Below are 288,358 nucleotides of genomic sequence, written 5' to 3'. Positions count from 1 at the left end.
CAAGGGTAAAGCAGTGGATGTTGTCTATATGGACTTCAGTAAGGCCTTTGACAAGGTTCCACATGGAAGGTTAGTTAGGAAGGTTCAATCGTTAGGTATTAATATTGAAGTAGTAAAATGGATTCAACAGTGGCTGGATGGGAGATGCCAGAGAGTAGTGGTGGATAACTGTTTTGTCAGGTTGGAGGCCGGTGACTAGTGGTGTGCCTCAGGGATCTGGACTGGGTCCAATGTTGTTTGTCATATACATTAATGATCTGGATGAAGGGGTGGTAAATTGGATTAGTAAGTATACAGCTGATACTAAGGTAGGTGGCGTTGTGCATAATGAAGTAGGTTTTCAAAGTTTGCAGAGAGATTTAGGCCAGTTAGAAGAGTGGGCTGAATGATGGCAGATGGAGTTTAATACTGATAAGTGTAAGGTGCTACATTTTGGTAGGAATAATCCAAATAGGACATACATGGTAAATGAGAGGGCATTGAAGAATGCAGTAGAACAGAGTGATCTAGGAATAATGGTGCATAGATCCCTGAAGGTGAAATCTCATGTGGATAGGGTGGTGAAGAAAGCTTTTGGTATGTTGGCCTTTATAAATCAGAGCATTGAGTATAGGAGTTGGGATATAATGTTAAAATTGTACAAGGCATTGGTAAGGCCGAATTTGGAGCATTGTGTACAGTTCTGGTCACTGGATTATAGGAAAGATGTCAACAAAATCGAGAGAGTACTAAGAAGATTTACTAGAATGTTACCTGGGTTTCAGCACCTAAGTTACAGGGAAAGGTTGAGCAAGTTATGTCTTTTTTCTTTGGAGCGTAGAAGGTTGAGGGGGGACTTGATAGAGGTATTTATAATTATGAGGGGGATAGATAGAGTTGACATGGATAGGCTTTTTCCATTGAGAGTAGGGGAGATTCAAACAAGAGGACATGAGTTGAGAGTTAGGCGGCAAAAGTTTAAGGGTAGCACGAGGGGGAATTTCTTTACTCAGAGAGTGGTAGCTGTGTGGAATGAGCTTCCAGTAGAAGTGGTAGAGGCAGGTTCGGTATTGTCACTTGAAGTAAAACTGTATAGGTATATGGACAGGAAAGGAATGGAGGGTTATGGACTGAGTGCGGGTCAGTGGGACTAGGTGAGAGTAAGCTTTCGGCACGGACTAGAAGGGCTGAGATGGCCTGTTTCTGTGCTGTAATTGTTATATGGTTATAATATATGGCCCAAATGAGGCTTCCTTCTTTCAGTATAACTTACTGGAAAATAAAATAATGAACGTTGAAAAGGCATGTCGACACTTGCATACATTTAAGTGTATATTTTTAACCTTTCTGTCAGAAAAGCAAAAGTTATGTACTATCTGCAAATTTGATACCATTCGTACCTTATTTTATCTTGGACTGCAAGGTATACCTATTGCCAGCTTCCTCAGGAGATCCTGTGAATTAGCAATTTAAAACTGACTGGCAATGATGAAGGTAAGCAGTGGCGGAAAGGATTTGAATTGCATGCATAGCACTGGTCCACATAGAACGACAAAATTGCAGGCATTTAAGACACTGCATGGGGGGGGGGCCATGGTGATAGTAGAAGTCAACAGATTCAAATTTCTTCTTGTTAGAGAAAATTAACTTTAGCTATCAGAGATTAAGGCTCATCTAAAACTTCCAAAATAAAAATGCATAGAACGATATCCTGAATTTCCAATAAGTGCAGCACAAACACCAAATGGCTCCACGTCATTAGAATATACACTGTAATTTCTGTTTCACATTCAACATTAAGCTGGGTCTATGTACTATACATAAAGCTTTGAAAAAAGACAGATTTCCTATGCAAATAGTCTTCAGATGAAAACCAGTTAAACTATTTAGCTGTTGACATTACTTGTGGCTTTAGAGTCATTAAATCTGAGTGGACAAATAAAACTGTTTATGATTGCAAGTTTAATTAGCATGCTCTTGTGAACCAAACTGACTTAAACAGGGTAAAACTTGCTTCTGGAGTCATGATGCCTATTTCTGTAACCATTTCTTGCCACCCAGGGCTATTCCAAGATTAACAACAAATAAATTAAAATGCAAATAGAATTTGATATTGGTGTATGGCTGAATGCAATTTTCCCGTGTGAATAGAAAATATGTCTCCATCCTTCACTTTATTATTTCCCCAGAAGTGCTTTATTATGTTCAGATTTATGATCTTGCTAAGACAGGAATAAAGATACTCATAAAATAAAGCAAAATATACTCATATGGCCACCAGTGGACTTTCAGACAGTAACGTCCTTGTGGTTCATGTCTGTCAGGTTGGTACAGGAGAACTAGTAGCATAAGTTGGCGAATGCCAAATGTACTTGGGCATTTAAAGCAGCTTCTGTTCCTTTAAGCATGGAGGTAGGAGAAGGGAGAGGAGGTGGTGTGAATGAAATCTCATATCTACAAAAACTACTAAAATCATTAAGTCAAAGGGCTAGATTGAAAAATTTGATCAAAGAGTGGCAGAAGTGTGATCGGTGGTGATATTTCTTTCTCTCAGTATGTATTCTGCAGCCAGAGCTGAATATCAGTTAATACATCTGGAGCTGAGCTTAGCAGATCTGTTCCAGACAATGATCAACCATGTCTGATCTGGTCATTGATGGAAGAGAGCAAGGTATTCTTTAAATTGAAAGTGGAAAAAAATAGTATTTATTCATTCAACTGAGGAATAAACAAGTATAAAAAGAGAGAAAATCAACTCAGGCAGTATACACTCTATTTGTAGTCCTCTTTTATGTTAAGAGCTAACTTTGGTGCTGTTGCATAGAACTTCTCAGTCTCTGCCTTAGTGATGCAAACCGCAACAATATGAACTCTGGGAAGGATGTTTTCTTCCCCAGTTTTTAATCCATCAATTTCCTTCCCTCTATTGTTTATATTATTACAATTTTAGGAGGGAAAATAATCGCAGGATCTTGATGTATAATATTGAACCTAGAATATTGTCTGGGATAATGTACATCTCAGAATATATACTGAATTAGTGGATAAGAGAGAATGAGGCAGATGGGGTCATACAATATGTCATAAAACAAGACACTGAGTCTTGTTGCATCACAATTCACTATATTGCATCGAGGATACAACTTATATGCCAATCATCCATTCCCAGGAACCACCCAAATGTGGAGCATGCACGAGGGGGTTAAAAATCTATGAGCAACCCTGATCAGAGATGTAGTTCTTCACAGTTATTATTGCAGCCTTTGCCATCAATTTAAAGCTCTCTACAGGCTCCAATGAAATTGGTGCTAGTCCGACCTTAACTGTTTCACTAGTCTGATTGCAAAGAAGCCTCTGAGGGCATTGATGAAACCAAATGCCTCATCTTAACGGTAGAGGAGGCCATGGTCAGACATATCGGAGTGGGAGATGGACAGACAGGCATGAACGTCAAGATGAGGCCATATTCAGGTTGATGGAGCAATACCTTATCTCCCTCCTAGGTAGCCTCCTACCTGCCGGCATGAACATTCAACTCACAGACCTCCGTTGATACCCCTGCTCCCCCCCTTACCCCATCCCTATCTATAATTTTAGTCTGGTTCTCTTTCGCTCTCTTTTTCCCCCCTCACTATAATTTCCCCCCAGCCCTACCTTTCTTTATCTTTTATTTCCCATAATTCTCCACCTTCCCCCTAGCCAATTTCCCTCCAGCCTATCATTTCCCAGCTTTCTACTTCATCCCTCCCCCCACTTCTTATCCCCCCTCGACCACTTCCCAGCTCTCTACTTCATCCCTCCCCCCACTTCTTATCCCCCCTCGACCACTTCCCAGCTCTCTACTTCATCCCTCCCCCCACTTCTTATCGCCCCTCAACCATCCCATGTTACTTCAGTCCTGATGAAGGGTTTCAGCCCGAAATGTCGTCACTACCTCCTCCCATAGATGCTGTCTGGCCTGCTGAGTTCTGCCAGCATTTTGTGTTTTTATTTATTTTCAGCATCTGCAGATTCACTCGTGTTGCCCAACATATACAATTTGCGTGAACTCCATGTGATCTTTGAGATAATGGGCCATGGCCAAAATACACTCAAACCCACTTAGCTAAATGCAGGGTTAGTGCTCAAATGATCTGTTGGCATGTCTGCAAATTTATGTTCCTGTTGTCCACCCTGTAACTTGTGACATGTCACTCAGCTGTAGGTCAGGCTACTGATGGATCACTTCCCTCCAACAGTCCATAAACCAACAGCTCTCACATCCCCTTCATTAAACTGCCAGCCTTCTTGACATACCTGCTTGCGGTAATGTCAAATGAGCAGAGAGGAGACATGGTGCTTAGCAACCCACACAAAATGCTGGAGGAACTCAGCAGGCCAGGCAGCATCTACGGAAAGGAGTAAACAGTCAATGTTTCTGGCTGAGACCCCTCCTCAGAGGAAGAAGGTTAGGGGAGTGGAAGAAGTAGGTGGCACATGAAGCCAAGAGAGAGGAAGGGGTGAAGTGAAGAGCTGAGATCTCATTGATCTTTCAAATGTTGAAAGGCCTAGAGAGAGTAGACATGGAAAGATTTTTTCATGGCGGAGGAATCTAGGACAAGAGGGCACAGCCTCAGGATAGACAGTCCTCCATTTAAAACAGAGATGCAGAGAACTTTCTTTCGCAAGAGGGAGGTGAATTTGTGGAATTTATTACCATAGGCAGATATGGAGGCCAGGCTGTTGGGTGTATTTAAGACGGAGCTGGATAGTTTTTTGATTGGACATGGCATCAAAGATAAAGGGGAAAAGGCTGGGGAGTGGGGCTAAGGAGGGGATAAAAGAATCAACCATGATTGAATGGTGGAGCAGCTTCAATGGGCCAAATGGCCTAATTCTGCTCCTATGTCTTATGGTCTCATTTTATGGAAGTCAATTGGTGAAAGAGATAAAGGGCTGGAGAAGGGGGAGTCAGATAGGAGACAACAGAAGGCCATGGAAGAAAGGAGAAGGAAGGGGTGGAGCACCAGTGGAAGGTGATGGGCACCTCCCTCCACCTTCTTACTCTGACTTCACATCTTTTTTCTCCAGTCCTGATGAAGGATCTTACCCTGAAATATTGAATGTTTACTCTTTTCCACAGATGCTACCTGGACTGCTGAGTTCCTCCAGCATTTTGTGAGAGTCACTTGGATTTCCAGCATTTGCAGATTTTCTCTTGTTTGTGTTATGGTGCTTACCTGGAATGATAATGGCTGAGTTTCCTCTGAAGTGAGCTGAGCCTTCTTTATGCATTCTCCAACTTGTGGTATCCCTTCAGAATCAAGAAAGGGACAGAGTTTACTAAGGGGACCTTGTTTTGGGAGAGGTTCCTACTTTGTGATGCACTGCACTTCTTCTGCATAAACCTACCTTTGAACCCGGATTTAAACCTTTGCCTGATTTAGTTGCTCTGCACTGAAAGATTGATTACAGTTGTGCAAAGGCTGTTTTTGACTACATCTGAAAAGGAATGAGCAATGTGTGAAAGGAGTCAGCATCTGTGGACAATTGCTCTAGTAATCAACTTCCAGCTTGAAAAATGCTCATTATGCACACAGCCAACTCGGATTAGTGTTGGTCAACAGTTGATGACATCTGTCTTGGGGTTGGCCAAGTCAAAAATTTCCTGCCAACTTCATTGCTAGTGAGGATCATCACGAAGTGATCGGCCAATTAACCATGAAGTGAGGGCAACCGGATAAGCTTGGAGCATGCTTATAGCATGATCACCCGGGTTGAGAACATAGTAGGGATCAGTTGGCACTTCTGGGTTGATCGCCTGATAAGTTGGATCCTATAATGTAGATAGACATAGTATCTCCTTGCTTCATTAAGTATACAGTATAACAGAGTGAAACTCTTGTCTAGCTCCTCAGTTATCATCTCTGGCATCTCAATTCCTAGAATAATCAAATGGAAGCTATGCAAAGTCAAAATTTCAGAGACCCTTGGTCATTGCTTAAAAGAAGACAAAAGAAGCTTGTAATGCTGGCAGGGGGGAGGTTGGGGGGATATCTCTGACGAGGTAAAGCCATGGTGACCACAGAAGTAAGCTGCGTGTCCATAGGGATAAGCTGTAAGCACAGTTTTCTCATCAATGAGTGAACAGGAGCAGTTAGAGTGAGAATCTAGATATAAGAATTTGGGAAGTTATGAAATGCAGAGAAGGAGGATAGGCACAAGGGGTCAAGCTAAGTATTTTCTCCACCACCAGAGAGAACAAAAAACAAATGCAACAAAACAAGCTGAGCTAGTATTCCTGATGGATGGCTGATACACACTGGGAAATCAAGTTCCCTGTAATTATAAAGTCAACATTGAATTTGGAAGGCTGAAATCTGTATAGATGGAAAATAATGTGATGTTCCTCAGGTTTCATTGGGCCTTACTGTGACAGTGCAGGAGGCCACAGTCTGACAGGACAGTTGGGAAAGGGATGAGGAATCAATGTGGCAGGCAACATAAAGCCTAGGTTCATCCCTGTGTGTATCAGGTGTTCCATGAAGTGATTTCCTGACCTCTGTATGGTTGGAGAAAAGACCACATGGAGAACATCAAGTGCATTAGACTAGACTGGAAGAAATGCAAGTTAATTGCTGCTTCATCTGAAAAGAACTCCTTGGTCCCTAGTTGGTGGGAAGGGAAGAAGTGAATGGGGTGCTACTTCAGGACTGGAAAGGAAGTGGGGTGATGCCAGAATAAAAAGGTGGGGAGGAGGGGAAGAAGGACTAGCTAGAAGGTGATAGCGAAGCTTGATGGGTGGGAAAGAGAAAGAACTGGAGAAGAAGAAATTGGATAGGATAGGAGAGTGGACCATGGAAGGAAGAGAAGGAGGGACACCAGTGGGAGGTGACTGGCAAGAGAAGAGATAAGAGGCTAGAGTAGGGAATAGAAGAAGAGGGAAGGGGGAGGGAAAAAAATAACCAAAAGGAGAAATTGATGTTCATGCCATCAGACTGGATGCTACCTAGACAGAATATGTGGTATTGCCCCTCCACTCTGAGAGTGGCCTCATTATGGCAAAGGAGGAGGCCATGGAACAATACATTGGATTAAGAATGGGAAGAGGAATTAAAATAGTTGGCCATCAGGAAATTCCACTTTTGGTGGATGGAGAATGGAGAGACCCAATGTAAACTGGGGGACCGCTTTATCAAGCACCTCCACTCCATCCGCCGACAAACATAATTTATCAGTGGCAACCATATTCCATCTTGGTGGCATCCAACCTGATGGCATGAATTTCAATTTCTCCTTCTGGTAGTTTTTTTCCCTACCCCTTCTCTCTTCTATTCCCAACTCTGGCCTCCTAACTCTTCTCCTCACCTGCTTATCACCTCCTTCTCTTTTTCCCACGGTCCACTCTTCTCTCCTATCAGATTCCTTCTTCTCCAACCCTTTACCTTTCCCACCCACCTTGCTTCACTTACCACCTTCTAGCTAGTCCTCTTAAACTTCCGCCACCTTTTTATTCTGACATCTTCCCCTGCCTTTCCTGTCCTGAAGAAGGGTCTCAGTCCAGAACAGTGACATTTTCATAGATGCTGCCTCATCTGCTGAGGTCCTCCAGCATTTTGTGTGTGTTACAATAAATTATGGCTGATTGCTGACATATCCCAAGAATAAATGAATTTACATTAACAAAACTGGAGTATTGCTGTTACTCCAAGGCTAGAACAGCAAGATCTAGATAAATGTCTGATCAAACAACTAGAAGTTGAATAATGGAGCTCTTCAAAGGGGTTTCAGCTGAGGCCTCAACTGTTCACAATATACATTAATGGTTTGGAAGAGGGAATGAAGTGTAGTGTATTGACGTTTGTTGATGACATTAAGTTAAGTGAAAAGCAAATTGTTCAGAGAATGCAGAATGTCTGTGGAGAGGTATAGAGGAAGCAAGTGACAGATGGAGTACAATGTTGGGAAATATGAGGTCATCCAATTTGGAAGGAAAATTAGAAGATCAGATTATTATTTAAATGATGAAAGATTGCAACATACTGTTTTGTAGATGGATTGGCAGTGCTTGTGCATGCATAACAAAGGGTTGGTTTTGTAGATGCAACAGCTATGAAGTAAACAAATGGAAAGCTGTTCTTTGTGGCTAGAGGGATTATGTTTAAGACCCAGGAGGTTATGCTGTAACTGCACAGGGTAAGGTCATATCTGGAGTACTGCATGCAGTTTTGGTCTCCTTACTTGAGGAAAGATATAAAGAAAGCTTTGGAGGTTTACCAGGTTATTTCCAGAGCCTACAGAGTTAGCCTATGAGGAGAGATAGAGTCATCTGGGACTACACTCACTGGGATTCAGAAGAAACACAAGAGATCTTATAGAAACATATAAAAGCATCAAAGAGCGAGATAAGATAGAGTGAGAAAGTTATTTCCAGTGTTGGAGACGAGAACTAGGGGACATAGTCTCAAGATTTTGGGGAATAGGTTTAGGAAGAGTAAAGGAGAACCTGTTTTTCCCAGAGAATAGTGAATCTGTAAAATCCTTTGCCTACAGAAGTAGTAGAGACTACCTCATTAAACATATTTAAGACAGTTAGATAGATTTTGCAAGCCAGGGGAGTTGAGTTATAGGGAAAAGGCAAGTTGATGGAGCTAAGTCCATGACCAGCTTAGTGATGATCTTACTGGATGTTGGAGCAGGTTCAATGGGCTGGATAGCTTACTCCTGCTCCCATTTCTTATGCTCCTTTGTGATGAATTCAGTGTCAGGGATCCAAGTTTAAAAATTACTTGGTTCGCAGGGAAGTACCTGAAAATATTTCTAATAGAAAAGAACAACTGAATGTGGGTTTCATTCTTTTCTTGCTAAACCAACTATAATTGAAAGGAAATCAGAAATCACCAATGATATTTAGAGAACCAGGTAGCACCTGTTCAGAGAGACACTTCTGGTTCTAACAAAAGAACCACTCCCAACGTGTTCTGAACATTCCAGTGTTCTGTGTTTTTTTTTTAAATTTCAGATTTCCAACATGTGTAATTTTGTTTTCTTTTTTAAAACTAATATCTGTCTCCTTATTTACTATTCAAGCATGCACTAGAGAAGAGAAGAAAACATCTCCACCATATTGAGATAAGCAACATATGATGGAGAAAGTGAGGTGCATTGTTATGGATGCAGATGGAGAGGAGAAGATTATGAGAGGAAGGCAGGTTCTAGAGGCAACAGTGTTGGGTTAAATATAAGTCTACCAAGACTCTCCTCCATTAACTTCTACATGTTGAATGGTCCAGTCATTGAAAAAAAAGTTAAAATTGTTAAATTTGTTTATTATTGTCACATGTACTGAGGTACAGTGGAAAGTTTTGTTCTGCATGCCATCCATATAGATTATTTCATCACATCAGTGCATTGAAGTAGTACAAGGGAAAACAAGAACTAACTCCAGATTGAAGTGTTACAGTTGCAGCATGGAATTTAGATTTTAAAGAGTCGAATGATTATAATAGTGGTAACAGGTAGATCTGCAGAGAACAGCTTGCAATGAGTCACTAGCATCTTGCATCAAGGTACCTCATAGTAGCACTATAAACATAACATGTAATGTGGTCTTGGGGCTTTAAAATTTCAGATAGGAAAAAAATAGAAAACCTTACAGAGAAAACATGGAAAGCAAACTGTGATGCATTTGCAGACGTGAAAAGATCCAGGGAATTCAGAAATGGGGTTGTGAGCATTCAAAACATGAATTATTCATTAATTCAATGAATGGAAGGGACAGAGTCTCATTACATTTCAGTAATGGACAGAAAGATATAGAGGAATGGATGCAGCATGTTTAATGCTGCTTGACCCTCAGCCATCTCCTCTTTGTCCCCCACCACCTCCTCCTCTTGTAGTCCCTTGGGACTGTCAACATTCATCGACAACACTTGCCCACACCATCCAAAAGGAGCTAATGATTAGCCTTTTCAATATTTGGAATAAAGTGGGCATGGATGAGCAAGAATACATTTTAGTATGTTTTTGTGTTATTACTTCAAATTTGTCAGAGCCATGTATCTATTTTCTGTCTAACTATTGTATTTTGTGTTGCTTGTTTATTATGGGTAATTTGTCACATGGGTTGGGGTGTCATAGAAGTGAAAATTGTAGTTACATATTTATGTTTTAAATTTGGTTCAGTTTCTAAGTCTGGTTAGAGTTTGAGGCAGCCAGGAATGACGGCCCAATCAGCGGCAGGGGCAGGCCACAGTGACAAAGTTCTCACAGGTTGGTGACACTTATTTAAAAGTACAGAAGGGGCAAGCAAGGTGGCCATTGTTGGGTGTAGGAGTGGTGATGTAGGAATGTCAGGCTTTGACTCAAAGGAGGCGTTGGCTCTGGGTAAGCTTTTTTCCCTCTTCCTTTTTTCCCTAGTGTTGTAAATGATCATTATGTGTTCTTCATGCTGGATGTTGGTGTCCTGGGAGACCCAGAGTCACCCGGGGAGCTACATCTTCATGAAGTGTATCCGGCTGCAACTCCTTGAAGGCCATGTTAGGGATCGGGAGCAACTTTTATAACCTTTGGCTTGTACAAGAGAGTGAGGAGATAATCGACCAGAGTCCCAGGGATGTAGTCATGCAGAAGCTGCAGCAGGCAAGTACATGGTGACTGTCAGGAGAAATGGAAATGTGAATGGGAAAAGAGCGCAGAGCCCCCCTATGGCTATTCCCCCAATACACAGTACACAGTTTTTGATACTGTTGAGAGGTTAACCTCCCAGAGGAATGCCATGGAGACCAGGCTACTGGCTCTGAGCATGGGTCCGTGATGCAGAAAGGAAAGAGGTGAAGAGGGGAACAGTAGTGTTAGGGGACTCGATAGTCAGGGGAACAGACAGGAGATTCTGTGGATGTGAACAGGACACCCGAATGGTAGGTTGCCTCCTCAGGTGCCAGGGTCAGGGAAGTCTCAGATCACATTCCAACATTTTGGAGAGGGAGAGAGAGCAGCTTCTCGGTGCATATTGGTACAAATGACATAAGAAGAAAAGCAAAGAGGTCCTGCAAAGAGAATTTAGAGAGCTAGGTAGGAAACTGAGAAGCAGGACCTCCCAGGTAGTAATTTCTGGATTGCTGCCTGTGCCACATGCCAGTGAGGGTAGAAACAGGATGATTTGGCAGATTAATGTGTGGCTGAGAAGCTGGTGCAGGGGGCAGGGCTTCAGGTTCTTGGACCATTGGGATCTCTTCTGGGGGAGGTATGACCTGTTCAAAAATAATGGGTTGCACCTGAACCCAAGGGGGACCAATATTCGTGCGGGCAGGTTTGTTAGAGCTGTTGGGGAGGTTTTAAACTAATTTGGCAGAGGGGTGGGAAGCAGAGTGAAGGGACTCAGGATAAGGCAGATGGTAAAAATGTAAAGATAGCATCAAGTCGGACTATTAGGAAGGGCAGGCAGGTGATGGGACCTAGTTGCAGCCAACAGGTTGAGTATCAAATCATTAGGGATGCAGATTCAGAAAGGATGGCAAATACGGTACTCGAGGTGTATCTAAATGCGCGTAGTATAAGAAATAAGATGGATGATCTTGCTGCAATATTATAGATGGCCAAGTTTGATGTTGTGGCCATCACTGAATCATGGCTAAAGGATGGTTATAGTTGGGAGCTGAATGTCCAAGGTTACACATTATAGCGGAGGGATAGGAAGGTAGGCAGAGGCAGTGGTGTGGCTGTACTGGTAAAGAATGGCATCAGATCAGTAGAAAGATGTGACATAAGATTGAAAGATGTTGAATCCTTGCGAATTGAGTTAAGAAACTGCAAGGGTGAAAGGAGGTTAATGGCAGTTATATATAGGCCTTCTACCAATGGCTGGGAGGTGGACCACAGGTTACAACAGGAAATAGAAAAGGCGAGTCAAAAGGGCAATGTTATGGTAGTCATGGGAGATTTTAAGATGCAGGTTGACTGGGAAAATCAGGTTGGTAATGCATCTCAAAAGAGTGAGTTTCCTGAATGCCTAAGAGATATCTTTTCAGAGCAGTTTGTCGTTGAGCCTACTAGGAGATCAGCTATACTGGATTGGGTGATATGTAATAAACCAGAGGCGATTAGGGAGCTTAAGGTAAAAGAACCCTTAGGAGGCAGTGATCACAACATGATTGAGTTCAACTTGGAATTTGATAGAGAGAAAGTCTGACGTAGCAGTATTTCAGTGCAATTACACTGGTATGAGAGAGGAGTTGACCAAAGTAAATTGAAAGGAAATGCTGGCAATGATCAACAGAAAAATAATCTTTTGTGTCAAAGTGAAAACAGATCTCTACAAAGTGATCTAAAGTAACTACAAATAACACAAAATAAATGATTATAAATATTCACCCCCTTCAAGTCAGCATTTAGTAGATGCATCTTTGGCAGCAGTTACAGCTTTGAATCTGTATGGAGAGGTCTCTATTAGCTTTGCACATCTGGACACTGCTATTTTTCCCCTTTCTTTTTTACTAAACTGCTCTAGCTCCGTCAGATTGCATCAGTATCTTGAATGAACTGCCCTTTACAAGTCCAGCCACAAATATTCAATTGGACTGAGGTCCAGACTTGACTTGGCCAGTCCAGGATATTAACTTTGTTGCTTTTAAGCCATTCCTGTGTAGCTTTGGCTTTATGGCATGGGTCGTTGTCTTGCCAGAAAACAAATCTTCTCCCAAGTTGTATTCTCTTTGTAGACTGCATGAAGTTTTCCTCCAGCATTTCCCTGTATTTTGCTGCACTCATTTTACCCTCTACCTTCATAAGCCTTTCCTGGTCTGCTGCAGTGAAGCATCCCCACAGCATGAAGCAACCGCCACCATGTTTCATGGTAGGGATGGTGTGGTTTTGATGATGTGCGGTGTTTGGCTTACACCAAACATAGCGTTTATTCTGATGGCTAAAAAGGTCAATTTTGCTTTCATTAGACCATGGAACCTTCTTCCAGCTGACTTCAGAGAATCCTATATGCCTTCTAGCAAATTCTAGCCAAGACTTCATCAGTTTTTTTGTCAACAGTGGTGAGGCAGGACAGGTTGGCAACGCTAATTCTCCCACTAACCTTGCACCTTTGCGCGGTTAGTCACTCCTCCTTGTTCTGTCCCTGGTCTAGTTTCCCCAGTAGTTCACACACTTTGCCCTCCTGTTCTGCAGTTTGCCACTTACACACCCCAACAGTAAAACAGTCACTAGCTTGGCTGATAAAATCCCTTCAGTTAACGTGCTCTACTGGTTTATATCTCACAAAAATAAGGATTCTAGACACAGGCATTCCAAACAGTTTCATTTATTTTCACCTACACTGTTACATCGGTTTGTGGACAGCTGAACAGCCCCAAAAGACCCAAGGGACACCTTGGGGAGTCCTAAAATAATGCCTGAGTTAGTGAGAGCAGGCACACTATGCCCTATGCAGGCAGATTTAAACCCTCAGTTTGGCTTTGCTACAGAGATGTAGAGGTTGGGCTTGACAGCTGGTGAATAGTTACATTGGCAAGTTAATGACAAAATGATGTGTAGAAAGCCTTTGTATATTTGTAAATTTTTGTATGCTCATGTTTGTTTATATGTGTCTATTTGTAATTACTTTGTATCTTCACAACTTTTGGGCAGCTTTTGCTGTTTTTTCACCTAGCACTAAACAAACCTCTTGCATTAATGTACTGTTGTGGCTTACCATCTGTTTTTTTTCCAACTGGTGACCCTCATCAGGTACACTTACCCACACCTGATAGCGAGGTGTGGCAAGTGGCTTTCTCTTTCCCACTCTCCCATAAAGCTGCGACTGGTGAAGAACCCGGGCAACAGTTTTTGTATGCGCAGCCTCTCCCATCTCAGCACTGAAGCTCGTAACTGCTCCAGAGTTGTCATAGGTCTCTTAGTGACCTCTCTCACTAGTCCCTATCTTGTACTGTCACTCAGTTTTTGAAGACAACCTGTCTGAGGCAGATTTACATCTGTGCCATATTCTTTCCATTTCTTGATGATTGACTTAACTGTACTCCAAGGAATATTCAGTGACTTGGAAATTTTCTTGTATCCATCTCCTGACTTGTGCTTTTCAATAATCTGTGGAGTTGCTTAAAGTGTCCTTTTCTTCTCATGGTGTAGTTTTTGCCAGGATACCGATTCACCAGCAGTTGGATTTTCCAGATACAGGTGTATTTTTAAACAATCAATTGAAACACCTCGCCTGCACACAGGTCTTCAAAAACAGATATCCATTTAACTAATTGTGTGACTATTAAAACCATTTGGCTGCACTAGTGTCGATTTGGTGTGTCAAATTAAAGGTGGAGTGTGAACACTTATGCAATCAATTATTTTGTGTTTTATATTTGTAATTAATTTAGATCACTTTGTAGAGATCTGTTTTCATTTTGACACAAAAGAGTCTTTTTCTGTTGATCAGTGTCAACAAAGCCAAATGAAGTTCATTGTGATTCAATGTTGTAAAACAATGAAGCATGAAAACTTCCAAGGGGGGTGGGTGAATACTTTTTATAGGCACTGTACATTAAAAAAAATTGGCAAGGGTGCTACAACTTTACAATATTCAAGCTGAAGTAATCATTTATCATCTATATGTATTATAAATCTAGAAAGATATTTTTAACATGGGCCAATGAAGGTGTATTGGAAGCAAATGGATCACTGTAGGCAAGTGTGATTAATAAATGTGCCTGTATTGCTCATTCATAAGCTTGTTTTAAGTGTTCTCCAATCTTTCCTTAGAAGTCCAATCGCTGTGTGGGTTTTCCATTATGTTTATCTTTGAATAAAATAATTTATTACAGATTATACATTGGACTGCATGGAGGAAATCATTTCACAGTTTTATATTAGAAAAGCTATTAATCCAGCTATTAGTGGGTGCTGGGGTGGAGATACGTCTCTACCCAAGGAAGTGTAAATCACTCCTTCCCTCTGCGAGCCTGTAGGTCACCCTTGACCAAGATGTAGCATCTTCTTAGCAACCCCCCACCGATCAGGGTCACGTGAAGCCATGGGAGCAGGTGGTGGATGGTCATATGAGCAGCCTGTGCATATCGCAAGTCCTGGTAATGCAACCACTGATGCCAGGCAGGCATTCCAGGAAGAGTATTCATAATGAATGTAGTCACCTATTTTGTAAAAACACCACCCAGAAGAAGGCAATGGCAAACCACTTCTGTAGAAAAACTTGCCAAGAGCAATCATGGTCAGTGGATCGGCCACATCATACGACAGAGTGCATAATGATGATGAGAATGATTATTGCAGAAATATAAAACAATGATGAATGTTTGTTAATTGCAATGTACATGAAATGATACTCTATGGGATAGTCCTAGCTTTAATCACAGATTTGTTTTTCTTTCAGTGGAGGAGGTGACGGTTATTAAAAATTCACCAAAACATTGTACAACAGATGAAGGAAGGATTAAACTTCAAGAGATAATGGACAGATGGAAATTAAGGCCTAAAAATGAAAAGCATTACATATTTGTAGGAATAATGAGGGGACAAAATGTAACCTTATAATAGGTGCCAAATCATATCTGAATGCAAAGTTCGGCATAGATTTGGCTAACTAACTTTAATCTCAATCAGTGTGAGGTGATGCATTTTGGGTAGTCAAGAAAGGGTAGAATGTATGAAGTAAATGGTAGGCCATTGATTGAACATTGAGGAACAGAGGGAGCTTGCATAGTTGGGTAGGTAGGGTGATAATGAAAACATATGGCATGCTTGACTTCATAGGTGGTGACAAAGAACTTAAGTTGTTACAGCTTTACAAGACACCTGTTAGATCACACTTTGAATACTTTGCCTTTCTGTTTGCCACACAATAGGTATGATCTAGTTGCATTAGAAAGAGTGCAGAGGAAATTCACAGAGAGTGCATGACATCTGGAACTTGATGTCAGAGGAGGAATGGAATCAGATAATCAATGTGTTTAAAAGATATTTAGACAGATACTTAAACTGGCAAGGCATAGAAGAATATGGACCTAGTGCAGGCAAATAGGGTTAGAGTAGATGGGCAAAGAGGTCAACATGAATGTGATCTCTCAAATGGCTCATTCCTATGTTGTATTACTCTTTGATTCTGTAATTTTAAGATTTTGGTTTGTCTACATTTTAAGAAAGATTTACAAATTATGGAGGGAATGAGAAGGAATTTACTCATGTGATTCAAGTATAAGCAAATTCAGATACATGAATATGCTATAGAAATCAAGATGGTCTCCTTGAGACCGAGGTGGTTGAGAGGTGATCTGCTGGATGCAGTTAAAATAATTTATAGTCTGGGCAGAGCAGAGACAGAGGAAAGTGAATGAAAGTGATTTGTAGAAAGACCCAATAATAAAAAAATCCAGCAAAAAAAAAGATTTAATTGTAACATTCAAAATAGAACTGGGTAAGTAATTGAACGGGAAAATATTACAAGGCTATGAGTACAGCATATGTTTGTTTTATGATATTGGTTTGTGGACTCCAATTGCTATCTTAATGTTGTTTTACCAATTTAAAGATTGTGTTTTGTAACTAACTGCTTTCTGAGCTTTAACAATATGTATTGAAAGTTTCAGACAGGCTATTTGGAAGGAAACCATAATATGAATGTTCTTGGTACTGTAAGCTCTTTAAATAATAAAGAGCTGACACTGGATGTAGTGGGGGGTAGATACAATTAAAGGTTTAAGAAATATTTGGACCAATCCTTAGATAGGAAAAGTATGGAAAGATACAGACTTAATGTGGGCTGATACAATTGGCAAAGATGGAGATCATGGTCAGCATGGATGACCACATTTCTGCATGACTACAGAAAGCTACAATATTTCCATGATTCCACATTGATAGATTAAATTTTCCAGAAATGTAGAGAGTGAATGAGACAGGAATATAGCAATGGGAGCAAGCAAGGAAATTTTGCACAAAATCCATAATCACCAAGTCTGAACAAGATCTGGTTGTGGAAGTCCTGACAATCAACAAAAACTCCAGCATTTGCGTGTGTAACTCTGGATTTCCAGCATCTGCTGAATCTCTTGTGTTTATGCACACAAATACTGCTCATTTTGGATTGCTGTTGCACCTAAAACCCAACGCACTGCTGCAAAAAAAAACAAGAAAATCTGAGAGATTTTGGCATGTGCAATGAACAATGGTGGTAGAAAGCTGTGGGACTTTGTTGTTCACGTAGAACCCTTGTACAAACAGTACCTTCAAAGCAGTCTAAACTTAGAGACTGGATCTTAGTTTAATTTTACATATGCCATCAGTTTTTTTTTGATATATCAAACTTTAAAAGAAATTTGAAAGGACATCAAAAAAGGTGAGAGGGGAAATAGTCCAAGTGAATTTGAAGGCAGGGTGGAAGTTGATAGCAAATTTGATAGAACTGACGAGTTCTGTGAGGTTGCAAGAGGGAGCAGCAATCCAGTCATTAATGGACAGGAGAAAAGATTGGAAACTGATGCCGGAGTTGCTTTGCAACATAGACTCCTCAATATAGCCAATAAAGGGATAGCCATAACTTGTTATAAAGGGGCGTTGGGAGCAGACCCTAGTGCAGGACACAGACACTGAGGAAGTATAAAATGTTTATTGATAGTTACTAGGAAGGCCAGGGAGCGAGGACTAAAAATCAACATGGACGTAAACATTGGATAACAAACCAGTAAAACCTGGACTAGGACTTGTACTTGAAACCTGGACTTAAACTTGCCTTGGACTCGACTTGGACTAGGAATCTAGACTTGGACTTGATTTGGACAGGGAACCTGGACTTGGACTCGACTTGTACTTGGAACTTGGATCTTGACTTGGACTCAGAACTCGGACCTTGAGTTCGACTCAGAACTCGGACCCCAAACTTGGACTTGGACTGGACTTGGACCACAAAAGGACAGAATACCCAACTTGGAGTAGCGGCAAACAGCCGGACCTACTCGGCTGGAAGGACTTGGACAACGAGGAGACAAAACCACACAACAACAGTCCATACTTATCTTTGCTTGGAGCGGCAGGAAACAGCCAGCAGTCTCAGCCGGTCACGAAAACGACAGGATTCTTACCTTACCCGGAGCAGCGGCAAAACAGCCGGCAACTCTGCTGGACACAAAAACTACTGAATTCACTAAGCAGCCACAGGCACCAAGGCAACTAGAGTCCACGATTCACAGCGGTTCCGGGATGAACGTAGCCACAGTGGCTACAGTGAGATGACTGGTTTCCGGTGATGCACTTCTGGTGACGGTCCAGCACTGAATAGCCGTCCCTGGATCCCTTTTAAGCTGCCGGTTCAAAATGAGGATCAGGTGCCTTAATCAAGGCACCCAATGGAACACAGGGAAAAATAAATAACTGGAATGAGGAATCTACGGACTGGACCGCGACATAACTAGTGCCAGTGTAATTTCCCATGGCAAACCTTTTATTTGGAGAAAGTGAGAAGAGTCAAAAAGAGTAGATATCTATAGTAAGAACCAGTCCTACCAGGTGGAGGAGGGTGTTAGTAGAAGGGAATGGGTTGGATCTAATTTCTGGAAAGGAACAGAGTCCTTTCCTTGGAGCTTATTGGTAATGACTTGCTTGTTGAATGCACTCACTTTCTTGCTTAAGTCCAAATACATCCTTCGATGCAAATCAGTAACTGGGACACGAGTACACAAAGCATAACTTCAAAGCTGCCAGATGGCGAATAAATAAAGGATGTCGTAGATAATGAGGAAGATACTCATTGACTTCTGGAAAGCCTGGAAAGGACTGTAAAGGGGCAGATAAAATTTAACATTGAGAAATAAGAACATGGAAATGTAACATAAATTAGTAGATACAATTTTAAAAGAAATAAAAGAATTGGAGAGCATTGGAAATCGAAGTAAATGAACCTTTAAATGTGGCAGGCCTAGGTAAGGCTCAAAAGGGCTATAGCAGGCTGTGTGGCCCAAGATCTGATACTTGCAGGCTATCTCCGAAGGGTCAGCGGAAGCAGATTCATTACAACATTTGAAAAGGAACTGAATAAATAACTGAGGAGAAAATAAAAATACAGGAGTTTGGAGAGAAAGCAAGGGAGTGAGATTAATTGAATAGATACCGTTGCATACACGCAACCCTGTAAAAGTATCAACAGCAATAGAACACACCTGGAGTCTGGTTTTGTGGTTAACAGAACAATACTTTATTAGTAACTACATCATATAGTAACTTAAACCAGGTAAATCAAGAGTTAACAGCGTTATGCATATATAGGTGTAAATATATAAACCCCCAAAACTTCTTCAAGCTTAGGTTGTAAGTGATACAGTCTTATGATGGTATATAAGAAAGTTCAGTTGAGTTCAATTGCACAGGTGAATTAATGTGAGATATTTGCAATCCAAAGGTGAATGTTGTGAGAAGACAATTATGTCGATACTCCACGACAGCAATACAAAATAACAATAGCAGTAGCTTTTATCTCCCAAGTTGTTCCACTTCACACATGAATATCACCGACAGTGATCTTCAATGAATATCCTTTCAACCTAAGTGGTACCACTCCCGAATTCAGCTACGGGACATCTCAAAGTGGTGGCTACAGGACACTCAAACAGAATCTGTGACAAGTTAAAGGATAAGACACTAAAGATCTGTTAAGTTCAAAAATTGTTTAAAGCCAGTGAAAACACACGTTAAAAAGGGCTAAAATACCATCAGGTATTTAATTCATTTCATTGTTTCTTTCATTCTTTATTGTGTAAAGTTAAGCCCTGATAGTATTATCAGTGATCTGCAGAGTAGCCTTGATCTGCTAACCAGAGGTCGATTGCTTCTGTCTCCACCCACATACCCAGGGGACATCGCAGTATTTTCTTCACTTGAGTAAATTCTCAAGGGGGAAACCACATCACGTCTTTGTCGCGATTATTTCTCCCTGTTTTTCAGGGGCGTAACATTACGGAGGCACTGCTGGGATGGCGCTCAGATGTCCGGTGTCCACAACCTGGTGGCCGAATTCTGCAGCAGCTAAATTCTCCCCACAATACAACTCAGGCATGCTGTAATGAGAAAAGGTGCTGTTGTTTGAGGAGAGCTGGAAGCTGGTGGTGGAGTACACGTCATCTGAGGCCAGTCAGAGATCATCAGGGACGTTAAAGGCCATCCAGTTCAGAGCCAACTCCTGCACAGTAAGGTTCTCCTGTCCTGTCAACATGTCAGCCTTAGAAGAGCTACAGGAAGCGGTAGTAGGAGGGCTACTGATGCACCATCAATAACTCACGCTGAGACTTAGGAAACGAGATATCGGCTTTTATTGACTGGAAGAATAAACAACACTACATCCTGGGGAAAATGAGGGAGAGCAGCAGCCCACAGTCGCCTTTATACAGGGGTCTGTGGGAGGAGCCACAGGAGCAGTCAGCAGGGGTCTGTGGGAGGAGCCACAGGAGGAGTCAGCAGGGTCTGTGAGAGGAGCCACAGGAGCAGTCAGCGGGGTCTGTGGGAGGAGCCACAGGAGCAGTCAGCAGGGGTCTGTGGGAGGAGCCACAGGAGCAGTCAGCAGGGGTCTGTGGGAGGAGCCACAGGAGGAGTCAGCAGGGTCTGTGAGAGGAGCCACAGGAGCAGTCAGCGGGGTCTGTGGGAGGAGCCACAGGAGCAGTCAGCAGGGGTCTGTGGGAGGAGCCACAGGAGCAGTCAGCAGGGGGTCTGTGGGAGGAGCCACAGGAGCAGTCAGCAGGGGTCTGTGGGAGGAGCCACAGGAGCAGTCAGCAGGGGTCTGTGGGAGGAGCCACAGGTGCAGTCAGCAGGGGTCTGTGGGAGGAGCCACAGGAGCAGTCAGACAGGGTCAGTGGGAGGAGCCACAGGAGCAGTCAGCAGGGGTCTGTGGGAGGAGCCACAGGAGCAGTCAGCAGGGGTCTGTGGGAGGAGCCACAGGTGCAGTCAGCAGGGGTCAGTGGGAGGAGCCACAGGAGCAGTCAGCAGGGGTCTGTGGGAGGAGCCACAGGAGCAGTCAGCGGGGGTCTGTGGGAGGAGTCAGCAGGGGTCTGTGGGAGGAGCCACAGGAGCAGTCAGCAGGGGTCTGTGGGAGGAGCCACAGGTGCAGTCAGCAGGGGTCTGTGGGAGGAGCCACAGGAGCAGTCAGACAGGGGTCTGTGGGAGGAGCCACAGGAGGAGTCAGCAGGGTCTGTGAGAGGAGCCACAGGAGCAGTCAGCGGGGGTCTGTGGGAGGAGCCACAGGAGCAGTCAGCAGGGTCTGTGGGAGGAGCCACAGGAGCAGTCAGCAGGGGTCTGTGGGAGGAGCCACAGGAGCAGTCAGACAGGTATATCTAGTTCACCACAGCTACGTACCCTGACTAGAGACACTTTGCTCGAAGTTTGTGATTTTCTTGACATATCAGGCAAGCGAAGAACAGCTGTTGAAGGAAAGTCCCGCATATCACTAATGACTCATGTAATGAAATTTCTTGAAAGAGAAGAGGTGGCAGAGTTAGACGATAACAGCAGATCAGAACTGTTGCGGCTGAAAGAGAAAATTGCAGACTTGACCAAGGGTATAGATAATGGAGCAGCCCCAGCTGGGCAAAGTGAGCAGCTCACCCCTGTTAATGCTGCTGTTCATGAGTCTCAGAACGAGTCTCAAACTACCGTGAGCCCGCAAGTCAGCAGGCAGCCCTCCGTCAGTGCTCAGCCGCAGCAGCCAAGCCCATGCTGGCGCAAAGATCTCCAAATCTCTGGCCAAATAGGCAAACCAGGCCAAAAGGATAAACTGACATTCTCCAGCTTTGCTCAGCAGATTGAGAATGGACTGAACAGAGGTTATCCTGAAATAGAAATAGTAGATGTGGTAGTTAGAGCTATTTTTCCCGGCTCACAGTTACGCAGCTATTTGGAAGGAAAACCCAACCTGACTCTCCCCACACTCCAACGCATCCTGCACTCCCACTTCCAAGAAAAGAGCGCCACAGAGCTTTACAAGCAGCTAGCTTCTGAAGCGCAGAACAGCAAAGAAACCCCTCAGAGTTTCCTCATGCGGGTTCTAGATTTGAGGCAGAAAGTGCTGTTTGCTTCCCAAGAGTCAGAATCAGGGCTTAGATATGATCCAGCTTTAGTCCAGCGCGTGCGTTTACACACATTACTTACTGGTCTCCAGAATGACAATATCAGGATAGACATGCAGCCTCCCCTCCTCAATACTGAGACCTCAGATGAGCTTTTGTTAGAGTGGTTAAACATCGCCTGTGCTAATACGGCCGAAAGAAGAAACAAAAAGAAGTTTAACACCCCACAGTCAGCAACAAGTGTAAGCGTAGTGCAGTCAGAGGATCGGCCACCTGCTAAGTGCCGGGTGAAGGAAGACAAAACACAGGTTTCCCCCAAACTGTTAACAGAGATACAAGAGCTTAAGACAGGTGTAGCTTCTTTAAAAGGTCTCAGTGCAGAGATAGCTCAGATTAAAGAGACTCTACAACAGACGAGGTTTCAGCAACAGCCCTGTGCCCCACCTACAGTCAGGCTGGATAGAGACCCTCAGTCACCTGCTTCACCGCATCAGTATTACAACAGCTGCAGTCAGCCGCAAGCACCTGCTCCAATACAGCCTCAGTATGGACCTGATCAGTACACTAACCGCTCTGTCCATGCTCCACGGAGATGTTTTGTCTGCCAGCAGACAGGAGCAAATGGACGCTGTCTGCACTGCTACCGATGTGGAAGTGGAGAACATTTTCAAGCCGGCTGCAAAATTAGAGGAATCAGACAATCGAGAGAGGCTCCATTAAACAGGGAATGGTTACCACCACAGGACGGGTGTTAACTGTGACTAGCAAAGAGTCCCAGAAACATGCAGATTGTGGCAGTATAGGCTTACTTGACAAACGGAAACAATGGTCATCCTGTGAAGAGAAGGTTGGCCACCCCCACAAAGTCACCTCGCTAGTTGGCAGGCAGTGTATTGTCGAGTGTTGCCTGGATGGCCGCCAACTGCAAGCTTTATGGGACACAGGCTCTCAGGTGTCAATAATTGATGAAAGATGGAAAGAGGAATACTTGCCAACCGCAAGGCTGAGAGATGTCTCTGAGATCCTTGACTCATGTGATGATTTGACATTGACTGCCGCAAACGGAACTGAAATGCCGTACTTGGGATGGATTGAAACGACTTTCCGGCTAGCCTCTGAACCTGACCAAGCAGAAGAACTGATCATTCCAGTGCTTGTAATGAAAGGCTGGCACCTGTCTCATCCCATCATTGGCTTCAATGTTATTGAGCACGTCCTGACCAAGACCGAGAAGACGAAACAGTACAGCACGGTGAGGAAAGCTTTCCCAGGTCTCAAAGGAAACAAGGTGAGAGCTTTTATCCAGGCTGTTAGTGCAGAGCAAGAAGATGAGTATGTAGTGAAAATGAAGAAAGAGGAGGTTGCAGTCTCAAAACACAGTACTATTCAAGTTAACTGTCATGTAGCTGCACAGCCTTTTAAAGAGGACGTGACCATGTTGTTCCAGCCAGACCTGAATCCGCAGTGGGCAGATGGTCTTGAGTTTTATGACACACTAGTCAGAGTCAGGAAGGGTGTACTCCCAGTCATCACAGTTGATGTTTCTAACCCAACTGGCCATGACATTGTTCTGCCGGGCGCACTTTAATCGGCACAGTACAAACTATTATGAGAGTTCTGCCCGCCCCGATTTCTGAGAAAGTTGCAACACCAGCCACAGTGAGTCACACCAGCATGAAACCCACAGGTAGTGCCAGTGAACAGTGGGACCCACCTGTAGATCTAAGTCACCTCAGTGAGGATCAGAGACCGGTAGTGAGACAGATGTTTAGAGAAGAGTGTCATTCCTTCTCAAGGTCGGACAATGATATTGGCTGCATTGGAAACTTGCATATGACTATTTCGCTCAAAGACACCGAACCAGTCAAACGCACATATATATCAGTGCCAGGCCCCCTGTACCAGGAAATGAAGGGTTACCTCCATGATCTGATAGCACAGGGCTGGGTCAGGAAGTCAAACTCCTCATACTCCTCCACAGTTGTGTGCGTTAGAAAAAAAGATGGCACCCTCCGGTTGTGCATAGATTACAGAGACCTGAACAGGAAGACCCATCCCGACCGTCAGCCTATCCCTCGTGTCCGAGACATCATGGACAGACTAGGTGGTAACTCCTGGTTTTCCCTCCTCGATCAGGGAAAAGCTTACCACCAGGGATTCATGTCAGAAGAGAGCAGACCGCTGACAGCTTTTGTTACCCCGTGGGGGCTTTATGAGTGGATTTGCATCCCCTTAGGCCTCATGAATGCCCCTGCAGCCTTCCAACGTTGTATGGAGGAATGTTTGGAAGGGCTTGGGGATGACATCTGCATTCCTTATCTGGACGATACACTGGTTTTCAGTAAAACCTTTGACGACCATGTGAATAATGTACGAACAGTGCTGCAACGCCTCAGAGAGTACGGCATCAAACTCAAGCCAAGTAAGTGTGACCTATTCAAACCTGAGGTCCGCTATTTGGGCAGAAGGGTTTCTGCAGAGGGCAGTAGAGTTGATCCAGCCGACTTCGAAGCTGTTTGAGCACTTCGAGCACTAAAAGACATCAGACCTCAGACTGTGGGCCAACTCAGAAAAATGCTTGGTTTGCTCACCTACTACAGACAGTACATCAAAGACTTTTCACGGAAAGCCAGCTGTCTGTATGAGCTCCTGGAAACAGATCCGGCTGAAGTTCCTGACAACTGAAAACCACAAACAAGGGTAAAGAAAGCGAGCCATGTTGTACCCTCCAACAAGCCGATCATGTGGACAGACCAGCACCAACAGGTACTTTAACAGCTGATTGACTGTCTGCTCCATCCACCAGTGTTAGGTTTCCCTGATTTCATTCAGCCATTCATTGTACACACGGATGCATCACACCAAGGCTTGGGAGCGGTACTGTATCAGAAACAAGACGGCAAGCTTAGAGTTATTGCTTATGGCTCTCGCACATTGACGGCAGCTGAAAGGAACTATCACCTCCATGCAGGCAAGCTAGAATTCCTGGCTTTAAAATGGGTGATCACTGACAAGTTCCATGATTATCTGTACTACGCCCCAACCTTCACTGTATATAGTGATAATAGCCCGCTCACCTACATCCTGTCGACTGCAGAACTGAACGCGACCACTTCCAGGTGGGCTGCAGAGTTGGTGATTTCCACTTTACCATCAAGTACAGACCGGGAAAAGAGAACAGTGATGCAGATGCTTTGTCGAGAATGCCGCTGGATGTAGAGTCAATGATGAGAGAATGTTCAGAGGAACTGCCGCCTAACACCATCGCAGCCGCCATACAAGCTGTTGAGGTACAGAAAGAGTCCCCTGCAACTTGGTCACTCACAGCTGTATCCATGTCATCCTCAGCTGAAAATGAGCCAGCCACTGCGTCAATCAGTCCAATACCAAAAGAGCAGTTAAGAGTAGCACAAAAATCAGACCCAGTCATCTGTCCTGTGTTAGAGAGTAAACTGTCAGGTTCCAAGCCACCAGTCAGAGAGCTGAGAGCATTCAGTCCAAGGACAAAATGCCTGTTCAGAGAATGAGACAAATTGACAACAGACGATGATGGCATTCCATACCGAACCACCACTGCCCGCAAGCAATTAGTCTTGCCAGAAAGCTTCAAAGGGAAGGTGTTGGAAGAACTGCACAATCACATGGGACACCAAGGCACTGATCGCACAGTATCTTTAGTGCATGACCGCTTCTTCTGGCCATATATGCAATCAGACATAGAACACTATGTGACCAAAGCCTGCACTTGTCTAAAACAGAAAAAACCCTGCCACGATACCAGAGCCCCCTTGACAAATATTGTGACAACACAGCCATTTGAATTGGTGTGTATTGACTTCCTCCATCTCGACCGATGCGAAGGTGGATATGAGTACATCCTTGTTATTGTTGATCATTTCACACGTTTTGCTCAGGCGTACGCAACCACATCAAAGTCAGGGAAAACTGCTGCAAATCTCATCTTCAATGACTATGCCCTGAAGTTTGGCTTCCCCTCTCACATCCACCACGACCAAGGAGGAGAGTTCGAGAATCAGTTGTTCAGTCAGTTAAAGAAGCTCAGCGGAGTGGCGGGGTCCAGAACAACGCCCTCTCACCCGATGGGGAACAGTCGAGTGGAACGCATGAATAGGACATTGTTGCAAATGCTAAGGACACTGACGGAGACACAGAAATCAAACCGGAAGGAGTCCCTGAACAAACTGGTGTGTGCCTATAACTGCACAGGCTGCGAAGTGACAGGATACTCGCCGTTTTACCTCCTGTACGGGAGATCACCGAGGCTGCCAGTTGATATGCTCTTTGGACTGCGCACAGAGCCAGGTTCCAGTGATCAGCGGAATTATGTGGACAAATGGAAACAAGGTATGGAGGAAGCATACGCCATTGTAAACCAAAATGCTCAAAGGGCTGCCGAAAGCAGTAAAAGGTACGATGACACAAAAGTAAGGAGTTCAGTGCTACAACCCGGTGAGCGTGTCCTGACACCCAGAGGAGGACCAGGCAAACTCTGAAACTATTGGGAGGACACAGTCCACACAGTAGTGAGACAAACGGGTTCAGACCTGCCAATTTATGAACTGAGACCAGAAAGAGGTAAGGGACGCTCCAGAGTCCTGCACAGAAACTTACTAATGCCCTGTGATCACTTACCTTTTGAGACACAACCAGAGATAGCTACAAATAACCAGGGGAGACAGAAAAAGAGACACCAGCCTGCACATCAAACTCAGGAATCGGATGAGGACAGAGAGGATGAGTATGAGCTTCATTATGAGCCACTCCGGCCCCCCACGGTGCCAGCAGAAGGAAATGAGACATTGGGTGAACCAGAGATGGAGCCTGAACACAGGCACCCACCAGCAGAAAGGAGGGTTGAAACGAAAGCTCCTGTTGCACCACCCACGCAGCCCCCTGAAGGGGATCAGCTGGAGGAGTTTAGTGCACCTGCTGAAAACCCGCCTGGTGAGGAAACAGACTTACCTGCTAGAAATCTGCCTGATGAGCATTCCTCACACCCCTCTTCTTCATCAAGTGCTGCTACTGAACCCGAGGAGCTGCCCTACCAGCTGCCACAAAGGCAGAGACACCCGCCGAGACGTATGACCTACGATCAGCTTGGCGTCCCTTCCTGCTACAGTGTCCAGCCAGCACCTCAGATGTTGCCTCTCTACCATACACTAGGACTGGTCCCATGGCTGCCATACTACTTCCAGCACCCTCCCCCCATGTATGGACACCAGCCAGTGGGAGCCTACAGACTTGATGTTTGACTAACGTCACGGGCAATCATTGCCATGAGAGACTAATGGACTGTTGAAAGACTGCGTATAGACTGTCTCAGTGGCTCGTCACCAGGCAGGGACTGTGGCCCTGTGATTATGGACTATTGACAGTCCTCAAACTGTGACCCTTGAGTACCAACTCACAGAAGCTCTTCAGTACCAACTTCATGAGAGACTGGAAAAACAGGGAAAAGGGAAAATTGTTTAATGTTGGGACAACATTTATTTTTGTAGGAGAGTGTGTGACGTTAAAGGATAAGACACTAAAGATCTGTTAAGTTCAAAAATTGTTTAAAACCAGTGAAAACACATGTTAAAAAGGGCTAAGATGCTAACAGGTATTTAATTCATTTCATATTTTCTTTCATTCTTTATTGTGTAAAGTTAAGCCCTGATAGTATTATCAGTGATCTGCAGAGTAGCCTTGATCTGCTAGCCAGAGGTTGATTGCTTCAGTCTCCACCCACATACCCAGGGGACTTCGCGGTACTTTCTTCACTTGAGTAAATTCTCAAGGAGGAAACCACATCACGTCTTTGTCGTGATTATTTCTCCCCGTTTTTCAGGTATGTTGTCGGTAAATTACGCTGTTAAAGGGGTCATGATAACTTCCTAATATGTGTAAAGTGCCAAGAGAGTGTTTATGTAACGTTCGACTAAGTAGGAGTAATGTTTGCCGAGTGTATTGAAGCGCGTGTGTGAGCAGAGCCGCCGCCATTCTGTGTACCGATACCGCGTGTTTTGCTGCTTTGTGAGTTTACATGTGCACCTATGTAAATGCATTTTGCACAGTTGTGAGAGTTTACTGAGCTAATGCTACATATTATGCACCAGTAACAGTAGAGAAAATGTGAATGATGTCTCAGGGAAATACTATGTATTGCTGTAATTTACAGAGGGTATGTATTCTGTTGTGACCAATTTGTTGTGAAGATATGTTTTTTTGCAATTTGTGTATATTTTGTCACTTGAGTAAATTCTCAAGGAGGAAACCACATCACGTCTTTGTCGTGATTATCTCTCCCCATTTTTCAGGCAGGTAACAAATCCACATATGGATTATCACCAACAGCAGCTTATCACAAAGGGGACCATCTTCAAGGGAACCACCACCCAGGCAAGGGTTGACATACTGGTAGATCCCACAAGGTTACCCCAATCACACACAACTTGATAGCCACTTATCCAGTTCCACGACATACGAAATAACTCCAAAAGTGATTTGCCACAGGGGTGCCTTTCTTCAGTGAACTACCACACCCAGACAAAGGGTAAACACACACGTGGTATTCACAAAGATTTCTCCTCAACAGAGAACCCACACCTGTGGATTAACTAAGTGACAATCACACTTTCGTAGCTGAATGGAAACAAACTCACCCTCACGGGCTACTTAGAGAGAGAGAGCCCAAACTGTGATCTCTTTGTCACTAGGTTTCTTCTGTTCCAAACCTTTGTCTCCTCTCTTCTCTTCTCTGAAGACTTCTTCTAGTTGCAGAAACTAATGAGAGTCATTTATCAATACTCTGGATCGATCGCAACTCACCCCTTTTGGGCTCCTGAAAGTTTAAACCAGCGACCGACTCACTGGTATCTTCCATTGATCGAACCCATCTTGACTCAGACTGTGTTTCTGTGTGTTTGTAAGTGTCCTTGTAAATTCAAAACAAGCTGCAGAGAAACCATAACATTAATTGTCCATCAAATAACTCCACCTCTCTCTCTCTCTCTCTGGAGCAGCTGAAGCAGTGTCCAAAAGTCAATCTCATTCACTCGGCATTTTAATATGACTGTCCACAGAAAATATGAACCCGAGGGGTACATAACAATACTGTATACCAAAGAGCTAGGATGTTCTTAATGAACTGAGAAGCTTTCTCTGTGCTCCAGCTTTGTGATCTTATTTTACTTTGGGCTATTGTTTTATGTGGAAACATGAAAGCTTTTCTTCTCCTTCCTAACAAAAATTACTTAGATTTGTCAGAAAATTAATGAAATAAAACAAAGTACAGTACATAGAAACAGACATAATAGGTAATCCTTACATGAGCTACAATGGGGAGATTTGCCTTAGTGAAAAATTGGAATGGAATATTATGGAGATAGTTGAACAAATGTTCTCATTCTTTGTGTGCAGAGCATCAATAACAGACATGAAGAAATGACTGAGTAAATTATCAGCGAATGGCAAGCAGAGGAAGTTAAATTTAAAATTTTGGAGTTTGTATATACTCAGTAAGTGACAGTGCATAGAAGTGGTGTTGGAAATGGAAAGAGGCTGTCATTGTTGAAGGCCAGAGGGAAGAAGACCATCTTTTTATTACATCAGGATTGGAGAGGTTTCAGACTTGATAATGAATATGGATCTGAGAGCATTTAAAGGTTAAGGAGAGAAAGGGAGGTAGGAAACAGGAGAGCCAGTCTAAAGTAAAATATTGGATTGCAAAGACAAAGGAAAAGGAAGAACGTGAGGTCATCTTGTTGAGAAAATTGTAATGGAATCGAGGTGGGCAGTGAAGAAAAAGAATGATAATGCACAGGTGATAAAGAGGCTCCAAGGGGAAATAGCCAAAGAAAGAGGTGCAATTGAATCAGGTAGTCAGGCCAATGTGATCTTTAAAGCCTCTAATGTATTTGCCTCTACCACCATGTCAGGCAGCACATTCCAGTCATCCACCACTCTGAATAAAAAACTTAGCCTTCACAGCCCTTTTGAAACTACCCCCTCTTCAATGCAAGCCATTGGGTATTAGACATTTCTATCATGAGAAAAAGATACCCCATCTAATCTATGCCTCTCATAATATTATAAACCTCTATCAGATCTCCCCTCAGCCTCTGTCACTCCAGAGAAAACAAGCCAAGTTTATCCAGGCTCTCATGATAGCACATGCCCCTGACACCAGGCAGCATCCAGGCAAACCTCTTCTGTACCCTCTCCAAAGCCTCAACATCTTTCCTATAGTGGGGTGAACAGAACTGTATGTAATAATCCAGACGTAGCCTAACCAGAGTTTATTAAATTTGCAATATAACCTTTGCACTTTTGAACTCAGAGCCTTGATTAATAAAAACAAACATTCCATAAGCCTCTTAACCACCCTATAGACCTGTGTAGCCACTATCAAAGAGCTATGAATTTGGATCCCAAGATCTCTTGCTCAGCAACACTGTAACACTGTTAAGGGTCTTGCCTTAACAGTGTACTGTCTCCGAATAAATTAATCTACTTTAATTAACTGCGTGAAAAGTATTTCAGACCTGGAGAGTCTCCCCGAGGAAATAAGACGATTGTGCACAATGATCCTACAGAATCGCTGCAAGGTGAAGAAAATCAATCAGGTCCTCAAAAGGGCCGATGGAAACATGAGGAAACCTATCAATGAGGAGGAAGCTGTCACTACCAGCTGTCTTCCCAATATTTCCACGGTTTCTGAAAGGATCGCCAGGATCCTGAAGAAATACCAGATCAATACCATCCACAAACCCATAAGGAAACTCAAATCACAGCAATGTGGGTCAAAGATGACCAAGACTCAGGTCGGCTGGCATTTACAGGATTCTCTGTGAATGCAGAGCATTCTGTATCAGACAGATGAGATGCACAGTGGAAACCCACATCAAGGAGCACAGGAGGTGTATCTATTTGGGTTACCTGGAGAAATTGATGGTAGTAGAACACTGCATTCTCAATGGCCATAGGGTTGAAGGTGCAAAGTTTCTCATCAAAATGTCGGTTAGAATCAATACCTGTTCCCGGCTAGAAGCCTGAGAAGAGTTTATTTGTCATTTATGCCAGGCAAGCACTAGATTTCTTTTCAGTGTACTGTCTCCTTGCATTTGCCCTACTAAGGTACAGCAACTGACATTTATCTGGATTAAACTCCATCTGCCATTTCTCTGCCCATATATACAACTGATCTATATTGCACTGTATTCTTTGCCAATCTTCTACACGATCCACAACTTGACCAATCTCGGTGTCCTGTGCAAATTTACAAACCCACCCATCTACATTTTCATCCAGGTCATTTATATACATCAAAAAGAGCAGAGGTCTTAGCAGAGATCTCTGCGGAACACCATTAAGTCCAGACCTCCAGCTCAAATAAGTCCATTTGACCACTACTCACTGCCTCCAATGCACAAGCAGTTCTGAATCCAAACACCCAATTCACCACAAACCCCATCATCCTAACCTTCTGGATTAACCTCCCATGAGGGATCTTGTCAAACTTCTTACTAAAATCCATGTAGACGACATCCACTGCTCTACCTTCATCAATCTCTCTTGACACCTTGTCAAAAACTCAGTCAAGTTGGTAAGACATGACTTGCCCTGCACAAAGCCATGCTGGCTGCCCCTAACGAGGCTATGGATGTCACAACCACAGATTCAGCAGTGCAGTAGATAAGGCAATTGCACTCATGAATATGCATGAGTCAGCTAATTATTATTTCATTGTGATATTATTTAACTCCATTCATTCTGTCGCAGTTTTTGTCGAGACTTGGACACACACAGCAATGCCTCGCTGCCTGTTTGCATTCTGCCTTGCCTGAGAAATTGGACTGTCGAGTCAACTGACCCTGAAGACTAGCGGTACTTGTTTTATTCTCAGTTGTTCTTTTCAGCCGCAGTGTAGGCTTCGCTTTCCATTTGGGAGTTTTAGTTAACGGTCCTGTTTGGCCTAGTGTTTATTGTTTTCTTTTCCCTCTAACGCTGTTCGCATTAAAGTCTGTGATCTATCGACCTGCTTCAGTGTCTTTCACTCCGCACTTGGGCCATGTCTGCACCAGGTGACAATGGGTTTCTAAATGCTCATATATCCTATCCCTAAGAATATTCTCCAGCAATTTCCCTACAACTGACATGAGACTCACTGGTCTATAGTTCCCAGGATTTTCCTTTGTTCCCTTCTTAAATTGAGGTACAACATTAGCTACTCACCGGTCCTCTGGGACCTCACCTGTGCCTAGAGAGGACATGAAGGTGCTCGTCAGGGCCCCAGTGATCTTGACTCTTTTAAAGGGAGTTAGCTGCCTTAATACTCATTTGGAGACACAACACTTTCTCTTCCTTGACCTCTAAATGCATTAACTTATTTCTGTACTCAGCACTGATCTTGTTTATTAAGCCCTCCTAATCTATAGAATTTAGGTAAACAGTGAAGAAAAAGGATATTAATTCTCAAGTGATAAAGATACTCGAAGGTGTAATGTCCAAAGGAAAAGAAGGTTCCTAACTGGCTAAAACTCCCTTTTAACGCTTTCCCAAGCTACAGCACATGCCACCACAGATCACATTGGCCTGACTACCTGATTCAATTGCACCTCTTTCTTTGGCTATTTCCCCTTGGAGCCTCTTTATCACCTGTGCATTATCATTCTTTTTCTTCACTGCCCACCTCGATTCCATTACAATTTTCTCAACAAGATGACCTCACGTTCTTCCTTTTCCTTTGTCTTTGCAATCCAATATTTTACTTTAGACTGGTTCTCCTGTTTCCTACCTCCCTTTCTCTCCTTAACCTTTAAATGCTCTCAGATCCATATTCATTATCAAGTCTGAAACCTCTCCAATCCTGATGTAATAAAAAGATGGTCTTCTTCCCTCTGGCCTTCAACAATGACAGCCTCTTTCCATTTCCAACACCACTTCTATGCACTGTCACTTACTGAGTATATACAAACTCCAAAATTTTAAATTTAACTTCCTCTGCTTGCCATTCGCTGATAATTTACTCAGTCATTTCTTCATGTCTGTTATTGATGCTCTGCACACAAAGAATGAGAACATTTGTTCAACTATCTCCATAATATTCCATTCCAATTTTTCACTAAGGCAAATCTCCCCATTGTAGCTCATGTAAGGATTACCTATTATGTCTGTTTCTATGTACTGTACTTTGTTTTATTTCATTAATTTTCTGACAAATCTAAGTAATTTTTGTTAGGAAGGAGAAGAAAAGCTTTCATGTTTCCACATAAAACAATAGCCCAAAGTAAAATAAGATCACAAAGCTGGAGCACAGAGAAAGCTTCTCAGTTCATTAAGAACATCCTAGCTCTTTGGTATACAGTATTGTTATGTACCCCTCGGGTTCATATTTTCTGTGGACAGTCATATTAAAATGCCGAGTGAATGAGATTGACTTTTGGACACTGCTTGAGCTGCTCGAGAGAGAGAGAGAGAGAGAGAGAGAGAGAGAGAGAGAGAGAGGTGGTTATTTGATGGACAATTAATGTTATGGTTTCTCTGCAGCTTGTTTTGAATATACAGCCAAACTTCTCCATTATCTTCCCATAAACCATCTCTGCTGACCGTATCAAATGCCTTGGTCAGATCGACGAAGGTCATAAAGAGGTCGCTGTGCTGCTCTTGACATTTTTCCTGGAGTTGGCGTACGGCAAATATCATGTCGACAGTTCCACGCTTTGCACGGAAGCCACACTGGCTTTCTGGGAGGAGACCTTGCTCAAGATGTTGGAGAAGGCGATTAAGCAGGACACGAGCCAAGATCTTCCCAGCTATGGACAGGAGGGAGATGCCTCGGTGATTGTCACAAGACTGCATCGACTCATAGTGTCCAAGTTTAATAATAATAATAATATATCATAAAACAATTGAAAAGTGAATTCTGAACATCCTACTACAGGGATGTATCTGATAGATACATCCAGATGAAGAGCCCTTGTATTGCACAGGCAGAGTGAAATTTTATTAATGTGAACTATTATATCTCACAGTATTTGAATGCTAAAATAAATAGTTCATGTTTCAAATTTCTGGCATCTGCTGTATTTTGGCTTGGCATTTGAACACAGCTTACATCCACAATCTTCATAGCAGGTTTTACTTTGATGTTGGTGCAAGATCATGTGATCATATTGTGAAACTTACTTTTGTGCCTTATGATCATTAAGTCAACTTCATATTAGCTGATTCCATGATGATAAAGTGTATGATATTGATTTGATTAGTGAGCACCACACATGTGGAAATGATCCTAAGCATATGTGCAGAGTTTCCCTTAGAACAACACTGCATTTATTAGAAGGCAATAGCAGTGGAAATATATTAGCAGCAGAAAGTAAACACCAGGATCGCATATTTAATCATAATATACCGTATCTGAGACTTAACTATTTAAACATCATTTGTTGTTTTTCCAAAATAATCACATTTTATAGAATCAATTATTTGTGATTTTGGACTGGTTAAACTCATTGCTGCAGCTTTAATTTGAAGGTAGTCAGTACTCTGAAGAGTAAGAGCTCCACCCTTCTTACCTTATAGAGAAGCCACATGGTTCTGACTATTTGTAGTAATCATTCAGAAAATGGCCTGCTAACTGCCAGGGGATAAAGTGGACACTGATGTTGTCAGCTTTTCTGTGTCGAAATACTGGGTACTTCTATCACAGGAAATGGTTGTGCACAATTTACAGCTTCTTCCCGTGGTAGATGCATAATGAAGTCTACAGGGAATGTTCAAACCTGCCAGCCAGAAATTATTGCTTCTGATGTTGAGGAACTTGAAAGTGAGAGTGAGAGCAGTCAGATTGATGGCATTGCAAAAAAGAAGAGAAAGATCTTTTCAACTGGCATAAACAAACAACGGCAAGCAGCAAATGCAAGAGAGCGGGACAGAACCCACAGTGTGAACACAGCATTCACAGCTCTCAGGAATCTCATTCCAACCGAGCCAGCAGACCGCAAACTATCGAAGATAGAGACCCTACGCTTGGCCTCCAGTTATATTTCCCATCTGGCGAATGTCCTCCTCCTGGGAGAGGACTGTCTGGACGGGCAGCCCTGCTTAAAATATCGAGCGGTCAGGCAGGGCAGCAATAACGACGTAAATACGGCAGCTCCCAGACCTATATGCACCTTCTGTCTTAGTAATCAGAGAAAAATGGTGAGATTATCAACATACATATTATTGATTATTTTACAACTTTTAAAACAAACTTATGAACTATCCTATCGGCATTACTTTCATGTAATCTAATTATTGAAAATATTTGAAGCTGACAGCCCGCTTCTCTGATTGATGCAAACTTTAAAACAAATTGAAGTTTTCATGTAAGATGACAAATTGAAAGAATATCTACCAAAAGAAATCAGCGATGCAATTGCCTTAGATATTAATTATTGAAACTGTTGTTCAGTAGAACCTACTTTATATAATTGTTTCATGTGTATATATTTTCAGCTTAGAGAAGGGGAAAAGCACCTCCCTGTCTGATGTTTATGAAGACATCCCTCTGAATGAGATACACAACTACTACTGCACTGACTGAAAAATACAGACAGTTTACTGTACTAATAGGTTTACATGATATATTATTTATTGAAAAGAAATGTTTTATGTTTTAATATGTCTATAAGAGATATATCTATTTGCACTTTCTGTTTACAATATGAGTTTTCAAGTCAGGGTGTTCTATCAATGAAATCTAACACCATGAGCAAGGTTGCACCTGGTATTGCAGCTATTTTTAGGAATAGAAATGTTAAACCTCAGCATCTTTAATCTAAAGGAGGGTTGTGGGACTCAGACCAATGTCACATGATGTAATTTAAGCAGACGCACCCTGTGCTTTCTGTCAGTGTGGTCTTCACAACTATCATCACCAGTTTCCAGGAGCCAATGGCTGACAACATCATTCAGTGTTAAAATAACAGGGGAAATATCTGTCTGTGATGAATGTGTTGCTTACCTCAATAGCATTTGAAAATAAATCTGAATATTAAAAGAAGAATGTTTGCTACGAATCCAAAAAAATCCTACTTTTTTTATTATCTACAGTTGTTTTTTATTATAAAATAATACTAAGCACTGTGCATTTTTGTATGGCTAAACTGGTCTAAAGTGCTTTGAGAATTAGTGATGTAATAAAAGTTTCCTTCTAATGGTGTGTATAATGTTACTACAGTATAATAATTGATGGTTTCATATTGATTAAATGTTATTATTAACTTGGGACAAATTCATATAGATTTCGCTTAATGGGTTGACCCCAAAAGGTTCAATTGCACACTTCGGCTATATTGCCGAGAGATGCAAAACAACTAGCTGATTGTAAATGTCGACTGCCTTATCCTGCATATTGCTCAGTATGTGTGCATCCATTATTCATCAAAATTTTAATGAATTTTGAACTTGGCTTCTTCAATGAAACAAGATTGAATATTCTGCTGTAATCTCTCATCCCATAAAGGCAGAATCATTTTTTTCAAACAACGTATGTTATATTATCGTATTATAGGTTTAAGCTGGATGTCTATCACAACACACTTAAATGGTAAACTGATTGAATGAGAGAGTAATGAGTGCCAGGTTACATTCTTCTCCAATGCTTAGTCACAAATAATATTGCAACAAATGATAAAATAACAATAATCACATTATTTTGACAAGAACATGCAAACAACTTTGATGGATGAAGTGAATTGTTTCCAATTTAATTTGGTTTGATGTCATGATCAATATAAAACAATATTGTTGAGATGAAAACAATTTCTGTATTGATTATGCATCATGCAACAATTTTTATCTTTATGCAAAAGAGCCAGTTTTCTTGCCAATATCTTTATCAAAACTCTTAGATCTCAGGTAAATGTGTTTTAAATTATCTGTTTGAATTTATACTTGAATATGTACAAAAAATAGCATGCAGCCATTCTCTAAAGATAAGGTTATTTTCTTAAATGTTACTTATTTAAAATTATGCAAATAAAGTACAAAGTTTGTACTTAAAACCAGATTGAGTTATATATTCATTATCTTCACTTGTTTTACTTTATAGTTTGTCAGTGAACTAATTATTATGAATACATTATTAACAATGTTACTTCAATACTATGTTATCCTAGTCTTATGTACAGACTGCAGACTTTAATCTTTCTGCACAGTACCCCAGATTTCATACCTTGAACAAAAACTGCTTTAATCTTCACACAGCTACTGTAACGATGACTTTCTTAAAATTAGCTAATATATAATTCAACATCCACTGAATAAAATGGCAGAATTTGTCTACAGATGCACTCTGCATTTTTAAGTTGAATTATTGCATTATTAATATGACTGTACCAGTGGATCACAAATGAGCCTGATTATTTAATGAACCTTAATAACAAGCAAAGGCAAGATACAGTGCATTTAAAACTTGTTGATTGACAGAGGCAACAGTCTTGCCAGCTTCATACCATCAATAGGCTGAAATGTTCTCAATGCACTTCTCAGTCTGCACACCATACACTTTACACAGGATTGTATAATTCATTCCCAATGCCTTTTGGTTGGAATGAACACCAGTTAATGTCAGGCTTTTGTTTAGTAACTACTCATTATATGAAACAGAAATTATTTTTTGAACAATAATGTTCACATTAGCTTTAATTAAATTGAAATTAAGAAGTAAGCATGGATTGAAAACTTATTAAATTGCTTTACAAAAATGGCATTAAGATGAATTGTTGTCAGAGCATTTAAATTTAAATTATACTACTGCCATTCTTTTACTTAAATGTAATGCAGTGACTTAAATAATGTTTCTAAGGGATGTACCCATTCTAAAAGTGTTTCTGGAATGACTCAGATGCATTTGCTTTAATTTTCCTCATTTAGATGTATCAAGCTATTTTGGAAGCTATAGTCATTATTGCTAAGAAAAGTAATGGTGGTGGAATTACGTTCTATTACAGTGGTTCAAGAGAATCTACCCTATCCAAAGGATCTATGTTCCGAAGTGAAGGCAGGTTGGAATGAACGATCAATTCTTCAAGCCTCTGTGATGATGCATGTTGGCAGCACTTCCTAAAAGCCTGTACCAAATTACATTCTATGTCACATAAAGAAGTATAGTCATATGAATGAAAGAAACATCCCTTTCCAGGATATCCAAATTTGCTTTGTATCCTTCTAGATATTAGCTTAGCTAACCAATGTGCGAAAAATGTGGCAGCAAATATGCATATAACAAATGTCTACTGAAATGAAGTGTTAATAACAGGATAGTATGTCTAATTATGTCAATTGGAAGAAACATATTGTCCACAACAGAAAATACTCTGTTTCTTGAAGCAGTACATTTGTATCTTTCAGATTCACCTGAGAGAACATTGATGATTGCATACTTTATCTGGTGGCACGATACAGAAACACCCCTAGAAATTATTTGGAACATTATCCTTGAGTTTTCTGCTCTTGTCTTTTGACTTGAACTTGAATTGATGTTATACTGCCTTAGACGAGAGAGAACTATCTACTGAGCTTCTGCCAAATGTCATTTGTCTCTCTTACATAAGTAACATCCTTCACCTGGTTGATCTCCCTAGCTAATTCAACAATTAACAATTTTGTCATACACTACATACTGTATAATTTAACAGAAATGAAAACATAGAATGATATAAACAGCAATGAAGGATGCCATTTGCCCATCATGTCAGCTTTCATCACTAGCTCTACCTGGAGCCCCTTTGTGTTGGTTTTGCAAACAGCTTCCTCTTGATGGAACCTGCTTCCACCATACCTACAGGCAGAGCATTCCACGTGCTGCAAAAATGTCTTTCTTCCTCCTTAATTCTCTTCCCCTTTACTTATACCAACCACCTCTAGTCCTTGACCCAATGACTATTGAAGACAGTCAATCCATGGCACTCATCTTTGTATGTACTTCCATCAGATCTTCCCTCTGCATTCACTTCACTAAACAGTTTCAGTGTTTCCAGTCCATCCTAATTGTTTTTCTCATCCCAGAAAATAATTCCTTGTCCTTACATTAACCTTTCACATTCTGCCTATATTGAGGTAACCCGAATTGAACAATAAAAGAAGAATAACAGCAGATGCTGAAAATGTGAAGTAAAAGAACAGAAAATATTGGAAAAACTCATCAGATCAGGCAACACCTGTAGAATCTGAATCTGAATCATGTTTAATATCACTGGCATATGCTGTGAAATTTATTGTTTTGTGGCAGCAGTAAATTACAATGCATAATAACATTACTAAATTACAATAATAAATATATATTAAATTAAATATGGTAAGCAGTGCAAAGAGAGAGCGGAAAAGAAAAAAAACCAAAATGAGGTAGTGTGTATGGGTTCTTTGTCCATTCAGAAATCTGATGGTGAGGGAAAGAAGCTATTACAAAAATGTTGAGTGTGTGTCTTCAGGCTCCTGTATCTCCTCCTAGATTGAGAGCAATGAGAAGGGGGCATGTCATTAATGATGGATGCTACCTTTTTGAGGCATCGCCTTTTGAAAATATCCTCAATGCTAAGGAGAGTTGGCCATAACGGAGCTGGCTGAGTTTGTAATTTTTTTCCAATCTTGAGCAATGGCCCCTCCATGCCAGATAGTGATGCAACCAGCTAGAATGTACTCCATGCTGCATCAGTAGAAATATGGTAACATATCGAGTCTCTCCAACACTCCTAATGATTTATGGTTGCTGCCTTATCCTCTTTGTAATTGTATCAGTATATTGGACCCAGGATAGATCCTCAGAGATATTGACACCCAGGAACTTGAAACTGCTCACCCTTTCCACTACAGATCCCCGGATGTGGACCGGTGTTTGTTCCCCTGACTTCCCCTTCCTGAAGTCCATACTGTAATCAATTTCTTGGTCTTACTGACAATGAGTGCAAGGTTGTTGCTGCAGCTCTACTCAATCAGCTGCCCTATCTCACTCCTACTTATCTGAAATTCTGCCAATAATAGTTGTGTCATTGGCAAATTTTGTATGTGAAGTTTGAGCAGCGCCTAGCCACACAATTGTGGGTGTGCAGAGAGTAGATGATGTGGGCTAAGCACACATCTTTCGGGTGTTCCTGTGTTGTTTGTCAGATGTTATTTTCAATCTGCACTGACTGTGGTCTCCCAATGAGGAAGACAAGGAACCAGTTACAGAGAGAGGTTAACAAGGGCTAGGCTTTGCAGCTTATTGATTGGTACTGAAGTTATGATGGTGTTGAACGCTGAGCTGTAATCAATAAACGATAGCCTGATATGGTTCAAGGTCAAGTGGAGAGACAGTGAGATTGCATCCATTGTAGACCTATTGTGAGAACAGGCAACTTGCAGAGGGTCCAGGTCCTTGCTGAGTCAGGAGTTCATTCTAGCTATGACCAACCTCTCAAATCTCTTATCACAGAGAACGTGAGTGCCACTGTATGATAGTTGCTGTAGCAGCTTACCCTGCTCTTCTTGGGCAATGGTATGATTGTCGCCCTTTTGAAGCAGATGGGAAATTCCAACAGCAACAATGGGGGAGATTGAAGATGCCCTCAAGCACTCCCACCAGTTGCTTGGCACAGGTTTACTGTGCCTTACCAAAGTTCAAAGTACATTTATTATCAAAATATGTGTATGTTATACAAATGAGATTTGTCTCCTCACAGGCAGCCACAAGACAATGAAAACCCAAAAGAACTCATACAAAAAAGACTGACTAACACTCAATGTGCAGAGAGCAGGCCACAGTTTCAGCCTCAGTTCACTGCAGAGCTGAGTAAACATCATGGAGCCCACAGCAACGTAGTCCACAGCAGCCAGAGCAGGCCACAGCCTCAGCCTTAGTTCAGTGCAGAACCAAATAAACGTCGAGGAGCATCAAGCAGAACCAGCTCCACTCTTCCTTCTGGTCCCAACACCCTGCCTTTTCAATCCATCTAGCCTGGCATTTAAATCATCCAAATATCTCACTAGGACCTGGGCCCTGTAGCATCAATATGCTCTGGCCCTGGACCCAGCTACATTTTGGCCTTTCACCAATATTTCCCAATTAGCCTGGTGCTTAGATTGATCAGACCTCGCTCTCGGTTTAGGTGGATGGTCTTCTCCTCTCCTCTGTTCCAGATTTGCTCCACTCCGCACAGCCCAACTTTGCCTCAAACATGCCTTGACCTCACCTCGACTTCACCTCACACTTGCTCGCCTCTCCATTGTTTGCGGTGATCATTTACCATTAACGTTTACAGAAAAAAATTATTAATGAAGTATTTAGTTGTATACATTGTTTTGTTTACTGCCGGTAACTGGTCACTGGTGCTGTCTTAAATCAAGTACACGATCAGGGCCTGATGCCTGTTGGAAGGTGTCCTGGTATCACATGGTCACCAGATGCAGCAGGAATTTGTACAGATGTTGTTTTATTCTTTCTTTTAAAGTGTGCGTGAAGAAAGCAGCCATTCATGATGTTAGATTTTGTCTATTAGGAAGAAAAGGCCTGCAAACCCTGCCAGAAAAGATGGGCATTTGATTCCATCTTTAACTTCAACTTCAATTGGAATCGATTTATTACTCTTAAGAAAGCCTTCCGTGGGTTTTACCTGGACTTCGTGTATGGTTCTGGATCATCATAGAAAAAGTTGAGAAAGAGAGAAAGCAAGTCAGTCTAGGTAGCAGAGAAATGCGTGGAACATAGGGTATGTCTGAAAAAGGGGAAGGGATGTAGAACAGTTAAGCTTCCAGGAATGCCAAACATAAAAATGTTCTTGACTCGTCAGCGTGATCTGTGCCTATCTGTTTTGTCTTGTCTTCCATCAATGGCTTCTCTTTCCCTTGAAGTTTAACTGTCTATACAATGGCCACAATATTTGCCCAGTTATTTGCCTTTTGTTCCAGCATTGTCCTTCCCACCTTCTCTGCTACCTTTACTAACACACTTTTTCTCTTTCTCAGTTTTGATGAAGTTATTGAACAGAATTGTTAACTGTTTCTCTTTCCACAGGTGCTGTCTGAGCTGCTGATGTTCTTAAGCATTTTCTGTTCCTTAAGGTTGTTACAGCTGGGAGTGATAGTGAAGATAAGCTCCCACTACCTATTAAACATTCCTAACGGTGTATGTCTCTAATAGCCTCTGACAATCAAGTACAGCTCCTGGCCTTCACGCGTGGCTTTGCTACTAAGCCTGACAGAAATGTTTCTACTGAAAGGAGAAGGAGAAAGGGCAGGTTACTGTTGTCTTAAAGCAGTCACTGCAAGCAAATGGAGTTTGTCAGCCATGCTAGCAGAAGGAAACCTTTGACCACAAATCTCTGCTGCTTTACAACTTTACTCGTTCATTGAGAAGGCTTTGAGAGTGAAAACCCTGGGGAAAAATCCAAAGCTGGAGTCCCTAAGGCACGCCTACATCTTCTGCGACGCCACTGGCACCAAATAGTATCAGTCTCTAACCATTTCTCTGGATTCATCAGCTGCATGCAGAGGGGGAGCCTGCTACACGGGCAGCAGCTTGCTCTCAATATCGTACTGCCCTGGCTTGTGCATTGGCTTGCGTATCACGCAGAGAGCTGGGATGCAACACCCATGTCGACTCCGACCAATAGAGGGCCTCAAGTGTAAATTCCAGAACTGAAAACAAGACTCTGCAGAGCACTATTGTGTTGAATTGTTGCCTCACCAATCCAAGAACTCAACGTACATCTTGATTTCATGTGCTGCAGTGCATGGATGTCACCCATTGCTACAGTATATAAGAACACAAGGAAATGGGGCAGGACAAGGCCACTGAGCCCCTCAGGTCTCAGCCCAGTGAATCTCCTTAGGACCACCTCCACTGGGTGTCTACCATTTCTCAAGTTAGGGACCATAACTGTGTAAGTGTGACCTCAGTAGAACCCAGTCCATTGCCACATAACTTGCCTGGTTTCAGGCTCCTACTATCTTGCAATAAAGACAAATATGCCTTTTATATTCCAAGTCACTTATTGTATCTGTCTGCTACTAGCAGGCAATTTGTACAGGAGAACATCTAGATCACTTTGAACATTTGCAACCCTCCTCCATTTAAGTGTCAGCTTGCCGTTAGATTCCCTTAACCAATGTGCACAGCTACACACTTCCCACATTAACTCCATTTGCCAAGCTTGCTCCTATTCACTCAATCTAATAATAATCCAGTTACAGAGTCTGATTATTCTTATCACAACATGTCCTCCCAACTATTTTCATTCCATCAACAAACTTATGCTGTGGTTCCCCCTCTAGGTCATTGATATAAATAGCAAATAAAAGAGGGTCAAGAACTGAATTAAAGGAGAAAGATTAAAGGTTAGCTTTATGTGTCATGTATGTATTGAATCATACAGTGAAATGCATTGTTTTGCCCAACAACCAACATGGTACAAGGGTTGTGATGGGTGCAACCAACAATTGTCGCCACGCTTCTGGTAACAGCATAGCATGCCCACATCTCACTAACCCTAACCCTAGCCATATGTCTTTGGAATGTGGGGGGAAACCCACATGGTTATGAGGAAAATATATAAACTGTTTACAGACAACGCCGGGAACTGAACCCCAAATGACGATCACTTTTGCTGCAAAGTGATGCACTAAATGCTAGGCAACCATGTCACTCTAACTGATGCTTGAGCACAACATGCTGAGAAGATTCTGCCTACAGAATCTGAGATCAGACATTAAAGTCTATTATTTTTCATATTCAAGGACAATGTGTTCTACAGAAAGCGCATTATTATCTTTGAATGAGTAAAAATGGATTGAACGCTATGTCTGGCAAGAACTGCTTCCCATTTAGGTGCCAGTGGTCTGTTGATATCCAAGGAGACATAAACAAAGTGCAGTCTTTCAGTCCCTGACTGTGAATGATGGGATGAATCAACATTAGATCCAACATTCTGACACAGGACTTTCACATTTCTCTGTCCAATCTTGCATCTCAGCAGAGAAGTTATTGATGTAAAAATTACGTGCAATTTTATGTTCTTCATTATATCAGCAATAATTACTAAATGCATTGACAGCATTTTGCAGCAAAGCATCCACTTTTTGATAGTCTACTAAATTTTTATCTGCATAATTACCTTCATCTAGTTTTAGCCCCATTAAATACTTATATATTTTTATCTGAAACTAAGCTTTATTATCTGCTATCACTGAAAGCTGAATATTTTCTTTGAAGTTACATCATCATCATCATTATGTGCTGTGTCGTATGACATCGGCAATTATGCTCCATGACTGTTCTTGGCAAATTTTTCTACAGATATAACTTGACATTGCCTTCTTTTGGGTCGTGACTTTACAAGACAGGTGACCCCAGCCATTATCCATATTCTTCGGGGATTGGCCGCCTGGCGTCAATGGTCGCATAACCAGTTTTTGTGATATGTTCCACCTGCACATACGACCATCTACCACCTGCTCCCATGACTTCTGATAACCCCGATCAGACCACCTTGCATCTGCTTTGTTAGAAATGTCCTGCTACCTGTTCTCCACCTGCCACATGTTCTTCACCCCACAACCATTCTCCAACTGCCACCCAAGTAAAATCAAGTTTACTTCTGATGTTCTCATCTGAAATTATGACTTGTTAAATGGATAAGTAAACAACCTTCTGACTGTATATAAAAAGGTATATGAAAACCAGTTTGATATGCATTCATGTTCTTTTCCTGCAGGGTTTCAGGACATGAACCTTGGCTGTGCTTTCCCCTGTATGACACACGGATATGAACCTTGGCTGTGCTTTCCCCTGTATGACACACGGATATGAACCTTGGCTGTGCTTTCCCCTGTATGACACACGGATCTGAACCTTGGCTGTGCTTTCCCCTGTATGACACACGGATATGAACCTTGGCTGTGCTTTCCCCTGTATGACACATGGATATGAACCTTGGCTGTGCTTTCCCCTGTATGACACACGGATGTGAACCTTGGCTGTGCTTCCCCCTGTATGACACACGGATGTGAATCTTGGCTGTGCTTTCCCCTGTATGACACATGGATGTGAACCTTGGCTGTGCTTTCCCCTGTATGACACACGGATATGAACCTTGGCTGTGCTTTCCCCTGTATGACATATGGATGTTCTTAAGCATGACCAGGTACAATGAATGTACTTTAGCGAAGATCAGATTGTGTTCTTCGAGCATTTACATTTATCCATTGATCATATCCTAATGGTGGAAGGTTTTGAAAGCTCAGAAACATTATGCATATTCAAATTGCCAATATCTTTCCGTATTGACCAAACTAAGACCTCAAAGAATGATTTCAATAGATTAGAGGAAGAGGGATTGAAAATAAAGCAAGCAAAATGCTAGACATCTGAAATAAAACAATAAAGCATTGGAAAAACTCAGCAGGTCAGGAAGCATCTATGCCAAGAGTAACACAATTAATGTTTCATGTCAATGAATCTTCATTAAAACTTGACATAGCTTTCTGTTTTTCATTTTGAAGATATAAACATCCATGGCCTTAGCTCCCTCAAAGTTGCTGCGTAAGTTGATGGGATGGTTAGGATGGTGTGTGGCGTGTTGTCCTTCATTAGGCAGAAGATTGAGTCAAGAGCCATAAGGATAATGTTTCAGTTTTATAAAACTCTGGTTAGACCACACTCGGAGTATTGCCATCAACTGTAGTTCAGTTGAATTTACCAGGATAATGCCTGGATTAGAGAGCATGTCTTATGAGGAACAGTTGAACCAGCTAAGGCTTTACACTTCGGAGCAAAAGAGGATAATAAGTGATTTAATAGAGGTGTATAAGTTGATAAGAGGCATAGGTCAAGTGGAGAACCACAGACACTTTCCCATGATGGAAATGGCTAATATGAGGGGGCATATTTTGTGGTGTTTGGGGGAAAATATAAGGGGTTGTCAGAGGTAAGTTTTTAAATTCAGAGAATGGTGAGTGGGTAGAATGTGCTGCTAGAGACAGATACATTAGGGACATTAAAGGGATTCTTAGATAGGAAAATGGATGAAAGAAAAATGGAAGGCTATGGGGGAGGGAAAGGTTAGATTCATGGCTTGAAGGACCTGTACTATGCTGTAGTAGATCAGGGATCATAAGACATAGGAGCAGAATTAGGCCATTTTGTCCATTGGCTTTGCTCCGCCATTCCACCATGGCTGATTTATTACCCCTCTCAACCCCATTCTTCTACGATATCCCTATAACATTTGACATCTTTACTAATCAAGAACCTATCAAGCTTCTCTTTAAATATGCCCACTGATTTGGCCTCCACAGCCAACTGCGGCAATTAATTCTACAGATTCACCACCCTCTGGCTAAAGGAATTCCTTCTCATTTCTGTTTTAAATGAATATTCCTCTTCTGAAACTATCCTCTTCTGAAACTGTGCCCTCTGGTCCTAGACTCACCCATTATAGGAAACATCCTCTCCATATCCATTTTCTCTGGGCTGTTCACTGGGAGCCCCCTTCTTTCTTCAAAACTCCAGAGAGTACAGACCCAGAGCCATCAAACACTCCTCATATGTTAATCCTTTCATTCTTGGAATCATCCTCATGAACCTGTGGACCCTCTCCAAAGATTTTCTTCACCACTGAATGGACATTCTGTAAGAACAATTAGAAAAACAAAGGATTTGTAAAAATATATACTATAGTTTTCCTTTTGAATGAAATCAATAGGGAATCTGTGTATATATTTTTTATGAATCAGTATATAATTCACTGCAAACTAGGTAGTCTTTCACATTCTACTGTGCTCATTAATGGCATCTGTCCTTTATTGTACCTGGGTTTAAGATCTAGGACATCCTACCCAAAGTACCTTTATCAGAAGGAATGCTGTTATTCACAAAGGTCACTTACTACCATTCTCTGAGGGATAATTATGTATATGTAAAGTACTAAAAGGATGATATAGCCAGTTAGTTTGGCTTAATAAATGAGGTTACATTAACCTTTCAATGAGTAATAGTAATATTGCAATAATCTGCATCAAAGCTACGAATGATAAAGACCATAAGACATATGAGCAGAATAAGGCCACATGGCCCATCAAGACTTCTCCTCCACTCCATCATCACTGATTCATTACCCCTCTCAATCCCATTCTCTTTACTTCTCCTAATAATCTTTGACACTCTGACTAATCAAGAACTTACTAACTCCACTTTAAATATACTTAATGACTTGACCTCCACAGCCTTCCGTGGTAATGAATTCCACTGATTCAACATCCTCAAGTTAACAAAATTTCTTCTCATATCTGTCCTAAAGGGATGTCCTTCTATTCTGAGGCTGTGCCCTCTAGTCCTACACACCTATAATACAGGAAATATCCTCTCCAATTCCACTCTTTTGAGGCCTTTTAATATTTGAAAGGTTTCAAAAAGATCCCTCATTCTTCTAAACTCCAATGAATACAGGCCCAAAGCCATGAAGCGTCTCTCTTACGTTAACCTTTTCATTCACGGAATTATTCTCATGAACCTCCTCTGGATCCTCTCTAATTCCTGCACCTCTTTTCTTCAATAAGAGGCCCCAAACTGCTCACAATACTCCAAATACAGCCTGACCAATGCCTTATAAAACTTCAGCATTACATCCTTGCCTTTATATTCTGGTCATCTAGAAATGAATGCTAACTTTGCATTTGTCTTCCATACCACTGACTCAGCCTTAACCTTTAGGGATCCTGCACGAGGACTCCCAAGTACCTTTACACCTCGTATTTCTGATTTTTATCCCCAGTTAGCGAAAAGTCTATGCCTTTATTTCTTCTCCCAAAGTGTATGACCATACACTTTCCTACATTACATTCCATCTGCCACTTCTTTGCCCATTCTCCAAATCTGTCCAAGTCCTTCTGCAGACTGTCTGCTTCCTCAAAAGTACCTGTCCCTTCACCTGTATTCATATCATCTGCAAGCCTGTCCCCCAAAACAGCAAGTCCATCATCCAAATCATTGACATGTAAGGTGAAGAGAAGCAGTTCCAACACCAGTCCCTTTCGAACACACTTGTCACCAGCAGCCAACCAGAAAGACTCCCTTTATTCCCACTCTTTGCCTTATGCCAAGCTGCCAAACTTCTACCCTTGCTAGTATCTTTTCTGTAATACCATGGTGTCTTACCATGTTTAGCAGCCTCATGTGTGGCACCTCATCAAAGACCTTCTGAAAATCCAAGTAAACAATATCCATTGACTCTCCTTTGTCTATCCTGCCTGTTATTTCCTCAAAGAATTCCAACAGATTTGTCAGGCAAGATTTCCTCTTAAGGAAACTATATTGACTTTTGGCATCTGTCCCAAGTACCTTGAAACCTCATCCATAATAAAGGACTGCAACATCTTCCCAACCACGGAAATCAGGAAAAACTGGCCTATAATTTTATTTCTTTTCCCGCCCTCTCTTCTCAGAGTGGAGTGACATTTGTAACTCCTCTATATTCTATATTCCAAATAAGATTTTTTTTCTCAAATGAGGAACAGATATTGTCAAAATTAAATATGTTCTAAAATATATTAACAATACAAGTAAGAACAAAAATAACATTCATCTCCTTACAACATTAGTTAAATCATTTGTATTTCTGGTAAAAAAAATACCTGTAATTGTTCAAAATTAGAAAAAAGAACTTCAGGTAGCTAGAATGAACAACATTGGCCAGGATATGAGGAAACTTCCCTAAATTTTGAAAATTGCCTTCAACTCTTTTATGCATGTCTTAAGTAACTGGCTGATCTTGCTGAAAAACAATACACAATTATATTTTGAAATTGCTGTATACTTTGATGAAATACACCATATACCTCTAGTGTATGCATATGTCAACTCTAACTACAAAAACTTCATCTGTTTCCCTCCTGCAATTTTCAACCACTTGAGGGCACTAGTTAGTTGATTCTTAACTCTGCAGCCCTTTACAGAATCTGATGCTATAGTTCCCTCTCTCAGACTGATGGTAATTTCTGACAGGAGAGCATGTCAAAGCAGAACTGTATTGCATGATGTTTTTCGATAGAAAAAAAAGTCAGATTTTGTCTGATCTTGTTTTTTTGCCTACTCATTCTGATTCAAGTAGATTTCCTCCCACACTTAAATACAGTTCTCAATATTTAAACAGAGATTGGAGTTCAGCAATAATTGGTTTTGTCTCTTCCCTACTCAAACAATGTGGATACCTCGACTTTTTCACCTGCTCTTGCTCAGTGTCCATTGGAAATCAAATCACTTAGTAGGAGATGTTGTAGTTAAACTTTAATGTTGGTTACCAGCAGTTGGAAGAGAATGATGTGTGTGTCTTGCATTAAAAAAATGATGAAAGAAGCAGAAGCAGAAATAAGCCATTTAGCCTCTCAATTCTGCTCTTCCATTTAAGTTATACTTCTCTCCCAACATCATTTCCATAAAACCATAAGACCATAAGACATAGAGGCAGAATTAGTCTATTTGACCCATCGAGTCTGCTCTGCCATTCAATCATGGCTGGTCCTTTTTCTCATCTCCTCAGTCCCACTCCCCAGACTTCTCCCTGTAACCTTTGATGCAATGTCCAATCAAGTACTTAACAAGCTCTGCCTTAAATACATCCAATGACCTGGCCTGTGGTAGTAAGTTCAACAAATTCACCATCCTCTGGCTAAAGAAATCTCTCCACAACTTTGTTTTAAATAGACAACCCTCTATCCTGAAGCAGTGCCTTCTTGTCCTAGACTCTCCCACCATGGGAAGCACCCTTTCCACATCTACTCTGTCTAGGTCTTCAACATGCGAAAGGTTTCAATGAGATATCCTCCATCCTTCTAAATTTCAAAGAGTACAGATCCAGAGCCATCAAACATCCCTTGAATGATAACCCTTTCATTCCTGGAATCATCCTTGTGAACATCCCATGAACCCCCTCCAATGCCAGCACATCTTTTCTTAGACGAGGAGCCCAAAACTGTTCATAATGCTCAAGGTGAGGCCTCACCAGCGAAGCCTCAGTGTCACATCCCTGCTCTTGTATTCTAGACCTCTTGAACTGAATGCTAATATTGCAATTGCCTTCATCATCACCGACTCTAACTGCAAGTTAATCTTCAGGGTGTTCTGCATAAGGACTCCCAAGTCCTTTTCCATCTCAGATTTTTGGATTTTCTCCCTGTTTAGAAAATATATTTCTAGTATGAAAGTGCATGACCGTGCATTTTACAATGTTGTATTTCATTTGCCACTCTTTAGCCCATTCTCCTAATCTGTCCTTTTGCAACCTACCTGTTTCCTCAACACTAGCTGCCCCTCCACCAATCTTCATGTCATCTGTAAACTTCGCAACAAATCCATCTATTCCATATTCTAAATCATTGATTTACAGCTTAAAAAGAAGTGGTCCCAACACCGACCCCTGCGGAGCACCAGTAGTCACTGGCAGCCAAACAGAAGAGGATCCTTTTATTCCCACTCGCTGCCTCCTACCAATCAACCAATGCTCTAAACATGCTAGTAACTTTCCTGTAATACCATGGGCTCTTAATTTGGTAAGCAGCCTCATGTATGGCACCTTGTCAAAGGTCTTCTGAAAGTCCAGATATATAACATCCACTACATCCCCTTTATCTATCCTGCATGTAATCTCCTCAAAGAATTACAATTGATTTGCCAGGCAAGATTTTCCCTTAAGGAACCATACTGACTTTATCCTACCTTTTCCTGTGTCATCAAGTACTCTATAACCTCTTTCTTAACAATTGATTTCAACATCTTCCCAACCACTGATGTTAGGCTAACTGGTCTATAATTTCCTTTCTGCTGCCTTCCTCCTTTATAGACAATAGACAATAGACAATAGGTGCAGAAGTAGACCATTCGGCCCTTCGAGCCTGCACCGCCATTTTGAGATCATGGCTGATCAATTACTATCAATACCCGGTTCCTGCCTTGTCCCCATATCCCTTGATTCCCTTATCCATAAGATACCTATCTAGCTCCTTCTTGAAAGCATCCAGAGAATTGGCCTCCACTACCTTCTGAGGCAGTGCATTCCAGACCCCCACAACTCTCTGGGAGAAGAAGTTTTTCCTTAACTCTGTCCTAAATGACCTACCCCTTATTCTCAAACCATGCCCTCTGGTACTGGACTCTCCCAGCATATCGAACATATTTACTGCCTCTATCTTGTCCAATCCCTTAATAATCTTATATGCTTCAATCAGATTCCCTCTCAATCTCCTTAATTCCAGCGTGTACAAGCCCAGTCTCTCTAACCTCTCTGCGTAAGACAGTCCAGACATCCCAGGAATTAACCTCGTGAATCTACGCTGCACTTCCTCTACAGCCAGGATGTCCTTCCTTAACCCTGGAGAACAAAACTGTACACAATACTCCAGGTGTGGTCTCACCAGGGCTCTGTACAAATGCAAGAGGATTTCCTTGCTCTTGTACTCAATTCCCTTTGTAATAAAGGCCAACATTCCATTAGCCTTCTTCACTGCCTGCTGCACTTGCTCATTCACCTTCAGTGACTGATGAACAAGGACTCCGAGATCTCTTTGTATTACTCCCTTACCCAACTCTATACCGTTCAGATAATAATCTGCCTTCCTGTTCTTACTCCCAAAGTGGATAACCTCACACTTATTCACATTAAACGCCATCTGCCAAGTATCTGCCCACTCACCCAGCCTATCCAAGTCACCCTGAATTCTCCTAACATCCTCATCACATGTCACACTGCCACCCAGCTTAGTATCATCAGCAAATTTGCTGATGTTATTTTCTATGCCTTCATCCAAATCATTAACATAAATGGTAAACAGCTGTGGTCCCAATACCGAGCCCTGTGGCACCCAACTAGTCACCACCTGCCATTCCGAGAAACACCCATTCACCGCTACCCTTTGCTTTCTATCTGCCAACCAGTTTTCTATCCATGTCAATGCCTTCCCCCCGATGCCCTGAGCTTTGATTTTACCCACCAATCTTCTATGTGGGACCTTATCAAATGCCTTCTGAAAATCAAGGTACACTACATCCACTGGATCTCCCCCGTCTAACTTCCTGGTTACATCCTCGAAAAACTCCAACAGATTAGTCAAGCATGATTTACCCTTGGTAAATCCATGCTGGCTCGGCCCAATCCTATCACTGCTATCTAGATATGCCACTATTTCATCCTTAATAATGGACTCTAGCATCTTTCCCACCACCGATGTCAGGCTGACAGGTCGGTAGTTCTCTGTTTTCTCCCTCCCTCCTTTCTTAAAAAGTGGGATAACATTAGCCATTCTCCAATCCTCAGGAACTGATCCTGAATCTAAGGAACATTGGAAAATGATTACCAATGCATCCGCAATTTCCAGGGCCACCTCCTTTAGTACCCTAGGATGCAGACCATCTGGACCTGGGGATTTGTCAGCCTTCAGTCTCATCAGTCCTCTCATCACTGTTTCCTTCCTAATGTCAATCTGTTTCATTTCCTCTGTTACCCTATGTCTTTGGCCCATCCATACATCTGGGAGATTGCTTGTGTCTTTCTTAGTGAAAACAGATCTAAAGTATTCATGAAATTCTTCTGCCATTTCTCTGTTTCCCTTAACAATTTCACCCAATTCATTCTTCAAGGGCCCAACATTGTTCTTAACTATCTTCTTTCTCTTCACATACCTAAAAAAGCTTTTGCTATCTTCCTTTATATTCCTGGCTAGCTTGCGTTCGTACCTCATTTTTTCTCCCCGTATTGTCTTTTTAGTTAAGTTCTGTTGTTCCTTAAACACTTCCCAATCATCTGTCCTCCCACTCACCTTAGCTCTGTCATATTTCCTTTTTTTTAATGCTATGCAGTCTCTGACTTCCTTTGTCAACCACTGAGGCCCCTTTCCCCCCTTTGAATCCTTCCTTCTCTGGGGGATGAACTGATTTTGCACCTTGTGCATTATTCCCAAGAATACCTGCCATTGCTGTTCCACTGTCTTTTCTGCTAGGCTATCCGTCCAGTCAACTTTGGCCAGCTCCTCCCTCATGGCTCCATAGTTTCCCCTGTTCATCTGCAACACTGACACCTCCGTGCTGCCCTTATCCTTCTCAAATTGCAGATAAAAGCTTATCATATTGTGATCATTACCTCCTAATGGCTCCTTTACTGCGAGATCGCTTATCAAATCCTGTTCATTACATAACACTAAATCCAGAATAGTCTTGTCCCTGGTCGGCTCTCGTACAAGTTGTTCCAAGAATGCATCCCGTAGGCACTCTACAAACTCCCTATCCAGTGGTCCAGCGCCAACCTGATTCTCCCAGTTCACCTGCATGTTGAAATCCCCCATAACTACTGTGACATTACCTTTGCCACATGCCAATGTTAACTCCCTATTCAACTTGCTCCCAATATCCATGCTACTGTTTGGTGGCCTGTAGACAACACCCATTTGGGTCCTTTTGCCCTTACTGTTCCTCAGTTCTATCCACACAGACTCTACTTCTCCTGACCCTATGTCCCCCCTTGCAAAGGACTGAATCTCATTCCTCACCAACAGGGCCACCCCACCCCCTCTGCCCACATTTCTGTCCCTACGATAGCATGTATACCCTTGTACATTCATTTCCCAGGTCTGATCTCCCTGCAGCCATGTCTCCGTTATCCCAACAACATCATAGTTACCCATTCGCACCTGGGCGTCAAGCTCATCCGCCTTATTCCTGACACTTCGTGCATTCAGATATAGAATTTTTAACCCATTTCCCCTCTCTCTGTTTGAATCGCTGCCTATTGTGCTTAACCCAGCTCCCCGAACTCCCATCGGGCTATATGCCCCTAGAATTCTTAAAGAGTGAAGTGACATTTGCAATTTTTCAGTCTTCTGGCACCATGCCAGAGTCCAATGATTTTTGAAAGATCATTTCTAATGCGTCCACAATCTCCACTGCTACCTGTTTCAGAACCCTTGGGTGCAGTTTGTCTGGCCCAGGTGACTTATGCACCCTTAGGTCTTTCAGCTTTTTGAGCACCTTCTCCCTTGTAATAGTAACTGTACTCACTTCTCTTCTCTAACACCCTTCAACATCTGATATACTGCTAGTGTCTTCCACAGAGAATTCTGATGCAAAATACTAATTTAGTTCATCTGCTATCTCCTTGTCCCCCGTTGTTATTTCTCCGGACTCATTTTCTAGCAGTCCTATATCCACTCTCGTCTCTCTTTTAGAGTCTTTAACATATCTGAGAAGGCCTTTACTAACCAGTTTGATATTGTTTGCTAGCTTGCTTTTATATTTCATCTTTTCCCTCCTAATGATTCTTTTAGTTGCTCTCTGTAGGGTTTTTGTAAGTTTTCCATTCCTCTGTCTTCCCACTAATTTTTACTTTGTTGTATGCTCTCTCTTTTGCTAATAATTAGTTTTGACTTCCCTTGTCTGCCATGATTGTACTATTTTGCCATTTGAGTAATGCTTTGTTTTTGGAATACATCTCTCCTGCACCTTCCTCATTTCCCCAGAAACTCAAGCCATTGCTGCTCTGCTGTCATCCCTGCCAGCATCTCCTTTCAATTTACTTTGGCCAACTCCTCTCTCTCACCATTGTAATTTCCTTTACACCACTGAAATACTGCTATGTCAGACTTTACTTTCCCCCTATCAAATTCCAAGTTGAACTCAATCATATTGTGATCACTTCCTCCTAAGGGTTCTTTTACCTTAAGCTCCCTAATCACCTCCAGTTCATTACATAACACCCAATCCAGTATAGCTGATCCCCTAGTAGGTTCAATGAGAAACTGCTCTGAAAAGCCATCTTGTAGGCATTCAACAAACTCACACTTTTGGGATCCATTTCCAACCTGCTTTTCCAATCAACCGGCATGTTGAAATCTCCCATGACTACCATAACATTGCCCGTTTGACTCGCCTTTTCTATTTCCCATTGTAATCTGTGGTCCACATCCCAGCTACTGTTGGGAGGCCTGTATGTAACTGCCATCAGGGCCCTTTTACCCTTCCAGTTTCTTAACTCAACCCACAAGAATTCAGCATCTTCCAATCCTATGTCACATCTTTCCACTGATTTGATGGCATTGTTTACCAGCAGAGCCACACCACCCCCTCTGCAGACCTTCTTATCACTCCGATACAATGTGTAACCTTCGATATTCAGCTCCCAACTACAACCATCCTTCAGCCACGATTCAGTGATGGCCACAAAATCATATCCGACAATCTATAATCGTGCAACAAGATCATCCACCTTATTTCTTATACTCCATGCATTGAGATATAACTCTCTGAGTACTGTATTTGCTCCCTTTTTGATTCTGCATCCCTAATGCTCTGAGATCCACTCTGTTGGCTACATTTATGTCCTATCATCTGCCTGCCCTTCCTGACAGTCTGACTGCACGCTATCTTTGCTTTTTTACTATCCGTCCTATCCTTAGTCCCTTCACCCTGGTTTTCAGCCCTATCTCTTGGTTCCTCTAATATAAAAAAATCTACCATCAACATGAACACCTACAGAAGCTGGCAAACCACACAGCATTGATAGAAATGAATAAACAGTCAATGTTTCAGACCGAGAGTCTTCCACTGTCAATCTGTTTTAAACGCATTCCATGGCTGCGCCTTGGCCGCTCTGTTGAGTTGAGAAAATCAAAGATTGACCAATCTCTGAATAAAGAAATTCCTCCTCATCTCATCACAAATAGCCTAGTTTTTGTTATTTTATGACCATGACCAGAATTTCTAGACAGCTTAGCCATCTCCTGGCGACACCCATGCCCCTCACCATACCACCTCCAGCCCATGGTCATCCACAATTTTGATTCCTCTTTATTATGTATGCCATTTGCATTCTGTACTTTGTATTTTGCTCTAATTACATCTAGTGAGATTATGAATGACCTATACTAGCCAGAGTAAAACTTAAAACAGATGAATCACCACCGCATATTTAATTCTGCACAACATGGGAAAATTACTTCTGCATAGTATGTAATATCATACTCATTTTTTTCTGTTTTATTGCTTTAACAATTATTTATGACTAGACATTGAAGTAGCCTAATAGCACTTGTTCTTCCTTCCAGAAACAAGTAGGAATTGAATATTATTTTTTTGAAATTGTTAACTTTGAGAATGTTAGCTTGAGCACTGGTGGACTCGCGAGGGAACAAAAAGCCTAAGTCTGAATGTGGGGAACACCAAAGAAATGATTGTGGACTTTAGGAAGGTGCAGATGAATCATCGCCTCTGCACATACATGGCTTCTCTATAGAGAGAGTCAGTGCTCTAAGTTCCTGGGAGTTCACGTCACAGACAGCTTCACCTGGTCGCTCAATATTGCCTCCAGAAATAAGAAGACAGAGCAGCATCCCAACTTCCTGAGGAGATTGGGGCAAGTGAGGCTCCCCCACCATCTTAACAGAATTTTACAAGAGCACCATTGGGAACGTCCTGACAAACTGCATCTCCATCTGGTATGGGAGCAACAGAGCATCTGACGAGAAATCCCTACAAAGGAATGTGAGAGCAGCCGAGAGTGTTATAGTGGTCTCTCTGCTACCCTTTGGGGACAATTATCAATAGCTTTGCATACACAGAGCCCTTGGTATTATCCAGGATTCCACCCATCTATCCAGCATCCTCTTTAACATTTTACCATCAGGCAGGAGACCTCGATGCATAAAGACAGGTATGATCAGGATGGAAAACAGCTTCTTCACTCAGGCTATTAGGCTTTTGAGATCTCTGCTACATTGCATTCAAAGTGTCACCTGATATTTTGTACTGTACACTACAATATTTAATTTTTGCACTTTCCTTTGTTTATCTATGTGTAGTTCATTTTATTCTTACTTTCCTAAGTTATTGTATGTTATACGTGTGTTATGTATATGACTGTAGCGGTGTGCTACACGCAGCGCTGCAATAACGACACGGAGTCGGTGAGCTGCAGTTACAAAAGAGGTTTATTCAAACTTTGCGGCCTCGCTTTAAAGCCTTCCTGATCCCGCCCTCCCCGGGCGGGAATGCTGTAGGGGACACGTATTCACAGTCCGTCTCGTGCGCAGGCTTTTCCCCTTGCTGGTGAAGCAGGCTTGGCGCCTTCTTTGGGACCGGCCTCAATGCTGGCGCGCGCCACTTTGTGAGCCGGTTCGAGTGCGCTGGGAAGTGGGTTGCCACATAACCCCCCCCCCCCCCCCCAGATACACCCCCCAATGTCCACAGTCTGGGTTGGACTCTGTTTGGGAGGTCTGCCTCTGCGCCACGGTGCCTGAATCTCGACCGGCTGCGCCAAGTCCACATGGGCCGGTTTGAGTCGGTCCACCATGAAAACCTCCTCTCTCCCCCCAATGTCCAGCACGAATGTGGACCCATTGTTTCTGATCACCGTAAACGGCCCCTCGTAGGGCCGCTGCAGTGGTGCCCGATGTCCGCCCCGTCGTACAAAAACTAACTTACAGTTTTGCAGGTCTTTGGGTACGCAGGTCGGGTTCTGCCCATGCTGTGAAGTGGGTATGGGGGCCAGGTTGCCGAGCCTCTCGTGTAGTCTGCCCAGGACTGCTGTGGGTTCTTCCTCTTGCCCCCTTGGGGCTGGTATGAACTCTCCTGGGATGACCAGGGGTGCGCCGTACACCAACTCGGCCGACGAGGTGTGCAGATCCTCTTTGGGCGCCGTGTGGATTCCGAGCAGGACCCAGGGAAGCCCGTCCACCCCGTTAGGCCCTTTGAGGCGGGGCATGAGAGCCGACTTCAGGTGACGGTGGAAACGCTCCACTAGTCCGTTCGACTGTGGGTGGTAGGCAGTGGTGTGGTGCAGCTGTGTCCCCAAAAGGCTGGCCATAGCTGACCACGGGCTGGAGGTGAACTGGGCGCCTCTGTCGGAGGTAATGTGGGTCGGTACACCAAAGCGAGATACCCAGGTGGCAATCAGTGCCCGGGCGCAAGATTCGGAGATGGTGTCGGTGAGCGGGATCGCCTCTGGCCATCTTTTGAACCGGTCCACGATAGTGAGGAGGTGCCGCGCTCCTCGCGACACTGGCAGGGGGCCCACGATATCCACATGAATGTGGTCGAAATGCCCACGGGTGGGGTGGAACTGCTGCGGCAGAGCTTTGGTGTGCCGCTGCACCTTGGCTGTTTGGCAGTGCATGCATGTTCTGGCCCATTCACTGACCTGCTTGTGGAGTCCGTGCCAAACAAACCTGTTGGCTACCATCCAGATGGTTGTCCTGATGGAGGGGTGCGCTAAGTTGTGAATGGAGCTGAAAATGCGCCGCCGCCAGGCTGCCGGGACGACGGGGCGGGGTTGGCCGGTGGTGATGTCACAGAGTAGGGTCCTCTCACCTGGGCCTATGGGGAGGTCCTGGCACTGCAAACCAGAGACTGCAGTCCTGTAGCTAGGGATCTCCTTGTCTGCCTGCTGCGCCTCCGCCAGTGTTTCATAGTCTACCCCCTGAGACAGGGCTTGGATGTTAAGGCGGGAGAGGGCGTCCGCCATGACATTGTCCTTTCCCGAGACATGCCGGACATCCATCGTGTACTCGGAGATGTAGGACAGATGGCGTTGCTGGCGGGATGACCAGGGGTTGGATATTTTTGTGAACGCAAAGGTAAGCGGTTTGTGGTCTGTGAACGTGGTGAAGGGCCTACCTTCTAAGAAGTACCTGAAATGCCGGATTGCCAGGTATAGCGCCAACAGTTCCCGGTCGAAAGCACTGTATTTGAGCTCGGGTGGTCATAGGTGTTTGCTGAAAAACGCCAGGGTTTGCCAGCGACCCTCGATGAGTTGTTCCAGCACTCCACCGACTGCCGTGTTGGATGCGTCCACTGTGAGGGCAGTAGGGACGTCCATTCTGGGGTGCACTAGCATCGCGGCATTTGTCAAGGCTTCTTTGGTTTTAATGAAAGCGGTGGCGGACTCCTCATCCCAGGTAATGTCCTTGCCCTTACCCGACATCAGGGCGAACAGGGGACGCATGATTCCGGCAGCTGAAGGGAGGAAGCGGTGGTAGAAATTCACCATACCCACAAATTCCTGAAGGCCTTTGATCGTGGTGGGTCTGGGGAAATGGCCAACTGCGTCTACCTTGGCGGGCAGAGGGGTTGCCCCGTCTGTGGTAATCCTGTGGCCCAGGAAGTCGATGGAGTCGAGCTCGAACTGGCATTTGGCCAGGTTGATTGTCAGGCCGTATTCACAGTCGGGCATAGAGTTGACGGAGGTGGGACAGATGCTCCTGACGACTGCTACTGGCTATGAGGATGTCGTCCAAATAGATGAAAGCGAAGTCCAGGTCGCGTCCCACCGCGTCCATTAACCGCTGAAACGTCTGTGCGGCATTCTTTAGGCCAAACGGCATACGGAGGAACTCGAAAAGGCCAAACGGGGTGATGAGTGCCGTTTTGGGGATGTCGTCTGGATGCATCGGGATTTGATGATATCCCCGGACGAGGTCTACCTTGGAGAAGATCCGTGCGTCGTGCAGGTTTGCTGCAGAGTCCTGAATGTGCGGCACAGGGCAGCAGTCTGGTGTTGTAGCCTCGTTCAGCCTGCGGTAGTTGCCGCATGGTCTCCAGCCCCCTGTTGCTTTGGGCACCATGTGCAGGGGGGAGGCCCATGGGCTGTCGGACCGCCGTATGATCCCCAATTCCTCCATCCTCTTGAACTCCTCCTTCGCCAGTCGGAGCTTGTCCGGGGGAAGCCTTCGAGCACGGGAGTGGAGGGGTGGTCCCTGTGTCGGGATGTGGTGCTGTACGCCGTGTCTGGGCATGGCTGCCATGAACTGCAGTGCCAGAACCGATGGGAAATCTGCCAGGACTCTGGTGAAGTCGTTGTCGGACAGCGTGATGGAGTCTAGGAGTGGGGACGGCAACTGGGCTTCACCCAGGGAGAATGTTTGAAAGGTCTCAGTGTGGACCAGTCTCTTCCTGGGCAGGTCGATCAGTAGGCTGTGAGCTCGCAAAAAATCTGCTCCCAGGAGCGGTTGGGCTACGGCGGCCAGTGTGAAGTCCCACGTGAACCGGCTGGAGTCGAATTGTAGCCGCACTGTACGGGTGCCGTAGGTCCTTACTGTGCTGCCGTTCGCAGCCCTCAGGGTGGGACCCGGTTCTCTGTTGCGGATGTTGTAACTCGTTGGAGGTAAGACGCTGATCTCGGCTCCGGTGTCAACCAAAAAGCGGCGTCCCGACTGCTTGTCCCAGACATACAGGAGGCTATCCCGATGGCCAGCCGCCGTAGCCATCAGCGGCGGCTGGCCCTGGCGTTTCCCGGGAACTTGCAGGGCGGGCTACAGCGGCGGGCTTCTGCGCCCCACCGCTGGTGGTAGAAGCACCATTGTTCGTTGGTCTCCTCACCCCTGCCTCTGGGTTTAGCGGGCTCTGCGGCCGGGCCTGGTCTGGTTTGCTGCTGGGAGCGTGGCCTGGTGATCTGTGCGACGGACGCCCCACTCTCCTTCTTGGCTTTCCACAGCACGTCCGCCCGGGCTGCCACCTTCCAGGGGTCGCTGAAATCCGCATCCGACAGCAGCAGGCGTATGTCCTCGGGCAGCTGCTCCAGGAATGCCTGTTCAAACATGAGGCAGGGCTTATGACCTCCGGCCAGGGACAGCATCTCGTTCATCAAAGCCGACGGTGGCCTATCCCCCACACCATCCAGGTGCAGTAAGTGGGCAGCTCGCTTGCGCCGTGAGAGTCCGAAAGCCCTTATGAGCAAGGCTTTGAATTCTGTGTATTTGCTGTCCGCTGGGGGTGATTGTATGAACTCCTCAACCTGGGCGGCTGTCTCCTGGTCGAGGGAGCTCACCACGTAGTAGTAACGTGTGGCATCCGAGGTTATCTGCCGAATGTGGAATTGAGCTTCTGCTTGCTGGAACCATAGGTGAGGTCGCAGCATCCAGAAGCTTGGCAGTTTTAACGAAACTGCATGAACAGATGCGGCGTCGTTCATCTCCATTCCAAATATCGTTTGGGCCATCGGGGTCACCAATTGTAGCGGTGTGCTACACGCAGCACTGAAATAACGACACGGAGTCGGTGAGCTGCAGTTACAAAAGAGTTCAAACTTCGCGGCCTCACTTTAAAGCCTTCCTGATCCCACCCTCCCCGGGCGGGAATGCTGTAGGGGGCACGTATTCACAGTCCCGTCCCGCGCGCGGGCTTTTCCCCTTGCTGGTGAAGCAGGCTTGGCGCCCTCTTTGCGACTGGCCTCAATGCCGGCGCGCGCCGCTTTGTGAGCCGGTTCGAGTGCGCTGGGAAGTGGGTCGCCACACTACCATACTTTAAACCCTGGTCCAGAGAAATGTTTTCTTATTTGGCAGCATACTCCTGTATTGTTAAATGACAATAAACTTGATTTGACTTGAATTGACTTTCTCTGTCTTGTGTGTGGAGTTCGGAGGTAAATACAGGGTTTGTCAAAACAGGATATTTGCAGCATGGTACACTTTACAGTACAGGTGACCAAGGTTCAATTCCTGTCACTGCCTGTAGGGGTTTTGTAGGTTCTTCCTGTGACCATGTGGGTTTCCTCCAGGTGCTCTGGTTTCCTGCCACAGTCCAAAGGCGGACCAATTGGTAGATTAATTGGTCATTGTAAATTGTCCCGTGATTAGACTAGGATTAAATCGTGGGAGTGCTGAGAGGTGGAAGGGCATATTCTTTGCTGTATCTCAATAAGTAAATTAAAGAATGCTGTGAGACTTGGAAGGTGACCTGTAGGTGGTGATGTTTACATATATCTGCTGCCCTTGGCCTTCCTACTGTGGCACAGTTTTGGGAGTTGGTATCCTAAGTAGCTTAGACTGGTGATTTGAGAGCACTAAATAGCTGATACATGCCGCGGCTAAGCAGTAATTGTAGGACTTCAGTACCAGTGTTAACTGTTCAGGCTAACAAAATGGCTTTTCTGTATTGTAATAATGAAATGGCTTCTCTGTAATGTTATTTAATGTTGTAATGGGTTTCTGTGTCTGGAATGTTTGGGTTATGACTGCTAATAAGGGGGGAACTAACCGATGGAAAATTGTTATGCTATCTTGTATCTGTGAGCTGAGTGGGAGTTTGCGGTCTTTTTCGGGAGGAGAGCGAGGAGGACGGACGTGTGAGGAGTGGACAGCGGTTCCAGGGCAGTGGATACTGGATGTCTGCGGTTCGGATGGTGGCCGAAGGCTCGGAAGATCATTGTGGATGGAACCAGAGGCATGAGCTCCAACGTATTAAAATATTATGTGTACAAATTGATAAACTTACTGATTTGGCGCCTTTAGGTTATCTGTTTCTACTAACCCATCACTAAGAAATAACTATAAAGTTGCAATTATTTACTCGCCTTTGGTGTATTGTCTGATATTTGTGTTGTGAGCGTGTACTGGGGGGGCATTACACCGTATTTACACCTAAGTATTGCACTGTTGGCTGGGTGACGGCGGGGTGACCCTAGGCAAATGGGGGTAAATTGAGGGCATGGATGCTACATAAAGATGATGGAGTGAATTAATGTGTACATTGGTACCAATCAAGCAAGTTACTTTGTCTGACATGTTATGGAATTCTGGAGTGTTACCGAAATTGTGCACATTCATAGGTGTGGACTGTTCCATCAGAATCTCCCAACTTCTGCCTCGTGGATGGTGAAATGACTTTGATGTCAGAAGGTGAGCTACTCAACGCAGGATACCCATTTTCTGACCTTCTTGATGCTGCAACGCAACTTAAATTTTCTGAGCTGGCTAGTTCATCTGACCCACGTGACCTAAACTGCTCTGTAAATGAAATGGTTGATTCTTTCAACAATAACTTGACAATTATATTACACACAGCGGCCCTTCTTAGGGTTAAAAAGAAACCTTTTTTTTTTGCAAAGCATTTCCATGGGGTTAAACAATTCAGTTCGCTAACTCAAGAGAACATGCAGAGTAGCTGGGAGAAAATGGAGGAAGCACAAGCTTGAAGTCCACAGTAACATTTTCAAGGAAAAACTAGCCTCTTTTAACGCTACTATACATTCTGCAAGAAGAGCCCATTTTTCCAGAATTATTACAGAGAATAGTGGTGATTCAAGAATATTGTTCTCAATTATAAACTGATTGTTGAAAGCTGCTCCAACCAATAGTGTCCTCAGTCAAGCATCTGCCACAAAATGTGAGGAATTTGCAACAAAATTACTTCCATTAGGGAGAGCATAACTACAGATGCTGGTAACCTCTACAGCAAATCTCTTAAAAAGATGGCAACCATATCAAAATTTACAAACATTTCTGCTTCAGAACTCTGTAAGATTTTAACTAAGAGTAAGCCATCTATTTGCTTCTCAACCCTGTCCCTACAACATTTTAAGGTACTCTTCTAACAGTGTTTTTAATTCTGTTAGAAAAATTATGAACACATCCCTTGAAACTGGAGTTTTTTTTCCCCAGATGCCTTCAAAAGTGCAGCTGTGGAAAACCTACTTAAAAAGCCAAACATTGATAGTGAGGTTCTAGCTAACAACGGGCCTATGTCAAATCTTTCCCCCCGAGCAATATTCTTGTGAAAGTCTCTTTCAACCACCTCAACAACTCTCTGAATGAGAACAATATTCTAGAAATGCTTCAGTCAGGTTTTACAGCAAACCACAACACAAAATTGTCAGGGTCTTATGCCCAGCACTGATGCCAACAAGGTTTTAATTCTCCAAGATCTAAGTGCTGTCTTCGACACAATTGACCACAGCATTCTCCTAGATTGCCTTGAGAACTGGGTTGGTCTCTCTGTAAGTGCCCCCAATTGGTTTTGCTTGTATATCTTAGAGAGAAATTTTTTTCATCTATCTTGGAGATCAATTTTCTAAGATGTATCTTTTGGCTTTGCTCAAATAAGCTCTCTCGGTCCCCTACTCTACTCCTTATACAAACTTCCCTTAGGAGCCATTCTCAGAGATCATGAACTTGATTTCCACAGTTAGTCAGATGGCACACAATTGTCTATCTCAGTTGCCCTAATGATAACACTCTATCTTCTCTGACTTTTGGTTTGGCTGTAATAAACAAATGGATGAGCAATTATTTCCTAAAACTAAATGAAGATAAAACTGAAATGGTCCCAAAGCCAAAAGGGATAAATTTCTGGATAAACTTGGGAACTTGTAAAATAGAAGTAACAACACTGGGTGCTATCGATGATTCAGATTTGAATGTTAAATCCCACATAAAGTAAGTTACCAAAAGCAGCATTTCTACACTTAAGAAATATTGCAAAGGTATATCCATTTCTGTCATGTAACGATGCTGAGAAACTAATTTGTGCCTTAAATTGAATAGCCTAGATTACTGCAGTGCACTTTTTTACTGGTCCTCCAAACCAATCTATTGACAAAGTTCAGCTTATTCAGAATGTCACCACTAGATTGTTAACCAAAACCAGGATGAGGGAACATATTACTCCCATACTAGCTACCCTGTATTGAACTCCTGTATCCTTTAGAGCTGATATTACGATTCTCTTACTTGGGACCACAGAACCATTGTATAATCCTGCTTGAGCTCTCAGGTCTCCTTCCACAGATCTCTTAAATTTAAACAGTTTCCCAAAAAAAAACAGGTCAGCTTTTTTGAACTATGCTCCTAAACTGTGAAACTCAATGTTTAAAAGTGTAAGGGATGCAGACTCAATCGACAGTTTTAAACATCAGCTCAAACCTATTTATTTAGACTTGCTCTTAACTAGCATCCCTTTTGTCTTTTATTTTCATATTTGCTCTTTAGCCCTTTGTAAAGCACTTTGAGTTTGTATGAAGAGTGCTGTATAAATAAATCTACGAATAGTAGAATTCTGTTGTAGCCACAGTATTACGTAGCTGATGCAGTATTCCTTCTGGGTAATGCTGACTCCAAAAATACTGACGGAGGACAAATCAGCAATTTCAATATCATTCAATGTCTAAAGAATGTTCAAATGAACTCCCTTGTTGGCAATGGATATTTTTTGCTGTTTTTGTTTGGACTGCACATGTCACCTACCTGCAAAATTAAGCCATGCTAGAATATTGTTTGGATCTTGCAGGCACGGATTGCTTCATTTGGTGAGGAACTATGAATCAGGTTTATCATTATGTGATCATCAGTGAAATCGTTTACTTCTGAACTCATAAAGGAAGGGAAGTCAGTGATGTAGCAACTGAAGGTGATTGGGCATAGTACATTGCCCTGAAGAATTCCTGCAACAATGTTCAGTGATTGGGATGAATTATCTCCAATAGTCACCACCATCCTTTTTATTTATCAGAGATTGACTCCAGTCATTTGGCGCATTATCTCCTTTGATTTTAGTGGTACCACGATTCCTTGATGCAACACTACATCACTCTTACCAAACCTCTGAAACTGAGCTCCTTGATCCAAGTTTTGACCAACTTGGTCTGGACCCATTCGGTCCAAAAAAAAACTCAAAGTGGCCAACTGTGAGCAGATAATACATGAGTAAGGAATGCTGATAACACTTTGCTGATGACTGAGAAAACACGACTTCGACAGTAGTCAACTGGAATGGGATTTTTCTGTTAAAGTAATTGGTACCTAGGACATCATTACGTGTCACGCTGTTGTTACAATGAGCATAGTAACAAATTTGTTAAGCATTTAACAGCAGTTTGACAACAATATTTTCCAGATGTTCACACCAACTAGTACAGGCTAAGTAATTTAATTGATCTGCTTTTCCTAGTATGAATCCAAACATTATGGTAGTCACCTCACTGAAGATTTATTGAAGTTTTTAAAAGGTCATTTATTTTTATGCACTAACCTAGACATAAGGATAGGGGAAGGAAGAGAAATATGAGATGATAGTTTTTTCTCTCAGGGGGTCATGATTGAATATGCTTAGTTAGTCAATTTCAGTATCAACACTGCCAGCTCAGAAGGGGATGTGTACATAAAGATCAATGAACGAGATTGGATGTTCTCTGAACAAATCCGCACATGAGCACCCTGATCTTTTGGAAAATTAATGATAGGCTGGTTAGTTAGATTTATTCTAATGCTCAGCACTTACAAATTCTCTATCTGTTATAGATTACTTCAGTTGATTGCCAAATATCGAAATTATCACCACTCAAATCTGACTTCATGGCTGTGATGTGGAGTAAACATTAACCTCCTAATCTCTGAGTTTTCAAGCTCAATCAGCCAAATATTATTCAAATGAAGGGTCAGCCATTCAGTACTGAATTAAAAAATATGTCTTTGTGAAGTGGTGAGTGAATCACAGGGCTTCTCTACTCAAAAGGGGTGAGGAAGATTGGTTGCTGTCTATATTTAAGACAGGGATCAGTAGATTTTTGAACATCAACAGAATCAAGGTACATAGAGTAATTCTAAGAATGTAATCCTGAGGTAAAAGACCGGCTATGTACTTACTGAATGGCTGAGCAGACTTTAAAGTCAAAATGGCCTATTTCTGGTTTTACTTACTATATTCTTATGTTCTTAGATCCCAGGGTTCTACATTTCAAATTATTTGGGCATTTTTCACCTCACTTTTGACTTGTTTCTCCTTGTTATTGTAATTTAGACTGCAATCTAAAATTGAACCAAGCCTACAGTGGGACTTAGATCTCGATATACTGTAGCACGTACAGCAAATCTGTGAATTGGCAAGAACACGAGAAAACAGACTGCTGGGTTTATTCATTTATAAAATGTGAGCTGCATAAACCCAGGTGAAACCAGATTTAACTGGCCCCGACTGAAATGAGGATTTTACACTGGAAAATGTTGAGGGAGGGCTGCTGCATCCTAAGCATTGGCTGCTGACGTTCACAGCTACATTTGGTTTGAATAATAGATATTCTTTATTCAAACTGGAAAGAGTTATTTTTTACAAGCAATCATTCAAGACCTGATCTTAAAATGCTATTCAAGACTCAAGATTGTTTAATGTCATTTCCAGTTCACAAGCATAAAAAAGAATGGAATAATTGTTACTCCAGATCCGATGCAGCACAAAAAAAGAACACAATAAGATAAAGGACACATTAATAATAAAAACCATAGCAAATATAAATTCATGAGCTAGCTTATATACATAGATGATGCCAGCTCATCTCTTCATCTCCTGTTCTAAATATTTACTCCGTATTTCTTTTCAATTTATTTTTTCTTTTGTATGTATTTGCACAGTTTATTGAATTTTGCGCATTGGTTGTTTGCCCATCCTGTTGTGTGGTCTTTCATTGATTCTATTGTATTTCTTGGATTTACTGTGTATGCCCACAAGAAAAAGAATCTCATGGTTGTATATGGTGGCATATAGTTTGATAACACTGGACAACAAAAATTTTGCTTCCTGGATACTCTTGGATGTATCTAATGCTGACCGTGAAAATTATCATGAAACTTCCCTGTCTACTCACCATGTTTTTGAAATCACCTATATTTGTTATTTCAATTCATAATTCACATAAATTAAAATATTGCCCACAATGTAAGCTAAAAAGTTTTCTATCTTGTCCAGGAATGCCTGGGTATGCTTAGGCAGGGTGGATGCTGCATGGTGGGACAGGTTTTGGCGAGGCTATAAAAGCAACTCGCACACACCGTTCTATGCATTGTGTTCACGTGTGTAGCAGTTTGTCATCACATTGATGGTCTATCTGCATAGCAAATTGTGTATAACTCATTATAGTAAAGTAGCTGTAGTTTCAGGAGTATTTGTGATAGCAAAATGTCTTGCCAATGCTGCAACAGCTGTGATTCTCTCTGCTATATTTGTGATTGAATATACATTTAAATCTCAAAGAGCATAACTCCTCATATTAAGAAAGCCTATGAGCTGGGGGTAAAATTGGTGACCAAGACAAAGCCTAATCTCCTCACAGCACAACATGCACTGTCGATCTTAGAACTTGGCTGAGTGGTACTCAGAAGTTAATGTAATTCACTGTCCCAATGATATGGTGGGTGCAGAAGAGCCATGAGACAGACTGCTACTTCTGTCTGACCAGTATGTCTAGTTTCTCTGTTAAAAACAAGAAATCCATTGAATACCCCAAATTCCCTTCAGCTATGAAGCCTGTACAATACATGACGATCATCTTCCAGCACTGAAGCCATCAGAGACTTGGAGTCCAGAGGAGGCAGATGAAGATGCCATGATGCACAAGCCAGAAATGGAAAACAATATGGATACTGATACAGATTTTGAATCCGTTAGGATGAGTGAGCCTCATCTGATAACTCAGTCTAAGTTAAATGACCTGATCAGAGCTTTGGGTTTGTCAAAAGCAAAAGCAGAATCACTGGGTTCAAGACTGAAAGGATGGAATATGCTGTCACCAGGCACAAAAATTTCAGTGAAGGCTTTCAATACTTGAGACAGATGTTCCCCAGAACAAGAGGCAAAGATTAAGGAAGGCATTTTTTTGTTGATCCACAAATCAAACAGGTCACCAATGACGAGCAATTCAAAGTTCTAGTGGGACTGGAGAAAGTTACAAGGAAGGCATTTAAGGATGTTCTTGAACATTTCCTTAGCAACTACAGAGCACCAAACTACATGCATATAGTGATAGCATGCTTCAAGCATAAAAAACCATGAAGTGCAACATGTCAATAAAGATACATTTTCTGCATTCCCAACTAGATTTCTTCCCTGCAAGCCTGTCAGCGATGAGCATGGGGAAAGGTTGCACCAGGACATTATGGTAATTGGGAAATGGCATCAGGGCAACTGGAATGCATCAATACTGATTATTGTTGGACAATTAAGTGGGAAGCCTCAGACACTGAGTACAAACAAAAATCATCAACAAAACATTTTTAGTTAAGTTGAACGATTGCACCATTATGTAATTATGCAATTAAACACATTATATTCAATAAAAGTTAATTTCTTGTTTCTACACGTTCCTCCATGTTACAAGTAGTCTGAAATTATACTTGTGTTCAGCCTCGAGCAGTCTACCATACCCAAAAAAAAATTCCAGAGAAAGAAGCACTTTCAAAAAAAATTTGCTGTCTAGAGCAATAAATTTACTTTAAACTTTCTCTGTGAAGTGAGTGACAGGAAATGATAAAGTAGTGTTGAATGGGGGTTTAGTGTGATGGGTTACTGAATGGAAGAAGTGATTAGTTTTACTGCTTGGGAAAGTAACAGCTTTTGAATTTAGTGGTCCTGGCATGGATGCTATTTGCCTCCAACCTGACGGGAGTGGGGCAAACAGTCCATAAGCAGGTGAGTGGGATCCTTTATGATGCTACTGGCTCTTTTCTGGCACCTTTCTGTATATATGTCCTTGATGGCAGGTATGTTGATGCCAATGTTGCATTGGACAGTTTTGACTACTCATTGTTGAGCCTTTCTTTCTGCTGCAGTTCAGTGTCTGTACCAGGCAATGATGCAGCTTGTTAGGATGCTCTCTACTCCACTTCTGTAGAATGATGTGCATATGGATGTACAACTGCATTTGCAATGTTTTATCCTTCATTTAATCAGGAGTAAAATAGTATTTATCTTCTTTCCACATACACACATACTGCGTGTAGATTTTTTTCCATCACATAGGGTTTCGAAAAGCAGATATAATATAAGTCTGGCAACAAAATGGCAGACAGAACTTGTGAAGTTTAAAATTGCAAGGATCGTTTGATTCTATTTGCTATCCTATTTTACTTGGCTCTGTATTTAAATAGGAAGATGTTATAATCAGTCTTTAATGAATCTCAAAGAATATTGAAAGATTCATCTATTTCTTAGGGTGTTCCTATATCTCTATAATGTCAACAAATCTTTCAACCTATCACTGAAACCTTATCTACACCATAACTTTGTTATTTTAGCTGTGATTATTCCAATGCAAACTTGGTCAGTTTCCCACAGTCCACCCTCCATAAACTTAAGGTCAGTCATAATGCCACTGTTCTGTCATACCAAACTCATCACACATCAAGTATGTGCTCACTAACCAGCATTATCTTCCAATTAACCAATATCTTAACTTAAAAGTTTCCATCTATTGTTTAGAAATCCCTGTAAATTTGTCCAAATCTTGATATCAGTACTTATCCAATACCGTACACTTGTTCATTACAGTACACTTATCCAATACAGATTATTTTTTGAAGCAATTCCTTTGATGAAGCTTTGAGTCCTTTCTCTAATACACTCTTATATACAGTAGCTCTGTGACAAATATATTTGATAATTCTCCTATGAATAGCTTGGGAATGTTTAACTACTTTAGAGTTGGTGTTATATAAAAGTGGATTCAAAACATTGAATGATTACTTCCATATATTTCAGATGCTGCTTGGCATTTCAAGAGTTGAACTTAATTGTATTTTATATATTGGGTTATTGAGATAGTTGAATTACTTTTCCATTACATTCAGAAAAACAAGTCTTTAGGGTACCGTGATCAATCCTCCATAGGTTGTGAGCACTAGACTAATTCAATATCACAGACAAGAGAAAATCTGCAGTTGCCAAGAATCCAAGCAACACACACAAAATGCTGGAGTAACTCAGCAGGCCAGGCAGTATCTATGGAAAAAAGTACAGTTGATGTTTTGAGCTGAGACCCTTGTGTTGCTTCAATATCACAGTCCAGACCATCACAGGTAAAGCTTTCCCCACCACTGAGCACATCTGCAAAGAACGCTGCCACAAGAAAGCAGCACCCATCATCAAAGACTACCCCCATCCAGGCCATGCTGTCTTCCCACTGCTGCCACTGGGATGGAGGTAAAGGAGCCTTAAGTCCCACACCAGCAAATGGTTATTACCTTTCAACAATCAGGCTCCCTGATTATGGATATCAATCCACTCCCAATTAGTGTGGATAACTTCTCTCCACATTGAACTGATTCCACAACCTATGGTCCTAATGAGGGGCATCTGCCCTAAACCTTGACTGTTTATTCCATTTCATAGATGCTGTCTGACCTGCTGAGCTCCTCCAGCATTTTGTATATGTTACCTACCCCACAACCTCACTTTCATGGATGCCACAACTCATGTTCTTAATATTATTTAATTTCTCATATATTTATTATTACTTTTGTTTTTTTAACATTGTAGTTTACCTTCTTTCACATATTGGTTGGTCATCAGTCTTTGTATGTAGTTTTTCAGTGATTCTATTGTACTTTGTTCCACTGTGAATGCCTGCAAGGAAAAGGATTTCAAGGCAGGATGTGGGGACGTGTAGTTACTTTGATAATAAATTTGCTTTGAACTTACTTTGAACATTCATGTTATAGTCAAAATGAACACCATAAATATAGAGTTATCACATTCAATAATCAAGGAGGTAGTAGCACAGGAAATGAAACACAGCAAACATAAATAATCTCAGTATCATAAATTAGCTTCTAAAAATTTAAAATTATAATGAACTCAATTAAACATAGCATTAGTAACAATGGTGAAAGACCTAGATAGTTGTGTAAGAGAAGCAGATAGAAAAACAAGCAGACTTGATCTATTATTTGACAGTTTATTTCTGGCATTGTGCCATGAGCAAATGGCTTTTGACATCTTGGTTGAAGGGTGACAAACAATCTGTCATGCTTCCAAACAGCATGCACAGAATGTACCAAAAAGGAGGATGAAGATAGATCCTTATCAAATTATGCTGAACCCCCTTGAAGAGCATATCAGTGTTCCCTGACCAGACTTGTTCAGCCATTAACATGGGAGGGGGAAGTTGTGGTGGAGTGTAGGCATCAACTATTTCCACTAACTTTCACTACCCTCCACTCCAATCCTACAGCCTCACTCAAACCACTGCCCTTCCCTCCACTCACCCCCAGGAATTAAAAAAAACATCTTTAGGCCCTGATTGCAACTTAGAACAGGGGTAGCAAGGTTCCAGATGCTGTTTTACACTTCAAAAACCTAGGAAGAATAGGCCTTTCCTCTATATTTAACTTCAGAACCAGATTAAAATATTTGTCTATTCCAACAGAGGAGGCAATAAGATCAAAAAAATGGCTAGTGACACTAATGGCACCAAGCAGCAGGCCAGGCAGAAAGGAGAGAATGGATTCAAAGGCCCAGAATTAAATAGTGCTTCATGGACATCATAAGGGGAACAATTATGAGCATTGGAGAAGGGCAGAATCAAAATGGTGCGGGGAAGCAGGAGTTTCCTTTTCCCTTGTCTTTCTACCTACATATTTCCAACATGTCCAATATGATGCCACCATCAGACACATCTTCCCTCCTCTTAACCATTCCAGGTTCAGTCTTAACCAATTACATCACCCCTTCCCGTACAGTCAGGTGAAACCCCACATCGGCCTTTTTTATTTCCTTCTTTCCTACCAACCAGTGTCTCAAACATTCTCTGCAAGCGAAGCAATGATTCCTTTTTGTTTGTTAGAGATTATGGAGATATTCGTCATGATCCTTCAAGAATCACTAGAGTCAGGAATGGTTGCGCAGCACTGGAAAATCACAAATGTCACTCCTCTCTTTAAGAGAATGAGGCAAAAAACTGAGAAATTATAGGCCAGTTAGCCTGACTTCAGTGATTGATAGGATGTTGGAGTCCATTATTACGATGAAGTTTCGGGGTTCTTGGAGCCACATGATAAAATAGGCTGGAGTTACACAAGAGCGTAAGGAGAATGAAATGATCGTTGCTCCGGATCTGATGTATTACAATGAAAACACACACACACAAAAGATAAAGAACGCAATAATGATAATTAAAAAACACACCATGAATCTAAACATATAAGATAACATATATACATAGATTGATTGTATGTCCCAAAAGTTAAGCTAGGTAGTGATCGAGAGGAAATAATAAAGTAGTTAAGGAGCTAGTGGGTAGTGGTGTTGATCAGCCTTCCCGCTTGAGGAAAGTAACGGTTCTGAGTCTGGTGGTCTTGATGTAGGTGCGATGTGGCCTCCACCTTGACGGGAATGGGACAAACAGTCCATAAGCAGGGTGAGTGGGATCCTTTATGATGCTTCTGGCCCTTTCCCGTCACCTTTCTGTATATACATCTTTGAAGGCAGGTAGGCTTGTGCCAGAGATGTGCTGGGAAATTCTGACTACCTGTTGTAGAGCTCTCCTGCCCACCGCAGTGCAGTTTCAGTACCAGGCAGTGATGCAGCTTGTGAGGATGCTCTGTACTGTGCAACGACCTGAGTATGGATGTGCAAAGTCCAGCTCCCCTCAGCCTCCTCAGAAGTATAGTTGTCAGTAAGCTTTCTGATTTGTGTAGGATGTGTTCTGGGACCATGAGAGGTTGTGTGTTTTGAGCACACCCAGAGGTTTGAAATTGCCTGCAGTTTCAGCTGCTGTGCCACTGATTTAACGGTGGTGCGAGTTCTCCTGAAGTTAGTAACCATCTCCTTTGTCTTGTCGACATTAAGGATGAGGATATTTGCCTGTCACCAGGCCTTGAACTCTTCCACCATCTCTCTGCAGGCCAACTTATCACTGTTGGGGATGAGCCCCACCACTGGCATGTCATCATCAGTGAACATGACAAGGTGGGCATGGTTTCTCTAAGGGGAAATCTTGCCTGCCAGATTTGATAGAAGTCTTCGATGAAATAATAAGCAGAACAGACAAAGGAGAGTCACTGGATGTTGTTTACTTTGATTTTCAGAAGTCTGCACATAAGGCTGCTAAACAGGATAAGAGACCAGATATTGAAATCAAAGAAACTAGCATGGATAGAGCATTGTCTGATCGGCAGGAAGCAAAGAGTGGTAATAAAGGGGGGCCTTTCTGGTTGACTGCTTGTGACTAGTGTTCCACATGTGTTGGCATTGGATTACTTCTTTTCTTGTTATACCATATGTCAATGATCTGAATGATGGAATTAATGGGTTTGTGGTCAAATTTGTGAATGATACAAAGTCAGGTGGAGGGGCAGGTTGCATTGAGGAAGCAGGGAGTCTACAGAAGGACTTACGTAGATTAGAACAGGCAAAGAAGATGGAATTAAGTATGGGGAAGTATATGGCTGTGCACTCTGATAGAAGGAATCGATTTGTAGACTATTTTCTAAACAGTGAGCTAATTCCAGAAATCTTACTATGGCAGTTACAATGGTTGGTTGGCAGAAAGAACAAATAAATCATCTGCCCGAGCAGAAATGATCCTGTACCCTACAGGAGGAGCAATCTTATTTTCTGTAACAACCCATTGGGAACTTTATAGAGCCCCTTATCTATGAAATGATGTGCTAGCATTGGAGAGGGTCCAGAGGAGGATCCTGGGAATGAAAGTGTTAATGTATAAGGAACGTTTGATGGCTCTAGGCCTATACTCACTGGAGTTTAGAAGAATGAGGAGTAAATCTCAGTGAAACCAACAGAATATTAAAAGGCCTAGCTAGAGTGGATGTGGTGAGGATGTTTCCTATTGCGGGGGAATCTAGGACCAAAGGGTAAAACCTCAGAATACAGGGATGTCTATCCCTTTAGAGTGGAGATTAGGAGGAGTTTCTTTAGCCAGAATGTGGTGAATCTATGAAATTTACTGCCACAGAGAGTGGCGGAGGCCACGTTATTGGGTATATTTAAAGCGGAGGTTGATAAGTTCTTGGTAAGTAAGGGTGTCAAAGATTATGGGGAGAAGGAAGAAGAATGGGGTTGAGCAGGAAAATTAATCAGCCATGATTGAATAGTGGAGCAGATTCATGGTCCAAATAGCCTAATCCTGCTTCCATGTCTTGAGGTTTTATCTAAGATATGTTATTTGTTGTTATTACATAATCTCCTTAACAATGGGAACACAAAACATAGAGTGGGTGATTGCCTTGCAGAACACTTCATTTCATTTGGAAGGACAACCCAGAGCTTCCTGTCTCCTGTTACTCATGGTTCTTTGTGGAGTATATCTGCCAAGCTTCATGTGACTGCAGACCACCAAGATGGTTGACTCTAAAGTAGACTAACAAGCCCATCAATTCACGGACAACAGTAAAACCTTGGCAGAGATATAGAAATTCTGAAAAATTAATAATAAAAGAACATAGAAAAGGAAGAAAGAGTAGGCCATTCTGCCCTTGTGTCATGCAACTTCCATATAATGACCTGATGTCCTTTAATTCCTTCAAAGCTAAATGTCTCTTGGTATTTGTCTAAAATATCATCAGTAACTGAGCTTTCATAGCCTTCTTGGGTGGAGAATTATAAATATTTACAAATCCATGAGCAAAGAAATTTATTTCCATTCCACTCCTGAATGTGACTGGTTTTATTTTGTCATGCTCAACTATTGACTTCATGCCAAGCATAAATCCAAACACATCCATATTTATTAGGTCTGACACAGCATTCAGGTATCTGAAGAGTTTAATTCCTTGCTTGTCCCAAAACAACATTTGCTTTGTTTGGTTTACAAACAATAGAAACTTGTTCAGAATCCCAAAATTTCCACTGCTTGTTGCACAATCACTTATACTTTTGTCAAGATGTTTCTGGCAATTATGAGCATATTTCTGGGTTAATGCCTAATTGAGTAACTTGCTCTTCTGGAATATAAGTGCAAAATATTTATTACAGATCATTCAGATTACAGAAACTCACCCTTACAGAATTCACAAATCACTACTAAAAATCCTAGTTAAGGAATAAAATTCACTTTTCCGGAATTTGTACGGGGAAATATAAACACAAAGTATGAAAGAAACAACATTATTTTTGGTATGGTTCACTTTGCTCTCAAGTAGCTTTTTCTTCTGAAGGGTTTTCCTTATTAATTATCCTGAAGATGCCCAAAACATGGATAGCAAGTTTAAGTACAGATTATAAACCTAATGAGCATTGTTCTTTGTTGTGAGTTATATCACTAAACTATCTTACAATTTAAAATGCCCGTTTAAGGATGTCTCCATTTAAATTGGAGGCTAGAATATTACAATGGTCTGCAGGCACTTGAGTCTTCAAACACAGCTGCTTGCCACTTAAGAGATTGCCTTGTCAGTTTCCAGGACAATCCCTTAACTGCACCCCCCAGGGTGAACCAGCTGCTCTTCTCATCATTACTGTTGAGAGAAAACATCCTGTAGGAATGCATCTCCACTTATAACATGGAATTCAATGGGAAACATGGTTTCGGGTTACAGAAGGTCACAATACAGATGGTTTTCTGAGAATGCAATCCTTAAGAATACCAGGGTTGTTGCCTGTACATGAGTACATTTATATAATAATATGTGACTTAGGCAGCTATCTCATTTTGTTTGATAATAGGCACAGCTATCCATTGCCATTCATAATTTTCCCAAATTATATATCCAATTCCTTTTTAAAATTCATCCCTTATTGCTTTCTCATAGTAAAGTGTGACTCTTTTTACTGTTTAGTTAACTTGCCCTGATATATAAATGGATTTTCTCTATATCTAGTCCATTCTATGCAGCCCAGCTATGACCTAATCTGGAATGAATGTTCCCAGGCATGAATGCACTGAAATATTTCCCTCTCTGCTTCCCAAAATGTTTTAGCACACAGTTAAAAAACTAAACCCTCCTTATTTGAGCACTGGTTGAGCCTAATCTACATAATGATTATTGTACCCTCTCCAAGGTAATGACATACTTATTAAATCAATTACAGCAGTAAATTTCAATTTTGAACAGATGACTTGATATGTGACCTATTAGTTGGTCCATTTATAAAGTAAGCTCCATCAAACATTGTTTCTTCGGTCTGAGTTAATTGTATTAGAGGACCTGATAGAATCTGAAAAATTGCTGTTTACCATAAAGTTGATCAACATGATGTGTGCATGTAGTCCAATTCCAACAGTTATACTGTCACAGTAACTCTGAGAGATGAGGACTAAGGAAGCCACGAAGACTGTATATACTTTTTTTTGTGAAGAATGTCCTGCAGGACTGTTGTAGTTTTAAAATCTAAGGATATCTCCTCCCCGTTGCACTTCTCGGATAAAGGGCACTTTGGGATTATCTTTGGAAATGTAATGTGATATAGGAAGAAGCAGAAAACCTTCCTGAGAAGAAAGGGAGAAATCACTAAAGGTTGAATCACTATTTACCTTCCTGATGCAGAAAGAATGTATCATCATCCTATGCATATCTAATCTCCACATTCCCATTGTGGATGCATTGGTGCAATTGCCCAGATACATTGACGGAGCAAGAAACTCAATGTCAACAATTTCTTTTGGATCTGGAAGAGCAAGAACCAAGTCAAGTTCACATAGAAATTTACTGAGATGAGACCATCTTCTATCCACTCAACATTTTCACATTTGGAGGAAAATGTGACTACATTGTTAATTTAGGATGACTCAGACTGTATCATAGAAATACAAAAGGTTGCAGATGCTGGAATATGGAACAAAAACAAACTGCTTGTGGAACTCACTGAATCAAGCAGTAAAGGGGCAGTTGAAATTTCAGGTTGAGAGCCTGTATCAGGAGAGTGTTTCTGAGAGTGTACTGTAGATAAAGAGGTGAGAGAAATGGTGAGACAGGCCTGGCAGGAGATAAGTTGGCATGATGGGCAGATGGATCCAGATGGTGAAAGGAGTTAAGGAAATTAGAGATAGGCTAGCGGTGATAAGTAGAAACAGATAAGGGATGGAATGATCGGCAGATAGAACCAGGTGGGGGATAGGGGTAGCTGAAAGACAAGCCAAAGAAGAAACTCAAAGTGTACCATAACTGCAGTAAACCAGGGCAAGAGCCATTCTGATGCAGTTAGCTCACCTGGAAAAATTGCAAGTAGAAATGCCCTCACGCCAAAAAATGCATTGACATTAGGTGCTGCAAGCTGTAGGGAGCTAGCTCAAACATTTCTGGACTTACACCAAACTAATCCTCCACGAAAAGGGACACTTCCACTTTCCATTGTGAGTTCCAGCAAAGAATGTTCCCAAGGAAATGAAGTAACGTCCAATACTGACAAACTGATAAGCCCCTGCTATCAGTGCCCAGCCTTTTCCCTAAAGACAGAATCAGTGAAGAAGAAGACCATAGGGGAACAAGTGAGGAAATGGTAGGTGGTGAAGAGAAAGAAATTGCAGCAAACAACTTCCAGAAGGCAAGTGACCCTTAGAGAACATCAAAGTGAGTAGAAAATCTAAGAGGTCAGCAATTTCTACTTGTCTATGGATTAGCAGATAAACACTACAGACAGAAATGTCTGAACAGAATAGATGGAACTCAGAAATCCAAGAACATGTGAGGGATGGATTCTGCCCAGTGATCACCAGCTGTGGAAGATCAGAAGCAGTACTGTACCTAGTAACACCCAGGTCTCGGGGAGACCAAGGATGCCAACAAAGAGCAGAAACAGATTGTATCAATGGTGATGGTCTCTCCTTAAACACAGTGGAACCCAAACCCAGTAGGAGATCAGAACCTGTAACTTAGCCTGGAACATATGCTACAGTTTAGACAAACCTGGGGCATGTCCAGGACAATTGATCAAGGAAATACAACTTTAGGCTGTTCTGCATTAAATAGGATCTGTGACAGACCACAAGTGCACTGAGCTTCTATTGGTACCTGGGGTTATAAAGAATGAGCCTGACTGTTCCATTCTGTGGAGCTTGTTAGACTTCCTGTCCTCTGTAAAACTGTTACTGTGAGGAATCAGATTTGACCTTATGCTCACCAAGCACGGGTCAGTACGGAATGTTCTGGAGGCACTTGGGGAGAAGACAAAGGATCCTGTAGGATGGTTTCCAAGCAGACTGTCAAAATAATTCATCACAATGCCTCTTCTCCATAGATCATAAACAAGCACCAAGAACTTTCTAGTGCAGTCTGAACCTCAGTCCCACCACTGGCTGACCTCAGGCAGGACAATAGTCGGACAGCGTGTTTCACTCACAGACTGTGTGTCAAGCAGGACGAGAAGTGGTGTTGGCACATTGTACGGGAATATTTTGATTTGCCGGCACAATAACTATAAAAAAGGCATGCCACAGTTACCTTTAACTTTGTACATTATGAATAAGATGTATTTTGTGGAAAAAAATAACCCATCAATTTGTTGCTGGATCAAACAATACCATCAAATAACAGAAAATCTATTACACAATGTAAGGCTTTTGGTGCTATTGATTTATCTGCTCATACATATTACTTTTAGTATTTTTAGTCTTTAATGGTGTGTTGACCACTACCAGTGCCAAACTCTAATATCCTTCTTTCTTTCATTCTTGACTATCTCTCACTAAGGCTTCTTGTCACCACATTTGGCAAACTACCTTGTGTCGGGGTAACCATTCTCACAGCACCTCTGGAATTCAACTCTTTTGTCCCTATAAAACCACAATGGAAACTCCAATGCCGATGGTTCTTGTGGAACCGATTAGCTCTGGATAATTGTTATTATAACCACAATGTTACTACTAACAGAAATAGAGAGGTATGGCAAGTTATTGGATCTTGAGTTGTTTGTCATTAACCCCACATGATACTCTTCCAAGCTATTAAGCTGAAATAAACTAATTGTATTTGTTTCTTCATTATAAAATTTTCAATTCACTAATCCATTAATTTATCTCATTTGCCACTCACAATCAATACCAAACCCAGCTCATAATTTACACCAATGCTGTTTGCCTTTTAAGAAAGAAAACAGATGTTAATAGATAGCAACCAGTCTACCTAAGTTCCTACAATGTCACTGTGCAATTATTATTTCCCAAGCTCAGGACCACACTCATGCCTATGGCTGGCCCCTCATATCCCAATCACTCTCACTCGGCTCTTCTAGCCTTCATATCCCAACATGGAATATAAAGGATTCATATATTTCAAAAGACATTTATGGAAACTTAGAATATTTACAAGAATACATAGGTGGATATCAATTAATTAGTTTAATTGATCCTATTTGTCTCTTGGGCTTCTGTTTCAGGCCAGTATTTGATAGCCCAGTTTCTAGACATTCTCTTACATTATGCATGGATGTTGCTTCAGGTGCAATGAAGATTTCTCATATTTTCTTTAGACACAGAAAGAGGTGATTTGGTCTATCAAGCCTGTGGCAAATCACAAACGCAGTCTCACACTGCTATTGGCTTACACTTTTAAAACCATCTCAGACTATCTGTGGGCATCTTTCTGCCTTTTCTTTTGCCTTTCCTGCAATCGTACTGGGTGCTATTCTTGTGCCTGGTTTGTAGTTGCTCCTTTTCTCATTTTCTCTGCCAACTCATCCTTACTGTCAGTCAATCCTGGCCCAAGTGTGGTTTCGTTAATCACTTCAATGCAGCAACATAAATTGAGGAAACAAATAACAACAGCAAATCACATCCAGAGGATATATAATCTGCTGACCTTAATCCTGTCTGCAGAAATTCTCAAAGAATATATTTCCATAGACCTGGAAATGCTAACATGTTATAGCTTTCCATTAGATTTATTTCCATTAGCAAATCATTACAATATTTGTACCTGTTGAAAACATACTGACTGCTTTTATGTTATCTTCATATTTCTAGATTGAAGATACAGTTAAAATGACCATATGATAAAATGAAATGGCCAAGCCTATTAGTTTCTCCACCCTCGTTAGTTTAACCATTTACAAGCATTCGTCATGCTCCGACCTTCCTGTCAAAGCATTAAATTATCACCTTTGTATTCTAAATACATCTATTTTAAATACAATCTGCAGATTACCTAAAAACAAGGATGATTGTTCTTCCTTTGCTTGCCCTCCCCCTCCCTCTACAGCTGGAGCCATTGTCTCAATCTTCCCCAAAACAACTAAAACTAAGATGAATTGATATTTTGTTGTGGGACTGAGTTACTACATTTACCTGTATAATAAAAGTGAATATATTTCATTGAACAGAGAGCATTTGGAAATCTCATGGGTGAGGTTGCTAAATATGCGGTAACATTTCTGTCTCTGTCAAGATAGAATTTATTGATTGGATAACACTTTGGTACAACCTGATGCTGTGATAAGGTACTGAATTAATGTAAGCCTTCCTTTCTTTAAGAATAATCTTATTTCTCTCAGTCACCATATTAAATAAAAAAATTCCCCAGATTTCCCTGCAGTTCAGCAGAAATTAAATGAAACATTATTGAAATGAGATAGTACGTTTTTATTTTGCGTATTATTTTCAGCACCACACAATTTTGGTAATTCCTGAAATAATATGTAGTTGGTAGTGTTAACTCAATTTTCCAGTTGTAAATAGCAGATAAATAATTATTTGGTGAAATACAAGCATGATAAATAAATTGCGAGCCAGTCACCTTCACAGGATTTCCAATTCATGCTTTGGGTATGGCTAATACTTAAAAATTACCACTGTAATCACCACTATATTGCTGTACATTTCAATATATTTTGTTATCTTAATCAAAATTTTCTGATTTTTTCAATTTTATCTCCTATTCAATATATTCGAGTAACAATGTAAATTATAAATCATCAATCCAAAACTACAAATTACAATATGTCATGAATAATAGAATAGGTCTTAAATGATAACCATTTTATTGTCAATTAATATACCCATTACATTGTATCCCAAGGGTGATATTCTGTTCAATACCACTTAACATTCATTGACAGCTGGTTGAAAGCAAGTGTTAATTTAACTAATATTTTGGGAACAGTAGCTTGAATTACTACCATTTTGCAAAAAAAAATGAATACATTACTTGAGGAAAATGCAATACTTTTCATTTCAGAAAGCTCTTCTTTGTCTCAGATAAAATCTTGCTTATTAATTTCCTTCCTTCTCAAGAGAATTGCACCTACTCCACAAACTTCAGTACAAAAGAAATGAGATTTTCATGAAAATGTAATTCAAACAATAATCTTCAACAAAAAACTCTCAATAAAATAAAAACAATTGAGCTGAATGTTACGTATGATATTGCAGATAGAAGTTCTTTAACCTTTTGGTGTAATATTTAATTACAATCTGTTGAAATATTTAATTAGAATCTGTTCATTATATTGCACTCTAGTAAATTGTCTTTATTCTCTATTTTTCCCCAATGGTTAGGCACATATTCACACTGACAACGACCTAAGATTAATATCTAGCACGTAGCACTGCAGTTGGAAAGTACCTGCATTAATCTGAAATCACCATTAATATGACAGAACACCAGTGGTGATGTATTTATTCCTTAACATTTTTTTCCTTTAAAAGCTTGGTGCTTAAGTTGAAGAATGTGAACATAGGGAACTGAACGCTCTTTTCAGTGTCTTGTGGCAGTATCAGCATCAAACACTGTGAAGTTTACACAAAAATAGAAAATAGTGAAGGACTCAGCAGGTCAGACAACATCAGAGGGAAATAAAACAGTCAATATTTCAGGTCAAGGTCTCTTTCTCAGAAACGGTGAAGTGAGAATTCATGCTTTTTTTAAGTTGCAGAGAGGAAAGAAGTGGTGAAAATAAAGGGAATATCTGTGATAGGGTGTGGACAGAAGTTGTCAGTGTAGCAATTACTTTTAAAACTGGCAGTTAGAGACAAATTGAAACAGAAACAAGTTAGAAGGAAACTACAGCCGGGTCCATAGAGAGAGTGGGAAATAAGTAGCTACCTGAAATTGCTACATTCAATATTATTCCTGAGGGCTTCAACAACCCTCAAAAAGAGATGCAATTGGGCAACACTGGAGAAACGTGAGGTCAAAGATAGAGAGTAAGAACAGCTGATTATTTTTTCTTGACCTACTTTGGACTGTGGCTCGAAGCCTCCACCCAACTCCAAACTGATCTTCCAGGAATTTTGAAGTTTATAAAGTTTGGCCCAGAGATGGAATGTGGCAATTCCTAACCAAAGTAACTAATCAAAACTCCAAAAAAATCTCAATTGCCCTTCTCATGCCACCGTTTTCTCTGTGAAGACTCCTGAAGCACAAGGGTGAAATGGTTATTTTAGTGATTATGTTAGTCATATTGTTCATTTCCAATTCCAAAATATTAATTGCATTCTAGAGTACAGATGGCCACATAAGTATATTGAAAGATATTTCTTCCATAATGTTGAAACTAACCTTGGTCATTACAATGCGACATGAAAATAATTTACAGCCTTATAGATGATATTTTCCTCACGATTGTATCCATTTTCTATCAGTCAACTTGCCAGAGGCAACAATACTAAAACTATCCAAGTATTCTATCATTGTAATTATTGCACATTATTTTCAGAACTGTACTTGGATGCCTAAATGTCATCCAAAACCAATGGTTATAATAACATTTAAGATGGTGATGGTAGATTTTTTATTCTCCGTAACTTAAACCCCTGGTCCCATGCAGAACCCACTTTCTTGTCAACCTTTCAATTTTTCTCTTCCCTTTCTGAACATGGTGACAGATCCTCCAAGAGCTTGTCCAATTGACCATTTGTCACATTTCAGTCTGGACAGGTTTCTGAATGCCTCACTCGGACATCATCTCTTAATTGAGATGTGTTACTGGTGTCTGCTCAATTAAAAAAGTAAGTAATCGAATCATCAAATTCAAACTTCATGACTGCCATTTTTCGTAAGTCCATCTTAATTCAGTGTTCTCTTTCCACTCCCTCCATCCTGAGTGTTCAGGCATACCAACTACACTGCCAGCGTCATGCAGAAATATACACCGTCATGATAGCAGAAACCACCTCACTATTTTGGTTGCTATCACTTCCAGCAGAGTGCCACAAAGCACACCATGAATTGCCAAAAATAAATGAAGCTATTACATGTAGCAAGCAATAATCTAACCTATTTTCTAGATTAGACCCTGACAGGTTCACTGTGATTAGCTGGTTGGGAACCACTTGCTGAAAAAATCTCATGACCTGGACCCTGAACCACTAAATGCAGACAAGAACAAAAGTGATAAAATAGAAGTATAATATATTCAAAACACTCAGAAGATCTGCTTTATGAATAGAGAGAGAAAAACAGAGTTCAAGTTAAATTACTTTAGACTAGAATAAATAATAGTTCCTCATAAAAAGCTAGAAATATATTAAGTAAAGTTTATAATGACTGGAGAAACTTTGCAAAGTGTGTTCCCCTAAACAACTTTCAAAGAAGAAGTGACACAGAGAATCCTGGAGAAGCTCCACACATCAGGCCGTATCAATGGAAGCAAATGAATAGTCAATGGTTTGCACTGAGATTCTTTATCAGACCTTACATTTCTAATACGTACACTATGAACTAAGATTCTTAGTACTTCAACCTTACTACTATAAACCTGAGTGTCTTACAAAGAGGTCAAAAGCGAAATAGTCTCTGAGCCTGCGAGAAAAATGGGAGTAGTCCTGTTGAAAATTTTTTTAAAACAATCTAAAGAGAAGCATTCATTATATTTTTGGTAGCACAGAGATGATAACGTGAAAAAAATCAGGGTTTCAACAAAATTGGAGAAGAAATCCTTATCAGTTAATTGGAGTTAGGATTTGAGCAGACGACCGGTTTGGGGGTGAATTCTGTGGATGTACAGTGGAGCCACAAAGGGGAAAGATAAAGTTTGGATGACAAGTATTGAACTTATCTTACCACAGACACAGCTTAGGATTGTACCAGGAAAGCATAGTTGTCGTTGGTAGGGTTATGTAGGCGTCTCTTGACTTGCCACCAAAATATTATCATTGCCGACTGAATTTCCAGACTGACACAAAAATGAGTCAGAAATAGTCATCTACTAAATTTTAATCCATCTAAAGTGTCTTTTTAATTGTGTTGTGTTGAAAGAAACGGGACTGCATGATCTTATTTCCAGGTCACACACATTTAACAAAATTCTGATCAGATTTCCAATGGACTCCAGCACATGCAAACAACAAAAGTTACACAAAGGATGCAGGGCACAGGAGTTTACATTCTGTATTTTTGTATGACACAAAGGTAACTTTTTGCGAGAGTGGGAGTTGAGCCACTTTATGAAGCCATTTATTCATTTTAATCCTGCAATTGATGAAATGGCATTGCTACTTCTTTATATAGTGGTTGCAGACACACAATATCAAGAAGAGTACCTACATTTTATTAAGCAATTGAATTAAACTGGTGAACTTACAGGAAGTATAGGGGAGGAGAAGCATGTCTGCAGCCCCATCAGTAAACAGAGAAGGAACAGGCAGAAAATGTGAGTCAGGAGGCTTCCGTTGGTCAGAGTCGACCATGAATGTTGTGGCCTGGCTGACTAGATATAGCGAGAAAGCTGTTGCCCATGTAGCAAGCTCACCATCTCCACACATCTGATGAACCCAAAGGAATGACAGAGACCGATAGAGCTTGGCACTAGCAGTATTGCAGGAGTTGCCAGTCAGTGTTGAACTTAATGTTGGACTGCCTTAGGGACTCCAGCTCTGGACTTTTCCCTGGGGGGGTTTATTCTCGAAGCACTCCCAGTGAGTGGGTATAGCTGCAAGGCAGTGGAGGCTTGAGACCAGAGTTTTCCTTCTCCTAGATGAGCTGCCAACCATGGCTGACAAGTTCCAGCTGCCCAAAGTGATTGACTTTAAGGCCTTTGCTCCTCCTGTCAGTAGAATCTGTTTTGCCAGGCTTAGTAGCTAAGCCACATGTGAAGGCCAGGAGCTGGACGCGGTTGTCAGAGGCTATTTGAGGTGAATGCCACGGGGAGCATTTAATAGGTAGTAGGAGCTTATCCCCATTACCATCCCTAGTTATAACAACCTTAAGGAATCTGAGTCACATGTACTGGGACAAACAGCATGCAGGCACTTCAACCTTGTGAGCTATATCACGTCTTTCCACACAAAGAAAATTCCACTGCTTAAAAGAACATACAGAAAAATTTTGAAGTTAAACTAAAATAAAATATCATCTTACAAACAGTACTATTGAAACATACATACAAGATAGAAATTGATAATATCTTTCAAGTCTGCAACTGTCAGGAGGTACATTCACAAAATGCTGAAGGAACTCAGCAAGTCAGGCATTATCTATGGAGGGGAATAAATAAACAGTCAGGCTGAGACCCTTTGTCAGGGCTGGAAAGGCAGGGGCAGAAGCCAGAATGAGAAGGTGTGGGAGGCGGGAGTACAAATTCAGAATCAGAATCAGGCATCTGTCATGAAATTTGTTGAGTTAGCAGCAGCAGTTCAATGCAATACATAATACAGAAGGGGAAAAAAATCAGTAAATCAATTACAATATATGTATATTGAATAAATTAAAAATCGTACAAAAGCATAAATAATATATATTTAAAAAGTGAGGTATTGTTCATGGGTTCAATGTCCATTTAGGAATCAGATGGCAGAGGGGAAGAAGCTGTTCCTGAATCACTGAGTGTGTGCCTTCAGGCTTCTGTACCTCCTTCCTGATGGTAACAGTGAGAAAAGAGCATGCCACCCGAATCTCTTCTTTAATAATGGACACTTTCTTTCTGAGACACCGCTCCTCAAAGATGTCCTGGGTACTTTGTAGGTTAGTACCCAAGATGGAGCCAACTAAATTTATGACCCTCTGCAGCTTGTAGCTTGCAGTTGGTAGATATAAGTCAGATCAGGTGAGAAGGAAGGTTGTTGGGTGGAAGAATTGAGAAATGAGAAGTTGGGTGGAAGAGGTAAATGGCTAAAGTAAAAGGAATCTAATGGGTGAGGGAAAAGGAAGGAGGAGGAGATCCAGAGGGAGGGAATGGACAGGTGAGGAGAAGAGAAGGGGTGAGAGTACAACCAAATCAGGGAATGGAAAAAGAGAGAAGATGGGAGAGGGGAATAATTACTGGAAAATAGATTAATTGATGCTCATACAATCAGAATGGAGGTTACCTTGACAGTAAAAGAGGCATTGGACAGGCACGTAGGAATGGGAATGGCAAGTGAAATTGAAATGGGTAGCTTCTGCCAGATGGAGTGAAAAGGCTCAATGAAGTGGTCCCTTAATCTCTGTTGGGTCTCCTGGATGTAGAGGAAGCCACTCTGGAAGAACTGGATCAAATAGATGACCCCAGCAGACTCATGGTTGAAGAGGCATCTCACTTGAAAAGACTGTTTTTGACCCTGAATGGTGGTGAAGGAGGAGATGTAGGGGTGGATGTAGCACACATCGCACTTGCAGAGGTAATTCCTCCAACATTTTGTGTGTGTGTTACTCAAGATTTCCAGCACCTGCAGAATCTCTTGTGTTTAGGAGTTGATATCTATTGCTTTGGAAGATGGTGACAGATTAGTTGGTGCTCCAGCCTGTACTTAAGAAGTGGCCTCAGTCTCAGAATGTGGTTTCTGGATAGATCACCAGCATTAATAAACTCATAGCAATTCCTAGAATGCAAGGTGTTTCTGACTTCACATCACAATTTCTATACTCCACCAGGTGTACATGTTCCAATGGTTCAATTATCTCAGTTAGGTTCTTTCATCTAAACTTTGCTATCATGTGGTTGTGGTTAAAGTACTCAAACATACCTGGTGGAATAATACTGCTGACATTGTTTCATGTCAGCAAACACCCTATTGTCTTCTGTGATCAAATATCAAAGGTACAAAGAATACTGGCCTGCATTCTAGGAGGTTTAGACTGGTCAAGACTGGTACCTCCACTTTCATTCAACACCATATTTCAATCTAATAAAGCCAGAGGCTCCTGCCGATTGGGCTGGCAAAGAGTCTTTTCATGACATTAATGGATTCTTGGATTTGTTACAGGATTCCAGTTGTGCAAAAATGTTGTTATGAAATCTCCATTTCTTGCCAAACCCTCGGTACGTAAGCCATATACCACCTGGCATCACTAGAACGCATTGCAACCATTTCCAGTGGTAAATGAATTGACACTGCTAATTTGACAACTGCCACAGGAGTGACACAGAACTAACAGGAAGCAGCAATTTTGGTCAGTGAGAATCACCAAAACGAAGAAAACTTTGTGTCCCAGAAATCTTGGAAACTGCAGAGAAAACTACCACATCTTGTAAAGCATTACTGTGAAAATCTTGGACAAATGGTAGTTGTTGCAAACTCTATAGACACAACCTTTTTAACCAATACATGCGGAATGAGCCGTTGATGTTAATTCCTCATGCAATACAGCTGGTACCACAAGTTGCTGTCCCTTGTTTACAAAATCCCCTTGGACAGTTCATTCAGTGAGGTGGAGAGATTCAGGTACTTCTGCCTTGATCCTGGACCAGCCTAGATGAATGATTAAACACAGCTGCTCCTAAACCAGATGATCAGCTGTAACATAATTAAATTGTTGCCACTGGGGTTCTTCAACAAGAAGTGATTTGCTTTGATTAATTTCTTTCTCATGTGTAAAACTATAGATATATGACAGATGTTCTCTACTGAATGTATCTGCCACGACCACTTCTCCCCTTTTATATGAAACTCACAGATTGGATGTTTTAACCACACATTAGAGGGGAAAGTTCACGCTGGAGTAGTATAAAAACACTAGCTTGGTCTCAACTCAAGTACTGGAAACACTTCTGGTCATTGAGAGTAAGCGTCCGGCATGGACTAGAAGGGCCGAGATGGCCTGTTTCCATGCTGTAATTGTTATATGGTTACTGTAACACAGAGAAGATGCAATTTCAATGCAGAGGCAGCAGAAAAGATTTATAAGAAAGTTGCTAAGGTTACAGAGTTATAGATTTACCAGGGTAGGGTTATTTTCTTCATAACAGAGAAGATTGGGAGGAGATCTAATTAAGATGTAAAACGTTGTGAGAGCTCTGACCAGGATAAACAGGAAGGATACATTCTCCTCAGCAGTGAATTTTATAACTTAAGAGTCCCAGATTTCAGTTAATTGGTGGAGGGATCAGCGGGTAGTTAAGAAAGAAAAAGAATCACCTAAGATGTTGATGGTCTCTAAAAACCACTCCCAGAAAGGGTAGAAGAGCCAGAAATCTTCTATACATTTATAAAGTGCTTCAATGAACATTTGAAGGCAAATAACCTGCAAGGCAAATGCCATTTTTAGCCAGCAGCAACTCTTCACTGAGTACATTCACAATGAGTGCTGCCACAAGTACGCAACATCCATCATCAAGAACACCGCCATGCGCAATCCCTGCTGCTGCCATCAGGAAGGGGGAAGAGGAGACTTAGGTCCCACACCACCAGGTTCAGGATCAGTTATTACCCTTCAGCAATCAGGCTTCAGAACCAGCATGGATAACTTTACTCATCTTAACTCTGAATGGATTCCGCAAACTATTAAGCTCAAAACTCATGTCCATTGATTGATTGATTGATCAATTAAACTATTTATTTATTTACTTACTTGCACAGTTTGTCTTCTTTTTTCAGTCTTTATATTTGATCTTCATTGATTCTATTGTATATCTCTTGTCTACAGTGAATGCCTGCAAGAAAATTAATCTCAGTGTAGTAAATCTAGTGGGTTTCCCTCCCTCTGAATATCAAACAAATCTGATGTGTTTTTTTCCTAAAACACTTCTTCTTTTGTGATAAATTTAAGACTTGTTTGCTATGTTTGACAGATACAGGAAAGTGTACTCAGTGCTGAGTAATCTAATCACATGCACTGTTTTGAATCAATCAGCTCCTAGTGGCTTCTTCAACATTGCTTTAATTTGGGCTCGATCAACACAATGACAAAATATTAGAAAACATACATTTCTTCCATACATAATTCAGTTTTGACCTATTTTCATCATCCTTTAGAGGCATTGCATCAATGTAAAAAAAATTCTTTTACGTTTGTCATGGTTTCAATTTGTTACTTAAAGACCTATTTTTTCCGAAAACTAAGCATTGAAAAAAGCATGAGGGATGGGTTACTAAACTCAAAGGAGACCAATATTCTTGCAGGTAGTTTTGCTAGAGCTGTTCAGAAGGGTTTGAACTTATTTACCAGGGGGACGGGAACTGGAGTGATAGGGCTGAGAATGGGGCAGTTAGTTGACAAACAGAGGCAGTGTGTAGTGAGACTGCTAGCAAGGAGAAGGCGGTGAAAGGGCAAAATTGCAGTCAATAGGATGGGTTGCAATGTAAAAGGGGGACAAAATTAAAAAGGGTGATGTATACAGGACTGAAGGTGTTATATTTGATTACATGCAGTATAAGTAATAAGGTAGATGAACCTGTAGCACTTTTACAAACTGGCATGTATGACGGTGTGGGCCTCACTGAATCGTGCTGAAAGAAGATTATAGCTGGGAGCTTAATGACCATGGAGGTACTTCGTATTGAAAGTGCAGGCAAGGAGGCAGAGGGTTGGGTTGTTTCTGTTTTTAAAAAAATTAAATCAAATCAATAGAAAGAGGTGATATAGAATTGGAAGCTGTTGAATCATTGTGGGTAGGACTAAGAAACTGCTGGGGTAGAATATCCCTAATGAAGTTATATACAGACCTTCGAACAGTAGCAAAGATATGGTCTACAAATTACAACAGAAGCTCGAAGATTAATGTCAAAAGGGAAATGTTATGATAGTCCTGGGGCATTTCAATATGAAGATAGAGAGGGAAATTCAGATTGGTGCTGGATCCCAAGAGCGGGAGCTAGTAGAAGGCCTATGAGATGGTCTTTAGAGCAGATCATGGTCGAGCCCACGAGGAAATCAGCCATTCTGAATTGGGTGTTGTACAGTGAATCAGAATTGATTAGAGAGCTTAAGGTAAAGGAACCCTTAGGGTGCGTGATCACAATAAGTCACCCCACAATTTGAAAAGGAGAAGCTTAAGTCAAATGTTTCAGTACTACAGTGGAGTAAATGGAACTTAGAGGCATGAGAGAGGAGCTGGCTAAAATTGGTTGGAAGGGAACACTAGCAGGGATGATGGCAGAGCAGCAATGACTGGAGTTTCTGGGAGCAACTCATGAGGCACAGGATAGATACATCAAAAATGAAGAAGTAGTATGCTAAATGCAGGATGAATCAACTGTGGCTGATAAGAGAAGTTAAAGCCAACATAAAAACCAAAGAGCGGGCATATAATAGAGCAAAAATTAGTGGGAAATTAGAGAATAGTGAAAGGCATAAAGAAGGAAAAGATAGAATATGAAGGTAAGTTAGTCAATAATACTAAAGAGGATACCAAATTTCTTCTGATATATAAAGTATAAACGAGATGCAAGAGTAGATATTGGAGCACTGGAAAATGACATTGGAGAGGTAGTAATGGGGGACAAGGAAATGGCAGATGAGATGAGTAAGTATTTTACATCACTCTTCACTGTAGAAGACACTAGCAGTATGCTAGAAATTCGAGAGTGGTGGGGGCAGTAGTAAGTGAATTTATCCTTCTAGGGTTCTGAAAGAGGTGGCTAAAAAGATTGTGGAGGCATTAGTAATGATCTTTCCAGAATCAATGGATTCTGGCATGGTTACAGAGGACTAGAAAAATGTAAATGTCACTCCTCTCTTCAAGAATGGAGAGAGGCAGAAGAAGGGAAGTTATAGGCCAGTTAGTATGGACCTCAGTGGTTGGAAAGATGTTGGAGTCAATCGTTAAGAATGAGGTTTTGGGGTACTTGGAGGTACATGATAAAATTGGCTGAAGTCAGCATGGTTTCCTTAAGGGAAAATCATGTCTAAGAAATCTGTTGGAGTTCTTTGAAGAAATAACAAACAGGATAGACAAAGGATAATCAGTGGATGTTGTGTACTTGGATTTATGGACATGGTATCGAAGGTTATGGGGAGAAGGCTGGGAACTGGAGTTGAGGAGGAGAAAAAAAATGGATCAACCATGATTGAATGGTGGAGTAGACTCGAAGGGCCAAATGGCCTAATTCTGCTCCTATGTCTTATGGTCCTATATATGACAGTCTGTCAAAGGCCTTCTGAAAATCCTTCGATACCATGTCCATTCAAGAACCTATCAATCTCTGCCTTAAATACACACAACGATCTGACCTCCACAGCTGCATGTGGCAACATATTCCACAAATTCACCACCCTTTGGATAAAGAAATTTCTCTGCATCTCTGTTTTGAAAGGGCGCCCTTTATCCTGAAGCACTGCCCTCCTGTCCTGGACTGTCCACCATGGGAAACATCCTTTCTACATCTACTCTGTCTAGGCTTTTCAACATTCGAAAGGTTTCAATTAAATCCCCTACATCCTTCTAAGTTCCAGCGAGTACAGACCCAGAGCCATCAAACGTTCCTTGTATGATAACCCTTTTATTCCTGGAATCATCCTTGTGCACCTCCTCTGGATCCTCTCCAATGTCAGCACATCTTTTCTAAGATGAGGGGCTCAAAAGTGTTCACAATACTCAAGGTGAAGCCTCACCAGTGCCTTATAAGGCCTCAGCATCACTTTCTTGCTGTTGTATTCTAAACCTCTTGAAATGAATGTTAACATGGCATTTGCCTTCCTCACCACCAACTCAACCTGCAAGTTAACCTTTAGGGTGTTCTGCACATGGACTCCCAAGACCCTTTGCATCTCAGATTTTTGGATTTTCTCCCCATTTAGAAAATAGTCCACATATTTATTTCTACTACCAAAGTGCATGACTATGCATTTTCCGATATTGTATCTCATTTGCTACTTTCTTGTCCCTTCTCCTAATCTGTCTAAGTCCCTTTGCATCTACCTGTTTCGTCAACACTATCTGGCCCTCCATCAATCTTCGTATCATCTGCAAACTTGGCAATAATGCCATCTATTCCATCATCTAAATCATTTATATACAACATTAAAAAAACAGTCCCAACACCGACCCTTGCGGAACACCACTAGTCACTGGCAGCCAACCAGAAAAGGATTATTTTATTCCCACTCACTGCCTCCTACCAATCAGCCAATGCTCTAACCATGTTAGTAACTTCCCTGTAATACCATGGGCTCTTAACATAGTAAGCAGCGTCATGTGTGGCACCTTGTCAAAGACCTTCTGAAAGTCCAAATATACACCATCCACTGTATCCCCTTTATCTATCCTACTTGTAATCTCCTCAAAGAATTCCAACAGGTTCATCAAGCAAGATTTTCCCTGAAGGAAACCATGCTGACTTCATACTATCTTGTCCTGTGTCACCAAGTACTCCATCACCTCAACCTTTACAATTGACTCCAACATCTTCCCAACCACTGAGGCCAGGCTAACTGCTCTATAATTTCAGTTCTGCTGCCTTCCCTCTTTCTTAAAGAGTGGTGTAACATTTGCAATTTTCCAGTCCTCTGGAACCATTCCAGAGTCCAATGATTTTTGAAAGATCATTTCTAATGCCTCCACAATCTCTAACGCTACCTCTTTCAGAATCCTGGGGTGCAGTTTCAGCTTTTTGAGCACCTTCTCTCTTGTAATAGTAACTGCACCCACTTCTCTTCCTTCACACACTACAACATCTGGCATCCTGCTAGTGTCTTCCACAGCGAAGGCTGATGCAAAATACTCATTCAGTTCATCAGCCATCTCCTTGTCTCCTGTTATTATTTCTCCTGCCTCATTTTCTAGCGGTCTTAATCCACACTCAACTCTTTTACAGTATTTTTAACATATTTGAAAAATCTTTTACAATCCACTTTGGTATTATTTGTTAACTTGCTTTCATGTTTTCTCTTTTCCCTTCTAATGATATTTTAGTTGCTCTCAATAGGTTTTTATAAACTTCCCAATCCCCACAATCCTCTTATCTTCCCACTAATTTTTGTTTGCTGTATGCCCTTTCTTTTGCTTTTACAATAGCTTTGACTTCCCTTGTCAGCCATCATTGTACTATTTTACCATTTGAGTCTTTCTTCATTTTTGGAATACATATGTCATGCGCCTTCCTCATTTTTCCCTGACATACACATCATTGCTCCTCTGTTGACATTCCTGCCAGCAGCTTCTTCCATTTTACTTCAGCCAACTCCTCTCTCATACCACTGTAATTTCCCTTACTCCACTGAAATACTGCTACATCAGACTTTACTTTCTCCCTATCAAATTTCAAGTTAAACTCAATCATGTTGTGCTCACTGGTTCCGAAGGATTCTTTTACCTTAAGCTCACAAATCCCCTCTGGTTCATTACATTACACTCAATCCAGTATAGCTGATCCCCTAGTAGGCTAAATGACAAACTGCTCTAAAAAGCCATCTCTTCAACAAACTCACTCTCTTGAGATCCATTACCAACCTGATTTTCCCAATCGACCTGCATGTTAACATCTCCCATGACTAATATAACATTGAAAGAGATGGCTGACAAGATTGTGGAGGCATTAGTAATGATCTTTCCAGAATCAATGGATTCTGGCATGATTCTGGAGGCTGCTTAGCAAGATAAGTGCCCATGGTATTACAGAAAATATAGAGCATTGCCTGATAGGCAGGAGGAAAAGAGTGGGAATAAATTGAGCCTTTTCTAGTTGGCTGCCAGTTACTAGTGGTGTTCCACACAGGGGCTGTGTTGGGGCCACTTTTTCTTACATTGTATGTCAATGATTTGGACGATGTATGCTTGGTGGCCATGTGTGGATGATACAAAGATAGATGGAAGGGCAGGTAGTTTCTAGGAAGCAGAGAGACTACAGAAGGACTTAGACAGATTAAGAGAATAAGCAATGAAGTGGCAGACGGAATACAGTGTCGGGAAGTGTACGGTCATGCACTTTGGTAGATGAAATAAAAGTGTAGACTGTTTTTTTAAAGGAAAGGAAATTCAAAATTAGAGGTGCAAAGGACTTGGGTGTCTTCATGTAAGATTCCCTGAAGGTTAATTTGCAGGTTGAATCCATGATGAGGAAGGCAAATGCAATGTTAGCATTCATTTCAAGAGGATTACTCTATAAAAGCAAGAATGTAATGTTATGTTCAATTTATAAGGCACTGGAGAGGCTTCACTTGGATTACTGTGAGTAGTTTTGGGCGCCTTATCTAAGAAAGGATGTGCTGATATGGGAAAGGGTTCAAAGGACGTTCACAAAAAATGATTCTGGGATTGAACGACATCAGATGAGGAGCATTTGAGACACGGGGCCTGTACTCACCAGAATTCAGAAGAATGGGAGGGGGGTGGTGTGGTCTGATTAAAACCTGTTGAATGTTGAAAGATTTTGATACAGTGGATGTGGAGAAAATGTTTCCCATGGAGGAGGAGTCTAAGAACAGTGCCTCAGAATGGAGGGACATCCTTTTAGAACAGAGATGAGGAGGAATTTCTTTAGCCAGAAAGTGGTGAATCTGTGGAATTCACTGTCATAGGCAGCTGTGGAATCCAAGTCATTGGGTATATTTAAGGCAGAGGTTGATAGATACTTGGTTAGTCAGAGCATGAAGGGATATGGGCAGAAAGCAGGAGACTGGAGCTGAGAGTGAAGTGGTTGTTCAGATTCATTAGACTAAATGGCCTAATTCTGCTCCTCTATCTCATGGCCGTATGGTCTTGTGGTCTTAAGTTTTTCTACTAATGCAGAGATTAGTGCTGGAAGGCCTCTGATTTTAACATGTGAAGGTTTTGAATGTTAGCATCCAAAATGTAAGTGGAATGTGACTTGCTATGACTGGCAAATTCAAATGTAGACTTCAAGAACAAAGGCTTTAAGATTAAGTCAAAGATAATACTTCTGGTTGGCAGTCTTTGTTGGAACCTAAGCTGATGAACGTGATTTGTAATAGTGATTTTCATTACAAGTAAGCATAGCAAATCACCATCAAGCTGAGCTAGAAGCTCAACATTGCTACATGTCCCTGGTGCCCTTCAGTTTGTCCCTTAAAGCTGCAGGTTTTCATTGTAGGACATATTGTATTGGGTCTGTTGAGATGTTGGACCTGACTTGGTACTCTCGCTCAGCTTATCCTTTCCATTACTAAGTACTCTAACAAATTTCAGTGGTAAACCATCCTTGGCTAGAAGCTTGTAGTCATTGATCATGTGTACTATTGAACCTGAGGGATAATGTATTAATTTTACTGAGCCAAATTGTTCTTGCTTTATGCTGCCAGTTCCAAAGCGAATCATCGGCTATGTGCTCCTCACAGGTTAGCAGGGTTGTGACTGTACAAAGGAATACAAAAGTCAGAAGCAAGCTACGGGTCAGATGCCAGCGGATTTGATCTCCCCCTCTTACTGCAGGATTCACCACAGTGCCCAATGGTAGAGCATTAACAGTGAGCTGATACACTCCTCAAGCTGCCCCCTGGCTTTACGCCAGCCATGGGTATCTTGTAAAGGCACTTCAATTTCAAGCCTGTATGTAGAACAAATAATATCTGTGGAGAGAGAAATACAGTGAAAGCTTCAGGTTGATGGCCTTTTATTACAGCTCAGTAATTCAGGTATTTTCTGTTTCTCTCATTTCTCGCACCTTAGTTATCTTTTTAATCTAAGCAACAGAGACTAAATGCTGGAGGAACTCAGCAGGCCAGGCAGCATTTATGAAGAAGAGTAAAGGGTTGACTTTTCGGGCCCAGACCCATCATCAGGACAGATTTCCAGCATCTACAGATTTTCTAGTGTTTGCTATTTTCATCTAGGTTGACTCAAGGAAATAAACCACATTTATTTCTGTTTAATTATTTCAGTTAAAACCATCTCGTTTTATAATTGGCGTGAACCAGCTTAATTTTTCTGAAGGAGGTTTTCAAGATATTTCCCAACCAATCACAAAAAACAGGATTCAGACCCAGACGTTCATGTGATCTGCTAAGGATTATTGAGGCGCTTTGCACGGCATAATGCTCCTCAATGCAGTTGAATGTAAACAAATTATTTGTATAATTAAGCATATGTTGTCCATAATGCTAACGTGAAACCTTGGAGCATTGAGTTTTTCGATTCCACATGAAATCCCTTGCTATCGACTGAGTTATGGCTATAATGTGTCTGGTCTTCTTTATCGGGGATTTACTGAAATTCAGTTAGATACTCTGCGGTTCTCCGCTGAATAGGCTCTATTCATCAGAGCACAACGACATAAATAAAAAGAAAATTGCAGAATCAACAAAAAAAGTCCGTAATAAATTTCTCCGACTGGCCAGCGAACGTCAAAATGAATGTAAAGCATAACTTGATATGACCACTAGAATGCGCTGATGGAATACCTTTTGTTATCAAGGACGTTTTCTGCCCAGTTGAATTAATAGTTCCAAATCCCACCATACTTTCTCTTTAGAATATAGTGGTTTTGCTGGGCTGGGTGTCTTGAGTTCGAGGCATTTGCAACGTCCAAATCTGTGATGAAGGTTTGATTTAGATAAACGAACGCTCTGTAGCGTTTCACATCATTAACATGATATGCAATAACAGGAGGCAAGAAAGTTTGTGCTGAGTAGCACCGGCTTCTAAATTGCCGGAGATGTAGGGAATGCAGATTTTCTTCTTCATTTCTTGGAGAGCTGAATGCCAGTTGGACGGATAAATAACACTATCTTCGGATGACTTTTATATTTTCCTAACCGGACGGATACTTAGTACGGTGAATTTGACGTCCACGTTGCAAATTTGAAATATTAAACCCATAAAAGCTCGCATACGTCTAGTAAGCTTAAAGCATTCCGAGAGTGTGCGTCCGAGAAACTACTCAAAGAACGTTGCACAGATCCGGACGGATGGACAGACAAGAACTTCCTTGTGGTCAATAAAAGATCCCAGACGAACACCTGAGTCAGGGACGGAGGAATCGCGCGAGGAAAATTGTGGGTCCGCAAACTGAGTCAAGTGTTTATGCCTCTTTTTTATTTTGTAATAACGTGAAGTAGAAAGTCTCATTCGGATTAGGAGATTCTATGGGAGTATTTGAGGAGTTTCCTTTTGCTCCGAGGAATATCACAGACTGTTTGTTTAATGGACAGATTTTATAAACAATGACTTTCCGCGCTTCCTCTCCCTCTTTGTATTTGCAACACTCTGCTCACCTTTTGAGACCTTCATTCTAGTGAAGTGAATCGGTACTTTCAGCACTTAAAGCGCAGGCGAACAGGAAGATTTGCTGGGAGCCTTGGCCGGCAGACCACCGCCAATCGCCGATTAACGTCCCTTCCACACATTTTATGCATAGATATCATTTATATTTTATGGGCGGGCTAGCAAAATGCTCTGTGGGTCAGGTTAAACTGCAGGGGTCATAAATCATTCGATTCGAGTCGGTGTGCCGGCGTACAGCGGGACTTGGAAGACTCGTGGAAGGAGCTGAAGTAAGGGCAGCTTTCATTTTTATTTGGTATCTGATCAATTTCAGCCGACCACGTGGCGTGTTTCAAAGCCTCTAAAGCGCAAGTGGGAATCGGCAACATCTCAGGGCTACACGGAGACGGTCGCATGGACAAACTCAACCTACGCTGCCTGAGTCCAAGTGGGGGGGGGGGGGGGGGGGGGGGTTGAAGACATAAGCCAACTCTCAGTCCGCCTAGTGCATAGTTAAATAAAAGCGAAACTGCGCGGGGTGGCCAGATGCGACTAGCTAACTTGTTGGATCGCGAAGAGCGGGGGCAAAGATTTAAAGTCTGGGGGGATATTCACGTCCTCAAGCGCACTTAAAGGCAGAACATTTTTCAAATTGGAAGTGACGGTAAGGTTGCCAAGGAGTTACATTTGTGTTAAAAAAAAGTAATCCTCCATTGCTATTAATGAAGGTTTAGACTCCAGTCGTTTCGGGGAAGCCGAGAAATGTGTGGTGTTATTCGTAATGTTTGATGCTCTCCCCTGCTCTTTCACATTCTTCCATCTACTCTACGCAGGGCCGTGTTCGGAGTTCGCTTCTTTTGCCCCAATCCATCCCCAACACTGGATATATGCGAGAGCCAAGTGAGAGGAGTCGCTTCATAGAAAACAAGCCAGGATGAGGTACTCATTTCATCCGCTCCTTCTTGTTCTGCTGCAATGCCTTCTGCACACGGTGAGTGGGCATTTATGTATTGTTTCTCTTCAGGAACTTTTTGATTAGTGTGAAAAGAGCATCGCTCTGCGCAGCCTGGCCGAGGCTCGGGGCGAGCAGCTTGCCCGAGGTCCATCCGAATGTTGTTCATGTAGATTTCGTCGCTTTGTTAAATACTTCACTGAAATGATCGCGGTTGGGGTCTCGGGCTCGCTGTTAGACGAATTTCACCCCACTTTGCTTAGTTGTGTCGGGCACAGTTAACGTTAAAAGGCCAGGTCATCACTGAAGCCTGGGCACGTTGATTTGGCTGAATATTACAGAACGAGCATACATACAATATTGCAGAATGGGCGAAATGCGCTTTTTTTTGGCGTTTAATGTGTACTACTGGGTTGCAGGGATTTGCTGAAAGTTAGGATCACGGTGAAGTGTTCTCTCTCTTGAGTCAACGTTGTTTAATTATACGGGATTCGAATAGGGTAAATAAATTAATAGTCTGAATATATTCGCGAACTTAATTTCAATCCCCGGAGACTCCTCCAATGCAACGTTTTATTCTGAACAGAACACGCTCGGTGGTAATTCAGTAATACAACTTGCGAAGATTAAGCACTCCACTTAAGCACTAGCTTCTGATGTTACAGCAAGGAGTTGATTGATTAGTTTTTGAGTAAGCTTGTGTCAGAATCTAATCCGTTTTCGGATTGTGTCAGTGTTGTAATGTTTTCAACTGTGGTGCTTTATCATTGCAATGAATTACAGAGCTGCAGCGGGGAGATAAGACATTCAATGCTTCACACCATGCCCTTCCTTTCAACGAGCCATCCCTTTGTTCCATCCTGTTCCACACCAAAGTTTCAAATCGCATAGCTTTAAATTATAAGCAGATTTATGGAGACCAAAAATAAAGCCTAATTTAAAAGATTTTCATTTTGATAATTTACATGAAGTACATGCAGATTTAAAACCACGGCTGGTCTCAGAATGCAGACGTCTGTCACCTTAATTCCGCAGCCAGGAGCGTTCCGAAACTGGGCCTATACTGTGCCCAAATTTAAACGGAGTCCATCCTGGATGATATATGATTGAGTCTACATAAATGCAAAAAGTGCCAGCATTATTCATTAGCCCCAGGAATCACAACCCTTCCAAGTGATCGTCCCGGAACGATTTGAATCATAAAAAAAGAACAGATTAACCAGTTAAATTTTTTAGTGTAACCAACCACTAACTTCTAATGAGTCTTAATGATTGTAGGGCTACTTAGAATTTATAGGCTAAATTCTTGCTTTCAAGTCAAACCTTTAGAAGGGTAGTTATTGTGCCATTTCGCAAATACGTTTTATCAGATCAATTAAGAGAAAGGTGCACTGGTGCCTCAATCATTACCCAACATGCATTGTACTACAATGCCTTCATTACTTCACTTTTAATTAAAAATCACGGCTGAAAATATAAAATTTGCATCATTAAATTTTAAATTGCAACCATTATAATACTTGTGACAAACTAAGTCTCCCACAGTGATGTCATGAAGATCAGAATATCTAAAAGTCATATATTCCTCAAAGCAGGACAGTTTCCATTAAAGGATAGGCCCCATAACCCCTCAAGTCTGCTTTGTCATTGTGTAAGATCACAACTGATTCTCTGCCTCAATAATTCTGCTGCTTAATTCAGATTCGCTAATTCCGCCTCTGTGAAATAGACGAACTCCAGCTATGCTTCTGGTTTAGCTCATCATCAGTCCCACTCCCAGCAACTAAGCTCAGACCAAGCCTTGATCTCTACACTTACTGCCTGTGGCGGTTCATTTCGGGGAGATTCTGACTATTAGGTTTTCAAGTCTCTCTGAAGGTTCACCTCTCCATCACTGAAATTTCCTCCAAATCTACAAACTGGTGAGATGAGCAAAAGAGTTCCAAATGGCTGGAGATCCAAAAATAAAAACAACGACAAGGATGGAGGTGCTCAGGAGAAAGAAGCAAAGCTGATGTGTCATCTACTCTGGTGAAACTTTCTGAAATATTTGTGTTCCTCTAATTCTGGCATTTAAATGTCTTTTAAAATCTCACAGTTCCTTTCTTTCTATTCTTTTGCATGCCTCCCCCTCATTAGAACTTCTTTCTTTGAAAATGTTTGCTTGGAAATGTGCCCTCCTCTATGGTTCAGTACTGGTTTCATAATACTCTGGTGGCATTCCCTATGTGAAAGGCACTTTATAAATACAGACTTTATTGTTGTTGATCTCCAGATTCTTTGAATCACCAGAGTCCAGAGATCATCTATTGCTGAACATCCACATATTCTGGGGTCAAACATTCCACAGATTCACGAGCCTCTGCCTCTTCTTAGTCCTCACTGATGAAGCACTAATTCTTAAATCAGCTATCCACTCCTTGAGTTCCAGATCTTCTCACCAGCGCAAAGAAGCTCCCACTATCTCACCTGCCAAACCTTCATAGCATCTTAAGTATTTCAATGAGATCTTATTCTTTCATGAGAATACTCACATCCCATTTAATTTATCCCACCCCAGCCCTCCACCCTTACTATAAGATAATGCTCACGCCAAGGATCATTCCAACCTGCCTTCTGTTGTACAAGTTCTTATGTTAACATATTCATCCTGTTTAGAGTGAGCAGAACTGTTAATGTAGGTTCAATTGCAGCGAGGTTTGTTTACTCTCTTGCATCAGTACCCTTGAAGTACTTTTGTCTCTCTGTAACCTTCTAGGAACCTCTTGCTGTGATGGACGACAGAGTAGAGTGTGTATAGTGATAGGTGTGGCCTGTTCACCAGTTATGGTTGAGTATCAGCAAGACCTACATGCATGAGGCATATCACTGGGGGACGATGCTGACAAATATTTCTCAGTCCTTCCAGTGGATTTGATCATTTTGTAGAGGTAACAGTTAAAGTGTTTTTCCAATGCTTTGAGATATGAGAGAATAGGTCTTACAATAAATATTCAGAAGGCAACAATTAGCTACCAACCTGCATCAACCACACCGTACTGCCCATGATCCACAATGACGCCCTGGAAAATGCGAACCGGCTTTTATGTCTCAGAAGTCACCCATCAGCAAACACAGACATTGATGGTGGACCTCAACTTCACCCTCAGATAGCACAGCCTTCATGCCTTCAACTAAAGAAGCAACAGTTTGCTCAAAGACCGAACCTCAAATACAGAATCAGGTTCATTGCCTACCATGTAACAGTTACCCTTACTTGAGGAAATGGACAGCCTGCTGCATAATTCCTCCCAAAGTGAGTAATTTCATGTAAAATGAAAAATGATGGAAGCATATATCCATGGAGGAAGAAACAGGTGCTTTATGACCTGCTGAGTATCCAGCATCTGTAGAATATTGCTTCTGAATATATTTCCTCACATTATACTCTATCTGCATTTTCTTACCAATTCACTTAACCCATCTTTATCTAGTTACAGATCACATAGAATGTAGGGAAGTACAGCACAGTACAGGCCAGTTCATCCATGATCTTGCGTCGACCATATAACCTACACTAATATCAACCTAACTCTTCCCTCCTCCATAGCCCTCCATATTTTTGTCATCCATGTGCCAGATTCTTTGCATTCTTACCACACCATAATGCCCCACTTGGCTATATTATGTCAAATGAAATAATTGACTTTTTGTTCCATTGTCTAAGTTCCTACAATGAAATGTTAAAAATTAAAATCCCATTATTGAAAATAAAATATAGCAGATGCTGGGCATCTGAAACAAAATCAGAGAACGCTGGAAACGCTGAGCAGCTCAGGCAACATCTGCAGAGAAGTGATCGGGTCAACTCTCAAGAAGCCCAGTTAGTACACTGGTAATGCGGTCCAGAAACCTGAAAATTGAACATTTATTTGTTTTTCTTCCATTCGCTACTCAAGCTAATATATTACTCTTAAACCTAACCAAGAACACCTATGTTTGTGTAAGACTTCATCAAATTCAAAATCCATATGGATTCAATTCATTGGTTTTCATTAGACATAACTGCAAAGAAAACTTCATTAGAATTATTAAATGTGATTTCTCTTTCATTAAAACCATGTTATCTCTGCTTAATCATATTATAATTATTTTAAGTAGATTGTAACCTTAAATAATTGCGAGTATTCTCCATGACTGATGTCATGCTAATTGATCTATAATTTCTTATTTTATCTCTTTTGAATAGTGGTGCTACAGTTCCAGTCTTCCTGTCCACTGCAATCTATATAGAATATGGGGAATTTTGTAAAATCATGTCCACTATCTCTACAGCTGTCTTTCTCTTGGAACCAAAGGTTATAAGCTATCTTTTTCTGGACAACATTTACCTTCTATTACTATTATTCGTTCTATATTTTTAGACCATAAGCTATAGGAACAGAGATAGGCCATTCGACCCATTGAGTCTGCTATGCCATTTAATCAAGGGCTGATCCAATTCTTCCAGTCATCCCCACTCCCCTGCTTTCACCCCATACCTTTTGATGCCCTGGCTAATCAAAAACCTATCTATCTCTGCCTTAAATACACCCAATGACTTGGTCTCCACAGCTGCTCGTGGCAACAAGTTCCACAGATTTACCACCCTTTGACTAAAGTAATTTCTCTGCATCTCAATTCTAAAAGGACGTCCTTCAATCCTGAAGTTATGCCCTCTTGTCCTAGAATACCTGACCATGGGAAATAACTTTGCCATATCTAATCTGTTCAGGCCTTTTAACATTCAGAATGTTTCTATGAGATCCCCCCTCATTCTCCTGAACTCCAGGGAATACAGCCCAAGAGCTGCCAGACATTCCTGATATGGTAACCCTTTCATCCCTGGAATCATTCTTTTGAATCTTCTCTGAACCGTCTCCAATGTCAGTATATCCTTTCTAAAATAAGGAGCCTAAAACGGTACACAATACTCCAAGTGTGGTTTCACAAGTGCCTTATAGAGCCTCAACATCACATCCCTGCTCTTATATTCTATACCTCTAGAAATGAATGCCAACATTGCATTTGCCATCTTCACTACCGACTCAACCTGGAGGTTAACCTTTAAGGTATCCTGCACAAGGACTCACAAGTCCCTTTGCATCTCTGCATTTTGAATTCTCTCCCCATCTAAATAATAGTCTAACAACAACACCACACACAAAATGCTGGTAGAACACAGCAGGCCAGGCAGCATCTATAGGGAGAAGCGCTGTCGACGTTTCGGGCCGAGACCCTTCGTCTGCCTGTTTATTTCTGCCACTAAAGTGCATGACCATACATTTTCCAGCATCGTTTTTCATTTGCCACTGCTTTACCTATTCTCCTAAACAATCTAAGTCTCTCCGCAGGCTCTCTGTTTCCTCAACACTACCCGCTCCTCCACCTATCTTTGTATCATTGATAAATTTAGCGACAAATCCATTAATACGGTAGTCCAGATCATTGACATGCATCGTAAAAAGCAGCGGTCCCAACATCAACCTCTGTGGAACTCCACTGGTAACCAGCAGCCAGCCAGAATAGGATCCCTTTATTTCCACTTTCTGTTTTCTGCCAACCAGCCAATGCTCCACCCATACTAGTAACTTCACTGTAATTCCATGGGCTCTTATCTTGCTAAGTAGCCTCATGTGCGGCACTTTGTTAAAGGCCTTCTGAAAATCCAAGTACACCACATCTACTGCATCTCCTTTGTCTACCCTGCTTGTAATTTCCTCATTGCAGTAGGTTTGTCAGGCAGGTTTTTCCTTTCAGGAAACCATGCTGGCTTTGGCCTATCTTGTCATGTGCCATCAGGTACTCCGTAACCTCATCCTTAGCAATCAATTCCAACAACTTCCCAACCACTGATGTTAGGCTAACAGGTCTATAGTTTCCTTTCTGCTGCCTCCCACCCTTCTTAAATAGCGGAGTAACATTTGCAATTTTCCAGTCATTCGTTACAATGCCAGAATCTATTGATTCTTGCAAGGTCTTTGTTAATGCCTTCACAATCTCTCCAGCTACCTCCTTCAGAACCTGAGGGTGCATTCCATCAGGTCCAGGAGATTTATCCACCCTCAGACCATTCAGCTTCCTGAGCACCTACTCAGTCGTAATTCTCACTGCACAAACTTCACTTCCCTGACACTCTTGAAAATCCGGTATTCTGCAGATGTCTTCCGCTCTGAAGACTGACGTAAAATACGCATTCAGTTCCTCTGCCATCTCTGCATCTCTCATTAAAACTGAAGAGGAATATACATACAATATCTTTCACTATATCATTACAATATCTTTCACTATTTGTAAAGTATTTTTTTAATGTTCTTCACTCCCTTTAGGCCTTTGTATACATATTTGTATGTGTATTTCTTGTTAAGTGGAATACAGAATTCAGCTATTTTATAATTTCTCCTGTGACTTTCAAATAAGAGATTTTCAAATTGTTTTCTTTCCTCTTCAGTTTTAAGAGTTTCAGCAGATTGCAAATATATAATACATTGAATGTTAACACTAAGAAAATGCAATATTCCTATGATGGATATCAGCAGTTTTTAACAATTTTGGAACTAACCCATCAATGACATGGCTACACTCCTTTCTCCCCACTCCATCTCCCCAACTCACCAAAAGAAGATCAATGGTGAACTTCTCTGGTGAGCTATGCAAGTTTCGTGAGACTTATGAAACTGCTCCAGCACAAGGGCCATAACTTTCTTTTCCACTTAAGGAGAGCCTGTTTGACTAAAAAGAAACATAAAAACTGAAAGTTTGCTCATTCGATCAATAGCTTAATGACTCATGTAATTAAGTCACTCTCCTGCTTGATCTCCAGAACTCTTGGCTCCCTAATTGAACTAGAACCTTTCTTGGACTTGAATATGTTCTGGGATTCAGCTTCCATAGCTCTCTGGAATGATGGAATCCAAAGTGTAAGTCACCTGAAAGGAGCAATTCTTTCACACCTCTGCCACAAATGAATGATGCTGTATTCTGAAACCATATACTTCTCAATTCTCCCAAGAGGGGAAATATTATTTCACCATTTACTTTGTCAAGCTGTGTAAGAGCACTTTATACTATACAGGTTTCCCCTGCTATCCGAAGGTAGAGCATTCCTGTGAAACCTTTCGTAAGCTGAAATGACGTAAAGCAAAGAAGCAATTACCATTAATTTATATGGGAAAAAATTTTTGAGCATTCCCAGACTCAAAAAATAACCTACCAAATCATACCAAATAGCACATAAAACCTAAAATAACACTAACATATAGTAAAAGCAGGAATGATATGATAAATACACAGCCTATATAAAGTAGAAATAATGTATGTACAGTGTAGTTTCACTTATCAGAATCCGGATGATTTAGCCAAAACTGAATTGTAGGAAAAAATCGGCAGCTACACGCATGCACACATACCTGCCCCGTGCAAGGCTTCAAAGTCATGGTAGTCTTACTTGGGGTAAACACAAGTTTAGAGCGGGCGCCTTTTTTCGTAAAAGCGAAAATCCTCTGGATTTCCTTCGGTTAGTGAAAACAGGTACTAATGTAGGTGTAAAAGCGAAGTGTTGTAAAGCGAACTTTCATAAAGCGGGGGTACCTGTATTTCATTGAGATGAATTCTCACTTTTATAAACTTTGCATCCTTGTTTTCCCAGTCATGTCTGTGTTATCATCTTTTCTGGCTTTTGTACACTCAGTCACTATCGTTTATAAACTGACAAAGCAACACTGATCACTGTAACACTACAGCTGTTTGTCAACCTGGAGAATACTCCTTTATTTTGATTCATTGATTCAGTTAACAGCCATTCCTTTTGGTATCTTACCCTCAATAGAGTGGTCTTTTAACATCTGATTAAACACTCAACATAATAAAATGACTGGCTTTTCCAACCTACCAAAAACAGGACAACTGAATAACCTCAATCTATGGACCATCAATGGGTATGAGGAAAGTAAATGCATTGATTGGTTCTTCCAAACATTGGGGATGATTTTCAATTGTCTTCATCAGTAGCTCCATTTAAACCAGGGGTTCCCAACCTTTTTTATGCCATGGAACAATACCATTAAGCAAGGGGCCCATGGTCCATAGGTTGCAAACCCTTGCTTTAAGCACATCCAATCATGCTGCATTCAGAGTCACTGGCCATCATACATACAATGTTACTAGTTCCTTTTGTGGAGCATCAAGATGAACTTGTACTTCATGTTGGTTGAGTATCTGAGATCCATTCACTGCAAGGCAAAGTAGACTGAAAACTTAGGCAATCTGTTGCTATGGCAATGGCATCCTTCTTTCTTATTTAACTAAAATTTTTGTTTTAAATCTCCCTCTTATGCATTCCATTTCTGTGAGTTTCTCCCCCTGAAGGCAGCACCTCATATGGTGCTTTGTGGGCAGAAGAAATAATATTCTTTTAAACTCAAAGATTCTTCAGATGCTGGAAATCTAATGTAATACACACAAAATGCTGGAGGAACTCAGCAAGTCAGGCAGCATCTATGGGGAGGAATAAACAGTCAATAATTCAGGCCAAGACTCTTCATCAGGACTGGAAAAGAAGGGGGCAGAAGCCAGAATAAGAAGGGGGGTGGGGAGGAGAACAAGCTCACAGCTGATAGGTGAGACCAGGTGAGGGGTAGCTGAGTAGGTGGGGGGGGGGGCAATGAACTAAGAAGCTGGGAGGTGATAGATGGAAGAGGTAAAGGCCTGAAGAAGATGGAATCTAATAGGAATGGACATGGAGGAAAGAGAAGGAGGAGGGGATCCAGAGAGAGGTAATGGGTAGCTGAGGAGAAGAGAAGGGGTAACTAGAATGAGAAATAGAAAAAAGAGAGAAGAAGGGAGGAGGAGAAATTACTGGAAGTTAGATAATTCAATCTCCCGTGTACCTTTCCTCAAATATTTGATGGATATGCACAATTTACTTTCTGTGCTGACAGATAGTAATCAACTCTGGCAATACCATATTTTCTCACCTGCAATCAGCAACTCAACACGAAGCAGGTTCTTTAAGGGAGATGGGTCACGTCTCTTCCAGCATTATTACAAACAATCTATATTTCATATTCCAAAAATGTTCATCCCCGAGTATACAGTTCACATTGTATTTGTCAGTCTCAAGCTGCGATGAAGAGTCTTTCAAATTTCACCTGCCTGTGTCCAAATGCATGCTTCTTGTTACTATTATTTTAAAATCTGTGAGATTTAGCTGCAAGTTTATTCAACATTGCAGGCCAGTCGGTTGCTTATCCTTCAATATTAGGAATATTGCACAATTTAATGACCAATTTTGCAAGATTAATCTTTGAACACTATATCAATTAACGTAAATCTGTAGTAAGAGTGCTGCTTCGTGTTTGTACTCAATGGTTGATCGTCACATGTCAATGTGATTTAAAATGATCACATGATATAAAAATATTATTTATCAAGAAATAAATGCATTTATTGCAAAAATACCAGGCAAAAATGAATCCTCATGCTATCTAATAAATTAATAATTACCAATCTAAGAGTTTTGATGCCGAAATTTTGACGTTATATCTGAGAAATAGTTTGGAGTAAAATATAAAAAACACATATGCTTTCAATTCATCCATATTATTTTGCAAAGGAACAAGGCAACTAAAAATAAGGAAGGTTCAAAATAATAAAGTACAGATTTTTTCAATACAGTAATCAAAACTAGTGATCAAAAATCATGAGTGAATTTTATGATAAGGTACTCGGCTTAAGCAGAAAATTCTGGGATTGTTGCATCATATATATATATGTATTTATATTTATGCACTAAATTACAAAGTTATAGTTGTTTGCTTTTAGTGTAAGGATAAAGAAAAATGTGTTTGCAGTACCAGATTCTGAAATAATTCAGCAACAATGAGCTGAAAAGATGAGTTGATATTCATAGGTTGTAGCACCCAAGGGAATTGTTAGACAAGGAAAAGCCAACAGTAAAAATGGACCCTGCTGCACTAAAACATGGATAATTGCATGCCTTTGAAGTGGCTCATTATGGATTTGTGGTATTTTACATTTACTGATAGAATTTTGCATTCATTTTGCATTGAGGATTAATTGCTATCTTTTAACTTAACTGTAGCAGTTCGGATATAGAACAATGAGATGCACTAAGTCTGAATGAAATAGACTATTTGTCACTTTTTTAATGGTTGTCATCCAATCGGAACCTTCCTCTTAGGCCACCTTTAAGCTAAGTCTGTAGTCATTTCATTCAGGGATAATAACCATTTGTGATGCAGTCCAATTCTGAAAGCAGTCCTTTACCTTTTTGCTCCTAACAGCACTTCTGTTTACAGTTAAATGTTTTGACTGCTGAAAATGAATACAAATGAAGCTTTCTCTTAGAACTATTACTCGTTTAATATAGGACCACAGAAAATATTGTCAGTTGTAATGACAAAATAATGACAAATTTGTTCTAAATAATTTCAATAATTTTTATAAACTATGTAACTTATTTTCGATCTGATGCAGAAGATATTTCGATATCTTTTGGAAAAATATCTTGTTATTAATTGAGAATTGTACATGAAAAGCTTTTGGGCATTTTTGAAATTACTGGGACCATAATCAAAAATATGATGTTAAAAGGAAAATACTTCAAATCAGAAATGAAGAGAAGGTAAAGAGTTTTCAGTATATTTAAACAAAATCACAGCACGAATAATCTTCCTTGATCTCTTGAAATTGGGGATGACAAAATGATGGCTGATGTTACAGTACAAAGCCAGCTTTTTTATCCGAGATGATTTATATCTTGCTGAATTTTCTTGTATAATAAATGTATTCTGATGGCTTTTTATTATCTCTTGTAGATGAAAGGCAAACACTGCAATACCAATTATTTTAAATAGCAAGCAGTAATTTGAACAGTTGTGTATTTTTAGATGGATATGTGAGACAATATTTGGTTTTGATTCAATTATCTTCTATATTTGCCGACATCTATATTTTGGGTTGTGTGTTAGGTATAGAAAATAAATTATGAAACCTTTAGTAAATAAGCTTTAGTGAATTATGTTTGTAAAATCATCTCTTCACTTGTAGAGTAATATTAAACAGTGTCAGGAACACTGTTATACATATGTCAGTATACCCATCGACACTCTAAAATGTACACTTTGTAGACTCTCTGTATTCTCTTCCGGCCACAAAACAATTTCTAATTTTATAATAATTTGTATGTGCAGAAGATCATTTTTTGAAGTACTCTTTGGATTATTTGCCCCATTCTAATATCCCACTCTATAATTCTAATCCTTTGAATTTTTTATATACATTTGTCTACGTCCAGCGAAACCATTGTAAAAATAATGATTTAACATTGTGGACCTAAAAACGACAAACTTATCAGAGATTGTTTACATTGCTGTTTCATTCCTATGGACTCAAGTAGCAAGCATTCCACAGATTTGACTGTTTGCATTTTGTAGTTAGATTATCAACCATCCAAGACAAAATTGAATGTGGACTTGTTTGGGTCTGAATCCTCTTGATTGTGATTGAATAAAACCTATCTTTCCTGAATGAAAATTTGCTGCATCTGTTTGTACATATATTTGACAATCAAGCTCTTCTAAAATACTCCGTAAATTTCTTTATTTAAAGCTGGTACTGAGGAATTATAGCAAATCTTTCGGAGGGTATGTGATGGTGAAACTGCCTCAAAAACAATCACTGTAATAATGTATGGTTTTTCTGACATGTCCATGTTCAACATAGTAGTGACTTCTCTTTTCTGACTTCCTGTATGATTTAAGAGAAAATTGCATCCTTTCCCTGCTATTCTTGCCCCTCTTCAAAAGTGGTGCCTATAGTGTTTTGTGGTGATTGGCAGCCTTCTGTGTCTTGCTCAAGTGATCATTCTTCCTGTATAAATCCGGAGACTAATAAGTGTCAGCAAGCATTTTGACCCTCTGTCACAATACAGCTGAGCTTAAGCATATCATTTGCTGGTATCCATGATCGGACGTTTTACAGCAGACAGCTGTCACAGGAAAATCATCAGAAACAGGAATGCTAGCTGAATATTCTTTCTCAGCCTCTCCTAGTGCTTGGCTGCAGAGGTTACTGCTCTTACTGAGACTATCTAACAGAAAAAGACAGTGCAGTTATTGAAAATACTAAGTGACATTAGAACTAATTACAAATATTCTTATTTCAGATAAATGGCCACAAATGTGGTAAATTTAACTCTTACTTATCAACAGACATAAGTATTCAATCAAATTCCATGGAATGTATGGTTTGAAGCCGAAGCAACATGGATAACCTGCCAGGAAGAGGCAGTTCGTTCAAATATAGAAGTATGCCTTCAATCAGTCACAGCTGGAAAGAGATGGTAGAAAGACAAAACTGAAAGATCCCTATCTGAATGAGGAAATTGTAACAAGTCTAGTGAATTAATGGTACAACTAGACATAAATAAGTAGAGTATAATGGTCATGATCGAGATGGGGTTGCAAAGAAACCAAAAATGAAAATTAACTGCTACATGTCAGTGTTTACTAAGAATAACAAAAAAGGAAAGTGAAGCGGGATAGCCTTGATATTAAACAAAGGGATAAGGGCTGTAGAGTGGAAGGATCTTCGTTGAGAAAATTAAGTTAAAGTATCTGTTCAGGTGGAGTTAACAATAGCAAGAAGCAGAAAACGTTGGTGGTGGCTGTATATATGATTCCAATACAAAATAAGGCACAGAATAAATCGGGAAACTAGAGTTGCATATTAACAAGGATAATACATGGGAGACTGTAATCTGGACAAAACAATTTAGCAGTAATAGTGTGGCTGATTAATGGAGTGTGTAAGACATGGCTTTTGAGTACAGTATTGTTGATAAACCCAGTGAGGGAACAGACTATGTTAGATCTAATATTGTGTAATGAGATGAATTAATTGAGAAAGCTGTAACTGAAGGATATTAAAGGAACATTGATCACAAGAAGGTAGATTGAAAGTGATTTAGTTCATTTTGAAACCAGGGCTTAAATCTGAATAAAACAAACAACAAAGGCTAAAAGCATGGTAGTAGATTGAAAACTACATTAAAAAGTATGACACTAAATGAGCAATGGTTAGCATTAAAGAATCAATACATTATTTAATACCTATCCCTGTAGGAATTAGTAGGAAATGTGATCTAGCCATGGGTATCAAGAGAAATTATAAGATCTAAGAAAGAAACATAAAACTACTGAAGAAAGGCAGCAAGTCAGAGGATCGGGGACCGTTCTGCATTTAATTCAGGATTAGCACTTGATTATGAAAGGGAAAGTAGATTATAAGAGTAGACTAGCAAGAAACATTAAAAATTGTGAGGGATTCTATGGCTATGTAAAAAGGAAAAGATACCTATTAATTTGGGTTCCTTACACACTAGGTCAGGAAAAATTATATTGGGGGACTAAGGAATTTGCATGAAAATTAAATTTAGCAGAGAAGGTACTGAAAAATAATCCCAGAAATAGTAGAGGATGACAGATCAAGAGTAAATTCAGAGCTCTAATAAATAAATATTAGTTAAAAAATACATGGTTTTGGAGAAATTTATTTAGTGAGATACAGCGTGGAATAGGCCTTTCTGGCACTATGAGCCTCACTGCCCAGCATTCCCCTGATTTAATCCTAGCCTAATTACAGGACAATTTACAGTGACCAATTAACCTATCAAATAGTGTGTCTTCGGACTGAGGGAGGAAACTGGAGCACCCAAAGGAAACCAACGTGGGTACAAATTGCTTACAGGCAGCAACGGGAACTGAACCCAGATCATCTGTACTGAAAAGCATTGTGCTGACTGTTATGCATTGTGCTGACTGTTATGCTACTGTTCCACCAATTTATGGCTCGAACAGGTGATAAATTTCCAAGATGCAATGACCTGCATTTTGGGGTATGAAAGAGGTGACTATAGGAATAATGGATACACTGGATGTCATCTTTAAAAATGCAATAGATTCTGGGATGGTTCTAATGGACTGAATAGATCAAAAATAACTGCATGATTTTAAAAAGGAGAGAGAGAAAAAACAAGAAACATAATTAAAAAAGGAAAGTACGAAATTTATTCATAAGGAAGTAGAAGGGCATGTGGAAAACAATGATGGTTTTGAGTAGCATCAATGTGGTTTTATGAAAGGAAAATCATGTTTGACAAACTTGTTGATATCTTATGAAGTTTGACTAGTAAAATAGCGTAGGGTATATGATTCATGTCATGTAGGTGGACTTTCAGAAACTTTTGATAAGGTGTCTCACAGAAGATTGTTAAAGCAAATTGGGGTGTAGGGAACTGGGAGAAGATGAATGGCATGGATTGAGGATAGGTTAACAGACAGAAGACAAAAGAGATTGGTATTTTGTGAGCAATGGAGGACAACGGGGATCAACGCTGGAGTCCCCAACTGTTCACAATGTATATTAATAATTACATTGTTATTATAATGTAATATAATAATTAGATTATATAATACTAAAGGAGACCTGGTGTAATATATCAAGGTTTGCTAATGATAAAGTACTAGACAGCAGTTAGTGTACAGAGAAGCTTCCTGGGATGTGCTAAATGATACCGATGTGATAGAATATAATGCAGAAAATGTGAGCTCATCCATTTTGGTACAAAAAAATAGAAAGGCGAGAGTGGTGAGAGAGTAAGAGGTATTGATGCACCAAGGAATCTAAGTCCCCTTGTACGAAATGACAGAAAATCAGTAGACAGATATAGGAAACAACTAAGGTGGCAAACGATAGGTTGATATTTATTGCACAAGTATATTTTGCTTTAATAGTATTTGGCCCTAGTGAGATTCCATCTGGATTTATATGTACAGTATGTGTGATCTTTATATTTGACATAGGATATACTTATGAAAAAGACAGTGAAACAAAGGTTCACCTGACTGATTCTGTGATGGATGGCTCGTTATATCTGGATAGATTGAGTACTCTGAGTCTGTACTCTCTGGAATTTAGAGGGGTGATCTTGGTGAAATGTATAAAATTCTTACTGTACTTTCTAGAGTTCTCAGTTCTCCTCCTTAGGGGCCAAGAATCAAACGGAACAGTTTCAAAATGGCCATTTAAGGCTGAGGTAAAAAGGAATACTCTCACTGAGCGAGGAAATAAGAAAGGTAGGAGATTGGGTATAATGTTAAATCGTGTAAGGGGTCAAATGACGTAACTGTGGCTTCTGAGCAACATGGGTGTGAATTTTCCCCATGGCTATTTTGCTACCATTCTGCCTCTTAACTCAATAGTTTGTAATTAAACAAAAAGCTGTGATGAATAAAAGTCTATGTGTTGGTTATTTGAACCAATTTAAATTCAAACAGATGAAAGAAACGGATTATTTATTGCTGCCTTTCTTGAATGGCAATGGAAGAAAATAGTTTTGAGGGCAAAGATGTATAGAAAGTTGATCTGCATGGGTAGACAGGAGTGCAGAATTGAGGTTACAGTAAGATTAATGGTGATTATATTAAAAGGCAAAGAAGGCTTAGGGGCTGGATGGCCTATTCCAGCTCCTAATTTATATATTTATGTCATCATAAACATTAACTATGCTCCTGATAAAAACAATTTTTGGTTTTTCAGATACTGTTTATGCAACAAAATCTAAAGATCCCATTAGAAGCGTAATTACACTGAATTTTTCCTTTCTAGTTGGCCAACAGAGCAATATTTCCAATTTGAATTCCATGGAACACTGAAGTCTATATTTTTTTAAATTACTGCATGTCGTGTTCATAAGCATGTGATGAGCTTTGAAGGAGTTCAGATCATATTATTTAATACACCAGTAATATAAAGCTGTTAGTACCAAATGGCTCTAAATGATAGATGCAGTTTTCAGATTACAGCTTGAATATTCCTAAACCGTTCACCTGCATATCCGATTCATTTCTTTAAGACAAAAATTTAAATTTGTCACAACACAATATGGTAATGATAATAAACTGTTCAACGTGAAGACTAACCAAAACTGGGTGGGACCAGCATCATTTGTGAGTCAGCAGTTAATGTTTCTAATTTAATACACAGCAATCTTTATTTCAAATGTATATTTTAAGTTGTCTATTGAAACAGTCTATCTTTGAAAAAGTTTCCTTAAATTTTCTACATTATATTAAAAACAACACTCCAGTTTGAAACATTGAATAAGAAACCTCACTTTTCTGTACTCTCGTCAGCTGGTCGCTATATATCTATTAGTCTAATGATGAAAATGTATGGGCTATTCGATTATCATGGGCTATGCAGTAAGACCAATACTCTCTCTATGATTCACGATTACACCTGCTAGAGAATTACTTGATTACATAGAAGTACTTTGACAAATTTCCTGATCTTTAACCTGAGGTTTGATGGCGGGGGAGGGGGGGGGAGGAGTCAATGTTCTTGTTACATTTTTGTTAGTCTTTTGTGTGGAGGATGGGGGTTTGGGGGTCAATGTTCTTCTTGTGTTTTGTGCAGGTGGGGGAGGATTTGGGGGCTGATATCTCATGCATTTTGTGCAGGGAATGGGGGTTTGGGGGCCAGTGTTCTGTTCCATGCTGTGCAGAGGAGGGGGGATTTTGGGGGCTGATGTTCGTGTTGCTGTTCTGCTTTTTGTGTGTGGGAGGTGGGTGGGTTTTGCTGTTTCTCTTTGAACTTCCAATGTTTTCTTTGTTTCGTGGTTATCTGGAGAAGATAAACCTCAGAGATGTATATTGCACGCATACTTTGATAATAAATGAACATTTGAACCTTTGAATGTTTGAGGCAGTGTTAATTATAGGACCTTAATTCAGTCACTCAGTGGTAGAATTGGGATCCTACCATTAACAGTGTTCTTCTTTCATCTCCTTGAAGTTAGTACTCTTTAGAAGCTTTGAAGTTCTACTTTATCTTTGTTACCTTTGTTGTTCATGTTAGCATAACCTTATACTGGCACATTCACTCTTGCAATTAGTGTTCTCCTACAGATGGTTGGTCCACATGGAGATGATGGTTGGAGTTGGGAGACAGTGTGGAATGTTGACATTTCCTTTTGCCCCGCAGATGTTGCTCAACTTGCTGAGTTCCTCCAGCTGGTTATTTGCTCTTGTGTCTCTGTTTTAACTAAATTGAAAGGGGCACGTATTAATAAAACAAAGAGGACAAAGTGCAGAAAGGTATGACAGTATCGAACATATGAGGGAAGCAAGCACTAACCTAGTAAATAGGAGTAGACTGTGAAGAATTATGAGGAACATGTGATGTGCTCAGAATGTTTATATGTAAGCATGTAGAGAGGTGCATGGCAGATGGAGAATGGGGAAGAGGGTAGAACATGGAAAGAGCAGGGAGAAGGGTGAAGGTGTAGATAGCTGCTGGAGAGTGATAAGATGGAATACAACATGTTCTAGTGCTGGAATCGTATACATAAGGAAAGTGACAGTGGGAGAGCTGTAAAGCAAATGGAGTTGAGTGAAATGTGTAGGTGGAACTGAGAAGGGAAGGGCACAAAAAAAGAGTTAAGCAAAGCTGAAGGAGCGGTATGGATAGGGGACAAAAGTGCTGCATTAAGGACCCTCCTGAGTCATACTCTTCAACTTCTTCTCAAACACATTGGTCCTGCTCCCATCAAAGTGCAACCATTTTCTTTTGAATTGGTGTGACCTACCTCAGGAGCTGCCCCTCTATTACTGCTCACTAGATCATTATTTTTCTACTTGTACACTTCTGCCTGGCAATGTAGAGAAGGATTGAAAAGTTAAACTGTTTGGGTCCTATTTTCAACATCTTTACAGTTCTTGAAAGTTTCAATGAAATATCTCAACGCCTACTGTCTCTCTGTTGTTGTATCCACAACCTCTGGATCCCTCCCTTCCTCCAGAGTGCTAAGTTTACTTTCCATGCTGTTTTGTACCCCTGCATCAAGGAGTTGGAACACCAGATGGGACTCACTATGACAGTTACAGAAACACTTACCTGCACCCTAACTGTAGAACCTCTTATCATTATTACATTTTTACACTTTGCTCTGCCCCCTTGTGTCAGCTGGGATTGTGGTCTGGGTCACACTCTTTGGAAGTGTTGTCAACCTAAGTAATATCTGATGCCGATTACTGGTTTTCTTTTCAAATCTTTTTATTACTATTATTATTCAAAAATAGCACAAGTACATCGACTTACAATGCCTCAAAAAAGAAGAAATTATCTTAAAGATTGAAAAATTTTGTGAATAAAAAAACCCCTACTAAGCAAGAAAGGTGAGAAAAAAAGAAACCCATTGAGGGCACAACCCCGGAGCCATGCGTCATATAGAAAGCTTCTAAAAATAAACATCAAACCGCCAACAAAAAAGAAAGATATATCAAAAAAAATTTACATTTAGATCGTGGAGGAAATCTATCAGTTAGCTGAAATGATAATAATGAGCAAATGAGCCCCATCTCTTCTCAAAATCAAATAAAGGTTCAAAGGTTCGGCTTCTAATTTTCTCCAAACTGAGACACAGAGTCACTTGAGAGAACCATTGTGACGAAGTAGGAGCTGATATATCCTTCCATTTCAACAAGATGGCCCTCCTAGCTATCAATGTAACAAATGCAATAACATGTTGGTCAGACATAGAAATACCATGGATATTTTGAGGAATTTTTCCAAAAAGCACAGTCAATTTATTAGGTTGTAAGTTGATTCTGAGTGCTTTAGAAATAGTCGAAAAGACTGACTTCCAAAACTGTTTTAATATAGAACATGACCAGAACATATGTGTCAGTGTAGCTATCTCAGTTTTACATCTATCATAATACTTGTCAACATTGGGAAATGTTTTAGAAAGTCTCTCCTTCATCAAATGGTAACGATGTATAATTTTAAATTGAATCAGCGAATGACTAGCACAGATCAAAGAAGAGTTAACCAGCTTTAGAATCCACGTCCAATCCTCCCATATAAAAGTCAAATTTAGTTCCTTCTCCCAATCCTGTTTAATCTTAAGTAAAGGACTCTTATCCCATTGTAATAATAAATTATAAATTCTTCCAATAGAACCTTTCATCGAGGGGATCATATTCATAGTAGTATCTAATAAGTCAGCCTCCAATATGTAAGGAAAATTACTTAAATATTTTTGTAAAAAATGTCTAACTTGAAGATATTGTAAGAAGTGTGAATATGAGAGAGAATACTTATCAACTAATTGTTCAAAAGACATTAAAGCCTTCTTTAAATAAATCCAAAAAAAGAATTAATACCTTTATTTTTCCAAAGGAAAAAAAATTGGATCACTCCAAGAAGGTTTAAAAACGTAATTATGATAAATTATACTACAAAGTTAAAATTTTTTAAGATTAAAAAAATTGCAGAACTGGAGCCAAATTTGTAAAGAGTGCTTAACTACAGGATATAGGTTTAAATTAGCAACTTTAGCTAATTGTATAGGTAAAGCAACTTCTAATAACGAAGTTAAATAAAACTGTTTCACAGCTCTCAGTTCCAGGTCTACCCAGATTGGCCAATGATTACTGGTACTGGTTTGAAGGGACACACACTCTGAACACTCCAGTGTTTCCTACCTCTTCCTGATTTTCAAGATTTCTACTCATTCATTAATTATCCTGAACCCTCTCTGTCAGTGAGGAAGGCCATATTCTGGGAATCATAATCCAGGAAATTCAGTCTTCCTAATGCTCCATTCCAACTCCCAGTGCTCCTCAGTCCTGGAGCTCAGGCTGCTGGAGACACAGGGGCCCTTTGACACATGAAATGCCTGAGGATTCAAGGACTGCAAGCAACAAATCTCTATTGCCACCTCAACACCGGTTAAACTATTTGCTTAAAATTTCATGTTAATTAACACCTCTTGATGTTAGTTCTCAGGCTTGACAATCCCCTGATCTCTCGCAGTTTGCTGATTATTTTATAAAGCAACAAAGAACATCCTCTTCCCTGAGCAACAAATTTACCACTAACCATATTACCACCTACTGTGTTCTGTGTTTTTTACACTGAGTGGAACTCTACTCCATACTAACTCGCTCGTTCGTTATGTGCATGTTTTATGACGTGGTTGATCGTGGTTTATCCATGACCATGATTGTTCTTGGCAATTTTTTCTACAGAAGTGGCTTGCCATTACTGCCTTCTGGGCTGTGGCTTTACAAGACAGGAGACCACAGCTATTATCAGTACTGTTTAGCGTTTGCCTGCCTGGTGTAGCAGTCACATAACCAGGAATTGTGATATGCACCAGCTGCTCCCATGGACTTATGTGACCCTGATCAGGGGGCTAAGCAGGTGCTACACCTTGCCAAGGGTGACCTATAGGCTAACAGAGGGAAGGAGTGTCTAATACCTTCTTTGGTAGAGACGTATCTCCGACCTGCCACCACCTCCTCCCCCCCCCCCCCCCCCTCCACTAGCTGTTCTGTGGATTACCAAAAGTCTCCTGTGTATATTCCAGAAAAAATTCCAAAGGACTTTGTAGATAAGCTTACTTTTTAGGCAAATATTTATACATACTATACACTATTTTAATTAAACTGATTAAAAAATATTAACCATTTTTGTGCTAGTAGCCAATAAGTTAATTACACTTGGTTAGTAATGTAAAGGAGTAATAATACATAATGTAACATTTATTAATAAGCAAATTAACTTTGTTGGAGGAAAGTTAAGTATTATTTCACTGCCAATCCCTTTACCACTCACTCCATATACAAATTTGCAAAATCTTTGCACTCACAATTTGAAGAAAAAGATATGGAAATAGTCCATCTGCTGATGACCAGACTTTTGGTTCAAATGGTTCTGTTTATTATCAGAGAATGTATACAGTATACAATCTAAAATGCTTGTCTTCGCAGACATCCATGAAAAACAGAACCCCAAAAGAAGGAACGACACAAAAATGTTGGAACCCCAAAGCCCACTCTTCCCCTCCCCTGTGCAAGCAGCAGCAAGCATCAACCTCCCCCCCACCCATTTCAGCAGAAAGTGTCAGTGCCCACCACCCAGCAAATAACAGCAGAGCTCCCAATGAGAGACCATGATCTGCGTCAACAAAAACTATTGTTTACCCGATAGACCCACAGACACTCTCTCTCTCACTAACAAGGCACAGAGAGATATCACCCGTTTTCACAGCGAAAGGGAGACCAACAGTTGCTGTTGCAATATCACAATCTGATGGATTGCTTTTTATTCCGAGATTCTCTGACTTGAGAATCAGCATCACCATCAAGAAACAGAGAGGGAGAGAGAGAGAGAGAGAGAGACCAGTTGACCACAGAGACCATCGTCCATACATCGACCATAGCAAAATCCTGATTTCCATCACCCACGAGTACCTCAGTCAGCAACACCAGCCTGGAATCAGTCATCCACAGGGCTACACCCCAGAGGCACCATCTTTCAAGCCGCCCCTGGAGAAGGTCGGAAAACTGTCAGCCGGTGAGCTCTAGGAATGAGTGAGACTTGAGCTCCAGGAACTCATCGGCCATAAAAAGCAGTTTGAGTGCCACTTGCAGATCAGGGCCTCAATAGAACCCTGACCACCCTGAAAAGGGAAAAAAGAGACATTAAAGAGAGGAATTTAAACTGTTTCCGCAGATGAGCTCGAAGAGGCATGTTAACTCTGCCTCGTTGTCATCAAGTCTCACTCATTTGGAATGAGTTGCTATCATTTTGATTTGTTCATGCAAAATATGTTAATGCTTATAGTAGTTCCTGTGTTTGAATAGGTTTCTGATCATAATATTCTCTGATTCTGACAGTGATACAACAGTGAATTTGCAAACAGTAGCCCAAACATATTAGGAGATCCACAATCTAAGGGAATACAGCAAAAATAATAAAAATTGAAACTCTATTGCTTCAGTCATTTCATTTTCATTTATTTAGGAGATTATTTTAATCAATAATTCAAAGTCAGAGCTGCTATAAATATGAATGAAATGAAACTCATTGTTAACTTGACTGGCACCTTTAACCATTCATTATTAAATTATCATTATTAACAGACTAAAATGCTTTTCATTATTAATTATCATTAATCACAGATTAAAATGATTTACAGAATTATAATAGCTTGCAGGCGTGAGATAACTCATGGTTAGGTAGATCTTATACTACGAAGTTTCTTTCCCCTGTAAGCTGTAGATAATGGCAGGAAGGAAGCAACAGGCATCTCCCAACTTGGTGAAGAATAAACACAAATATCCTGATCCTTATCTCATGCAGTTTAAGGATTTAAATGTAAGATGTAGGAAGAGTGGTAGAAAGAGTGATTTAGAATGGATGACTCCAAATGTCAAATTGGTTATAGGAAGCGGAAAAAAAGAGGGAAGCTCAAATTGAGTAAGGAATTATTAAATAAACATTAATGTCTTTTAAAAATTTTCCAAGCAACAATTGACAAACTGAAAGAATGAATCTTCTTTGTCATGACAGATTTTGACCAGGACAGTTGATTGGCAGTCATTAACAATGACCACATAATTAAATGTTGCTTGTGGTATGTATCTCTGTACATATTTAATGTTTTTGTGAATGATTTATTTATGGTGATCCACAAATTAACAGGGGGTCTTTTGAACTCCATAATTTGTTAGCTAACTTTCACAATAATGATGGTGTGTGTTTGAAAGCTCTTAATTTTCAAGATCTTCTTGCCCAGTGGATTAATTTCTTAAATTTATTGGTAAATGGGTAGGAATGACTAAATTCAGTTCTGAAGTTCAAAGATTCAAAGCATATTTGTTATCAACCTTGTATGCAGTATACAACCCTGTGATTCACCCTCCTGCAGGCAGACAGAAAACAAAGAAACACCATGGAACCCCATTTCTAGAAAATATCAAGTTCCCAATGCATGAAAAAAGAACAAATCATGCAAACAGCAAAAAGCAAGCGAATAACACACAGAATATTAAACATCAAACCACAAAGTCCTCAAAATGGTTGAAGAGTGTTCAGTTCAATTCAGTTCAGTTTAGCATTTGTTGTTTGTTGGCTGCAGTTTGCAGAGCCAGCTCATGCCAATGTGTCCCAATGAAGTTGCACAAAATAGCAACAAAGAAGAAAGCTGCAGAGTCCTCCACAAAAGTGTTCATAACCACAAGCAGTGCCTATCAGCCCTTACAGCATGAGACCCAAGACTCCTGCACATTCCTCTGGATAGTGAGTAACAGGGAGCGGAAGACTGGGCGAATGCAGGCAGATGGCACTGAACATCCACTCACCTTCCAAAATATGCTGCACATAATACTATTGAAGGGTGGTGAAATTAATTTCACTTTTTTTCTCTTAACTACATCAGAGACTCGCTGGTTTGTTTTACTGTGATCTTCTTCAGAGATTTGTATTTCACGTCTGCTTCCAGTCTCATGCTTTCTATGTCATGGGAATCCTGAATACAATAGTTCTGGCTCTTTTTTTGTGAATGAGTCCTTTGGCTTAGCCTCAAAGCTTTTTACTTTGGTTTGATGGGCGGGGGGGGGGGGGGCAGGAGCCGTGAAAATCATGTAAACACATGGCTTAATGATGCTTTGGCCCCACTCCAGATCTGAGGAACAAGCCCTTCTGCTGCTGCAAACCTGCTATCTTGATATTTTCTCCTTTAGCTACACCACACCAACAGTTTAGAAACCTCTTACCTGTATAACCACACAGGCTCATAGAATGTGTTTAAAAAACAGTTCCAGTCCACTTAACCAAATTGTAGGTTGTTTTTTATGACTTTATGTCCACAATATTCATAGGATAACTCTCAGAATTAGCAGAAAGTTATATATAGGACACCCATCCCCCAAAATATCTCTGAAAGTTCCGTTTGCTGCTAATGTTTCTTCTTTGGATTTAGCAATTCTATTTTGTCTAGTTGTTTCTAATGGTGTGAATACATTATGTATGTTCTGTCTGTAACAGTAAACAATGGATCTTCACTAATTGCTTGATTTGTGGAATTCCTGCTTCAAATTCCACTTCTTATTCACTTTTTATTCTTGGCTGCAAGACAGGTTTAGCTTGCACTACAAATTTTCAATGAGATTCAGTGAGAGGCATCCAAAATTTGATTATGCTCCACGTACATTTGTCAAATATTACAGCTCATTACCATTACTGCAAAATAGTGCGTGTGTGTGTGTGTGTGTGTGTGTGTGTGTGTGTGTGTGTGTGTGTGTGTGTGTAAATATGTCCAGGAACCTTTCAGAATAAAGCTGCATAAAAGTCCTATAGTTATGATTGAAGACACCATAGCAGGTGCCTGAGTAATAGAAGAAGAGTCAGAACTTTACCTTCAGTGTTTTCATCATTATTTTTTGTCTTGAGAATTCAGTTATTTTTATTGCTTTATGCTGCTTACCATATAAAATATGAAGGCTTGTTATTAAGTAGTGATTTTGTTTCTGACAGAAGTATTCAGGAAAATGTCACACTATTTGTGGTATTTTATTTGTTATTCATGGTATTTTATCCCTTATCCACTAACCATAGTGGAAAGTACTGCGGTCAATGAGGTCTATGCCCGTCCTAACTTGAGGCACCAGTACTGATCCACACATTGCTGGACCCTCTTTTTGTACATCTAACAATCCCTTTAAAGTGATTCAAGTAGACGATAATTATACTGGCTCTACTCCAAACTGCTAAAGAGGAGCTTCCTTGTTTAACTTAAGCATCAGCTTCTTGTTTAATGCATTTCATAATGCATAATCAGTGTCACTAGAAGATATATCATATAAAATAATGTGATAATTATGAAAGAAAATAACAGCACAATAATGCTTCAGCTGAAAGCTTTTCATTGGTTCTGCTAATATTGGAAACAAATACAATAGTAAATGTGCTTCAATGAACCACTAAGAGGTCCATAAAGGTGTAAATTAATGAATTATTTCACTCCTGACTCCCTAATGCCTTTCCATGATGTGCAAATTACAGGTCGGGGGTATGATGGAATTCTTCCACTTACTTAGATGAGCACAGTTCCAAAACCATTCTTGATGCTTGAGCAAAGGAATGAGATACAGACTCCCTCCACCACAACATTTACTCCCTCGACCAGCAGGTCAGAATAGCCACATTATGTGCTATCTGCAAAATGTGCTTCAATGATCTACCAAGGCTTCTCCCATTGCACCTCTCAGACTAGTAACCTCTATCATCTGATGCAGGGTCTCAACCGGAAGTGTCAGCCACCTCTTTTCCTCCACAGATTCTGCTCAACCTGCTGAGTTCCTCCGGCAGTTTGTCTCTTTTTTTTTCACTCCAGATACCAGCATCTGCTGTCTTTTTTGTCTCTATTTTACCACTCCATTCTGAATTCTCATCAAGGCATGCTGACTTTGAAGAAGAAGTCTAGCAGGTGTTCTGAGATTCCCTCACTCACTGCTCTCCCATTATTGTTCCTTAAGCTGTTTTTCTCTTTGAAAATGTTCTTTCCAAGACTTGGTACTACAGTCATGTGTTCTTCCTCGGTAACTGTTCATTGATACCTTATTCCATATGATTTCCACCTGTTTTGATGCAGGGTCTCAATCATCCTTTTACATCTATAGATTCTGCCTTACCCCGCTGAGTTCCTCCTGCAAATTGTTTTCTTGTTCCAGATTCCAGCATCTGAAGTCTCTTATGACTCCAACCTCTATCACCTTGAAGGAGAAGAACAGCTGCATGTGAACACTACTATCTGTGTGTTTTCCACCAAGGTGCAAACAAATCTGCCTTGAAAATATTGTATATTGGCATTCTTTTGCTAAATTCCTGGAACTCTTAAATAACGCTGCAGGGGTTCACAAAGGCAACACGTCTCAAGGAAAGGAAAATTGATGTTTGATTTGTCAGTGACAACTATTTTCTGTGGATTAATACGAGAATGTTTTCCCAATTTAAAATTATGCGAAATGTCATGATATGCACTGGCAATGTCGGAACCGAAGTGCTGAGGAATGACAGACTCCCAATGTAGAGATGGCAACCAGAGTTTATTCAGAAGAATTCCAACATAACACTGGTAGCTCTGCTGAGCGACACCGAGAGACGCAGCTTTCTAAAAACTAGGACCCCCGCAAGAAGCACTGATTGGTTGTCCGCTTAATTAGTACAAGTAACACGGAATTCCCAGAGCCTCTCTAAATAAACTTAACAGTTTAAACCAAATGCGCCAGAAGATAGCATTACAAAGTGCAAGTCACGCGAGAAAAAATGCAAGGAACGCTAAATGATCGTCGCCTTCTGTAAAACAACAATTGACAAATTCGGGTGCTCTAAACATGTCAGAGCCCAGTGCTCTCTGGGTCCCCATACAGGTCTGAAGGGCTCATTTTACTGTGGAACTCACCTGTACAAACCCATTAATGAAAGAATGTTAGCCATGTTTAAAATGATATGAAATATCACAAAGTGTAACGTGTGCTGGGAATCTTAGAACCCAAGTGTGGAGGAAAGATAGACTCCCAATGTACAAGTGGTGACCAGAGATTTTTCCTAAGAATTTCACCAGAACATCGGTGGCTCAGCTGAGCAACACCGCAAGACCTAACTGCGAGATGCCAGTATTGGTCTTGACCTTAAGCTAGTGATGGCATCATCCAGCCCTGCTACAGCTAATCGTGGCAGTCATTGTGTCTGTTCAGTGAATGTCAGATGGAATTTCAGTGGATGGATTTTTTTTAATTTCCAGTGCAAAAGATGCTATTCTTTAATAGTTTTTTTTTATTTTCTACCCTGACCTAGGTGCTACTAAAATCGCAAATATTCATTGGCCTGATCACACTGACAGCATTGGGACCCTGTTAGTTGGAGAGGAAAGGTTATAGGAGCCAGAGATTACGGGGTCTCACTGACTGCTGGAGCTGTCGTGTGAGTCCGGGAAGCTGTCCGTGCTGCACACCGCCACAGAGCATTAGTGCAGTGCTGGTCCTGCGGAGGCATGGTCACCATAACAAGCGATTTTTGTGTACTTTCTACTTGCAGACAAAAATCAATTTATGGATAGAAGTCAGAATGGAACCTCTTTGTTATGCAGAGATGGCCTTTAATCAGTTTTGTTCACTGTTTGTACAAGTGTAGATAAATGTCTATATCAAATTGAACATTCATTACAGTTAAAAGACCTTAATAATATAAAGAAAATCATTGGTGCAGGACTATAAACATTTATTCATAGTGTCATTCACTATTTGTTCAATCTTATGTTCTGGTTTGATCGGATACTGGGTGATTTTGATGCAGAACAGATTGTCAACAGGGTTCTGTGACAGTCCGTGATGATTGTCACATTGAAGGATTAGCAATTGTATGTTATGCATTTGCAAATACATATTAAACAAAGATTTCCTTTAGCAATCAACCGCTGATTCTTTCTCAGTAATCATTCTTTATGTAAATGACACTGAAATCAAGGTCGCAAAATAAAGAAACAGCTGGCAATTTTGTTAAGTGACACTGAGCAATAGTACGTAAATGAACTCAAAATGGAAAATTATTATTAATACAACCACCATTAATAGCCGTGTCTTCACCAATATGACAACAAGTCAAAGGATGTACATTTACCTTAAACTGGACTAGTAGTGTGAATGCATGGCTGAGGAACTGGTGCAAGGGGCATGCTTTCAGATTTTTGGATCTCTCTTGGTATCACTTGCACAAAAAGGGCAGGTTACACCTAGACCCGAGGGGGACCAATATCCTTGTTGGCAGGTTTGTTAGAGCTGTTGGGGAGGGTTTAATATAATTTGGCTGAGGGATGGCAATCAGAGGGATAGGGCTGAGGTATACAAATAACTACAGTGTGTAGTAAGACTAATGATTAGTCTAATGATTAATGAAAATCAGGCTAATGATTGTGGTCAGTGAGATGAGTTGAAGTGCGACATGGGGGCAAAATCAAAAAGGATAATGAATACAGGACTAAATACGTTATATTGGAATGCACGCAGTGTGCGGAATAAAGGTAGATGATCTTGTAGTGCAGTTACAGATTAGCAGGTATGACATTGTGGGCATCACTGAATCATGGCTGAAAGAAGATTATAGTTCAGAACATCCAAGGATACACAATGTATCGAAAGGACGGGTGGTTAGACAAAGGGGTGGAGTGGCTCTGAAGTCAAATCCTCAGAAAGAGGAACATAGGGTCAGAAGATGTAGAGTCCTTGTGGGTAGAATTAAGAAACTGCAAGGGTAAAAAGACTCTGATAGGAATTTGGTCTCTGAACAGTAGCCAGGATGTGGGTTTTAAATTACAACAGGAGATAAAAAAGGCAATATTACAAAGCTCATGTGGGAATTAATTTACTACAGTATTCACTATGGAAAAGGATCTTGGTGATTATATTGATGACTTGCAGTGGACTGCAAAGCTTGAGCATGTAGATATTAAGAAAGTGGTTGTAATGGAGCTTTTGGAAAGCATCAAATTGGATAAGTCGCTGGGACTGGAAGAGATGTAGGATGCGAGGGAGCAGATTGCTGAGCCTCTGGCGATGATCTTTGCATCATCAATGGGGACAGGAGAGGTTCCAGAGGATTGGAGGGTTGCGTATGTTGTTCCATTATTCAAGAAAGGGAGTAGAGATAGGCCAGGAAATTATAGACCAGTGAATCTTACTTCAGTGGTTGGTAGGTTGATGGAGAAGATCCTGAGAGGCAGGATTTATGAACATTTGGAGAGGTATAATAAGATTACAAATAGTCAGCATGGCTTTGTCAAGGGCAGGTCGTGCCTTACAAGTCTGATTGAATTTTTTGAGGATGTGACTGAACACGTTGATGAAGGAAGAGCAGTAGATGTAGTGTATATGGATTTCAGCAAGACATTTGATAAGGTACCCCATGAAAGGCTTATTGAGAAAGTAAGGAGGCATGGGATCCAAGGGGACATTGCTTTGTGGATCCAAAACTGGCTTGCCCACAGAAGACAAAGAGTGTTTGTAGACGGGTCATATTCTGCATGGAGGTTGGTGACCAGTGGAGTGCCTCAGGCTATCTGTTCTGGGACCCCTACTCTTTGTGATTTTTATAAATGACCTGGATGAGGAAGTGGAAGGGTGGGTTAGTAAGTTTGCTGGTGACACAAAGAATGGGAGTGTTGTAGATAGTGTGGAGGACTGTCAGAGTTTATGGTGGGACTTTGATAGGATGCAAAACTGAGCTGAGAAGTGGCAGATGGAGTTCAACCCAGATAAGTCTGAGGTGGTTCATTTTGGTAGGTCAAATATGATGACAGAATATAATATTAATGGTAAAACTCTTGGCAGTGTGGAGGATCAGAGGGATCTTGGGGTCAGAGCAGCTGTGCAGGTCGACTTTGAGGTTAAGAAGACATACGGTGTTTTGGTCGCCTCACTACAGGAAAATTGTGGAAACCATGGAAAGTGTGCAGAGGAGATTTACAAGGATGTTTTTACAAGGATGTTGCCTGGATTGGAGAGCATGCCTTATGAAAACAGGTTGAGTGAACTCGGCCTTTTCTCTTTGGCGCGACGGAGGATGAGAGGTAACCTGATAGAGGTGTATAAGATGATGAGAAGCATTGATCATGTGGATAGTCAGAAGCTTTTTCCCAGGGCTGAAATGGCTGCCACAAGAGGGCACAGGTTTAAGGTGCTGGGGAGCAGGTACAGAGGAGATGTCAGGGGTAAGTTTTTTTACGCAGAGAGTGGTGAGTGCATGGAACGAGTGCATGGAACGGGCTGCTGGCAACGGTGGTGGAGACAGATACGATAGGGTCTTTTAAGAGACTTTTGGATAGCCACATGGAGCTTAGAAAAATAGAGGGCTATGTGTAACCCTAGTAATTTCTAACATAGGGACATGTTCGGCAGAACTTTGTGGGCCGAAAGCCCTGTATTGTCCTATAGGTTTTCTGTGTTTCTATGTTTTCTAATTAACTGTGCAGGTAGACTGGAAAAGTTAATGCTGGATCCCAAGAGAAGGATTTTATAGAATGCTTATGGGATGGTTTTTTAATGTCCACAAGGGAAAACGTAATTCTGTAATGGATGTTGTGTAATGAACGAGATTTGATAGGGAGCTTATGGTAAAGGAATACTTAGGAGGCAGTGATGATAATATGATAGAATGCACCCTAAAGTTTGAGAGGGAGAAGATAATGTCAGATGTATCAGTATCACAGTGGAGTAAAGGGGTACAGAGGCATGAGAGAACAGCCTGCCAAAGTTGATAGGAATGAGATGATGACAGTACAACTATGGCTGGAGTTGCTGGGGAAATTTCGGAGGTGCAGTATAGATACATCCCAAAGATGAGGAAGTATTCTAAGGGGAGGCTGAGGCGACCATAGCTAATAATGGAAGTCAAAGACAGCGTAAAAGGAAAAGAGAGGACATATAATAAAGCAAAAAAATTAGTTCAAAGTTAGAGATTTGGGAAGTTTTAAAAAAAACCCAGAAAGCAACTAAAAAGCTATAAGGAGAGAAAGATGGAATATGTTGGCAAGCTAGCCAATTACATAAAGAGGTAAAATTATGTAAATGATTTTTCAGATATATGAAGGACTAAAAGAGAGGTGAGAGTAGATATCTACTGGTGGAAAATGGTGCCGGAAAGGTAGTAATGGGAGACAAGGAAATGGCGAATGAACTGAATAAGTACTTTGCATCAGTCTTCACTGTGTAAAACATGAGCAGTATGCCAGGGGTTTCAGAGTGTAGGGGAGCAGGAGTGTAGTTGCAATTACTAAGGAGAAGGTGCTTGGGAAGCTGAAAGGTCTGAAGGTAGAAAAGTCACCTGGACTAGATGGACTACAATCAGAGTTCTGAAAGGGGTGGCTGAAAAGATTGCGGAGGCATTATTAATGATTCTTCAAGAATCACATGATTCTGGAGTTGTTCTTGAGCACTGGAAAATTGGAAATGTCACTCCACTCTTTAAGGAGGGAGGGAGGCAGAAGAAAAGAAATTATAGGCCAGTTAGCCTAATTTCAGTTGTTGGGAAGATGTTGAAGTCCATTATTAAGGATGAGGTTTCGGGGTAATTGGAGGCACATGATAAAGTATGCCAAAGTCAGCATGGTTTCCTTAAGGGGAGGTCATGGACGATGAACCTGTTGGAATTCTTTGAAGAAATGACAAGCAGGATAGACAACGAAGAGTCAGTGGATATTGTTTACTTTGAATTTCAGAAGGCCTTTGACAGGTTGCCGTACATGCAGCTACTTTACAAGATAAGAATTCATATCCATAGTATTACAAGAAAGATAAAAGATTGGCTGACTGGGAGGAGGCAAACATGGGAATAGAGGGTGACTTTTCTGGTTGGCTGCCAATCACTAGTGGTGTTACACAGGGGTCAGTATTGGTACTCCTTCTTTTCACATTTATCAATGATTTGGAAGATGGAATTGATGACTTTGTGGATGATACCAAGGTCAGTGGAGGGGCAGAGAGTGGGCAAAGAAGTGGCAGATGGAATGTAGAGTAGGAAAGTGCATGGTCATGCACATTGGTAGAAGGAATAAAGGCATAGACTATTTTCTAAATGGGGAGAAAATTCAAAAGTCAGGGGTGCAAAGGGACTTGGGAGTCCTCATGCAGGGTGCCTTAAAAATTAACTTGCAGGTTGATTTGGTGGTAAGGAAGGCAAATGCAATGTTAGCATTCATTTCAAGAGGATGAGAACATAAAAGTAAGGATGTAATGCTGAGGAGATGTGCTGGCAATGGAGAGGGTCCAGAGGATGTCCACAAGAATGATTCCAGTAATGAAGGAGTTAATGTACGAAGAGCATCTTATAGCTCTGTACTCTATAAAATTTAGAAGAATGAGGGGGAATCTCATTGAAACCAATCAAATATCGAATGACCTAGGTAAAATGGATGTGGAAAGGATATTTCTTATAATGGGAGAGTCTAGGACAAGAGGGCAGGGCTTCAGAATAGAGGGACATTCATTTAGAACAAAGATTAGGAGGAATTTCTTAGCTAGAGGGTAGTGAATCTGTGGAATTCATTGCCATAGATGGTTGTGGAGGCCAAATCATTAAGAATATTTAAAGCAGAAGTTGATGGGTTCTTCATTAGTAAGGGTGTCAAAGGTTACAGGAAGAAGGCAGGAGAATGGGGTTGAGAGGGATAACAAAACTCCCATGATAGAATGGCTGAATGAGCTCAATGGGCTGAATAGCCTTATTCTGCTCCTATGTCCTATGGTCTTTTTGATGTTCCAATTGTCTATGAAATCAGTTTTATGCATGTTTCAGTATGTTTGTACCCATTTGCAGTTGAAGTCCCATTGCAAAACTGAACCAAGCACTTTCTGACATGATTCAACCTCGCAGGACTGTAATCTTCCCGGTATTATTCTCATTTGTGACGATGAAATCAATGTCTGCAAAAGTTCATCTCTCTTACAGAAATTGGTTAATTATGTGCAGCCTACAACCTTTGATTTTAACTTCCTGTGAAATCAGGGGCAGAGCCTGCAGAAAGTTGTCAGGCAAACATACATTTTCCTAACACCAAAATCTTTGTGTACTTCTGCACAGTTCTGTACAATGCAAAGCTCATTGCTGAGTCTCTCAGTCCCTCATGACTGTAATCTGCAGATTTATTCACCTGTGTATTGAGGAGTCTTAGAGCAAGTTGCTTAATGGAACTTGGTTGACGCTTGCAGCAAGGGAGGGATAGTGGATGTTTCCTGAAGCTTTCTGGTCAGATGCCTGCCCTATCGCTCTCTCCATCTCATTTCTTTGTCACAGGGAGTGTAGATTCAGATGCAGTCCGTGTAGCTTCAAGCTCTCAGTACCACTGCTATCAAGAAACAGATAGGAAGCACATTAACCAAAGAATGACTTTTACGAATTTAATGATTACGTTGTGGGTGCCCTGCTTGAGTACTAAAGCTAAATGCAATATCCAATTATGCTTTCAAAAATGGATGCAATCCATTTTTTAGGTATGAGTGTACTTTGTGATGTGGTTCCCAAGTCAGTGAATCATTGAGTTTGTTTACTTGAATTTTTTGGAAGGGGATTGGTGGGGGTTGGGGTGGAGGGTAATGGTATTTTTAAGTTTTGAGAAGGGAGCAAAAATTGGGCCCTTCACTGCAGCAACTATTCATATGATTGAAGATCTCCTGCATTCTTGAGGCTGTCTTATAAAGTAGTTTTATTCAATCACTTTTTTAGATGTGGCTTTAACATTTCTTGCTCATCATAACTTCCTCTTAAGAAGATGGTAAACTGCTGAAATCCTTCTGAAGGATATTGCATTTTACTATTGGATAAAAGATAGGGGAATTTAGACCTAGAAAGATTGAATGAATAACAAAACATTTTTAAGACCATAAGTCAAAGGAGCTGAATTAGGCTATTTGGTCCATTGAGTCTGTTCTACCATTTCATCATGGCTGATCCATTTCCCTCTCAGCCCCAATCTCCTGCCTTCTCCCTGTATCGCTTCATGCCCTGACTAAACAAGAACATACCAACCTCTGCCTCAAATATACACAATGACTTGGCCCCCACAGTTGTCTGCGGCAACATATTCCACAGATTCACCACCCTCTGGCTAAAGAAATTCCTCTTCATCTATGTTCTAGATAGACGCCCCTCTGTTCTGAGGCTGTGCCCTCTGGTCCGAGACTCCCCCACCATTGGAAACATCCTTTGCACATCCACTCTATCGAGGCCTTTCAGCATTTGATAAGATTCCTGGAATCATTCTTGTGAACCTCCTCTGAACCCTCTCCAACGTCAGCATGTCCATTCTTCGATAAGGGATCTGAAACTGCTCACAGTACTCCAATTGAGGCCACACCAGTGCCTTATAAAGTCTCAACATTACATCCTTGCTTTGATATACTCGTCCTCTAGATTCGAAAGCTAACATTGCAACATTAAGTGCAGCTGATGTGCAAATTGGAGGAGAATGTGCAGGTGTTGATGGATGTCCTTGATGGAAGGGCATTGTGGATTGAGGAGGTATTTTCTGAATCATGTTTGTGAGCAACTCCAGTGCATTTTGCAGATGGTATACACTACAACCAGAATGAATGGAATAAATAGCTCAAGTGGCAGATGTGGCATCTACAAAGCAGACTGCTTTGTCCTGAATGGTGTCAATTTCAGAGAGTTAGGCTTATATCTGTGCTCTAGTGCTCTATGACTATAACCAGAACCACCTTCTTTATGTGAGATATGATTCCAACTACTGGAGCATTTTGCCTTTGATGCCAATTGACTTAGAATTTACCTGAGAGTAACATTCAAAGGCAATAACTCCCATCTACTCTGTAAGATAAAGTACATGTCCCTGTTACCCAGATAAGGTTACCATCCTTGGTTTGCACTTCTTCATTTCTAATCCTCTACTCAAGAACAGAGGGTAGAGGTCATAATAACCTACAAGAACAGCTCATTCAGCACAGTTCACATAAGACTGATTTCTCCCAATTTCTATTGCATTCAAGAAGTTTCATAACATGTCAAGCCACATTTTGAGGTGAACTTTAGACAAAATATTTTAACCAAAATAATCTTTGACAGAATACCCAGAATTGTACTTAATTCTGGGCTAATGGCACGGCACCTCAGCAGATGGTGCTTCTATTCTATACAATCAGTTCATTATGCTCCGTAGCCACATATATAAAATAACTATGCCACATGAACTGTGGGCCTAATTGAAATTTTATGTTATTGTATAAAGGGTCGCATAATTTGTTCATCTTTTACTATTTAACTGTAAGACAAATCAGCTGTCAAGAACCTTATAGCAAAACAAATAATTTTTATATACTTAAAATTGAAGTTGCACAATCAGAATCTAAAACCAATTAAAATAGGTGAAGTGGGCTTTTTACTAACAAGGCTGCTTTGAACAGCTGATATTTCCTCTTTCATGAAATATTATTAACAAAGATTGAAGAGATCACGTATCTTAGAATAGATTATTCATTAAACTTCTCGGTTTTCAAAAACAAATTGCAATATTCATTAATATCAGGCAAGAATTCATTTAGATGTTATTTCATAAGAAAGGTCTGAAGCAAAGCAAAGTTTGATTGGCAACCATTGCAATTAAGTAAATATCACCCTGTTCACCACTAATTAGAGCACTTTTTCTAATATTACCAAAAATGCTCTGTTAATGCTAAGAGATGTGTACAGGTTATGACATTAAAAAGAGCACTCTGATCGCTACAAGCTTGCATATATTCCCCCTCATTATTTTTCTATTGCACTAGATTCTTATTAACCCTTATGCTGCCAACTCCCATAGGGTTTTGATCAATTTAGTTCTGCTCTGTCCATGTTCCCATTCCCCTTTTCTCAATTTTCTTTACCTGCTTTCTTCTCATCTGAGCCCTTCCTGCCCCACTCCGTTTCTATGCCCTTATCCTTACCTCCTACTCTGCCACTACGATATCCTCGACTTCCTCTCATCATCACCTCTACTCTGTTCCCACACACTTCTTCATCCCTCTCTTTTCTCAAATAATTTCCACATGGCCCTCTTGTCTCTCCCATCTTCCATTTATCTCTATATCCCATCTTTCTCCTCTCAGCTGGTTTCCTTCATACCTCCTTTTATCTCTTCGTGCCCCTTTGGTCTTCCAACCTGGGGTCCATGCTTAATGGTATTGGTATTGGTCCCTGGCATAAAAAAGGTTGGGAGCCCTTGCTGTAATGCTGAATGTCAATAAAGTGTGATGTGCCAATATGCAGCATTACCAAAAGGAAATTGGAATATAAATCACACCCTGAGCACATACCAAACCGTTCTGAAACCTACCTGAGAATCTCATTGTGTGGTCCATTTGCATGATGTAAAACCTGCTCTGTTTTGTATGTTCCATTAATAGCCACAATACCAATTAATAATTTATCAAGGCCCAAGGACAATTCTAGCTGTTACATTGAATGCTTTAAGGACTTCTGATACATATCTTGTTCTGTGCCAAGTATTCACACAGGTATTTATTAAAGTGACCTATTAAAATAGAATCACATTCATATCACTCTTGACATTTAGGTGCCATTTGACTGACATCCATTTCTTTTCACTGAATATTGGGCAGAGTATTCAATTTTGACCATTGGATTTTACCATTTATTTTCTTTTTAAATGTCAAAGTGCATGCCGAGGTTTTCCTAATAAAATGCAAATTTGTTACCTTGGTATATCTTGGTTATGGGTTTTCCAGGTGATCTTGTACGGTTGTCAAATACATTGATACTTCTTTTTAGATTTGCACTACCAGTTTTCTTCTCAGTGTGGACAGTTAACTTCCAGAATAAGATGTGATGATATCTGATAAATTGAAATCAGCAGAAATGGTAGAACATGAAGGAATGAACATCAAATTAATTGTATCACTTCATTTGTTTATTCTCCTTTTTATCAATACAAATCGTATTTATACTGGAATATTTGGAGTGAATATTTTTTGGAATAAAATCTGATTAAATCTTAGAACTCGTTTTAGTTATAACTGTATTTATTGAGCTTTAAAACGTTTTGGCTGCTGAAGTAATCATAATGACTGACTGGAAAACCTATGACCACTTGACAGAGCTGGATTATCCACAGCAGAAACTCATTTATTAATCCAGGTTGATCAGTGACCCTTCAGTTATGCGCTTGCTCTTTCCACTCCTTTAGAGAATGACTTCTCCACTGACATTATTAAAATAAAAATATGCCAAAATGACAGTTAGAAAAGATGCTGTAAATAAAAAATATATTTTATTGTTTGACTTAAAATATCCAGTCAATATGATGCAGTAGGTTAATACTTGTTATTTTAGTTGGAGATCTAGCATTGCATCCTTCAAAAGCAAGCTTTTATATACATGAGAAAGTCTGCAGATGCTGGAAATGCAAAGTAACACACAAAATGCTGGAGGAACTCAGCAGGACAGGCCATGAAAAAGAGCTTTTACATAGATGGTCAAATATTAGGGTTGTGCACAATTTTGAAATATTCTCCAATGCAGTTGCAGTCCATTTCACTTTGAAGTAGAAATGATCAATGTCTACTAGGTTGATTTTGGTTCTTTTACACAATTGCTGAAAGTCACAATTATTCGTTGCAAAAGCCCTGCGAGAATGTAAATGTTTCTCTCCTTAAAGAGGTCTATACTGGGGAAAAAAAACTTTCTGGTTTGGTATTAAATTGCTGAAGAGAAAGATTTCCTGCTATAATCTTCCTTTATGCACAGTTCAATTTAGCTGTGGAAGTTGGAATTTGCTAAACACATTAAACACATTGTGAATAGATGAGTTACAGCTGTGCTCGATCATTCACATCTTTATGCATAGAACTGTCTTCACATAGAACAAAACCAGCCTAACTGTTCCATCATATTCAGAGTTATGACTGTGCAAATTACACAATTCATCTGAAATCCACATGAGGTTTGACTATACATACTAGAACATGAAATGAATTTCACATAAATCCTTCTGCAATCATTTGTGACTTCTATTTGATTTCTATGTGATCACTGCCAAGGACATTTAGATTCCAGAAAACATCTTTTATAGGCCTGGCATTTTAGTAAATAAAACATTCATTTCACAACTAAATGTGGTTCTGTTAATGTCAAACTGAAGGAAAAATAAATCTTTCGGCATGAATCACAGATAAAAGTACCTTTACAATACTGTGTACTGTTTCTACTTTAAGCTGTCATCGATTTCTCTCAGCTGAAGGGAAACAGCAAAATTCTGACTTTTTTTGTTACATTTTCCATTACATGGCTGCTATCTACTTTTCTGATGGCATACAGCTGGTATATTGCAAGCAGGCATCATCTTTATAAACAATCAAATGAATAAATGCCATAGAGATGGCAAAGTTACTGGTTAACTTTCTCTGCTGACCAATAGCAATATAGGACACAGAATACCCTGGAACACAAAGATTTTGCTTCCTGAATACAGTTGGGTGCTTCTTTGGGCTGCTGATCATGAAAATCATCATAAAATTTCCCTACCATGCACCATTTTTAAAAAATCCATCTATATTTGTTATTTCAATTCATAATTCAAGTCAGAATAACTGATGCCAAGATTAAAGAAGGCATTTTTGTTGGTCCACAAATCAAACAGGGTCAACACTGACAGGTAATTCGCAGAAGTTCTAGAGGGACTGGAGAAAATTGCATGGAAGGAATTCAAGGATGTTGTTGAAAAATTTCTTGGTGACTACAGAACACCAAATTACGTGCTGCTGGTTGACAACATGCTTCAAGCATACAAAACCATGAAGTGCAACATTTCACTAAAGATTCATTTTCTGCCTTCCCATTTAGACTCGTTCACTGCATATCTTGGCACTGTCAGGTATGAGCATGGTGAAAGGTTTCACCAGGGCATTGTGATCATGGAGAAACAGTATCAGGGCAACTGGAATCCAGAAATCCTGGCTGATTGTTGTTGGACACTTACAGCAAGAAGTCTCAGACACTGAATACAAATGAAAATCATCAACAAAATATCTTTAGCTTAGTGAACTATTGCAGTGTTATTCAATTAAACATATTATTTTCAATAAAAGTTAATTTCTTGTTTATCCCAATTCCTATGTGATACAAGTAGTCTGAAATTATATTTCCATTCAGCTTCAAGTGGACTATCATAAACAAAAACCAAAAATTCTGAGGAAGCAACAATTTTGAAAATAATCGTTGTCCAGTGATATAGAACATTGAGCATTTCAGCACAGTACTGGGCCCTTTGCCCCATGGTGTTCTGCTGACCTTTTAATCTACTCTAAAATTAATCTAAACCCCTCCAACATAACCTTCCATTTTTCTATCATTCATGTGTCTATCTAAGAGATCCTTAAATGCCCCTAATGTACCTGCCTCCCACCCGGGCAAAACATTCCACGTGCTCAAAGACATTTAAAAATAAAAGCTTGCCCGATCAGCACTAAAACAGTAATGCTTAGGAGGCATTAAAAGATTCTTATTATCCTCCCACTGCAGCAGAGTATACACTTTATTAGGCACAGGAGTGCAACACGGTGTGGTCTTCTGCTGTTGCTGCCCATCCACTTTAAGGTTCACTATGCTCTGCATTCAGAGATGCTCTTCTGCAATCCACTGTTGCAATGTGTGGTTATTTGAGTAACTGACAGTCTGCTGTCAGCTTGAACCAGTCTGACATTCTCCTCTGACCTGTCTCCTCAACACAGCATTTTCGGCCTCAGAGCTGTTGCTCAATCAATGGAGATATTTTTGCTTTTCACTCCGTTACCTGTAAACTCTAGAGACAGTTGTGCATCAAAATCCCAGGAGATCAGCAGTTTCTGAGATACTCAACTCACCCAGTCTAGCACCATCAATCATTCCGGGGTCACCGTCACAGGTCACATTTCTTCCCCATTCTGATATTTGGTCTGAACCACAACTGAACCTCTTGACTGTGTTTGCATGCTTTTAAGCATTGAGTTGCTGCCACATGACTGGCTGATTAGATTATTTGCTTTAACTAGAAGGTGTACCTAATAAAGTGGCCCTTGAATGTTCACTTCTGTGCTGTATCATTTAAACTTAGGCCGCTGTTAATTAACATTGTATTTATGTACCCTTTTCACATAATGCAGTAGATAGCTTGAAGCATGCTTATGCAGAAGCCATATGTCAATTTCATCTTCTCCCATCGAGCAAAGCTATTTCTTCATTGCAGGTAGTTCTATATTGATTGTGGCTATTATAAGGGCACTTAATAAATCACAACAGCTTCAACTGCAAAGTAGTTACCAGACATTTCCCTAGAACTTTTCTTATTAGCTTGTCTTATTTTGACTGATTCTTTCCATGATTAAGCATTCACCCAGGAGAAATAGAAAGTCGCCGTCAGCCCATCTAGCATGTTCTATTTGGCCCATTCATTTAATAACATTTTTATTGAAAAAGCTATTTGCTTTAGGAGCCAAGGCTATTTTTCATAGGGGAGAGTAATGCTGCTCTAAGCATATGCTTAGACAATGTCTTTGCAACACCACAAAAGGTCCTACCTCAAAGAGTGCCATGGTATTGTAGCTGTTGCTGCAATATTGTCACAGCTCGGGGCATTTTGGAGTGTGGAGTTCAATTCCAGTGCCATTCTGTAAGGATTCTCTATAGGTCCTCCCAATGGAATACGCAGCTATTCCCCAGGTCCTCTGCATTCCTTCCGAAGTCCAACGATGCAGCGGGTAGGTTAATTGGTTGTTGCAGATTGTCCCATAATTACGTTAGGGTTCATCGGGTTTGACAGGGGTTGCTGGGGTGGTGTGTCTCGAAGGCCCAGAAGGACCCACTCTGTGCTGGGTAGAACAAACTTCCATCCTTCACCCCACCTCAATGGGCCAACAAACTAAAGGAGCCAAACCTCTGTGTGAACTTTACGCAAGCACCCCACAGAGAAAATTCCAATTCTCCATTTGTTGCAATAATTCAGAATGTAGAAATTGCTGTGTTTCGTAAGATCAGAAGTTTATTTCTTTATTGTACTTGCACATTTATTTTTTGAGCTAATCCATTTTATGAGAAAAGACACAGGCTGCCTTGTCCTAAAACGTATAGAGTTCTGACTTTCCTTTAGTTGGAAACATTTTGTTATCCTCACCTGGATGAATTTTACCCTGAACTTAGTGCTGTCTGATCAACTATATCTGGTATATTATGTTAGGAAACCTAAATGCAATGAGAAAGGAAAAAAAAAAGTTTAATAGTAGGGATCCTGTGCTGTAGTTTTAGCATGATATTTCACCCTAGGTAAATGAATAGGGATTTTCTTGCATAAATGGATCATATTAATATTTCAATCAATACATGCATCATTTCCAGCAGATCAGTCATTGATTGGTTGGCTACTTAAGAATTGATTTGTATCCAATAGGAATGTTTGCAAAACATATTTTGCATCATTAGATTAATTAATTTGACAATAATTTGAATCACATTGGCCAAAATTGACTTGTGATTTTGGGGGAATATAAGGTACAATTCCATTCTGGGATAAAGGATATTTATAATCTTGGTAACTTTGATATAATTTTGTCTTTATTTGTAAAATATTGTTTATTTGATAAAAATTAGCAAGGTTATGTGTCAATCTCTGATTTGATGAACCATTCGGTATACAATTACTTACCTGCGGACATATCTGTATGTGTGCCATCATACTTAATCACTTGCTGAGAGTTACGTGTGTATTGATGGAAAATTAATAGTGGTTCCTCCAGATTTAAAAATTCCTACACCTTAGCTAGCCATGGATGAAGTCTCAGTAATATCATTCATATTATTATTCTATAGGCAAAATCCAATATAGTGACAACTGCACATTGCCCCCTGCTGCTGAAACTCATTTCAGTTAAAGTCATCGGTACAGAATTTTGTACCAAAGATCAACGTGCAAGTGCTATGATAATGATTATTTAATATGTGCACACGGACACACACACAAACAAAAACTCCGCAGTCATATGGCTATCATCTTCACCTCAACTGTTGTCTTTTCAGAGTTTGTATCTTCATGTTAAGGATAAGTTTTATTGGACCAATTTCTGATAACTTTTTAATGAGGCAGTGGAAACAATTAATAAAGCAAATCTGATTGATGTAGTCTAGGAGGACTATAGGGGGCTTATGTTAAGATGCTGCATTAAACATGTTTCAGGAAAGTTAATATAGTGCATGAAATTCACATTGGTAGCATGGACATAAAGCTGGCTAAGTAGCAGGCAACAGAGATATGAGACAAAGGGTTGCTTTTTCATCTAGAGGAAAAAGAATACTGGCATTTGGTTAAATCAGTATTAATGATCATGGCTTAGAGGTTCTGAGTTTGCAAATGGCATAAAAGAAGGGAGTTTTCAATAGTGCACAAGGGTATGAAGAGGTTCTTGGAGGCACACAAAATTCTGACGTTTATCAAATGATATGGGATACACACACTGGGAAATCAAGGTGAACCTTTATAAAACAGTAGGAGTATTGTACAATTTCTTCATTTATTTAGCGGTACAGTGTGGAGTAGGCCCTTCTGGCCCTGTGGAGCAGCTGCCGGGGTAAACACATGTATTCCACAGGGAGGATGTACAGAAACTCCTTAAAAAGATGCTGGAATCAAACTCCGATCTCCAGAATTGCCTCGAGCTATAAGAGCGTCACACTAACCGCAGTGATACTGTGGCGCCATAGAAGGTCATATGCCATATAAGAAGCATGTACAGGCATTGTAGATGGTCTAGTGGAGATTTATAAAAAAAGATTCACAGTATGAAGATCTATGATTGCAAAGTAGGTTAGAAAAGTTGAATCACATATCTACAGTGGGAGACACCTCTGAATTCTTAAACATCCTGCTGACAAAGAAATTGACATCAATATTCAAAGTACATTTATCATCAAAGAATGCTTGAATTATACAACCATGACATTTGTTTTCTTACAGGCAGTTGCAAAGGAAGGAACCTGAAAAAAAACAATTAAAAAAAGTAAATAAAGACCAACCCCCAATGTGCACAGAGAAAAAGAAAAAAACAAATCATGCAAACTTTAGAAGTGAACAACAACGGCATTCTGAGCCAGATTGAGTCCTTCGATCCAAATCCCCAGGGCAGCCAGAGTAGGCCTAAAGCCTCGGTATTCAGTTCATCATTTTAGCAGGACGAACTGCTGCAAAGTTCACAGAGGTGAAGCATAGCAGAGCAGGGGGCAGTCTTATAGCGTTGCAGAGAGAGGAGCCCCCAGTCTATCTGGGCCAGCATTTAACTTGTCTGAACAGCAGATCGTAATCTGCATTAGGACCCAGGCTCCACTACGGCGAATTGTTCCGGGCCTAGATTTCACTGCCAAAGAAGCCGTTCCTGACCTCTCCAGATTGTTTGGGCACCCAGAGTGATACAGCCTCGCCCAACTCTCAACATCCTACCTTTCCAGACTGTCTGAGCCAAACTGCGGATCGTGCCTAGCATTAGGGACTAGGCTCTGCCACAGGAACCACTCCAGGCCTAGTACGTGCCACCCAGCAATTTGCTTTGGATCTAGATTTTACTGCTGAAGAAACCATTCATGTCTTCTCCAAACTCTCTCAGCGCTTAGAGAGATCCAACCTCACATAGGGGTCAGTTGGATGGGCATCCGAACTCCTCTGTCTTGTCTTCTCCTCTCTGAATTATTCACTTCCATTAGCGTGGCTCCAACTTAAAGTGCGTCAATTTTGCAGCACACTAGCAGGGCACATCTCTCAAATTCACCTTGCCTTTGCTTGCTTCTTCATTGTTTGCAAAGATAGTTCCTAAATACTTCTGAAGACAGAGAGCCGTGGCCTAAAGGATTGGTATTCGATGCAGGCCAATTAAAACAACCCCATTGTCTTAACATTTGGCTGATGCATATACAAATGTCTCATGGCCTCAGTTTTGCAAAGATGAGCTTTTAACATCAATGTATCGCTTGCAATTTACAATGCTGGTTCTTGTTTGAGTTAATTTCCTATGTTCACGTAACTCCAGGATGCTCCCTAACAGGCTTATTATTCCTTTAAGTGTTGCACCACAGAGCCAGTTGTAGAATACACCTTCTGGTGCTACTTGGACACGTCTTCAGTGACAAAACCAGGGTTGTACAGTGTTTCAGGTCTTTAAACATCAGACACCCTCGCCTGGTCGACCCAGCCGGGGTTAATCAGCCCCCGACTTGTGTCCAAATGGCGTACTAATCCACGGATCCCCCCTCCGGATCCACAGCCACCGCGAGGCCTTTTCAGCAGCCTCCAGAATGTTCTTGGTGGCTCTTCTGCACTGTAGTCCTTTTACTCCAAGGACTTTAAGAGTCCGCTGTAATGAATGGCCAGCAAAGCCCCAGCACTCAACTTCGACTGGCTCCCAGTGGGCTCTCTGGCCATTGCACCCAGCTTCGACTGGCTCATAGCGAGCTCTCCAGCCATTGCACCCAGCTTCGACTGGCTCACAGCGAGCTCTCCAGCCATTGCACCCAGCTTCGACTGGCTCATAGCGAGCTCTCCAGCCATTGCACCCAGCTTCGACTGGCTCACAGCGAGCTCTCCGGCCATTGCACCCAGCTTCGACTGGCTCACAGCAAGCTCTCCGGCCATTGCACCCAGCTTCGACTGGCTCACAGCGAGCTCTCCAGCCATTGCACCCAGCTTTGACTGGCTCACAGCGAGCTCTCCAGCCACTGCACCCAGCTTCGACTGGCTCACAGCGAGCTCTCCAGCCATTGCACCCAGCTTCGACTGGCTCACAGCGAGCTCTCCGGCCATTGCACCCAGCTTCGACTGGCTCACAGCGAGCTCTCCGGCCATTGTGCCCAGCTTCGACTGGCTCACAGCGAGCTCTCCGGCCATTGCACCCAGCTTCGACTTGCTCACAGCGAGCTCTCTGGCCATTGCACCCAGCTTCGACTGGCTCACAGCGAGCTCTCCGGCCACTGCACCCAGCTTCGACTGGCTCACAGCGAGCTCTCCGGCCATTGCACCCAGCTTCGACTGGCTCACAGCGAGCTCTCCGGCCACTGCACCCAGCTTCGACTGGCTCACAGCGAGCTCTCCAGCCATTGCACCCAGCTTCGACTTGCTCACAGCGAGCTCTCCGGCCACTGCACCCAGCTTCGACTGGCTCACAGCGAGCTCTCCGGCCATTGCACCCAGCTTCGACTGGCTCACAGCGAGCTCTCCGGCCACTGCACCCAGCTTCAACTGGCTCACAGCGAGCTCTCCGGCCATTGCACCCAGCTTCGACTGGCTCACAGCGAGCTCTCCGGCCACTGCACCCAGCTTCGACTGGCTCACAGCGAGCTCTCCGGCCATTGCACCCAGCTTCGACTGGCTCACAGCGAGCTCTCCGGCCACTGCACCCAGCTTCGACTGGCTCACAGCGAGCTCTCCGGCCATTGCACCCAGCTTTGACTGGCTCACAGCGAGCTCTCCAGCCACTGCACCCAGCTTCGACTGGCTCACAGCGAGCTCTCCAGCCATTGCACCCAGCTTCGACTGGCTCACAGCGAGCTCTCCGGCCATTGCACCCAGCTTCGACTGGCTCACAGCGAGCTCTCCGGCCATTGTGCCCAGCTTCGACTGGCTCACAGCGAGCTCTCCGGCCATTGCACCCAGCTTCGACTTGCTCACAGCGAGCTCTCTGGCCATTGCACCCAGCTTCGACTGGCTCACAGCGAGCTCTCCAGCCATTGCACCCAGCTTCGACTTGCTCACAGCGAGCTCTCCGGCCACTGCACCCAGCTTCGACTGGCTCACAGCGAGCTCTCCGGCCATTGCACCCAGCTTCGACTGGCTCACAGCGAGCTCTCCGGCCACTGCACCCAGCTTCGACTGGCTCACAGCGAGCTCTCCAGCCATTGCACCCAGCTTCGACTTGCTCACAGCGAGCTCTCCGGCCACTGCACCCAGCTTCGACTGGCTCACAGCGAGCTCTCCGGCCATTGCACCCAGCTTCGACTGGCTCACAGCGAGCTCTCCGGCCACTGCACCCAGCTTCGACTGGCTCACAGCGAGCTCTCCGGCCATTGCACCCAGCTTCGACTGGCTCACAGCGAGCTCTCCGGCCACTGCACCCAGCTTCGACTGGCTCACAGCGAGCTCTCCGGCCATTGCACCCAGCTTCGACTGGCTCACAGCGAGCTCTCCGGCCACTGCACCCAGCTTCGACTGGCTCACAGCGAGCTCTCCGGCCATTGCACCCAGCTTCGACTGGCTCACAGCGAGCTCTCCGACCATTGCACCCAGCTTCGACTGGCTCACAGCGAGCTCTCCAGCCACTGCACCCAGCTTCGACTGGCTCACAGCGAGCTCTCCGGCCATTGCTCCAGCATTCTGCAACAGGATCTGCATATCTAGCCCTCTTGCGCTCATTGGCCTCTTCAATCTGGTCTTCCCAGGGGACAGTGAGTTCCAGCAGGACCACTTGTTTGTAGACTCCAATATTAACATAATGTCCGGGTGGAGCGGGGAGTGACTGCGATGATCTCCAGGAACTTGAGCTGCCTCCCTAGATTGACTTGGAGCTGCCAGACTCGTGCAGTGGCAAGAAGCCCTCCCGAGGAGCTAGGCCAATGTTAAGCCTTCTCCCCACTCTAATAAAGGTGACGGACTGTTTGGGAGCGTGCTGATTTTTGCTGTCTTGAATCGCTGTGCTGATTGCGTCTGCCATAGATCTTAAGACTTGGTCATGGCGCTAGTGGTATCGCCCTTCCCCCAATGCCTTCAGGCAGTAACTGAAGATATGCTCCCAAGTGCCCCTGTTCTGGCACAGTTGGCATGCTGGAGTTGAGGGTTTTTTAAAGATAAAAAATTATCTTTTGCACACAGTGTTATTTTTAATTCTTCCTTTGTCGATAAGTGGAAAATTCTTAAATCAAAGCAAGTACATATTTGCATGAAAATGTATACTACAGATCATCCCATTTTCTGTAAGACAGGTCTGAGCATCTAGAACTGCAAATACTTGGAGCCAACAAATAACAACAAAGCCCCATTCCCTCTTCTCCCCCCCCCCCACCCACACAAATATTTCTTATAAAGAATTCTAAGATATTAAATATAAACAGAAAATGCTGGAAATACTCCATAGGTCAAGCAGAAACTGTGTTCTGAAAGAAGTATTAATGTTTCACATCAGTGACCTTTCATCAAAATGACTTAGAAATGTTTGTCATATTACTCACCTGAATGTAACTTAGGCTCCAATCCTCCAGCAAATGTTTTCTTGTTATTATAAACGTTTTATTAAAGTCGGGAAAATTCAATAGTTGTTTTAGAAAATGTTGTTGAGAAGATTTTTTGTTTTAAAAATCCTTATCATTGATTGAGAAGTATTTTAATGCTTATGTGTTTTAATCCAAAAAAATGATGCTTATCTCTTCCATCAAAGATATAAATGCATCTTGGAGATGTCATCATTAATTCCTCTTTGATCAAGTTGGCAGGAAGATTTAACTTATCATTGTTGAGCATTAAACTAGTATTTGAAAGGTCATGGATATATGCAGAAATTGTTGATGGGAATAGCAACAATGAGAAACAGATATTACACAATTTTCCAGTGTTTTTTCGTTGGTGGAGGTGGCAGCTGGACAGACCACCATATTACTGGCATAGCCAAAAGTCTCAGAACTTGTTCTTGAGAAGTCAAAAAAACATGACTTTAAGAAGATTCTTTATTCAGAAAGCCACTTTAATATTCACGTGAAATATCTTTAATTTGCCATAACATCTAAATATGTATTCTGAATTACAATTGTCAAATTTCCATGTCTGTGAGGCCAGAGAAATAGAGACGTGTGCAGCACTGAAGGAGGCCATTTGGCCCTTCCTGCAAGTGCAGAATGCCAAAAATAAGCTACGCAGCCAACTTTACTTGTCCCTCCTTTGGTCTATGTAGACCTTCTAGATTACAGCACATCAAGCATACTTTTGGATATTCTTTAAATGTGACAAATCATTCTACCTCATTAATTCTTTTAGGTAATCTGTTCCAGATCCTCAGCTGTTTTTGCGTGAAAAGAAGACTCCTGAGTTTTTTTTTCCCCCGAGTCCGTTCAGGAATGTAGATACTATAGAAACAGTTTCCATTGAGGTCTTAAAGAGGACTTGGATAAATATATTATGAAGAAAATTTCTATGTGCCATGCTTTGCATTTAGCATATATCTCAGTATTAGTCCCTAGAGAAGTGCTTGCTAGTATGAACACTCCTATGATTCTGATTGGAGAGTGGAATAACTGTTGGACTCTACATGGGATGAGTTGGAGGCAGATACATTTACTAAGGGAAGAGATGTGGCTGTGGAAGTGAGTTTTGTTCTTTGGTCTTTGATCTATCAAAATGTCTTTTTGTAGATAAGAGAAATAGAAGGAGAACAAGTTAGCTATGGTTTAATAAGTTTCCTTTTGCACTTCTAGTATAACATCTCAGCCCATTGATGTTATGCCTTGGCCTCTATTAATTTATCTAATTCTTTTGTTACAGTATGAGCAGTTTTGAGCCCTGTGTCTAAGAAAGGATGTGCTGGCAGTGATGGTTCAAGGGAATGATCCTGGGACTTAAAAGGATTAAATATAAGGAGAGTTTGATGCTTATGGGTCTGTACTTTGCTGGGGTTTAGAAGAATGAGGGGAGATCTCATTGAAACCTACCAGAGACTGGAGTGTCTAGATAGAATGGACATGAAGAGAGTGTTTCCAGTAGTGGGAGAGTCAAAGACCAGAGGGCGCAGCCTTAGAACAGAAGGAAGTCCCTTTAGAACAGAGATGTGGAGCAATTTCTTCAGCAGAGAGTCCTGAATCTGTTGAATTCATAGCCACAAAAGGCTGAGGATGCCAATTCATTTGGTGTATATATCACAAGGAGGTTGATGGGTACTTAATTAATAGGTGTGTCAAAGGTTACGGGAAGAAGGCAAGAGAATGGGGTGGAGAGGGAAAGTAAATAAGCCATGACGGAATGCCAGAGCAGACTCCAGGCTGTATGGCGTAATTCTCCATCTACGTCTTATTTGGGACTTTTTGGAGCTGTATTACAAGGTTACACAATTTCTACTTACATGTTGCTTAGTAATCTCACAAAAATCGAGGCCCACCAATAGAATCCATGAGGTCTAGTGGATTCAGCACCCTAATTTGTCAGCTTGTGCTCGACTTAGTTTGGATATCTGGTAATGCCATGCTACAGCCAGCAAGCTTCAGCCTGTTATCTCACTTTTCTGATTGAATTCCATTTATCTTCTCTCTGGACTATTGCTGGCAACTTCGAATGTTTTCAAAATTATCAGCCATGCATTTAAATTTATAATATCTGTAAACTTAATTATGATCTTATACTTATATCTTCAATGTACAGTATATAATTAAAAACTAAGGCTTGTGGAACCCTAAAAGCAATTAGCTTCTAACCACAGCAACTGTCAACCATTATCCTTCGTCATTGAGCTAGTTATTGGATGTTATCAGTTCCCTTAGATCCTATGCACATTTACAGACTGTGTAAAATCTTGAAAAACTCTGCTAAAATCCATGTAGGCCATGTCAATCATTTCCCTCATCACTCCTCCTTACTACCTCATGAAAAGAATATTAAATTGTTTGTCAGGCACAACAATTACTTTAACAATATGTACACCATTGAGTTTAGGCTAATCATCCAGAAATCACCACAGATATAAGTTCTATAACTGCAGTACAATAGTAACAGTCCTCTAATCTTCTAACATGTAGCTAAGATTGCAAAATAATGATGAATCTCCAGCACTCTTCCCTTGCTCCTTTTAATATTGTGCAATAGATTTTTTCCAAGCTACTAAATTACTGAACCCATTAATATTTCCTCTCTCATTATATTCATTTCATCCATTATTTTACAACTCCCCTTCCTTGATCACAACATTTGCATTGTTCTCCAGATGCACCTCAATGTTTACATTCATTGGAAAAGATTCTGGCTGCCCAGTGTCTTTTCACTGAGTTAGCAAAGCAAAGGAAACTGTGACTAAATCTTATAAAAAGTGATCTGAAATTTCAGTTTCCTTAGCCGAAATGTTGTGTACTAACCTCATCAATCAGCCCCCAAGGAAATTTGTATTGCTGTCAGCTGAGCTAGTCCTCAACATTTTTTTTTAAATGGGAACATCTTTAAAATTGTAATCAGAAAATGTGTTCATGAAAATCTGACTTATTTTGGTTCCAGTTTTCAATTTATGTTAAAGAAAATGGTTGAAATGTTCTGACAATTCAAATTTAATCCACAAATGCAATGTATAGCTGGGAATAAAGTCAATATATAACAATATCAGCTGTGGAGCTGCAATAAAATCAGTTATTTGAGATTACTATTGTGTTTTGATTGATTACTTCCATGAAACATACAGGCAGTAAGTAATATTGTAGCTCTGATGTTTTAAAGAGGACTTCAGTAAAAAGAGCAAAACAGAAAACAGATATGTTTATGTGTGCACATTCTTCTTTAAATGTCTGAACAACCTTACTCATGGTAGGTATCTGATATTAACAGAATCTCACCACTATTGTGTTCAGGGTTCCTCTTTCTGCATCACCAGAAAGTACATGGACTAACTACTTTGAAAGTAAAATAAAGAACAGTACAGCACAGTTACAGCCCCATCCAGCCCACCATGTACCAACCATGATCAGGATCAGAATCAGGTTTAATATCACCAGAATGTGTCATGAAATATGTTGTTGTGCAGCAGTAGTACATAGAATTCATAAATTAAAAAACTGTAAATTATTGTAAGATAACTTAAAATAAATAAATAGTGCAAAAAGAAAAAAATTGTGGTAGTAAACACAAAGTACACTGCAGATGCTGTTGTCAAATCAACATGTACAAACACGCTAGAGGAACTCAGCAGGTCAGGCAGCATCCGTTGAAATGAGCAGTCAACGTTTCGGGCCGAGACCCTTCGTCAGGACTGAAGAAGAAGGGAAGAAGGTGGCAGGGGCCCTATAAAGAAGGTGGGGGGAGGGGGAAGGTGCAGCTGAAAAACCAATCAGAGGAAAGATCAAGGGGTGGGGGAGGGGATAGGCAGGAGAGGTGAAGAAGGAATGTAAGGAGAAAGCACTATGGGTAGTAGAAGAAGGCAGAATCATGAGAGGTGATAGGCAGCTAGAAGAGGAGGCAGAGTGAAAGTGGGATGGGGGAAGGGAGAGGGAGGGAATTACCGGAAGTTGGAGAATTCAATGATCCAAGGGCTGGAGACTACCCAGACGGTATATGAGGTGTTGAAAATTGAGGTAGTGTTCATGGGTTTGATGACCATTCAGAAATCTGATATGAGAGGAGAAGAAGCTGTTCCTGAATCATTGAGTGTGTACCTTCAGGCTCCTCTACCTCCTCCTTAATGGTATCAAAGAGAAGAAGACATGTCCTGGGTGATGGAGATCCTTAATGATGGCTGCCACCGTTTTGAGGCCTCATTCCTTGAAGGTGTCCAAGATGCTGGGGAGGCTAGTGCCATGATAGAGCTGATTGCCAATCTAATTAATCTCATCTTCCTGCACACAGTCCTCATCCATCCATTCCCTTCCTGTTCATGTGTCTATCTAAATGTCTCTTAAATATTGCTACTGCATCTGCTTGTGCACCTTGCCTGGTAGTGCAAGACAGGCATTTGCTGGACTTGCTTTGCAAGTTTCCTTTAAACCTGCCCCTCGCCTGTAACTTGAACCTGTGCCCTTTGGTATTTGCTATCTCCATCCTGGGAAAATGACTGATTATCTCCCCTATCTATGCCTCCCTATAGCTGATGTTTTTATCAGGATGCCCTTGAACCTCTGATGCTTCAGAGAAAGCATTCCATGTTAGTCCACCCCCTCCTTGTAGCTAATAAGTTCCAATTTTGGCAGCATCCTGGTAAACCTCCTTGGCTTGCCTTTAACATAGTGACCACATTTATACAGAATACGCCAAACGTTGATTAACAACAGTCCAAATTTCAAAGTAAATTTATTATTAAAGTACATATACACCCCTATATATAACCCGGAGATTCATTATCCTGTTGGCACACTCAGTAAGTCCAAGAACCATAATAGAATCAATGAAAGACCGCACACACCCAACAGGGCAGGTTGTTCAAATACAAAAAAGAAAAAAAAAATCAATAAAAATAAATAAACAAACAAACAAACAAACAAACAAACAAACAAACAAACAAACAAAAATAAATAAATATCGGGAACTTGAATTGTAGAGTCCTTAAAAGTGAGTCCATAGATTGTGGAGTCAGTTTAGTGTTAGCATGAGTGTAGTTATCCCCCCTGGTCCAAGAGCCTGATAGAATCATAGAAACATAGAAAATAGGTGCAGTAGGCCATTCGGCCCTTCGAGCCTGCACCGCCATTCAGTATGGTCATGGCTGATCATCCAACTCAGAACCCTGTACCTGCTTTCTCTCCATACCCCCTGATCCCTTTAACCACAAGGGCCATATCTAACATATCTGATGGTTGAGGGGTAGTTGTGAACCTAGTGGCATGGGACCTACTTCCTGATGGCAACAGCGAGAAGGGAGCATGGCCTGGATGGTGGGGGTCCTTGATGATGATACTGCTTTCCTGCAGCATTGCTCCTTGTAAATGTGCTCGTTGGCAGGAAGAGCTTTACCTGTGAAGGATTGGGCTGTATCAACTTTTTTTTTAAAGCTTTTCCATTCAAAGACGTTAGGTGTTTCCATACCAGGCTGTGATATATTCAGCTTGTATACTCTCCACCATTCATCTATAGAAGCTTGTCAAAGTATTAGATGTCATGTGGAATCTGCACAAACTTCTAAGAAAGTAGAAGCCCTGCTGTGCTTTCTTCATAATGGCACTTACGTGCTGGATCCAGGACAGATCCTTTGCAAAGATAACACAGGAATTTAAAGTTGCTGGTGCTCTCCATCTTTGAGGACTGGCTCATGGACCTCCAATTTCCTCCTCCTGAACTCAATAATTAGCTCCCTGGTCTTACTGACATTGAGTAAATGGTTGTTGTTGTGGCACCACTCAGCCAGATTTTCAATCATCTTCCTATATAGTGATTCTTCACCACCGATGATTTGGCATACGGCAGTGGTGTCATCAGCAAACTTAAATATGGCTTTGGAGCTGTTCTTAGACACATAGTCAGTAGAGCATGGGGCCAAGCATTTGATTGTGTCGCTCCAGAAGATTCCTCCATGTTTTGAGGGTCAAAGCGAGCATAGAAAACATAGCACTTATCTGGAAGTGAAGCCTTATTGTCACTATGTTGCTTGATTGCACTGTGTAAGAGGTATTGGCAATCAAGTTATTACCTCTTACAAAACTATCAAGGTGGTGTAGGTGAACCATGTTTCTGCGGGCTGCTTACAAAACTTTACATAGCTACAACTTAATTTCCAAACCTTTATACCCAATGTCCCAGTGAATAAGAGCAAGCACACTGTATGTCTTCTCTCCACTTGTTATCCACTTTATGGGAACTATGGATTTGCAATCCAAGATACCTCTGTACATGAATGATCCTAAGATCCTGCCATTTACTGCTCCCTTTCCACCTTCACTTGATCATCCAAAATGCATTATCTCACAGTTACCCCGATTAAGTGCCATTTTCCTTTACTCCGCCCAAATTTCCAAATGATCAATAGGGTTTTGTATCCTTTGACAAGCCTTCACCCTTATCCATAAGTTCATCGATTCTTATGTTATCTACAAACTTACTAATTAGCCCACTACATTTTCATTCAAAGATTCCATCAAGTGGTGACAGGAACTCAGCACATTAAGCAGGATCTGGGACGGGAAGAAATTGTTAACGTTTGAGGTTAAGATCCTGCTCAGGTATGACATGATGCATGGGTTTGACCTGAAATATTGCCAATTCTTTTCCACCCCACAGATGTTACTCAGCCCACTGAGTTCCTCCCACATGTTGTTTGTTACTTCACCTTTGTCCAAATCATTTAGCTATGTTATAAGAAAAGGTGACCATGGAAAAGCTCAGAATAGAGTGATGAGCAGAAAAACAGCATTGTCAATCCGTTCAGACATTGCCAGACTTTCTCCTGCCAGTGTACTGCGTACAACTCAGTATCTTTTTTGATTGCCAACAGAGAGATGAAAATCTTCCCTCTTCTTCCATCAGTACAATAATATGTCCCCTTGAGTACGCCCATCAGAGAGATTTCCATCAGGAGGTGAAGCATCACTGAAGACAACAAGCCACAGTGAGCTATCTTTTCCAAGCTGTTGAAACTTCAGGATTTTTTTTTCCAGATTGAATTATGTGCCTCATTTAAAGTTCATACTGTGGCATTTTTTGTGCTGGATACAAGTTGCAGACATCAAACATGATGTCAGGTCTGCTCTGCCTGGCCGTCCATAGAGTCTGACCCATCTTTGACCTGAGTTGCTCAGCTTCAGCTTCACTCAGGGGTGCATCGTGCTGTATAGCACTTGGGGATTCCGTGCAGATTGTCTGAAGATTCCTGATGTAGCTTTCTTGTTGCAGTTGTGCTGTTCCATCAACAGCAAGGATGTCTATCTCTATATAGCAGAATCTGTCACATTCCACCTGTCCAACCTGATAGGCTGAATTTAGCTGAGGGATGACTGTTGTGGCAAAGTTTTGTGAGCCTCCACATATGAAGTCATCTACATAACAGGCAAGTACTCCAATCACATTTTATCCTGAATATCGCCTGTAAAACTAACAGCTGAGTCCACTTGGGACATTATCCACCTGTTTTCAGCATTATTTCCTTGAACTTTTTTACCAGTAGAGTGATGCATCTGCTGGACCATACACACTCTTTTTTGAGTTTTCACGCCGTTTCTTTGCTTCTGGTTTCAGGCGGGGCTTTAATGTAAATGTCACGTGACAGCTCCATTCCCTGTAAGAACACAGATTTTATGTCCATGAAATGGGGTTGCCAATGCTTTTGACTTGTCACCGAGAGAAGTAGTTGGAGAGACTCTGATGCACATGTTGGAGAGTCTTTTTGGAGTCCTTCTGTGATCAGTTCCTCAAAACTTCTAGCCACCAGGTGTGCTTTTGGTATAATTCCTATTGAGGTTTCTTTCAGGGTGCACACCCGTCTTGTAGACACTGAATACTGGTCAATGTCTCTGGCTTCCTCAAACACTCCACTATTTCTCCAACAATTGATTTTATCCTGTTTTGCAGACTCAAATGACACCTCCTTAGTTACTAGGACATCTTCATCTTGATATTTCTCAGATGATCGAGCCTGATTATGAAATCTGTCTAAACATGGTATGTCTACTGAGCTTGCTGTGCCAGTGACTGTGACTGGCTCTAGGTAATTCAATTTGTACAAATTTTGTTTCTCCCTGTGGCTTTGCCTGCTTACCGTCAGGCTTCAACTTTGTATGAGGTACCAGTGTCCTGGTCTACAAATCTCACAGTCTGCCCTGTTCTGAGACTGAAACTTCCATGTCATCTTGGCACTTGTGATAATTTCTGTTCAGGGGAGTCTGCTGAGTTCTCAACTACGTTCTCTTCAGCACGATCTGTGTCACTGTTGAGCAGCTCAGTTGGGTCCTCAGCTGCAGACTCCTCATCCCTGTCTGTGCTCTGTGACCGTGTGCCAGGTAAGTGCTTTTCAGTTTTTGTGTCATTCACCATAGAATTCTGATGGTCTTCAGTTTGTGCTTTACGTAGTCTGGAATGATGTACTCTCACATATATACCTCCATGTCTCATGAATACCACAGCTCCATCCTGACCAATGGCAGCTCCAGGACATTTCTATTCTGTACAATCTGCCCTTTTGTAATACACTTTGTCCCTTGTCTCATATTTTTCATTTGTAGGATGGAGCCGTGCCCTCAGTGCTCGTCAAATTTTCTCTGAACACTCTGCTTCAGTGAAAACCTTCCTTGAACTACATTTCCCAACCCACTCACTCCTTGCAGTGCCCTCTGGAGTCAGCCCGTACAGAGGGAAGGTTAGGATTGTGGCTGCATACCGATTGATATGGCCTATAGCCATGTACATTGTGCATGGTATTCTTCACAATAAGGGCCCAGTCCAGGGCTGTGTTCCAATCACAGCTTTACCTTCAGCATTATTTGAGTAAGCATTTGTTTGTGTCGCTCCAGTAGTCCACTACTCCAAGGACAATATGACACTGCTGTCTTTGTTTCTCTGCCATATCTCTGAATTCATCATTATAACTTACCATCATTATCACTGAATACTTCCCATGGTGGGTTATATGCTTTTATCCAGGAATGGATGAAGTATTTTTCTTTATCTCTGAGGGTCTCTTTGTACTTACAATGCTACCCACACTGAAACGTGCGAACTCATCAATGATGTGGAGATACCACATGCCTGTGGTGATATCACATGCAATGATGTGCCAGTACATGATTGGACAGAACACTGAGCATGCACGGGATTGCCAGAATGTTCCAGCATGTGGCTGGGTTAAGACGTGTTTGTTTATTACTGTCAATAAAAGTTCTCTAATTCTTCCAGAATATGATTCTTCATTGTTAACCCATGGTATATTTGAACAGAAGTAACATAACGTGGTGTCGGGAGTGGTTCTGGAAGAATAATACGGGAGAATCGAGAATCGAAGATAATCGGGAGGAAAAAAGAAAAAATTTCGAACTGTAAACAGTAAAATGGAAGGTTTACAACCTTCACCAAAATTTCAGCTGACTGGCAATGTAGCTGAGAATTGGAAGGATATTCAAGAAACAGTTTGTACTGTACTTATCGGTGATCGATAATGAAGAAAAATCAGAAAAAAGCAAAGCTGCGCTTTTGCTCCATGTAATCGGGAATGATGCAGTAGAGGTATATAATAATTTTGTCTTTGAAGATGGAGGTAATTTCAATTTAAAGTCGATAATGGACAGAATTGAAGTATTTTGTATACATAAGCATAATTTAACGTATGAGCAATATAAATTCTTCACATGTGCACAGAGAGCTGGTGAAACAATTGATCAGTATGTTACTGAGTTAAGAAAGTGTAGTAGAACATGCGAGTTTTGGATTGCTCATGGACTCTCTCATTAAAGATAGAATTGTTTGTGGCATTCGAGATAATGCTCTGAGAGAAAGGCTGTTGAGAGAGCAAGATTTAAATTTTGAAAAAGCTTTGGTGCTTTGCAAAGCTTCTGAGACCATGACATTGCAGGCTGAAGAGCTTTTTGTTGAAAACTGCAATGTAAACGCTGTAGAAAAGTGTGAATACATCAAGAAATATAATAATACGTCAAAGAAACCAACCAAGAGCTCGAAGGCATTTGAAAGAAAAAAGTCATGTGATCGCTGTGTGCGGGAACATTGTCCAAATCAGTGTCCTGCATATAGCAAAATTTGCAATGGCTGCGGTGAGATTAATCATTTTTCACGCTGTTGTAAATGTAGACAGAAGAAAAATATAATGAAACAAGTAAATGCTGTGCTTGAAGATGAATGTGCTGAATTTTATATCGATGTGCTTTGTGAAAATAAACAAAGTAAGAATGACTGGACTATTCCATTGCAAGTGAATCAAAACAATATTCTGTTTAAATATGATACTGGAGTGCAAGTAAATGTTCTTGCGAAATCTGAGTTTAATGTTTTAAAGCCAAGACCGAAGTTACATCAGACGAATATTAAAGTGACTGGTTATTCAGGTGCAGACATTCCAGTTAAAGGAATTTCCATGGCAAAAGTATCACACAAAAATATCCTGCACACTCTTTCATTTGTGGTCGCGCCAAAAAATGTACAGTCAATTCTGGGTTTATTGGTGAAAAGAGTTTTAGTCTTGGATGGTGACACAGAGCTGAAGTGACAGAATGTTGCATTTCAGTCGGCAGAAGGTGATGTAATTCGACTGCAGGGCCAGTTCATGGAGGCAAATGCTGACATGGAGAATATAAAAACAGTAGCTGCAGTGTCTGAGACGACCAAACAGGAGGCAATTGATGATGTGATAAAGCAATGGCAGGAGGAGGTTGCTTCAATGCAAGCGATAATGAAAGAGACACTGAGAGAATATGAGATTCAGTTTCATCACCGTTTAGAGTAAGAACGCTCATAGTGGGCACAGTATAAGGAAGAAGTGAAAGCACAAGTGAAGGAATTGAGAAGTTTTATTGAAATAATGAAGTCTCAGCATAAAAAAGAGATTACACAGTTAATGAATGAAAGAGATGAAGAAAAGAAGATTCGTATTTCATTACAAATGGAAGTGGAACATGAATTGACTGAGCTAAGGAGACGTTTATCTGAAGGACAAGGAGACAAAGTGAGGACACAAGATAAAATGAACGCATGGACACAGAGCAGATCATACATGGTCCAAACAGAGGAGGGAGCAGTGTTAAGAAGAAATCACAAAGACCTTAAGAAAGAGCCAACTTCGGAGTTTCAGTTATTTGATATAGATGTGTTTTGAATAACGTTAATTGTTTTTCTTTTTACAGAAAGGAAGATGTGATGATATCACGTGCAATGATGTGCCAGTACATGATTGGACAGAGCACTGAGCATGCACGGGATTGCCAGAATGTTGCAGCACATGGCTGGGTTAAGACATGTTTGTTTATTACTGTAAATAAAAGTTCTCTAATTCTTCCAGAGTATGATTCTTCATTGTTAACCCACAGTACCTTTAAACAGAAGTAACATAACAACTCCTTGCTCCGGTTCATGTAGGTCTACGGTTACTGTTTCAGTGTATTTAGATGCTAGTGGCAGATTAACTGTAGACTTGAGTTTAGGCTTTCCAAACGTCTGGCATGTCTCCCAGCTGTCAATTATCTGCTTTAGAATGGAAAAATAATCTGCATCTTTGTTTCCTGAACTCCTGAGCAGTTTCTGAAGTTTACCAATTGAAGTGTGTCCAAACTGCTTGTGAAGTTTTAGCAGCACATTGCATTTCTCATCTATAGTCACATTATGTGAGACAGTTAGTAGTTCATCCTCACATTGATTCTCAGTAAAGTCTTTATATAGAATGGTTACACAGTAATGTCCAGAGTTGGTGAGCTCAAGAGACACTTGCTGTTGAAACATCTTTGGTCATTCTCCATATCCAGAACTGCTCCTGCTTCCTTTAGGGAAGACTTACTCAAAAGTAATGGAATGTTCACTGGTACCACCTCCGTTTCAATGTAACATTTTGTCTCGAACATCCAGTAATGCCCCCCGCCCCCCCTTCACCATTCCCCATCCCCTTTTCCCTCTCTCACCTTTTCTCCTTACCTACCCATTGCCTCTCTCTGGTGCTCTTCCCCCTTTTCTTTCTTCCATGGCCTTCTGTCCTCTTCTATTAGATCCCCCCCTTTTCCAGCCCTGTATCTCTTTCACCAATCAACTTCCCATCTCTTTACTTCACCCCCTCCCTTCCCCTCGCGGTTTCACCCATCACCTTGTGTTTCTCCTTTCCCTCCGACCACATTTCAAATCCACTTCTCATCTTTTTCTCTGCAGTCCTGCTGAAGAGTCTCAGCCCAAAATATCGACTCTTTTCCATAGATGCTGCCTAGTCTGCTGAGCTCCTCCAGCATTTTGTGTGTGTTGCTTGAATTTCCAGCATCTGCAGATTTTCTCTTGTTTAACATTGTGTCTGCCCTGTGTTTTTGCAGGAATTTTCACTGTTGGTGGAATGTACAATCTTTCCATCTCCAAATTTGAATGCTTTGTTACTAGGTATATCTGTATTCACCAATTTCTGCACTTCATTCTGGTTCAGTTCACTTACATAGTTTTCAAGCCATTTTTCTCCACACACTGTGCAAACACGTGCTGTATCAATAACAGTAAATCCTAGAGATTCTATCATCAAAATCACTACCTCAGATGTCTCTGCATTAGTAACTGGTATGGCACTATTCTACATCTTCAGATTTCTTATTTTCTTCAGTTAGCCTTATTTGTTCATTTCTGTGCGGACCATTTCTTGCCCAGTGGTAAATACTTTGACGTACTGCACATTCCGATCTCCTGCCATACTTGTTTATTGGATCTGTGCCAGGTAATAGTACCTTCGTCCAGTCCCTCTGGGATCTACACTTGCTATCCTTTCGTTTCTGCTCAGTGAAGTATGCCGTTTCCTGAGTCAAACTAGTTCTCACTGTTGTCTTAGAGCCCTTTTCTCTGAAAATCCTCTTCAGTTCTGATTTCATAGATGCAAATATAAATTCTGTACATGCAGTTAATGCTAACTATCTGTCCTTTATGTCTAGATGCACAATATCCAACAACTTAATACATCTAGTACAGCATCAGGACGTTCAGTTCACACGTTCACACGCATGCGAGTGTACTTTTGTTCAAAATCAATATTATTATTAGCCATATTTTTAGAATTGTCTCTGTAAATTTTGTCAAAGTCAGAATATGCTTCATAAATCCAATTCTTTTCTTCCTTCAACAAAAAACAGAGTCAAGTGTATTTATTAGCATATTCATATCAACTTTGTTCAAGTCTTCCATCGAAATTCCCATCCTGGTCTCTCTGGCTCTTCCCGAAAGTGACGACACAACAGCCAAGACTTGCTTCATCTTCTCCAGTTCTGTAATATGAGTGCATATTCCAATTTCATTTTTCCAGCTTTCGTAAGGCTTACTCTTGTCAAATGCCAGCGGGATCCTATGATCAGAAACCATCCTCTGCTACCATGACATGGTTAATGCTCAACCAACAAGGTCACATTTTCCTTTTGTTTAGACAACCTTACTTTTAATATCTCAGCTCAGTACCTGAGGACCGCCCCTTTACATCCCACAATTCCCCCTTCTCCTCCTGCATGCACATGCATAACAGGGAGAGTGTGCATCTGTACTGAATACTTACACAGCCGAAATGAACAGAACTCACCACCCTCTGGTGTACTTGTCTTGAATATGAACGAAGAGGAAATGTTATTACTGATCTGTACTACCTATGGTCTCCCAATGAGGAATTTGCAAAGGGAGGTACATGGAACATTTGTGGAAAGAGAAACCAGTTAACTTTTCAGCTCAGGGATCTTTCCTCAGAAGCCAACCTAGGGACTGTCTCATATCTGTAACTTCACATCCCAGTGGAGCAGAGGAGACTGGCAATAATTTTAGCACCTACAGAGCACACCAATTATCAGCTGGAAGATATCAGCTGGCAAAAGGAAGTCCCTTTACATACTTTCATGGAGTGCACTGAATATAACACAGAATGCACCAATGCTATAATTAATACAAATCCTTGCAACAACATTTCAGTGTTCCCTGAAAAGAAATATCAATCTGAGATTATTGTCACTCCACTGGCCTCCTCCTTCCATCAACATGATGTAGGTACTTCTCTGATATGGTGGACTTCCTGGCATACAGTATAACTTATTTACCAGGATGTCCATCTCTCCCCCCCCCTTTCCCTCTCTCCCTCCCCTCCCCTCACTCTATCCCCCTCTCCCCCACCTCTCTTTCTCCTCTCCACCGCCCCTCCCTCCCTCTCTCATTCTTGCTCTCATTCTCTGGCTCTCTAATATATATATACTATATATTAGTATAATACCTGTATAAAGAGGAGGGAGAAGAGGTGAGACAGAGACTGGTTGGTGATAGATGGAACTAGGATGGTGAGGAATTACGGGTAGATGGAACCAGGTGATGGAGGAGGAGAGGCAGTTGTGATAGGTGGAAGCTGACAAGTGAAAAAAAAGAGAAACAATAATCCTCCATCCACAGACCCCTATCATCCATTTCTGTTCCTCTCTGCTTCCTGGTTCCATCCACCTATACCCAGACACTTCACCCAATGATCTCCCCTATCTGGTGCCATTAATCTCCTTGCTTATCAGGTTCCAGCGCTTGGAGTCTTTGTGTTCTAACTGATCACGCACCAGCTTCTGTCTCCACCTTCACCCATCTCTCCATTTGTCGCCATCTGCTCATCACTCTCCTCAGTCCATCTCCCACCTACCAACCCCATCACACCCCCTCCCTCTTTTCTTTATAATGGCTACTTTTCCACTCCACTCTCAGTTCTGATGCAGGGCCCCCTTCATAGATTCTGCCTGATTCAATGCCGCAGTTTTTTTTTAACTTTATAAAATATTGGGTGCTTCATAGCTAGACTGTCGCATCAATTATAGATCACCATGCTTTCATAAAGATCCCAGAGAGAGAGCAGAGTGATTGACTTCTAGGAAGAGAGATTTGGGTATGTACATACAACGAAAAAACATAATGGCATTTAAAATAAAGACAGAAATACAGCATTTAACCCCTTTCACCAGCTTCGTCATTTAATAAGAATATGGCGGACCTTTTTACTTCAGCACCACTTTCCTGCACTAATTTTCTATCCTCTGATTTGCATCATATCTCATAACACATCATTTTTTTTCTGGAGTAGAGAAGATTCTGTACCCACTATGTAAGGAAACGTCTCCTTATCTCTTTCCTGAGTAGATGACCCCTATTTTGAGATGGCGACCAAGTCCTAAGTACCACATCTGGATCTGTTGGGCATTTGCAGCATTCTGCTTTTGAATGAAGTTCTTCTCTGTAAAACCAAATGGGATTCTTCTGGATTGCAGTAACTCTGTATTTACGTGCTTTCAGTGTTGCCATTTCAAGTACTTGCAGGAACCATGTATATTAAAGTGGATAATTACAGGAAATAACGAATGCAAGATAAAGCAAAACTGAACATTAAGAGCAAAGAAAATTTATGTTTCTGAGGAAGACTAAGCATCACTGATGGATGCAGAACACCCAGCAGCAGATTGCAGGCAGGCTCCTTCAATACAGATGGTATTGCCTGTAAGGGACCTAAATTAAATGTACGTAAAATGCAAATGAGCTTTGTGCTTGGTGGCAATACTGCTTCACTGGAACCCCGATAGGCACTGGCTGGGAAGCTTTGTGCAATGCAAATTAGACACATACAGTCACAGGGCTAATTTAGTGATGCCTGCCCTTTCCAGCAAAGCTTAAGATCATCAGATCTAGTCTGCCTTTTGGAGATGATTTCTGGGTAAATTGTTGTGCGGTGAATGAAAGCAGTTTAAGTTCACTTGTGTTCCCCTGGCAAAAGGTATGAAAGTCAGAATGGAACAATGTTGCAACTTTCATCAATTAAAATGGGATTCTGTTACTAAACAGGGAAAGGTCAATTGGAACACGAGTGAATCTGCAGATGCTGGAAATAAATAAAAACACAAAATGCTGGCAGAACTCAGCAGGCCAGACAGCATCTATGGGAGGAGGTAGTGACGACGTTTCAGGCCGAAACCTTTCATCAGGAGTTCAATTGGAATGCAATTTTTGACTTTTAGAAATAATAAATTATATATAAACATGTCGATTAATCACACATGTTAAACATGCAAGATTTATGTGAGATTTTCATGCTAATCATACCAAACCTGTCAACAGCAAGTGAATATATCATTGATGGTTGATTTCAAAATTTTGCTTCTATGATCGTATTGCTACTGTTTATCATTTAGAACTACTTTTTTCTTTGTGATTTTAATAAAATTCAAAACTATTCCACAAAATTGCATTGGGTAAAGGGAAACTTCCACTTTCATGGCCTTTCAGTTGAAATGACAGAAAATGACAAGATGTGTCTGTATGCCTGAAGCTTCAGTGTATAACAAGTGACAGCAAACCAGAATTGACAATAAAATGGTGACTTGTCAGATCAGAAATGAATGAGGATTATATTACGAGAAGAATCGGAACTTGATAAAGGAAAGATGACAGTAGACAGGCCGCAGTAATAAGGGATGGCAATCGTTCTACCAGCCTGCATGGAGGGACCAAAGTCAGCTTCACTTTCTCTGTAGACTGTCATAAGCAACATGGCTGTCGACTACATCATCTGTGAATTCATTTTAATATATATGCTTGGAATGCCGTTTTTCCTTAAGATTTTGTACTGTCAGACCTTGTAGTGCTGGGTTTTATTTGATCAATTATCCAGTCAACTGTGGAAAATTCTGGCTTTCAATGATTTTGGGAAATAGGAAAAATGGATAGTCATACAGCAAAGAAACTAACAACAGTCTCCCAACCAATTAACTTATGGTAGTCCTTCTCTAATTTCCTTATTTTCTCCCCATATTCCCATCAACTTCACTCATATCCTGTTGTGCTTGTTATTGAGGGATAGTGCAGAGCACACCAGGATGCCAGCATGTAGGATACTTGTATAGTACGTGAATTTCTCCCATGTGGGAGTGGCTAACTGAGTGGCTTAGGAATAACACTATTAACTACCACTACATTTACTTAGTAGGGGTGATTTACAGTGGCACGTCGACGGCATCAGTGGACAGGTTCCTGTGGTTGTTAGGGCATTGTGATGGTATTGGGTCTGCTGACTGCGAAGTTCTAAACTCAAAGGAAAACCATATGCCCTATCGAATATAAATAGCCATGGATACTCTCACAAAGAGATGTTATACTGTAACTGTCCTATCCTCAAAGACCAGTTTACTTCCCTGTATATGCTCCATGGCAAGGTTAGTGACCTATACCCACTATTTGAGTGGTGAGTCCTCTCTCCCAATGAAGGAGAAGTTAACTAACAAAGTGGTTTAAAACGCAGTTCATTTATTTTTAGTGATACATGTTTGTATCCACAATTCCCAAAACACATCTCAAACTCGCAGAGGATTCCCATCTTAAACATTTCCCAAATCCCCTCTGAGGATTTCTAAACCACAAAACATTTCCAAAGAATAAAGTGCAAAGGATTTCAAAAACACAGGTGCAATTCCTATAAACCAAAAAAAAGAATACCAAAGAGTTGCAAATGGACGAGTTGTCTATCGGAGACACCAAAGCTGGAAGAATGCACTCACTCCATGTTTCTTCCAGGTTTCTACTTGATGTTCCTTATCCCATTTGTAATAAGCCTGAATGGCTCTCTATATTTATATCCCATTTCTCCAACTTGGGTGACTTCATACACGTGCGATGTTTCTCAGATATTCTTTTAACACAAATGGTCAAAAAGCATCTTTTGAAGATATGCATCTCAGTTTAGTGTTCGTAGTTCATAATTAATGCTGGAAAGCTAACATCTTTGAGTGTATAAAACTCTCACCTATAAATACATCACTTATTGATATGTTAAATGATATTATCCATTTGTTCTGCAAGCTTCCTTAAACAAAACAACTTGGAGTCAGCTTGTCTGTTTGAAACAGCCCAAATTAAACAACCCATTGTTTTATACTGCATTTCAAGCAGTAATAACTCTTTGTACAGTGTACTATAGTGCAGTGACTCTTTACAGACAGAGCTTCTTCAAATTACAGAGCGTGTTTGCAAAGCTGTGCTTTTAACATCAAGCTGATTACTGCTTTCCATTTACATTTTTTTAAAAACTGGAGACTGACTTCCGCTTATGATCAGAAACCAAACAGACTGTTGGTTGGAGGTTTACTTACATCTGTTTTTGATCTGTGGCAGCTGCTGTGTGTTTAGAAAGCAAGTTTATCAAACACGAGACCACCTGTCCCAGGACAGTGAAGATCCATCACACCAACAAATTGTGCCATTTACCACCACAATGTGTTATGGGTTGAAGTGAATCAGAACATCTTCAAAGAAGAAAATGAATCTCAGGGTTGTATATGGTGACATACAGTATATGTACTTTAATAATAAATTTACTTTGAACTTCTGAACTTTGGCATCAAGGCTTTGATGGCACAGTTGACCAAATGTGGAATCAAGAGAATTGTTGAAACAGAAGTTGATAGGGAAAGAATACAGACGACTCTGCTAGTTAGAAGTCAATGATCCCAGCCCCGGGTCATCATTGCAAGACAACATCTTAGTCCCAATTATCTTTAGCTGCTCCGTTAATGACCTTCCCTTATTCAAGGGAATATTCAATGTGTATGTTCAATTCAATTTCAGCTCATTGTAGGAATTAACAGATCTGGAGTCAGTCATGATCTTTTTCAATGGTGCAGAAGGCACACGGGGAAATTGTTCACACTTGCTTCTTTTTCTTATATTTTCACATTCTTAGCAAATGAAGCAGTGTATACCTGCATGCAGCAAGACCTGGACAATAATCAGGCATGGAATGAAAAATTGCAAGTAATGTTTGTATCAGAAAATTTCCAGGCAATGATCAGTCACAACAAGAGAGAATTTAACCATCTGTCTTTTTCATTCAATAATATTACCATCACCAATTTTTTTTCCCCATGTGTGTACTATTTTCCCCATAGAGGGGGTCACAAGGTGGGAGTGACAATCTGACTCGGCTGAGAAAGACGCATAAATATTGTGGAGATCTCAGATGTAGAGATGAAGCACTTGGTAATGATTCTTAATAAAACTATTTGTCATAACCCAGCAATAGTCCACTATAACAAAACAACAGAAGTTAGATCTAAATAAATAGTTAAAAACACTCAACAGCTTAAAAACTGCAAATGCAGAAATTACTCAGCAGTAGCTGTGGAGAAATAAACAGAATTTACATTAAGGACCGGAGCTCCTATGATATACTTTGATTAAAAGACTATTCAAAATTATACTTCATGCAATTTAAAATATTGTCAATATTGATTTTAGCATTCATTTTTAATTCATTAATGAAGTTACTTATAATATTTTAATAAATTTATTCCAGGAAATATCTTAGTCAGAATTTTGTGTGAACATGACCGTTCTGAGCCCTTGGAAGTATATGCACTTCTCATTGTCAATGGGACGATTCAAATATAGAACAGTAGCTATCCTCATGAAAAATAAAGAGTTTTAAACAATGTGTTTTGAAGGATGAAATAATTAATTGTATGAAATTTATCATACTTTTATCAAATATGAATTCATATTTGTATCGCATTTAATCAAATTCTAAGAACCAATTGTGCAAAGCCGCAATTACTTGTGAGAAAATATACTAGCTAATTTACCTGAAAATTATTCTACAATTAGCAATTGAATTCCAGGGTTTTGATGTTTTAGGAAAGATAGGGAGGTCAAAGAGAGTGGGAAAGAGGTGTACTACTAATCGGGGACAGTGTTACAGCCACACTCCGAGGGGACGTAATGCAACGCTCTCCATTATCTATACCACAGACTCCTAATAGCCATTGGGATATTGAGTAACAGATATGCAGGCAGATTAAGGAAAGGTGCAAAAACAATAGGATCATTGTATTGAGGACTTCAACTTCCCTAATATAAACTGGGGCATTTTTAGTGCAAGTGGGTTAGATGGGTAGAATTGTTAAATCAATATGTAGATAGTCTAACAAGAGGAGGGGCTGTACTGGAACTAGTGTTGTGTGATGAACCTGGACAGATGACTTATTTTTGATGGGTGAGCAGTTAGAGAACAGTAACCACAGCTCCTTATGTTTTAAGGTAGCTATGTATAAGGGTAAGTATGGACTTTGTGGGAGAGAATCAAACTGGAGCAGGGAATTAGGCAAGAACTTGGCGATCAAGCGACGAGAGTATTAGGCAAGAATTAGGGAGAGTTAATTGGGAATGGTTCTTTTAGGGCAAGTCCACTCCTGACATGTGGAAGGTGTTTAAAGACCAACTGCACAGAGTGCAGGGCCAGTATGTTCCAGTCAGAAGGATGACAAGGTAAGAGACCTTTGGATGTCAAAGGAGGTGATGAATTTAGTCAAGAATAAAATGGAAAAGTATGTAAATCTTGGGAAGCTAGAATCAAATAGAGCCCTTGAGGATTATAAAGAAACCGGAAAAGAACTCAAGATCAGAATTAGGAAGACAGGAGTGGCCATGACATGTCCTTGGCAAGTAGGATTAAAGAGAATCCCAAGGTATTCTATACATACATTAGGAGTAACTCAAGAATGAAACTGGGGCGGGGGGGGGGGGGAAGCATTTGTTTGAATGTGAAGGATGTTGGTTAAATTCTTAATGAGTACTTTAAATCAGTATTTACCAAGGAGAAGGATGTGGAGGATAGAGAGATCAGTGATAAGAGAATTAATATACTAGGGCATTTCAAAATTAAGGAGAAGGTAGTGTTGGGTCCCTTGAAGATCATTAATGTGGATGTCCGCAGGTTACTGAGGGAGGTGAGTGAAGAGATTGTTGGTGCTTTGATCAATATATTTGTGTTCTCTCTAGTCACAGGCAAAGTCCTGGAGGACTGGCGAGCAGCTAATGTTTTTCCATTACTCACGAAGGGAACAAGGAATAATCTTAGAAACTATAGACAAGTGAGTCACATGTCAGTTGTAGGGAAATTATTGGAGAGAATTCTTAGGGGTAGGATTTATGAGCATTTGGAGAACCATGGCCTAATTAGGGAAAGCCAGCATAGCTTTGTGCGGGTAAGTTGTATCGTACTAACTTGATTGAGTTTTCTATTGAGGTGATGAGGGTGATATGGGAAGGTTGAGCTGTGGGCGTTATCAACATGGATTTTAGTAAAGCATTTGATGAGATGCGTCATGGGAGGCTCATCCAGAAGATTAAGATGCAAGGGATCAATGGTGAATTGGCCGTTTGGATTGAGACCTGGCTTGTTCATAGATGACAGAGGGTAGTGGTCAAAGTGACTTATTCTAGCTGAAGGTCTGTGATTATTGTTATTCTGCAGGGATCTGCACTGGGATCTCTTCTGTTTGTAAGGTATAACAATGACCTGAATGAAAATGTCGATGGGTAAGTTTGCAGATGATACAAAGATGGATGGTGCTGTGAATAACAAAGCTGACTGGCAAAGAATACAGTGGGATATAGATCAATTGCAGATATGGTTGGGGGGGGGGGGGAAGTGTGGGAATGGCAGGTGGAATATAACCCAGCCAAATGTGATGTGTTCCACCTTGGTAGGTCAAATGTAAAGCGACAGTATACCGTCAAGGAAAAATCCTTAACAGTGTTGAAGATGTAGGGGACAAAGTTCATAGCACCCTGAAAGAGGCTACACATGTTGGTAGAATGATTAACAAAGCATATGGCGTGTTTGTCTTTACTAGTTGAGGCAATGAGTTTAAAAATCAGGAAGTTATGTTGCAACATAAAACACTAGTTAGGTCATTTTGACTATTGCACACAGTTCTGGTCACCCTATTTTTAGGAAGATGTTGAGGCTTTGGAGAGGGTGCTGAAGAGGTTCACCAGGATACTGTCTGGATTAGAGGGCACGTGCTAAAACAAGAGGTTGGACAACTTTTGGGTTGTTTCCTCTGGAGCAGCAGAGGTTGATGGGAGATCTGATAGAGGTTTATAAAATTATGAGAGGCATGCAGTAGATAGAGTAGACGGACAGTATCATTTTCCCAGGGTTGAAATGTCTAATACAGAGGGTAAAGGGTATACATTTAAGGTGAGGGTCAGTAAGTTCAAAGGAGATGTGAGGGGCAAGTGGTGGGTATCTGGAATGCATGTCTGGGTTGGTGGTAGAAACAGATACTTGAGAGACTTTTATGAGATGTTTATATAGGCTCATGAATCTGAGGGTGTGCTCCTGTGGTGTGCTGTTCTACGAATGAAAAGCTTGCATTAGTAGGGGGAGGAATATGGTCTATAGACTTCCTAGTCTGCAGTAGCACAATAGAATCTTCCCAATCGCCCAAGTAACAAACATCAGTTCACATTGATTCAGAACACCACCAGACAGCAATACTTCACTACTGTAATGAAGTCTCAGTCAAAATTTTGTGGCCACATGCTGGAAAAGGATTTCAGCTTTGAACTTTTTAACTCATAAAACACTACCATCAATGAAGCTAAATTGAAACGAAGTGTTTAACAAAACCAGTCTCAGTGTTTGAACATGAGCCTCTGTTAAAGTTTTTTGGTTAGGAATTAATTATTAAGAAGAAACCATTCACATACAGCAATAGCCTCTTCATGTGATAATAATTAAAAGTCAAATTAGATGTTGAAGTCATCACATTATCTGATTCATAAAAGCATCTCCTGTGTTTACATGTGTTTTATTTTAAATCAAAACATTTACATCTGGAAGAGAATAAGCAGTCACTTAAAATGTTTATTTCACTCATGTTCCACTAAAGAGAGGCATAAACGATAATTCACTGCCTCAAAGTTTTTCGTATCGAAATTACATGTGGAATATACACTATGGACTAGAAATTTGTTTCCACAAGTTTAAACAAATGGTGCTCTGCTGTTGAAACTGAATTAACCAAAAGTGGAGTATTATAGTGCTTGTGTCTTGGCATCTATCCTCATTTTTCAACAGGATTTTCATTCTCTTTTTATTAAATATAAGACTCTTCCAAATGGCACCAATGACAGTGGGCAATTTAAATTAATTTGCAGTAAAATTTTTACATTCAATCTTATTACTTGCAGACCAGTCCGATTTTACTAACCATACTTTCCATTGGAAGGTGCTATTGTGGCACGAGCACCCAAGCTTCATTCTGTGTCCTCACTGAGATCTAGGACTTGCTGTGGAATCACGGTAGTGTAGTTGTTAGCGCAATGCTATTACAGCTTGCAATTCTGGCATCCTCCGTAAGGAGTCTCTGTAGATCCGCCCTCATGGAATGCGTGGGTTGTTCCTGGGTGTGTCTCTTTTTCTCCCACTGTTCAGAGACATACTGGGTAGTTTAATTAATCATTGTAAATTGTCCCATGATTAGGTTGTGGGTTAAATCAGGGTTGTTGGGGGTTGCTGGGGTTGCTTAGCGCACCTCGAAAGACCAGAAGGGCCTACTCCATGCTGTAGCTCTGAAATAAAGTAAGGAATAAGCTGATGCTGTGTTTTCACTAGTTTGCCCATGGAGATCAGGGTCAGGCTAAATCTAACCTTCCTGGGCAGAGGGTCATACCTGGCTATTGATGGTGACCTCCGCCACGTAACACCTTTGCTTCTCCATACTCAACCTTCATACTCAGCAATTCCATTCAGATCTTCGCAACAAATGATGCAGTCCCTGTTTGTATGAATCAAGATCCAATGAGTATACAAGTGTGGGCTAATAAATGACAAGTAACATTGATGCCACACAAGTGCCAGGCAAAAGACCATCTCCAACGTTAGAATCTAACTGCTTATGCTTGGCATTCGGTGACATCACAATAACTAGGATTTAACATGACAATAACTAGGGCAGAACAAGGAAACTGCAGCAATCTTCTGGTGTTATTAAATTGTTATCATTACCTTTTTTTAGGAATAAGCGAGGTAAGTGATCAATATTTTAAGTTTGAAACGAATGTTTTAAATGTCATGTTCCAGTACAGTGGACAGCAGGTTGACAAGATTTTCCGCTGGACCAGCAGTACTAATCGTGTACCTTCCAAGAGTAGGTCAGAGGTCTGATGTCCTACTGTGAGTGATTCATCCCTTGACACTCCAGAGCCTATCCACCATCTACAGGTCACAGAGCAGGCATGTGATGGAGTACGCCAACTATCGAAATAAGCTTCGACACCATTCAGAACAAAGCAGCCCGCTTGATGGGTACGGAATCAACTACCTTAAAATTTATTTGCCTTCCCCACAGTGTTCCAATTTCAATTCGCACTGCACTTCATCTCCAGTCTACTCCAAAAGCACCTCACAAATCTTCAATCACTACCACCATTTAGTACATGGACAGCAGGTGCATGGGGACCCCTCCACCTGCTGGTGCCTCTGGAAGTTCATGGCACAGCTTTGAAAATATATTGCCATTCCCTCATCAATGCTGGGTCTCAATCCTGGACCTCCATAGCCTACGACATTGTGTGAGTATCCTCAGATGAAGTGCTATGGCAGTTCAAAATGGGGCTCATCATCACCTCAGTGTTGTTAGATATGGGAAATAAACACTTGTTATGTCAGCACATAGGCTGGTCCCAAAGAAATGAGGAAAACTATTATAGAAAGAATTGGTGCTCGGTCATTGTTCTGAATAATTTCTTGATCCATATATTAATCATTATAAATCTCATCAGTATAATTAACTCCAAATGAAAGACACCATTGAGACTCAGGGTAATTTGGTAAACCTGCTGCCCCTGTGGTGACAATTAGATTCCATAATGAATTATTAACAATATTTTCATGATGATCTTCTGTCTTCCTATAAAGTATATTTGTAATGTGCTGGGTTTAGCTTCTTCTTAATGAGCAGGTAATATCATTGACAGTATTTTATTCCAATGCACTAGGGTGATAAAAATTAATATTTCATTGCCAGCTCACAGCGTTCATTTGAATGTCATAAACAAAAGATAACAGGAGTTGAGATGGTGGACCTTTTGCACACATATTTTATGTGCAAATCATCCATAAAAGTAGTCATTCTGGGATTTGACCATGCTGGCTATCATAACTTGGTCAAATAGCACTCATTGGGAAATTGGACTAGGCAATTCCGTGCATGTTTACCTTAATGTATATAATAGTCACAGTGGTCACAAATCTAATGATTCATGCAGAGAGACCATTTCCATGGTTATTGGCATAAGATGATGCACAGAATTGCAACTTAAATCCTTTATTTATTAGTCACAAGAAAACAATGCAGCAGATCAGATTAGAAGAGATTGGAATTAAAGGGGCCCCCGTGTGATATCAAATTTTGGCTCACAGCATCTGCCAGGCTCACTTTCTGTGCTCAATATAAATGTAGAATCAACACTATTTATTCCCTTGATGACTGCAACAATTTCATGTTAGCACATTAAGTGGTGCTACAATGTTGGTACTTTTCAGTGAGTAGAAACTGTTGGGAGTGCAGAGGCATAGCAAACAGCACTGTTGCCCCAAAGCCCCTCATGTGTTTTTTATGTGGAGTTTGCATGTCTTCCCAGGGACTGCATGGGCTTCCTACACTTGTCAAAGACTTGCTTGACAGTGAGGTAGGTGGCAGGTATGTTCGAGGATGGGTGAGACAGAATAGCAATGTGAGATGTGAAAAAATGGTATTAGTGAAGAAGCGTGCTTGATGTTAAATCTGAATACCCTGGACAGAAAGGTTTGTTTCCATGCTGTGTGTCACTATATAGGGATGAAATTCACAATGCTTTATCCAGTCACTCTGCTCCCTTTCTCTTTTCTTCATCTTTCCAATAGTCATTTGCTTAATGTAGATGTATTATTCAGCATATTACCTAATTGTTCAGCTCTTATTTTTACTGATACCATTAGAATTCTTTTCAATGAATCCGAATATACAAATTAATGCTCTGGTTGTCATGACTTGTTAATTGTTAGGTGCCTGTAGTCATCATTCTCCTATTTAAATTACAACTATTCATAAGTGGGATCTGGTTTGGATTGTCTAAATCATTTTCAATCAATTTTAATTTTTTAACTCTTAAGTCCATCTATTTGTTTGTTTTTATATGAACCATTCTTCAAAAACCTCTGTCCAATGCCTTCCAATGCAAAATGTAATTGAAATTATTGCATCTTCATTTGATATTCAGTTGAATTTCTGGAATTTTAAATAAATTCAATAGGCACAGCCTTCCTTCAATTAATCCATCATTTCTCCTATTCATTGTGTGAAAATCTGAACTATTTTAATAGACATCCATTACTTTGAATTCCTGGTACTTTAATCAGTTTCTGTTATTAAATTTTAGGTTTTTAACCTAATAAAACCGAAGGAGCAAATGGCTTCAACTAATGCCACTTACACTAGGACAAATTTATTTTTTTAACTGAGAAAAGTTAAATTGTAAACATGAGAAATTCTGCAAATGCTGAAAATCAAAGCAACACGCAAAATACTGGAGGGACTCAACAGGTCCGGCAGCATCTATGGAAACACATAAATTGCCGACATTTTGAGCCAAGACCCTTCTTCAGAACTGTGTTTCTTTTTATATGATAAAAGCTGCTTAAAATATATCATATACACCAGCGTTTCTACAGATCCTGAGCAACAGCAAAATGTTGGAGGAACTAAGCAAGTTAGGCAGCATCTGTGGAAAGGAATAAACAGCTGATGTTTCAGGTCAAGACTCTTTTTCATGTACATTAGAATATTATAACATTAGAAAGGTTTTTGAAAAGAACAGGCCATTCAGCCCAACAAAGCCAGCCAAATTACTATTTTCGTAATGTTGTGAAATAACTATCAAGTTTAGATTTGAAAATCTCTTCGCATCCCTCACAAAATATGGATACAGAAACAGTACATAGTACTCAAGATGTTGACTCACAAGCAGATTATATAGCTTAAGGAGAATGTCTCTGGACTTGAACTCCACTGAGTGCATAATATAGCCCAACATTCTATTAGCATTCATAATCGCTTCTGTGCATTGTCCAGATGTTGCTAGTGATAAATCCACCAAGACACCCAAATCCTTCTCTTACAGTACACTTTCTAACTCAAGACCCCCCCCCCCCCCCATTGTATATTTATATGACTGGAAAAGAAGGAAAGAGCAGCCAGAACAAGAGGGTGAAACAGGGAAGAAGTATAAGCTGGCAGGTGATAGGTGAAAGAATACGTACACAATGCTGGAAGAACTCAGCAGGCCAGGCAGCATCCGTGAGAAAAGAGTAGCCAACGCTTCCCCCCCCCCCCCCCCCCCCCATTCCTGATGAAGGGTCTTGGCCCGAAACGTCGGCTACTCTTTTCTCACAGATGCTGCCTGGCCTGCTGAGTTCTTCCAGCATTGTGTACGTATTCTTTGATCCCCAGCATCTGCAGTTGTATTTTTGAGGTGATAGGTGAAACCAGCTGAGGGGGAAGGTGTGTGGCTGGGGAAGTGAGAAGCTGGGAGGTGATAGGTGGAGGAGATAATGGTCGGAAAAAGGAGGAATCTGATAGGAGAGGACAGAGATCTATGGAAGAAAGGGAAAGAGGAGAACCTGTAGGGAAAATGAAGAGAAGGAATGAGAGGAGAATCTGAATGTGGAATAGAAAATCGAAAATTGGGTGGGGGGGGGGAGATATTATTGGAAGTTAGAAATATCAATGCTTATGCCATCAGATTGGAGGCTGCCTAGAATGGAATATGAGGTATTACTCCTCCCACCTGAGTGTGGCCTCTTCATCACAGTAGAGGAGACCATGGAGAGACATGTCAAAATGGAAATGGGAAGACGAATTGAAATGGATGACCATGAGAATGCTTGTCTTTTCTGGCAGATGGAATGAAGGTTCTCAAAGGAGCTGTCTTCCATCTCTCTGATGTAGAAGAGGCTACCCCAATACAATAGATGACCCCAATAAATTGTTGCCTCACTGGGAAAGGCTCTGTGGGGCCCTGAGTGGTGGTGAGAGAGGAGGAGTAGGGGCAGGTACAGCACTTGTCCTGCTAGAAGGGCTAAGTGCCAGGAGAGAGATCAGTGGGGAGGGATGAGTGGACAAGGGAGTTCCTTAGTGAGTGATCCCTACTGAAAGCAGAGAGTGGTAGGGGAGGGTAAGATGTGCTTAGTGATTGGATCCTGTTGTAGAACAGAGAATGATCTGTATAGAAGGTGTATAGTGGCTCATGGGATGGTAGATAAGGACCAGGGGAACCCAGTCCCTGTTAAGAAAGGTGGAAGAAGGACTGCGGGTGGTTGTGTGGGAAATGGTGGAGATGCTGATGAGGACAGCATTGATAGTTGATAAACCATATTGAATTGAATTGGATTTATTACTTACATCCTTCATATACATGAGGAGTAAAAATCTTTATGTTACATCTCTGTCTAAGTGTGCAATGTGCAATTTATAGTAATTTATAATTAATAGTATGTACAACAGGACAGCCAGTGTAACATAGAAATACAATTGTATCAGCATGAATTAAGCAGTCTGATGGCCTTGTGGTAAAAGCTGTCCCAGAGCCTGTTGGTCCTGGCTTTTATGCTACAGTATCATTTCTGGGATGGTAGCAGCTGGAATAGTCTGTGGTTGGGGTGACTCGGGTCCCCAGTGATCCTTTGGGCCCTTTTTACACACCTGTCTTTGTAAATGTCCTGAATAGTGGGAAGTTCACAACTACAGATGAGCTGGGCTGCCTGCACCACTCTCTGCAGAGTCCAGAGATTGAGAGAAGTGCAGTTCCCCTACCAGGCAGTGATGCAGCCAGTCAGGATGCTCCCAATTGTGCCCCTATAGAAAGTTCTTAGGATTTGGGAGCCCATACCAAACTTCCTCAACCATCTGAGGTGAAAGAGGTGCTGTTGTGCCTTTTTCACCATACGGCTGGTATGTACAGACCACGTGAGATCCTCGGTGATGTGGATGCCGAGGAACTTAAAGCTGTTCACCCTCTCAACTCCAGATCCATTGATGACTATAGGTGTTGGCCTATCTCCATTCCTCCTGTAGTGTAATATATTTCAACTGTTTATTTGGACTTTTCCATTTACTTTCAGAAATTTTATTTTAAATGCAAACTTTACTTATTCTTGATTGATACTACTGAACATGTTAAATAATTGTGTCAATACATCATTTTCTACCTCAAAACTTCCTTCTATCTGTAGAGAGAATATAACACACACACACACACACATTTTAGTACCACTGACCATAGATGAATTTCTCCGTTTTGAGCACATACAACCCAGACTTCAATACAACAAAGCTCAAAATCAATAAGAAGGTGCTTTTTGCATAAATATTTAATTGACTACCAGGGAACAATATGTTCTAACTAATTAAAATTATTTTACATCATATTTTAGCGCATACTTTCTTATGGTAAAATAAATAGAATCACCAAGATATAATAACTCCAAATTCATTTTCCAGTAGTGTTACAACACATCTATAGTATAAGACAAGTTTTCTTTCCTTTCATTCCCATACACTTTGCTTGGAAATAGAAGAAAACAATAAAGGTTCTAACCCACTAGAAGATTAAAAAAAACCTTCTAATTTTAAACACTGCTAATCTATTAAAGAAAACTAAAGATTACAAGATAGGGAAATACTTGTTAGTTTGCATAACACTAGAATTCTCAATCTCTCAGTTCTAGAAAGTAAAAAATTCAAAAACAGACATGAAATCAATAATCTGTAAATTTAACTGCAAGATGCCAGGGTCTCAGGCATTCTAAGTCATGTCCACAGTATTCCTAGGGGAGGGGGTGGCAGCCAGAAGTCATGGTATATGTCGTCCTACCAACTACTTCCCACCGACAACATAGGTAGGAAAAGATGTGAGGTCCTGAAGAGAGAATATAGGAAGCTGGTTTGGAAGCTGAAAAGCAGGCAGTCAAGATTAGTAATCTCTGGAATACTACCTGTGCAGTGCACCAGTGAGTAAGAATAGGATGATGTGCCAGATGAATGTGTGGCTGAAGAATTGGTGCAGGGGGCAGGGTTTCAGACTGGGATCCTTTCTGGGGAAGGTATGACCAGCGCAGTTATAGTTGAACTCAAGGGAGACAAGTATCAGGTTTGCTAGAGCTGTTGGAGAGGTTTAAACTAGTTTGGCAGGCGATGAGAATGAGAGTGATAAGTCAGAGGATGGGGCAATTGGTCTAAAGGTAGATACAGCATGTAGAGAGACTGGGATGAAGGATAGGGAGTGGATAGGGCATAATCAAAGTCAGTTGGATCAGTTAAAGTGTCTATTTTAACATAAGAAGCATCAAAGATGATGAACTTTGAGAATGTGTCAATATATGAGCTTTAATGTTGTGGCCACTACAAAGACATGGCTGTCACAAGGGCAGGAATGGCTGGTGTTCATTCCGGGGTTTAGATGTTTCAAATGAGACAGTGAAGAAGATAAAAGAGTGATAAAAGAGAGTTCTAAGAGTAAACCTAGCAATTATAGGCCTGTCAGTTTGACGTCAGTGGTGGGTAAATTAATGGAAAGTATTCTTAGAGATAGTATATATAATTATCTGGATATACAGTGTCTGATTAGGAACAGTCAACATGGATTTGTGCGTGGAAGGTCATGTTTGACAAATCTTATTGAATTTTTTGAAGAGGTTACTTGGAAAGTTGACAAGGGTAAAGCAGTGGATGTTGTCTATATGGACTTCAGTAAGGCCTTTGACAAGGTTCCGCATGGAAGGTTAGTTAGGAAGGTTCAATCGTTAGGTATTAATATTGAAGTAGTAAAATAGATTCAACAGTGGCTGGATGGGAGATGCCAGAGAGTAGTGGTGGATAACTGTTTGTCAGGTTGGAGGCCGGTGACTAGTGGTGTGCCTCAGGATCTGTACTGGGTCCAATGTTGTTTGTCATATACATTAATGATCTGGATGATGGGATGGTAAATTGGATTAGTAAGTATGCAGATGATACTAAGATAGGTGGCATTATGGATAATGAAGTAGGTTTTCAAAGCTTGCAGAGAGATTTAGGCCAGTTAGAAGAGTGGGCTGAACAATGGCAGATGGATTTTAATGCTGATAAGTGTGAGGTGCTACATTTTGGTAGGAATAATCCAAATAGGATACATGGTAAATGGTAGGCCATTGAAGAATGCAGTAGAACAGAGTGATCTAGGAATAATGGTGCATAGTTCCCTGAAGGTGGAATCTCATGTGGATAGGGTGGTGAAGAAAGCTTTTGGTTTGCTGGCCTTTATAAATCAGAGCATTGGGTATAGGAGTTGGGATGTAATGTTAAAATTGTGCAAGGCATTGGTAAGGCCGAATTTAGAGTATTGTGTACAGTTCAGGTCACTGAATTATAGGAAAGACATCATCAATATAGAGAGAGTACAGAGAAGATTTACTAGAATGTTACTTGGGTTTTAGCACCCAAGTTACGGGGAAAGGTTGAACAAGTTAGGTCTTTATTCTTTGGAGCATAAAGGTTGAGGGGGGACTTGATAGAGGTATTTAAAATTATGAGGGGGGATAGATAGAGTTGATGTGGATAGGCTTTTTCCATTGAGAGTAGGGGAGATTCAAACAAGAGGACATGAGTTGAGAGTTAGGGGGCAAAAGTTTAAGGGTAACACGAGGGGGAATTTCTTTACTCAGAGAGTGGTAGTTGTGTGGAATGAGTTTCCAGTAGAAGTGGTAGAGGCAGGTTCGGTATTGTCATTTGAAGTAAAATTTAATTGGATAGGTATATGGACAGGAAAGGAATGGAGGGTTATGGGCTGAGTGCAGGCCAGTGGGACTAGGTGAGAGTAAGCGTTTGGCACAGACTAGAAGGGCCGAGATGGCCTGTTTCTGTGTTGTCTTTGATATATGGTTATATGTTATATAGTTGGAGAGTGGCAATGCTAATCAGGATTAGTATCACAGCTGCAGAAACAAGGGTATCATAGAGCGATCATCCATTGAGTCAGTATGATTGGAAGTCAGAAACAGGAAGGGAGCAAAATCACTCTTGGGCATATTCTATAGCCACCTCCCTCCCCACCTCTCAAAGGTAACAGAGACACTGAGGAGCACATCGGAAGGCAAATTTGGAAAGGTGCAACAATAACATAATTGTCATGAGTGACTTCAATTTTACTATTATTGATTGGCAGCTCCTTAGTGCAAAGTATTTAAATGGGACAGAATTTGTTAGATGAGTCTTGGAAGGATTCCTGTCACAGTATGAAGATTGACTGACTAGAGGAGAGGCCAGACTGGAACTGGTACTAGACAGTGAACCTGGTCAGGTGATAGATCTCTCGGTTAGTGAGCATTTCAGAGACTGTTAGCACACTCCCTGACTTTACCATAGCCTTGGACAGGGATAGGAGCATTTATTTTGGAGAGGGGGAACTATGATAGATAGATAGATAGATAGATACTTTATTCATCCCCATGGGGAAATTCAACTTTTTTTCCAATGTCCCATACACTTGTTGTAGCAAAACTAATTACATACAATACTTAACTCAGTAAAAAATATGATATGCATCTAAATCACTATCTCAAAAAGCATTAATAATAGCTTTTAAAAAGTTCTTAAGTCCTGGCGGTTGAATTGTAAAGCCTAATAGCATTGGGGAGTATTGACCTCTTCATCCTGTCTGAGGAGCATTGCATCGATAGTAACCTGTCGCTGAAACTGCTTCTCTGTCTCTGGATGGTGCTATGTAGAGGATGTTCAGAGTTTTCCATAATTGACCGTAGCCTACTCAGCGCCCTTCGCTCAGCTACCGATGTTAAACTCTCCAGTACTTTGCCCACGACAGAGCCCGCCTTCCTTACCAGCTTATTAAGACGTGAGGCGTCCCTCTTCTTAATGCTTCCTCCCCAACACGCCACCACAAAGAAGAGGGCGCTCTCCACAACTGACCTATAGAACATCTTCAGCATCTCACTACAGACATTGAATGACGCCAACCTTCTAAGGAAGTACAGTCGTGTTATTAGGCAGGAACTTGGGAGCATAGATTGCAGATGGATGTTGTCAAGAGAAATGTGAAGGTTGTTTTTGGAGCACTTGCATGGGGTTCTGGATAGATTTGTCCCATTGAGCAGGGAAAGGATGGTAGGGAGAAGAAGCAATGGTTGACAAGAGATGTGGAACATCTAGTCAAGATGAAGAAGGAAGCTTACTTAGGGTTTAAGAAGCAAGGATCAGACAAGGCTCTAGAAAGGTACAAAGTATTCAAGAAGGAGCTGAAGAATGGACTCTGGAGAGTTAGAAATGGGCATATCAAGGCCATGGCAAGTGGGACTAAGGAAAACCCCAAGGCATTCTACACGTATGTGCACAAGAGGAAATTGACCAGAGTGAGAGTAGGACTAATCAGGGATAGAAGATTGGATATGAAGGTTGGTGGTGTTGTGTATAGTGTAGGAGGTGATCATAGGTTACAACGGGGCATTGATAGGACACTGAACTGGGCTGAGAAAGGCAAATGGAGTTCCATCTGGGAAATGGTGAAGTGATTCATTTTGGATGGATGAATTTGAATGCAGAGTACAGGGCTAAAAACAGTGTGGAGAAACCGAGGGATCTTTGGGTTCTTCTCCATAGATCTATCAAAGATGTCATGCAGTTCACAGTGTTGTTAAGAAGGCATATGGTGTGTTGGCCTTCATTAGTTGTGAGATTGAGTTGCAACTCTATAAAAGTGTGGTCAGACCATACGTGGAATAATGTGTTCATTTCTGTTTGCCTTATTTATAGAAAGGAAGTGGAAGCTTTAAAAAGGGTGCGGAGGAAATTTACTAGTGTACTGCATGGATCGGAAAGCATGTCTTATAAGGATATGTTAAGCAACTAGGGATTTTCTTTTTGGAGCAAGGGAGGATGAGAGGTGATCTCATAGAGGTGTAAAAGATTATGAGTCATGGATCAAGTGGACACTCAGAGTCTTCTTCCCAGGATGGAATTCGTTAATATGAGAGGCAGTAATTTGATTGGAGGAGAGTATATGGGGGATATTCAGAAGTAGGTTCTTTTCTCATGTGGAGATTGGAAGGTGCATGGAGCACCCTCGCTGATAGTCGGGGCAGATGAATACTTTAGGGACATTTTCGAGGCACATGGATGAAAGAAAAAAGGGAAGGATGATGTAAGAGGGAAGGGTTAGGTTGATCTTAGAGTAGGTTAAAAGGACAGCATAATATTGTGGGCCAAAGAGCTTGTACAGTTCTACATTGTATTTTCCATATTGATGGGTTAAGTGAAGTATGTTGGCCAGATATTGAGTGCTGTCTGCCCCTTTAAGTGTCATGAAGCTTTTGGAAATAACTTTACCTTTACCCCTTCCCTAAAAAAATAAGAATGTTTTATTCACTCCAGTGGTTAAAAAGTTAGAAATCTTAAACAGAAAGCCAAACCCAGTGTTGCTGCAGCAGGGTCACAGAGCAAAATGAAGATTCTACTTGCCAGGGAAAGCCTGCAGGGAAGAGAAGAATCCATGAGTTAAGTTTGTGGTGGGAAGAATCCGTCCTTCATGCCCAAAAAAGCATTTAGTATATCTCCACTCCACCACCTATCAGCTTTCCACCTTCATGATGAGCCAAAGCCCCACCCTAACTGCTATCTCCTCCCCTTACTATGAATATCTGCTTCTCAAATGCTTCGATCACCTTAGGCAAAGGGAATCATATTATGTAATACAGTTGTTTATCCAGTAATACCATGGTCACCATTACTCGCAGTACATCTACAACCTTGTTTAATTAACTGAATTTAAACTCCCTAGATGCTATGATAAGATTCCAATTCAAGTCTTGAATATTAGCTCATCCCTCTGGATGCACAATGTGCAAATTAAATCACAGTCCCTGATAGATTCCCAGTAATTAGGAACCAGAATGGGATCATGAGATTCAAGCCTTTACCACTGTGTGGAATAAGAGATTGGTACTGTTTTATTTGTCAACCAATCTGCAGATAATATTCAATCTTATAGGGCTTAAAGCACTTATTACAACCATTGAGATGACAGAGTGACAGAGCTAATATAGCCCCTGGTTTCCAGTGTCAGAGACCCCATTCAATGTGACCTCAGCTGCTGTCTTTGTGGAGATTTATTATTTTCTTTTTGATTGCATGCTTGACTCTGGTAGGATCCACTTTCTTTCCATGTCCCTAAGACATGGATTGTTAGGTTAAATGGCCACTGTAAATGCTCCTGAGTGACAGAATCTGGGAAAAATTGATGAAGAATAATTGGGTAGTTGACCCAATTTTGTGGACTTGTTGGGCCAAAGTTCTTGCTTCAGTGACTCTCTGATGTTATTTCACTATGTCTGCTACAATGGAGTAAAATATTAAGTAATATTGCAGTATGAGAACAGTCAGTCATACCTTTCACAACTGCTTCCAGTTCTTTTTTACCAAGATCCAGTATAAGTTCAAGTTTGTTTAATTGTCATTCAACCAAAATAAATACGCATGAATACAGGCAAATTAAATGGCGTTACTGCAGGGCCAAGGTGCAAAACACAATACCAACAGACATATACAGCACAAAGCACATACAGACCTCCGTTAGTCTCGCGAGACCGTGGATTTGCGCCTTGGAAAGCTTCCAGGGAGCAGGCCTGGGCAGGGTTGGATGGGAAACCAGCAGCTGCCCATGTTGCAAGTCTCCCCTCTCCACACCACCAATGTTGTCCAAGGGAAGGGCAAGGCTTGGCACCGGTGTCGTCGCAGAGCAATGTGTGGTTAAGTGGCTTGCTCAAGGACACAACACGCTGCCTCAGCTGAGGCTTGAACTAGCAACCTTCAGGTCACTTAACCACTTGGCCACGCACCCACACATATATTATAGCACATATAATATAGCAGTAAATGTAGAGTCACACAAAAAAATTTATACTATATCTCAAGTCCCTGAATCCATGAATGCTGTTAGCAAAAGCAATCCTGCAGTAGTCTGCAGGTTAATGTAATCCAGCTTATCTTCCACCAAGTGTACTCTGGAGGGCAGAACCAATGCCAGCATGGATGACGTGCCACACTGCCTTCAGAGGCCCCTCTCCTGCAGACAGGTGAGGCTGCAGCTTGAGGCCCAGTCCACACTACAACCGAGGCCACGCACTTCCCCCACCATCAGTCATACTGGGTCTTGCATTCACAAGAAAAGCAACTGAGACAAATCACTCGCTGTTAGACTGCGCACCACCTTCACGCACTATGTCTGCCGCCTCTCTGTAGCAAGCAGCAACACGGTCCACATCAAGTCCAGCTCCTCCGCCAACATGCAGCTCACAGATGGGGTAGATCTGCAGTACTTGTAGTTATTGATATCCAGCAGTGTCTCGCAATTGTAAAAAAAAATTTAGAAGAAAATAACACCTTTGGTTTTAAAAAGAAAATAATACCAAGCGTGCCGCCATCTTACCAGAAAATCTGTCATCTGTATCTCCACATGACGTGATTATGGCATGAAAATATCCCCTGCCCTAGATTTACTGTGCGAAAATAAGAAAACTATGGCCAATTGCAAGAAATAAGTTAAAATATTTAAAGCAACACCCAAAAATATACCGTATAGGCAATCAGGAATTCAAGCATACTTGTTCATCCAGACTTTCACAGTCTTCTTTGTTTAATGCTAAAATCATCACCTCTGTATTTGATGAATTAATACTGACTCAATATTTTATAAGTATTTTCTGCACTGCATTTGAATCTAGAGATATTTTTGCAAGCTGTGGAATAATTAGAAAAGCAACATATGCTGGTTTGAGTCCCCATGTTCTTCCTTCACATGTATGCAGCTCTAATAGTGGCATTTATCCAGAGATACAAGCTGGTGATAACCACAGAGTGAAGCACAGCCGTAATCAGTTACAGGAATCTATTGTTCAGCAGGTATTAGTTTCAAGCCAATGGCATTGCTGTTAACTGCTGTTAGCAAAAATGTTCTCAGGAGATGAATTCTTTGCAGGAATCGTTTTATTGCCTAACTTCAATGCACAATAAAATTTCAGCTATGCAAAGGATTTATCTGCAGTTATAACTTGTCACATGATATGACCAATGAGATAAAAAATGACATAATTTGTGAAAATAATTCTAAATTAGATAAAAACAAAATTTTTTGGATAGAGTGCTTCAGCATGCTGCTCTGTGATTCCTATTCACTGAATATTAACTAAAGAGCCTATTAACTGGAAGAATGAGTTGATTTTGTTAAATGAAGCCTCAGGGTAAATAATAAGACCTTTTATAAGCATAAAATAATAAGCATGAGACCTTTTCATAACTGTTCAAAGCATTCCCATTGGGTGCTAGAGAAGACGATCTGTTCAAACTCAGCTTCAAAGATACCCACCTCCAGCTTATATTAGAAGATCTAATTCAGATTAGATATGGTGACAATAATTGCATATATTTAATAATAATGTAATTCAGTAAACAGTAATTCAAAAAACATGTCTCTAAATTCTGAACCATTTCTAGCATTTAACTGTCTCACTGGTGGTGACAAATTGGAATATAGGAGTGAGATTGAAAATTTGGTTGAATGGTGCCACAACAACCACCTCTCAGTCAACGTCAGCAAAACCAAAGAGCTGATTAAAGTCTACAGGAGGACGAAACCAGAGATCAAGGAGCCAGTGGGTGGAGAGGGTCATTAACTTAAAATTCCTTGGTGTTATCATTTCAGAGGATTTGTCCTTGGTCCAGTACCCAAGTGCCATTTAAAGGAAAGTGCAGAAGCATCTCTACTTTCATAGAAATTTGCATAAATTCAGCTTGTCATCTAAAGCGTTGACAGGTTTCTATAGAGGCTCAGTGGAGAGTATCCTGGCTGTTTGCATCACAGCCTGGTATGGAAACACCAATGCACAAGAATGGAAAAGCCTACAGAAAGTGGTGGATACAGGCCTGTCCATCACAGGAAAAACCCTCCCCACGACTGAGCAAATTTACAAGGAGCGCTGTCGCAGGAAAACAGCATCCATCATCAGGGATCTCCACCATCCAGACCATGCTCTCTTCTCACTGCTGCCATTGGGAAGCAGTTTGAGGAACCTTAGGTCCCACACCACCAGATTCAGGAACGATTATTTCCCTCTAACCATCAGGCTCCTGAACCAGCGGTGATAACTTCACACACCTCAAACTTATACAGATTCCACAACCTATGGACTCATTTTCAAGGACTCTACAACTCATGTTCTCAATATTATTTGTTTGTTTATTTATTTATTATTCCTTTTTTTTAGTATTTGCGCTGTATTGTTTAGTATTTCTTCTTGACATTACTTGTTTGTCAGGCTTTTCTGTGTGTGTTTATTGATTCTATTGTATTTCTTTGTTTTACTGTAAATGTCTGCAAAAAAAAACGGTAGTATACAGTGACATATACTTCAATAAACAATTTATTTTGAACTTTGAAGATAGTATAGAGAAAACAGAATTGTTATGAAGTTATAAAATCTTACTGTACACAAGGAGACACTATCTTGTTAGTTCATATCCCTTTAAATTTTTTCTTACGCATTTTATCTGGGCATGTTGCTGCTGTATCTACCTGTCCGGTCACAACAATTTAATGTAAAAATATTACATTATCTCTTTTTTCATATTTATCTGCCATTCTTTATAAATCTGTGCATTTGGGTATCAGTTCTGTTAATGGAAACTACTTCTCTTTGTCTAATCTTACTAAAGTCTTTATGGTTTTGAACTCATCCCTTAAATTTCCCTTTTTTCATTCCCCAAGCTAAAGCAAACAATCCTAGTTTATGTTTCCTCATTTATGAAATGCCTATTATCCCAAACCAAGACAACCTCATTTCTGTTCTTTCCAATATTCTTATAACATGTCGCCCCAAAAATAGGCAATACTCCAGCTAAAACCTAATTAATGCAAACAAATGTGTAAATTGATTACAGTTGCCAGTTCACTGACTATGTTGTTCCGTTCAATGTGCTTTTACACTTTTTGATTCAGCTTTTTCCTCAGTGACGGTCGCTTTATAGTTTTTATTAGATTGTTTATATTAGACTTCAAAGTTCAAAGTAAATTTATTATTGAAGTACCTTGAGATTAATTTTCTTGCAGCATTTACAGGAAAAAAATAACAATGAAATTTTGTGAAATCGATACATAAACAAACAACGGCTGAGAACCACAACCAATGTGCAAAGAAGGCAAAATGCAAACAGAAATAATTCTGAATGAGTTGTAAAGAGTCCTTGAAAACGAGTGTATAGGCTGTAGAATCGGTTCAGAGTAAGATGATAACAGGTATGGATTGAGTGGACAGCAAACAACTTCTTCCCAGGATGGGAATGCCTAATACAAGTGGGCATAATTGTATGGCGATTACAGGAAAGTATAGGGACGATATCAGGAGTAGTTTTTTTTACAGAGAGAGTGTTAAATGCATGTAACTCACTGCCAGGGTGGGGGGCGGGCAGTGAGGTGTTGATAGAGACAGTTACATTAGAGAAATTTAAGAGAATCTTAGATTGGCACATGGATAAAAGAAACACAGGGAGCCATGTGGGTGGAAAGGGTTAGATCTTGAAGTAGATTTAAAGATCAGTAGAACATCATAGGCCAAAGGGGTTGTACTGTTGTTGTGTCTATGTTCAAGTGGTGAATGAAGTTATACATGCCAGTTCAGGAGGCTAATGGTTGTAGGGTAATAACTTTCCTTGAACCTAGTGGCCTGAGACCCATGGCTTGGATGGTCGTGGTCTTTGATGGTGAATGTTGCTTTTTTTTGTGGCAGTGCTCCATGATAATGTACTCAGTGGTGGGGAGGGCTTTGTTTATGATGGACTGAGATGTGTTCTTCAACTCCTGTAGCCTTTTCTTTTCCTGAGTATTTGTGATTCAATACCAGGCCATGAAGCAACCAGGTAAGATTATCTCTACTGTGCATCTATAGAAGTTCATCCGTTTTCAATTACACGACGAATGTATGTAAATTTTTAAGAAAGTAGAGGTGCTATCGTACCTTCTTTGTGGTGACACTTATGTGCTGGTCCAAAGACAGGGATCCAGGACACAATATTTTGGTATGTTAATGCCAAGGAATTTAAAGCCATTGACGCTCTCCTAATGAGGACAGTTTCATAGAAATCTGGCTTCTTCCTCCGATAGTCGATGATCAGCTCTTTGGTTTTGCTGACATTGAGTGAGAAGTTGTTGTTGTGGTACTACTCTGCCAGATTTTCAATCGCCCTCCTGTATGCCAGTTCATCACCACATAACACAATAACACATTTGACATGTATTACGTTCACAGAGTGATTTTTCAATGTTCAATCGTACTAATTCATTGTGCATTATTTCTAATAGGTGATCTGAACTGTGCTGTCAGAATATCAGATTTTGCCATGAGAGGAAAATACAGGTTAAGTTAGTTTGTCCCTTTAAGACCGTTGTTCAGAATCACATGGGAGGAGAGTAATTTAAATAAGCAACTTCTCAAGAACGGAGAATAATTTTTTATATACTTCAGCAGCTGTTTATCCTTGGTAGCTGCCCTTTGGGAAAAGTTAATAAAGATGAACAGGAAACTACTTATTTCTTTGCAATACTTTTCAGAAACAGAAATTTTATGAATGAATTGGGAAAAACAGATGTTACTCACTAAAAAAAAAATGTTTATAGCTACCCGTTTTTATTTGCTAATTAGATTTGTTTTGGTAATCTGAAGTGGGTTGGCAAAGTACTCTCTGATCCTTTTAATTAACATAAACTAAAAATCTCTCAAAATGTTACTAACAGTCACTGGAGGCTTGGAAATTAACTTTTATTGATGATCATGGAATGAATTTAGGAGTATATTTTAGTACAGCCATATTTGATTTATCTGAAAATTGAATACAAACAATATATCGGCTCTGAAAATGCTACCTCAGCTTGTGTTGGTCTTTTGTGGCTAGCATCTAATATTGCTGTGGATTTTTGTAATCCCAGCAGTAAGTCTGTAAGTAATAGGATGTAGAAACACCATCTTAAATAAAGCAGCACATAACCATGTCTGCAGTGCAATGTTTTTACCATTATTACGTATGATACAAATCACATCTGTAAAATATGCAGCTTTACTTTTTGACTAAATTACAATTCAACTAGTTAGTGCCAGGTAGAATATTTATAATATGATAATATGTACAAAAAAATCAGAATTTCCAAAATTGGATAATAAAATCTATGCTGTCATCAGATTGACATAATTAAAACCAGAGTATCCTGGAAGCAACAATCTCAACTGGGGAAGAGGAGTGCAGGTTAACAGCTTCAGTGTTCATTTCTGGTGGGCATAGGATGGCTGGTTTGCTTGGCAGCTGAATGAATTGGTCAAAGCACCAGTACTATGCCCAAAATATTTTCACAATGGAGACCAATAAACTCCATTTTTAAAAAAAAATGTCATTTGTTCTATTTTTCAAATAAATGGAGCAGGAGGCGGATAGAAGCTAACCCCAATAGATCAGGTGGAGGTCTAGGTCAAATTGCTATTTTTTTAACATACTGTGCATTTCTAAAGTTTCCTACCTTTTAAGCATAATCAAAGAAATAAACTCGTTAAGTTTCTGAAATCTACTACAACTCATTAATATTAACAAAATAGGAATTGGACAATATCCCCAAAGGAAACAGCGTTTGCAAACATGATAAAAGGCAGAGAAAACAGATGGTCCTTTGCTCTACGTGGAATTACTTGCTCTTTCCATTAAGGCTTCCTGACTCCATGAACTTCCGACCTGCTGAGTTCATCCAGCTTTTTTGTACGTCGTGATTTGACCACAGCATCTGCAGTGTACTTTGTGTTTCCATTCCCCTTTCCCCTCAAACCATGGAATTTTGCTTTTGAAAAGGAGAGAAACCAGAAAATATTTATTCTAATTTGCACATGCACAGGCAGACACATACATATACATAAGCAGATTGAAACATAAATTAAATGCTATTTGTTGATTACCTTACATAATTTATTGGTTACATAGGTTATTAATAAAGTACACAAGTTAAATTGTCAGTCTTTTAAGACATTCTATGTTTGCTATTAATTCATTTACAAACAAAATGATTCTGAGTAGGACGGCTAACATTCACTGTCCTTCAAAATGAATGGCTGGTCATGACCGTAGTGTCGGTGAGGGCAGCTGACGTTCTTTTGGGTCTGCAGTATTGTAATTCCATTACCAGGAAGGTGGTGGAGGCTTTGGAAAGGCTGCAGAAGAGGTTTATCAGGATGCTGTCAGGGAGAAGATGAGATTGTGATCAATGAGGAGAAGTTGGACAAACTTGTGTTGTTTTCTCTAGAGTGTTGAAGGCTGAAGGGTGACCTGAGAGAAGTTTATAAAGTTATGAAAGGCCACATAGGTAGACATTCAGAACCTTTTTCCCAGAGTAGAAATGTCAAGTACTAGTGGACATGCATTTAAGGCAGGGGTTCCCAATTCAGGGCCCACAGACCCCTTGCTGAATAGTATTGGTCCATGGCATAAGAAAAAGGTTAGGAACCCCTGATTTAAAGTGATTGGGGTAAAATATAAAAGGAATGTGGGACATTTTTTTAAAGAGTGGTAGGTGAAACTGGTTGCTGGGGGGGAGTGATAATAGCAGATATGATAGTGGCATTTAAAAGACTATTTATTGGGCAATGTGGACAATGGAGGGATACGGGTCATGTACAGGCAGAATAGATTTAGTGTAATTCAACATCTATGTTCTACAAGTCACATAAACATCAGACAGGTGAGAGGGAGATATGTCATTTTTAAAGTGTGCTATTAAACAAGATGATTTTTTAAGTATATGATAATCAGCAGCTTAGAGCAACTCAGAATATTCTAAAGTGATGAAAACTTGAGATAAATCCATATTTTTCATTGTAAGTAAGAATCTGCAATTTTGGGGATTATTATAATGAAGGCAAAACTAACACTTGGAAATGTTTTCTGATGTTGCTATGACGATTTGCAACACTTTTACATGGCTGTGTAATAACCTTATCACTGGTCGAGTTTATTTTCTTGCACCAACATTAATAAATCGGGGGAAATCATAAGGAAAATTATTGATTTTGACTATTTAACAAGATGTTGCATTTGATGCTTTTAACACATACCGTTAAGTTATATGGAAAATTATTTCACAGAAATTGATGTTATATATTGGCCAATATTTGCTGCAGTGACATTTAGGCATATAATTCTAATTGCAGTGGTGTAGCGATGTGCTACACATAGCGCTGAAATACCGACACGCAGTCGGTAAGCCGTTTCGAGACTAGTTTATTCAAACTTCGCGACGCTGGCATTTAATCCCTAGTGCCCACCCTCTCCGGGCGGAAATGACATCAGAGGTGCATTACCAAAGTCTCTCCCCGCGTGCTGGCTATCTGTGAGCCGGTTCGCCTGCGCAGAATGTGGGTCACCACATAACCCTCACCCCCCCCCCCAATGTCCACAGTCTGGATCAGCCTCTGTTTGGGAGGTCTGCCTCTGCACCGCGGTGCCTGAACCTCGACCAGCTGCGCCAAGTCCACATGGGCTGGTTTGAGTCGGTCCACCGTGAAAACCTCCTCTCTCCCCCCAATGTCCTGAACGTACGTGGACCCGTTGTTGTTGATCACCTTGAATGGCCCCTCGTGCAGCCGCTGTAGTGGTGCCCGGTGTCCGCCCCTTCGTACAAACGCAAACTTAAAGTCCTGCTGGTCTTTGGGTACATGGGTTGGGGTCCGTCCGTGCTGTGAAGTCGGTATGGGGGCCAGGTTGCCGAGCCTCTCGCGTAGTCTGTTCAGAACTGCTGCGGGTTCTTCCTCTTGCCCCCTTGGGGCTGGTATGAACTCACCTGGGACGGCCAGGGGTGCGCTGTACACCAACTCGGCCGACGAGATGTGCAGATCCTCTTTGGGCGCTGTGAGAATTCCAAGCAGGACCCAGGGAAGCTCGTCCACCCAGTTAGGTCCTCTCAGGCGGGCCATGAGAGCCGACTTCAAGTGACGGTGGAAGCGTTCTACTAGTCCGTTCGACTGTGGGTGGTAGGCAGTTGTGTGGTGTAGCTGCGTTCCCAACAGGCTGGCCACAGCTGACCACAGGCTGGAGGTGAACTGGGCGCCTCTGTCGGAGGTAATGTGGGCCGGTACCCCGAAGCGTGCTACCCAGGTCGCAATCAGTGCTTGGGCGGGACCGCCTCTGGCCACCTCGTGAACCGGTCTACCATAGTTAGGAGGTACCGCGCTCCTCAGGACACTGGTAGGGGGCCCACGATATCCACATGAATGTGGTTGAACCTCCGGTGGGTGGGTTCGAACTGCTGCAACGGGGCTTTAGTGTGCTGCTGCACCTTGGCTGTTTGGCACTGCGCGCACGTTCTGGCCCATTCACTGTCCTGCTTGCGAAGTCCGTGCCACGCGAACTTGCTGGAGACCAGCCGGACGGTTGTCCTGATAGATGGGTGCGCCAAACCGTGTATGGAGTCGAAAACTCGCCGCCTCCAGGCTGCCGGGACGATGGGGCGAGGTTGGCCGGTGGCCATGTCGCACAGGAGGGTCCTCTCACCTGGGCCTACGAGAAAGTCCTGCAGATGCAAACCCGAGACTGCGGTCCTGTAGCTGGGCATCTCGTCGTCTGCCTGCTGCGCCTCCGCCAGTGCTGCATAGTTCACCCCCAGGGACAGGGCCTGGACAGCTGGTCTGGAGAGTGCATCTGCCACGACGTTGTCCTTCCCCGAGACATGCTGGATGTCCGTCGTGTACTCGGAGATGTAGGACAGATGTCGCTGCTGGCGAGCCGAACAGGGATCGGACACCTTCGTGAACGCGAAGGTCAACGGTTTGTGGTCCGTGAACGTGGTGAACGGCCTGCCTTCTAAGAAGTACCTGAAATGCCGGATTGCCAGATACAGTGCCAACAGCTCCTAGTCGAAAGCACTGTACTTGAGTTCGGGTGATCGTAGGTGCTTGCTGAAGAACGCCAGGGGTTGCCAGCGCCCCTCGATGAGCTGCTCCAGCACCCCACCGACTGCAGTGTCAGATGCGTCCACCGTGAGTGCGGTCGGAATGTCCGTTCTGGGGTGCACCAGCATCGCGGCATCTGCCAAGGCTTCCTTGGCTTTAACGAAAGCAGCCGCGGCCTTCTCGTCCCAAGTAATGTCCTTGCCTTTACCCGACATCAGGGTGTACAAAGGGCACATGATACGGGCTGCTGAGGGGAGGAAACGGTGGTAGAAGTTCACCATACCAACGAACTCCTGCAGGCCTTTGACCGTGTTGGGCCGGGCAAAGTGGCGGATCGCGCCTACCTTGGCGGGCAGAGGTGTTGCCCTGTCTTTGGTAATCCTGTGGCCCAGGAAGTCGATGGTATCGAGACTGAACTGGCATTTGGCTGGGTTGATCGTGAGGCCGGAATCACTCAGGCGGGAGTAGAGCTGGCGGAGGTGGGACAGATGCTCCTGACGACTACTGCTGGCTATAAGGATGTCGTCCAAATAGATGAACGTAAAGTCCAGGTCACGTCCCACCGCATCCATTAGCCACTGGAACGTCTGTGCAGCATTCTTCAGGCCGAACGGCATTCGGAGGAACTCGAACAGGCCGAACGGGGTGATGAGTGCTGTTTTGGGGATGTCTTCAGGGTGCACCGGGATTTGATGGTATCCCCTGACGAGGTCTACTTTGGAAAAGATTCTTGCCCCGTGCAGGTTTGCTGCAAAGTCCTGTATGTGCGGCACAGAGTAGCGGTCTGGTGTTGTAGCCTCGTTCAGCCTGCAGTAGTCGCCGCATGGTCTCCAACCCCCAACTGCTTTGGACACCATGTGCAGGGGGGAGGCCCATGGGCTGTCGGACCTCCGTACGATACCCAATTCCTCCATCCTCTTGAACTCCTCCTTCGCCGGGGGGAGCCTTCGTGCGCGGGCGTGGAGGGGTGGTCCCTGGGTCAGAATGTGGTGCTGAACCCCGTGTCTGGGCATGGCTGCTGTGAACTGCGGTGCCAGAATCAATGGAAAGTCCGCCAGGATTCTGGTGAATTCGTTGTCCGACAGCGTGATGGAGTCCAGGTGTGGGGCCGGCAACTTGGCTTCACCCAGGGAGAACGTCTGGAAAGTCTCGGCATGTACCAGTCTTTTCCCTTGCAAGTCGACCAGCAGGCTGTGAGCTCGCAAGAAGTCCACCCCCAGGAGTGATTGGGCCACGGTTGCCAGTGTGAAGTCCCACGTGAACCGGCTGGCGCCGAACTGCAGCTGCATTGTGCGGGTGCCGTAGGTCCGTATCGTGCTGTCGTTTGCGGCCCTCAGGGTGGGTCCTGGATTTCTGTTGTGGGTGTCGTACCCTGTCGGGGGCAAGATGCTGATCTCTGCTCCGGTGTCGACCAAGAAGCGGCGTCTCAACTGTTTGTCCCAGACGTACAAGAGGCTGTTCTGGTGGCCAGCCGCCATAGACATTAGTGGCAGCTGGCCCTGGCCGTGGCCCTTGCAGGGCGGGCGACAACGGCGGGCTTCTGTGCCCCACCACTGGTGGTAGAAACACCACTGTTCACTGTCCTCCTCACTCCTGCCTCTGTGTTGTGTGCACCCCCCTGCCGGGCCTGGTCTGGTCTGCTGTTGGGCGCGTGGCCTGGTAATCTGACCGACAGACTCTCCCTCTTGGCTTTCCACAGCACATCTGCTCGGGCCGCCACCTTCCGGGGGTCACTGAAATCTGCATCGGCCAGCAGCAGATGTATGTCCTCGGGCAGTTGCTCTAGGAACGCTTGCTCGAACATGAGGCAGGGCTTGTGTCCGTCAGCCAGGGCCAGCATCTTGTTCATCAATGCTGACGGCAGTCTGTCTCCCAAACCGTCCAGGTGAAGCAGGCGGGCACCTCACTCACGCTGTGAGAGGCCAAAGGTCCCAATGAGCAGCACTTTGAATGCTACATATTTGCCTTCTTCCGGGGGCGACTGTATGAAATCCGCAACCTGGGCGGCCGTCTCCTGGTCAAGGGCGCTCACCACGTGGTAGTAACACGTGGAATCAGAAGATATCTGCCGAATCTGGAACTGGGCTTCTGCTTGGTTAAACCACATGTGTGGTCGCAGCGTCCAGAAAGTTGGCAGTTTTAGCGAAACTGTGTGAACAGATGAAGAGTCGGTCATCTTTGGTCCAAATCCCGTTTGGACCGTCGGGGTCACCAATGTAGCGATGTGCTACACACAGCGCTGAAATAACGACACGCAGTCGGTAAGTCGTTTCGAGACTAGTTTATTCCAAACTTCGCGGCGCTGGCATTTAATCCCTAGCGCCCGCCCTCTCCGGGCGGAAATGACGTCAGAGGTGCATTACCAAAGTCTCTCCCCGTGCACTGGCTATCTGTAAGGCGGTTCGCCTGCGCAGAAAGTGGGTCACCACAGTGGTACGTATTCTCGGATTTATTTTTGCATTCCTCAGCATTATTTGCTTGGCAGTAAAAAATGTTCAAAACAGAAATTATGCCTTGTATGATAAAGTGGTGCCCATTACAACTCATATACTCAGCGAGAAATGGGGAAAGCCAAATATATTTTAATCATTACTGATCTGCTTATAGAAGCCCTGAGCAACATTCTTTTGAATACTTTAGTTCCGAGGGTGTCCTAATTTTAGGCTGGTGTGACAGTTCTCACCCAATTCAGTTCAGTTCACATGACATCCCAGCCTGGGTGCTGTCTATTTGTGCTCTAAAACTAGTTACGCTTCTCCAGATTATTGGCAAGGATTCTCAGAGACAGAAGCATTTGGAGAAACATAGTCTTATTAGGGATTGTCAGCATGATTTTGTGAGGAGCAGGTAATACCCCTCGAGCTTGATTGAATTACTTGAGAATGTGACTTAGCACATTGATAAAGCTAAAGCAGCGGATGTCATGTATATGGATTTTAGTAAGGCATTTGAAAAGATTTCTCAGGGTAATCTTACTCAAAAAGTCAGGAGGCATGGAATCCAGGGAAATTTGGCTGTGTGGATTCAGAATTGGCTTACCAATAGAAAGCAGAGGGTGGTGGTAGAGGCATATGAATTAGGGGCATTTAAGAAACTCTTAGATAGGCGAATGATAGAAGAGGGGGAGGGCTATTATGTGGGAAGGGTTAGATCGATCTTAAAATAGGTTAAAAGATCAGTACAACATTGTTGGTCGAAGGGCTTGTTCTAACCAAGCCATTATAGCACAGTTGCAGCAGAGATATTTACCCAAATCAAAAATCAAAAACATAATATCCGGGAGTAGGCCTTAGCAGGCCTTAGCATCTCGAACTGAATTTGCTATTCAGTAAAATCATGCATGATCTGACCTTAATCTCTACTGCTTTTTCTCTGATGTCTTTCATAACCCACAAATGCACTACCAACGTAAACTCTATACTAGTTTTAGGGAAAGTAAATAACTCACTCTCCACAACTCAATTGAGTAGAAAGTTTCAGCCTCCGCAGAAGATATTCCTTGTCTTCTCTGTCTTGAAAGGCAAACCAAACTTTGAAAACAGATTGTCACACATGGTAAACTGGGGAGGGTTGGGGAAGCAGTCTTTCAGTATCTATCTGTCAACTCTCCTCAGAATCTCATACTTTCCAGTAGGATCTTACATTGTTCTGAATTTAACTGAGAAGAGGTCAAGTCTGTGCAATCATCCCTGATTCAAAAACCCTTCCATCCCAGGAAGTAACCTGGTGAAACTTAATCAACGTAAACATATTCACCTTCAGTATTGAAACCAAATCCAACTGCTCCATTTGCAGTCTCGTTAATGCTTTGTATGCTTGGAGGAAGACCCCTGTGCTTCAATAAAATTATATATTCCATGTGCTTTCCTAATTACTTGCCTTACTTACAGTGCCTATCAAAAGTATTCACTCCCCTTGGAAGTTTTCATGTTTTATTGTTTTACAACTTTGAATCCAGTGGTTTTAATTTGGCTTTTTGGCACTGATCAACAGAAAAAGACTCATTCCTGTCAATGTCAAAACAGATCTCTACAAAGTGATCTAAATTAATTACAAATACAAAACACAAAATAATTGATTGTATAGGTATTCAGCCTCTTCAAGTTAGTGTCTAGTAAATGCACCTTTGCCAGCAATTACAGCGGTGAGTCTGTATGGACAGGTCTCCATCAGCTTTGCACATCTGGACACTGCTATTTTTCCCCATTCTTCTTCAAAAACTGCTCAAACTCTATCATATTGCATGGGGATCGTGAGTGAACAGTCCTTTTCAATTCCAGCCATGAATTCTCAATTGGATTGAGGTCTGGACTCTGACTTGATCACTGCAGGACATAGTTGTTTTTTAAGCCACTTCTGTGTAGCTTTGACTTTATACTTGGGTCATTGTCTTGCTGGAATACAAATCTTCTCCGAAGTCACAGCTGTCTTGCAGACTGCATCGGGTTTAACCTGCATTCATTTTACTCTCTACCTTCATAAGCCTTTCAGGGCCTGCTACAGTGAAAATTCCCCATAATGCAACCACAACCATGCTTCACGGTAGGGATGGTGTGCTTTTGATGATGTGTAGTAGTATTTAGCTTATGCCAAACATAGTGTTTAGTCTGATGGCCAAAATGCTCAATTTTGGTTTCATCAGACCATAGAACCTTATTCCAGCTGACTTCAGAGTCTCCCACATGCCTTCTGGCAAACTATAATTGAAATTTTCAGTGAGTTTTTTCCCTCCCAACAGTGGCTTTCTCTTTGCCACACTCCCATAAGACTGCGACTGGTGAAGCATTTGGGCAACAGTTGTTGTATGCAACCAACACACACAAAATGCTGGTGGAACACAGCAGGCCAGGCAGCATCTATAAGGAGAAGCACTGTCGACAATTCGGGCCGAGACCCTTCGTCAGGACTGTCGTATGCACAGTTTCTCCCATTTCAGCCACTGAAGCTTGTAATTCCTCCAGAGTTGTCATAGGTTTCTTGGTGTTCTCCCTCACTAGTCCCCTTCTTGCATGGTCACTCAGTTTTTGAGGACAGCCTGCTCTAGGCAGATTTACAGTTGTGCCGTATTCTTTCCGTTTCTTGATGATTGATTTAACTGTACTCCAAGGGTTGTTCAGTGACTTGTGCAGTTTGAGAATCTTTTCACAGAGTAGCTTGGAGTGTTCTTTTGTTTTCATGGTGCAATTTTTGCCAGGATACTGACTTACCAGCAGTTGGATCTTCCAGATACACGTGTATTTATACTACAATGGATTGAAACACCTTGACTGCACATGGGAGATCTCCATTTAACTAATTATGTGACTTATAAAATCAATTGGCTGCACCAGTGATAATTTGCTGTGTCATAATAAAGGAGGATGAATACTTATGTGATCAATTATTTTATGTTTGAAATTTGTAATTAATTTAAATTACTTTGTAGAGATCTGTTTTCACTTTGACACATAAGAGTTTTTCGGTCAATTAGTGTCAAAAAAAGCCAAATTACATTCACTGTGATTCAATGTTGTAAAACAATAAAACATGAAAACTTTCAAAGGAGGTTATAAGCATTGTATGTTTTCCTCTCAATGAGGACATTCAGGTTGCTCAGTTGGACAACAAAAAATTGTAGATGCTGTGAGATTGTAATAAAAATAGGAACTGCTTGATTCATCTGTGGTGAGAAAGACAGAGTTAATACTTTGTCGATGATGAATGCCCACTGATTTGAAATGCTCATTGTTTTACTTTCTATTCTGCTCTTCTGTTGTTCATCTCCATCTTGCTGGCAATAAAGCAAGACAATCCAATCTGGCTAGCTACCACCCAATCACCCTGCTTCCAATCATTGACAAAGTAATGAAAGACATCATCAATAGTTCTATGAAGTATTTTCTATCTGTTCAATGATATTCCTGAGATTGATCGGGTACCCTCTCCTTCAGACCTCATTACAGCATTGGTATAAATATGGATAAAAGACCTGAATTCTGGAGCTGTATTAAGATAGAATAATCTCCATTTGCTTATTAAAATCCCAACAATTCTCAAAAAACAACTTGTCCTCGATTAACTTCTTATTACCATCTTAATAATGTTCTCCACTATCTTTGCATAACCTGTAATTCTTGCTATCTGCAAAGACACCGCATTTATTGACCCGGGCTGATCTAATACCATCTCCCAAATCTATATCAAGGAAAAGGACAGTGGCCTTAAGTTACCAAGTACCAATGTAAAATAGTTATTAAAGATGTCTGCTTATATATATATATATAAACACAAATTTTGGTACCTCGTGGAACCTGTTTTGCTGCCCTTTTTTAATCTCACATTCACAATATCTGCTCTGATGAAAGGTTACTGACTTGAAACATTAACTCTATTTCTCCCTTCCGTGGAGCTACCTGACCTACTGAGTCTCGCCAGATAATTTTATTTTATCTCAGATTTCCTGCACGTACAAGCTTTAACTTCTAAATAAAATCTTTACTTTACTTGCCTTTTCATTTACATTTTATTTTATCTATCTTATCACTTACTTCTTTATGGCAACTTTTTTTTGGAGAAAGATGTTTTGGCCTGCAATGTCATAACATAGAGCTGTTACACTTTCAATGGATCTTTCTACTTATTGTGTACACATTTTCACTCTCACTGTGACTGTTCGCATCTCATCTCTAGGAGATTAGCTTTACCTAAATCTCACAGGTCAAAGTAAATTTATTATCATAGTACATATATATCACTGTATACTGCTTTGAGATTTATTTTCTTGCAGACATTTACGGGAATATAAAGAAATACAAAAGAATTTTGAAAAACTATAAATAACTAAAACTGACAAACAACCCATGTGTAAAAGAACACAAATTGTACAAATAGTAATAGAAAAATGAATGAGTAATACTGAGTTGTAGAGTTCTTGACAGTGAGTCAGTTCAGCATTGAGATGACTGAGTTAACCATGCTGGTTAGGAGCCTGATGTTTGTGTGGTAATAACTGTTCATGAACCTGGTGGTGTGTGTCCTTTAGCTGCTGTACCTCCTGCCTGATGATAGTAGTGAGAAGAGAGCATGGCTGGATGATGCTTTCCTGCGGCAGCAGTCCTTGTAAATTTGCTCAGTGCTGGGGAATGGTTTTGCCTGTGATGGACTGAGCTGTTTCCACCACTTTCTGTAAACTTTTCCATTCCTGGTCACTGGTGTTTCCATACCAGTGTGTGATGCAACCAGCCTGGGTACTCTCAAGTCTGTTAAAGTTGCAGGTGAAAACTTCTCTGAAGTAGAAGTGTTGTAAAGGTGCTGTCATGCCTTGCCTTCTTTGTAATGGCACTTACATGCTGGTACCAGAACAGATTCTCTGATATGAGAACGCCCAGGAATTTAAAGCTTACAGACCCTTTCCACCTCTGATCCCCTCATAGTGACTTGCTCCTGGGCCTTCGGCTTCTCCCTCACGTAGTGAATATTTAGCTCCTTGGTTTTGCTGATGTTGAGTGAGAGGTTGTCGTGGCACCAGTCAACCAGAATTTCAATCTCTTTCCTACATGCCGATTTATCACCACCTTTGTTTCAGCCAATAGCAGTGATGTCATCAGCAAACTTAAATGTGGCATTGGAATTCACCACACATTCATAGGTAAAAAGTGAGTGGAGCTGGGGGGGGGGGGGGTGGGGGGGGAGGTCTAACTACACAGAATCTAGAGCAGTGTCAGCTCGTTCTCATTTTTCCCTTTCTGATATTATGATTGCTATTAAATAAATGTTCAAACACTATTAGGCTATTAACAAGATCTAATTAATTACTCATCATTAATTCTAATATGATCTGCTGCTCTGCTGTTGGCTCCAGCATACATTACAGGGATTACTCTTCTAAATTTCTTAAAAGAAATCTCCAGCTGTTTTGGCATTTGTCGGCTGGTTTCTTCTAATCTGTGCTGGCTGGTGGTGTAGTGGCATTCGCACCGGACTTTGAGGCAAGTGGTGCCAGCTACTTGCACACTTCTGTCCGCACTGGGCTGAGCATCAAGCTAACAGCTCGGCCACAAGGAACAGACAAGTGCAAAAGAAATGGCAAGGTTGCCACCCAATGCACAGGGAGGAACTTTCTCCTAATCTCAGTGAAAGCTAGTATCCCTCATTAAAACTTTCATACCTTTGCCAGAGTCTTGTCTAATTGTAATATTTCACAGCTGCTGCAGGAAGTCTAAACAACTCCCTCTACAATCTTAAATCTTCTTCATAATTCTACCCTAAAGCCTTCACGGGCTGCTTACTTCTCATTATGTCATCTCTCATCTGTGAAGTGATTTCATCATTAATCTTTTTGTATACCATTTTCCCTATTTCTTCCTGTACACCAAATAACCCATTCCATTTAATTCCCTATCCTGATATTTGAAAGTAAGTTTTTCATTACACATTGTTTGAAAAGCTTTGTCTGAAAAAGACAAATCTTATCGATTTGCCACAGGATTTATGGGTCACAAATGGGCAGATCAGACTAGCTTGATGGGCAACACAGTCAACATGGAGGAGTTGGGCCAACAGACTACCGTAGTTACCATGCTGTAAGACTCTATATTCCCGGAGGTCTGTATATTTGCCCATGTGCTACCTAGGTTCTCCAGTATCATGCTCTTCACCTCACCAAAAAAGCAGAAAGTGTCAGAAATACATATCAACTTAGGCAGCAAAGTAGTATCAGAGACGTTTACTATTAAACATAATTAAGCAGAACTGAAGCAATAACTCTGATTTTCTCTCCATTGCTGTGTATTACAAGCATTTTGCATTTTGGATTTCCAGCCCTGAGAGGTTTTTGTGTGTGTGTGTGTATGTGTTTTATATGTTTTGCCTACCTGAGCATGCAAACCTAATCCAAGCATCTGGAAACCATGATGCCTGGGAGATATGGAGATATAACACCAGGCTGGTGAGAAGGTCAGGCCTTCTCTGCCATTCAATCCGATCCTGACTGGTCCGCTGCCTCAATACATATTCCTGCCCTTTACCCATACCGCTTCCTGTTTTTGGTGACAGATATCCATCTGTTCTCATATTTCATATTCTTGTATTTTTCATAACAATAGGAGGCCATCCAATGTTAGCCAGCTCTCAGAACAATCCCATCAATCCATTCCCTCTTACTTCTTTGTAACCTATTCTCCCTTACGCATTAACGTTAAACCATTCTGACTCTGCTACACGAGGGCTGATTTACAGTGGCCAAATAGACACCCAGCCCATGGGATTTGGGATGAAACTGGAGCAGTCAGAAGGAACCCAAGTGGTTGCTGGGAGAATATGTGAATATGTAAATGATTTATAAACAGCACTGGATGTTAAGATTTGAGCCGAATTTATGTAGCAGCATTACCTGCTGCGCCACTATCCCATCCTGCTGGACGGCTTTCTGTCTCCTTAAGTACGTTCAGCAACATGTCTACCGTAGTCCTTTGTAGTAGACAATCAGGCAATCAAAAGGTCCGCCACCCTCTGAGTGATTAACAATTTCTCTTTATTTTAGTCCGAAATTTCTTAGTTGTATCCTGAGAATCTGACCTTTGACCTAGATCAGGGGTTCCCAACTTAGGGTCTAGAGACCCCTTGGCTAATGGTAGGGGTTTATTGCATAAAAAAAGGTTGAGAACCCCTGAGCTAGAATCTAACCAGGAGGACTATCCTCTTTACACTCAGCCTGCTGAAACCAGTCAGAATCTTGACCATGCCGGTTTAAGATGGCACTATTGAAGCCGTGCAAAAGATTACTGGTAGTTCGAAAGCAAAGAAATTCTATTTAAAAACATTACTTTCTTTGAAATAAATTGTGGTAAGCTATCACCACAAACAGTGAAGGCAAAGCAAATTCTTTCTTTTTCATTTTGAATCTTTTTATTAATTTTCAAATACATAGGCATAATAACAATAGTAGTACTGAGAGATTGGGATTACATTATCGGTTAACAGTATATACGAGTATGAGCAATACATAACACAAATGTAGTAAGCCTCCCAAACTCTTAATGTAGTTAACATGATAGAAAAACATATATTAAAAAAATTAGAAATGAAAAAAAACTGAACTAAACTAAACAAAGCTGGGCTATTATATTACATTGGGTACAATCAATAATGTTGACAACTCCACTCCTCTATCCAAATATTTAAGGATAATAAAAAGGATTCGGAAAAGGTCAAGTTACATCATATGAAAGTGTTGAATAAATAGCCTCCAAGTTTCTTTGAATTTAACCAAAGTGTCGAAAGTGACACTTCCAATTTTTTCTAAATGTAAACAAGATATAGTTTGGGAAAACCATTGGAAGGTAGTAGGAGGATTAATCTCTTTCCAATTCAATAAAATGGATCTTCTAGCCATTAATGTAACAAATGCAATCATCCGACGAGCTGGAGAGGATAAATAACTATGTTCCACCATTGGTAAGCCAAAAATTGCAGTAATAGGATGAGGATGTAAAGCAAATTCAAGATATATCCCCTACTGGTGCCCTCCAAAATGAACGCATTTGGAATTGGAGCCATGCTGGTTGGAGTGAGTGATTCAGAGAGGAGAAGCTGAGGCAGAGCAGTTTCGATGCCTGTCCAACTAACCTGGGCATGAGGGTGGATCACTCTAAGCTCTGAGCAGATTTGGAGAGGTCGAGAATGGCTTACGCGGCAGCAAAATCTGGGCCCAAAGTGAATTACTGGGCGGCTTGGTCTAGGTCCAGAGCAATTCACCATGGCCGGGCCCGAGTCCTGATACGAGGCACAATTCACTGTTTGGACAATTGCCTCACCAGCCCAAATAGACTGGGCTCTGTCTCTGCGACACCAAGACTATGAGAATGCCTGTGGCTGGTATACTCCGAGTCTGGACTTTGCAGCGATTTGCTACGCTAATATGATGAACTGAATACCAAGGCTTTGGGCCTACTCTGGGCTGTCCTGGGGATTTGAATCTAAGGACTCAATTTGGTTCAGAATGCTATTGTTGTTTCTCTCTTTTATTGTTTACATGATTTGTATTTTTGTTCTCTTTCCCTGTACGTATTTGGGATTGGTCTTCATTTTATTTTAAATTGGGTTCTTTCAGGTTTCCTGCTTTGCGGCTGCCTGGAAGCAAACAAATCTCAAGGTTGTGTAATTTATACATTTTTTGACAATAAATGTACTTCGAATCTTTGAATTTCAGTTAAATCCCCCCTTATTCTTCTAAATGTTAATGATTACAAGGCCCAATTTCTTCACATACAACAATCTATTCTTTCACCTGACCAGGAAGGGTAGCAAGACTCGCTGTGAAAAATTTCGCGACCCATGGCTACAGCTGGCCTGTGACTGTTTGTGGAACTAATAAAGAAGGCATGTATTCTACATGAGCAAAGAATGGCAGAACTTCCATAGTCTGTACTTGACATTGTCTGATGCCTTGACAAAGATTGCAATAAATTTAGGAACAGTTTCTTAAAAGATTTCTGAAAGATCCATAAACTCATAGACAATAGACAATAGGTGCAGAAGTAGACCATTCGGCCCTTCGAGCCTGCACCGCCATTTTGAGATCATGGCTGATCATCTACTATCAATACCCGGTTCCTGCCTTGTCCCCATATCCCTTGATTCCCTTATCCATAAGATACCTATCTAGCTCCTTCTTGAAAGCATCCAGAGAATTGGCCTCCACTACCTTCCGAGGCAGTGCATTCCAGACCCCCACAACTCTCTGGGAGAAGAAGTTTTTCCTTAACTCTGTCCTAAATGACCTACCCCTTATTCTCAAACCATGCCCTCTGGTACTGGACTCTCCCAGCATCTGGAATATATTTCCTGCCTCTATCTTGTCCAATCCCTTAATAATCTTACATGTTGCAATCAGATCCCCTCTCAATCTCCTTAATTCCAGCGTGTACAAGCCCAGTCTCTCTAACCTCTCTGCGTAAGACAGTCCTGACATCCCAGGAATTAACCTTGTGAATCTACGCTGCACTTCCTCTACAGCCAGGATGTCCTTCCTTAACCCTGGAGACCAAAACTGTACACAATACTCCAGGTGTGGTCTCACCAGGGCCCTGTACAAATGCAAGAGGATTTCCTTGCTCTTGTACTCAATTCCCTTTGTAATAAAGGCCAACATTCCATTAGCCTTCTTCACTGCCTGCTGCACTTGCTCATTCACCTTCAGTGACTGATGAACAAGGACTCCGAGATCTCTTTGTATTTCTCCCTTACCAAGATACAGTGATGAGCAATAATCAGATAATAATCTGCCTTCCTGTTCTTACTCCCAAAGTGGATAACCTCACACTTATTCACATTAAATGTCATCTGCCAAGTATCTGCCCACTCCTCCAGCCTATCCAAGTCACCCTGAATTCTCCTAACATCCTCATCACATCACACTGCCACCCAGCTTAGTATCATCAGCAAAATTGCTGATGTTATTCTCAATGCCTTCATCTAAATCGTTGATGTAAATCGTAAACAGCTGTGGTCCCAATACCGAGCCCTGTGGCACCCACTAGTCACCACCTGCCATTCCGAGAAACACCCATTCACCGCTACCCTTTGCTTTCTATCTGCCAACCAGTTTTCTATCCATATCAATGTCTTCCCCCTGATGCCATGAGCTTTGATTTTACCCACCAATCTACTATGTGGGACCTTATCAAATGCCTTCTGAAAATCGAGGTACACTACATCCACTAGATCTCCCTTGTCTAACTTCCTGGTTACATCCTCGAAAAACTCCAATAGATTAGTCAAGCATGATTTACCCTTGGTAAATCCATGCTGGCTCGGCCCAATCCTATCACTGCCATCTTGATATGCCACTATTTCATCTTTAATAACGGACTCTAGCATCTTCCCCACTACTGATGTTAGGCTGACAGGTCGATAGTTCTCTGTTTTCTCCCTCCCTCCTTTCTTAAAAAGGAGCACTACCTCATTATTTCCTTGTTTTGGACTATTTATTTATTTTTGTGACATATAGGTCTTTATGTACTTGCACAGTATGCCTACTGTTGCCACAAAACAACAATATTTCACAACATATGTCAGTGATAATAAGACCATAAGACATGGGAGCTGATTAGGCCATTGGTCTCATTGAGTCTGCCCCACCATTTGATCATGGATGATTTATTTGTCCCTCTTAACCGCATTCCCTTGTGTCCTGCCTCATGACCTTTGACCCTTACTAATCAAGAAAAAAACATAGAAACATAGAAAATAGGTGCAGGAGTAGGCCATTCGGCCCTTCGAGCCTGCACCGCCATTCAGTATGATCATGGCTGATCATCCAACTCAGAACCCTGTACCTGCTTTCTCTCCATACCCCCTGATCCCTTTAGCCACAAGGGCCTTATCTAACTTCCTCTTAAATATAGCCAATGAACCGGCCTCAACTGTTTCCTGTGGCAGAGAATTCCACAGATTCACCACTCTCTGTGTGAAGAACCCTAACTTCACTTTAAATATACACATTGATTTACTTCCAAAGGCATCTGTGACAATAAATTCTACCAATTCATCATGCTCTGGCTAAAGAAAGACTTCCTCATCTCAGTTCTAAAGGGATGTCCTTTTATTCTGGCACGGTGCTCTCTGGTCCTAGACTCTCTCTATTTACAGTCAATACAGGCCTTTCAATATGAGAAGGCTTCAGTGAGATTTCCCACATCCTTCTAAGCTCCAGTGAGTGCGGGCCCATACACATCAAATGCTCCTCGCGTGTTAACTCTTTCATCCCTGGGATAATTTTTGTAAATGTCCCCTGGATCTTCCTCCAATGCCCGCACATCCTTTCTTAAATATGGGGTCCAAAACTGCTTACATTACTCCCAAGTGTGTTCTGAGTAACGCTGTATAAAACTTCAGCATTACATCCTTGCTTTTATATTCTAGTCCTCTCAAAATGAATGCCAACATTGCCTTTACATTTCTACTTCGGACTCAACCTTTAGGAAATGCTGCACTCGGACTCCCAAGTCCCTTCGCACCTTTGATTTCTGAATTTTCTCCCCATTTAGAAAATATATCTACATCTTTATTCCTTCTACCAAATTTCATGACTATACACTTCCCTATCATGTATTCATTTGCCCCATTGTCCCAACCTATTCAAGTCTTTCTGCAGAGTCTCTGTTTCCTCAACACTACCCACCCCTCCATCTATCTTTGTATCATCTGGAGAACTGATTCCTGATGATGTCATTGATGGTGAGGGGGTCTGTGCCCATGATGGAGCTGACTGAGACTATAACCCTCTGATGTCTCTTTCGATCCTATGCACTGGAGCCTCTATATCAGGTGGTGATGCACTCAGTCAGAATGCTCTCCACTGTACAGCTGTAACAAAAATCTAGAGTCTTCAATAACATACCTAATCTCCCCAAACTCATAATGAAGTAGAGCCACTCGTGTGCCTTCTTTATGATTGCATTGATGTGTTGGGTCCAAGATAGATCCTCCTAAATGTTGATACCTAGGAACATGAAGCTGCTCACCTTTTCCATTCTCAATTCTCAATGAGGTCCACTGCTTGTTCTCCAACTTCTCTGTCCTCAAGTATACAGTCCCTTGGTCTGGCTAATGTTGAGTGCAAGGTTGTCATTATGACACCACTCAACCAGCTGATCTACTCACTTCCATATTGTTATTAACATATCATTATCCTTGTCAGAATGAGTTTCACTGAAACTCCTGCTACTCTGCAAACGCAAGATACGCTTAAGTGTGAAAATGTGGCTTTACGAGCTTCGAGCCAGCACTGTGCTGATAACAGCAGGATTATCTGCAGGATGAGTGATGGACTACCTTATCTGAACTGGAAAACTGAGTTAATGCTCTACAATTTGTGACATTTGTTGAAAAACATTTTTCCCATTCCATCATATCTTGAGAGGATCAAGCTTCAAAAGATTCTGAGTGTAGGCAGTGAAGGTGAGAAACAGAACCTTAGTAAGGAGTCGATGAGTCTGGGCAGCCGCGTTATTTTTGATACAAAGAAATTGCTGAAACTCTTATACCTGTGTTTTGCTCTAATTAACACTGAGAAATTACGACTTACAAGAATTGCTTGCATAAATGTGATAATGCTTTTAGCTTGGTTTAACAGATAGAAGTTGTTCTGAGACAGGATTCTACTGAGACAGTACTTGTACTGAGAAAAGGTTTGGACTGCACTGAGACGGGCTGCAGTCATGTCAGTGAACTGGTCAATCACAAGCACAAAGGATTCTGCAGATGCCGGAAATCCAAAGAGGACATAAGATGCTGGAGGAATGCAGCAGGTAAGGCACCATCTATAGAGAGGAATAAAAAGTCGATGTTTCAGACCTGACCTACAGCATTTTTGTGGATTTCTCTACTGAATAAGGAACATTTCAGTGGGTCTATCCTGGGCCCAACAAATTGATGCAATCACGAAGAAGGCACACCAGCAGATATAGGAGCTTGAGGAGATGTGGAATATCACCAAGGACTCTAGGAAACTTCTACAGATATTCTGTGGAAAACATTATGACTGGTTCCTTGACTGCCTGGTGTGGAGACTCCAATGCACAGGATCACAAGAGGCTTCAGAGAGTTGTAGGCTCTGTCAGCTCGACCACAGGCACATAACTGCCCACCATAAAAGACATCTTCCAAAGGCAGCACCTCAAGAAGGTGCCATCCATCGTTAAGTACTTTGCCATCCAGACATGCCCGCTTCTCATCACTGCCATCAGGGATGAGGTATAGGAGTCTGAAATTGCACACTCCCCAATGTTTTGTACATCAAAGGCTTAGGAGCAGCTTCTTCCCCTCTGGCTTCAGACTTCTGAGCAGTCCATGAGCACTACCTTGTTATCCTCTTTTGCATTGTTTATATTTTTTTTATTGTAGCTTAAGGTAATTCTTTGTATCTTGCATTGTACTGGTGCTGCAAAACAACAACTTTCATATGTCTGATGCTGACTCTGGTTTATTCTCATTTACTAGAATTCTCTGGTCAGGAGTTTTGGCTTAGCTGACAGGATGATTGTGCTGCAGTTATTATTACTGTCTCATATCTCCATAGATCTAGGTTCAGTTCCAACTGGAGGTGCTGTCTGCTTGGAGGTTGAACATCCTTCCTATAACCAAGTGATGTTCTCCCATTCCTTTCCACATTCCAAAGTCATGGATATGTTAATTAGCTACTGTAAAAGGTTCCATCATGTAGGAAAGTGGCAAAGCAATAGAAGAGAAAGTTGCTACACATAGAAGAGTGAATAAATTGCAGTGGAATAAGATGAAGGGAAGTGGGAATGATGGGATTTCTTCCCTAGGCACTGGCGTGAATTTGAAGGGCCAAAATGGCCTACTTCAGATCACGTTAGAAGCATAGTAATATAGTATTTAATCATACTACTGGCCATTGTAAATGTAGAATGCAGAAGAAGGTTGCATTTCTCCATTACAAGGAATTTTAGACCCCTGCTGAGACATGCAACTTTCTATACAATTAATTAAAATTGTTCTGTAAGATTGTTATAGCCAAGGGTGGTAATGGGACAAGCTCCCACTACCTATTAAATGCTCCCAATGGCGTGCACCTTAAATAGCCTCTCACAACCAAGTCCAACTCCTGGCCTTCACGTGTGGCTTAGCTACCAAATCTTGTGGAACCGTTTCTACTGACAGGAGAAGGGGCAATGGCGGGTTACTGGCACCTTAAAGCCAGTCACTTCAGACAGATGGGGCTCATCGGCCGTGGTTGGCAGCTCATGTAGGAGAAGCAAAACTCTGATCTGAAACCTCTGCTGCCTTACAGCTATACCCACTCACGGAGAAGGCTTCAGAGGTAACCCCGAGGGAAAAATGCGAAGCTAGCTCCCCTAAGGCAGTCTTACATTGAGTTCAACACTGACTGGGAACTCCTGCGATGCTGCAGGTACGAAACTGTATCGGTCTCTGCCGTTCTCTTGGGCTCATCAGATGCGTAAAAAGGGGGATCTTCCTGTATGGACAATGGCTTGCTCTCCATATCGTATTGTCCAGGCTTGTGTATCTAGATAGCTGGGATGCAATATCCATGGTCAACTCTGACTGATGGAAGCCCTGAATTTACAGTATTTGCTAACTATACATGGATGTGTTGGTTGTATGCTATACTTACTTTAATCACCAGTCAGGATAAAGCTGGCATGCTTTTTTTTACATCATAAGGAACAGGCTCAGTTTTATTCCACCTCTCAATGATCTATACTGTTGTTTTCGGCTGGTTTTGAATGTCGATTCCAGTCCATGGCGACCTGTCGTGTCTCTCGTGGAAGTTCATTTAGGTGTTTCTGTGATTGTTTGATCTGCTGCTGTTGGGATGATTTACTTCGGTGTGAGTGAGTGGGAGCAGTTGGCTGAATTAGCTTTGAAAGAGTCTGGCTCCTGCAGAGTTAAAAAATACAAGAACAGAAACATCCAGACTAAATTAGGATAAAAATGACAGTGAGATGACAGTCTTTAGCCTAATGTGGGAATTATGTTTGCTACTTTTCCTCAGTAGCATGCATTTAACAAAAATAGTCATTGGCTTTAATAGTAGAAAACTTTATGCAGAAAAAGAGTGGGACATATCTGTGTAAGCTAATGTATTTCCTGTAATGGGGAGGGATAATTCTGTAAATGATGTAAATGTTACACACTTTTATAAGTAGATGTTGGGCAATGGAAGCTGGTGTTTAGAATTAAGTAGACTTCTGTTATACTAGTTTTTTGTGGTTATAGAACAGACATTTGCTGGCTACTTTATTTAGTACACCTGCCAATTAATGCAAATATCTCTTTTAATATTAAAAACTTAGATTTGAAATTAATCAAAGTTCCATCAAATTTGATGAATGCCTGCAAATAATATTGGCAATATTAACATTTATAAAATAGTGATTTGTTTGCAATCACCTGTAGTCTCCAAAATAGGTTGTTACAGACGATGCACACACTGAGTGGCCACTTTATTAGGTATACCTGTACACCTACTCATCAATGCAAATATCTAATCAGCCAATCATGTGGCAGCAACTCAATGCATAAAAGCATACAGGCATAGTCCAGAAGTTCAATTGTTGTGCAGACCAAACATTAGAATGGGGAAGAAATTTGATCTAAGTGACTTTGACCATGGAATGATTGTTGGTGCCAGACAGGGTGGTCTGAGTATCTCAGAAACTGCTGATCTTGTGGGATTTTCACTCACAGTTTTCAGCGGATGGTGTGAAAAACAAAAAGCATATAGTGAGTGGCAGTTATGTGGGTAAAAATCCCTTGATCATAAGAGAAGTTAGAGGAGAATGGTCATTCTGGTTCAAGTAGACAGGAAGGTGACTCAAATTACCATGTTTTTAAAATAGTGGTGTGCAGCAGAGCATCTTTGAATGCACAGCATGTCAAATGTTGAAGTGGGTGCACTACAGCAGCAGAGAACTACATCAGGATCTACTCTTGTACCTGATAAAGTGGCCACTGAATGTGTGTTACACCATGCCCATTTTTCTTTTGAATCTGTACAGAAAAACTGATGAAACCCATCCTCTTCTATGAACTAATGCTCTATACAGTGAAACTTAATTTAGATGGAGTTATGTATTCATTAATTTTACATTGATGGAGCTTGCACAGTCCCTTGTTATGACAAGATTCTGTTTCCAAGAATTGTTCATAGGCCAAGCTGCTGATTGTTTGGAAATAAACTAAAGAAGTGAGTGGGAGAGGATTACAGAATCAGCATGAAAGGAGAGCAAGTAGCACAGGAAGAGTGGCCACCTAACCCCATCCATCCTGCTGCTCTCACAGATGCTCATTCACACGTAAGGGCGTCCATAGGTTGGGTCTTTGTAACCCAGGAAGGGCTGTAGTTAGAAAGAAATAATCTTGTTGTAAGAACTTAAAAGCTAGGAGCAAGAGTAGTCCAAATGACCCCTCACAACTTCTATCATTTAATAGAATTACAGTGAATCCTCGTCTATTTCCCTGCCTGGTCCCTGTACTTATAATTAAAATTTCTACAAGCTCTAGAGGAAGCTTCCTGCAGGGAGATTGGATTTCCTCAGACAATAATCCCAGGAAGGTTATATGAACTCAACAGGTTCTCAAAGAAAGCATGAGTAAAAAATATTATGCTTTTGAAAAAAAAGTAATTAGTGCTGTAGCACTGATAAATGTAGAAATTTGTTGTGCTACTAGTCTTATTTCCTATTCTAACCTCATAACAAAATGGAGAAACTGGATGTGGTATAGAAATATTTGGAGTGATTTGGATTGCAAATTATTGGATTGCTCATTGCTTGTTATTTAAGGAGGATTTTGTTTAACTTCGTTATTGCCACCTTGTGATTGCTGGTAATGGCTCCCTGATTAGTCAATGCAAGTTGTTTCTGTTTCCTAAAAGGAACAAAACAAAAATGTCAATGCAGATCAATAAGTTTACCAGGGATGGATAGCCTAAGGTACCCGTGCCCAGCTGGCACACACACAAAAATTTTGCTGGCACATGGCATGCAATGTTCCCTAAGCCCCAACCATAATAAAAAGATATGTAATGATTATCTTTTCTGCCAAATGAATCAGTGAATGACCTTTCACTGTCCGAGAGCAGAGAGATCTTTTCTTAGGAAATGTCTCATGTGGCTTTGTGCCAGCTAGACAGTTGAGGGCTCACTGACAGTAAATGAAACGCTTTGAAATCCTTGCAGATCCCTTCAGTTTTTGGATAGTAAGTGGTTGCAATAACCATAGTATTTGGAAATGATAGTAGTTTTCAATTGTCTTTTTAAAAGATTAATAGTAATTTTTGAACAGGTTCTAGCGTGCTTCATTTATTTCAATCTATTTCTGATATACTTTTATTAATAGTAATAAAAATGAATCGGCGCAAATAATCAACAGGTTTCACCCTTTTCCTTTAAAATGTCAACAGTTATGGTTACTCCACCATTAATGATAATTTAAAATGGCACTTAGGAGATTTTTTTAAGAGGATGATCAGCAATCTGGGCATACACTGACAAAATGGTTTGCCGCTCCTTTAGTCTGACGATTCAGCATCCATTCAGAAATTATTTATGTGGACCTGATGGGGCTAATCATCTTCTGCTGAAACATACGATGGGACATTTTTGGGAATGGAAATGATTAAGAGGCCTGCTGTGGCTATTTTATTACCTACCTTCATATTTCTGGTCATGGATCAAACCTGGAGAAAGATCCTACAACTTCAAGGTAGAGTATGGGAGCTGCATAAAAATGGCCTCTCCAACACGGCGTGAAGAACAATATTATTAATAACACCAGTATTACCTGTACAGTGTCTGTTTTGCTTGGCTGCAGTTACGACACTTCGTGCTCAATGGAGACAGACCTTTGAATCTAAAGTGGGAAAGTGACTTTGGAAATGTTGGGGTGTTGCACAGTTCAAAGTGTTCTGTATGGCTGATCTGAATTGCATCCACAAGCTTTTCAATTGATTTTTCACATGGTTTCACTCACAAATTCACAGAATGGAAAGCGAGAAAACTTGTGCGTCCAGAAAAGAGAGACACCTTTATAGGGGGACCCTGCACCTAAATCTGTTCCAAGTATTTTAGATAATCACAGGCAGGTGACAGGGTCCCTATGTTAAGAGCCAATCCTGCATAATGTGCTGAATATCTCCCATTTCTTGCTTTTATTCCAGATTTTCAGTTTTTGCAGTGTTTTTTTCCCCTCTTCCTCAGTGGGAAAGCTGGATCGGTTTCAAAAGAAAAAGAACTTCGAATGATTTGGTTTGTTAACTTGTTTTGTAAACAGCTGCAGCAGATTGCTCATTTATATTTGTCAGTTTCTTTAAACTTTCAGGTTACTTGCACCTTGCAATTGCTGATTGGTATCTCTACAGTGCCAATAAAGGTGACAAGTGTTTTATTTGTTGTTTGCCTCAGGCGCTTTCCAGGGAGTATATGAAGCATCAGAAGCATTAATCTTTTCTGCATTGCTGCACAAGACAGTTGGAAAAGTTTTGCTTGAGATAGTACCAAGATGCATCCCTTTCCTCATTAGTATATTTTGTTGCAGAACAGATCCATAATTTCTTTTTGAATGGCAGAATTCCAAAAATACCATTATGCTAGAGGAATTAACCAAGTCGTCCTGCAGAAATACCACATGTACAGTCAGTGGCCACTTCAGTCGGTACCCCGCCTGTACCTAATAGAGTGGTTACTCAGCATGTGTTCGTGGTCCTCTGATTCTGCTTCGGCATGTTGTGTGCTCAGAGATGCTGTTACTTGAATTACTGTCACCGTCTTGACAGTTTTAAACAATCTGTTCTAACACGTGGTTATTTGAGTTACTATCACCTTCCTGTCAGCTTGAACCAGTTGGGTCATAATCCTCTGACCTCTCTCCTTAAAAAGGTGTTTTTGCACACAGTACTGCTGGTCACTGGATGCTGCTTGTTTTTTTTTGCATCATTCTTTGTAAACTCTAAAGACTGTATCAAAATCCCAAGAGATCAGCAGTTTCTGAGATACTCAAACAGCTCCAGCTGGCACCAGCAATCATTCCACAGTCAAAGTCACTAAGACCACATTTTTGTCCCCTCGGATGTTTAGTCTGAACAACAATTGAACTTCTTGATCATGTCTACATGCTTTTTATGCTTTGAGTTGCTGCCAAATGATTAGCTGATTAGATATTTCCATTAATGAGGTGTACCTAATAAACTGGCCACTGTGTATATAGATTGTGTGTAGCGACCTACTTTGGGGACTGCAGGAGATGGCAGACAAATTACTCCATTTTATAACTTACTGGTGCTAACATTATTTGCAGACATTCAGCAAATCTGACAAAACTTTGATTATATTCAAATCTAAAATATTAGCACGTACAAATTTTAAAGATTATTCTAATAATCATGTTAAAAATCAAAGGATTCAATGATTCGAAGAACACTTATTATCAATGTATGTATGCAGTATGCATCATCTGAGAGTCATCTTCCCACTGACATTCACGAAACAAAGAACCATGGAACCCATTCAAAGAAAAAAACATTAAACACCCTTCCCCCCATGCGCAAAAAAAAATAAATCATGCAAACGGCGCCAAGAAATAAACGAGTGAAAACACAGGGTATAAAAAACAAAATCCAAGGGCATGTTTCCGTTGAGCTCAGTGTTCATTATCTGCAGGCTGACCCCATTCAAAATCCCCCAAACTAGCAACAAAAGGAAAGAAGCTATCAGAAACTTGAACACGTCATAAAACTTGAATTAGTGTCCACAATCCACAAACTGCTTGGATTAAATATTGCTCTGGCACCATCCTCTGACAGCATCGAGGGAGAGAGAGATCATTTGAGCACAAGGACCTTCCCTCAGGAGCAGCGTGTGAGAAGGAGAGAGAAGGTGAGAAGGAGTTACGCGCAGGCACTTTCCTCCTGCTGCCGCGTACGAGAGGCTGGTAGATGGCGCTGAACACTCGCTCACCTCCGGGCCCAACTTGATAACTTCCTCAGCACATTGAACAACAAGATCTGCAGAAGATGAAAAATGAAATGATAACAAGATAACATTATTTCTGTAGGGATTAAAAGCGATCTCTTTCCTTTTTTGTATGGATACACTATTGAAATATCATTAGGCTATGGCTAACCAAAGTATTCAATACCATTTATACTTATTTGGATAGAACCTCATTGTACTTCATTATTCTTACCATAAGAGGGAGCTTCATGTTTGTGCTACATCATGATCAGTGGTGTTGATTGAAAGCTGTTGGGCCATTTAGACATGACCATTTTTTCAACATATTTAACTTTTCTAATATAGTGAAAAGGTGGGGTTCAGTGTTTAATGGATTGTTTGTTTACACACAATTTTTATTGATTTCTGAAACATCCCAATGGATTTCACGTCAAATTGGAATAGACATCTTTTGAACACTAAAGATCAGTTGCTTATTCAGCAAAGTGATGAAAGTTATTCTCAACAATATGCTTCAATAGATATTGTTCACCAACTGACTGTTACAAAGTTAAGGTTCAGCTGGGATCACTGAGCCCCAAAGCTCATTACAACCTTGAAACATGGAGGAAAGAACTGGATTCCAGTGATGGCTGAGAATGTGTTACTAGTCTGAGTAAACTCCAACTACTTTTTCTATATAAATTTATAAGCATTAAATACTTTAATTAAGTATTAAGGAGGGACATTTATATTGCATCTATTATTGAAGTCTGATAAAAGGATCTAAGATTGATTTGAAGAAATTTTATATATTTACAGATTTAATGTATTATTGCTGTTACAAGGCTATAAAAAGCGTTCAGTAATCAGAATAATATCAAAATTGCGGAACATCTATAAATAATGTTTATATAGTGAATACAGGTGGTGGGGTGAAGTTACATCTCTACCAATAGACAATAGGTACAGGAGTTGGCCCTTCGAGCCAGCACCACCATTCACTGTGATCATGGCTCATCATCCACAAACAGTATCCCATTCCTGCCTTCTCCCCATATCCCTTGACTCCGCTGTCTTTAAGAGCTCTATCTAACTCTTCCTTGAAAGCATCCAGAGAATTGGCCTCCTCTGCTTTCTGAGGCAGAGCATTCCATAGATCCACAACTCTCTGGGTGAAAAAGTTTTTCCTCAACTCCGTTCTAAATGGCCTACCCCTTATTCTTAAAATGTGGCCTCTGGTTCTGGACTACCCCAACATCAGGAACATGTTTCCTGCCTCTAGCATGTCCAATCCCTTAATAATCTTATATGTTTCAATCAGATCCCCTCTCATCCTTCTAAATTCCAGTGTATACAAGCCCAGTCACTCCAATCTTTCAAAATATGACTGTCCTGTAATCCCAGGAATTAACCTCGTGAACCTACGCTGCACTCACTCAATAGCAAGAATGTTCTTCCTCAAATTTGGAGACCAAAACTGCACACAGTGTTCCAGGTGTGGTCTCACCAGGGCCCTGTACAACTGCAGAAGGACCTCTTTGCTCCTATACTCAAGTTATGAAGGCCGACATGCCATTAGCTTTCTTCACTGCCTGCTGTACCTGCATGCTTACTTTCAGTGACTGATGAACACCTAGAACTCGCTATACTTCCTCTTTTCCTAACTTGACACCATTCAGATAGTAATCTGCCTTCCTATTCTTGCCACCAAAATGGATAACCTCACATTTATCCACACTAAACTGCATCTGCCATACATTTGCCCACTCACCCAACCTGTCCAAGTCACCCTGCATTCTCATATCATCCTCCTCACATTTCACACTGCCACCCAGCTTTGTGTCATCTGCAAATTTGCTAATGTTACTTTTAATCCCTTCATCTAAATCATTAATGTATATTGTAAATAGCTGCAGTCCCAGCACCGAGCCTTGCGGTACCCCACTAGTCACTGCCTGCCATTCTGAAAGGGACCCGTTAATCCCTACTCTTTGTTTCCTGTCTGCCAACCAATTTTCTATCCATGTACGTACCCTACCCCCAATACCATGTGCTCTAATTTTGCCCACTAATCTCCTATGTGGGACCTTATCAAAGGCTTTCTGAAAGTCTGGGTACACTACATCCACTGGCTCTCCCTTGTCCATTTTCATAGTTACATCCTCAAAAAATTCCAGAAGGGTAGTCAAGCATGATTTCCCCTTCATAAATTCATGCCGACTCGGACTGATCCTGTTACTGCGATCCAAATGTGCCGCTATTTCATCTTTTATAATTGACTCTAGCACCTTCCCCACCACTGATGTCAGGCTAACTGGTCTATAATTCCCTGTTTGCTCTCTCCCTCCTTTCTTAAAAAGTGGGATAACATTAGCTACTCTCCAATCCACAGGAACTGATCCTGAATCTTTAGAACATTGGAAAATGATTACCAATGCGTCCACAATTTCTAGAGCCACCTCCTTAAGTACCCTGGGATGCAGACCATCAGGCCCTGGGGATTTATCAGCCTTCAGCCTCATCAGTCTACCCAACACCATTTTCTGCCTAATGTGAATTTCCTTCCATTCCTCCATTACCCTAGGTCCTCTGGCCACTATTACATCTGGGAGTTTGTCTGTGTCTTCCCTAGTGAAGACAGATCCAAAGTACCTGTTCAACTCGTCTGTCATTTCCTTGTTCCCCATAATAAATTCACCCATTTCTGTCTTTAAGGGCCCAACTTTGCTCTTAACTAATGTTTTCTCCTTCACATACCTAAAGAAGCTTTTACTATCCTTCTTTATACTCTTGGCTAGCTTACCTTCTTCATACCTCATCTTTCATCTTTTCTCCCCAAAGGAGATGCAAGGTGCTCCTTCCCTCCGCTAGCCTGCAAGTCATCCTTGGGCAAGGTATAGCGTCTGTTTAGCAACCCCCCCCCCCCCCCACCCCAATCAGGATCACGTGAAGCCGTAGGAGCAGGATGTGGATGGTCGTATGAACAGCTGGAGTATATCACACGACAAGCCCTGGTTACTCGACTACTGATGCCAGGCAGACAATCTCTTAAGAGTATTGTGTCTTGTAAAGCCACCACTCAGAAGAAGACAATGGTAAATCACTTCTGTAGAAAACAATCATAGTCAAAAGACCATGATCTCCTTGGACATGTGACACAACACACAATGATAATGATGGTGACGATATTGCAAATAAAATAATATAAAATAGAATGCTATGTCTGCATTGCTGACTTATCTGGTATTGCTGCTAAGTCAACATTTGGCCAAATGCGGCATCATAGAGCAAGAAAAATTGATGCCAGTTGTTATCAAGCAAGATGAAATGCCAGTGGATTGGAGTTATATGCCTACCACATAGCACATAGCTGTGATTGTTAGAGAGTAATCTCACCAGCACCAGAACATTCCTGCATTAATTCCTTAGTGTCATGTGCAGGGCCCAACCATCTTCAACTGTTTCATCAAAGGCATTCCATCCATCATCAGGCCAACATTTTCCAATGTTTACATAACATTTAAGTCAATTAACAGCTCCTCAGCAAATGAAGATCTGCATGCCTGGTAAGAGGCAAAGTGCATATGTACCATAGGAGTGATACAGACATTATTAACACCAAGACCCCCACCATCAGCATCCTGCGGAGCAGTGCAGGAGCATGATCATCACTGACTGGAAACTGTTGTCTTTATTCCTCATGGGGACAGTGATTGGGAATTTAAGAGTAACATATGCAAGTGACTATTATGCTTTTTTTTGTACATGATTCTTAGTGCCAACACTGCAGAACAGTGGTGGAGGGAATAAATGTTCCAAATACAGTCGGCCCTCCTTATCTGCGGGGGATTGGTTCTGGGACACTTCGTGGATACCAAAATTCGCAGATGCAGGGTGACTTGGATAGGTTAGGTGAGTGGGCAAATTCATGGCAGATGCAATTTAATGTGGATAAATGTGAGGTTATCCACTTTGGTTGCAAGAACAGGAAAACAGATTATTATCTGAATGGTGGCCGATTAGGAAAAGGGGAGATGCAACGAGACCTGGGTGTCATTGTAAACCAGTCATTGAAGGTGGGCATGCAGGTACAGCAGGCGGTGAAAAAGGCAAATGGTTTATTGGCATTCATAGCAAAAGGATTTGAGTACAGGAGCAGGGAGGTTCTACTGCAGTTGTACAAGGCCTTGGTGAGACCGCACCTAGAATATTGTGTGCAGTTTTGGTCCCCTAATCTGAGGAAAGACATTCTTGCCATAGAGGGAGTACAGCGAAGGTTCACCAGATTGATTCCTGGGATGGCAGGACTTTCATATGAAGAAAGACTGGATCGTCTAGGGTTATACTCACTCAATGAAAATCATTAAAGAGTCAAAGGCAAAGATTCGAAGTTTATTTATCATCGAAGTATGTATGCAGTATACAACCTTGAGTTCAGTTCAGCTTATCAATGTGTCAATTGTTGACTGCAGGCACAGAGCCAGTCCACATCAAGATCACACAAAATAGCAATAAAAACAGGAATAACCAGAAACCAGAAACACATATATCATAAACTGTAAAGTCTAATCCACAAATTAAACCTCTCCCTAGGCCCAAAACCCCAGCAGCAGAGAGCAAGTGGGGTCAAATGCAGGCACTCTGGCAGCAATGAGAGAAAGAGTCCTGTTACATACAGGCAGACAGCACTAAATATCCTCTTCTGCTCTCCTTCTCATTGGGTTCAATCTTGCTCAATGCTTGAATCGGTGAGAAATAGAATCGATCGTGGGTTCGCGCCCTGCCTCCACTCTAAACCTCACTGAAATCCTTGGAAGACAGTAAAGCCCAAGATTGCTCAAACAGACCAAAAACATGCCATCAAAATGCAAAACACGCTTAGTAGCAGTATTATATTTGAAAGAAGAAGTAAATGAAGAAGTTTCTTGAACTGTCTGAGGGGCGTCACTATTTGCTGATTGCTGGTGCCATCTTCTTCAACAAAGTTTTACTAACATTTGAAGAAGACTTTGTTTAAAGATATTTGATTAAAATAGCTTTTTTACTGAGCATTTGATCTTAGATGCGGTTTTTAACAAATGCAAATTTTTCTGTGGTATTAGTTGTCCGGAATTATTAAATTATAACAAATTATTATAATTATAATAAATTATATATAAAATTATAATATATATCTTCAACTTGATGGTAGTCAACCATTTCAAACAAACCTAATCTCTTTTTACACATTAGTTGCTGATGAATCATGTGTTATTCAGAGACAGTTGCAGTGTCTATGTATAACTAAAAACGATAAAGTCAATATCTGATCCAGACAAATTGAATCCTGAACCTCACAAATGATCATAAAAAACAAGATTGCAAGTTTAAATGTAATTTATTGATAAAATTCTCTCACCTTCTTTGAAGCTTGATCTAATTCCACCCAGATAGGACCAACACAAATAAATGGAAAGTCAGCCACATTTTCCCTTTCGCACATTGTGTGATGAAATAAATTTTAACTAAATTTGAAATTTTGGAAGACCTGATTTGCAAGCAGTGAATATTTCACTTAACATCGCAAGCAATCACAATAGGGAGCAGCATTTCAAATTAAAATTTCCTGTGCTGATTTCCAAATGCATCAATCTACCAAGTTCAATTTGTAAAAGCTTGCACAATGATACATATTCACTAATTCAGAAATGCCAAACTACATTTTCATCCAAATAGAATCTCAGGCTTTTGCTGTCAACTCTCCCAACAAACATTCATGTTCCATTTCTAAGGTGTAATGGTATTCCCCATGGCTTTTATATCAAAAATAATATCCTCCAGACTATTAACTTTGGGAAAGAATCAGGATTTAATTTCTAACAAAATTCAATATCAAATAATCATGTTGAATTAGGTCAAACTGCAGCAGATCCCTATTTGCTGGAAAAGACAGCATTAAATGCAACACCATATTTTATTAGAAGTAAGTTTGTCTCTTTAATTAGAAAGTACAAGAAACAAGGGAATTAGGGAAGCCAGGAGGGGGCATGAAAATTCCTTGGTAAGAAACATTAAAGAGAATATTAACAAAGTTCATATATGTTACCACATACAATCCTGAAATTGACTTTTTGTAGGCATACTCAATAAATACAGAGGATTATAACCATAACAGAATCAATGAAAGACCACACCAATTTGGGTGTTCAACCAGTGTGCAAAAGACAACAAACTGTGCAAATACAAAAAGAAAGAAAGAATAATAATAGTAATAAATAAATAAATATCAAGAACACGAGATGAAGCGTCCTTGCAAGTGAGTCTATTGATTGTCAGAAAATTTCAATGATGGGGCAAATGAAGTTGAGGCCCTTTTATTCAAGAGCCTGATGGCTGTGAGGTAATAACTGTTCCTGAACCTAGCCGTGTGAGTCCTGAGGTTCTTGTATTTTCTTCTAGATGTCCTAGGTGTTAAAGGGCCCTGATGATGGATACTGCTGTTAATCCCAAAGAATTCTATATATCCCTCAAGAACAATTGGAAAACTACAGAGTGAGTAGGATCACCTAAGGAGAGAATATGTTCTTGGAGGTGGCAGATGTAGGTGAAGTCTTAAATGAGTATTTTGCATCAGTGTTTATTAAAGAAAAAGACATGGAAGATAGGAAGATCACTGTGGAGTGTGCTAATTTGCTAGGGTATTTCAAGATAAAGAAGGAGGTGGTGCTGGGTCTCTTAAAGAACATTAAAATGGCTAGATCCCCAGGGCCTAATGGGATATAGTCCAGGTTACTGAGAAAAGCAAGAGATTAGATTGTTGAGGCTCTCTAGACACAGGCGAGGTCGCAGAGAACTGGTGAGTAGCTAATGTTATTTCTTTATTCAAGAAGAGAAATAGGGATAATCCTGAAAACTATAGACGTTTGAGTATTACGTCATTGGTAAGGAAGTTACTGGAGAGGATTTTAAGAGATAGGAATTATAGATATTTGGAAAACCATAGTCAAATTAGGGACAGGCAGCATGTCGTTGAGTGGTGAAGCCATATGTTACTAACTTGATTGATCTTTTCAAGGAGGTGATGAAGATAGAGTACATGGATTTTAGTAAAGTGTTTGACAAGGTCCCTCATGGGAACTACATCCGCAAGATTAACATACATGGGGTCCATAGTGACTTGGCCATTTGGACTCAAAATTAGCTTGCCTATAGAAGACTGAAAGTAGTGATTGATGGGACTTAGGCTACATCCACACTAGACTGGATAATTTTGAAAACGCCGGTTTCGCGTAAAAACAATAGGTGTCCACACTATGCATTTTTGAAAATGCCTCTATCCACACTGAAACGGAGATTTTGGTGAATCTCCTTCTCCTGCGCATGCGCAGGACACATATACCGAAAACAAGCGACATGTTTGGTGTCGAATTTCACCGTAAAAGTGCGCGTTTGTATAGTTACAGACTAGAAAAACTTAAAAAGATGGACAGCTGTTGGCTGTCGCGCAGGAGAACTTAAAACTAAAAAAAACAAATACCGGAGCATACGGCAGCAACCGACAGTGAGTTCACGGACAGTATGACCCAGCTGACGACGAACATTGAAAAACTGACTAACTCTTTTGCATTAATAAAGCACCTTGTTAAATGTATAAAACATGTCTGCATCAGTGTTATCTTATATTTCCATACAATGTTACATTAGGCTGTTACGCATCTATTGTCAGAGAAGTACTTGCATAAATAGGTAAACCACCTTCATACGAGCAAGGACAGAAAACAGGGCAAAGTGAGTACAGTATGCTTATTTATTCAGTAAGTTATAGGTCAAAGTATTTGGTGAGTACATTTCTAACTCTTCTGGCTTCAGTCTCTTTGCCGTCTGTTCTGAAATTGTTAGGTTGCGTTCAAGAAAACAATGAAATAGCATGCTGCCGTCTCACAGCGTTTTCAAAAGTCTCCGGTTACCCCGTCCATACTGATCTGCCCGAGCAGCGTTTTCAAAAATACCCACCCTGGAAAGCATTTCTGAAAAGCTCCAGTTTCGGGGAATGCCGTTTTAGTTTGGACGGAGGGTAAAAACAAAGAGAAAAAGCTTTGGTTACAGACTTATCCGACGTAATGTGGATGTAGTCTTAGTTTGTCTGAAGATCTGTGACTGCTGTTTGTAATGTATGTAAATGACCTGGATGAAAAAGTACATGGATGAGTTAGTAAGTTTGCAGATGATACGGAGTTTGGTGGTGTTTTAGGTAACACAGAGGCCATAAAAGATACAGTGGAATATACAATAGTTTGGTTGTAATATGAGCATAGAAATGGCAGATGCATTTTAACCTGGCCAAATATAAAGTTTAGTTCAATGTTCAAAGTATGTATACATTCTACAACCTCGAGATTTGTCTCCTTACAGACAGCCACAAAACAAAGAAAGAATCCATAAAAGAAGAGATGGCTGTCAAACACCCAATGTGCAGAGATAAAAACATATTGTGCAAACAATGAAACAAAGCAAATAGCATTCATAATGATAGTAAGTCCACAGACACAAAGCCCAGAGGAGTCGGAGCAAGCCTCAGCCTCAGTTCATTGTAGAGCAAAGTAAACGTCATGGAGCAGTGTGCAGAATCGGCCTGCCTCTCGCCTCTGGTCCTGACACCCCTACCTTCTCAATCTGGACTGGCGTTTAGATCGTCCAGACACTGGGTTGTTCTTCGCCCTAGGACCTGAACCCTGTCACTTCGATACGCTCTGGACCTGTATCCCTTGCCACATTTCACCTCATACCCATCCTTTCCAAACCAGTTTGGAACTTAGATCGATCAAACACTGTGGGAGATCAAATGTAAAGGAACACCAATCTGTTAATGGAAACACCCTTAACTTTGATCTAGAACATAGAACATAGAATAGTACAGCACATTACAGGCCCTTTGGCCCACAGTGTTGTGCCGACCTTTAAACCCTGCCTCCCATAGATCCTCCCACCTTAAATTCCTCCATATACCTGTCTAGTAGTCTCTTAAATTTCACTAGTGTTTCTGCCTCCACCGTCGACTCAGGCAGTGCATTCCACTTGCCAACCACTCTCTGAGTAAAAAAACTTCCTCTAATATCCCCCTTGAACTTTCCTCCCCTTACCTTAAAGCCATGTCCTCTTGTATTGAGCAGTGGTGCCCTGGGGAAGAGGCGCTGGCTATCCACTCTGTCTATTCCTCTTAATATCTTGTACACCTCTATCATGTCTCCTCTTATCCTCCTTCTCTCCAAAAATTAAAGCCCTAGCTCCCTTAATCTCTGATCATAATCCATACTCTCTAAACTTGGCAGCATCCTGGTAAATCTCCTCTGTACCCTTTCCAATGCTTCCACATCCTTCCTATAGTGAGGCGACCAGAACTGGACACGGTTCTCCAAGTGTGGCCTAACCAGAGTTTTATAGAGCTGCATCATTTCCTCGCAACTCTTAAACTCTATCTCTTGACTTATGAAAGCTAACACCCCATAAGCTTTCTTAACTACCCAATCTACCTGTGAGGCAACTTTCAGGGATCTGTGGACATGTACCCCTCAAATCCCTCTGCTCCTCCACACTACCAAGTATCCTGCCATTTACTTTGTACTCTGCCTTGGAGTATGTCCTTCCAAAGTGTACCACTTCACACTTCTCCGGGTTGAACTCCATCTGCCACTTCTCAGCCCACTTCTGCATCCAATCTTCGACAATCCTCTACACTATCCACAACACCACCAACCTTTGATCCATCTGCAAACATGCCAACCCACCCTTCTAACCCCACATCCAGGTCGTTAATAAAAAATCACAAAAAGTAGGGGTCCCAGAACCGATCCTTGTGGGACACCACTAGTCACAACCCTCTAATCTGAATGTACTCCCTCCACCATGACCCTCTGCTTTCTGCAGGCAAGCCAATTCTGAATCCACCTGGCCAAACTTCCCTGGATCCCATGCCTTCTGACTTTCTGAATAAGCCTACTGTGTGGAACCTTATCAAATGCCTTACTAAAATCCATGTAGATCACATCCACTACACTACCCTCATCTACATGCCTGGTCACCTCCTCAAAGAATTCTATCAGGCTTGTTAGACACGATCTGCCCTTCACAAAGCCATGCTGACTGTCCCTGATCAGACCATGATTCTCTAAATGCCCATAGATCCTATCTCTAAGAATCTTTTCCGACAGCTTTCCCACCACAGACGTAAGGCTCACTGGTCTATAATTACCCGGACTATCCCTACTAACTTTTTTGAACATGGGGACAACATTCACCTCCCTCCAATCCACTGGTACCATTCCCGTGGACAACGAGGACATAGGGACCCTAGCCAGAGGCTCAGCAATCCCTTCCCTCACCTCGTGGAGCAGCCTGGGGAATGTTCCGTCAGGCCCCGGGGACTTATCCGTCCTAATGTATTTTATCAACTCCAACATCTCCTCGCCCTTAATATCAACATGCTCCGGAACATCAACCTCACTCATATTGTCCTCACCATCATCAAGTTCTCTCTCATTGGTGAATACCGAAGAGAAGTATTCATTTAGGACCTCGCTCACTTCCACAGCCTCCAGGCACATTTTCCCACCTTTATCTCTAATCGGTCCTACCTTCACTCCTGTTATCCTTTTGTTCTTCACATAATTGAAGAATGCCTTGGGGTTTTCCTATACCCTACTTGCCAAGGCCTTCTCATGCCCTCTTCTTGCTCTCCTCAGCCCCTTCTTAAGCTCCTTTCTTGCTGCCCTATATTCCTCAATAGCCCCATCTAATCCTTGCTTCCTGAACCTCACGTATGCTGCCTTCTTCCACCTGACTAGATTTTCCACCTCACTTGTCACCCATGGTTCCTTCACCCTACCATTCTTTATCTTTCTCACCAGGAGAAATTTATCCTTAACATCCTGCAAGATATCACTAAACATCAATCACATGTCCATATTATATTTCCCTGCAAAAACATCATCTCAATTCACACCCACAAGTTCTAGCCTTATAGCCTCATAATTTGCCCTTCCCCAATTAAAAATTTTCCTGTCCTCTCTGATTCTATCCTTTTCCATTATAATGCTAAAGGTCAGGGAGTGGTGATCACTGTCCCCCGGATGCTCACCCACTGAGAGATCTGTGACCTGACCCGGTTTGTTACCTAATACTAGATCTAGTATGGCATTCCCCCAGTCGGCCTGTCAACATACTGTGACAGGAATCCATCCTGGACACACTTAACAAACTCTGCCCTGTCTAAACCCTTGGAACTAATCAAGTGCCAATCAATATTAGGAAGATAAAGTCACCCATGATAACAACCCTGTTATTTTTGCATCTTTCTGAAATCTGCCTTCCAATCTGCTCCTTGGTATCTCTGCTGCTACCAGGGGGCCTATAGAGTACTCACAATAGAGTAATTGCTCCATTCCTGTTCCTGATTCCACCCATACTGACTCAAAAGAGGATCCTGCTACATTACCCACCCTTTCTGTAGCTGTAATAGTATCCCTGACCAGTAATGCCACCCCTCCTCCCCTTTTCACCCCTCTCTATCCCTTTTAAAACACTGAAATCCAGGAATATTGAGAATCCATTCCTGCCCTGGTGCCAGCCAAGTCTCTGTAATGGCCACTACATCATAATTCCATGTATGTATCCAAGCTCTCAGTTCATCACCTTTAATCCTGATGCTTCTTGCATTGAAATACACACACTTTAGCCCTTCTACCTTACTACCTTTACACCCTTTATTCTGCTGCTCTTTCCTCAAAGCCTCTTTATATGTTAGATCTGGTTTTACTCCATGCACTATACTTGCAGTTCTCATATGATAGATAGATAGATAGATACTTTATTCATCCCCATGGGGAAATTCAACTTTTTTTCCAATGTCCCATACACTTGTTGTAGCAAAACTAATTACATACAATACTTAACTCAGTAAAAAAATATGATATGCATCTAAATCACTAACTCAAAAGCATTAATAATAGCTTTTAAAAAGTTCTTAAGTCCTGGCGGTAGAATTGTAAAGCCTAATGGCATTGGGGAGTATTGACCTCTTCATCCTGTCTGAGGAGCATTGCATCGATAGTAACCTGTCGCTGAAACTGCTTCTCTGTCTCTGGATGGTGCTATGTAGAGGATGTTCAGAGTTATCCATAATTGACCGTAGCCTACTCAGCGCCCTTCGCTCAGCTACCGATGTTAAACTCTCCAGTACTTTGCCCACGACAGAGCCCGCCTTCCTTACCAGCTTATTAAGACGTGAGGCGTCCCTCTTCTTAATGCTTCCTCCCCAACCACAAAGAAGAGGGCGCTCTCCACAACTGACCTATAGAACATCTTCAGCATCTCACTACAGACATTGAATGACGCCAACCTTCTTAGGAAGTACAGTCGACTCTGTGCCTTCCTGCACAAGGCATCTGTGTTGGCAGTCCAGTCTAGCTTCTCGTCTAACTGTACTCCCAGATACTTGTAGGTCTTAACCTGCTTCACACATTCTCCATTAATGATCACTGGCTCCATATGAGGCCTAAATCTCCTAAAGTCCACCACCATCTCCTTGGTCTTGGTGATATTGAGACACAGGTAGTTTGAGTTGCACCATATCACAAAGTCCTGTATCAGTTTCCTATACTCCTCCTCCTGTCCATTCCTGACACACCCCACTATGGCCGTGTCATCAGCGAACTTCTGCACATGGCAGGACTCCGAGTTATATTGGAAGTCTGATGTGTACAGGGTGAACAGGACCGGAGAGAGTACGGTTCCCTGCGGCGCCCCTGTGCTGCTTACCACCGTGTCAGACCTACAGTCTCCCAACCGCACATACTGAGGTCTATCTGTCAAGTAGTCCACTATCCAATCCACCATGTGAGAGTCTACTCCCATCTCCGTTAGTTTGTGCCTTAAGATCTTGGGCTGGATGGTGTTAAAGGCACTAGAGAAGTCAAGGAATGTAATCCTCACAGCACAACTGACCCCATCTAGGTGAGAGAGTGATTTGTGCAGCAAATACGTGATAGCATCCTCCACTCCCACTTTCTCCTTATACGCAAACTGAAGAGGATCCTGGGCGTGCCTGGTTTGTGGCCTCAGATTCTGTATTATCAGCCGCTCCATGGTCTTCATCACGTGCGACGTCAAGGCAACAGGTCTGAAGTCATTCAACTCCTTTGGTTGTGGTTTCTTCGGTACCGGGACAATACAGGATGTTTTCCACTGTCTGGGTACTCTTCTCTGCTCCAGGCTCATGTTGAAGATGCACTGTAGTGGTTCTCCCAGCTCAGTCGCACAGGCCCTCAGTAATCGTGGGGAAACTCCATCCGGTCCAGCCGCCTTGCTGGTACAGATCTTCCTCAGTTGACCTTCCACCTGTGCAGCCGTAATCCTGGGCGTGGGCAAGGTCTCCTGTGAGTGGCTATTTTCCTGTGAGGGAAGTAAGCCTGGTGTGGATTTCTGCGGTGAGGATGAGATTGAGACCTTTATCCTCCTCCACCTCACTATCTGCTCTAACTCTCTGGTTCCCCTCCCCCTGCAAATCTAGTTTAAATCCCCCGGAGCAGCACTAGCAAACCTTCCCGCAAAGATATTAGTCCCCCTCCAGTTCAGGTGCAACCCACCCTGTCGGAACAGGTCCCACCTTCCCTGGAAGAAAGCCCAATTGTCCAGAAACAGGAAGCCGTCCCTCCTGCACCATCTCCTTAGCCACGTATTTAGCTGCATTATTTTCCTATTTCTAGCCTCACCGGCACATGGCACGGGTAGCAATCCTGAGATTGCAACCCTGGAGGTCCTGTCCTTCAACTTGGCAGCCATTTTGTGGTTCAAGTGCATAGTTCATTCGAAGCGGCTACACAGATTAATAGGGTGGTTAAAAAGGCATCAGAAAATCTGAACCAGATTTATTATCACTGATATATGTTGTGACAACAGTACAAGGCAAAGCATAAAATTTTACAATAAGTTACAACATAAATAAATGAAGAGGAAATCTCAAGGTCATGTTCATGGGTCCATAGACCATTCAGAGATCTGTTGGCTGAGAGGAAGAAGCTGTTTCTAAAACAATGAGTGTAGGTCTTTAGGCTCCTGTACCTCCTCTCCATTAGTAGTGTTATGCTGTCGGCCCCCTCCTTTGTGAGAATCTCAAGAACCCTAGTCAAGTGGGGGGTCAGCTGACCCAAAAGAGGAAGGGACGTGCTGAATAGACACAGGGAAATGGGAGAGAGAGAGAGAGACCACGTTCTCCCAAGAAGCAGAATAAAGGTGACCTTGACTATTGTCTCATGGAGACCACGTGAAAAGCCCTCGGGCAAAGTGGGCTGGTTGAGAGAGAGATCGCATCACCTGCAACCTGATTGACACCTGCGATCCCGTGAAGAAGTATAAAGGAGGGTCTGGGGGGGGGGGGGGAACCCTCAGACGCACCCAGGAGACGAAGGAAGCACGATATCGATTCCCGTGGGAGCGGGAAGCCATGTTGAAGGAAGCCACGTGCGTTAGATTCCAACTTTTGAATCTGTGGCGAGAACCAACGAAAGACTGCTTTTAGCTAACAACAGGGAAGTCTGCTCCCCTGATTCCAAGGATTTGCTCTGCCAAGACGACGGGCAAGTGTTTATCTTTTCCAAATCATCTCTTTCTCTCTACAACGTGAAACCCCAGCGGTTCCCAAAAGGGAAAAGCCTGCAAACTTCTGAGTGACTCTTTATATTTCAATTGGACTCTGTATTAACCCCTAGACAACTATAGAGCTTATTTCTGATTGATTATGGTTACACCGGTGTTTTAGATTGAGTTTGACGATGTATATGATCTGAATGTTTTGTATTAACCATACGTTTGTGCCCTTTTCGAATAAAACGTTTGAAAATAGTAGCATCCGACTCAGCTGATCCATCTATCTTTGCTGGTAAGTTACCTGGTTACGAGGTTACGTAACAGTAGTAACAAGAAGAAGCCATGTCCCAGATGGTGAGGGTCCTCAATGATGAATGCCATTTTGTTGAGGTACCGCCTCTTAGAGATATCCTCGATGGTAGCCCATGTTGGAGCTGGCTGTATCAGCAACTTCTGAGTGGAGATCTCAAAGAGGTTTATAAGATTATGAGAGGTATAGATGGAATACACAGCCAGTATCATTGTCCTGGGTTTGAAATATCTAATACCAGAAGGCATGTAATTAAGGTGAGAGGGAACAAGTTCAAAAGGTATGTGCAGAGCAAATCCTTTACACCAAGAGTTGTGGGCACCTGGAATGCACTGTGTGGGGTGGTGGTTCGGCAAAATTGTAAAAGGTGTTCAAGAGGCTCTTCAATAGGCACAGGAAATGAGAGGTTCTGGGTACTATGTAGGGAAAAGGGATTAGTTGGGCTTTGGATTACACTGGACAGCAAATTTTCTGGAAGTGTTGCTTTGTCAATTTTTATTTTTGTTTATGATAGACTGCTTGTTGAACACAGATATAATTTCAGAACACTTATATCTGCCAGAATTGGAGGATTCCAGTTGCCCTGATACTGTTTCTCCAAGGCCGCAATGTCCTGGTGAAACCTTTCACCGTGCTCGTCGCTGACAGCACCAAGATTTGCAAGGTAGTAGTCCAAATGGGAATGCAGAAAATTAATCTTTAGTGACAGTTGCACTTAATGGTTTTGTATGCTTGAAGCATGTTGTCAACCAGCTACATGTATTGAATTGAACTGTCTTTATTACTTACATCCTTCACATACATGAGGAGTAAAAATCTTTACGTTACGTCTCCGTCTAAATGCGCAATGTGCAATTTATAGTAATTTATAATTAATAGTATGTACAACAGGATGGTCAATATAACATAGAAATACAATTGTATCAGCATGAATTAATCAGTCTGATGGCCTGGTGGAAGAAGCTGTCCCAGAGCCTGTTGGTCCTGGCTTTTATGCTGCAACACTATTTCCCGGATGGTAGCAGATGGAACAGTAAGTGGTTGGGGTGACTCGGGTCCTCAATGAGCCTTTAGGCCCTTTTTACACACCCTGTCCTTATAAATGTCCTGAATAGTGGGAAGTTCACATCTACAGATGCGCTGGGCTGTCCGCACCACTCTCTGCAGGTTTCTGCGATTAAGGGAGGTACAGTTCCCATACCAGGCAGTGATGCAGCCAGTCAAGATGCTCTTAGTTGTGCCCCTGTAGAAAGTTCTTAGGATTTGGGGCCCATACCAAACTTCCTCAACCATCTGAGGTGAAAGAAGCGTTGTTGTGCCTTTTTCACCACACAGCTGGTGTGTACAGACCACGTGAGATCCTCAGTGAAGTTTATACCAAGGAACTTAAAGCTCTTCACCCTCTCAGTCCCAGATCCATTGCTGTTAATAGGGGTTAGCCTGTCTCTAGTCCTCCTGTAGTCCACAACCAGCTCCTTTGATTTTGCGATATTGAGGGAGAGGTTGCTTTCTTAACACCACGGTGTCAGGGTGGTGACTTCTCCTCTGTAGGCTGCCTCATTATTATTTGAGCTTAGGCCAATCAATGTAGTGCCGTCAATAAATGTAATTAGCAGATTTGAGCTGTGGGTGGCAACACAGCCATGGGTACACAGAGAGTAAAGAAGGGGGCTTAGTACACAACCCTGAGGGGCACCTGTGTTGAGGGGCAGAGGAGCAGAAATGAGGGAGCCCACTCTTACCACCTGCCGGCGATCTGACAGAAAGTCCAGGATCCAGCTACACAAGGTCGGGTGAAGGTTGAGGTCTTTGAGCTTCTCGTTGAGCCTGGAGGGAATTATGGTGTTGAATACTAAACTGGTGTTGAATACTACCAAGTCCTTCTTCTCCAGATGTGTAAGGATGGTGTGTAGAGCTCTGGCTATTGCGTCATCTGTTGATCAGTTGTGTCAGTAGGCGAATTGTAGGGGGTTTAGTGTGGGTGGTAGCAAGCTGCAGATGTAATCCTTGACCAGCCTTTCAAAGCATTTGCTTATTATTGAGGTGAGTGCGACAGGACGCCAGGTGTTCAGACACGTTATGTTGGTCTTTTTAGGCACAGGGACAATGGTGGATGTTTTGAAGCAGGAGGACACTCTACACTGGGAGAGGGAGAGATTCAAAATGTCTTTAAACACACCTGCCAGTTGTGCTGCACACACTCTGAGTACCTGCCTTGAGATGCCATCCTGTCCACTCGTTGGAAGCCTCAGAGATGACCGAGGTACCGGTCGCATCAGTGGCTCTCTTCAGGGACTCAGTATTGGCAACATCGAATTGAGCATTAAAATATTTTAGCTCATCTGGATATGTAGTTTGGTGCTCTGTAGTTACCAAGAAAATTTTGAATAACATTCTTGAATTCCTTCCATGCGATCTTCTTTGGTCCCAGTAGAATTTCTTCGAATTGCCTGTCATTGATGACCTGTTTGATTTGTAGACCAACAAAAATGCTTTCCTTAATTTTAGCATCAGTTATTCTGACAAATTATGAATTGAAATAACAAATACAGGCAATTTAAAAAAAAATGGTGTGTGGTAGGGAAATTTCCTGGCAATTTTCGTGATCAGCAGCCCAAAATCCTTAAGGTATACCCATAAGTATTTAGGGAGCAAAATCTTTGTTGTCCTGTGTTACTGAAATTTAATGAGTTTGGCAAAACATTGTGGACTGAAGGACGTGTTCCTCTGCAGGACTGTTCGGTGTTCTGTATGCAGTCGCTAGGATCTGGAGCAAAAGTCAAACTGTTGGAGGAAATCAGAGGGTAAGGCAGCATGTGTAGAGGGAAAAGGAGAGTTGATGTCTTGGGTGGGAAGCTTTATATGGACTGAAGAAAGTATTTAGTTGAAGGTGCTCAGCCAAAACATCAGCTTGTTCTTTGCTTTCTCTTTGATTATCATGGTTTACACTGGAGAAACAACTGCTGAAGTTAATGACAGTGCAAGAGTCGATTTGGGACTGTGATTGGTAATTTTAAAATTTGATTTATTTTGACAAATGTATTGTGATACTATCACAATGAGTTATTTGAGGTTTTGCAAGACAACTGCCAAAGCACTTAAGTGACTATTATCCAGGAAATGTGTACTGAGCATAATATTTTCAACCACAGTAGCTTGATAAACATTCCAGCATGTCTTTCCCAGAATAGAGGATTAACATCTGCTTTAAGGCATGGTCAGACAATGTTTTCAGTCAGGCTAGCAAACTGCTGACATGTGCATTAGTGTACCGAGGGACATCATTTAACTTCTCCACATTTGCAAAGATTTGTTGCTGTTCATCTGACATGCTTCAAGCACAATGAATAACTTCATAAATGTCAACTGGGTCCAGTTGTTTGAACTCCCACTTCTAATTCCACAACTTTATAGGGTCAGGTCCCATTTCAGAACCTGAGTATGTGCTGACACATCAGCTTTGAAAAGAGGACCTACATCTATGTGGCACCTTTCAGAGCTCAAGGGAGCCCGAAGAATATTACAGCCAATGAATAACTCTTAATGTGTTGAAACTGCTGTGATAAACAAAGTACAGCAGTCAATCCAGGCTGAGCAAACTCCCATAAACAGCAGTTTGTTCCAGTAAAGCTGTCTGGGAGATGCAGACTTGTAATGATTTTTTTGTATTTCTTCTGAATAAGACTGAATGCTGGTTCATTAACAAAGGTGCTATCTTTCAGCTGAGGTGAGAAACCAGTGTCCTTCTTCCTGATCGATTAGATGTAAGAAGTGCTGGGGCAGTGGCACGGACGTGTAGGTGTAGGCACAGCGCTTTTCAGTACAGGCAACCTGAGTTCAAATCCCACCGGTTCCTGTGAGGAGCTTGTACGTTCTCCCCGTGACTACGTGGGTTTCCTCCACATGCTCTGGTTTCCTCCCACAGCCCAAAATCTACTGGTTGATGTGTTAATTGGTCATTGTGAATTGTGCCGTAATTAGGGGGTTGATGGGTGGCGTGGCTGGAAGGGGCTGGCATCTGCCATCTAGCCACTGTTGAATCCATTTTACTACTTCAATATTAATACCTAACGATTGAACCTTTCTAACTAACCTTCCGTGTGGAACCTTGTCAAAGGCCTTACTGAAGTCCATATAGACAACATCCACTGCTTTACTCTCATCAATTTTCCTAGTAACCTCTTCAAAAAATTCAATTAAGATTTGTCAAACATGACCTTCCATGCACAAATCCATGTTGACTATTCCTAATCAGACCCTGTCTATCCAGATAATTATATATACCTTCTCTAAGAATACTTTCCATTAATTTACCCACCACTGACCGCACTGTTCTGCACTGTATCTCAATAATAATAATACCAACAAATACAGAGATAATGAACTTCTGCTCTAATATCTAGTCAAAAAGGGTGGGACACAATCAAGAATCAAGCTGGATTAGGGAGGAAAAAGTATGTACACAAATGATTGAAGAAAAGCAGATACCTGAAGTTACAATAGATATGCTGAAAGAGGTTAAAAGGAAAATGCCCACAACTGGAAAAGTATTGGAAGTGATAATATCCATAATTATTGCTATAAAAATTAATTTGCCTTCATCCCTACCTATTAATCCAGTACTTACTTAAAAATACTGAAAAAGTGCCTCAATTTTTGACAGAAGGTAAAACATATCTTTTACCTGAAGGGGAAATCACAAAAGATCCATCAAAATGTCGTCCTATTAATTGTTTGCAAACTATATATAAAATTGTAACATCATGTATCTCGCAACAGATCAACACTCACTTAGATAACCACAATATACTTACAGAAGAGTAGAAAGGATGCTGTAAGGGTATGAAAAGATGTAAAGAACTACTGATAATAGATTCCGTAATTCTAAATCAAGCCTGGCAGAAAAGCAGAAATCTGTCATGTTTCTATATTGACTACCAAAAGGCATTTGATTCTGTCATGGTTAATAGAATTTCTCAATATGTATAAACTACAACCAATACTTGTGAAATTACTGCAACATCTGATGAAGCATTGGTATACTGTAATCACCCTATCGATTAACAACCAATAAAGAACAACCACCGCTATCAAAATAAACCAAAACATTTTCCAAGACTACTCTCTAAGTCTGCTGTGATTCTGATGAACCCTGATGAATAGTCTCGGCCCAAAATGTCGACTGTGCTCTTTTCCATAGATGCTGCCTGGCCTGCTGAGTTCCTCCAGCATTTTGTGGGTGTTGCTTGGATTTCCAGCATCTGCAGATTTTCTCTTGTTTGTGGTTCTGTCTAGCTTTAAACCCGCACTCTAATTTACTGAATTGGACAAAAATTGGGTATTGAATCAGAAAAAATGCAATGAGCAGCACCTTAACACACCTTTTATACATGGATAATTTGAGATTATACGCTCCTTCATCAGTTAACTAAAGCAACTAATTCAAATAGTGGAACTATTTTTGAAGGGTAGAAACATGAACTTCAGACTGGATAAGTGCAGAACAGTAAACATAAAGAAAGGTACAATAGAGCTAATAGAATACAAAACAGAGCGACAGGATACAACACAACTGATGGATGAATATGAAACATATTAATTGTCTATGATATCAACAAGGAGAGAAAACAGATCACAGTGCGATAAAGGAAAAACTTTTGACAGAATTTACTTTAAGGTTGAAGAACATATGCCAAAGAGAGCTGAACAGTAAAAATATAACAAAGGTAATAAATACCTTTGCTATACTTATATTAATGTATTATTTTGGCGTAATATCTTGGTCCAAAACAGATCTGGAAAAGTTACAAAGAAAAATAAGAACTAACATGACAAACTTCAGAAAACTTTATGTACCTTAACACTACCTAGGACAGAAGGAGGAAAAGGAATTACAGACGTGAAAAATCTACACGACAGTCAGATAAAACTTCTAAGGATATACTTGCATCAATGAAAACATGCAAGCATATGCAATTCCAACAGGACACCGCTAAACTTAAGTGAGAGTACAACCCAGGACAATGAAGAAATTATCACTATTGAAGAAAAAGTTAACCAATGGAAGAGCATGACCCTCCATGGAAGACATCCCCATGATCTGAGCCGACTAGATGTCGACAAGGATGCTTGAAACGCCTGTCTCAGCATTGGAGACCTCTTCCCAGTGTTACGTTCCCCAGTAACCGGGTGACTTACCAGCAAAGATAGATAGGTCCGCTGAAGCCTGATGCTACTATTTTCAAACGTTTTATTTATAAAGGGGCACAAACGTATGGTTAATACAAAACATTCAGATCATATACGTCATCACAACTCAATCTAAAACACAGGTATAGTAATAATCAATCAGAAATAAGCTCTATCGTTGTCTAGGGGTAATGTATATATTGTTCGCTGTATATCTGAAAGTCTCTTGCGGCCACTGCAGTTCCACCAGCTGCCGTCTGTTGTGGTGTCGAGTTGGTGCACTTTTGTTAGAAAGAGAGAGATTGAATGAAACAGTTACCCGACAGATTTTTCCAACCTGTAGGAGTTCGGTTCGTCGGACGTCTCGTTGGGGAATGGACTCTCATCTGCGGCCTCCCCTGTAGCTAAGCCGTTCTTCCGTGGTGAGGTCGCCAATCCCAGGCAAGGAAAAGACGCACACGAACCCCACCACCGGCTGTCGCTATCAAAACGCTGTCGCAGGATTTCTAGCGTGTCTTCTGGTGCGTCTCAGGCCCCGCCTTGGCAGCCCACCTTTTATCTGGACTGGCAGGGTTGTAGATGTCCATCAGGGTGGGGGGGGCGAGGCAATCCTTCCCCCATCACCCATCTCACATTGCCCTGAGAGTTTGCACGTAGGCCAGTTCCTTATTCCACAAAGGTGTCTCCCAAGACAATGGCTATGTCCGAGGCTTTTGTCTTGTTGAGCGACCAGCCCACATTCCAAACCATAAGGCTCTCTCTCTCTCTCTCTCTCTTGCGATTCGCACAAAGGAGGGGGCTGAGGTCACAACACCAGAAACAGAGGGTTCCTTGTGGCAATCCAGGACCAGGTGGTTAACACAAAAATGATCAAAAATACGTAATAAAAGACAAACAATTCAAGATGATACATGTACAAAATGCAAAGAAAAAGCAGAAACAATCCAACACATTACAGGATCCTGTAGCAGTTTAACAGAATCTGATTATAGGCACAATCAGGTGGCAAACATTATTCATCAAAATCTTGCTTTAAAATACAAACTCATAAATGAAATCACACCTTACTATAAATACAAGTCTGATCCAGTTTTAGAGTTAGAATACCACAAATTATATTATGACCGATCAGTTATTACAGATTGGACAATCCATAATAATAAGAATAAGAACTAAAATGACAAATTTCAGAAAACTTTATGTACTTTGCAATCTGCTTATTAGATATCAATTTGTCAGAGTAACAGGAAACCTCTATTCTTGTTTATTCTTATTTTAATTTATATTTTCTCAGCTCATTCAGTTTACTTGCCATTCATGAGACTATTCTATCTAAACATTCAATAAGGCAGAAGTTAATGAAACTACCTTTTAGTTTGTTAAATAAATTAAAATGCCCTGATGTCATGACAAGGCTGAACTTAAATTTCCTTTTTCAAGTATTGCTTCTTAATGGTCCTTTTAGAACCAGAAGTTTAATTCTCATGCAACAACCAAGGGTAGCATTAACCCTCAAAACCACGCTCCCTGGAGGCAGCAACACACACTCTGACTGCCATGGAAGGGAAGGAATGTGCAGAGGAGAGAAGTAAAACTTCCACATTCACCAACATCCTAGTAATGTAATATGTAACAGGAAGAAGGTTTCAACATGCCAAGCCCACCATAAAAAGAGACTGCCAGCAGGTGGCTACAATAGACTCCAGGATACACATGACCCACACAGTGAAATGGCCTTGAAAATGGTAGGTTTGAACATAGTAATCAACGGGTCTGTTTCTGTATTCCATGACTTTATGTCCATGACTAAACATATAGCCATACTGCTAATTAGTTGTAGAGAATTCCTGAACAGACCGAGATTCAGGCCAGGCATTCCATCAGATCACGGCTGACCTGTGAACTTATCACACATATACATACCTTTAATCCATGATCTTTAATGCCCTTGGGAAACTAGTTCTCAGATTTAAAAGTAATGACTGGTAAAAACTGCACTTTCATCCAGATGTACTCTTGTGCTGTATTCTTTGTTCTCAAACATCCTGCAGACCTTCATATTCATTCTAAAGGTACTGACCTATTCCCTAAGGCGTCTATATCAATGATAAAATCAGAAGGGATTTCTGTTTTGCTGAACAACACAAAGCATAACAATCATTCTAACCACTCCAGAAAGATTTACTGCTCTTTGAACTCTCCAATTCACAAAAATTACACTATCAACGCTATAATTTTGCTTCTCTATTCTAGCAAATTGGTATCAGAGTGGAGATACATCTCTAGCAAAGGAGGTGTATGTTACTCCTTCCCTCCGCTGGTCTGCAGGTCACCTTTGGGCAAGGTGTAGCACCAGCTTAGCCCCCCCAATCCGAGTTATGTGAAACCTTGGGAACAGTGATGGATGGTCGTATGAGCAGCTAGCTGGTGCATTTCACAAGTCGTGGTTATGCGACCGCTGATGCCAGGCAGACAGTCTCTGAAGAGTATTGATAATGGCTGGAGTCACCTGTCCCGTAAAGACACTGGCCAGAAGAAAGCAATGGCAAACCACTTCTGTAGAAAAATTTGACAAGAATCATGGTCATGAAAGGATCATGCCGACCCACATCTTACATGGCACTTTAATCCATGAGATCCAGGAAGTATTTCAGTCAATTTCCAGTGAAGCTAATGTACCTTCTGTAATTGAGTGTCTAGAACTGCTTACAGTAACTGAGCTTTGTTCTAAACAGACTTTAGTAAAATGATAGCACAATTTGTATCCTTTTATGCTCTAAAGACTAACAATCCATCAGCACTTTTAATTAATTTTTCTAACAGTCCATGTCATTTTCATGATCTTTGTATCTGGGAATTCAGAGCTTAAAGCATGATTAATTAATAACCTTATAATAATGGAAGCTCTGGGAGAAAGTGATCATAAATTAATAGAATTTTATATTGACAAGTTATATCTGAAATTAGTAAAGCAAAGTATATATATGGGCATGTTGTCCACATTATTTCAAAACATGGCTTTGAAAATTATGTTGGCAGATAAACAATTTAAATGGATTATAAATATTTAAATAGATTACTCATAATTTGAGATGAACATATATTCCTTTCATGAGTCGAAGCCTCTTGGAAAAGGTGTTCTAAAGCTATCCAACAGGTCTGATAAAGCATAGTATTATTATAGGAAGAAGCTTATAATTTTGGTATCCCGAACAGTAAAGCTGAGAAATTGGAAAATATTGGAGTTCAGCAATAGATAACAAGGGATTGATAAAATGTGATAGAGTGAAATATGAGAAAATGGCAAGAAAGGTGAAAGGCTTGATAGAGTGGACGTGGAGAGGATGTTTCCTATGGCAGGAGTGTCTAAGACCAGATGACCCAGCCTTAGAATAGAGGGATGTCCTTTCGGAACAGAGCTGAGGAGGAATATCTTTAGACAGAGAGTGGTGAATCTGTGGAATTCATTACCACAAGCAGCTGTGGAGGCCATGTATATTTAGGCAGAGGTTGATAGATTCATAATGGGTCAGGGCATGAAGGGATATGGGGAGAAGGCAGGAGATTGCGGCTGAGAGGAAAATTGGATCAGCCTTGATGAAATGGTGGAGCAGACTCAATGGGCCAAATGGCCTAATTCTGCTCCTATATATTATGGTCTTATGGTCTGAAAAAGATGCAGAGATTGTAAAATCTTAACCTGGTGTGTACGAAGGTAGAAATTAGTGTAAGTAAACATCACGGTGACACAGACAGGAAGGTGATTAAAGCCTATGGCATGCTTGTCTTCAATGGCCATAACACTGAGTTCAAAGTTGGGAAGCCATGTAAAAAAAGCATTGGTTGGACTGTTTATGTGTGTGTTGTATATTTAACATATTAGTTTTATTTGAATAATCCCGTAAATATGTTGTTTGATTAAGCATTCTTTTTTGTTTAACTAATTTATTACTAGTTATGTGTAGAATTACATTAATTGCATGTGTCGTCATGGTATCACATGATATGTGTGTGCCTCGCTTAAAGTAAACTTAACGTTACACCCATATTGTCAGATTCCCAACTTCATTTGAATTCATTCAATGTTTTGAAGTTAGAAAACATAATATTGACGACAAGGTATTTTTAAAGCAAACCTGAGGCATTTCAAGCACAGTGAAATAGTCAAACAAAAAAAAACGCAGGGGAACATCGAGTAAACGGCAGAGTGTAAAAGAAACAGCACAACACGTGAAGAGACAGTCAAGTTTAAAACAAAAGAAGCCAGCATATGTTCTTCAGAAGGGAAGACACAACTGAGTTTTCAAAAAAGGCCATAAGTGGAAGAATTCAGGTTTCATAAATAGTGAACAGTGGAAATCGCTGAATCAATGGAAACAGCAGACAAAGACGCCATTGAGTCACAGTCAGGAATTAAATTGAATGTGAATAAAATTGGAACATCTAAAGAGAAACCAGCCTGGCCAAACAAATTCTGTTACCATTGTGGTGTGGGCTCACATACACCAGACCATTGCAGGTTTAATTTGGAGCTGGCAGAAAAATGCAGCAATGTAGGACACATACGAAGAGCATATTGGACAAACAAAAATAAATGGACTGCACAGAGAAGAGAAAAAGATAAGAAGTCAAGATACAGTTTCAAAAACAGCATTAATCTGCATTATGTTGATGAAAAATCTGATAATGACGTGAGTCACACAGGAATGACTAGCTTTGAGATTTACAATATGAAAAATAATATAGACAAACAATATGGCTTATGACAGAAGTGAATGGCAAATAATTAAAATGGAACTGGACACTGGCTCAACTGTTTCAGTCATTCCACAAAGTAAGTTTAGAAGGCACTTCAAAGATACCAAACTGAAGTGTGCAGATATCCAGTAAGAACTTATACTGGAGAAAAGATAACTCCTATGGGAATGGCATCTGTAGCTGTGAAATTCAACAACCAACAAGCCACAGTAAGCTTGTATGTGGTAGAAACAGAAGGGCCAGTGGTCTGGTGGTATGATTGATTAGCTGACAACAACTACAATTTGATTGGAGATCCATCTACCACTTGCATGCCATATTTCCTGCAATGAAGCCAACTGAAAGCCAATTAAGAAAGTTACTGGATGATGCCACTACTATCTCCATGCTGAACACCATGAACCATCAGCCAAAAGAGGACAAACAGGTGTTGGTGCCAACCTCAGTGCCTCTAGTTGAAAGCATCTTGGACAAAGGAAGGACTGTGCTGCTCAGAGGAAGCATGTAAGTGATGAAAGCAGTGGTCTGACTACGTTTTCAAAGGCAATGTATCTGAGAAAGCTTCTGGTATGTTAATCAGATAGCTGATTGTGAAATGTGGCTTGGTTTTAAGCTGGAACAACATTCAAGGACCTTCAGGAAAGTTGCAGGCATTCAGCTTTTGTGAGTATATAGAACCAGAATCTTTTCTGCGTGCGTTAAGGTTAATGCATGAACTTCAAGTGGGAGACAAAAAGCTGCTTGTAAAAGTAGATGCAAAGACCAAAGCCCAGCAGGAAAAATAGAAAGCCAAAAAGAAGAGAGTGAATGGAGGTATGAAAGCAGAGAACCTGTCAGATGATGTTGTGGATGAGGAAACCAAGAGGAGAGATCAAATTCTAAAGAGACCAATAGAAGGATTAACAAAAGAATATTCCAGTGAACTAAATGGACCTTCCCAAAATCAAGATGCACAAACTAGAAGAAGAAAAAGCACAGAAGCGATGGAGAAAATGAATGTGAGCAAGAAAGAATTGTGTGTATAAGGGAGCAAAGTAAATCCAGAGAGCGGAAGGTGGAAAGAGCTGTCAGAACCACTTCCTGCGGTCTCAGAGTCAACTCCTACAATCAGTAAGAAGGAGGCGCTGAAACACGAGATTGTTTCACAGCCACCAGTCTCACCTGCCTAGCAGAGCGATTCCCCCTTGTCAGGAAAGATGTTATCCCACAAGAGTAAGAAATCCTCCACAGCAATTGAATCTTAAGCCCTGAATGGAATCATATAAAATTTGATTTATGGCATGTATGTCTTTACATGGTATACTGTGTCCAGTGTCAAAATACATTCTCTATTGATTTGGGGTTTATAGCTAAGCAGGCAGGAGTTTTATGTATTTAATATTTCAGTTATGTTTGAGTAATCCTCTCAATATGTTGTTTGATTAAGCATTCTTGTTCAGTTAAATAGTTAGTTGTATGTTATATGTAAAAACGTGTTAATTGTATACGTCATCACACTACCACATGGTACATGCATGCCTCACTTAAATAAAACTCAAAGTTAAGACCATAAGGTAGAGGAGAAGAAGTAGGCCATTTGGCCCATCAAGTCTGCTCCGCCATTCAATCATGGGCTGATCCAATTCTTCCAGTCATCCCCACTCCCCTGCCTTCTCCCCATACCCCTTGATGCACTATCTATCTATGCCTTAAATACACCCAATGACTTGGCCTCCACAGCCACTCATGGCAACAAACTCCACAGATATACCACCCCCTAACTAAAGTAATTTCTCTGAATCTCTGTTCTAAATGGACATCCTTCAATTCTGAAATCATGCCCCTTGTCTTAGACTCCCCTACCATGGGAAATAACTTTGCCATACCCAATCTGATCAGGCCTTTTAACATTTGGAATGTTTCTATGAGATCCCCCTCATTCTCCTGAACTCCAGGGAATACAGCCCAAGAGCTGCCAGACATTCCTCATACGGTAACCCTTTCATTCCTGGAATCATTCTTGTGAAACTTCTCTGAACCCTCTCCAATGTCAGTATATCCTTTCTAAAATAAGGAACCCAAAACTGCAGACAGTATTCCCAAGTGTGGTCTCATGAGTGCCTTATAGAGCCTCAACATCACATCCTTGCTTTTCCATACTTCTAGAAATGAATGCCAACATTGCATTCGCCTTCTTCACCACTGACTCAAACTGGAAGTTAACCTTTAGGGTATCCTGCACAAGGACTCCCAAGTCCCTTTGCATCTCCTCATTTTGAATTCTCTATCCACCTAAATAATAGTCTGCCCATTTATTTCTTCCACCAGAGTGCATGACCATACACTTTCCAACATTGTACAGGTAGTCTCCGAGTTACGAACGTCCGACTTTCATACTTACGAACCGAGGAAGGAGAACGTTGTCCGCCATTTTAAGTTGGATCACGACGCCGTCCACCATTTTAAGTTGTTGCCGTTGACACTGTGTTGAGTGTTTAACTTTGTATTTGGCTTAAACTTTTCTTAGTAAGATTCACCCTGACTCAACACACCCCCCCCCCCCCGTTCCGGTCGGCTGGTGGCGCAGTGAAATCAGCACTGGGCTGGAGAACGGAGGTTCCCAACTTCAATTTAGTACCAGACCGCTCCTGTGCCAGGTTGATGTCGATCCAGTGACTCCTGTACCATCCATACCGGGATGATGTCAAGCTCGCAACTCGACCTTGTAAAAAACAAACATTGCCACCTCCAGTTTAAATTCCCACACGGAATATTGTGGAGGATCAAATACACAAACCCAGCACAGCCCCCACTTGTCCCATTTAACCTGTCTCAGTGTGGACCCAGGGAATTCAGTGCGGTGGTCCTTAGGACCCAGCAGAGCTCGGGACCTGGCGCCCGCAGTGTTTCTGTTCCATTGACGGGAAGCGATCATGATTGAAAATAAAGTGGAAATAATAAAGTGTTTGGAAAGAGATGAAAGACCATCGGTCATTGAAAAAGCGTTAGGCTACAGTCAGTCAACGATCGGAACAATTTTAAAGGATAACGGATAAAGTGAGAATAATGGAGCATGTGAAAGGCCCTGCCCGATGAAAGCAACAATTATTACTAAGCAAAGCAGTGATTTAATTATTGGAAAACATACGTTTCTTAAGTGTCTTATATGCATAGAAAGGTAAAGTGTATACTATATACTAAGACAAACATTTGACTAACTGACGCTAAATAATACCGGATGTACTTGTTCTGACTTACATCCAAATCTGACTTAAAGACAGACTCAGGAACGGAACTCGTACGTAACCCAGGAACTGCCTGTATTTCATTTGCCACTTCTTTGCCCATATCCCTAAACTATCTAAGTCTATCTGCAGGCTCTCTGTTTCCACAACACAACCCGCTCCTCCACCTATCTTTGTATCATCAGCAAACTTAGCCACAAAACCATTAATACCATAGTCCAAATCATTAACATACATCGTAAAAAGCAGTGGTCCCAACACCGACCCTTGTGGATCTCCACTGGTAACTGGCAGCCAGTCAGAATAGGATCCCTTTATTCCCACTCTCTGTTTTCTGCTGATCAGCCAATGCTCCACCCATGCTAGTAACTTCCCTGTAATTTTATGGGCTCTTATCTTGCTAAGCAGCCTCATGTGCGACACCTTGTCAAAGGCCTTCTGAAAATCCAAGTATACCACGTTGACTGCATCTCCTTTGTCTACCCTGCTTGTAATTTCCTCAAAAAATTGCAGTGGGTTTCTCAGGCAGGATTTTCCTTTCAGGAAACCATGCTGGCTTTGGCCTATCTTGTCATGTGCCTCCAGGTGTACCTTTCTGCTACCTCCCACCTTTCTTAAGTAGCAGAGTAACATTTGCAGTTTTCCAGTCATCTGGTACAATGCCAGAATCTATCAATTCTTGAAAGATCATTGTTAATGCCTCCGCAATCTCTCCAGCTACTTCCTTTAGAACCTGAAGGTGCATTTTATCAGGTCCAGGAGATTTATCCACCCTCAGCCCATTAAACTTCATGAGCACCTTCTCAGTTGTAATTTTCACTGCACAATCTTCACTTCCCTGACACTCTTGAATGTCCAGTGTACTGCAGATGTCTTCCACTGTGAAGACTAATGCAAAGTACGCACTCAGTTTCTCTGTCATTTACACCCATATTTTTGAATTCCTGTCTTCATTTGAATTAATTTAATATTCTGAAGTTACAAAATATAACTGTGTGCAGTTCCGGGTACCAAACTACAGAAAGGATGTGATTAAGCTGGAGAGGGTACAGAAATGATTCACAAAGATTTTGAAGGGACTACAGTAGAAGGCTTGAGTTACAAGGGAAGTTTGGATAGACAGGGACTGTTTTTCCTAAAGCAAAGTTGGCTGATGGGTGACTGTATATTGGTTTATAAAATCATGACAGTCATAGATAGATTAAATAGTCATTGGCTTTTTCTAGGACATTGGAGACTGAAACTGGAAGGCAGAGGTTTAGGGTCAGAAAGGAAAGATTTAAAGGGGATCTGATGAACCAGTTTTTCCACACAGTGGGTAGGGGATGTTGTAATTGTGACTAAGTCACTAGAAAAATTGTAGATATGAAAGTCTTTATTCATCACAACAGACATTTTCATGGACACCCTCTCAGTAGAGTCCCCCAAAAAGCAAAGTACATCACATTCTTATCAATCAATAGTAATAATAGGTGATTCAATGCAATTTCAATAGTTACAATTACATAATTTACTTCAATAATATGAGTTGACAATGTTTCCTTTGAATTACATATCTACAGTGGGAGACACTTCTGAATGTTCAAACACCCCTGATGTTTCAAAAATCTTCGGAAGAACAGAGAGCTAGATGCTAGAGTACACAATATATCAGCCATTGATTACAACTATACCTGTGGCCATGGTTGATATGCTAAGTGATAACATCAGCCTGGTCTGCCAGCTTGAACTCTGTCACAATGGTGCAAACATCTTAGCCATGTCGCCTGGTTTCATGCAAGCCATTTAACACAACCCCATTGCTTTATGTTTGGCTGTTGCATATGCAAATGTCTCATGGTCACCATTTAACAAACTCTATCTCTTAGGCTGTGGGCAGCCACAAACACAGCAAGTGCATGCTTTTAACCTCAAATAACTGCTTGCAGTTGACAATCCACATTGAGAACTGAAGAATGACTCTGTATTAACATCTGCCATATTCACGTTACTCCAGAATACTCTCGAACAGTGGATATATGGAATGATCAAAGGAAGTAGTAGTTACAGTTACACCTTTTAAAAGATATTTGGACAGGAACATGAATAGGAAAGGTTCAGAGGGATATGGGTTAAAAGCAGGCAAATAGGACTAGGTTCAATGGGCATCTCAATCAAGATGGACAAGTTGCACTTCAGGAACTGTTTCCATGCTCTATAACTGTTTGAGTCTTTGCATGTAAATCAGAGCCCAAATATGTCTGTAGTATAACCATAGGTTTACCAACTTTTAATAATCAGAATCATGTTTAATATCACTGGTATATGTCATGAACTTTGTTGTTATGCTTCAGCAATACATTCTATATATATATATATGATAAATTAAATAATTAGTGCAAAAAGAGGAAAACAAAAAAAAGTAGTGAGGTTGTGTTCATGGGTTCAATATCTCTTCAGAAATCTGATGGCAGAGGGAAAGAAGCTAATCCCAAATTGTTGAGTGTGTGCCTTCAGGCTCCTTTACCTCCTTCATGATGGTAGCAATGAGAAGAGGGCATACCCTGGGTGATGAGGGTCCTTAATGATGGATGCCGCCTTTTTGAGGCATCGCTCCTTGAAGATATCCTGGGTGCAGGGGAGGCTAGTGCCCATGATGGCTTTCTTGGTTGAATATAATCAACAGCACTGTGCAAATTATCTGGAAAAATTCTGAGGGATTGTGTAAATTAGCATTTAGAGAGACAGAGGTTAATCAAAGACAAGGAGCATGGATTTGTTAAGTCTAGATCATGTCCAAAAATGTAATTTTTGATGAAGTAACAAGAATAGTCAATGAGGGAAGCATATTCAATGTAGTCCAGATGGATTTTACAAAAAGATATTTTGACAATTCACTGGAAGAAAGCCAACAAGCATAATCAAGGAGAATTTTAGTAATGAGAGGGCTGTGAACACTGGGTTTCTTAGAGCTAAGCTAGGACACTTTTTTCGTAAAATATGTTGGTAGCTTGGATATGCAGTAAAAGTTTGAAGCAAATTTATTTTCAAAGTACATACACTGTATGTCACCATATACAACCTTAAGATTCATTTTCCTGTGGGCATTTACAGTAAGTACAAAGATAAAAAAATAATAATAAATTAATATCAAGAACGTGAAATGAAGAGTCCTTGAAAGTGAGTCTATAGGTTATGGGAACAGATCATTGCTGGGTGGCTGAAGTGGTCCCCTATGGTTCAAGGCTATTAACTGTTCCTGAGTGTGGTGCTGTGGGATCTGAAACTCCTTCTCGATGGCAGCACTGAGGCGTGAGCATGGCCTGGATGGTGGGAGTCCTGCTTTCCTGCAACAGCACTCCATGTAGTTATGCTCAGTGGTGTGAGGGCTTTACCTGTGATGGACTGAGCTGTATCCAGTACTTTTTATCGAATTTTCCGTTCAAGGGCATTGGTATTTCCATACCAGGCTGTGATGCACCCAGTCAATAAACTCTCCACCACACATCTACAGAAGTTTGTCAGAGTTTTAGAGACAAACTGAACGGCACTAATGTGCTAGACCCAGGACAGATCCTCTGAAATGTCAACACTGAGAGGTTTAAAGTTGCTGACATTCTCCGCCTCTGATCCCCCAATGAGGACTAGCTTATGGATCTCCAGTTTCCTCTTCCTGTAGTCAATAACCTGCTCCTTGATCTTGCTGTCATTGAGTGAGAGGTGGTTGTGGCACCATTCTGCGAAATTTTCGGTCTCCCTCCTATATGCTGATTCATTCCCAACTTTAACTTTAACACCACCAGCGACAGTGGTGCCATCAGAAAATCTAAATAGGGCACAGGAGCTGTGCTTCGCCTCACAGTAATAAGCACAAAGTGAATAAAGCAGTGTACTAAGCACATGGTCTTGTGGTACACTTGTGCTGATGGTGATTGCGGTGTTGTTGCCAATCCAAAATAACTGGGGCCTCCAAGTGAGGAAATTGAGGATACAGTTGCACAAGGAGGTACTGAGGCCTGGATCATCTAGATCATTGGTTTAGAGGGGATGATAATATTGAAAGCTTATCTGTAGTCAGAGAGCATTCTTATGTATACACCTTCACTATCCAGATGTTCTAAGTTTGAGTGAAGAGCAAATGAATTGGCAACTGCTGTTGACCTGATGTGATGATAGGCAAACTGGAGCTGAACCAAATCTCTCCTCAGGCAGTTTCTTCACCAACCTTCCAAAACACTTCATCACTGTGGATGTAAGTGCAATTGGACAACAGTCTCTGAGGCAGATTATCAGGTTCTTCTTGGGCTCCGGTATAATTGAAGCCTGCTGAAGCAAGAGGTCAAAGGCATCAGGGAAAACTCCAGCCAGTTGATCAGCATAGGTCTTGGGAGTAGTCTGAGTCAGAATGATAAGGTTTTGGCTCAACAGGGCTTCAACAAGAACAAGCAATGTAAGTGGGTGAGTTCATTCATTATTTCGTTTTTTTAATTTAACTCTTGAGAGAATAGAGGGTATGTCTATAGATAGATAGATAGATACTTTATTCATCCCCATGGGGAAATTCAACATTTTTTCCAATGTCCCATACACTTATTGTAGCAAAACTAATTACATACAATACTTAACTCAGTAAAAATATGATATGCATCTAAAATCACCCTCTCAAAAAGCATTAATAATAGCTTTTAAAAAGTTCTTAAGTAGTTTACTTAAATACATTGAGTCCTAACCCTGGCACTTTAACATATCTTACTCCTGGCGGTTGAATTGTAAAGCTGAATGGCATTGGGGAGTATTGATCTCTTCATCCTGTCTGAGGAGCATTGCATCGATAGCAACCTGTCGCTTAAACTGCTTCTCTGTCTCTGGATGGTGCTATGTAGAGGATGTTCAGGGTTTTCCATAATTGACCGTAGCCTACTCAGCGGCCTTCGCTCTGCTACCGATGTTATACTCTCCAGTACTTTGCCCACGACAGAGCCCGCCTTCCTTACCAGCTTATTAAGACGTGAGGCGTCCCTCTTCTTACTGCTGCCTCCCCAACACGCCACCACAAAGAAGAGGGCGCTCTCCACAACTGACCTATAGAACATCTTCAGCATCTCACTACAAACATTGATTGTGTTCTGTTCTGAGTGACAGATGTGGGATATTCAGGAGACAACCAGCCTCCCCGCTGGCCACATCTGCACTAGGTACATCGAGGTGCAGCTCCTTAGAGACAGTTTTAAAGAACTGCTTCTGCAGTTCAGTGATATTCAGCTTGTTGAGGGCAGTGAAGAGGTGAGTGGGAAGTTGGATGATTGGGAAACTTTTAAAATCCAACAAAAAGGCAACTAAAAAGGCTATAAGAAGAGAAAAAAATGAAATATGAGGGCAAACTAGCCAATAATATAAAGCAAGATACTAAAAGTTTTTTTTTCAGTTATATAAGGAATAAAAGGGAAGTGAGAATTGATATTGGACCACTGGAAAATGATGCTGGTGAGATACCAATGGGGGACAAAGAAATGGCAGATGAACTTAATGGGTACTTTGCATCAACCTTCACTGTAGAAGACACTAGCAGTGCGCCAGAGGTCTGTGAGTGTCAGGGATCAGGAGAGAGTGCCATTGCCATTAAAAAGGAAAAATTGGTAGGCAAACTCAAACATCTTAAGGTCGATATGTCACCTGGACCAGATGGACTACATCCCAGAGTCCTGAGAGAGGTTGCTGAAGAGATAACAGATGCATTGGTCATGATCTTTCAAGAATCACTTGATTCTGGCATGGTCCTGGAGGACTGGAAGATTGCAAATGTCACTCCACTCTTTAAGAAAGGAGGAAGGCAAAAGAAAGGAAATGATAGGCCAGTTAGCCAAACCTCAGTGGTTGGGGAAGTGTTGGAGTCCATTATTAAGGATGAGGTTTAGGGGTACTTGGAGACTAATGATAAAATCAGTCGAAGTCAGCATGGTTTCTGTAAAGGAAAATCTTTCCTGACAAACCTGTCAAGAGTTCTACAAGGAAGTAGCAAGTAGAGTGGACAAAGGAAAGGCAATGAATATCATTTACTTGGATTTTCAGAAGGCACTTGATAAAGAACTACACATGAGGCTGCTTAACACGATGAAATCCTATGGCGCTACAGGAAAGATATTAGAATGGAAAGTGGAATGGTTGACAGACAGGAGGCTGTGAGTTCAAATTAAGGGAGCCTTTTCTGGTTGGCTGCCAGTGAATAGTGGTGTTCCGCAGGGGTCAGTGTTGGGACCATTACTTTTCACATTGCTTGTCAGTGATTTAGATAATTAATGATTTTGTGGCAAACTTTGCGGATTATACGAAGATAGGTGGAGGGGTAGATAGTGCTGTGGAAGCAATGTGATTGCAGCAAGACTTCGACAAATTGGAAGAATGGGGGAAATGTGGTAAATAGAATACAGTGTTGAGAAATGTATGATAATGCGTTTTAGTAAAAGGGAAAACAGTGCGGAATATTATCTAAATGGGGAGAAGGTTCAAACATGAGAGGTGCAGAGGGACTTAAAGAGTCCTCGTGCAAGACTCCCAGAAGGTTAGTTTACAGGTTGAGACTGTGGTAAAGAAGGCAAATGCAATGTGAACATTTATCTCAAGGGGAATAGAATATAAAGGCAAGGAGATAACGCTGAGCCTTTATAAGACCCTAGTCAGGACACACTTAGAGTATTGTCAACAGTTTTGGGCCCCATATCTCAGAAAGGATGTGTTGTTATTGGAGAGTGTCCAAAGGAGGTTCACAAGGGTGATTCTGGGAATGAAGGGGTTAACATATGAGGAGCATTTGGCAGCTTTGGGCCCGTACCCACTGGAATTTGGAAGAATGTAGGGGAATTTCATTGAAACCTACCGAATGTTGAAAGGACTAGCTAGGGTGGATGTAGAGAGGATGTTTCCTATGGTGGAGGTATCCAGAAATAGAGGGCACAGCCTGAAAATTGAGGGGTGACCTTTTAGAACAGAGTCAAGAAGGCAAGGAGTGAGATTTTAAGCCACAAAGTAGTGAATCTGTGGAATGCTCTGCCACAGACTGCGGTGGAGGCTAAGTCCGTGGGTATATTTAAGGTGAATATATTTAAATTTCCTAATCAATCAGGGCATCAAAGGATATGGCAAGAAGGCAGATGAATGGGGTTGAGTGGGATCTGAGATTAGCCTTGATGAAATGGCAGAGCAGGCTCAATATGCTGAATGGTTTAATTCTGCTCCTATGTCTTAAGGTCTCATGGTGTTTAATACTCGGTCAGGTAACGTGTCTGGGCTGGAGGCTTTCGATGGGTTCACCCTCCTATAGGATGGTGTCATATCGGCCTCAAGAGACTGAAATTACAGGACTGTGGGAGTTCGGGAAGGTGCTTTCATGTTCTGACAGTCAAAGTGACCATAAAAGGCATTGAGCTCGTCTGGGAACAAAACCTTGTCACTTATATCACTCGGTTTCACCTTGTAGGAGGTGATAACATTCAAGCCCTGTCACAGCTGTTAAGCATCCCTCAGTGATTCAGGTTTAGTCCGGAATTGCCACTTCACAAGTAAGATAGCTTTCTGAAGGTCATACCTGGACCTCCTGTGCTTTACTTGGCTACCAGAGTTCAATACCACTGATCTGGCCCTCAGCCAATTCCAGATCTCTTGGTTCATCCAGGTCTTCTGGTTAGAGAAGAGTGTGAATGAATTTATGGGGACACTCTCGCCTACGACTGCTTTTATAAAGTGTGTGACACCCTTGTGCTGCAGATCACACTGTATGTTGATGACAGTTGCCAGCGATTTCTTCAAGCAAACTTAATTGAAGTCCCGACAATGATTTCAAAGGCATCAGGGTAGACTGTTTCTTCTATGCTAATTGCTGCACTCACAACCTGCTTAACACACCCAGTAAAAGTAAGAATGCAAGGAGTAGAAGCTGATGAAGTCCCGCACCACTATTCAATGAGACCATAGCTGATAATTTACCTCAGCCCCACTTTCTTGAACTAATGCAATAAATCCAATCAGTGTTTGTCTTGAATATAGTCAGCAACTAACCCTCTAGACTCCATTTGGTACGCTCTAGGAGCTTGAAATTTGTTGCATTCACTGTTTGTGTTGATTGCAGCTTATTAGCTCTAGGTCACTTTCCCCAGGACCAATTAGTTACAACACAGTCAGACAAAATGGCTGTGGATAATAGCACACTCCTTGGACAGGAATAAAACAGTGTTCCACTGGGACCTACTGGCACACTTCTATTTGCTATATACACAAATTAAATGACTTTGGGAATCCAAGGAAGATATTATATTTGCTGGTAAAACAAATGTACAGTGGATTACAATGAGTACTATTGAACACTACAGGAGGGTATAAATAGGCAGACAGAGGACATTAATAGGTTAGCAGGAAGGATTGATATATGGTAGACAACTGTTTGATGCATTAACGTGTTGGACAATACACTTTAATTGATAAGATAGTATATGATATCTTTGAGATGGGAACAGGATGTAGAATTATTATGGTGGCAGAGAAGTAGATGAAAAAATTCTGTATAAATTAAATCATAGCTGGGATTTGTATTTAGACACTTAAATCTACAAACTGGTGGAAATGCAGAACATGTAAAATATTTTAAGTGTATACTCTTGGACTTCCTATTATAGAAACTACAGAATAGAAAACAGAGCATGAATTTATGATGTCTTATTGTCAGCCCAGGATCTTCTTCTATTGCCTGGGGCCTCGTCTGTTACAGTATCGAAGTGGCTGGCGTTTTGTGGCAGAATCCCGAAGATTACAATTGTAGTTTGAATTATTGATGACATGCTATTTATATTTGTTTTCATCATTTATTTTATGTGTCTTACTTTAAGAAAGTTACATTAATACTGTTGCTGCCCCCTCACCAACTTCCACCCGAATATTTGTTGTTCCTCTTGTCAGTGCTACCATCAGGAAGGAAGTACAGGAGCCTGAAGACACACACGCAATGTTTTGGGAGCAGATTCTTCATCTCTAGCATCAGATTGCAGAACGATCTATGAACCCATGAACACTAATGCACTAGTCATCTTTTGCACTGCTTATTTAGTTATTTTTATTTTAACGTATAGTAATTTGTTATGCCTGCACTGTACTGCTGCTACAAATCACAAATTTACCAATGAGTATCAGTGACAATAAACCTGATTCTGATTCTGACATGCTCCTCCCTTAAACACCTCTCTATCCATAAAGCCAAAGTCTTTAAAAGAGAGAAGTTATTTTCTTCACAGCATAACTTAAGCAATAGTTGCAAGCTGTACTGATTTTTCTCTTTGAATAAGTAATTATTCATAATGAAGATCACAAAACTGCAGATATTGGAAATCTGAAATGTAACAGAAATACTGTAAGCAATCATCAGATCAGATAGCATTTGCTGAGAAAGAAGCAAAGTTGGTGTGGGAGCAGAGTAGATGGTGGAACTTTCTATTTTTGCATAATGAAGTGATGGCTTATGAATTGCAACTTCTAACACAAATTAGAAGTTAATATTTCTCACTACACTGACTATAATGCAGAATGTATATTGGCTTGTTGGAAGTCTAAGCTAAGTAGTAGTCACCCAGATGCTTTTGAGTCATAGGGTCATAGAACACTACAGCACAGAAAGTGAAACTTTGGCCCACCTTCATTCAGTCTGTGCTGAACAATTAATCTGTCTAGTCCTGTCAACCTGCACTCAGATCATAGCCCTCCATGCCCCTCCCATCCATGTACCTACAGTGGCAGAGGTTTCTGAAGGACAGTGGTCTGGTTTAGGGGAGTCCCTGTTGTAAGAAGTGTTTTGTGCAGATGAATAGCTCCAAGGAGGAAGGGCCAGTACTCCTGAGAGAGTCAGTTAGTTTGAGATGGTCTTCAAGGGAAATTTGGACTGAAGCATTCACGCAGACTGTGGGTCCAGCACTTAAGTAAAGTGATACACCTCTAACTGCTCCAGAAACGAGCTCCAATGTTCATGCGCACATTAGACCGGCCCCTTTTATTCCACTTTTCTTTTTTCTGGAACTGTAAATTTGGTAAATATACATTCTTTATAATTTTATGCTTCTGTACAATCTGTCGTTTCTGGGCAACTGATAATTGTGTATGGGAGGTATTTACACAGCATTCGCTCAAATCAATGTTCCTTTAATCGGAACATCCCTGCATTCCTGTTTGGTTGAACCCTAAACCATACTGACTCTGGACCCTTGCTTATGAAAGGCAACCTTCTCACTGCTGAGCTACGTGGCTGTTAGCGGAGTTAGCTAATGAGCCGAGTCAGTGTACAAGCTCGGGTTAGGGGGTTGCATTTGGTTAAGACTAACGTGTGGATAGTCAGAGGCTTTTACCAGGGCTGAAATGACTATCACGAGAGGGCACAGTTTTAAGGTGCTTGGAAGTAGGTACAGAGGAGATGTCGGGTAAGTTTTTTTACGCAGAGAGTGGTGAGTGCGTGGAATGGGCTGCCGGCGACGGTAGTGGAGGTGGAAATGAAAGGGTCTTTTAAGAGACCCATGGTTAGGTACATGAAGCTTAGAAAAATAGAGGGCTATGGGTAACCCTAGGTAATTTCTAAAGTAAGTACATGTTGGGCACAGTATTAGACAACAGACAATAGACAATAGGTGCAGAAGTAGACCATTCGGCCCTTCAAGCCTGCACCGCCATTCTGAGATCATGGCTGATCATCTACTATCAATACCCGGTTCCTGCCTTGTCCCCATATCCCTTGATTCCCCTATCCATCTAGCTCCTTCTTGAAAGTATTGTGGGCCGAAGGACCTGTATTGTGCTGTAGTTTTTCTGTTTTTTTCTATGTTAGACATGAGTTATCACGCACAAGGCCATGTTAATTGTCCCTTATCAGTCTCTGTCTATCCAAATATTTATATATCCAAACCCTTGGTATACCTTCCAATAACTTTCCCAGTACTGATGTCAGTCTCACCGGTGTATGATTTCCTGACCACTTCTTAAACAATGGAACATTAGCTATCCTCCAATCCTCCAGCAGCTCACCCATGACTGAAAATGTTTAAAATATCTTTGCCAGGACCCCTGCTGTTGCTGTCCTAGCCTCCCACAAGGTCTGAGGGAACATCTTGTCAGGCTCTGGGCAGTTATCCACCCTGATTTCCCTAGGACTGCAAACACCTGCTCCTCTGTAATCTGTAGGACTGAAGAACAAAAGATGAGGAGTCAGTTAGAAGGTGGGGAGGGGGAGGAAGAAACACAAGGTGATAGGTGAAACTGGGAGGGGGGGAGGAGTGAAGTAAAGAGCTGGGAAGTTGATTAATGAAAGAGATAGAGGCTCTATCCCATCCAGTCCTTTTACAATATGGGAGTCCGAGTAAATATGTGGAAAGTTAATATCACCTACTATCAAAACCTTATGTTTCTTGCAACAGTCTGCAATCTCTTTGCAAATTTGCTCCTCTAAATCCTGCAGACTGTTGGGTGGTCTATAATATCCCATTAATGTAGTCATAACTTTCTTATTCTTCAGTTCTACCCATAAAGCCTCACTAGACAAGTTGTCCGGTCCCTCCTGACTGAGCACTGCTTTGACATTTTCCCTTACTGGCATAGCCACCACTCCCCCTTAAATCCCTCCTGCTCTATCATGTCTAAAATAACAGAACACTGGAACATTACACTAGCAATCATTCCCCTCCTGCAACCGTTACACTGATGGCCACAATGTCATAATTACATGTGCTAATCCATGCCCTAAGCTCACCAGCCTTTCCTACAATACTCCATGCATTGAAATATATACAGTCCTATGAGCATGCAGACCATTAGTTCCATGATGCTCAACCTTTTGATTCCTGACATTGTATGTAGGTTTAGCAACATCTTTCTCCACAACAACTCCACTATCTGCTCTGTTGCTCTGGTTCCCATCTCCCTGAAACTCTAGTCTAAACACCTCCCACCCCCATGCAGCACTAGCAAGCCTTCTCATGAGGAAATCAGTCTTCCCTGGAAGAGAGCCCAATGATCCAAAAATCTGAAGCCCTCCTTCCTGCACCAACACCTTAGCCACCCACTAAACTGTATGGTCTTCCTATTTGGGGCCTCACTTGCAACCCTGAGATCGCAATCTTGGAGGTCCTATCCTGTAACTTAGAACCTAACACCCTGAACTCACTTTGCAGGACCTCATCACCCAAACTACCATCTCTTTGGTACAGGCATGGACAATGACCTCTAGCTGCTCATCCTCACAGTTAAGAATTCTGTGGACTTAAACCAAGATCGAGCACTCAAGGGCAACAAACCATCCTGGAAACTTACTCTTGCCCACAGAACTTCCTTTCTGTTTCCCACCTAATGAACCTCTTATCACTACTTCTAGCCTCTTCTTCCCCCACACTGCTCCCTTCACTTCTGAGTCACAGAAACCTACTCAGTGCAGGCTCTCCCTGGTAGGTCATCCCCCACATCAGTATTTAAAGTGGTATACTTATCATTTCGGGCAGGTGGGGCTCATCGGCAGCCCGCCAAAGAGAGGGAAAACTCTGATTTTAATCCTCCCCTGCCTTGCGGCCATACCCACCTATGGGAAAGGCTTTGGGAGTAAACCCCGAGGAAGAAGTCCGGAGCCGGGCTCCCTGAGGCAGTTTGATGTTGTTTAATCTCCGTGACGACACCAATGCCAAGCTGTACAAGCACTTCCCCTTCTCTTGGATTACATCAGTGACGTGGAGACGGGAACCCGCTGCATGGGCAACAGCCGGTTCTTCAAATCTTCCCACCCAGCCTTGTGCCCTGGAAAGGACACGGTCCACCAGAGGCACAAACCCATGATCCCCTGGGATCGACGGTTGCCTACACATGCTTATTATTAAGGGTAATGTCCACAGGGGTACCCTGCACTGGCAGCCTGTTCCCTTTCCCTCTCTGACAGTCACCCAGGTACCTGCCTCCTGCAACTTAAAGGTGACTACTTCCCACATCTCACACAAGGAACATACTGCTATGGACCGATTCTCAGCGCACTAGCTATGTACTGACAGAAAATAAAAGCTGGCTGGAAGCCTACTTAGAGCCCACATCTATTCTTATCAAAACTGAACCACTCTAACACTGCCCCACTCCAACAATCGATTTGGGTTAAATTGTTTTTGACCAACCCATCCCTTGCATTTGTCTCCTGATGGACCTCTGAGAAAATACCTTTTTTTCTGGCTCTGTAGCTCTCAAGTTATCAAGGCCTCACTTTAAATACATGCCCTCTGGTATTATGCATTTCTACCCTGGGGAAAAGATACCAACTATCTACTCTATCAACTTATGAACACACTTATGTTCTATGGAGATTAATGTAAATTAGCCATCATTAGCTTAATTAATTCAGCACATATCTGAACTAAAGGCCTGTTCCTAAAACATACTATTCTATACTCTATCTTCTAAACCACTCATTTTTATCGGATCTCCACTCAGCCTCTGCTGCACCAGAGAAAACAACCTTAGTTTTCCCAATCTCTCATTACAGCTCATGGGCTGTAATCTGGGCAGCATCCTGGTAAACCTCTTCTTCTCCTGTCCTAAGCCTCCACATCCTTCCTGTAATGAGGTGCAACATCACATCCTGACTATCAAACTCAGTGCCTTGACTAACAATGGCAAGCATGCATTATGCTTTCTTTACCATCCTGTCTATTGGTGCACCCACTTTCAACGAACTACAGACTTAGATCCCAAGATCCCTGTGTTCAATGATGTTAACGAAAATAAAATAAGCAAAAACCCAAATGAAAAAGACTGTCATTTATACACCAGCGGTGGTTGGCATAGAGCTGAGAGTCAGGTATAGTGTATCCAGTCCCTCAGATCAATGAGGTAAGGAACCATGCTTGGGACTCGGTGTTTCAAAGGAATAGAGTTGCCAACCTTCACTAAGGTAAATTAATCTACACGTTTTTGTTACATTAATTAACCTGAATATTTTTAATTACAATGGTGAGTTGAAATACTCTGGTGTCTGATCTCCAGTGCATTTCCTTCTTTGATAATGCAGTGAACAGATGTGGAGATCAGATCTTCTGATGCACATCTGACCGTGTTTCTGGCCATAACCACCAACTAGACTTCAGTGTAATGCAATCTTTTATTGTGTTAATGCTGCAATAATATTGGCCCAAAGTAGTTGATCTAAATATCAAAAGCAAATACAGTGCACCTGTGTTTCCTTAAGGCATTCATTTAGTTTATTATATTTTTGCTTTAGTAATTCGTTTGTAATCGTTTTCTGATTAAAGTTAAGGTTGTTGAAAATAAATTCGTTGTCTGTGATATATCGCGGCATGCGATGACGTCACACCCAGTTTTGCCGCGTCTTGTGGGAAAATACTGGTTTGGAGAAATGGGAAGGAGGGGGTTTGTGTGTGCAGGATCAGCGCGAGAAAAGTTTTCTTTCTACGCACTAGAAACATCAGAGAAGCAACGCCGTAAGTTCATAAGATAATCGATATGTTGAAGTAAAAATGTTTACGCTGATTCTGTTAAAAGTAATGACGATTGATAGTTTATGTTCTTTGTTATTTAAAGACTTGCGGATAGTTTGTGTTGAAGTGTATTTAAAGCCAGTCGATGGCATAGGTAGATTCTGACTGTATGTTGCACTTTAATGTAATATAGTTGTTGTAGTTTTACTTTTGCAAGTATTTATGATGTAAATATGATGCCAAGAAGGAAACAAATACTGTATATATTTTGTATTGTTTTATCAACAGTTTTCACCATACGTTAATGTGGAAGAGTGAACAGTAAACGGTTAATCTTACTGGGATCGCGCCTGATTGACCGGTTTATACTTGGTGTTTAGTTCAGAGTTTTTACACCTGTGCAAGAACACTACAGTGAAAAGGCGGCATTATCAGGTGTTTCAAGTGCTACGATGGCATCGCGATCCAGCATCAAGTCGTTGCCATCCAGCGCCAGGAGCAGTAGGGCATCAACAAATAAGACTGCCAATGCAAGAGCTAAAGCAGAAGCCGCTAAGGTCCGAGCGTCATATGCTGAACAGGAAGCAAAATTGAAAATGGAAGCGGCTGCCAGAGAAGCTGAAAACCAAAAGGAAGTGGCTGCCAGAGAAGCTGAAAACCAGTTGGAAAGGATAAGGATAGAAGCAGAGTTAGAAGTGCTGACGCTACACTGAGAAGCAGAAGCTGCCAGGGTGGAAGCAGAGATATTAGAAAAAGCTGAAGAAATGCATTTTCTGGAAGAAGTAAAATCTACTTCAGAAAGGACCAGATTGGAACGCACTAGCAACTACGTCCAATCTCAAATGGATTTGAAGATTCGTTCTTCCTCTCCATACTTATATGCTAACGTCCCACCTCATGAGGAGTCTCAGAGAGGCCCAATTGCATCACATCCATCCGAGGAAAACAATTTACCCTTGCAACTCCGCGACGAATTCAAGAATGAAAGGGCTGATGACAAATACTTCTCGACACCAAACTTACCAGATTTGGCGAGAGGACAGGCAAAGGCTGAATTCAGAACAGCAAATCCCACAACAAATGTACACCCTCAGTCATATACCCGCCGACATATTCCCCCAGCCAGCATGCCACTTGCAGCTGAACCCATGGCACAGTATTTAGCACGACGCGATCTCATCACTTCAGGACTATACCAGTTTGACGATAAGCCTGAAAATTACCGTGCATGGTACTCCTCATTCGCCAACGCTATCCAAGGAGTCCAGCTTGGAGCAACCCAAGAGTTGGATCTTATGACAAAATGGCTGGGAAAAGAATCATGCAAACAGGTGAGACGCATACATTCAGTGTACATCAACAACCCCAAGCTAGCCTTACGCAAAGCATGGGAGAGACTTCGGGAGTGCTATACGGCCCCAGAAATTATTGAAACGGCACTATTTCGACGCCTGGAAAATTTTCCTAAGGAGTCAGCCAAAGACCACACTAAGCTAAGAGAGCTTGGAGATCTACTCATGGAGATTGAAGGCACTAAAGAAGATGGCTATTTAACTGGCCTGTCATATTTAGATACTTCATACGGAATTAGACCAATCGTGGACAAACTTACATTTGGGCTGCAGGAGAGGTGGGTGTCTGTTGGCTCAGAGTACAAGGAAAAAAAACAATGGTTGATTTCCTCCCTTTGAGTATTTCACTAGGTTTGTGTGCAAGGAGCCGAAGAATCGAAACGACCCTAGCTTCATGAGTCAAGGTAGCAGTACAATTCACACCAAGCCAGTCAAATCCACTTTGAATAATTTTAACATCAATAAACCTGTCTCAGTGCGTAAAACTGAAGTCTCTACGACTAACAATGACCCTAGCAAGAATTGTCCATTGCACAACAAACCCCACCCCCTCAAAAAATGCAGAACGCTTAGGAAAAAACCCCTTGAAGAGAGGAAGGCCCTTCTCAAGGAGAAAAAGATATGTTTTAAATGCTGTTCCTCTACCTCTCACCTTGCTAGAGAGTGTACGATCGCCGTGAAGTGCCCGGAATGTAATAGCACTAATCACAATGGGGCCATGCATCCCGGCCCGTTACCACAAACCGACAAAGCTCCTTCACCCTCACAACAGGACGGCGGGGAGGGAGAGGCTCACTCCAGGACAACTGTTGTCAGCTCGAGCTGCACAGAAGTTTGCAGTCAAGGTCAGTCAAGCCGTTCTTGTTCAAAGATCTGCCTCACTAAGGTGTACCCTAAGGGAGCCAAAGACAAGGCCATCAAAGCCTATGTAATTCTGGACGACCAGAGCAATCGCTCACTAGTCAGACCAGGGTTCTTCGACTTGTTCAACGTAGAGAGTAATCAGTTCCCATACTACCTTAGAACTTGCTCAGGCAGCGTGGAAACTTATGGAAGGAAGGCAGAAGGCTTCCAGCTCGAGTCCCTGGATGGTAAAGTTGTCATCTGTCTCCTCCGCTTTTGGAGTGCAATGAAATTTTGAATAACCGTACCGAGATCCCGACGCCAAGTGCAGTGCTACACCAGCCACATCTCCACCACATTGCCAAGCACTTCCCAGAACTGGATCCAAAAGCAGAAATACTCCTGCTACTAGGAAGAGACGTTCTTCAGGTGCACAAGGTTAGGCAGCAGGTCAATGGACCACACGACGCCCCCTTTGCCCAATGCCTGGATCTGGGCTGGGTGGTGATAAGAGAGGTGTGCCTTGGCAATGTACACAAACCGACAGTTAACACACTCAAGACCAATGTGCTAGAGAGTGGCCGCCATTCAATTTTTCGACCCTGCACAAGTTTCATGTGTATCAAGGAAGCACGACAAGGCTTTAACAAATGTAAAGTAACCGACAAGACGCTGGGACAGTCAGTCTTCGCTCAAACTGAGCATGATAATAAACTTGCTCCATCAGCACAAGACGCCATCTTCTTAAAAATAATGGACACCAAGGTCTTCAGAGACGAAGCAAATAAATGGGTCGCCCCACTACCTTTCAGAGAACCACGCCAGCGCTTGCCAAATAACAAAGAGCAGGCAGTCAAGCGGTTCACGTCTTTGCAAAAAAACCCTGGAAAGGAAACCTGAGATGCAGCAACAGTACGTAGCATTCATGGAGAAGATCTTCGCTAAAGGACATGCTGAAGTAGCACCGCCACTGAGAGAAGGTGAGGAGTGCTGGTACCTCCCAACGTTTGGGGTTTACCACCCACAAAAGCCCAATCAGATCAGGGTGGTCTTTGACTCCAGTGCTCAGTGCACTGGTATCTCCCTTAATGACGTGCTCCTCACAGGCCCCAACCTCAACAATACCCTTCTCGGGATCCTGCTGCGCTTCCGTAAAGAGAAGGTCGCAATCTTAGCGGACATCCAGCAGATGTTCCATTGCTTCTTAGTACAGGAGGAACATTGCAATTTCCTCCGTTTCTTATGGCACAAGGACAATGACATCAACAAGGAAGTCATTGAGTACCAGATGAAAGTCCACGTTTTCGGCAATAGTCCATCACCAGCCGTGGCCATCTATGGGCTGCGAAGAGCCATCAGAGAGGGCGCACAGGAGCACGGCGATGACACCGTTAAGTTTGTAGAAAGGCACTTCTATGTCGACAACGGCTTGATATCGCTACAGAAAGAAGACGAAGCAATCGATCTGCTCCGACGTACACAAGCCTCACTCACTGAGTCAAACCTCCGCTTGCATAAGTTTGCATCAAACTGTCAGGCAGTAATGGAGGCCTTTCCACACGATGACTGTGCTCCGGCAATCAAAGACCTAGATTTAGATGGAGAAACCATACCCACACAAAGGAGTTTGGGCCTCCTTTGGGAGATTACGACTGACACATTCACGTTCTCCGTACCGACCGTGATGAAGCCATTCACCCGCCATGGAGTTCGCTCCACTGTCAACAGTGTTTTCGATCCCTTGGGTCTACTGGCACCAGTTACGATCCAGGGAAGAGTCCTTCTCAGAGAACTTACCTCTGAGCTCTCCGACTAGGATACTCCCCTACCAGAAGACAAGCTAAGCAAATGGGAGGCTTGGAGAGATTCACTTCAAGATCTAAAACAGCTTCATATCCAACGTAGGTACACTGCGACCTCACTCACCGAGGCAGCACACAGAGAATTGTGTGTTTTTTCGCATGTGTCTACCAAGGCCATCGGTGCTGTGACTCACTTGAAAGTAGTCGGAAGGATGGTCAAGTTGAAGTAGGATTTGTAACTGGTAAGGCGAAGCTCACTCCTCAGTCCGAGCCGACAATTCCAAGGCTTGAACTGTGCGCAGCTGTCCTGGCTGTGGAAATGGCAGATCTTATCCAGGACGAGCTAGACCTAGAGCTGGACGATATCAAGTTCTACACAGATAGCAAAGTAGTGCTTGGTTATATTTATAATGAATCAAAACATTTCTACGTGTACGTTCATAATAGAGTTCAACATATCCGCCCGTCATCAAAGCCCGAACAATGGCATTATGTACGTACCGAGGATAACCCTGCAGACCATGCATCAAGATCCTTACCTGCATCACGTCTGGTGCAGACTTCCTGGTTCACCGGACCCCCTTTCTGTATCAGCCACCAACAGAAAAAACTCAAATGAGCGAGACATTTGAGCTGATCGAACCCGAAAGAGACTCGGAAATTCGGCCGCAAATACAAACAGGAGTCACCTACCTCAAAGAATTGATACGTACTAACGAACGCTTTCAGTGGTTCTCCACTTTGAATTCTTTAGTGAGAGGACTTGCGTTCCTCATTCACATGGCTAGATCTCACAAACACTCATCCCGAAATAGTAAATGCAAGGGATGGCACAAATGTAACGTACCTCGCACTGCGGACGAATTGGCCCAGGCAAAGGACGTCATCCTTAAAGCAACTCAAAGAGCAGCTTTTGCAAGGGAGTTTTCAGCTCTCCAAGCTAATAAACCAATACCAAAGGACAGCCCTTTGAGGAAACTCAGCCCGATCCTGAAGAACGATCTCATTTGTATTGGAGGCCGGTTAATACACTCTCACCTTCCAGCTGCAGAAAAGAGCCCAGTAATCCTGCCCAAAGACAGCCATGTGTCCTTACTGCTCACTCGCCATCACCATGAACAGGTAAAGCATCAGGGCCGTCACCTGACGGAAGGAGCAATAAGGGCAGCGGGACTGTGGATCTTGGGAGGTGAAACACTGATCAATTCAGTACTCCACAGATGTGTAACCTGCAGGAAACTGCGAGGGAAGTTGGAAGCTCAACGTATAGCGGACCTCCCAGCAGAACACCTTGAAGCCTGCCCTCATTTTACATATGTGGGGCTTGATGTATTTGGTCCCTGGACTATCACCACTAGACGCACCAGAGGAGGACTAGCAGAGAGCAAGTGATGGGCCATCATGTTCAGCTGCATGAGTTCAAGAACGGTACACATTGAGGTCATTGGATCTTTGGATACATCCAGCTGCATTAACGCTCTCAGGCGCTTCTTTGCACTAAGAGGCCCTGCAAAACAGTTAAGGTCTGATCGCGGCACAAACTTTGTTGGAGCATCCAAGGAGCTCGGGATGGACAAAACGGTGCAAAGGTACCTCAGACAGCAGGGATGCAACTGGGAGTTCGACACACCACACGCCTCTCACATGGGAGGCTCATGGGAGCGGATGATTGGTATCGCCAGAAGAATTCTTGATTCAATGTTTCTACAGCAACGCACCCGACTGACCCACGAGGTACTGTGCACACTAATGGCAGAGGTCACAGCCATTATAAATGCACGACCACTCCTACCTGTGTCTTCTGACCGGGAAAACCCCTTCATACTCTCACCATCAATGCTCCTTATGCAGAAGGCAGGAGCTCCCCCTCCACCTGGGGACTTCTCTGATAAGGATTTGTACACAAAGCAATGGAGACAGGTCCAGGCTCTGGCAAATCGGTTCTGGTCTCGTTGGAGACATGAATATCTACCTTTGTTGCAACACAGACAAAAGTGGACAGAACCCCGAAGGAGTCTTCAAGTTGGAGATTAAGTCCTGCTCAGGGACAAGCAAATCGCCCACAACTGCTGGCCAATGGCCAGAATCATTGCCACATTCCCTAGTAGGGATGGACATGTCAGGAAGGTTGAGTTGAAAACTTCTGACCAAGGTGTTGTGAAAACTTACCAAAGGCCAGTTGCAGAAGTCATTCTACTTCTACCTAAGGACTGATTTAGAGACTGAAGTTTTGTATTATGTTCATAGTGACCTTACGAAGGTCAGGCAGGGAGTGTGTTGTCTTAAGGCATTCATTTAGTTTATTATATTTTCACTTTAGTAATTCGTTTGTAATCATTTTCTAGTTAAAGTTAAGGTTGTTGAAAGTAAATTCGTTGTCTGTGATATATTGTGGCATGCAATGACGTCACACCCGGTTTTGCCGTGTCTTGTGGGAAAATACTGGTTTGGAGAAATGGGAAGGAGGGGGTTTGTGTGTGCAGGATCAGCATGAGAAAAGTTTTCTTTCTACGCACTAGAAACATCAGAGAAGCAACGCCGTAAGTTCATAAGATATAAGTTTTATCAACAGTTTTCACCATACGTTAATGTGGAAGAGTGAACAGTAAATGGTTAATCTTACTGGGATCGCGCCTCATTGACTGGTTTATACTTGGTGTTTAGTTCAGAGTTTTTAAACCTGTGCGAGAACACTACAGCACCTGACAGTATAGTTTGACTTTGTAGAGATAATTTACACCTACTGTACCTGTCTATTAATCCTTTGTTTTATTTTATTCTAGATCAGTTCCCATGAGAATCGGTTAGGAGGAAGACTGGAACTATTGGAATTACAAGACAAGGCAACCGGTCCAACATTTGCTAATAATTTGGCTATTCCGCAGAGAGTAAATCCTTTGCGGCTGTTTGTGAAGGAGATTCCAAAGGCGAAATTGGACATCACTCATACCCCACGGATAAAAATTTCTGATGACTTATGGGCATGGTTAAACAACCTAACAGATAGTCGAGAATCTCATTCACGGACCAAACGCAGACCCATTGTTAAAACAGGAAAGTTCAAAAAAATGTTCGGCTGGGGTGACTTCCATTCTAACATCAAAACTGTTAAACTGAATCTTCTCATTACTGGGAAGATAGTTGACCATGGGAATGGGACTTTCAGTGTGTACTTCAGGCACAACTCAACTGGTCTCGGCAATGTGTCTGTAAGCCTGGTTCCACCATCCAAGGTTGTGGAATTTGACTTCTCTCAGCAGTCAACGCTGGAGACCAAGGAGTCCAAAACATTCAACTGTCGAATCGAGTATGAGAAAACAGACAGGGCAAAGAAGACTGCGCTGTGTAATTATGATCCTTCAAAGATATGTTATCAGGAGCAGACCCAAAGTCATGTTTCTTGGTTGTGTTCCAAACCATTCAAGGTTATATGCATATATATAGCTTTCTACAGTGTAGACTATAAACTTGTGCAAAAAGTTTGTCCTGATTACAATTATCACAGTGAAACCCCTTATTATTCATCTGGTTAACAAAATAGCCATGGCATGATAGGTGAAGACTTGTCATTCTGTATGTAACTTATTTATACATAGTCAATGTCATGGATTAATAATGATAGTAACTGTTTAAGACAGGCACATCTGGTTTAGTGCAGCTGCTACCTCAAAGGGAGCATCTGAGACTGGGATTGCATGATAAGCATTCATAAAATGAAGAGTCTGTTCTAAACAGTCCTCATAGCAAGAAGAAAATTAATATAATATGCAGATATAAAAACTAAACTTTGTCTGAAACAATCACCTAAGGCTGAACAGCATATTTGTATTTTGACTGCAGCTCCCTATACAAGAATGAATAAATTCCTAAATGTTAAATTTGCACATTAGTTCATGAACACAGTTCCTATAGGGGTTTTTTTTTGAGGGGGGGCAGTTAAAAAGTATTGCAAAGTAGTTTCATCAATTAGCCGAAACATAATATAGGATTGTAAAAATTGGTTGAATACATTTTAATGTATATATATAGTGTGTTTTTGGAAATGTGGTCCTGTAAAACTGCTTCTTTATAAAAGACTGTGTATGTGTCAATAACTATAAAAAACTGAGAATAAAGTAGAAGACACGAAGAAAGCAACATACAAATCAAATACTTGGTCCTCCCTTTGTTGTGCATTCTTCAATAAACCATCACAGAAACACTTCACTGTGTGGTTGTATTTCATGCATTTTTAAGTTAAAAAGGATACACCAACAGGAATGTACTGAATCACAACAGACATTTACAAAGTAGAGCCTTTTCATCTGTCAGCCATTTCACATAATGATTTCTACTAATAACTCTTATTTGAAACCAACCAAATGCAAAAACTGTACTGTTGACAACAGTTTTGATTTTCTTAAATCAATGATCAAAATAACATTTGCTTTTCAGCAGTACACTCGTCCTTGCTCAATTAAAACTATTTATTCACATTTTATTATTATGCTAATTTGAGAAAAACTTTAATTTACAAATACACCAACTGCCGAGATCTTCCTGTTCTTTAGGTTTTGCTTCTGTTTTCATCATAACTCTTGGTTCAAAAAACACTAATATTTACTGTAGCATCGCTCATTACACCTCAGTCTGTAGGTTTTTCAAGCACAGACCACAGAGCATCCTAGGCATACATGTTTAACTTCCAGGATTGTTTAATATCATTTCCAGTAGACAAATAATAAGGAGAATGTAAAAGTCTTAATCCAAATCTGATGCAGCACAAAATCTACAATTAAGATAAAGAACATGATAATATTAATAAAAAATCATAATATACATAAATATGTTAGGTAGCTTACATACATTCAGTGTATGTCCACCAAAGTTATGTACAGGAGTGTCTGACAAGAGATGATAAAGTAGTGGTGGTAGGGGATGTCAAAGGGTGGGCTAGTGGGTGGAGGCGTTGATCAACTTTACTGCTTGGAGAAAGTAACTTTTTAAATCTGGTAGTCTTGTTGCTGATGTTACATAGCCTCCTCCAGTGGGACAAGTAGTCCATGAGCAGGGTGGGTGAGATCCTGCCCTTCCACTTTCCTGTACTATATATATATATTGGTTTATTAGAAGAAATACAGTACTTGAAAGACACAAGAATTACGTGTGATCTTCACATGAGAATTCTGAAGTTGACATAGATCTGGCTAATGCGCAAGTTTTGTGATTTTAAGCATTGCCCACATTTTATCTGGAAAATGCATCCACAGTGAATTTTGTTATTGCGCCTTTTACACATACATGTATTTCTGGGTTAGATTTCAGTCACTTTTATGCTCAATAATCTTGTGCACTGAACTTTGTTTAATTATTTTTAATACAAACAGAGAATTCAAAATGGCTGGACTTCAAAAATTCATTATTCTATGCATTAAAGGAATAAAATATAAAAAACTTAATAATTTATTTAAATCTGTCAAACAGCTAAATTACTACATTAGATAATTATAGTATTTATTGACACATACAGTCCAAGTGTGCTTCCTGATTACAGAAAAATATGAGTTCTTTTTATAAGTAAGCATGTAAAACTTATCCTCTGAATGCAAATATATTACATCAGTTAAATACATTGCAACTGTGCATCTTATGCATAAAGAGATGCACCAAATTAAGGAAAACTGAGTCACATTTAAAGCAATAAAATGCATGAAAACACTTTTAGAGAAATCTTTAATAAATAACTTAAATCATAAAACGGTATCTATGATACTGCTCTTCTTCCACCTGGTCATTTATTTTGCTGTCACACAAGCTGAGAGGTTATAGCTGAATTGTATTAAACAGAGGAGGTATGCAACCAACATACATCCTCATTTATTCAGAATGTCCTTCTGTCAAGAACAGCTGAGATCTCCAACCAGCAGAGCATTTTATTTCTGAAGTTTTCCCCCTCACCCCGACCCACTTGTTTATTTCTAGCAAGAAAGGAACATTACTCAGCTTAATATCTTCTGTTCTTTTCTTCCAGCATGCAACTTTTTTTCATTTGGTCAATATCTAATTGATGTAATTCCATTCCTCATTCCCCGATACCTTAACCAAAATGTTTACATCTCAGCATTGATAGTGAGGGCTAAGATGCTAGTTGACTAATTGTCTGGTGGTACACAAGCTAACCTGATACATTCCTTTCACGGATTCAAACATATTGACAAGTATATTGGTGGTCAATAATCAGAAAGTTAGCTATGGTTGATATTTCCACTGAATCAGAAAGGAGAAACATCAGAAACCAACAATAAACACTAGAAGGACTGCAGTTGCTGGTGGCCCAAAGCAACATGCACAAAATGCTGGAGGAACTCAGCAAGTCAGGCAGCCTCTATGGAAATGGATAAACCAGGTGACTTTTTTGGGCAGAGAGCCGTCTTCAGGACTGGAAAAGAATGGTAAGACACCAGAATAAAAAGGTGGGGAAGGGAAGGAGGATAGCTAGAAGGATAAAGAAGCCAGCTGGATAAAAAAGATAAAGGGCTGAAAAAGGAGGAATCTGATAGGAAAGGAGAGTGGACCATAGGAGAAACGGAAGGAGGAGGGAATCCAGGAGGAGGTGATGGCTAGGTCTGGAAGAGGAAATGCCAGAATGGGGAATAGAAGAGTGGAGGAGGAAGGTGTTTTATTTTAACAGAAGGAGAAATTGAAATTCATGCCATCGGTTGGAGACTACCTAGACGGAAACCAACTAATGCTTGTTAACTAATCCACCTCTTCACACACAAGGAGTAGTGGTGATTTTCCTCAGGTTTTTATTTAATTGGATAAATTTACTGAGCTACCAAGGGAGGTCACAGCCCAGCCATGGTTAGCTGCTCAAAATCAGTGCTTACAGTCTCCAGGTTCCCATCCTCACCACAGTCAAATGTGGAGGGCCTGCCCTGCTGACCCAAAGATCCCCAGAGGCCAACGGTGTTCTCTCAGTAGCAGAGGGTCTCCATTTGTGTGCCAAGGATGCCCTGGGCCTAAAACATGTCAGCCAATGAAGACCCAACCCCAGATTTGCATAGACTTAAAACAGAATCTCATTTAAAAATTTGTATATGTCCACATATTTAGAGATGTAAAAATTATAAAAATCAATAAAAGCCCAAAAAGTTGACAATTAGAAACATCAAGGGCAATTTTAAAAGAAGAATATGCTTCCCATTTTTGCTTTATGTTCACAGCCATACTGACCTCATTGGAATTTCTGGTTTAGCAGATTTTATGCCAGGTCTAACTGGGCACAGGATCTCACAAGTAGAATCATGGCACTCTGCAAGATGAACTATGTGGGGCACAGCAGTGGAGTGGAGTGGACAGACAGATCGAGCATCAGAGTTTGCAAATTCTGTTCCTCACAATGTCAGTGCACGAATCTCATATTTGCTTCCAATTAAACTGATAAGTGCAGTAGCTCTGTTGGGAATCATCGGCATTCACCCGCAATATCGGCACCCTCTGTTCAGTAGATCTGTTCTTCGGTTAAGTGAGAGGCTGACATTTACACTGTCAGAATCAGTTTTTATATCATGTCCAATGTCGTGAAATTTGTTCTTTTACGGTAGCAGGGTAGCTCAACATATAAAAACAAACTATAAATTACAAGATAAATACATATATATATATATAAAATTAAATAACTAGTGCAAATAGGGAGCAAAAACGGTGAGGTGGTGTTCATGGGTTGGTTCATAGTCTACTCAGAAATCTGGTGGTAGAGGGGGAGAAGCTTTCTCTAAAACATTGAGTGTGTGTACTGTATTTTCTTCCTGATGGTAGCAATGAGAAGTGAGCATTTCATGGATGATAGGGGTGCTTAATAAGTGATGTCACCTTTATGAGGCAACACCTTTTAAAGATGCCCTCGATGCTAGTGTCCATGATGGAGCTGGCTAAGTTTGCAACCCTCTGCAGATTTTTTTGAGCCTGTGCAGTGGCCCCTCCAAACCGGATAGTGAGGCAACCAGTTACAATGCTCTCCACAGTACATCTGTAGAAATTTGCAAGTGACTCTAGTGACATAGTAAACTCGTAATGTAACAAACTTCACCGCTAATTACACCTCACAAAATCAGTAATGAGGAAAGAAAGCATTTTAAGAAATACATTGGTATTCCTCTGGCACTCAGCTACAGATAAAATAACTAAACATTTGGCTTTAATATCTGAGTTAGACCCTCCATTGATATTGCCTTGTAGTTGTCTATGTTATAGGGAAGCCAGGGCAGTACGATTTGGAGAGCAAGCTGTTTTAATATGTAATGGTGTAGGTTCAACATCATCAAGCAATCACTCATACTGGACACACATTTACAGTAAGTTTTGACCAGGTCCTGTCATTCTTTGCTGAAAGAACAAAAGGTTAAACAAGGACAGCAGTGAATTGAAAACGCAAGAGAGACTGCAGATGCTAGAAATCTGGATCAACACACACAAAATGCTAGAGAACACAAAAGGTCAGTCAGCGTCTAAGGAAGAAAGTCAACAGTTAAAGTTCCCCGCCAAACTCTTCATTAGACCTGGAAAGGAGGGGTCTTCTGCTCCTTTCCTTTCCATTCCTGATGAAGGGTCTTGGCCTGAAGTGTCAATTGTTCACTCTCCTCCATAGGTCTTTCCTGTGCCCTCTCCGATGTGTACCATTTCCACATTAGAATCGAGGTCTGAGCCTATCTTACCCAGTTTCCACCAACGCCCAGGAGCAGGCGGGAAGCTCTTTCTCAGGCAGTCTGCACCAGGTCATGGGGTTGGATTCTTTCCTTGACCCCAGTGACATGGGGATGGTACCATGTTTCTGCCACAGGCCACAAAGGTTTCATTTTCCTGCACCATCAGATAAAATGCTGGTGAGCCAGCATCTGTGGAAAGAAATACACAGTCGCTGTTTCAAGCTGAGACCCTTCATCGGAATGGAAATAAATGGAAGCAGAAACTAGAATAAGGAGGTGGGCCCAACACCTGTAATTCAAATGGCATATCAGACCCTCACAGTGCGAGTGACAGGGTCTGGACCACCAAATGCTTTTTCTCCTGGGAGGTTTTTTTGTTATTCAGGCCCCCATTCAAATTTAGCTCCCTTCCTATCTGTAGCATATAGAAGCCTAAGCAGGATTGTTAGGGAGGATTTGTGCTGTTGTCAGAAGCCAAACAAACCAACAGATTTCTGCACTTCCATCTTACTGCTGGCAGTCACAGCATTAAGTATCTTATTCATGGCTTCGTCTGGTATGGTTCCCTGACCTGAGTCCCAGCTAATGTCCAACCACTGACCTGCTCCATCCTAGGGTTGATGGCCCAAACATACTGTGTTATGTGTTCCTTTAGAGGGCCTAAACCACTTCTTCTCTGTGTCTCTGCAATAAAATATCAACCATGAGAAGTGCAGCCTGTATTTTGGGCAAGATGGGACATTGCTCCGGGTCCCAGACCACGGAGGGTTGGGCTGTTTACCTGTGTGGAAGCCTGGTAAATGTGCACTGTTTTCCCTCCCAAATGATTCTGAAAACTCACGTCTCAAGGAGTGAAGAAAAAGGCATCAGACAGGTCAGTCATTCATGCCGCTCACTTCCGTTCTCAGACGTGCTTTCATCAAGGTAATATCTGGTTGGCATTGCTGAGGCTAGCATTGGTGCCTGCTTGTTTAACTGCCGGCAGTTAATGGTCTTGCACCAGCTCCCATCCAACTTCCTTACTGGCTGTATTGAGTAGTTGCACTGTGATGTGGCTGTTCTTACCACTCGTGTGATTCCAATGCCCTGACAGTTTCCATAATTTCTTTGTATTTCACCCCCTCCTTGGATTCTGTAGTGTTTTTGAAAAGCCACCTGTTTGGTGAAGTAATCTGCAACTGCTCCCATCAGGCCCTTTCCATCATAAAGAATTGGAGCATAGGCTTTCCTGCATTTGTCTGAGCAATCATACTCTTGAGGTAATCATTCCCAAAATCGTGTTGGGCAGCTGGAACACCGGTATTCACATTAGACTCCAGGCTCACATTATTCACCACTGATGCCACCTACACTTCTGTCACTAGTGTCATTTCTCCTCCAAATCCCTCTTCCCACCTCACATTTTCCTTATAGGCTTTGGGCCCCCTGTATCCAGCAGTACTCAGCACCAGTGCCCAATAATGCCATCTGCATCTGTTTCCCTTCTACCCCAAAAATTTAGTAACTGGCAAAAACAGTCTTGATTTCCACAGCAGAGCTCTGGGAATTGTGTACACAATCAGGGTGCCCTGATCAACTTCCTTGAGAGCAGTCCAACTGGACTTCCATTTGCTGTTAACTTATACAATACTATGCAAAAGCACATATCTATAGCTAGGGTACCTAAAACTTTTGCACAGTTCTATAATAATTTTATATATTGCCCTATTCTTCTGCCACAAAAAAGCAAATTTCATGACAGGTATGAGTAATGATAAACCTGATTCCGATATAGGTCTCTGTTATGGGCTGAGAGTAGGAAGGGGGCGGGGAGAGGGGGAAAAGGGAAGGGAGAGGGAGGGAGTGGGAAGAACCAGAGAGACGTTCAGTAATGATCAACAAACCAATTGCTTGGAATCAAACAGCCTTGCCTGGTGTCTCAGGGCTGGGTGTGTCCCCACTCCGCCACTCTTTCTCTGTCACCTGTCCCACACCCCTCCCACAGCACTCCTTCCTTGCCATTCCCAACACCCCTTGCTCCTGTCAGATTTACAAACTTACTCTCTGCTTGATGTAGACAAATATAGCTCTGTGCAAAACTCATAGGCACTCTAGCTAAATTTAGTAGCTGCTGCTCGCTCCAATTTCTGAGCAATCTTTCCCCAGCACACGGCATGCAGTGCAGCAACAGTAATGTCACTTACCTTCTTTCTGGCACCCCTCCTTTATCAGTGAGTCAGTCCTGTTACATTTTGTAACTCAAGAAATTAATCAAAAGAAAAACACAGGAGATGGAATAGCTTGTCTACTTAGTTGTACTTTTTGTGAGGCGCGCACATATGACGTGGTAGGGTAATGACATTTGTCATTCACGTACTTCTTACGTAGTGCACTTCTGGCAGAGGTTGTCACTGTGGCTCAGAAGAGAAGAGAATTGAAGAGGACAGCAGTGGTGATATGAGATTCCATAGTCAAAGAGACACCCAGATGGTATGTTGCCTCCTAGCTGCTGGGGTCAAGGACATCTCAGCTTGGATCCATGGCTTCCTCAAGGGTGAGGGTGTGCAACCAATTGTTTTGGTACATATTGGCACCAATGACATAGATATGAAAGGTGAGGAGGTTCAAAAGAGAAACTTTAGGAAGCTAGGTAGAAAGCTAAAAAAAAGACCTTCAAGGTAGTAATCTCTGGATTGTCACCAGTGAGGCGAAGAACAGGATAATTTGGCAGATTAATATGTGGCTGAGGAACAGGTGCAGGGGGTAGGGCTTCAGGTTTCTGGAACATTGCAATCTCTTTTAGGGAAGGTACGACCTGTACAAAAGGTATGGGTTACACCGGAACCCAAGGGGGTCTAATATCAAGGGGGTCTCAGCCCGAAACATCGACAGTGCTTCTCCTATAGATGCTGCCTGGCCTGCTGTGTCCCACCAGCATTTTGTGTGTGTTGTTGTTTGAATTTCCAGCATCTGCAGATTTCCTCGTGTGTGGGGTCTAATATCCTTGAGGCCACATTTACTAGGGCTGTTCGGAAGGATTTACACTAATTTGGCAGGGGATGGGAACCGGAATGATAGGGCTGAAGATGGGGTAGTTGGTTTACAAACGTAGGCAGTGAACAGTGAGACCGCTAGCAAGGAGAGGCTGATAATAAAGCAAAATTGTAGTCAACTGGATGAACTGCAATGTAAAAGGTGGACAAAATCAAGAAGGGTTGACATAGGACTGAAGGTGTTATATTTGAATGTGCGCAGTATACAGAATAAGGTAGATGAACTTGTAGCACAGTTACAAATTGTCATGTATAAGGCTGTGGGTATCACTGAATCGTGGCTGAAAGATTATTATTAGCTGGGAGCTTAATGTCCAAGGAAACACATTGTAGCAAAAGCACAGGCAGGGAGGCAGAGAGGTGGCACGGCTCAGCTGGTAAGAAATGAAATCAGGGTGACATCGGGTCGAAAGTGTTGAATTGTTGTGGGTATAACTAAGGAACTTCAAGAGTAAAAAGATACCGATGGGAGTTCTATACAGACCCCCAAACTGTAGTAAAGATGTGGTCTAGAAATTACAATGAGAGATAGAAAATATATGCCAAATAGATAGATAGATAGATAGATAGATACTTTATTCATCCCCATGGGGAAATTCAACTTTTTTTCCAATGTCCCATACACTTGTTGTAGCAAAACTAATTACATACAATACTTAACTCAGTAAAAAAAATATGATATGCATCTAAATCACTATCTCAAAAAGCATTAATAATAGCTTTTAAAAAGTTCTTAAGTCCTGGCGGTTGAATTGTAAAGCCTAATGGCATTGGGGAGTATTGACCTCTTCATCCTGTCTGAGGAGCATTGCATCGATAGTAACCTGTCGCTGAAACTGCTTCTCTGTCTCTGGATGGTGCTATGTAGAGGATGTTCAGAGTTTTCCATAATTGACCGTAGCCTGCTCAGCGCCCTTCGCTCAGCTACCGATGTTAAACTCTCCAGTACTTTGCCCACGACAGAGCCCGCCTTCCTTACCAGCTTATTAAGACATGAGGCGTCCCTCTTCTAGGCATTGTTCCAATCGTCATGGGGAATTTCAATATACAGGTAGATGGGGAAATCAGGTTGGTGCTAGACTGCAAGACGGAGTATCTCTAGAATGCCCAAGAGGTGGCTTTTTAGGGGACCAGCTACACTGGATTGGGTGTTGTGCAATGCACTCAAATTGATTAAAGAGCTTAAGATAAAGGAACCCTTAGGGGACAGTGATCATAATATAATAGTATTCACCCTGCAAATTGTGAAGGAAAGGCTAAAGTCAGATGTATCAGTAAAGGGAATTACAGAGGTAATACAGGGGAGCTGGCAAAAATTAATTGAAAGGGAATATGAGCAGGGAAGATGGCAGAGCAGCAATGGCTGAAGTTTCTGGAAGCAATTCAGAAGTCGCAGGATAGATGCATCCCAATGAATAAGTATTTTAAAGATAGTATGATGCAGTCATGGCTGGCAAGAGAAGTCAAAGCCAACATAAAAGCCAAAGAAAGGGCATATAATAAAGCAAATATTAGTGGGAAGTTAGAGCATTGGGAAGCATTTAAAAACCAACAGAAGGCAACTAAAAAGTCATAAAGAAGGAAAAGATGGAATATGAAGGTAAGATGGTCAATAATATTAAAGAGCATACCAAAGGTTTCTTCAGATACATGAAATGTAAAAGAGAGGCAAGAGTGGATATCGAACTGCTGGAAAATTATGCCAGAGAGAGAATATTTGAGGACAAAGAAATGGCAGACCAACTGAATAAGTATTTTGCATCTGCCTTCACTGTGAAAGACTCCAGCAGTATTCCCAAAGTTTGAGAGGGTCAGGGTGCAGAGGTTTGTGATGTTGCCATTACTAGGGAGAAGGTTCCTGGGAAGCTGACAAGTCTGAAGCTAGATAGTCACCAGAACCAGATGGTATACATCCCAGGTTTCTGAAAGAGATGGCTGAAGAGATTGTGGGGGCAACAGTAATGATCTTTCAAGAATCAATTGAATCTGACATGGTTCCAGTGGAATGGAAAATAGCAAATGTCACTCCACTCTTCACAAAGGGAGAGAGTCAGAAGAAAAGAAGCTTTAGGCTTGTTAGTCTGACCTCAGTGGTTTGGAAGATGTTGGAGATAATAACCAAGGATGTGGTATTGGGTACTTGATAAAATAGGCCGTTGTCAGCATGGTATCGTTAAGGGAAAATTTTGCAGATAAACCTATTGGAAATCTTTGAAAAAATGCCAAGCAGGATAGACTAAGGAGAATTGGTGGATGTTGTGTAGTTGGCTTTTCAGAAGGCCTTTGACAAGATGCCACACATGAGACTGCTGAACAAGTTAAGAGCCCAGGGTAATACTATAAGACACTAGCATGGATAAAGCATTGGCTGATAGGCAGGAGGAAAAGAGTGAGAATAAAGGGAGCCTTTTCTGGTTGACTGCCAGTGACTAATGGTGTTCATAGGGGTCTGTGTTGGAACTGCTTCTTTTTGTGTTGTATGTCAATGACTTGGATCACAGAATTGTTGGCTTTTTGGCCCAGTTTGCAGATGATATGTAGATATGTGGAAGGGCAGGTATTTTGGAGGAAGCAGAGATGCTACAGAAGGACTTAGACAGATTAAGAGAATGGGAAAAGAAGTGGCAGACGGAATACAGTGTTGGGAAGTGAATGGTCATGCACTTTGATCGAAGAAATAAAAGGATAGACTATTTTCTAAATGGAGTATATATATTTAAGAAAATGTTGGATAGATTTTTGCATTGTAGGGGAATTAAGGGCTATGGGGAAAAGGCAAGTAGGTGGGATGACTCCATGGAGAGATCGGCCATGATCCTATTGAATGGCAGAGCAGGCTCCATGGGCCTGAGAGCCTATTCCTGCTCCCATTTCTTATGTTCTTATTAGAGAAAATTATAAAAATCTGAGATGCAAAGGGACCTGGGAGTCCTTGTGCAGGATTTCCTAAACAATTATTTTCAGGTTAAATTGGTGGTGAGGAAAGCAAATGCAATGTTAGCATTCATTTCGAGTGGACTAGAATATAAAAGCAGGAACGTAATGTTCAGACTTTATAAAGCACTGCTGAGGCCTCACTTGGAGTACAGTGAGCAGATTTGGGTCTCTTATCTAAGAAAGGTTGTGCTGACATTGGAGAGGGTTCAAAGGAGGTTCACAAAATGATTCCACGATTGAAAGACTCATTATATGAAGAGGTTATGATGGCTCTCGGCATGTACTCACTAGATTTCAGAAGAATGATGAGTCACCTCATGGAAACCTATCAAATGTTGAAAGGCCTCGACAAAGTGGATTTGGAGAGGATGCTTCCTCTGGAGAGGGAGTCTAAGACCAGAGGACACGACATCAGAACAGAGGGATGTCTATTTAGAACCAAGGTAAGAGAGGTATTTCTTTAGCCAGAGAGAAATTAACTTGTGGGATACATTGCCATAGGCGGCTGTGGAGGCCAAGTCATTGGGTATTTTAAAGGCAGAGGTTGATAGATTCCTAATTAGTCAGGCCATGAAGGGATACAGGGAGAAGGCAGGAGATTGCGGCTGAGAGGAAAAATGGATCAGCCATAATGAAATGGTGGAGCAGACTCAATGGGAAAATGGCCTAATTCTGCTGCTATATCTTATGGCATTATGGTAATGAATTATATAAACAGAAGTTCTTAATCAAGGTATTTACAATATTACTCAAATATTACTGAAATATTGATTACACTACACTCCTTCCTGTTTAGATATAAACTCCAACTCAATATAGAATGTATCTCAACTCAAATATTTAACTAATTGCTCTCTAGTCAGCGGTGTATGGGATGGCTAGAAAGGGGTAGTACCTCTGGTGAAGGGGCTTGTTGTGTCCAGTCTGGTGTGGTTCACTCACCTTTGCAGGGGATGTAGCATAAAAAAGGTGGATAAATCTCCAGTCAACTTGTAGTTGTCTCAGCCAGTCATGGCCCCATAATGCTCGCTCTCCTGTTTTTAATCACATACAAGCCCAGTGTGGCTTGTGGATTGCTGTATTTCACTGTTACAAATGTCATTCCCACAGGAGTAAACTTTTCTCCAGTACAAGTAGAATATCTGCAGGCTTTATTTCAGTATCTTCCAAATGCTGTTCAAACTCATTTTGCGGAATGATTGAACGAGCCAAACTAGAGTCCAATTCTGTATTAATAAGTTTGCCATTCACTTCTGGTGTAAGCCATTTTGCTGGTCTCTTGTTAATTTTCACATTGCAAATCTCAATGCTATCCAGACCTATGTCACGCTCTTCCTCATCAGATGCTTTATCAACAGCATTCAGATTAGTGCTCTTTTTGAAACTGCATCTTTTTCTCTTCCCTGTGCAGTACATTTATCTTTGTCTGCCCACCATGTTCTTTGAATGTGTTCTACTTTATTGCATTTTCTGCAAGTTTTGCCTTTAAACCTGCTTTGGTCTGGTGTATATGAGCCCCTGCCACAATGGTAAAACAATTTGTTTGGCTGGGCAGGTTTCTGTTTAAACATTGCAATTTTGTTTGTGCTCATCTTAATTCCTGACTGCAACTCAATTGTGTCTCCGCTGTGTCCGTTGATACAGTGACTTCAACAGCTCTTTTAAATGTGAGTTATGCCTCAGCTAAGAGCCATTTTTGAATACTTTCTTGTAAGATTCCACAAACTAAATGAGCTCTCAATGCATTATTAAGCACATCACTGAACTGACAATAGATAGACAGTTTTGGTTCTAAACATTCCTGAATTATATTCACAATAAGAGCAAAGCTCATTTTGGCCAGTTTGGTTGTACCAGTCAAACAACTGAGCAAACTGCTTTTCACCTATTGCACTCAGCAGCTGCCGCTCATTTCGCATTGGCTAGTTTTAAAATACTGCTCAATTCATTCAGTACATATCGTCCAGTCATCTATTGTGCAATTCAATATGTCTATTTTTTGACGTAGCCAGCCAAATCTATTTTTATTTATTATCATTCAGTATTCACTGTTTATGAACACATGAAGTCCGTCCATTTACTGACTTCTTTTTAAACTTGACCATTTCTCTCCTCTTCTGAAGAAATATGTTGCATTTTGTTTTAAAACACAAATGTCTTTCTCTCCTTCCAAAGAAAAATGTGCTGTGCTTCAACAGGTAGCTTCTCACCTTGGACTTGTTTGAAAACTTTCTCATCACAACTGTTATGTTTTGTAGCTTTAGAAATTAATCAAAAGAAAAACACAGGAGCCTGGGATAGATTGTCTGCTGAGTTTTCTTTTGATAACATGCATATATGACATGGTGGTGTAATGACATATGCCATTTATATACTTCTTACAAATAATCCCTAAGAAAATATGTAAAGAACCAAATGCTTAATCAAACAAGATATTTACAGCATTACTCAAATATTACTGAAATATCGCATATACTGCAAGTCCCAGGGGTGGTCTGGTAGTTTTCCAAACTTTAACCTGTCACTGCCCTTTTGCTTCCTGGGTGTGTTTCCCTAATAGGTTGTATCTTGCTCCTCCTCTCTAGCATATTTTCAAAGACTCTCATGGAAAATGTCATTATCCTTAGTGAAATTCCTAGAAAAGGGAAGCCAGTGCTAGCACTATCCCTCTTAAAGAACTGGCAGTCAGTTGTACCAGCCTTGTTTCGATCATTGACTTCATCTAATCTTATTGATTGGTTTTCATATATGGTTCCTTAAAAAGTTGAGCAAAATTTACAAACACCATTGTAATTTGCACAGTGTATTGTTACAAACCCCGTAACTGGGTCACTTACCAGCAAAGATAGAGAGGTCCGCTGAAGTCTGATGGTACTATTTTTAAATGTTTTTATTTATAAAGGGGCACAAAAGTAAGTTTAATACAAACATTCAGATAATATACGTCATCAATACTCAATCTAAAGCGCGGGTATAGTAATAATCAACGATAAGAAGTGGCTCTATCGTTTTGTCTAGGGGTAAAAATATTGTCCGATGTAAATATAAAAGTCTCGCCAGTTCATGAAGGCTTTTAGCTGTTTGGGGACCGCTGGGTTTTCACTGGTTGGAGAGAGGAAATATTTTGGTGAGAAAATAAACTTGCCAGCCTTTTGGACTCAACTCGTTGAATCGGGAACGTGGGTTCCCCGTTATCAGTTCAAAGTCCTTTTCGGGGTTATCAGCCACTCGTTCCCCAAGCTGGGGGAACCGAACCACACGTGGCTCCCGAACAGCTTCCCGTCCTCACGGGAGCGATGAGCGATGGTGTCTCCTTCTGGTGTGTCGCTGGGGTACTGCCTCCTGCAGTCTCCTTTTATCGTGACTGGCAGATTTGTAAATGTCAATCAAGGTAGGGTGATACAATCCCCACCCCACATTGCCCGAGGGTGTCCATGTCCCTGAGAGCTGGCACGTAGTAAAGAGTCGCAATTCACACAGGTGTCTCTAAGAACAATGGTCAAATCCGTTGCATTGTCTCTCATTTCCTGGGTCCAAGACCCGAATTAATAGCGATCTTGCGATTCTCCGGAAGGAAGGGGCTGGTCCTGCACCCTTCGGCCCCTCAGAGCTGTGGTACATTCATAACAGTATCATTTCCCACAAGAGCTACTTGAGTTCACTGCTAACAAATCTGGTATTCTTCAATAGATAACCAGATAGATAAATGAGGGTAGGGCATTGGATGTTGTTTGCATTGACTTTGACAAGATCCTTCTCGGCACGTTAGTTTGAAAGGTTACATAAAAACATAAGAAACAGGAGCAGGAGTAGGTTATCTGGGCTGTCGAGCCTGCTCCACCGTTCAATAAGATCATTGCAGATCTGGCCATGGACTCATTTCCACCTGCCTGCCTTTTCCCCATAACCCTTAATTCCCTTACTCTGCAAAAATCTATCCAACCTCATCTTAAATATATTTACTGAGGTAGCTTCCACTGCTTCATTGGGCAGAGAATACCACAGATTCACACCCTCCTCCAGGAAAAGCAGTTCCTCCTTATCTCCGTCCTAAATCTACTCCCCCGAACCTTGAGGCAATGATCCCTGGTTCTAGTAAAGATTGCACTGTGATCCAAGCGAGATGCCAGATTGGATCCATAATTGGCTCAGTGCTAGGCAGCAGAGGGGGATGGTCTAGGGTTGGGTCTTGGACTGAAGGCCTATGTCTATTACAGAAGTCAGTGCTGGGACCTTTACTGTTTGTCAGTTAGATAATTATTTGGATGTGCATCCACAAAGCATGGTTGGTAAGTTTGCAGATGATACTCTAATAGCTAGCATTGTAGATAAAGTAGGTTATGAAAACTGTCAGGGGGATCTTGAGCAGCGAGGTATATGGACTGAGGTTTATCAAATGGTTTTTAATCTAGGTAAATCTGAAGTGTTGTATTTTGGGAGCTCAAACTAGGGCTAGAATTATACAGAAAATAGTGGTGTCCAGGGTAAGTGGCAGTGTGGAGGTTTGTCTCTAACAAAGCAGGTGTAAGACACTCCTTACCTTTGGCAACCTGCAGGTCACCCTTGGGCAAGGTGTAGCATCTGCTTAGCCCCGAATCGGGGTCATGTGAAGCCATGGAAGCAGGTGGTGGATGGTTGCTTGATCAGCGTGTTAACCATAACAAGTCCTGGCTATGTGACGACTGACACAGGGTAGACAATCTCCAAAGTGGGTTGATAATGGCTGGGGTCATCCATCTTGTAAAGACACTGACCAAAAGAAGGCAATGGCAAACGTCTTCTGTAGAAAAATCATGGTCATAGTTAGACCATGATCAGCCGTGTCATAAAACACAGTACGTTATGATAATGATGATGAACAGCCAGGGGAATATTATAGAACAGAAGGTAGGTGGCATTTAGCATGCTCGCCTTTACCATCAGGGCATTGAGTATAGCAGTTGGGAAGTTATGTTGAAGTTGTATACAACACTGGTGAGGCCACACTTGAAGAGTTGTGTTCAGTGTTGGTCACTTTATTACAGGAAATATATTATTAAACTAAAAAGAGTGCAGAAAAGATTTTCCAGGTTACCTGGACTTGGGAGCTTGCTTAACAAAGAGATGTTGCATACACTTAGATTTTCTATCAGATCACCCATCAAACTCCCTAGAACATAGGAGATGAGGGGTGACCAAATAGAGGTGTGCAAGATCATGAAAGGTGTAGGCAGGGTGATAATCACAGTCTTTTTCCCAAGGAGGGACTATTATAAATGAGGGGGCATGGGTTTAAGATCAGAGGTGAGTGACTTAAAAAGGACATCAGTGGTTGCTTCATTATATAAAGAGCAGGACACATTTGGAATAAGCTGTCAGAAATTGTGGATAAGGCAGATATGTTAGCAACATTTAAAAGACATTTAGATAAATGCTGTGTAGGAGAGGTTTAAAGGGCTACAGGCCCAAAACAAGCTGATGGGACTAGCTTGCTGGGTAACATAGTCAGTGTGATCTGATGGGCCAAAAGGCCTCTTTCAATGCCATATGGTTTTTATACTCTATTTCTGTACTGTGCCAGCCCACCAGAAGCAGCAGTAGACAGTCAAGAGCTTAGGCATAGAAGGCCTCCAAGATGACCACAACATTGTTGTGATTTAGAGGCTTGCATGCCTCATTGACCCAAAGAGCAATGCTGGCAGGAGTCACGCCTTTATACATTTGCTCTTGATAGGGTCACCTATGTCAAAAAGGTCAAAGGGTAGAGGTCAGACTGAGAATGGTCCATCAGTCCTCCAGTTTTGGAGGATCAGCACAGAGCTAACAAACCTGTGTGCTAAAACAAAATTGTTATGGAAAAAGCAATGAAGAATCCTTCTGCATCTGAGTCCTAAGGTACTCCTGAGTCTCCAACTGGGACTTGTATGACTGATGGTAGTGAAAACTGAGAGGAAGCCACTAACATGGTGAAGGAAGACTTGAACACCGCCAGAGATGGAGAACCATCATTGCTGCCCTAAACACCAGCAGCGTAATGGGCAGTAAACAAGTAGCCACAGTACAGCTACATGAAAGGCTGCCATGGATACGGGGTAGGGGAGAAAGGGAACCTCTCTCATATCTGTGCAACAACTACAAAATAACTTTCCTGATTAATTTTCATGCCATGTTGCTCCATACCTTTGTGAGGTACTCAGTGAGGAAAGCCAGAAATCACAGCATTCAGCTCAGCTGTAATTTGTACAAAACGGCTGCAAAAATGCCAGCCTGTGAAGGGATGACCGGAGATGCAGCTCCCATTAATCTAGGCACTGAATATTGAGGCCTCCAGATGCCATGTGCCAGATACCACTGCAGTACAGACCTTTTAATTGATATTCCAATAGTGATGCCGGTACAATATGTTGCTCATTTTTCTCTGAGTGTTCGGCAAAGGCTGCAGGTTGTTCCTACGAGTTCTAAGATACGTTGGTGAGGCAGGACAAGTGTGGTGCTTGAAATGTGATGACACTGTGTGTGCGAATCATGCCAGAAAAATGTCAGCTGGAATAAGATGAAATGTGCACAGAAGTGCTCAGACTAATATCCCCATGGGGACAATTTCACCTGGAAATGATCACTTCAGCAGCCTCCCCAGGATAAAATTACTTCCTTCGTGCAATTTGTACTTGAAAAATGTATAAAAATAGATCCAATTTCTAGCTTAGAACTCCCAAAGTCTTGGTTTATGGATATAGATATCTATACGTTTATAGATCATTAAAATGTTACAGCTGGTTACAGAAAACAGTCATGAAGATTAATTCACTAATAGTCCTTTTAAGTGGAAGACTGTAGTTTGAGGATATGGATATTAATGCACATTTATATGAAGCCTCTAATTAGAATACACAAACTGATTTAGGCAGTTCTAGTGATGTGTGGGAATAGTATATAAGCCTTGGAGAGAGTGTAGTGCAAAACAGGATTTCAAGGATTAAATCATGATGAAAATTACACAAATTAGTTTTTCTTAATTTGTATAGTTAAGGGTGATTTAATTAATTTTTGATATTTTGGAGAAACTGGTAGGATAGAAAGTAAAGATCTTTCTTTTCTGCTAGTTGGACTCCAGGATTAACAGTGCATGGCAATAACGATATACAGCACAAAAACAGGCCCTTCAGCCCATCATATCTCTACAGCTCTTTCATTTCTCTATTCTAATCTCTTATCTACTCGCATCGATTTGTGTTTCACCCTGCTATGCTCGGGCCCCTCCCACTCACCCTGCTCTCCCAACTTCATGCTGCCACCAATCACTGCTGCAATGTTTGTTCAGTTGCTCCTTTATTCTGATAACCTCTGCTCCTGGCTCCCGCTACATGATCTTTTAGGGTAAAGACCCTAACCAGGTATGCCCAGGCAACACCCTGACTTCTCCCTCCCAGGTCCACTTGAGGTCCAGTCAGCTGTCCACATGCTAACTTCTCCCTTTCACATCCTCTGCCATTCCCACTACAAAGCAAATGAACCTGTTGTGCTGGATCATCACCTTCTGTGTCCCACTTCCAGTCATCTTGTTCTCATTGCTACCATCAGGAAAGAGGTACAGCAGCCTAAAGGCACACACTCAACAATTCAGGAACAACTTCTTCCTTTCTGTTATTTGATTTCTGAATGGACATTGAACCAGTAAACTGTGAATTAAAGTAAATATATACATTTACAGTAATTCAGTTTTCTCTATATTATGTATTGCATTGAACTGCTGCCACAAAGACGACAAATTTCATGACATACGCTGGTGCTATTAAATCCAATTCTGATTTACCTTGTGCTCCCAGTAGCTGTTCACTATGGTGCCTCCGACACTTGTTTACCCTTCGGTCTATTCGTCCAGATTCCCTTTTCATTTCATAACGTCCACTTGAGCTTCAACATACCATTTTCCTTATAGGCTCATCAGAACTCCAAACTGCATTCTCCCTTTCACATCAGCTTAAGTCACACTCTATTTGCCATTTTTACTACAACTTTCATTTTCAACTGGTGCACGAGCTGGTCCATTGTGAACTTCTTTACCTTCCTCTGTCGACTTCCAGCATCAGATTCCTATTGTGCCTTCCCTGCTCAGTTGCCCCATTCACCTGCATGTCATTCACAATACAGTCTACTTCAGTCACTCCCCGTCATCTCACTTTCAAATTGGCTTGAGTCCCATCCTGCCTTTCAGGTCCATTGGAGCAATACGCTTAACTTCCTTGCAGGCCCACCCGCTTGCTCCCAGCTGGCCATTTCAACAATGGAAACTCCTGCTGCCTCTGTGCTTTCCCCTACCACCCACAACCTCTGGGCCTTACCATGTTCAGTCTTCTCATGCTGTTTATATGTCATCCGACCTGATGCCCTGGCTCATTGCCCTGTACCTCTTTACTTAGGGTGAACCAGTTCCATTCAGCCCTCTCTTTCCACTTCAATCAGCAGCCAGCCACTGCTGCTCCCTCCATCCATGCTTACCCCTGGCTCTTTTTACACGGTCCACTTGAGTTCCTGCCACCTTCCTTTCAGGGTCGCTTAGGTTACACACTGGCTTCTCGCTTTCACTATTTCAAATACAAAAACATTCTCCTATCTGATGTGCTGACTTACCAACCTGTACTTCTTCAACTTCCGCAGCCTGCCTTCAGTTTCCCTGCCTGACCCACATCACTCAGCGACTGATCACCATTATACATTTCCTTGCTTAGTTGCCTATTGTTCTCTTCATCCCTCTGTCTGATTCACACTGAACAGGAGTTCCCCTTCGCATTCACCTACTAGGCTCAGGCAGCACAGAGGATGGGAGTGTTAACAGATCCACTGGTCAAATATCATTCACCGTTGGACGTGAGAGCTTTGGACAATTTTGATCTGATGTGTGAAGGTTTGTGCAAACTTGGCCATAATTTATTTTGCATGCATTGCTTAGCTTGGCATAATCTGGAGTTTGTTCTTCCTCCTTGATGGTTCTGATGGAGTGAATAACTTGAGTTTTTAAGGACTGTTATGATCCCAGCCCCCTCCTTTGTGAGAATCGCAAGAGCCCTAGTGAAGGGGGGGGTCAATGACCCAAGAGAAGAGAGAGACGTGCTGAATAGACACAGGAAATGAGAGAGAGAGAGATGTGCTGAATACCATGTTCCACCGGGATGCAGAATAAGGCGACATTGACTATTGTCTCATGGAGACCACGTGTAAAGCCCTCGGGCAAAGTGGGCTGGTTGAGAGAGAGATTGACACCTGCGATCCCGTGAGGAAGTATAAAGGAGGGTCTGGTGGGGGGGAGACGACCCCTTTAGACACACCAAGGAGACACAATAGCGATCCCATCGTAGCGGGAAGCCATTTTGAAGGAAGCCACGTGCGTTAGATTCCGAATCAGGAGTCTGAGGCTGGAATCACGGAAAACCGCTTTTAACTAACAACAGGGAAGCCTGCTCCCCTGATTCCACGGCTTTGCTTCGTAAAGACCTGGGCAAGTGTTCCTTTTCTCACCAATCTCTCTCTCTCTCTCTCCAACACGGGAAACCCAGCGGTTCCCAAAAGGCTGAAGCCTGCAGACTTTTGAATGACTTTTATATTTTCCAATGAACAATATATTATCCCCTAGACAACGATAGAGCTTATTTCTGATTGATTATTACTATACCTGCGCTTTAGATTGAGTATTGAATACGTATGTTATCTAAATGTTTGTATTAACCTTACTTTTGTGCCCCTTTATAAATAAAAACGTTTAAAAATGGTACCATCAGACTTCAGCGGACCTCTCTATCTTTGCTGGTAAGTGATCCAGTTACAGGATACGTAACAGGACAAAGCTCATACAAGTTTCTGTTGGATTCTATGAAGGTACTTTCAGAAGTCTGGAAAGAGGCATAAAACTTATTGCTTCATGATCATTTTATTAAACATTGATAAAGCAAAGAGAGATTGAAATGAACAGTGATAAAGGTCTACAAATTGAAGAAAGCTAAAATCCAAGATGGTGCTGACCTTGTGGTACAGTTCTTTTATACCCATTCAAATTTGTAGATAAGAGTACCAAGAGAATATTTCAGAATTATATGAATACAACCATCAGGGGAACACACTGAACTTGCTTATACTCAGCATATTGTGGGAAGCAAACTAGGCAGAATCTTGTATACAATTAATTATATAAAATACAAGCAGGAGGAGGAAACCAGACATCCACGAGCAAGCTCTCATCAGAGGAGGGTCAGCAACTTGAAATTCCTCGGTGTTAGCATTGCAGAGGACCTCTCTGGGGACCAGCACATAAGGGCAATTACAAAGAAAGCATGCCAGTGCCCTCCTTCCTTAGGAGTTTGTGAAGGTTCAGCATGACATCTAAAACTTTGAAAAACTTCTATAGATATGCAGTGGAGAGTACATTGATACGGAATCCTACAAAAGGTGATGGATACAGTCTAAGCCATCACACTAAAGCCCATCCCACCATTGAGCACATCTATATGAAGTGTTGTTGCAGGAAAATAGCATCCATCATTAGGGACTCCACCACCCAGCTCATGCTCTTTTTTCACTGCTGCACTTGAGAATGTACAGGAGCCCCAGGACTCTCGCCACCAGGTTCAAGAATAGTTATTACCTCTCGACCATCAAACTCTTGAAGCAAAGGGGATAACTCCACTCAAGCTTATTTGCCCCATCATTGAAATGTTCCAGGAACCTATGGACTCATTTTTTGAACTTTTTTCCCTCTACGTTTCATAGAAACATAGAAAACCTACAGCACAATACAGGCCCTTCAGCCCACAAAGCTGTGCTTTCTTTGTAATTGCCTTAGAAATTTCCTAGGGTTACCCATAGCCTTCTATTTTTATGAGCTCTATGTACCTGTCCAGGAGTCTCTGTAAAGACCCTCTCCAATACTATGGTAAAGGAGATTGTGATCACTATCTCCAAAATGTTCTCCCACTGAGAGACCTGACACCTGACCTGGTTCATCACCCAATACCAGATGAAGTACAGGCTCTCCTCTTGTAGACTTATCCACTTACTGTGTTAAGAAATCTTCCTGAACACACCTAACAAACTCCACCCCATCTAAACACCTTACTCTAGGAACATGCTAATCAATATTTGGGAAATTAAAATCTCCCACCGCAACATCCCTGTTATTATTACACCTTTCCAGAATCTGTCTACCTATCTGCTCCTCGATGTCCCTGTTACTATTGGGTGAGTTATAAAAAACACCCAGTAGAGTTATTGACCCCTTCCTGTTCCTAACTTCCACCCACAGAGACTCCGTAGACAATCCCTCCATGTTTTCCCTCCTTTTCTGCAGCCATGACACTATCTCTGATCAGCAGTGCCATGCCCTCAAACTCTTGTGCCTCCCTCCCTGTCCTTTCTGAAACATCTGAAACCTGCCACTCAAAGTAACCATTCCTGCCCCGAGTCATCCGTCTCTGTTTTAGCCACAATATTATAGCTCCAAGAACTAATTCACACTCTAAGCTCATCCGCTTTGTTCATAATACTCCTTACATTAAAATAGACACATTTCAAACAATCGATCTGAGCACATCCTTTCTCTATCACCTGCCTATTCTCCCTCTCGCACTGTCTCCAAGCTTTCTCTATTTGAAAGCCAACCTCCCCCTTCCTCTGTCTCTTCAGTTTGGTTCCCACCCCCCAGCAATCCTAGTTTAAACTCTCCCCAACAGCCTTAGCAAACCTCTCCGCCAGGATATTGGTCTTCCTGGGATTCAAGTGCAACCCATCCTTTTTGTACCAGTCACTCCTGCCCCAAAAGAGGTCCCAACGATCCAGAAATCTGATAGGATAGGAATTGACTCAGCAAAGTTTGCTCACCTAAAGTAAGTTATCTGCTGACACAAGCACATGATCCCGACACAGCAGGAAACCATTGACCATCTGCTCAGCTCTCTCTTCCAACTCTGACTCAATACAGCTACCCAACAACAATCCACACAACTGCATGATCAACCTCCTCCCGGGGACCACCCCTCCCCAAGTTCTTCTTTCCTCCTGAGACCCAAGCCATGAATGATTACATTATTGAAGTGCTACAGCGTGGCTTCATTTGGCCATCCCAATCCCCAGCTTGTGCAGGAGATTCTTTGTCAAAATGAAAGGTAGGGGTCTCCATCCCTGCATCAATAACTGTGGACATCTTTAAAAACTGCTACTTTATCTTGTTGAAATTTGAAACACACTGCAGGGCCAAGATCTTCACCCAAACTTGATCTACAGAGCACATACAACCTGATACACATCTTCCGGGGTTATGAGTGGAAGATGGCATTCATAACACCCACTGCCCACTACAAATACTTGGTGACACCTTTTAGAGTTTCTGAAAGTCCAGCCATTTTCAAACCTTCATTCATGAGACCTTCTGAAATAAGTTATGCTGGTATGTGTTCGTCTACCTCAACAACATCCTCATCTTTTCCAAGGACCGCCAAGACCACATCTATCATGTCTGCTCAGTCCTTCAACATCGCCTCAAAAGCCAACTATACGGCAAGTTAGAGAAATAGCAGTTCCACATCCCAGCCATTTCTTTCCTTGAATTCATTTCCATCATTGAATGTCACTGACCGCGCTCACTCAAACAACACTTCTTGGGCTTCTCCAATATGTCTACTGCTATTTATCAGGAACTACAGCCTCACAAATAACTTGGTCTGCTGCCGCAGACCATGCTTTCAAGGAGCTCAACAGGTGCTTCACCATGGCTCCCATTCTCCGCCATCTGAACCCCTCTGGGCCTTTTGTGGTAGAGATAGATTCATCATGTGGCCACCAGGCCCATCCTTCCCCAGCGTGGACCAAATGGGAAGACACACCCTTGCACTTTCTTCTTGCACAAGTTCAACTCTACGCAGTGCTGTTATGAAGTAGGAGTCAGGGAGCTACTGGCCTTTTAAAGGGCCTTGGAGGAGTGGAGACATTCCTACAAGGTGGAGGTTCCATCTGCCAGGGCCCTGGTTTCTACTGTTGGAATGGTTGAAAAAGGGCACTGAGAGCCGTCCTGGCTGCCAACCATGCCTACAGCTGCCAGGACAAGCGCCAGCAGCTCCCAGCCAGACTTCTCAGACTGTCCAGCCAAGATCTACACCCACACACCAACTCTTGCCCTGGTCCACTGGTCCCTTCAAGATCACCCATTACTTCAGTCCAGTCACTTACTGTCTGCAGCTGCCACTGCTCCCTCAGGATCACACCTACCTTCCACATGCCCTGCCTCAAGCCTGTTGTCACCGAGCTCGTACCTGTGGAACCTAGGATGTGGAAGGTGATCCAGTACACA

General features: G+C 41.4%; 2 protein-coding genes across 4 annotated transcripts; both read left to right on the top strand.

Moving 5' to 3' along the window:
* Nucleotides 1–34,644: 34,644 nt before the first annotated feature.
* On the top strand, nucleotides 34,645–37,054 carry LOC140737608 (transcription factor 15-like). The gene is made up of 2 exons (XM_073064078.1): nucleotides 34,645–35,219; nucleotides 35,517–37,054. Exons 1-2 carry the CDS (start codon nucleotides 34,773–34,775, stop codon nucleotides 35,547–35,549), a joined length of 480 nt encoding a protein of 159 aa, XP_072920179.1. The 5' UTR covers nucleotides 34,645–34,772; the 3' UTR covers nucleotides 35,550–37,054.
* A 59,992-nt stretch (nucleotides 37,055–97,046) lies between these two features.
* nxph2a (neurexophilin 2a) lies at nucleotides 97,047–264,654 on the top strand. 3 transcript variants are annotated; one of them, XM_073025813.1, is made up of 3 exons: nucleotides 97,047–97,523; nucleotides 98,565–98,722; nucleotides 263,174–264,654. In XM_073025813.1, the coding sequence occupies exons 2-3, from the start codon at nucleotides 98,666–98,668 to the stop codon at nucleotides 263,921–263,923; spliced, it is 807 nt and encodes a 268-aa protein (XP_072881914.1). In that variant the 5' UTR covers nucleotides 97,047–97,523; nucleotides 98,565–98,665; the 3' UTR covers nucleotides 263,924–264,654. The 3 variants fall into 3 exon arrangements, with proteins under 3 accessions (XP_072881914.1, XP_072881913.1, XP_072881909.1); XM_073025812.1 differs by lacking the exon at nucleotides 97,047–97,523 and adding an exon at nucleotides 97,555–98,021 and having other exon boundaries at nucleotides 263,174–264,653; XM_073025808.1 differs by lacking the exon at nucleotides 97,047–97,523 and adding an exon at nucleotides 98,217–98,395 and having other exon boundaries at nucleotides 263,174–264,653.
* The last annotated feature ends 23,704 nt before the right edge of the window (nucleotides 264,655–288,358 follow it).

Source organism: Hemitrygon akajei, chromosome 2 (genome assembly GCF_048418815.1).
Source record: "Hemitrygon akajei chromosome 2, sHemAka1.3, whole genome shotgun sequence".
Lineage (NCBI taxonomy): Eukaryota > Metazoa > Chordata > Chondrichthyes > Myliobatiformes > Dasyatidae > Hemitrygon > Hemitrygon akajei.
Note: the sequence above shows the minus strand (reverse complement) of the source record. Positions and strands in the feature narration are given on the sequence as shown.

Excerpts from the sequence above, each read along its gene's own strand:
- LOC140737608 (XM_073064078.1), top strand. The coding sequence starts at position 34,773 with ATGAAGTCTACAGGGAATGTTCAAACCTGCCAGCCAGAAATTATTGCT. Across the intron at positions 35,220-35,516 it reads TTAGTAATCAGAGAAAAATG|CTTAGAGAAGGGGAAAAGCA; the intron begins GTGAGATTATCA and ends ATATATTTTCAG.
- nxph2a (XM_073025813.1), top strand. The coding sequence starts at position 98,666 with ATGAGGTACTCATTTCATCCGCTCCTTCTTGTTCTGCTGCAATGCCTT. Across the intron at positions 98,723-263,173 it reads TGCAATGCCTTCTGCACACG|ATCAGTTCCCATGAGAATCG; the intron begins GTGAGTGGGCAT and ends ATTTTATTCTAG.